This window comes from Mobula hypostoma, chromosome 24 (assembly GCF_963921235.1).
Source record: "Mobula hypostoma chromosome 24, sMobHyp1.1, whole genome shotgun sequence".
Taxonomy (NCBI): Eukaryota; Metazoa; Chordata; class Chondrichthyes; order Myliobatiformes; family Myliobatidae; genus Mobula; species Mobula hypostoma.
Genome location: NC_086120.1, coordinates 45,256,379 through 45,490,478, shown reverse-complemented (window position 1 = coordinate 45,490,478; position 234,100 = coordinate 45,256,379). Strand labels below are relative to the sequence as shown.

The 234,100-nt window shown below is 43.6% G+C and overlaps 1 protein-coding gene across 3 annotated transcripts; it reads right to left on the bottom strand.

The window, feature by feature from the left end:
- Nucleotides 1–52,373: 52,373 nt before the first annotated feature.
- On the bottom strand, nt 52,374–212,337 carry LOC134337314 (phospholipid-transporting ATPase IC-like). 3 transcript variants are annotated; one of them, XM_063032221.1, is made up of 29 exons: nt 211,490–212,336; nt 168,183–168,279; nt 143,713–143,778; nt 137,872–137,963; nt 134,921–135,034; nt 129,841–129,939; nt 127,766–127,827; nt 126,455–126,527; nt 126,286–126,356; nt 124,425–124,507; nt 117,617–117,775; nt 115,375–115,463; nt 113,707–113,900; nt 108,264–108,472; nt 103,906–103,937; nt 101,137–101,293; nt 99,716–99,904; nt 97,488–97,600; nt 88,338–88,502; nt 88,111–88,222; nt 86,168–86,243; nt 84,225–84,369; nt 76,785–77,061; nt 74,353–74,576; nt 73,161–73,244; nt 64,011–64,256; nt 60,793–60,931; nt 57,878–58,008; nt 52,374–54,260 (listed from the first exon to the last, which is right to left on the bottom strand). In XM_063032221.1, the coding sequence occupies exons 3-29, from the start codon at nt 143,768–143,770 to the stop codon at nt 54,042–54,044; spliced, it is 3,612 nt and encodes a 1,203-aa protein (XP_062888291.1). In that variant the 5' UTR covers nt 143,771–143,778; nt 168,183–168,279; nt 211,490–212,336; the 3' UTR covers nt 52,374–54,041. The 3 variants fall into 3 exon arrangements, with proteins under 3 accessions (XP_062888291.1, XP_062888293.1, XP_062888292.1); XM_063032223.1 differs by lacking the exon at nt 168,183–168,279 and having other exon boundaries at nt 211,490–212,337; XM_063032222.1 differs by lacking the exons at nt 168,183–168,279; nt 211,490–212,336 and adding an exon at nt 168,019–168,039.
- Nucleotides 212,338–234,100: the final 21,763 nt, after the last annotated feature.

Below are 234,100 nucleotides of genomic sequence, written 5' to 3'. Positions count from 1 at the left end.
TTTTATTTCCACAAATATAAAATCTTTTTTAAATGTCTCGGGCTATCCTATGAGGCAATGGCGTCACTGGAAACTGAAATTAAAAATGCGGGTATAGTACCATCTAACGATAAAGGTTCTTTTTCACTGAACTAATTTGCTTTTGCTGTGGAAATTAGGCACCTTGACGAAGACAAAATTAAAAGCTAGTATAAGTAAAAAAAACTTACCAGATTCACAAAAGAACCAAAAATAATCAAGATTTTGGTATGTAAGAGTAATAACATTATAACGGATATTCATTGTTAAACATGAATATTAAGGTACTATTAAGGCACAGATGAAATGTCTGATCAGTATGTCGCTAAAACTCCTCTGATGTTGTTTCTGTCTTGTGTTGTAGTAAAGCTTGATTCTTTAACCAAATCTAGTAGTATTAAGTAGGAAGCAGATACGCTTCCGGTTGTGAACTTTGTAGAGACACTTATAGTGAGAACCAAAGAGGCTACCTCACTGAATTTCAATTTGTGATTTTAAAATCACGTCTGATACCAAAGATTTCCTTGCACGATCTGCGTTTTGAAACTGCTCCCGCTCTCAACCTCTCCGCCCGGTACAACTGCAAACATGCCCCCGGTACAAATTCTTCCAACCTTCCTTTGCCATGCAGGAGACGACTAGCAGAGAGTGACCACGAGATGAGTGCCTTGCTTGAACCAAAGCGATGACTATTTGTAGACCCCTGTGCTTTGAAACTTGTGTGTAAACCTCAGTTTTAGAATCAAGTGTTTTCTGCTTGAAGCCTTTCACTCCGTTGCGACGTTCGGGGAGGGGGGTGGTTTAACTAATTTTATTGAGTCAATTGGGATAGAGAGGGAGGGGTACTATCCTTGGATTTAAATCTGGAAGGTGGGGTTAATCATTCTGCCTCAGGCAATTGTCTTGGCTTAAATCAGAGTTGCACCCCTGGATAATGCATGGTATTAGTGCACATGCTTTGTCAAGTTATTAAATGGAAGTGTGAGAGTCTGGGATGGTTATTAAAGCAATTTCTTCAGAAATGTCAATGTTCTTTTGCATTGTTGCAAAAAGCATAATACAAGCCGTCTGTTTTGTGTGTGTGTGTGTGCGCGCGCGCGCGCGTGTGCATGTGTGAGTTTATTTATTTAATTTATGATTTTTCTTTTGCTCATCTGCATTTGTAAACATTATGCTTTTATTAGTCATTGCAGGCATAATCAAGTTTATAATGAGTTTGGGGAAATGATGCCCAAATCTGGGTTTTGGAGACCACTGGGAGGATGGGTGGTCCATTCACTCTGTCTGCAAACACTTCGGGAAGAGGGTTGAAGATCTTCACATACTCCTCATCCAGCTTGCATCCTCCTCTCCTGAGGCACTCTTCATGATACACCTGAAATTAAAGTACTTTGAGGAAAAGGAGCAATTAGTCAAAAAAAGTATGGATTCACATTAAGTTGATGGTTGCATTAAGATTAATTCAGAAAAATTCCACCACATCCAAAGAGTCTATTAATACTAGTAGAGGATGTCAATGAAGTGGAATTTCTCTTCGATAATGCCAACCTAAGATAAAATGACAATATTCCTCTGCCCACTGAAATATGCCTTATTGTGATCAACTTTTGAATATTCCCATAGAGGTGAATACTGTGGCTTAGGTAATGTCTCACAGTGTGGGATTCGAAGGACATGTAGTTACGTATTCGGTATCATGTTTGGTCCCACCATAACACCTGGGTCCATTTGGGATTAAGCATTCTTTGTATTATTGCATGGATGAAAAGGAATCAATAGGTAAATGAACCTAGTCTCAGCAAGGATTATGTGCTGACAAACCTGTGCTGATGAACAGTTCGTCATATTGTAGGTTCCTGTCAATGAAATTGAAAATGAAAAGTTACAGCAGCATCCCAGAATTTTTTTTCCTCTCCCCCTTCCCTTTTCTTGCATTCCCCACTCTAGCTCCCTTCTTACCTCATCTCAAATCCTCACCTGCCTATCTCCTCCCCCTTTCTCCCATAGTCCACTCTCTTTTCCTATCAGATTCCTTCTTCTTCAGCCCTATCACTTTTCCACCTATCACCTCCCAGCTTTTTACTACATCCCCCACTCCCCTGCCCACCGGACTTCATCTTGTACCCCTTCCCCACCATTTTATTCTGGCTTCAGCCCCCTCCTTGCTTTCCAGTCCTAAAGGGTCTCAGCCCAAAATGCCAACTGTTTAATCCTCTCCAGAGTTGCTGCCTGACCTGCTGAGTTCCTCCAGCGTTTTATATATGTGTGTACAGCATAATTACTGCACAGAGAAACCCCCTACCCAAAATAACCTCAAAAGAAAAGCTTGTAACAATACCAATAAAAATTTCAGACACTATTTTACATGGAATATATACATTATGCAGTGTTCCTATGTGTGATGCAATGGAGAGGCATATTTAGTAATGCACTCATAGTTTAAATGAATTATTCTTTCATTATTTGTGAAATAAACTCCAATTCACTGTATAGTCTCTATTCTATATTTAATTAATAACATAACTGATCACTTTCTATACAGTAGTGGTAATATTTCCAGTGACAATCCCCAGTTAAGTAAATGGACTGCGGAGCAAGTACAATCATTTTTTTAAGCAACGTACCACTCAAGAGGGATTGACTGAGCAACCAAAAGGAACCTTCTCATTTGCACATCTACAAACCCATTGTCGCCCATCTCCATTTCAGCTCTTAACACAGAACGTGTGCACTAACATTCTGGTGAGACATGACTGGCTTGAATGATACCAAAGAATATACCAAAGTTTCTATCACCGCGGGTGGGCTTGTAACACAGACCGTGCAAGTTTTGACAATTTCTCAGAAATACCTCAACTATTAATGTATAGTTTGTGTGATAAGATACTAGCTAGTTTTGGAAATTGTGACTTGAAGCTTTATACTGTTAAATTATAATTTTGCAGAAGGTAGCATGTATACTTTGATGCGTTTCATGGAAGACATATGAATGTTATGGCGATGAACTAGAAAGATGATGCTGGTTGTTAAAGGACCCCCGAGTTTACACTTTTCATACTTTTACAGTCCTTTGAGGTAATTTTATGTTCATATGTGTTTCTTTCAGAGTCATGTCTTAATACAGTATTTATAAGTGTTATGTGTTCAACTGTAACTGATAAAAGACGATGAACTGAACTTATGATTTATGCATGAATATGTACTCTTTATAGAGCTAATGTATGGTTAGTATTGGAAAATGATTGATTTTAAATCCAGATTTCATTTTGAATAGGAGTTATGCATGGAAACTGTTATTTGTTGCATATTGTGGAAGAATTTTGTATATATTGTGTTTGTGATGACACTGATTGAACCAAGAGGTGCTGAGGTGGTGTGTTAACCACAGGTGGTGTCAGCTGTGCCTATGGTTAAGGAGAATTGAGCAAACCAGCCTTTCTAGAGGTGTTTGGTATCTAACAGCGCAAGGCCAGCTGTAGAGTACGGATAGGAAGGCAGTAAGTGAGAAAAGTTGTCCATGATTCTGTGTATAAATTTGAAAAAAAAAGTTAAAAAAAAAAGCTTGAACAAATAGTGATCTTGACAATACAGTTTAGGCAAAGCATTAAAAATATCCCTATTAGCTTTTTTTCAAAGTAGATGCTCTTTTATCTCATGGAAATACCCATTGAATCAAAATAAGTGACTTTTATGTTAGTAAATGGACAATCAACATAGGTATTGTAAGATTTCTCTCAGAATACCATTTTCTCCAAGCTTACTTTAAGGAAGTTCACATTTATAATTAATAATTAATCCGGCATTCTGGTTCTGTTGAGCTAGTAAAAAATGGTTCTACATATTTTATGTTACCGTGAACAGTAGATGGACTCTGCAGAGTTTACTCTTCAGCTAAAATCTTCATTGTTCTAAAAGGCAAAAAAGGGGATAAGGAAATTATTTAATTGGACTATTTCCATAGAGTTAAGTGGGCTCATAATTTTCAAGAATATAACTCATTAAAGTTTATTGCATCCGTGAAACAGAAGGAATTAAAAAAAGGAGCTAAAGATAGGCAACGTAGTGAACAGCAAGGCAAAAGATACTAGAAGTGTGTGGGATAAACACAAGAGATTCTGCAGATGCTGGAAATCAGAGTGACACACATAAAATGCAAGAGGAACTCATCAGGCTAGGCAACATCTATAGAGGGCCTGAAATGTCCATAAGACCATAAGATACAGGAGCAGAATTAGGCCATTTGGCCCATCAAGTCTGTTCTGCCATTTCATCATGGCTGATCCATTTTCCTCTCAGCCCCAGTCTCCTGCCTTCTCCCTGTAACCCTTCATGCCCTGACTAATCAAGAATCTATCAACCTCTGTCTTAAGTATACCCAGTGACTTAGCCTCCACAGCCACATGTGGCAACAAGTTCCACAGATTCACTTCTCTCTGTCAACTGTTCGTTCCTTTCCATAGATGCTGCCTGGTCTGCTGAGTTCCTCCAGCATTTTGTATATGTTTCTCTGGAGGAGTGAGGCATTTGACTGACCTATATATCAATAAGTTCTGCTTTGTGAGGTAAGCCAGTCAAAAGTTGAAAGAGGTAAATGGATTTTATTCAGAACATATTAAAATAAAGTGAAAAGAATCTAAATTTCTAATTCTACACTGTCTTCATACATTAGATAGATGCAATAACATTGCTCATAACATCTCTGTGTATTCATTGGACATTGGACTGTGGTTTTGAGTTCAGAGATTCTGCTTCTAGCCAACATGAAGTAATGCATGTGGAATGGTTGCTGGATTAACGAAAATGTCAACCAAAAGTATGAACAGATTGCAGTATAGATGGTGAATTAATCGAGTTTGCTATCTTCAGTTTTCTCTCCGTTACACAATGGAAGAGATATTTTGCTACAAGGAGGTGGATGGTCAGATCTAATTGTCATTTGGGATTTGATTCACATTTCTGGTGGTTTTGTGTTCCCACTCTCTCAGATACAACGTTGTAATTTCCTAAGGGTCCCATTTTAGTGAACAGGGGAAAATTGTCAAAGTCAAGGTTGAATTTATTGTCATATGTGTCTGACATTTGCGGTGAAGAATTTACTTGCAGCAGCTTTACATCTTAGAAACAGCATTCACAATTGAAAGCATAAATTAAACATTTGTCACTGATTAATTATGAGTCTGCTGCGCCATTCCACCATGGCTGATTTATTGTCCCTCTCAACCCCTTTCTCCTACCTGCTCCCTGTAACCTTTGATAACCCTGACTAATCAAGAGCCTATCAGTCTCTGCTTTAAATATACCCGATGACTTGGTCTCCACAGCTATCCGTGGCAATGAATTCCACAGATTCACTGCCATCTGGCTAAAGAAATTCCTCCTCATCTCTGTTCTAAATGGATGCCCCTCTATTCTGAATCTGTGCCCTCTGGTCCTAGACTTACCAACTATAGGAAACATCCTCTCCACATCTACTCTACCTAGGCCTTTCAACATTAGATAGATTTCAATGAGGAAATCCCCCCTCAATCTTCTAAACTCCAGCAAGTACTGATCCAGAGTCATCAAATGCTCCTCGTATGTTAACCCTTTCATTCCCAGAATCATTCTTGTCAACCTCCTCTGGACCTTCTCTCAAGCCAGCTCATCGTTTCGTAAATAAGATCGTACCTCATGAAACTACCAGCTTCTAGTCTAAACCATATTTATACAACTACAAATGCAGATAGGTAAGCTCACTCTGATTTTTCTAGCTGACCCTTTCTCCGAGGTATCAAAAAGCTTAGCAGGTTGTGAAAGTCTGGTATTAAGTAAGAGATGTCAGTCTGGGCAGGAAAGTGGAGTTACTTACCAAATATTTCAGAAATCCGTGCACATATGGGGGTGAAATACAATGCTAACTAACATTCCACACGAAGCAATCCATCACGAAGTGACCCGCCTTCACCATCACTATTGGTGATTATGTAAAAGAAGTTGAAGTCAGCATATTTTAAGCTGACAAGCAGATTCTGTTACAGTCAGGACAGACCTTGAACCAGATATCTGTGGCTGCTGAATATGTGATATTGTTTCTGAAAATGTATTCAAGGTGTAAAATTGTGTTATCCCAACTTCATGGATATTTTTGTCAGAGTGGCCACATTCAACTTGATGGCTCCAAATCTGTTTCCAATAAACAAAAGGCAGGTACTAATCTAGCTTCTTTGTACAGGTTCTTTATTAATGGCTATGACTGGCTGGGAATGGAGTCCACCCACCCAACATTTCAGACTTGGAATTGGTTGACAATAAAGCATCTAGATTTCTAATCCTGGTACTCGTTTTCCCTATTTGCTGAAATTCTGAACTACTTTTCCACCTCTTATCCTTAGTCCTTAGTGAATGGTAATGATAAAATAAAATTAAACTTCAATCTAATAATGGATTTCACCACAGTGGTATTGTGGCGATAATTCAAAGTTCAGAGTAAATTTATTATCAAAGTACGTTTGTATATGTCACCGTAGTGTCATAGAGTAATATAGAAAAGTACAGCACAGAAACAGGCCCTTCAGCCCATCTTGTCCATGCTGAAACCATTTAAACTGCCTACTCCCATTGACCTGTACCAGGACCATAGCCCTTCATACCCCCTCCGATCCATGTACCTATCCAAACTTTGGTGTTATATATATCATACAGTACTAGCCTGAGACTCATTTTCTTGTGGGCATTCACAGTAGATACAAAGAAATACATTAGGATCAATGAAAAATGGAACACAAGCAAAGATGGTCAAAGAACAACTGTGCAAAGGAAAGCAAACTCTGCAATACAAAAACAAAACAAAGACAGAACTAAATAAATAATAATTAATACTGAGAACACGAGTTGTGAAGTCCTTGAAAGTGAGTCCATAGGTTTTGGAATCAGTTCAGAGTTGAGGTGAGTGAAGTTGTCCACACCGGTTCAGGGGCCTGATGGTTGAAGGATAATAACTTTTTTTTACTCAGCACTAGAACTGGCCGTTTTGCCCACAATGCTGTGCTGAAACAGCTAAAAATCAGATCAAAAACACCCAAATACTAATCCCTTCTACCTAAACAATGCCCGTATCTCCCCCTGCCTGCTCTATCTAAGCCTTTCATAATCTCATAAACCTCCATCAGATCTTCCGTCAGGTATCCTGTTCCTGAAAATGGTAGTGTGGGACCTAAGGCTCCTGCACCTCTTTCCCAATTATCCTCTCCTCGTCTGCTGGCCCAGATAGTTCATCTTGGTACCTGTTTTCTCTATTTGCCAAAATTCCAAAATACTTTTCCAACTCTTATCCACGGTGAATGATAATAATAGTAAAATGAAGCTAAATTATAATTTAATGATTGACCTCAGCACAGTGGGTATTGTGATTATAAAACCATGCGAACTGGCCCTGACTCTGTAATTTGCCTCACTGCTTATTGCACTTACTACATATTTTCATATTTCCTTGGACATAGAAAGAGGCCATTTGGCCTATCAAGCCTATGCTAGCCCTCAGATCGATCTTGTTCTTCACTGATTTTCCCTATAACCTCTTCTCCCCACATACTTATTAGCATACCTAATTAACCAAATAGCTCAAAAACTAATATTTATTTCCTGTTAACATTTTGATTTGGCAAATTGGTTATGTTCTACAGAACAGTTAGTCATGGAATCTAGAGCACAACAGCATGTAAAGAGGCCCTTCAGCCCATCTAGTCCATGCCAAACTGTTATACTGCCTAGTTCCTTTGATCCTGCATCTGGACCATAACCCTCCATATCCCTCCCATCCATGTCCTCATCCTGATTTCTGTTAAATGTTGAAATGGAATCCACATCCACCACTTCCACTGGTAGCTCATCCTACCCTTGTACGACCCTCTTAGTGAAGAAGTTCCCTCTCAGGTTTCCTTTAAACATTTCACCTTTCACCCTCAACCCATGACCCCAAGTTCTAGTCTCATCCAACCTCCATGGAAAATGCCTGCTTGCATTGACCCGATCTATACCCTTGATAATTTGGTATACCTCTCTCAAATCTCCCCTTATTCTCCTACAATCCAGGAAATAAAGTCTGATCCAATTCAACCTTTCCCTATAACTCAGGTCCTCAAGTCCCAGCAACATCCTTCATTACTTCCTACAACATTCAGCGTATGTACCCTATCTGGCTATCAGAAGCTGGACAACGGAAAATGGCACCTATCTAATCCACGAATTGTTCACACCAATCCAACTGTAGTTTACTCCCTTCCTTTATGCGTGTAACAAGGGTTCCATCCTAGATTTAGTCAATACCTTCATCAGATAATTACATAACGGATTGCTGAATCTTTCTGTCTCACAAATTGTAACTGTAGTCTAACTGGAAAGTCTCTCAGGCCTTCTTGCAGGTTTTCCTTTTAGAGGTACAGCATGGCAACAGGGCCTTCCAGCCTAACGAGGCCACCCTGTCCAATTACACCCATGTGACCAATTAGCCCTCTCACCTGCTCACCCGTACGTCTCTGGCATGTGGGAGGAAACTGGAACACCCAGAAGAAACCCGCGCGGTCACAGGGAGAACTTGCAAACTCCTTGTGGTCTGCGGCGGGAATCGAACACAGGTGGCTGGTGCTCAGGTAGTGTTACGCTAACTGCTAGGGTACCGTGCCGCCACCATGGGAACAGAAGGAAGACAACTGAGTATCAGAAGAATCCTGAAAGGGTAGAGGGCACGAGCGCCCAGGTCCTTTCTACAGCTTGCAGGACCACACACCTCATACCTCTCCCTTCCCTCATGACTACTTTATAATATAGCTGGCCATTGGTGCAAGAGGAATTTTGCAACAAATACTCTCCCCACCCCCCACATACACAGCGACTCTTTGTGGCTTTCTGTTCAGTTCAGTGGACACTGATTGGCTGTTTGGCAAGGAGTTCCATCGCCCAAAGGAGCTATTGTACTGGACGTCTCCGGGGATGGGTCCCTCTTGGGCTAAACAGCAATCTGTTAATCTGGAGACATGAATAATGGAACCTTCTTCCACTTAGAGATTTCTCAATTCATATCTGCAACTTTAAGCCTAAATCCGAATATTGAAGGTGTGTCAATAGAAATGTCTTTAAGGTACAGAACAATTTGGGGTGCCACAGTTGTGAGAGTTCTGAGTTCAATTCCTGCCGCTGACTGTCAGGAGTTTGTACGCTCTCTCTGTGACTGTGTGAGTTTCCTTTGAGTGCTCCAGTTTCCTCCCACAGTCCAAAGACGTACCAGTTCGTAGGTTAATTAGTCGTCAAAGTTTTCCTGTGATCAGATTAATCGGTCATTGTAAACTGTCCCGTGATTCAGCTTGTGTTGCTGGGCAGTGAGGCTCATTGGGATGGAAGGGGCTGTTCCGTGCTGAATCTTTAAATAAATAAAAAGCAAATATCTTTAAGGTAAAGAACAATTTTGCACCATCCTGTTATCCATACTTCTGAATCTGCAATGAACCACACCATAGCATCTTCACCAGAAAGATTACAGATTGCGTGCACGATGAGTTTTCCGACTTAAGACTCTGGAACCTGATATAAATTTAGACAGCACTACCTAGGTAGTAACTCAACAGATAATTCATTGTATTAAATTCATGTATTCAACAAGGACAATCAGTACTCAATGCTTACAATGATAAAACATGCAGTGTTGTCAGATGATCCACATCAATCTCAGTTTGGCATCCAGTGAAGGGAAAAAAAAGCACTTTTATGATAGAAAGTTTTGAATGAGCGATGTCTATAATTCACCCAGGAAGATATTTGCATGAAAACACTGTTTTCCTTCAGTTGATAACCTTCAGTATTAACTGTTTTAATGTCCTTTTCTGCATCACGTTATATTAATAAACACCTAAACAACATTCATCTGTTTTAAGAAATTAAACTGATTACATTTTGATCAGTAACTGCAAAGATACTCATCGTAACTGCAATCTAACATAATCATTCAGAATTTAATCGTAGTTATCTTTGTTACTATAGCCATAGACTTTCAATAAGCAGGTTCAATATTATGAAGTAATGCCATCATTGTTAGATGACACTATCCAAATTCTGCTACATTAATCACATATGATATGATTTATTAAGTAGAAAACTCTGAGCAAGTATTTTGTATTGGGAGATGGTCCACTTGGGATATATAATGCACAATTGTCAGCCAATTGCAGTTAAACTATTAGAATAGCAAAGAATTTTAACATTTTTGAGGCAATTTTGAAAGTTCGGATTGAATCAAATGTTTTCAAGTGTAATTTTATTGATGACTCTGTACGGTCTTCATATATAATACTTCGACGTATTATTGCCTGAATCTAAATGACCCGACCCTTTACTGTAACTCCATGTATAGTTTAATATGAGGCCATACTGGTTTCGTGAATATTACACTTTGCCCTATTTGATATTGTTAATAAAGTCTTATTTATATTTGTTGTAGCTGTCTAAGATTCCAGTGGATTTTTGAATATAAGGGTATCTTAGTTTTGTTATAATTTGAGTACCAATAAACATCAGCTGTTTATTGCGAATGAAACCAAAGATGAACATTTCCATGCTGTGGTAATACACATTTTCTATGTAAAAAAAAATGTCATTTTATGTCACCGCTGAGGTGCAGATGGTATTGTGAAGTTGCCACTGTTGTATAATGCTTTCATGTTGTTATCGCCTGTTTTGGAGAATAATGATCTTCCACAGGGAGAATTAAAAAAATAACGTGGCATCCAGAGTGTTGAATCGGTGTGGTATTATTTGACTGAATCTTCTGTCTGATATTTTTCATTAATTATTTTTTGAGAGGGAAACATAATGAAGTTAGGATTTTCTGCATTCCGACTGCAAAATATTGAAGTTTCTTTGTGTACAGATATAAATACCACCTTAGCACATGGTTCTTGAAAATTAGCTGCAACTTTTTATTTAAAACATAGCTTTGTCACTGGACCTACAGTATTTCATGATGTCTTATCTACTGTGAAATGCAATTATTAAATGTAGACACTCTGTTTCAGTGTTGTAAAGCTTTTAAAATGGGTAAGTGTTTGGCACTTTATACAGTTACCTAACTCTTGATATATAATCTGGTGTTTAGGTACTATAATCTTGTCATAGACTGTCCACCAAAGGCACAATTGTGTCGATTATTTTCTGCATCTTGTCAAAAATCACTTATTTGTTCATGCTTTTCTGTCATTACTGTGCTGTAAATTTTGACATTTATGTTTAATAAATTATTTTATATTCATTCACTAACACCCGAGTCCAAAATTTGGCTTTCTTAACCCAACCCGAATCAAAATCATATGCAGTTGCATAACAGAAATTGCAGTGAATACCAAGTAATTTTTCCAGAGCAAAAAGCATACATTTACAGTATATTTTGCTCAAAAATACAGAGTGGAAACTTGCTTTAAACATATTTATTTTCAGTACTTTATGGTGTAGACTGTTTTGGAACCAGTTATTTCCATGTACAGCCTAAGCCATAGACATTACAGTCAGTTTTATAACAAATTACACATACAGTAAGCTATACCAGCATTAGCAAAATCAGAATCATGTTTAATTTCATTAGTATAAGTTGTGAAGTTTGTTATTTTTTGGCAGCAGTCCATTGAAATACAAAATAATGATGAAATATTGACTATAAGTTACAATATGAAATGTATACAAAAATAATTAAGTCAGTAGTGCAAAAAGAGAGCAAAATACAAGGTAGTGCTTGTGGGTTCATTGTCCATTTAATAGTGGAGGGGAAGAGGTTGTTCCTAAAATAGTACGTGTGTGTCTTCAGGCTCCTGTGCCTCCTCCTTGATGGTGGTAATGAGTAGAGGCCGTGTGCTGGGTGATGGGGGTCCTTACTGACGGATGCTGCCTTCTTGAGGTATCGCCATTTAAAGGTGTCCTGGAAGCTGGGGAGCCTGGTGCCCGTGATGGTGCTGGCTGAGTTTACAATGTTCTGCAGCTTTTCCAGTCCTGTGCAGTGGCCCCTCCAGGCCAGATGGTGATGCAACCAGTTGAAGTACTCTCCACAGCGTGAAGTTCGTTGTGAAATGTTTACTCTGTTTAAATGGAGTTGTGAATCTACGGCAATGGCCGGTAATGAAGCTGCTGTAGTTACTGTTTAATGATCGTCACCTTACTCCTTTAGAATAATCTATATCTGGTAAACTGCATGTTCAGTGTGAAATAATGTGATTACTTCTCTCCAATTTTGTCTGTCCCACATTTTAACTTCTATTACATGTGCACGGACACATTCCACGAGCAGTACTTTATGGGTCCATGCAAAGACACATCTATCTTTAGCAACACACACAATATGCTGGAGGAACTCAGCAGGCCAGGCAGCGTCTATGGAAACAAATGAACAGTCGACGTTTCGGGCCAAGACCCTTCTTCAGGACTGGAAAGAAAGGGGAAAGATGCCGGAATAAAAAGGTTGGGGGTGGTGGAGCAGGGGGAAAGAGGCATAGCTAGAAGATGATAGGTGAAGCCAGGTGGGTGAGAAAGGTCAAGTGCTAGAGAGGAAGGAATTTGATAGGAGAGGAGAGTGGACCACAGGAAAAAGGGAAGGAGGAGGGTAGCCAGGGGAAGGTGATAGGCAGGAGAGAAGAGGTAAGAGGCCAGAGTGAAGAATAGAAGAGGGGAGGAGGAGGAAATTTTTTTACCGGAAGGAGAAATCGATATTCATGCCATCAGGTTGGAGGCTACGCAGACAGAATATAAAGTGTTGCTCCTCCACCCTGAGGGTGGCCACATCATGGCACAAGAGGAGGCCACACCAGGAGCATCGCACATAATAGATGACCCCAGAAGATTTGCAGGTGAAGTGTTGCCTCACCTGGAAGGGCTGCTAGGACCCTGAATGGAGGTGAGGGAAGAGGTGAATGGGCAGGTGTAGCACTTTGGCCGCTTACAGGGTTAAGTGCCAAGAGGGAGATCAGTGAGGAGGGACGAATGGACAAGGGAGTCACAGAGAGAGAATAGAATAGAATAGAATAGAATAGAATAGAATATCTCTATTGTCATTGTTGTGGAGCAATGAAACACAGGTTAGCAGTTCAACATTTTGCAGCATGACAAAGAATATATACATAAAATAAACTCTAAAACCTCGGGAGTACAGTCCAAAATTAATAATATATGGATGGGGGGTAGGACTATTGCACACCTGCCATTCCTGGAAGTGTGATGTATTTAGCTGCCGCCGTCTTAGGAGGGGGGCAGGAGAAGGGAAGGGGGTGTTATACATTTCATACAGCTTTATGTTGCACCTGCACAATTACAACACATTTCATAACCATAGGACTTGGTAAGGTAGCTCTCCAACCACTGAATGTACAAGACTGATTTGATTTGACGCAAATGATGCATTTCACTGTATCTTTCAATGTACATGTGACAAATACAGCTAATATTTATATGGCTCAGGCTGGGTGAAATATTGTGTTCAGTTTTGGTCACTTTGCCTGTAGAAAGGATGCCATTCAGCTGGAAAGAGTGCAGGAAAGATTGAGGGGGGGAGTGTTGTCAGGCATCAAGTGACTAGTTGGGGCATCACAGTAGAGCAGTGGTTAGCACAGCTCTCGACAGTACGAGCAACCTGGGTTCAATTCCCACCTCTGCCTGTAAGGAGCCTGTACATTCTCTCCATGAATGCATCCAGTTTCCTCCCACAATCCAAAGACGCACTGGTTAGTGGGTTAACTGGTCATTGTAACTTGTCCTGTGATTAGGCTAGGGTTGCTGAGCGGCGTGTCTCGAAGGGCTGGAAGGGCCAGTTCTGTACTGTATCTCAATAAATAATTAAATAAATAAATTCTGGTGAATGAATGAGCAGGCTAGGAATTCAATTATTGGAGCGTAGGAGAATAAAGTTTAGTTTTATTTGCCACACATATATTGAAACATATTGAACAGAGGGATCTAGGAATAATGGTGCGTAGTTCCCTGAAGGTGGAATCTCATGTGGATAGGGTGGTGAAGAAAGCTTTTGGTATGCTGGCCTTTATAAATCAGAGCATTGAGTATAGGAGTTGGGATGTAATGTTGAAATTGTATAAGGCATTGGTGAGGCCAAATTTGGAGTATTGTGTACAGTTCTGGTCACCGAATTATAGGAAAGATGTCAACAAAATTGAGAGAGTACAGAGAAAGGTTGAACAAGTTAGGTCTTTATTCTTTGGAATGTAAAGGGTTGAGGGGGGACTTGATAGAGGTATTTAAAATTATGAGGGGATAGATAGAGTTGACGTGGATAGGCTTTTTCCATTGAGAGTGGGGGAGATTCAAACAAGAGGACATGAGTTGAGAGTTAAAGGGCAAAAGTTTAGGGGTAACATGAGGGGGAACTTCTTTACTCAGAGAGTGGCAGCTGTGTGGAATGAGCTTCCAGCAGAAGTGGTTGAGGCAGGTTCGATGTTGTCATTTAAAGTTAAATTGGATAGCTATACGGACAGGAAAGGAATGGAGGGTTATGGGTTGAGTGCAGATCGGTGGGACTAAGTGAGAGTAAGAGTTCGGCACGGACTAGAAGAGCCGAGATGGCCTGTTTCTGTGCTGTAATTGTTGTATAGTTATATGGTTATATAATTCTTATTATTCTTATGTTTTGATTACGATAAGATTCGAAATACAGTATCTGATATGGGGTGATCCTGTCGAAGTGTTTTAAACCATGAGGGACATAGATGGGGGTGAATATACCCAGCCTTTTCCCCAGGGTTGGGGAGTCAAGATACAGAAGGTATGGGTTTAAGGTGAGAGGGGAGAGACCTCATAGGAACCTGGGTGACAACATTTTCACCCAGAGGGTTGTCTGTATATGGGATGAGCTGTCAGAGGAAGTGGTTGAGCTAGATACATTAACAACATCTGAGGCAGTTGGACAGGTACATGGATAGGAAATGTTCAGAGGGATGTGAACCAAATACAGGCAAATTAGATTAGCTTAGAAGGGCTGATGTTCAGCATGCATCAGATGTGTAGAAGGGCCTGTTTCTGTGCTGAATAAGTCTATGACTGATGTTCATGGCAAAATATGGCAGCCTGTTTGAGTATAACAAGGTCCAACTAAGTGTTTCTGAAAGATAATATTGATCTTGATTCAGGGAAGATCTGTGTTGGGGCAGACAGGATTTTGGGTAAAGGCTGCACTAATACAACCCCACCGTTCCCATGGCTGTTCTCCTTTGGGTAATTAATTTAGAGTGGTTGCTAGGTGCTCTCTTTTCTACTGTGTTCAACTGAGATTCTGGAATCAGGCCACACCTCAGCAAGTTGAGAAACTCCTGCTCATGATGCAAAGAGGGGGTTTGCATTGGAGTGGGTTCAAAGGAGGTTCACAAAAATGATTCCGGGATTGAAAGGCCTGTGATATGAGGAGCATTTGATGGCTCTGGGCCTCTACTGACTGGAATTCAGAAGAATGAGGGGTGACCTCATTGAAACCTATCGAATGTTGAAAGGTCTTGATAGAGTGGATGTGGAGAGGTTGTTTCCTATGGTGGGCAAGTTCAAGACCAGAGGCCACCATCTCAGAATAGAGGGACGTCCTTTTAGAACGGAGATGAGGAGGAATTTCTTTAGCCAGAGAGGGGGCGAATCTGTGGAATTTGCTGCCACAGGCAGCTGTGGAGGCCAAGTCATTGGTTCTCTGTAAGGTAGACATTGATAGATTCTTGTTGGTCAGGGCATGAATGGATACGGGGACAAGGCACGAGTTTGGGACTAAGAGAATAGTTGGATCAGTCGTGGTGGAACAGTGGAGCAGTCTCAATAGTCTAATTCTGCTCCTATATTTTATGGTCTTATGGTCAAAAAGAATGAGCCTGGAACACTTTCTTGAAGTTGGCATTTACCTTCTTTGATATTTTACAATATACCTCCCTCAGTAGCAACAACATAGGATGTCATGGTAGCATGGTGATTAGTGCCACACTTTACAATGAGACAGCTGTAAGACAGAATCACAGAGTCATAGAACACTACAGCACAGAAACAGGCCTTCTGGCCCATCTAGTTCATGCTGAGCTATTAATCTGCCTCGTCCCATCAACCTACATCTGGACCATACCCCACCCATCCATGTACCTATCCAAATTTCTCTTAAGTGCTGAAATCAAACCTGTATCCACCACTTCTGCTAGCAGCTGGTTCCACACTCTCACCACCCTCTGGGTGAAGATACTTCCCTCATGTTAGATATTTCACCTTTCACCCTTAACCCATGACCTCTGGTTCCAGTCTTGCCCAACCTCAGTGGAAAAAGCCTGGTTGCGTTTACCCTATCTATACCCTTCATAATTTTGTGTACCTCTATCACATCTCCCCTCATTCTCCTACACTCCAGGGAATAAAGTCCAAACCTATTTAACCTTCCTCTGTAACTCAGGTCCTCAAGGCCTGGTATCACCTTGGTAAATCTTCTCTGCACTCTTGCAATGTTATTGATATCTATCCTTTAGATAGGTGACCAAAACTGCACACAATACACCAAATTAGGCTTCACCTACATCTTACACAATTTCAATTTACCGTAACATCCCAACTCCTGTGCTCAATAATTTGATTTATGAAGGCCAATGTGCCAAAGCATTCGAAGTTCAATTCCTGCCACTGTGTGTAAGGGGTTTGTACGTCTTCATGTGATCACAAGGATATCCTCTGGGTGCTCCAGCTTCCTCCCAAATCCCAAAGATGTACCTGAGTTGTGGGTATGCTATGTTCACGCTGGAGCCATGGTGAAACTTGCGGGCTGCCCCCAGCACAGCCCTGACACAAGTGACGTATTTCACTGTATGTGTGGCAGATAAAGCTCATCTAATCTAACGGGAGATGTGGATCTTCTGAGAACCTGGTGTCGATGCTCTGCAGAATTCCAGACCTTTACAAATCTCCCCTCAAGCTGCTTTTTGGGGTTCAGATGGGGTCACAGAGGATGGTGTGGTTGGATTTGGCATCATGTTCCAAAACTCATCGCGTGACCTGTCTACTTTTGAAACTAATCCATAATCCAGCATATTTTGGGTGGATTGAAGCCCCATCCATTTGCCCTGTCATGGCAGAGATCGCCAAAGCCAGCATTCCTGAAGGACGGTGTTGTTAATTCATCAACCTTCTGCAACGTGGGGTTTGATTTCAGCAACCATGTGTTGATGACACAGCTTTGGAAGCAAGATTGAGAACATGACACATTATAAACAATCCCCACCACCATTTGCCACAAATCATTTGTGAAATGTGTTGTTGGAAACACAAGAAACTATAGATAATGGCATGTGGAACAGCAAACAATCTGCTGGAAAAACTCAGCAGGTCAAACAGCATCTGTGGAAGGATTCAATGGATAACATACAATTAATATACAAAGAAGAAACAGGGAAGTGTGCCCAGCTGTAAATTAAAACAGGGGCAGCACGGTAGCATAGTAGTTAGTGCGATGCTATCACAGCTCAGGGTGTCTGAGTTTGGAGTTCAATTCCAACGCTGTCTGTAAGGAGTTTGTATGTTCTCCGCAAGAAATTATGGGTTTCCTCCGGGTGCTCCAGTTTCCTCCCACAGTCCAAAGACGTACTGGTTAGTAAGTTAATTGGTGATTATAAATTGTCCTGTGATTAGGCTAGGGTTAAAGAGGTGGGTTGCTGGGTGGTATGGCTCGTTGTGCTGGAAGAGCCTGTTCCACACTGTGTCTCTGAATAAATAAACAATAAAACAAGCAAAGAAATTAAAGATTGCATTAGGTTTGAGAGAAAGCTGTGTTGCCATAAAGAGCTGGAAATACAAAAATTTGGAAAAGTTCTGATTTTGGGGAAGGTAGAACAGAAAATTAGAAAAAAATGGAAGTAATATATGTAATATTCATGTTTTTAATACCACAAGATATAGGAGCAAATTAGGCCATTTGGCCCATCAAGTCTGCTCTGTCATTTTATCATGGATGATCTAATTCCCTCTCAGACTCAATGTCCTGCCTTCTCCCCATAACCCTTCATGTCCTGATAAATCAAAAGTCTATCAATCTCTGCCTTAAATATACCCAATGACTGCCTCCGGAGTAGCCTGTGGCAACAGATTCCACAGATTCACAACTCTCTGGTTTAAGAAATTCCTCCTCACCTATGTTCTAAATGGACATAACTCTATCCCGAGGCTGAATTCCCTGGTCCTAGACGTTCCCGCCATAAGAAACATCCTCTCCACATCCACTCTGTCGAGGCCTTTCAACAGTCGATGTTTCAATGAGATTCTCCCCTCATTCTTCTGAATTATAAGAGTAATCTTGCTAGAAACATAAACCCAGTTGGTAAAACCTTCTATTAATATGCAGAAAGGAAAACAGCTCTTAGATGGGCTCATGAAGGTGCAGGAAATGAAAACTGATGGACAGAAAGGAGTATGGAAGTCTGGAATGTGAAGATCAAGAGAGGGCAACCAAACCGTGATCAAAAGTCAGTTAGCTGTTCAGAATGCTGTGGAATGCTAAAAATTAATCACTTAAAAACACATGATTTTGGCTTTAATTCTGAGCTCTGTGGAGCCACTTCAGTATTCTTAAATCAAAATTATACTCAAACTTCCCAATCTTAAAGTTCAAAGTAAACATGATCAAATCCGTATAAGTTGCCATATACAACTTTGGGATTCATTTTCTTGTGGGGACTTACAGGGATAGAGTAGACAGGGAATATCTTTTTCCCAAGGTAGAAATGTCTAATACTGGAGAGCATGCATTGAAGGTGAAGGGGGTAAGTTATTTACTCAGAGAGTGGTAGCTGCCTGGAATGCACTGCCTCCTATGAAGGTAGAGGCAAATACACTAGAGGATTTTAAGAGATGTTTAGATAGGAACAGGAGTATGAGGAGGATGGAGGGATATGGATATTGTGTAAGTAGGAGGGTTTAGTTTTTGGGAGATTTTTGATTTACTTAACTCGTTTGACACAAAACCATGGGCTGAAGGGCTTGTTCCTGTGCTTTGCTGTTCGATGTTCTATGTTCTAAACTATGAAAAACAGACAAGGATTGACAAAGAACCGATATACAAAATAAGACAAACTCTGCAAATAAAAAAAAAGTATATTCTGCATCAAGGCTCTGATGATATGATGTAAAATTTCATATTGTTCTAGATAAATTAGGAATCAATTTGGAAAGCTGTTCATAAATAACATCAAAAAAGGAAAATTATATATGTTCATTTGTGAAGACTGGAGTACATTTGATGTGTACACAATTCAACTTAATCACTTATTACAGGAAGTCTGGAGATCTGATTGCATTAAAGTTAAAAAGAACCATTATATCTGGAACATATTAAAATCGTTTTCTTTAACAGGGATATCGTAAATCTCACTCATAATTGTAGGCCTTGTCAATTTAATTAATTTCATAAATCATAAAATAATCAGGCAAGGATGTACAGACTGGTTCTATTTTTTTTGCTGTTGAAGGAGGATGGCTGGGGAACAGAGAATAATCTATAAAATAATCACTTTTTATAATGCAGATGTAGAGGGAATGTTTCCACTTGGGGAGAAAGAGCAGGAGAAGATGTCGTGGATGTATTTTTGCTAAAATTAGATAGGCATCCGTTAGTTTCATGAGACCATGAATTTGCGCCTTGGAAGGTTTCCAGGGCGTAGGCCTGGGCAAGGTTGCATGGAAGACCAGCAGTTGCCCATGCTGCAAGTCTCCCCTCTCCACACCACCGATGTTGTCCAAGGGAAGGACATTAGGACCCATACAGCTTGGCACCGGTGTCGTCGCAGAGCAATGTGTGATTAAGTGCCTTGCTCAAGGACACAACACGCTGCCCCAGCCAAGGCTTGAACTAGTGACCTTCAAATCACTAGAAGAACGTCTTAACCACTTGGCCACGCACCAACACTTCTCCTTCGCTAAAATACTAAGTGGGGAATTCAGACGAAACCTTTTCCATCCAAAGACTGGCATAAGTATGGAACCTCTACCCACAAAGTGTGCCTGAGGAAGATAGGATCCATTTAATGCAGGGGTTCCCAACCTGGGGTCCACAGACACTTTGCTTAATGGCATTGGTCCATGGCATAAAAAAGGTTGGGAGCCCCTAATTTAAGGGGAGGTTGGATATGAATTTCTATAAAGGAGAAGGGTTTTAGATTCATGGAGTCACAATGTCCCTCGGCTCTCTGGACACTGACTCCTAGCCAACCAATTACAATAATCCTCTTCTAGCACTATTACTGTGCCAGAGACCCAGGTTCAATTGTCGCCGCTGTTCTGTAAGGAGCTTGTACGTTCTTTCTGTGACCGTGTAGGTTTCCTCTGGGTGCCTCGGTTCCCTCCTACAGTCCAAAGACATACGGGTTAGCGTAACTCTATTAAAGTGTCAGCGAGCCGGGTTCACTTATCGCTGCTGTCCTGTAAGGAGACTGTACGTTCTTCCCATGACATCCAGGTACTCTGGTTCCCTCCCACATTCCAAAGCCAAACAGGTTAGAACGTTAACTGGTTCCATGGGTCAAACTGGGCAGTGTGGGGCCACCCAGTAGGGCTGATTGGGCCAAAAGTGTCTGTATCTCTGAATAAAAATAAAAAATTGTTGTGTATGTGGCCTGGTTACACAACAATGCTATTAATAAAAATGCTGAAGACGGGAGCAAAGGTTTATGATTCTTTACTGGCAGAATCCGAACTCAACACACACATACAGATCAATACGCACCTCCACCGAGATGCAGCACGGAGCGTCATAGGAAGTCATTCCTGCCTGTGGCCATCAAACTTTACAACTCCTCCCTTGGAGGGTCAGACACCCTGACCCAATAGGCTGGTCAAAGACTTATTTCCTGGCATAATTTACATAGTACTATTTAACTATTTATGGTTTTATTACTATTTATTATTTATGGAGCAACTGTAACAAAAATCCAGTTTCCCCCGGGATCAATAAAGTATGACTACTACTGACTACTACTACTAATAGTGCATGCTCAATATGCATTCAACAACCTATTACTAAAACATAAAGTAGTCCCTTATTATACTGTGGGGTATACAGTACAAAAATAATCCACTTTTAACTCTCCACATTGTATCATCAACTACACCTACCCCATCTCCTAGATTGTACCATTCGCCTATAAATTGACAGGGAATTTACAACTGGCAGATAGCTACCTACCCTCACATGACCTTGAAGTGTTTGACCACATGACACCGTTTGACCACCCGGCTTTGAAATATTTAACCACGTGACTTTGAAATGTTTTTAGAAAGTAGAGCCCCCCCCGCCAGAGAAAACCCATGTTGTCAGAGGGAGAATGTGGACACACGTTTACTACACAGACAGCTCCTAGCATCTAGACCGACCCTTGGCCTCTGGCTCTAGCGGCTGTGTGTTTACCAGCTATGCTAATCTGCCACCCAGTTGGATGAGGAAAGGTAAGAGGAGGTTTGAATGTTGTAGGAAGGCTGCCATGCATTGGTTGGGCTGAGTGACTGATTACTGTGCCATTTTTTATTTATAGTTTTTCCATAAATTCTATTGTATTTCTTTATTTTCCTGTAAACGTCTGCAAGAAAATGAATTGGTAACATATACATACTTGACTGATAAATTTTACTTTAATCTTTGAATGTATCTCATGTAATGCTGTGTAAGCAATAACGTATTGAAATTGCAGTGCACATATGCTGTTGATTTTATCTGTAAAATCTGTTCCATGTAACGATAATGCAATCTGGGTTTAGGTAGGAATTTTGTGTTTTCTGTTCCCAGAGTGGCATCCCTTATTGGAGAAGTGATGGTAAGATGAAGATCGCCCCTCAGTAATTTAAAGATTCCTTTTTGTGAGTTGTGACCCATTGTGCACCAGTATAATGAGTATACCAATGTTTCTGATCTTGGCCAGAATACCATGAGGCCGGGATTCCCTGCTGTGATACAACCTCCTAAAGTTATCCTCTACAATATAGATTGAGATGCTTGCATCTTATTGTCAATGCTAAGTTGATAAAAAATTTGGTTTATTTAAAGATGAAAGCAAAATCAGAATCAGAATCAGGTTTAATATGATTATGAGGACACACAGTCCCCTTTTATTGTCATTCAGTAATGCATGCATTAAGAAATGATACAATGTTTTTCCAGAATGATATCATGAAAACACATGACAAACCGACTTAAAAACTAACAAAAACCACATAATTATAACATATAGTTACAACAGTGCAAAGCAATACCATAATTTGATAAGAACAGACCATGTCACGGTAAAAGTCTCAAAGTCTCTCGAAAGTCCCATCATCTCATGCAGACGGTGAACCTCGAGCGCCGCCAACTTGCCGATGCAGCATCCTGGAAGCATCTGACCACAGTCCGAATCTGAGTCCGTCCGAAAGCTCCAAGCCTCTGACCACCTCTTCGACACCGAGCACCGAGTCACCACTTCTGCCGAGCGTTTCGACCCCGGCCCCGGCAACAGGCGATATGCAAAGCCGAGGATTTGGGGCCTTCGTCTCCGGAGATTCTTGATCGCACAGTAGCAGCGGCAGCGAAGCGGGTATTTCAGAAGTTTCTCTAGAAGTTCCTCTGCGCTTCTCACGTCCGTCTCCATCAAATCCGGATTGTGCACGGCACCCTAGTTACACATAATCGATATTCATTCGGAACGGCCGCGCACAGCATCACGCTGCCATCTTCTCCTCCTCTGGAATCACTGGCATATGACATTTGTTGTTTTGTGTATATATGCGAAGAGAGGCAGCTCCACCGTCAAGATGGCGCTTCATTGGACCCCTGAAGGGTGGAGGATATGTGGGAAATCAACGGCACCATACCACAGAGGCAGAAATGAGGACCCTGAACCACACTTGGGGAACATTAGAGAAGATGGCCAAGGACAGACAGAGATGGACGACCTTCATTGCTGCCCTAAATGCCAGCGGTGTAACAGGCACAAGAGAGATATAATTGACTCAATTAAGCAAGCAGTGCAAAAAGAGAACCAAAGAAATTGAGATAATGTACATGGGTTCATTGTCCATTCAGAAATCTGATAATGGAGGGGAAGAAGATGTTCCTGAATCATTGAATGTGTATTTTCAGTCTCCAGTACCTCCTTCTTGATAGTAGCAATGAGAAGAGGGCATGTCCTGGGTGATGAGGGTCCGTAATGTTGAATGGCACCTCTTTAAGACATTGCCTTCTGAAGTCGCCCTCGATTCTGTGGAGGCTAGTGCCCATGATGGAGCTGGCTGATTTCCCAACCTTCTTCAGCCTTTTCCAATCCTATAGTCACAGTTTATAGCAAAGAAGGAATAAAACAAATTATAATCAACACTCAAGCTATGGAATTCTAAACTGCACTTGCCAATCAAAATTATATTATCCATACAAATATTAAATGTGCTCCGGTCGAAATCCACTCTCCTACTTCAGTGTAGTTAAAATTATATCATTCTGACATTTCTCCCCTTCCTTCTCAGTCCTGATGAAGTGTCTCAGGCCAAAACGTTGACTGCTTATTCATTTCCACAGATGCTGCCTGACCTACTGAGTTCCTCCAGCATTTTGTGTGTGCTGCTTTGGATTTCCAGCACCTGCAGACTTTCTCCTGTTTATCATAGTGAAGTATTTTTTTCAGGGGGAACAAGCAATTGTATTCTAACATTGCCTTCATGTTTTGTCAATGTTCTACATAGAACATAAAACAGTACCATGCAGGACAGGCCCTCCAGCCCACAATGTTGTGCCAAACCAGCTAAAAAGTAAATCGAAACCCCCCAAAAACTAATCCATCCTACCTACACAATGTCCATAGGCCTCCATTTTCCTCACATTCATGGACCTATCTAAACTTCTCTTGAAAGCCTCTAATGTATTTGTCTCTACCACCATACCAGGTATCCACCACTCTCCAAGTAAAAAAAAATTACCCCACACATCCCTTTTGAACCTACCCCCTCTCACCTTCAATGTATGCCCCCTGGTATTAGACATTTCTACCCTGGGAACAAGATACTCCCTGGCCACCCTATCTATGCCTCTCATAATCTTATAAACACCTGTCAGATCTCTCCTCTGCCTTTACCACTCCCAAGAAAACAACCCAAGTTTGTCCAGCCTCTCAAGATAGCACATACCCTCTAAACCAGGCAGCATCCTGGTAAATATCTTCTGCACCCTCTCCAAAGCCTCAGCCTCCTTCTAACAGCAGCGCAACCAAAACTGTTTTATAAATGCCTTCCTAACAATGAGCAAGCAATTAAGAATATACCTGGTTTTATAAATTTGTTTAGGAATTCTTGAAGATACGACTCTGATAGTAAAATAAATCTTTTTTTGATGAAGGGTTTTGGCATGAAACGTTCCCATCCATAGACCTACCTGGCCTGCTGAACTCCTCCAGCACTCTGTATGTATCACTCTGGATTTCCACAACCTGCAGTACCTCACATGTCTAATCTCTTTGATATGGTATTAAATTTGGTCTATGCTAGCAATTTTCCAGAAATCATTGACGCAGCAACTTTTTCCCCAATCCCTCTTTTATCAAAAGTCTTTTTTCAGCAAATGTAAAGGGTCATTTTATGAGCAGTGGATTCCTTACTAAATGAGAGTGCGAGCCAGGCACGGGGCCAACTGGATCACATGTGGCGTGTGGTGCCACTGTAATGAGTTCACCCTGACGAAGCCCGACTCTGACTGCTGGCAATACTCACAGGCTCCTAATGTACCACGTGACATTTCTTAATCCTCTATTTTAATGCAAGCATTATCCCATTTAAATGAGGTAATGTCTCTGTGAAATAGTAGACAGGGGATTGCAGTGGAAATGTGTTAATTGACTACTGTTAATATAGCTTGCAGCCTTAAGGGATGTAGAGCAGTGTACGTCTTCAGACTACTTCGGAAAAGACTGGAAAAATTTAAATGCAGCATCACATTTATACATATTACTTTGTTTCTCCTATACTTCCCTCTCCTTTCTCAAGTCACACATGCTCCAACTTAGAAAATATGCATAACTGTCACTCTGAGGATTTCATTAGTGTGGACCAGGCCCTTCTATCCTAGCAAGCTGTGGTACCCGGCAGCCCACCAATTTAACACTAGCCTAATCACAGCACAATTTACAGTGACGAATTAACCTGCTTGTGGTGTATTTAATATTTCAGTTTTGTTTGAGTAACCTATATATTGTATATTGCTTGATTAAGCATTCATTACAGGTTATATGTAAAAATACATTAATTTCATACATCATCACAATACCGCGTGATATGTGTGCTTCTCCCTTAAAGTGAGAGGAAGCCAGACCCACATTTCCAGACTGCTGTGTCTTCCTTTGAATTAGTTTCATGTTTTGAAGTTACAAAACATAACATTACACTACTGACCAGTACGTCTATGGACTGTGGGAGGAAACCGGAGCACCCGGAGGAAACCCACGCATCCACAGGGAGGAACGTACAAACTTCTTACAGATGACATCGAATTGAACTCCGAACTCCAATGCCCAGAGCTGTAATTGCATCACGCTAACCGCTACGCTGCCCTGGAGCCCGTTGGATGGTACAGCTTGTATTTTATATTACTTTGCCTTGTATGATAGACAATTCTTCATAAGGAAAATGAAGTATAAATTGGAAATTCTAAATCCATATACTTGCCCTTGTTGTTTACATTTTTCATCATTTTCAGGGCCTGAAATGAGGTAGGGAAAGAGTTTACAATAGTCTTTAATTGTATCCTTCATCTACAGCATTTTGTTTAAATACTTTTAAATACACCTGCAAGACCATAAGACAAAGGAGCAGAAGTCAGCCATTCAGCCCATCGAGTCTGCTCCGCCATTCCATCATGAGCTGATCCATTCTCCCATTTAGTCCCACTCCCCTGCCTTCTCACCATAACCTTTGATGCCCTGGCTACTCAGATACCTAACAATCTCTGCCTTAAATACACCCAATGACTTGGCCTCCACTGCTGCCCGTGGCAACAAATTCCATAGATTCACCACCCTCTGTCTAAAAAAATTTCTTCGCATCTCTGTTCTGAACAGGTGCCCTTCAATCCTTAAGTCATGCCCTCTCGTACTAGACTCCCCCATCATGGGAAACAACTTTGCCACATCCACTCTGTCCATGCCTTTCAACATTTGAAGGTCATATGTATACTTTAATGTTGAAATTGTCTTCAGAAATTATTGCATGCAGAACTGCATACTCTTCAAGAACACTGGATGTCTCCTACTTTATCATGTAAACACTGAGATGTTAAGGTTGCAGGTTCTTCACAGTTGCTCACCATAGCAGATCTGACCTCTGTAATTGTGAGATTCAAAAAGTGGGTATAGAGAGTCCTTGGCTTTATCAACCATATTGCTCGTTCAATTTTAGAGAAAGTTCTTTCACATTTCTCACTACTTTGGGATTCTCTTTCATTTTTAGCATTACCTTCCCTCTGATATAGTCGTCATTCCTTTCCGTGCCTTGTGGGTGCATCGTGCGGCATTTTTAGCATTTGTCTGTTTGTTACGAGGCCGAGTTGCCAGCTCGACACTCAACCCAACATGGATGGAGAGCATGCAAGGAGCTGTCTGGATTCGAACCCGAGACCGCTGGCCTCGAAGTCCAGCGAGGATGCCACTGCACCACCAGCTGGCTACCTGATGTAGTATTATAATCATTTTGGAAGAATCTGAAGATTACTCCACGTGGAGAGCAATAGAATTGCTAATGGTACATTAGCTCAGCTGTGTAGACTTAGTCTTTGAACAATGCTTGGGACCAGTGGTTCATGCACACTGTAGGATTATCTATAACTACAGACTCATTATTTGTATATCTACCTTGGTCAACCCACTGCAAATCACCATCTAATCCTGCACAGTTGTGCACAGCATAGGTGTGAGGTCTCTCACAATGTGGGGAGATGGGTTGCTCAAATAAGTCCTGCCCCGGGCTGTAAAATATATTGGCAGCTTAGCTAGCTGTCAAAACTGTCAGGCTTTGAATACCTCTAAATGTTTTCATGAAAGACACTTTAAAAGTCAAAAGCTATGAGAAAGAAAAGAACAATTTAGTTGGTCATTGTAAATTGTCCTGTGATTAGGCCAGGGTTAATCCAGAGGTTGCCGTGCAGCACGGCTTGAGGGGCTGCAAGGGCCTATTCCACACTGCATTTCAATAAGTAAATAATAAAATTACAAAATGTGTTAATTATTAAAGCATTTTAATTTAATTAAGTAAAAATATTGTAAATCATTCATTACTTACCCGAATTCAACCTTTGAATTTCTAAATACTCACATGTGTGAAATATGCTTTAAAAATCAAAACAATTAAAAAACAATCAAATGGATAATATATAATTACAACATTTGTTAATTATAAGTACATTTTTAAATAATTAATTTAATATTTTACACCACTCATGACTTATCTGGCTTCTTCGGAATTGGTTTTACTATCCAAACAGAAGCTTAAAAGACCATGTCCCCACTGCCTGTGCCGGGTTATTGCAGTAAATTTATTTTCACCACTGCATTCCATGTGGAGTTTAATATTACAGCACAGTCAGGAAATTATCGGTCAAGGGCAGCCAACATGCTCAATTTCTACAGTAAAATACCAGCAGCTCCACTTGGAACTATCTGGTTTACAGTGTTCTCAAATACATTGTTCTCTTGAAACCGAACCCTTTACAAAAGAGACAAATTCTCTTTTACTGTAGGTGGAGTTTTGTTACTTTTTGGCTCCACTGACACTGATAATGTGGCAAAGGTTTTGTTCACCTTGGTTTAATGGATTTAGCTAACGTGAACACTTGGGAAACCAAAACCTTCATCCATTAGGACTAAAAACAAGTCCTTGCTCTTACAAAGGCTAAAAATGAATCGATACTGCCTGTAGACTAATTGGCAATTCTATTATAATGGTGCTTTGGAATTTTAGTTCCCGTAGTTGGCAAGGTAGACAGATGTTAATGTAATCTTCCACATGACGATAAATATATGGGAGTTGTTCCTTCTGTTGATCCTGGCTTTCCCTTTCTCCTAAGACAGGAAAAAAAAGGTAGATGTAGAACACAAACAACAGGAATTCTGCAGATGCTGGAAATTCAAGCAACACACATCAAAGTTGCTAGTGAACGCAGCAGGCCAGGCAGCATCTCTAGGAAGAGGTACAGTCGATGTTTCAGGTCGAGACCCTTCGTCAGGACTAACTGAAGGAAGAGTTAGTAAGAGATTTGAAAGCTGGAGGGGGAGGGGGAGATCCAAAATGATAGGAGAAGACAGGAGGGGGAGGGATGGCGCCAAGAGCTGGACAGTTGATTCGCAAAAGGGATACGAGAGGATCATGGGACAGGAGGTCCAGGAAGAAAGTCGGGGGGGGGGCCCAGAGGATGGGCAAGGGGTATAGTCAGAGGGACAGAGGGAGAAAAAGGAGAGTGAGAGAAAGAATGTGTGTATGACGAAGGGTCTCGGCCTGAAACGTCGACTGTACCTCTTCCTAGAGATGCTGCCTGGCCTGCTGCGTTCACCAGCAACTTTGATGTGTGTTGCTAGATGTAGAACATCTTGCTGACATTGGAGCTTGAGGACTAGAGGCCCAAAAATTCACCCTGCAGTCAAGAGGACTGTCCATCTGTGTGTGGGGAGGTGGTGGGAGGGAGAAAAGGAGCTTGTTCTGTTGCTGTTGTTTTGTTGCTTGTTGTGTTCTGTGTTGTTCTGTCAAGCACTGTGAGCATGCGATGTCGACAGTGTGGCAACACTTGCAGGCTGCCCTCAGCACATTCTTGTGCATGTTGGTTGTTAATGCAAACAACGCATTTCACTGTATGTTTGAAGTTCAAGTTTGTAAGCATCCAACCATGTACATATATGTATACCACCAAACAAAACAATGTTCCTCACGGAACAAGGTGCGCAGTCTGTATAATGCAGACACAACACAGGAAGTGATATTACCACAAATAAATTAACAAATAAAGTTCAAAAGTTCAAAGTAAAGTTTATTATCAGAGTACATACATGTCACCACATCCAACCCTGAGATTCTTTTCCCTGCGGGCATACTCAGCAAATCGATAGGAACTGCAAACAGGATCAAAGATGGACTGAATCAAGATAGTGTGTCCCGGGCCCAAGATTGTATCAAGGCAACAGGACCTTGGTCCAAGAGCGAGGAACGACTCGCTGTTTGGCCGATTTAACCACCGGGCCAGATCGAAGAAGTCAGGGTGTAGGGGCCGGAACTGAGGGATGGGCCAGTGTTCAGCTCATTGTTCCGCAAGGTCTAATTCTCTCTGGCTGAGTTAGGGCTGTGGCCTGCGATGAACAGGCTCCTGTATCCGCTGTGATTGGCTTTGTGGCTGTCAGTTCACTTTGGTGAAATACAGTTCTGAATCTTATTTGCTTACTTTGGTTGCTTGCATGACTTGTTTTCCTTCTGCAAATAGGATGTTTGACGGTCTTCTTTTTAATGGATTCTATTGGTTTTCTTTGTTTTGTGGCTGCCTGTGAGAAGATGAATCTCAAGGTTGTATATAGTGTACATACTTTGACAATAAATGTACTTTGAACTTTGAACTTTGGATACAATTCATTAATTAATAACTTTTTTGAATACGAATCATTAATTAATAATGTTTTAAAGAGATTTTGTACCAATTTTTTAACTCTGTTCTCACTTTTTTACAGATTTGATTCGAGCCTAAAGTCTATCTACATTTATTTTTAGATTTTCAAATTGTATACGAAGGTCGAAAGAGGTTCTGGAACCTCAGTGCTGTGAGATATCTTCCCATATTGTTAGTCCAGTGGAATGTTTTTAGAAATAACCTGAATATAATTGCATGCTAGAGGAACTCAGGAGCATCTATGGGAGAAAAGAAATCAGTCCTGATGCAGGGTTTCAACTGGAAATATGGATTTCTTTCCTCTCACAGATGCTGCTCGAACTGCAGAGACCTTCCAACATATTGTTTGTTACTCAAGTTTCTAGTAACTGCAACCTTGTGTCTGCACCGAAGATATTTCCTTCAGTTTCAAATCTGCACATTCTTCAACTTCCGGTCAAGAAGGCACCTGCATACAACGCTCCTTCGATCAACATCTTCTGGATAGATCATGAAACCATATATTTCACTTTGTTTATGTCTTTTACAGTTGGTTTTCATCTTGATTGTGATTCTGGAACTGTTGGAGCCTGTGATTTGCAGTTTGGAGATCGTTTGTGTGTTTCAGTGCTCTGCAGTCTCCAAGAGGATTCTGGGAGGCAGAGGCAGCACACCTCGTGGTGAGAAGGCTGCGGGACGGGTTGCGAACCGATGTTCGACTGCATTTCACCAATTAAAGCTTCCATTCTTTGCCGGCTAAAGCAATGAGGGAGATCGAAACATCGAGGCAAATGCAGAAGGTGAGCACTGGCTGCCTGCTTTTTTATCACTGGAGGATCACTCTGCTACCAGAGAGGGGAGACTGTCTTTTGATCACTGGTGGAATCGCTTGCTGCTAGAGAGGGAGAGACCTGCCGCCGTGTCTGGAGAATTCAACCCAAGTTTTCTGCATTTTGGATATGGACTTGGAATATAGACTTTTTTTCAGTCTTATAGTATTTTATAGTGTGTTTTTCACCTAATCTTTCTCATTGTTTTCATGTGAAGGGGAGGGGGATTTGGGGATGATGTACCTGTTCTATTTTTGTTTTTTTTTGTGCAGGGAGGAGGGATTTGGGGATTGAAGATCGTGCTGTTGTTCTTTTCTTTCTTGGCTTCATGGTTATCTGGAGAAGAAGAATTTCAGAGTTGTATACTTTGATAATAAATTAACATTTGAACCTATTATTCAACTATTTTTAGAGATGCACAGAGGGAAGTATCCTCATTATGGCCTGGTATGGAAACACAAATGCTCAGGAATGAAAAACCCTACAAAAGGTAGTGGACACCGCCCATGATATCACAGGATAAACTCTCCCCAGCATTGAGCACATCTACATGGAGCACTGCCACAAGAGAAAAGCATCTGTCATCAAGAATCCCCGCTATCCAGGTCACGCTCTCTTCTCACTGCTGCTATCGGAAGGAAGTACAGGAGCCTCAGGACTCACACCACCAGTTTCAGGAACAGTTATTACCCCTCAACCATCAGGCTCCTGAACCAGTGTGGATAACATCACTCATCTCAACACTAAACCGATTCCACAACCTATGGACTCACTTCCAAGAATTCTCCTACTAAAGTCCACAGTATTATTTAAGTATGTATATATGTGTTTATTTAGGTAATACACACAAAATGATGGAGGAACTCAGCAGGCCAGGCAGCATCTATGGAAAAGAGTAAACAGTTGACATTTTGGACCAAGATTGTTCATCGGAACAGTCCTGATGAAGAGTCTCAACCCGCAACACCAACTGGTTACTCTTTTCCATAGATGCTGCCTGGTCTGCTGAGTTCCTCCTGCATCTTGTGTACACCACTTTGATTTCCAACATCTAGAGATTTTCTTGATATGTGTATTTATTTATTTATTTGTTTGTTTGTTTGTTTGTTTGTTTATTTATCCGCACAATTTGTCTTCTTTTGGACATTGGCTGTTTGTTAGTGTTGTGTGTAGTTTTTCTTTGTTCTACAGTGAATGCCCTTAAGAAAATGGATCTCAGAGTAGTATATAGTGACATAAATATACTTTGATAATAAATTTACTTTAATTTTTTACCAGTTTAATGTAAACACTTTGTTTTTGTAGAGGTTGAAAGACATGGATTCCAGGGCCTGAGGTACTGACTATCCAGTGAACACCTCATCAAAAATATTTCTTTTCAGTATATTGGCCTAAAAGGGAATTTTGTAGGACTGGGCTTATATGGTGCCAGGAGGAATACTGTGGATTCAGGAAACACTGACTTTCAGAAATCTGTCAGTAAAGTACAAAGTACATTTATTATCAAAGTATATATACGTTATACAACCTTGAGATTCGTCTCCTAACAGGCAACCACGAAACAAAGAAACCCATAAGAACCCAGTAAAAGAGACCGTCAAATGCCCAATGCGCAGAGAGGAAAAGAAAACAAATCGTGCAAACAATAAAAGTAAGCAAGTAGGATTCAGTGCCATCTTAAGCTGGAAGTTACTGAGAGAGAGCCTAATCTGAGGATCGCCACCTTGTCGAGGCGCAGAGGCTTGTGAGCTATTGAGATCCCGAGAGCGATTCTTGCCTGGACTTTCACTCCTGGTGGAGTCACCCCAGACAGTAAGGTCAAGGGGGAGATTCCAGATAAAGTGCGATGCAAGCAAGACCTTAACTGTGGAGCTGGTGGAAGACGACAATACATCACAACAGAGGTGAAGGCAGAGGAAGGCTGCTGCAATGGAGGGTCCCCAGTCACCTTGCATTCCATGTCACTGGACCCTGACCCCGATCTGTCCAGGACCGTGTGGTGGCTGTCCGTGTATTACCCTCCCTATGTTAAAGTTGTGCAGACATTTCCCATCAAGGAAATAACCTCTCACAACATCGTACTCGACTCGACTGATAGCAACACTATGCCATGGAGAGTACTAATGAGCAGGATGTCAAGGGAGAGTCAACGAATACAACTCAACACTGGTTAGAAGGGACAGAAGAGCCAAAAGTCCCAAAAGTAAATTTATTATCAAAGTACATATACAAACATGAGATTCGTTTTCTTGTGGGCATTCACAGTAAATACAAATAAACGCAATAGAATCAATGAAAGGCCACAAACAACAAGATGGGCAAACAAACAACAAACTGTGCAAATACAAAAAGAAAAGAAATACAAAATAATAATAATAATAATAATAAATATGTAAGCAATAAATATCGAGAACCTGAGATGAAAGGTTTCTTGAAGGTGAGTCCGTAGGTTGTGGGAACAGTTCAGTGATGGGGTGAGTGAAGGTGAGTGAAGTTATCCCCTTTGGTTCAAGAGCCTGATGGATGAGGGGTAATAACTGTTCTCGATGGTGTGGATCCTGAGGCTCCTGTACCTTCTTCCTGATTACAGTGGCATCAAGGAAGTATTTCTGAAGAGTTAGAATTTGATAGCAACTCATTGCTTTGTAATGCTTCTATGCATCAATAAACCTAATAGAGGAATAGAGAAATAGAGTCCAACTTTACAGATAATATTAGTTCCATTTTAATTGTCATTCAAGCATACACAGGTATACAGCAAAATCAGGGGTCCCCAACCTTTTTTGCACCACGGACCGGTTTAATATCGACAATATTCTTGCCGATCGGCTGACCGGTGGGGGGGTGTTCAAGTAGGGTTAAACTCACCTCAACATGTCTTTTACAGTTCGGGTTGCCAACTTTCTCACTCCCAAATAAGGGACAAAAGTAGCAGTCAAATCCCGGGACACTTTACCCCAGGAAAGACTACCATGACCATGAAACCTTGCGTGGGCACCTGTGTGCGCAGGCGTGACGTGCGCATGTGATGTGCCGAATTTTTTCGCACTAATCGGTTTTGCCTTCATCTTCTTGACTATACTGTACATACATTATTTCTACTTTATGTAGGCTGTGTATTTATCATATCATTCCTTCTTTCACTATATGTTGGTGTTATTTATTTTCGGTTTTATGTGTTATTTGGTATGATTTGGTAGGTTATTTTTTGGGTCTGGGAATGCTCAAAAATTTTTCCCATATAAATTAATGGTAATTGCTTCTTCGCTTCAAGCCATTTCGGCACAAAAGGTTTCATAGGACCGCTCTACCTTAGAGGGGGAAATACGGGACAAACCAATTTCGCCCAATGTACGGGATGTCCCGGCAAATACGGGACAGTTGGCAAGCCTATCTTCAAGTTCAACAGTGCGTGACAGGGAATGAGGAAAGGTGCAGCTGACTCATATCGTTTCCTCGCGGCCCGGTAGCACATGCTTTGCGGCCCGGTACTGGTCCGCGGCCCAGTGGTTGGGGACCACTGAGCTAAATGAAAGAGCGTTCCTCCGGGACCAAGTGTCCCATACAATAACATGCAGCACATAAACAGCAGTTATGATAACACATACAGTCACAAAGTAATATTAACACAAGTTCCTGGGTGGCAAGGCCTGAAGACTGATGACACACGGGATGTTGTCCTTGGAGCCACATTTCTGCAAGAGTTCCTTGTCTTGCGCTAGGTTAGCTACAGCCAAAGGCAATCCAGCTTGCCTTCCAGGGAGCGAACACTAGAGAGCAGTACCAAAGGGAGATCAGCTACAGGGGCCATCCCCCAAGCCAGCATGGATTCCGGTGCACCCTCTGTTCTCCCCCACACCACCTCCGGCGTCTGCACTCCTGGGTGGCAGCAATAGGCCAGGCCAGGGCATGATGGCCTGGTCTGCACAGCAACTCAATGCCACACGGCTCCTCCTCTGTTGTTCTCACCAATGAACTAATGAACCAGCCTTACAGTATTTTGTATTACCCATGTCCAACTGCATCTTGCCATCACAAGAAAAACATTTAAGACAAACATTTGCACCATATATTGGACCCGGAGAGCCTGCTTGAATAAGCACTCCACCTTCTTACCGGAATTAAGATAGCAGACATAGTCGATCATTCTTAACATTGAATGAAAGAGGGAAAAGATATTGATGTTGATATAGGCCAGGGGATCCCAACCTTTTTTATGCCATGGACTAACACCATTAGGCAAGGGGTCCATGGACCTCAGGTTGAGAACCCCTGGAAGAGACAAAGAAGTAGCAAATAAAACCCAGTATTGAAAATATAAAGCCTTGCATTTTGGTTAAAATAAAATCAATCAGGCATAAGTCCATAAGATATAGGAGCAGAAGTAGGCCTTTCGGCCCATTGGGTCTTCTCCACCATTCCATCATGGTTGATTTATCCCTCTCCATTTTCCTATCTTCTCCCCATAACCTTTGACACGCTGGCTAATCAAGAACCTGCCCACATCTAACTCAACGCTTTAAGTATAACCAAGGACTTGGCCTCTACAGCTGTCCATGACAATGAATTCTACAGATTCCATAACCCTAACCTGTAAGTCTTGGGAATGTAGGAGGAAACTGGAGCAACAAGAGGAAACAAATATGGTCACAGGGAGAATGTACGAACTCCTTACACACAGCGATGAAGGAGCTGAACCCAATCGTTGGCACTGTAAAGCACTGTACTAGTCTTTACACGACCATGCTGTCCCTGTGGGTTCCCTTACACTTGCTAGAGCTGTGGTACCTAAGCTACGAATGAGTGAGGATATTTAACAATTAATTCTCTGCTTGGGGAGAGCCAGCGCGTAACCTTCTATCCTTCAGTGTTAAGAGCAGGAAAGCACAGAGTAAGAGCAGAATTTCCAACCTCATGTTCCCTGGATGCAAAGTCCTGAGCTGGAATCACAATGGAGGAGAGTTAGGTCTGAATCATAAGACCATAAAACTATAAGATATAGGAGCAGAAGTAGGCCATTCGGCCCATCGAGTCTGCTCCGCCATTCAATCATGGATTGATTCAATTCTTCCAGTCATCCCCACTCCCCTGTTTTCACCCCATACCCTTTGATGCCCTGGCTAATCAAGAACCTATCGATCTCTGCCTTAAATGCACCCAATGACTTGGCCTCCACAGCCGCTCATGACAACAAATTCCACAGATTTACCATCCTCTGACTAAAGTAATTTCTCCTCATCTCAGTTCTAAAAGGACGTCCTTCAATCCTGAAGTCATGGCCCCTTGTCCTAGAATCCCCTACCATGGGAAATAACTTTACCATATCTCATCTGTTCAGGTCTTTTAACATTCTATAAGGATCCCCTAATTCTCCTGAACTCCAGGGAATACAGCCCAAGAATCACATCGGTATAAAGGTAGCCAACATAATCATGGACTCTGCTCACCCTGGACATTCCCCCAACAGGCAGAAGATACAAAAGCCTGAAATCATGTTCCACCAGGCCCAAGGACAGCTTCTACCCCACAGCCTTAAAACTATTGAATGCATTGTACAAGATTGTCCCTTGAGCTCGGAATCTGCCTCACCAGAGCCTTGCACCCGATTGTCTCCCTGCACTGCACCTTCCTTATAACTGTAACACTTTATTCTGCATTCTGTTATTGTTTCTCCCCCGTGCTGTGGTGGCCAGTGCGATCATGTTTGCTGTTGTGTGCTGGGGCAGCAGGCTGAGGGTAGCAGACACCAACAGAATCAACAAACTCATTCGTAAGGCCAGTGATGTTGTGGGGATGGAACTGGACTCTCTGACAGTGGTGTCTGAAAAGAGGATGCTGTCTAAGTTGCATGCCATCTTGGACAATGTCTCCCATCCACTACATAATGGACTGGGTGGGCACAGGAGTACATTCAGCCAGAGACTCATTCCACTGAGATGCAGCACAGAGCGTCATAGGAAGTCATTCCTGCCTGTGGCCATCAAACTTTACAACTCCTCCCTTGGAGGGTCAGACACCCTGAGCCAATAGGCTGGTCCTGGACTTACTTCCTTGCATAATTCACATATTACTATTTAACTATTTATGGTTTTATTACTATTTAATTATTTATGGTGCAACTGTAAGGAAAACCAATTTCCCCCGGGATCAATAAAGTATGACTATGACTATGACTGCCTCAATACATTGATGTGGTGAATTGATCTGTATGGATGGTGTGTAGAACAGTTTCTTCACTGTACTGCACTCAGTACCTGTGACAACAGAGATTCAAGATTGAAGATTACTCAATGTCATTCCCAGTCCACAGCTGTAAAGGAGAATGCAGCTCAAAAAAACACAATAAGGTGAAGAACATAATAATTTAAAAAAACACAACGGATATAAATACATAAGATAGCCTATAGATTATACGAATAATAAGCCAATTTAGTGTGATTGATATTTGTCTGTAATAAATACTGAAATAACAAAGACCATCACTGTGAAACTTGTGTTACTTTTAAATGGAACAGGTAAACCTTTGACTAATATTCTCCTATAGATATCTCAGCCCTTCTGCCAATGGGGAATGTCTGTCTGCACTTAATAGAGTGAGGATACAACATGTATTAAAGTTAACAAGTAGCAGTCTGTAGTGACTTAACCACTGACTGTATTGCACATCGCATCAGCTTGTTGATAAATACTCTACTGAGGCCGCTTGGAATGATGCCTGACTGTTGCTGCTCTGTCAGAGTTGTTCCTCTGGCAACTTCTGCCAATCAGCTGAGTGGCAATTTGTTAAACAGCGGTTGAATTAACCCCGATATAACCACTAGCTTCAATATTACACCCAGTGTCAACAGCACATAAACACTTGAGGTTATTACATAAAAAACTCTCCTCCTGCCATTTTACGGATTAATTTTAACAGCAATCATGAATGATTTATCTAACATTTTAAAACCATTTAAGTGAATAGCCTGCTTTAATTCACAGTTCAGTAATAAAGGTGTGGCTCTATTTTTTTTATATTCAGTCCATTGTTCTAAACTAGTCAATCAAAATATGTTCCCCCGTTAATCCGATACACTTAGTGGCCACTTTATTAGGTACACCTGTACACCTGTTCATTAATGTAAATATCTAATCAGCCAATCATGTGGCAGCAGCTCAATGCATAAAAGCATGCAGACATGGTCAAGAGGTTCAATTGTTTCTCAGACCACACATCAGAATGCGGAAGAAATGTGATCTAAAAGACTTTGACCGTGGAATGATTGTTGGTTCCAGATGGGGTGGTTTGAGTATCTCAGAAACTGCTGATCTCCTGGGATTTTCACACACAACAGTCTCTGGAGTTTATAGAGAATGCTGTGAAAAGCAAGAAACATCCAGCCAGTGGCAGTTTTGTGGGCAAAAAATACCTTGTTAATTTGAGAGGTCAGAGGCGAACGGCCAGACTGGTTCGAGCACTTAGGAAGGCGACAGTAACTCAGGTAACCACACGTTACCACAGTGGTGTGCAGAAAATCATCTCTGAATGCACAACATGTTGAACCTTGGAGAAGATGGGCTGCAGAACCAGAAGACCACTCCTGTACTTAGTAAGGAGTTTAATTAATTACACTGTAAGCATTTAATTTCCAGGGAATACAATCTGCTTTGTTAATAACACACAGTGAAAATGCTGGAGGAACCTAGCAGGCCAAACAGCATCTGTTTTGTACCAAGACCCATCGTTAGGACTGGAAATGAAGGGGGAAGAAAACATGAATAAGGAGTTGGAGGGAGGGGAAGAAATACAAGCTGGAAAGTGGTAAGTGAAGCCAGGTGAGGGGGAAGATAAACGGGAGGAGAAGAGAAGCAGCACGCTGCAGCGTGTGCAGCCCTCTGATGAAAAATGATATCGTATCTGTTAAATAGGGGCCGTGGATAATTCTGATTTGATGAAGATGGACGTGAAAGCACAGAGGAATATCTGAAAAAATTTCTGAAACGCTTGTCCGCTGCTGTCGTTACTGCGCGGTCGGGAATTTTTTGGAGGGTAGGCCTCAAAATCCCCGGCCTTGCCTGCTGTTGGCGACCAAGAAGGAGGTTGAATCATTTGGACAGAGATGGCACTCAGTACTCGGTGACTGAGAGCTGATCAGAGCTCGAAGTTTTCGGATGACTCAGCGTCCAACCATAGTTGGGTATGGCAGGGAGAGTTTTTCTTCCTTCTCTCCGTCTGCGTGAGATGTGGGACGTTTGACAGACTTTGAACTTTTACTGTGCTCATGGACTTCTTCATCAAGTTATGGTATTGTTGCACTGTTGTAACTATATGCTATAATTATGTGGTTTTGTTAGTTTTTTTCAGTCTTGGTCTGTCCTGTGTTTTGTGATATCACACCGGAGGAAATATTGTATCATTTCTTAATGCGTGCATTACTAAATGACAATAAAAGAGGACTGCGTGTCTTCATAATCTAAAAAAAAGATAGGTGAGCAGGGGAGGGGGAATGAAGTGAAAAGATGGAAGGCAAAAGGTGGAAGAGGTAATGGGCTGAAGAAGAAGGAATCTGACAGGAGAGAAGAGTGGGCCATGGGACTATTAAGTAAACTTTATTTGCTTAATCTCTTTGTATAACTTCTTCCTTGGAAACCAGGTAGATCTCCAGAAATTCAACACCCTTTAGAGGGGCAGGGTACCCTTCTTAATGTGTATTGGCCAGTGTTACTCAGTGATACATTTAGGGTCTAAGCAGAGATCCATATACCTCCCTTATATTCTTGCTTATGCTTCAACCTCAACAATTCCTTTCCTCCCTCGAATGCTGCTTAACCCATTGAATTTATTTCATGCTCCAGATTCCAGCATCTGTAGTCGCTTGTGTCTCCAGAGTCCTGTGGCAGATTTCAACAGCTATCTGCAAATAACAGGATCAGAATCAAGTTTATCATCACTGACATGTATCATGAAATTTGTTGTTCTGTAGCAGCAGTACAGAGCAAGACATAAGACGTATGCATGGTGGCCACTTTTTTAGGTTCCTTCTGCTGCTGTAGCCCACCCACTTGAAGGTGCACTCAGAGATGCACTGCTGCACAACACACCGTTGCAACGCATGGTTTGAATAACGGTCTCCTTGACTGTCTGCTTGAACCAGTCTAGCCTTTCTCCTCTGACCACCCTCATTAAAAGGGATTTTCGCCTGCAGAACTGCTGCTCCCTAAGTGATTCTTTGTCATCACACCATTCTCTGTAAACTCCAGAGACTGGTGTGCGTGAAAATCCCAGGAGATTTTCATGCACCAGTGAGGGTAAGAATTCAATGATTTGGCAGATCAATGCATGGTTGAGGAATTAGTACAGGGGGCACAGTTTCAGATTTCTGGATCATTGAGATCTCTTTTGCGGAAGGTACGACCTGTACAAAAAGGACTGATTACACCTGTGCCCAAGGGGGGACCTATATAATTGCAGGCAGGTTTACTGGAGCTGTTGGCGAGGGCTTAAACTAATTTGGCAGGGAAACAGGAATCAGAGCGATAGGGCTGGGGCGGGGTGGGCAATAGGTATACAAGTAGATACCATGTGTAGTGAGACTGTGAGGAAAGACTGGCAGATGATAGGGCAAAATTGCAGTCAGTGGATGAGTTGAAGTGTAACAAGGGGGACAAAATCAAAAAGGGTGACAGATACAGGACTGAAGTTGTTCTCTTTGAGTGCGTGTAGTATACAGAATAAGGTAAATGATCTTGTAGTACTTTTAGACATTGTCAGGTGCGACATTGTGGGCATCACTGAGTCATGGCTGAAAGAAGATCATAGTTGTGAGCTTAACATTCAAGGATATACATTATATTGAAAGGACAGGCATGTAGGCAGAGGGGGTGGGAGGCTCTATTGATAAAAAATGAAATCAATTCCTTAAAAAGAGAAGACATGCAACTGGAAGATGTAGAATCTTCATGGGTAGAATTAAGAAACGATAAGGGTAAGAAGACCGTGATGGAAGTTAAGTATAGGCCTCCAAACAGAATCCAGGATGTGGGATACAAATTACAATGGGAGATAGAAAAGGCTTGTCAAAAGTGCAATGTTACGATAATCATAACGTGTTTCAATATACAGGTAGATAGGGAAAAATCAAGTTGGTGCTGGATCCTAAGAGAGGGTATTTGTAGAATGCATAGGAGTTGGCTTTTCAGGGCAGCTTGTGGATGGGCCCACTAGGGGAAAGGTTATTTTGGATTGGGTGTTGTGTAATGCGCCAGATTTGATTAGGGAGCTTAAGGTAAAGGAACCCTTGGGAGACAGTGATCATAATACAATAGAATTCTCCCTGCAGTTTGAAAGGGTTACAGATGTATCAGTATTACAGTGGAGTAAAGTGAATCAGAGAGGCATGAGAGAGGAGCTGGCTAAGGGAACATGATATTCGTTCATACTATTGCTATTCATTTCTCAAGTATTCCACATTTGTTCTGGCCATTGTCTTTTCTTAATATAAATGGTAAATTTTGCAGAAACACAGGAGATTCTGCAGAAGCCGGAAATCCAGAGTAACAGACATAAAATGCTGAAGGCACTTGGCTGGTCAGGCAGTATCTACGGAGAGGAATAAAGAGTCTTTCTTTGGGCCAAGACCCTTCATCAATCTTTGTTTATCTTGCTTTGATACCTGTGGAACATTTTGTGTCTCCCTTTGCTGTTTCAATTACAAGGGTCACTGCTAGTTTACTGTATTTGCATATACTTCAAATCCAAGTTCAAGTTTATTGTCATTCAGCCATACACATGTATATAGTTAAATGAAACACTGATCTTCTGAGGCCAAAGTGAAAATCACAGTATATACGATCACATGTGGCACACAGCACGTATCAGTACAATTGCATGCACAGTCACAAAAAAATATCGGCAGGGGTCCCTGAGTGGCGTGATGGTGCATGAAATGGTGTCCTGGAGCCATGTTTCTGCAAGAACAAGTATGCAGCAGTTTTACATCTCACATTGAGTTCGTTGCAGATGAAGGTTATTCAGCTTGTCTTCCAGGGAGTGAACACAGGAGAGCAGCATCAATGGGACAGCCAGCCTCCAGGGTCCAGCCCACAACTCTGCACAGATCCCACCACACCCAACTTTCACACTGCCTCCAGCATCTCCTCCCATGGTAGCTCCTACAGCCTCTTAACTCCTTTTTCATCAATGTCTTTTCATTTGACAAGCAGAACATCTCTCTTTATGATGTCAACTAGCTCTATATTATTTTGAGTTCCTTTTGTGATCACCTCTGTTTCACTCATTAGTAGATTTGTTCAATGTACCATAGGCAGTATCTTCTGATGGTGTTTAAGTTCAAAGTACATTTATTATCAAAGTACATATATGCCACCATATACAACACTGACATTCGTTTTTTGTAGATATACTCAACAAATCCATAGAGTAATAACCATAACAGAATCAATGAAAGACAACACCAACTTGGCCATTCAACCAGTTTGCAAAAGGCAATGAACTGTGCAAATACAAAAAAAAGAAAAATAATATAAGAATAACAATAATAATAAATAAATAAACAAGGAATAAATGTCAAGAGCAGGAGATGAAGAGTCATTGAAAGTGAGTCCATAGGTTGTGGGAACATTTCAATAATAGGGCAAGTGAAGTTGAGTGAAGTTATCCTCTTTGGTTCAAGATCTTGATGGTTGAGGGGTAATAACTGTTCCTGAACCTGGTGATGTGAGGCCTGAAGTTCTTGTACCTTCTTGCTGAAGTTGAGGAAGTGAAGTGAGACAGATCCAAGTCTTAGAAGCACTTGCTTGTTATTTCCTTTCTAACATATCAAACAGAATCATGATAGCATCACAGAAAGATAAAATGTTGACACAAATATAGATCCATCTCATTACCGAATGGAGTATAACCTCCCCCTTGCATCTAGTAACAATTACACCAAATTAAAGCCAACATGTAAAAAAAATTGGCTACTCACTGATATAAACTGGTCTACAGAATTCCAATTTATGCAAGATCTAAACTTCATTCATCTGTTAAAATCAGACTGACTTTACTACACGCTTGTATAATATTTATGTTTATAAATTCTAACAATACATAACTGTTTCTGGGTTTGTGTGAGGGAAGGGTGCTTAACTACTTACATAAATCCTTTTCTGATTCATAATTCTGCCAACTTCCATTGGAATCTTTATCTTCTTTTACCTTCGAAAGGATTCTACCCCTTTCAAATGCTTACCTGTCTAGCCTACCATGTTCCCCAACTTGTTAGAGTTTACAGCTCTTACTGTCTGGCAACCATCTCTTGTCAATAGCCACATCATTTACCCTTCCAGATTAATTGGCAGTCGGAATCCTCGTATGCCATGTATAAAGGATAGTTATATTGGCAGCATCCTGATCATCAATTAGAAAGCTGCCGATGCGACAATTCTTTACGCATGGTGTACAAGATGCAGTGTCTTCACCTGAAATTTTGACAATTGCTTTCCCCAACCCCCAGCTCATGTTCTCCATATTTATTCCTTTTTATTTAGTATTATTATATTGTTTTTCTTTTCTTTTTGCATAGTGGGGGAATTAAGGATTATGGAAAAGGCAGGTAGCTGGAGATGAGTCCATGGCCAGATCAGTCATGATCTTATTCCATGGCGGGGCAGGCTCGATGGGCTCCTGCTCCTATTCCTTATGTTCATAGATGCTGCCCAGTCCACTGATTCTTCCAGCAGTTTGTCAGTATTCCTATCTATTCTTTATCTCTGATGCAGCCCCCACATTTACTTATTTACTCTCAATTTAATTACTTCCAGTTTTGTTCAGCTTTCTTGCAGTCCCCACAGCATGAAAGATAAAAGGAATCATGTCCACATTTAGAACACAAATGAATGGTAACATAGCGGCTAGCGCATCGCTGTCACAGCTCGGGGCGTCGGAGTTCAGAGTTCAGTTCCGGCACCTTCTGCAAGCACGTTTGAGCATTCTTTCCCGTGTGTGCGCGGGTTTCCTCCGGGTGCTCTGGTTTCCTCCCACGGTCCAAGGACGTACCGGTTAGTAAGTTAAATGATCATTGTGAATTGTCCTGTGGTTAGGCTAGGATCAAATCGGGGGATTGCTGGATGGCACGGCTCAAAGGGCCGAAGGGCCTGTTCCACGCTGCATCTCAATAAAATAAAATAAATAAATAGTGATGAATTTAAGCTGTCAGTCTGATAGTACGAGCATCGATATAGGACATCAGACGTAGGACACAGACCATAGACCATAGAACACAGTACCATGGGCACATAAGCATGCAGTAGGCAGTGTATCTAAGGGTTTAGCACAGTACTGTATTTGTGATCAGTCTGGGGTTAAACAGGTGGGTTGCCGGGCAGCACGGCTCATTGGGCCAGAAGGGCCTGTTCTACACTGTATCTATAGATAAAGTAAAATTTAAAAATGAGTGAACATGGATGTACTTCCAAATATGAAGCTTTTCTGAATAAGAAGTTTCATATTTGTTACTTTAACCTTACTATAATGTGACATGGAAATGTCAATTCGATCTCCAATTAAGCCAAAAGGTCTAATTCTGCTTCTATGTCTTATGGTCTTCTGATGTACAGAAATTAAGTGCACTGGACCACAAGGCCCTTCAGAGGACAGTCAAAACTGCCGAGAGGATCTCCCTCCTCCCTCCCCATTTGTGACATTTACCAGGAGTGCTGTCTATGAAGAGCCCGAAGAACTTGAGGTAGTGCAGTGGTTAGAATAATGCTTTACAGTACCAGCAACATGGGTTCAAATCCCACTGCTGACTGTAAAGAGTTTGTACGCTTTCCCCGTGATCGCGCGGGTTTCCTCTGGGTGCTCCAGTTTCCTCCCACAGTCCAAAGAATTATCAGCTGGTAGATAAATTGGGATTGTAAATTGTCCCATGATTAGGCTAGGGTTAAACCAGGGGATTGCTGGGCACCATGGCTCAAAGGGGTGGAAGGGCCTATTCCATGCGTTATATAAAAATAGCTTACCCCTACCACCCATCCCACAATCTCTTACACTCACTACCACCAGGAAGGAGGTACAGGAGCATCAGCACCAGGACTGCCAGACATCAGAACATAAGAAATAGGAGCAGGAGTAAGCCATCCGGCCCATCGAGCCTGCTCCGCCATTCAAAAAGATCATGGCTGATCCCAGCCATGGACTCATCTCCACCTGCCTGCCTTTTCCCCATAACCCTTAATTCTCCTACTATGTAAAAAAGTACTTATACTTTATTGTTGCCAAACAATTGATACTAGAACATACAATCATCACAGCGATATTTGATTCTGCACTTCCCACTCCCTGGATTACAAATATTAAATAGTAAAAATAGTAAAAATTAGTAAATATTAAAAATTTAAATTATAAATCATAAATAGAAAATAGAAAAATGGAAAGTAAGATAGTGCAAAAAAACCAAGAGGCAGGTCCGGATATTTGGAGGGTACGCCCCAGATCCGGGTCAGGATCCGTTCAGCAGTCTTATCACATTTGGAAAGAAGCTGTTCCCAAACTGGCTGTACGAGTCTTCAAGCTCCTGAGCCTTCTCCCGGAGGGAAGAGGGACGAAAAGTGTGTTGGCTGGGTGGGTCGTGTCCTTGATTATCCTGGCAGCACTGCTCCGACAGCGTGCGGTGTAAAGTGAGTCCATGGACTTCTTCCCTCAGGTTGTGAAGTATAGACCAGATAGCGGCTTTTTCCCTCAGGCTGTGAGACTAATGGAGACCCTGTCACCACCGAGGTCCCATCACTAGGACAGGGAACTGTTTACTGTTTACCTGTGCTGCACACTTCACTTCATTCTGAACTATGTTTTATTAACATGTTTGTGGCAATATTTTTGTTTTATGTGCTGTGTGTGATGTATGCACTGTTGTTAGGTTAACTGGTCATTGTAAATTGTCCCGTGATTAGACGAGGGTTAAGTTGGGGGTTTGCTGGGCGACACAGCTTACAAGGCCGGAAGGCCTGTTCCGCTCTGTATAAAATAACACTAGCCCTACCACCCAGCCCCCAATCCCTTCGACCCTCTACCATCAGGAGGAAGGTACAGGAGCATCGGTAACAGGACTGCCATTCTGGGTAACCGCTTCTTCCCTCAGGTTGTGAAGCTAATGAATACCCTGCCACCACCGAGATCTCATAACTAGGACAGTGAGCTGTTTACTGCTTACCTATGCTGCACGCTTCACCTGCATTTTGAATAATATTTTTGTTTTATGTGCTACGTGAGAGATATGTAATGTGGGTTCACTGTGGTCTGGAGGAATATTGTTATAGTCATAGTCATAGTCATACTTTATTGTTCCCGAGGGAAATTGGTTTTCGTTACAGTTGCACCAACCAAGAATAGAGTATAAATAAAGCAATATAAAACCATAAATAACTAAATAGTAATATGTAAATTATGCCAGGAAATAAGTCCAGGACCAGCCTATCGGCTCAGGGTGTCTGACCCTCCAAGGGAGGAGTTGTAAAGTTTGATGGCCACAGGCAGGAATGACTTCCTATGACGCTCTGTGCTGCATCTCGGTGGAATGAGTCTCTGGCTGAATGTACTCCTGTGCCCAACCAGTACATTATGTAGTGGATGGGAGACATTGACCAAGATGGCATGCAACTTGGACAGCATCCTCTTTTCAGACACCACCGTCAGAGAGTCCAGTTCCATCCTCACAACATCACTGGCCTTACGAATGAATTTGTTGATTCTGTTGGTGTCTGCCACCCTCAGCCTGCTGCCCCAGCACACAACAGCAAACATGATAGTTCAGATTGATTGTATGTATGTACAGTCAGATGACAATAAACTTGAACTTGAAATAATGGATTAAGAGGTGACAAAAAGAGATCTTAAAAAAATTAAACTCTCTTATTATCTCTTCCTGAGGAGAAGGCTCTATTGCACTAGGTTGTTTGGCAATATTTAAAGCCTAGCATTGAACGAGAGCTTGAACTCATTCAGTGGTAAATTTTGTTTGTTTCTACAGCAACTTCAAACTATTGAAAGCATTATCCTGATGAAGTTGGTTGAGAGCAACTGACTTGCAGGACCACCAGTTGTGTTGGAACCACATAATTCCAACAGTAACTTTCTACGTTGGTTTATAGCACCCACCCCACACACTGCCTTTTCTAAAAGCTATCTTCTGGAAAGCCCTATAGGACTATTAAAACTAAAGCTTCACGCCATCTTAAAAGTTTCTTCCCTTAGGCAGTTAATCATATCAACCATTCTAGTTACCAACCCTCACCTCCTCTATTTGTCTCAGTCACTGCCCTGTATACAATATAAACCACTTTTTATAATGTGGTCTACATTGTAAATCACTGAGGACAATACCAAGCAAACTGCTTTTTCCAAAAGCTCCCTTTCGGAAAGTATAATAGTGCTACTAAACTAAAAAACTTCATGCTATCTCATCACCCTCTGCTATCTATCTGTAAATATTTTAAGCCACTTTTTATAAAGCTGTTGACAGTACATTGTAAATACTACATGCTGGTATCTTCTATGAGACGTTTTCAAGGAGCAGTGCCAGAGAAAAGCAGCGTCCATCACTAAGGACTCCCACCACCCAGGACATGCCATCTTCTCCTGGCTGCCGTCAGGGAGGAGGTACAGGACCCTGAATCATTCACACCCAATGATTCAGGAACAGCTTCTTCCCCCCCCTTCCATCTGATTTCTAAATGAACATTGAACCCATGAACACTACTCTTCTTTTCTGTTTTTGCGCCACTAATTTGAATTTAACTATTTAATATACATATCTATATTTACTGTAATTCAGTTTTTTTTCTGCAGTTATCATGCGCTGCATTGTACTGGTGCCACTAAGTTAATAAATCTCACAGCATATGCCAGTGATATTAAACCTGATTCTAGTATTTCTGTGTCACTGCATATTTTATTCCATATCTGCACTTTAACTTCTAAGTTATTTTATATAATTTTTATTCTTCATAATTGTTGAATGCTGTTTTTATTGCATGTCGCACCAACACACAGCAAGTTCCTAGTATGTGTAACTGTAGACGGCAAATAATGAGTTTGCTGGAATATTTCTGAACCTCACATACTGTAATAACAAGCATCATCATCATCAGCGGGAGTTTGAGAGCAAATTCTGACCCGATAAACCCCACCCTGTAACTAAATTCCCTTTACTTAAACAGACAGCGATTATGCTCGGCACTGTGAGCTGTTTATAAAAGTGAAGGACACAAAGGATTCTGCAGATGCTGGAAATCCAGAGCAACACACGCAATAAGCTGGAGGAGCTCAGCAACATAGAAGTGAGCAAATTGTGCCATGATCAGGCTAGGGTTAACCTGGGGATGCCAGGCAGCATGGCTTGAAAGGCCAGAATGGCTGTATCGCAATAAATAAATAGTTAACGTTTACAGGCCAAAACCCTTCTTTGGGATTGAAAAGAGAGGGGGAAGATGCCAGAATAAAAAGGTGGGGGGAGGGGAAGGAGGCTAGCTGGAAGGTGATAGGTGACGCCAGGTGGGTGGGGAAGGTAAAAGGCTGGAGAAGGAGGAATCTGACAGGAGAGGAGCATGGACCATGGGAGAAAGGGAAGGAGGAGAGGACCCAAGGGAGGTGAAGAGCAGGTGAGGAAAAGAGGTAAGAGGCTGGAGAGGGGAATAGAAGAAGAGGGAAGGGGGAGAAAAAAAATTACCAGGAGAAATCGATACATTTTTCTACAAATATTGCGGAAGAATAATGTAGATCTGGGGAGTGCTTGAGCTGAAGGCACAAATGGCTCCAAACCCCAGCAATCCATCCTTCACTCCAATTTGTTTTCATGTCCCCTATTGCCTGTGTTCTTGTTTGGATTTCTTTCGCCTGGAGATTGTAATGTGGTCTATTGATGTTATTGTCTCACTGGGGAGATAAATCCTAAATCACAGCACCAGGAGCTGCCACTACAGAAAACAGAGATAGCAACAAATTAATACGAGGACTGATTTAAATTTTAAATAGGGCTCCAGGCTCCATTGTGCTTTACGATCTTGTCTCCCAGGAGGAAAAAGCTTGTGCATTCCTCATGTGGCATCCGAAGACAGAAAGTTAGCACGGTCCCCAAGCGAAAGAACTCAGTTGGCAGCAACAGAAGATACATTTATAATCTCATTAATTTATTTATCAGAACTTTTGGAAAACTGGCCTGGAAAATGGAAGGAGGTTAGAGAGGGTGCAGAGGAGGTTTACCAGGATGCTGCCTGGACTAGAGATGGGTCTTTTGAGGACGGGTTGAGCAAGCTGGGGCTTTTCTCTCTGGAGCAACGGAGAATGAGAGATGACTTGATAGAGGTGCACAAGACGATAAAAAGCAAAGATCCAGTGGGTAGCCAGAGACTTTTTCTCAGGACAGAAATGGCTAGTACAAGGGACATATATTTCATGTGATTGGAGTAAAGCAGGGGTTCCCAACCTGGGGTCCATGACTTACAAAAGGCTTGGATCCCCTGCAGTAAAGTATAGTGGGAATATCAGAGGCAAGTTTTTATTTCACACAGAGGGTGGTAGAAGCGTGGAACATCCTGCCATGGGTGGTGATAGGAGCAGACATATTAGGGGCATTTAAGAAACATTTAGATAGGAACACGGATGATAGAAAAATAGAGGGCTATGTAAGAGGGAAGGGGTTAGATCGATCTTAGGGTAGGTTAAGAGGTTGTGAGCCAAAGGGCCTGTGCTGTGTTGTAATGTTCTGTGTTCTACATTGTAAAATGACTGGGTTGTTCAGTAGAACAGGCAGCATCTGTGTTCAGAGAATCAGACTGAACTCTTCCTTCAGATTTGTCCTCGGACTCAGAACATTACAACACAGCACAGGACCTATGTTCCATGCTCTAGAACAGTCCCGTTCCACTTTGACACGAGACTCTTCTCAGTTAATAAAATACCGGCCTATGTACAGAGCATAGATCAGCCAAACAATACTTCTCTTTGGAGTGAAGAGATGTTTCGATAGAGCTGTATAAATTTGTAAGAGGCATAGGAAGAGTGGACAGCCAAGACTTTTTCCCAGGGTGGAAATGGCTAATATGAAGGGCATAATTGTAAGGTGATTGGAGGAAAGTATAGAGGGTTTATCAGAGGTAAGTTTTTTTTTTCCAAACACAGAGTGGTGAGTGCTTGGAACGCTCTGCCAGGGGTGGTGGTGGAGGCATATGCATTAGGGACATTTAAAAAATAACTCAGATAGGCATGTGAGTAAAAGAAAAATGGAGGGAAGGGTTGGATTGTTCTTGGAGTAAGTTAGAAGGCTGGCAAAACATCATAGGCCGAAGGGTCTGCACTTTGTTGTAGTGTTCTACGTTCTGTATTCTAATACTTGGGCAAGCTTCCCACCAGACAATTACATTTTTACAACTACCTCCAAGGAGTAGTTACAGATGACCCACACCCCTCCCCCACCCCCACCCCCAAGTGCATACTGGGTACATACGACACATATTTGGTTATTAAGGAGCCCAGATTAGCCAATTAATTTAAATCAAATTCTGATGTGAATCAAAATGAGTTTTGGCTTCTTCCGCCCTTCCTTTCCAATCCTGATGCAAGGTCTTGGCCCAAAACGTTGACCGTTTATCCTTTTGCATAGATGCTGCCTGAGCCATTGAGTTCCTCCAGCATTTTGTGTGAGGGTGTTGCTCTAGGTTTCCAGCATCTGCAGAATCTCCTCTGTTTGTAGCTAATTAATCTTATGATTAATGTAAAAATGTCAATAATAAAAACCATTATTAAGCATGGAATCTCAATCTTCATATTCACAGAGAAAATGCATTTTAAGTGTTTTCAGTATAAAATTTAGATGCAAGTCAAGGTGTGCTGGAGTTATTGATCATGGGACTGCCTGCTTTGGCTACAGGGCATCTGCTAAAGAGGAACGTAACTCAAATGAAAACACTGGACCTCAGTACCGTGGGAATAGTGGTGGCATGGGAGAGTGATATTGTGAATGCTGTTCTTTGCTGCATGTCACACCAGCACAGCACAGCAAGTCCCCAATACGTATAAATGTATATGGCCAGTTGGTTGTCATTATGCGCCACGTCGCATGGCGTGGGCGATCATGGTCTTCCCGTGCCAAGATTGTTCTTGACAAATTTTTCTACAGAAATGGTTTGCTGTTGCTTTCTTCTGGGAAGTATCTCTACAAGGCAGATGAGCCTAGCCATCAAATTCAAAGGTTCACTTACTATCACAATGTATATTCTTCTTCTCCAGATAGCCATGAAACCAAGAAAGAAAAGAATGGCAACACGGTCATCAATCCTCAAATCCCTCCTCCCCACACAGAAAACGAACAAAGATGGAACAGCACACATACAAGCTGCTGGTGAACGCAGCAGGCCAGGCAGCATCTATAGGAAGAGGTACAGTCGACGTTTCAGGCCGAGACCCTTCGTCAGGACTAACTGAAAGAAGAGCTAGTAAGGGATTTGAAAGTGGGAGGGGGAGGGGGAGATCCAAAACGATAGGAGAAGACAGGAGGGGGAGGGATGGAGCCGAGAGCTGGACAGGTGATAGGCAAAAGGGATATGAGAGGATCATGGGACAGGAGGCCTAGGGAGAAAGAAGGGGAGAGGGGAAGCCCAGAGGATGGGCAAGGAGTATAGTGAGAGGGACAGAGGGAGAAAAAGGGGAGAGAGAGAAAAAGAATATATATATATTAAATAAATAAATAATGGATGGAGTACGAGAGGGAGGTGGGGCATTAACGGAAGTTAGAGAAGTCAATGTTCATGCCGTCAGGTTGGAGGCTACCCAGATGGAATATATGGTGTTGTTCCTCCAACCTGAGTGTGGCTTCATCTTTACAGTAGAGGAGGCCGTGGATAGACATGTCAGAATGGGAATGGAATGTGGAATTAAAACGTGTGGCCACTGGGAGATCCTGCTTTCTCTGGTGGACAGAGCGTAGGTGTTCAGTGAAACGATCTCCCAGTCTGCGTCGGATCTCGCCAATATATAGAAGGCCACATCAGGAGCACCAGACGCAGTATATCACCCCAGCCGACTCACAGGTGAAGTGTTGCCTCACCTGGAAGGACTGTCTGTGGCCCTGAATGGTAGTGAGGGAGGAAGTGTAAGGGCATGTGTAGCACTTGTTCCGCTTACTCTCCCCAACCACCGGGCTGCAAAGCATTGCTACCAGGCCGCGAGGAACGATATGATTTGTCGATATGCAACGATATGAGTCAGCTGCACCTTTCCTCATTTCCTGTCACGCCCTATTGAACTTGAACGCCCCCCCCCCATTAGCCAGTTTGCAAGCATATCGTCAATATTAAACCGGTCTGCGGTGCAAGAAAGATTGGGGACCCCTGGTTTACAATGACCAATTAACCTACCAACCAGTATGTGTTTGAACTGTGGGAGGAAACCAGAGTACCTGGAAAAAACCCATGCATTCCACAGATAACGTCGGAATTGAAATCCGACCTCTGACGTTCCCAGGTCTAACAGTGCCGCGCTAACTGCTACGCAACGATGGCGCCCGAATTTGTGTTGCCGTGGCTCTGAGTGTGGTTTGACAGTGATTTGTGTGGACAAATTTCTTCATTTACCCCCAGTACATCCACAGGTGTGTTGATCATTAGCACAAACAGTGCATTGCACTGCATGTTTCGATGCACATGTGATAAATAGATCTGAATCTTCAACCAGGACGGCTTCTGATATTTCATTGTTAGCAAGAGTTGTACAAGTCACGTTGGTGGAATTGAGGTGGGGGTAATGTATTTTGAAGTTCCAGTAATGGTTTAACCCTGGTAAGAGCTATATACATATTAAGGAAGCAGTATTTATCTATTTATTTCATTTTTATTATTTATTTTGTGATACAGTGCACAGTAGGCCCTTCCAATCGTGCCACCTCAGCAACCCCCGACAAACCCGCTCAATCCTAACCTAATCACGGGACAGTTTACAATGACCAATTAATCTACCCGGTACGTCTTTGGACTGTGGGAGGAAACCGGAGCACGCAGGGAAACCCACGCATTCCGCGGGGAGGACGTAGAGACTCCCTATAGAATGGTACTGGGATTGAACATTCGACCAACCCAACTTCCCACCACACCGATGCTGTGAGAATGAGGTGCCGCGATGGTTTTAGCACCCTGTCTAGTTGGTCCTGTAAAATCATTGATGTGCCATATCAGATGGGTTATAAAACTGGAATCCCACTTCAACACATGAACTCATACTCAGCAAGTGAGATAGTCGAGTTTAGAACATATACCCACCCCAAGAGTTGTCAGCGGGATTGGGCGAGGTTTATGCCAGGCTCCTCTTGGTATAATGCAGATCAGCTCCATTCCTACAGCTCACCGAGGGACTAACTCCTCATGGTCTTCAAGTGCAAAGTGTTGGCTTGTAAAAGCCAAAGCCTGAACAACTCTCAATAACCCTTTCTCTACAGAGCAAATGAGAAGGTGAATGAATCAAAGAAAATTTGCCTGGATTAATGCAATTTTGTGCAGATGCCAGTCGATGGAACTAGCAGATCAATGGTTAGGCTCGGACTAGATGGGCTGAAGGGACTGTTTCTGTGCTGTAGTGTTCTATGAGTCTAATTTAAACAATGATTGACACTGTGGTGCAAATTGCAGAGCCGCTGCCTCACAACTCCTTAAACCTGGTTCAATCCTGACATCTAGGACTGTTCCAGTGGAGTCCGCACATTACGTCTGGGCTCTTCTCACATCCTAAAATCATGGACTCATTGGTAGATCAACTGACCACCGTAAAAAGGAGACGCTGGCGGTGGCGCAATGTGGTGACCGTGCTCGGTGCTGCCCTCCAGTGCTGAGCGGCGGAATGACAGGCTGGATTGCAGTAGCTGTGCACTGCTGGGAATCTGTACAATCAATTTGCAGGACGTGTCACTTAGGGTCTTTTTTGCATGACTATTTTTTTTTGCTTGCTATTTTGAATGTGCTTTGTATGTTTTGCACCTTGGCCCCAGTGGAACACTGTTTTATTCAGCTGTATCTATGTATGCTTGAATGATAATTAAACTTGATTTGATTATATTTTATTTGATTGTTCTTTTCTTTGAAACGAGATATAGCATGGCAGAGGCCCTCCTGGTCACCCACTTACACCCCCGTGACTAGTGGGAGGAAGCTCACATGGTCATTGGGAGAACCTGCAAGCTCCTTACAGACAGTGGTTGGAATTGAACCGGGGTCGCTGGCATTGTAATAGTGTTATGCTGGCCACTACACTACCATGCCATTCTTGGTCTAGGTGGGCGGAAGGGGATGGAAAGAATGAGGATTAGTGAAAGAATGATGTAAATGGAAATTTGCTGGTCAGAACCAACTTAATGGGCTGCAGGGTCAATTTCTGTGATACAGGGCTCCATGACAAAACCATTGGGAGCAAAGGCACTGTTATATTCAAATGTTTCTGGTCAAAAATTGTCCTGTAAGTCTCAAATCCTCTATGCTCCATGAAATGGTATCAGAACTTCTTTCAGCGTCTCCGTAGAATTATGTCGTCGTCAGAATCTCTCCTCCAGCGCTTCATCTTCTCTGTTGGGTACAGGTTGAACACAGCTTGCTTCCAAATTTTCTTGCTTCTTCCACAAGCTTGTTCCAGAGGTAATGAGAGCACCATAACCCTTGTTCTGTGAGAAGGCATACGCTGACCGACGACTTGATGAATGTCTCTGGAAATCTGTGACTTTATCGTCTGCCATTTGTTCTTTCTCATAAGTTGCCTGAAAGTAATCAGAAAGGGAGTCAGAGGATTGTAAGAATTACCAATTTCTCTTGAATATACATCACAAGTATTAACCTTAAGATCATTCAACATACAGTACTGTGCAAAGTCTTAGACACATATATATAACCAGGGTGCCTAAGACTTGCGCACAGTACTGTAGTAATTTTATGCATTGCATCGTACTGCTGCAAAAATAAAACAAATTTCATGACACATGTGAGTGATGATAAACCTGATTCTGATCTGGGTCTCTATTGTGGACTGAGAGTGGGAAGGGGGCAGGGAGAGGGGGATCACGGTTGGGAAAAGAGGAAGGGAGAGGGGAGGGAGCAGGAAGCACCAGAGAGACATTCTGTAATATCAATAAACCAATTGTTAGGAATCAAATGCCCTTGCCTGAGGTCTCTGCACCTGCATCATCCCCGCACTTGGCGTTCCACCCTTGCCATTCCCAACATCCTTTGCTCCCATCAGATTTACAAACTCACGCTTTGCTTTCACATTGACAAATACAGTACCATGCAAAACTCTTAGGTACCCTAGCTATATATTTGAGTCTAAGATGCTTGCACAGTACTGTAAATTTATTTAAATCATTCCCCTAATTTACAAATGTTTGATTTGAGTTTTTGCTATGTCAATATTGACACTTTGAGGTGCATATCTTCAATTAATGAAGCTATTTTATGGATAGGACTGGGCTGTACCAAAATTTGCACAACATATTTCACCCAGCATTTTTGATTTATAATATTTTTCAGGAATGTACCTTACTTGCAAATCAAGAAATGTCTATAATTCAATTAAAACAAAACATGGAATTTCACTTGTGCAATAATCGTAGGCTCCTTAGGTCTGTGTGTGTGTGTGTGTGTGTGTGTGTGTGTGTGTGTATCTAAGACTTTAGTACAGTCCTGTAGGAGCTGATTTAAGCCAATCAGCCCATCGAGTCAGCTCCACTATTCTATCATGGCTAATTTATTATTGCTTATTGCTTTCAAACACATACTTCTGCCTTCTCCCCATAACCTTTGACACCTTTACTAATCAAGAACCTATCAACTTCCAGTAAAGGCTGGTTATTATGCATTGCAATTGTTCACAATTGGGTGTATTGCTGATGTGTTACTTGTACAATATGGCAGCTAAGACATGAAGGGTGACACACAACTTCACCACTTGATTAAAAGTACATTATCAACAAAATATCAAGTTTACAAGTAAATTATGAAATAAATTTCAACATTTACCAGGCGTTAACTTATGTTGTCTGTTCTCAAGCCCACTGGAATGAACTGCCACTCATCCACCCGCTCCGACACTCAGCTCTGAACTGGAACCAGCCTTCTAGAGATTCTAAAGATTAGCTTATCTGCTGGTGAAGTGAAGTGTTACGTTAAAGTGCTACCGTGCTGTGCTCTCCAGCACATCAGTCAACCTCCCTGTGGTCCAGTATTGGTTAAGCTTGCATGGAAATCAGAGATGGGCTAAGCAGTGAGCAGCTCCAAGCCAGGAGGTCATGTCGAATCACTGACTCCCATCTCCATCTTTGCTCTGCATTGTATACGGACACGGAGAGTACAGTAGGAGCAGAGGTAGGAAGTGGCCAGTTTCAGCATTTAATAAACATGATGAAGGAAGCCCTGAGCACCCCAGAGATGGAGGACCTTTACTGCTGCCCTGCGTAAAGGAAGGAAGAAAGAAAGAGAGAGGGAGGGGGAGAGGGAGAGAGAGAGAGAGAGAGAGAGAGAGGGAGGGAGGGAGAGGGAGGGAAAGAGAGGGGGAGAGAGGGGGAGAGAGAGAGAGAGCGAGAGATGGGGGGAGAGAGAGAGAGAGAGAGAGAGAGAGAGAGAGAGAGAGAGAATGAGAATACAGCAGGTAATCAGGAAAGTGTAACTGAGGTTCCAATAAGCTCACTCGATGGGCTGATTGGCTTAATTCAGCTCCTACAGGACTGTACTAAAGTCTTAGATACACACACACACACACACACACACAGACCTAAGGAGCCTAAGATTATTGCACAAGTGAAATTCCATGTTTTGTTTTAATTGAATTACAGACATTTCTTGATTTACAAGTAGGGTACATTCCTGGAAAATATTATAAATCAAAAATGCTGGGTGAAATATGTTGTGCAAATTTGGTACAGCCCAGTCCTATCCATAAAATAGCTTCATTAATTTAAGATATGCACCTCAAAGTGTCAATATTGACATAGTAAAAACTCAAATCAAACATTTGTAAATTAGGGGAATGATTTTAATGAACTTATGGTACTGCGCAAACATCTTAGACACAAATATATAGCTTGCTGGAACCTCAGTTACACTTTCCTGAGTACCTGCAGTAAGTAAGTAAGTGAGTATCTATCTGTCTATCTCTCTCTCTCTCTCTTTCTCCCTCCCTCCCTCCTGCCTGTTACGCAGGGCAGCAGTGAAGCTCCTCCATCTCTGGTGGTGCTCAAGGCTTCCCTCATCATATCAGTAGCTCGGTTTTCATTACTGTCAGTCATTCAAGTCCCAGGTGGAAACTTATGAATACTGTCAGATGCAAATGTAGAAGGATACTTCATTGCTGTTTCCTTAACAGTGTTATTTGGCGAGTCAGGGTAGTTAGCCCTGAGTGGAATCCCTGAACCTGGAGGACCATAAGGCCACTTCTACTCTGGCCTCTACCCTTTGATCTGTTTGACATGGGTGACCCTACCAACAGCCAAAGCATAAAGCCCTGATTCCAGCCAACACAGCTCTCCGGGTCATCAAGGTACGCAAGCCTCCAAACCCAATGACAAGGTTATGGTCCTCTTGGAGGGTCAATATGTATCTACTTCTGCATTAAAAACATTCAATGGCTTGCCTTCCACTACTTGTTGAGGAAGAGAGTTCCAATACCCAACCTTCTGAGAAAAAATATCATATCTCCAATTTAATTGGGCACCACTTATTTTCAAAAAGTGACCACTATGTCAATATCACAGCAAAGACCCAATTCTGCATCAATGCTATTTATGAAAATCATAAAACCCTTCTGCGTTATCAGTAAGGCTGCAGAGATGAGTATAGGTACTCAAGATCAGCCCCAGGACTTGTACCTCTTTCTGGTGTCTCTTCTCCTTCCCTTTCTCCCATGATCCACCTTCCTCTCCTATCAAATTCTTTCTTCTTCAGCCCTTTACCTGTTCCATCTATCTCCCAGATTCTCACTTCATCCCTCCCTTTCCCCATCCACCCACCTTCCCCCTCACCTGATCTCACCTGTCACCTGCCAACTTGTACTTATTCCCCTCGGCCCCACCTTCTTATTTTGGCTTCTTCCCCATTCCTTTCCTGTTCAGAAAAAGGGTTGTGGCCCGAAACATCAACTCTCTCTAGATGCTGCCTGACCTGCTGAGTTCCTGCAGGATTTTGTGTGTGTTACTTAGCAAAGCTGGTTATATTCTCCAGAACTTAAAAGTGAATGTGCAAAAGTGGAATTTACAGCTGTAATTTATCTCTCTTCCTGAAGAAGGGTCTAGGCCAAAACATTGACTCTTCATTACTTTAACTTATTTCAATAAACTTTAAAAAAAAATGCTCGACCAATAGAACAGTTCAAAGCACCAGCACTTACACTTCCAGCATCTTTGGAACCAAAGACTTGTAAAAGAACTCGGGTTGCAATGGAAGGGATAATATTGATAGTGATGGCTAATAGGATGGTGAGCCAAAACAATGGTTGTTTGAAAGCATTCAGAGCTGCTCCTACAACATGAAAAGCAAAAACAATTTAGAACCACAATCACCCTAGCTTATTTTCTCTTCACATTCTGCAGCAAAATGTCAATGAACGTAATTGCAACAATTTATAGCACGGAATGTTACAGCAGAATACAGGTCCTTTGGCCCACGATGTTGTGTTGATCATTTAGCCTGCTCTAAAATCAACCTGACCCTTCCCTCCCACATAGTCCTCCATCGTTCTATCGTCCATGTGCCTATACAAGAGTTTCTTAAATCTCCCTAATGTAGAGTGGATGTGGAGAGGATGTTTCTAATAGTGGGGGAGTCTAGGACCAGAGGTCACAGCCTCAGAATAAAAGGACGTCCTTTTAGAAAAGAAATGAAAAGCAATTTCTTTAGTCAGAGGGTAGTGAATCGGTGGAATTCATTGCCATAGGTGGTTGTGGAGGCTAAGTCCTTGGGTGTATTTAAGATGGAGGTAGACAGTTTCTGGATTTGTCAGGGCATGGAAGGTTATGAGAAGGCAGGAGAATGGGGTTAAGAGGGATAATAAATCAGCCATGATCGGATGGTAGAGCAGACGCAATGGACTGAATGTCCTATTTCTGCTTCTATGTCTTATGGTCTTATGACAGCATGAGGAAAAGTTTTATACACAAGTGGCTGACGTCTATTATGAACTGCTTGAAAAGATGGCAGAGGGAGAGCCAGCCGAGGGTGTCGAAAGGTAACTGTGTCAGTACTTGAATAGAAACAATAATTGCAGAGCTATCAGGAAAGGGAAACTGGGGAGAAACAGGAACTTTGCCCCTGCAGAGGGCTGTCAAGGAATCAAAAGAATGGCCTCTTCTGGTTTCACCATTTTGCATTTCCATGACTCTGTTGAGTCTAATAATAATATTGATAATAAACTATTCCTAGAGCGTTTTTCATACAGACAATGTAGTTCAAAGAGCTTTGCAATGGGATAAATTGCAAACATGAAAATAAAAGAGAAAAAGATGTTAGTTAAATGCAAAGTTAAATAAATAGGGTTTTGAGCTGGCGTTTAAAAGTGTCAACTGAGTCTGCATCCCTTATTGTTTTAGCTATTGAATTCCACAGTTTAGGAGTGCAGTTCAAAAGAAGCTGACTTGCTAATTATCTTTTGAAGGAAATTGCTTGAATTTAAGAGGCCAGCTGAAGAAGTTGTGAGAGCTTGAGCAGGATTATAAAACAAAAATGATTTGTGATGTACTCCGGTCCCAGAACACTGAGAACTTTAAAAACAAGAGTTGTAGGATTTGGGACATTACATTGTGGTTGTGTAAGTTGTTTATTTATTTACACATTTCTTGAAATACAGCATGGAATCGGCCCTTCTGGCCCTTTGAGCCATGCCGCCCAGGAGCCCCCGATTTAACCCTAGCCTAATCGTGGGACAATTTACAATGATTAATTAATCTAGCAACCGGTATGTCTTTGGACTGTGGGAGGAAACTGGAGCACCCAGAGGAAACTGACAAGGTCATGGGGTGAATGCACAGACTCTTTATAGACAGTGGCGGGAATCGAACCTGGCTCACGGGCACTGTAAAGCGTTGTGCTAACCACTACAGAGCCGACCTTGTTGGAGGGAGCACACTTGGAATACCACATACAGTTTTGGTCTCCCTATGAGAGAAGCCACCATTAAACTGGAAAGAGTGCAGAGAAGATTTACGAGGATGTTACCAGGACTAGAAATCCTGACTTATAGAGAGAGGTCAGCCAGGTTTATTCCTTAGAATGGAGGATTATGAGGGAGTGACCTTAAAGAAAGTTTAAAACTATGAGAGGCATAAATAAGGTGGATTGTAACGAGACTTTCTTCCAGGGTATAGATATATGTTTACGGTGGGAAGGGAAAAATTTTAAAGAAACCTGAGGAGCAATTTTTCCATGCAGAGGCTGGTGATTATATGGAATGAGCTGCCACAGTAAACGAGTAAGACAGATACAATTGTATCAGTTTAGATACTTGGAGAAGCCCATGGAGCATGAAGGAATTTTGCAGGAAATTGGAACTTGCTGGGTAGGCATGAATTTATTGGGCCGAAGGGCTTGTATCTGTACTGTATTGTTCTATGACTGTATATATATAAAAAATTAAACGATAAAAATTAATTAAGTATATAAATTAAATGCATGTTTTTTAATTAAATATATAATTAAAATGTGGGCATGTGGCCAAATGGTTAAGGCATTGGACTAGCGACCTGAAGGTCGTGAGTTCGAGCTCCAGCCCAGGCAACGTGTTATGTCCTTGAGCAAGGCACTTAATCACACATTGCTCTGTGACGACACTGGTGCCAAGCTGTATGGGTCCTAATGCCCTTCCCTTGGACAACATTGTCGTGGAGAGGGGAGACTTGCAGCATGGGCAACTGCCGGTCTTCCATACAACCTTGCCCAGGCCTGCACCCTGGAGAGTGAAGACTTTCCAGGCGCAGATCCATGGTCTCGCGAGACTAACGGATGCCTTAATTAATTAATTATAATTAACAATAGCATAAAAGTTCCTTCCACACCTCAAACGGCGCATCGGGCAGCAATATTTCCATTTCTTTAGTGTTTGCCTGTTTTATAGAGTCACGTTGCTAGCTTGATGGTCAACCCAGCAGAGGTGGAATTTTTGCAAGGAGCCGGCTGGATTCGAACCCAGGACCTCTCGCCCCAAAGTATGGGTGCGGATGCTACTACACCATTGGCACAGACAATAGCAAATAATAAGAGCAAATAATGCTGCAAACTCTGCAGGTGAAAAGGGTCTAGTTAATGACTTACCACTGAATTGGAACATATCCGGTTTCTTCTGAGTCAGGGAAGGGCTCTGAGTTAAAAGGGTGATGCCAAAATAGAGGCAAACACTGATGAGAATAGACAACACAGCAGGAACAGTCCAGTAGGAAAACTCCAACATTACCTGTTTAGAGAGCACGTCATTAACTAGAAGCCTTCCAAATACAAAATTCCGCAACGGATGATCCCAAGCCCAGCTGCAGAAGGAGGAGGGTTCAGCATGGGGCCAGCAACCCTATCCGGTAAAATCCCAGAGCCACAGAAATGCTAACAGAAACTCCGAAGACCTCTTCCCTGGGAGAGGATAGACACATCATGATGGGCTATACCTGGAGACAGCTTGAAAATCTGGCCCAGGACAGAGGGCTTTGGTGTGCTATTGTTGGTGGCCAATGCCCCAGTACCGATATGCGTTTAACTAACTAAACCTCCAAATACGAACATTTAGTTATTAAAAAAGGTGTCACCCTTAATTAACGCAGATTGTAGATTTGGATTCTAATTCAGGTTTATGATGTCTTCTAGTTTCTAGTTCTAGTTCTGGGGGCTCTTTTTTGTTACTAATTTTGGGCGATTGTTGAATTGGTGCGACCTGCAGAGGAGGAACACTGAGCTGAACTGTACTGAAACAAGCCTTTTGATTTTGTGTTTTAGATTCTGTGTTTTCCCTCTTTTTTGTTGCCATTTGCGTGTTTTTTTTGCGCGTGGCACAGAGGTGGGTTTGATGTTTGATGTTTTTTGACTGGTTTGGTTCCATAGTTCTTCTATGTATCGTTTCTACAGGGAAGAGGAATTTCAGGGTTGGATACTGCAGGGAGGAAGAATTTCAGGGTTGGATACTGCAGGGAGGAGGAATTTCAGGGTTGGATACTGCAGGGAGGAGGAATTTCAGGGTTGGATACTGCAGGGAGGAAGAATTTCAGGGTTGGATACTGCAGGGAGGAGGAATTTCAGGGTTGGATACTGCAGGGAGGAGGAATTTCAGAATTGATTACTGCATACATACTTTGACAATAAATGTACCTTTACTCTTGAATTTTTGAATCTTTGTATTCCAAATACCTTCATACAAGGATACATTCACTTAGACAGTTACAACTTGAAAAATATATTAAACTCCAGCAAATACCATTTGAAACATTGGAATCTATGGCACAGCTGATACCTGCACAACATCATGGGCCACAGTGTCTGTCCAGTGCCATTCTATGGCACTGTCAAAGTGGGGAGAAGGAAGAAAAGGTGTCTCCTAATCATTTAGAAATTCAAGAAATAAGTCTACTAATGAGTGAAAGGGCTACAGTTAAACAGTATAAATGTCCTCTGTGAGTCTGCAGGGTTGTGAGAGGGTGACGACTGCAATTTCCATAAGACACCTGAGCAGAATCAGACTATCGGGCCCATTCAATTATGGCTGGTTTAATATTCCTCTCAACCCCATTCTCCTGCCAATGACCTTTGAGTGTTATGGACTATCAAAGTCACTTGTTACATGTAAGTATGGGAATTTTTTTTAATTAAGCCGTACCACATGCAACAATATCTGCTTTTGCACAGACTGGAGTAGCACTGCAATCTCATTTTCGTGAGCAATGACAATAAAGTTCTATTCTATTCTCTGGCTAAAGAAATTCCTCCCCATCTCTGTTCTAAAGGGATGTTCTTGTATTCGGAGGATGTGCCCTCTGGTCCTGGACTCTCCCACTATTGGAAACATCCTCTCAACATCCACTCTATCTAGATCTTTCAATATTCGATAGATTTCAGTGAATCCCACCCCACCCCACCCCACCCCCATTCTTCTAAAAAATAAATTTCACATCATAAAAGCCAGTGCCAATGACTGTGAGTTTTTTCCCTTGGTCTGTAGAGTGGGGGTACCAATCTCAGGAGACTGTCAAGGCTGTGAGTGTATGGTGGGGTTACCGATCTCAGGAGACTGTCAGAGTGTGACTGTAGAGTGGGGTTTATCGATCTCAGGAGACTGTCAGGCCTGTGAGTCTTTGGAATTCTCAGTGATCGAGTTCAAGGCTGAGATCAATTGACTCTGGGGATTCAATTCCCAAGGGAATGAAGGAATATTGGGAATGGCTCACAAAGTGGAGCTGTATGGACCAACATACATAAAATGCTGGAGGAACTCAGCAGGTCAGGCAGCATCCATGGAGATGAATAAACACTCGATGATTTGGACCAAAACCCTTCATCAGGACTGGAAAGAAAGTGGGAAGAAGTCAAAATATGACGATGATGGGGAGGGAAATGTGTACAAGCTGGAAGGTGATAGGTGGAGCCAGGTGGGCGGTGAGGGGAAATGAAGTCAGAAGCTGGAAGGTGATAGGTGGAAATGATATAAGGCTGAAGAAGCAAGACTCTGATAGAAGAGGGCAATGGACTGGGGGAGAAAAGGAAGGAGGAGGGGCACCAGGGAGAAGTGATAGGCAGGTGAGGAGAAGAGAAGAGCTGTGAGTGTACAGGGGGGTTACTGAGTGGGGGCCAGAGTGGGTAATTGAAGAAGAGGAAGGGGGAAATTACCAGAAGTCGGAGAAATTGATATTCATGCCATCAGGACAGAATATGAGGTGTTACTTTCCCAACTTGAGAGTGGCCTCATCGTTGTGCTAAAGGAGGCCACTGACCAACATTTCAGAATGTGAATGCAGATTGGAATTAAAATCGTTGGCAACTGGGAAATCCTGCTTTTTTGCTGATAGAGTGAAGGCGTTTGACAAAGCAGTCTCCCAATCTATGTCAGCTTTCACCAAAGTAGACGAGGCCATGTTGGGAGCACTGGGTACAATAGACCACTCCAATAGATTTGCAGGTTAAGTGTTGCCTCACCTGGGAGGACTGTTTGGGGCTCTAAATGGAGGTGAGGGAGGAGGTAAACGGGCAGGTGTAGCACTTCTTCCATTTGCAGGGATAATTGCCGGAAGGGAGATGAGTGGGGGAGATGAACAGACAAGGGTATCACAGAGGGAGCATACCGTGCAGAAATCGGAGAGTGAGGCTGGGGGGAGGTAAGGATGTGTTTGATGGCAGGATCACAGCTGGTGTTCAGCTGATCAGTGGACCAGGAATGGAGAGCGATGTGAGCTACGGTTCTGATTTCACCCGTACTATGTCACCAGACAGCATGGTCTCAGAAGCCCTTTGTTTCTGCTTATTAATCGCTGTAGTGGAATCTTTAATCATGGGCTTACCTCGATATTGACAGTCAGCACCACAGCAGTGCCAACCGTCATGGCCAAAAGCTGGTAATCTGACAAAGGTATGCCACCTTGGCCAACATTCTCCAAGAGTGCTCCGTACGGAATGAAGAACAAAACCAGCGAACTTAGAAGTCCGTGAAGTAGAGCAAATGAGAAGATCTTGTAGTTAAACAACTTATTCTGTTGTCCAATTTTGTAGCACTTAGGTGATCTGATACTCTGAGTGTCACTTATGTCCTAGAATTCCAAAAAACAGACAGAATTAGAAGCAGAGCAACACACGAAATGCTGAAGGAACTCAACATCTAGGGAGAGGAATAAACAGTCGACATTTCGAGCTGAGACACTTCATCAGGACTGGAAAGGAAAGGGAAGACCCCAGAATAAGAAGGTGGGGGGAGGGGAAAGACGACAAGCTGGAAGATGACAGGTGAGGCAGGTGCGTGGGGGAAGGGGGAATGAAGTGAGAAGCTGCGAGGTGATAGGTGGAAAAGGTAAAGGGCAGAAGAAGAAAGAATCTGATAGGAGAGGAGAGTGGACCTTGGGGAAGAGGGAAGGAGGAGGGGCACCAGCAGGAGGTATTAGTTAGGTGAGGGGAAGAGAACAGGCAAAATGGGGACCCAGATGGGGGGAGGGGGAAATGGGATTGGGTAGGGGGTAAGGAGAGACGCGGGAGGAGAAAAGGGGGAAGGGGAAAAAGGGGAGGGGAGAGAGGGGAGGGGGAAAGGGGGAAGGGGGAAAGGAGAAAGGGGAAAGGGGAAAGGGGAAAGGGGAAAGGGGAAGGGGAAAGGGGAAGGGGAAAAGGGGAAGGGGAAAAGGGGAAGGGGAAGGGGAAGGGGAAGGGGAAGGGGAAGGGGAAGGGGAAGGGGAAGGGGAAGGGGAAGGGGAAGGGGAAGGGGGGAAGGGGAAGGGGAAGGGGAAGGGGAAGGGGAAGGGGAAGGAGAAGAAAGGGGAGGGGGAGAAAGGGGGTAAGGGGGAAGGGGGAAGGGGAGGAGAAGGGAGGGGGAAGGGGTGGAGTAAGGGGAGAGGGGGAGAAAGGGGAAGGGGAAGGGGAGGGGGAGGGGGAAGAGGAAAGGGGAGGGGGAGGGGGGAGGGGAAAGGGGAGGGGAAGGGGGAGGGGAAAGGGGGAGGAGAAATGGGAGGGGGAAGGGTAAGAGAAAGGGGAGGGGAAGGGTAAGAGAAAGGGGAGGGGGAAGGGGAGGATAAAGGGGGAGGGTAAAGGGGAGGGGGAGAAAGGGGAGGGGGAAGGGGAGGGGGAAGGGGGAAGGAGAAAGGGGAAGGGGAAAGGGGGAGGGGGAGGGGGAGGAGAAAGGGGGAGGGGAAAGGGGAGAAGGAAGGGGAGGAGGAAGGGGAGGAGGAAGGGGAGGAGGAAGGGGGAGGGGGAAGGGGATGGGGAAGGGGAGACGGGGAGGGAGGAGGAAGGGGAGGGGAGAAGGGGGAGGGGAAAGGGGAGGGGGAAAGGGGAGAGGGGAAGGGGAGGGGGAAAGGGGGAGGGGAAGGGGAGGGGAAAGGGGAGGGGAAGGGGGAGGGGAAGGGGAGGTGGAAGGGGAGGGGGAAGGGGAGGGGGAAGGGGAGGGGGAGGGGGAGGGGAGGGGGAGGGGAGGGGGAGGGGGAAGGGGAGGGGAAGGGGAGGGGGAAGGGGAGGGGGAAGGGGAAGGGGAGGGGGAAGGGGAGGGGGAAGGGGAGGAGAAAGAGGGAGGGGAGGGGGGATGGGAGAATGGGGGAGGGTAAGGGAAGAGAAAGGGAGAGGGGGAAGGGGAAAGGGGATAGGGAGGGGAAAGGGGATAGGGAGGGGAAAGGGGATAGGGAGGGGAAAGAGGGGGAGAGGGAAGGGGAGGAGGAAAGGGGAAAGGGGAGAAAGGGGAGGGGAAAGGGGAGGAGAAAGGGGAGGGGAAAGGGGAGGAGAAAGGGGGAGGAGGAGGGGGAGGAGAAAGGGGAGGGGGAGAAAGGGGGAGGGGAGGGGGAGGGGGAAGAGGGAGGGGGAAGGGGAGGGAGGGAGAAGAAAGGAGGAGGGAGAAGAAAGGGGAAGGGGAGGGGAGGGGAAGAGGGAAGGGGAAAGGGGAGGGGAGGGGGAATGGGAGAAAGGGGAGGGGAAGGGAAGAGAAGGGCGAGGGGGAAGGGGGAGAGGGAAGGGGAGGGGAAGGGGAGGGGGAAGGGGGGAGGGGGAAGGGGAGGGGGAAGGGGAAAGGGGATAGGGAAGGGGAAGGGGAGGGGGAAGGGGAAAGGGGATAGGGAGGGGAAAGGGAAGGGGGAAGGGAGAGGGGGAGAGGGAAGGAGAGGGGGAGAGAGAAGGGGAGGGGGAGAGGGAAGTGAGGAAGAGGAGGGGAGGGGAAAGAGGGCAGGGAGGAGGGAAGGGGAAAGGAGAGGGATGGGGGAGGATGTTAAATTTACTAGATTTACTAGTTTGAGAAATTGATGTTCATGCCAAATGGTTGGAGGCTACCCAGGCGAAATATAAGGTAAACAACAGGAATTCTGCAGATGCTGGAAATTCAAGCAACACACATAAAAGTTGCTGGTGAACGCAGCAGGCCAGGCAGCATCTCTAGGAAGAGGTGCAGTAAACGTTTCAGGCCGAGACCCTTCGTCAGGACTAACGTTAGTCCTGATGAAGGGTCTCGGCCTGAAACGTCGACTGCACCTCTTCCTAGAGATGCTGCCTGGCCTGCTACGTTCACCAGCAACTTTTACGAAATATAAAGTGTTGCTCCTCCAACATAAGAGTGGCCTCATTGTGGCAGTAAAGCAGGCCACGGACCGACATGTCGGAATGTGAGTGGGAATTGAAACCAAACTGCTGGCCACCAGGAAATCCTACTTCTTGTGGCTGGATCAAAGGAGTGGACTGAAGAGTTAGGACCAGGTAAAGCTTAACAATACAAGTAGTCTCATAATTCAAAACATTGGATTTTCCTCAAGCTTATAAAGGAAGATGGATACTGTTGTCTATTGTGCTTGGAGTTACTATGTGAACAATAGCAGCCTTGCAGTCCTGACCTTATTATGGTATTGGAATTAACGTTATTAATATCCCATATACAGTGAAAAGCTTGTGTTCATACAGATCAAATCATTACACAGTGCATTGAGATAGAATATGGCGTTGGTATTGGAAATGGTTTAATATTGTCACATGTACCAAGATCCTCCGAAAGGCTTGTCATGCCGATCAAAGGTGATTGCGTGCGTCTTTGATATGCCACCATTCAGTGTCTGGTATGGGGTTAGGGAAAAGGCATGGCACAGGATCAAAATAAGCTGCAGAAAGTTTAAACTCAGTCAGTCATGGACACTGGCCTCCCCAGCATCCAGGATCTCTTCAAGAAGCAATGTCTCAAAAGGGCCACGTCCACCTTTAAGGATCCCCATCACCCAGGACATGCCCTCTTCTTATTGTTACCATCAGGAGGGAGGTACAGAAGCCTGAAGACACACACTGAATGATTCAGGAACGGCTTCTACCCCTCTGCCGTCAGATTTCTAAATGAACTCATGAACACAAATTCACTATTTTTCTCTTTTTTGCACTAATTATTTAATTTTAATTTATATTTATATTGTATACACTTTGTATTGTAGTTTATAGTTATTATTATATACATATTGCAATGCGCTGCTTCCTCAAAACAACAAACTTCACAACATATGCCGGTGATGTTAAACCTGACTCTGATTCAGATCATCACCCAGAGCACTGAGCAAGAACAAGGTAAAACATTAACGATGCAGAATGAAGCATAAAAACTGAAAGCATGCAGTATCGATAAAATGTGAGATGGTAACAAGGTAGATTGTGAGGCCGAGAGTTCATCTTATTGCACACCAGGTCCACTCCAGAGAGGAATGGAAGCTGTCCCTCAGCCTGGTGGGACGTGCGTTCAGACCTTTGTATCTTCTGCCTGACGGGAGAGGGGAGAAGCGAGAAAGTTCAGGGTGGGTGGGATCTTCGATTCTGCCAGCTGCTTTACTGAAACAGCCAGAAGTGCAGACAGAGGATGGAAGTGATGTGATATTAATTGAATAAAGTTATGCAAAATGATCACAGATTTTAGACTTTATGTCCAGTAAAGAATTTTTCATGATTAAGACCTTTACATGTGCAATGACTTGGGTTGTGCTTACAATTAATGGAACTTAAAGGAGGATAATAATAATAATACTAACTTATTTATAGATCACTTTTCATACAGATGATGTAGCTCAAAGTGCCTTACAACGGGATAAAGTGCAAAGATGAAAACAAAATAAGAAGTAAAAATGAACATGAAAGTAAAAGACACAAAGGTGTTAGTTGATTTTGTATACAAAATTATGAGGGCTATAGATGAGGTAAATGCAAGCAGGCTTTTTCCACTGAGGTTGGGTGGGACTACATGAGTTAAGGGTGAAGGGTGAAAGGTGAAAGTTTTAAGAGGAACACGAGGGGAAACTTCTGCGCTCAGTTGTTTGTGAGAGTGTGGAATGTGCTGCCAGACTAAGCCATGCATGCGAGCTCGATTTCAATGCTTAAGCGAATTTTGGATAGGTACATGGATGGTAGAGGTATGGAGGGCTATGGTCCCAGTGCAGGTTAACAGGATTAGGCAGGTTAGGGCCGGCTGGTGGCGCAATGACATCAGCGCCGGACCCTGGAATGGAGGTTCCTGGATTCGAATCCAGTCGGGGCCGCTCCCGAGTACACTTTCCATCCGTGCTGGGTTGAGGGTCGAGATCGCAGCTCGACCTCGTAAAATAAAGGGAAAAAATACTGCGAAATGTCTGTGTGAGGAGTGGCGGGCCATTCACAGTCTCTCTCTCGCTCCACACCTTGTAAAGGCATGAAAAAGACATCATCCCGCCAACATCGCATGCACGCACATGCCAAAAAAAAAGGATTAGGCAGTTGAAATAGTTTCGGTGTGGACTAGATGGGCCGAACAGCCGGTTTCTGTGCTGTACTTTTCTATGACTCTAAAAGCAAGGTTAAATAATTGGTTTTGAGCTGGCATTTAAAAGTGTCAACTGAGTCTGCATCCCTTATAGTTTTGGGGATTTAATTCCACAGATTAGGAGTGTAGTTCAAAAAAGCTGACCTGCCAATTACCTCTTGCGGGAGATGGCTTAAATTTAAGGGATGCACGTTATTTTCTTGTGGCCTCAGACACCACCCAACAAGGTATTCAGAAGCTGTGGTAACACCATTGGTAAAGGATGGCTTCAGGCAGTAACTGTGAAGAAAGAAACGGAGCCTGCCGTACCCTGTAAAATTAACTCTCTCCATTGCCTGACTCGATAACTGTCTCTGGCGCAGTCCATTCTCATTTCAGAGTTCCAGCTTCTGCAGTTTCTTTGATCTTTGGAACTTTGGAAAGCTAGACGGGGGAAATTATGGGAGTCGCTGAAGCGATGGAGTGACACAGTTAGCACCAGCTGTAAGTTTGGAGTTCAATTCCCGCTACTGTCCATAAGGAGCTTCTACATGGACTGCATGGGTTTCCTCCAGGTGCTCTGCTTTGCTCCCACATTCCAAAGACATAGGGGTTAGGATTAGTGAATTGCAGACATGCTATGCTGACACTGGAAGCTTGGCGACACTTGCAGGCTGCCCCCAGCAAATCCTTGGACTGTGTAGGTCACTGATGCAAAATGACACATCTCCCTAATAAGGTATAGGAGCAGAATTAGGCCATTCGGCCCATTGAGTCTGCTCTGCCGTTTCATCATGGCTGATCCAATTTTTCTCTCAACCCCAATCTCTGTATGTTTCAGTGTTTCATGTACATGTGATAAATAAAGCTAAATGTATCCTTAAAAGTGTGGAATATATGTCAAAGCCTGCCCAACTTTACTCCTTATTGAAGTCAATGTCAAGTACAATTGCTCGGGGTCAAACAATTAGGCATTTGGACTGAGGCAGCTCCCTGCTGAATAGGTGAAAATCAACTTCTTTTTAGTTCAACTTAATGAAAGTTTAACTGTCAAAACTGCTAACTCATCCTTCCAAAACGATGACGCGTTATTCCCAATCCAAGTGGCATATAGTCCTAGTTTTGCAAATTTCATTAATTACGTCTCTTCCATAAGGGCATTAACCAGTGCAACACTGCCATCTCCTGGTGGGAAGGTCAGAATTCGGAATCAGATTTTTCTGTTAAATGAAGGTTTATGAGGATTCTTCATTCTTTATTTAATATCTTCAGTATTTTGCCAGCAATTCTCTTTTATTAACTGATCATTCATTTTTTTATGTGCTGTGTCGTATGACGTGGGCGATCAAAGTTTTCTACAGAAGTGGATTACCACTGCCGCCTTCTGAGTATAGCCTTTACAAGACGGGTAACCCCAGCCATTATCAATACTCTTCAGAGATGATCTGTCTGGCAACAATGGTGGCACAAGCAGGACCTGTGATAGGTACCAGATGCTCACACGACCATCCTCCAGCTTCTCCCATGGCTGCTAAGCAGGTGTTACACCTGCAGGCTAGAAGAGTGTTGGAGCACCTTGCACCTCCTTTGGGAGAGATGTATCTCCAACCCACAACCCAACTTACCACATTTCCTAAAAGCTTGTAATACATTTTGTGTCATAGTCATACAGCAGTGCTACAGGCCATTCGGCCCATCGAATCCGCACTGACAAGGTGCCCGCCCAGCTGGTCACATCTTCCTGCACGCTGACATCCCTCTAAACCCCAGCCCCTGCACGTACCTATCCAAACGCAACTCGAATGATACCATTGTAGCTGCCCTCAAGCATTTCCTCTGACAGCTCGTTCACCACTCTCCATGTGACAATGTTGCCCCCGGCCACCCAGTCCCTTTTAAATCTTCCCCTCTCACTCCAACTCCATATGTGATGGAGTGAACTCGGTAAACGCATTCCTCACTCACACACACACACACCACCTTGTCATTCTGCTGTCGGTGTAGTGAGAAAACACACTTCTATGTCTTCCCTGATACATTCTCATAATGGATCTCAAATCACACTGAGGAGCTCGGGTTGGCTTTACGATGTCTTTCCCGCCATACACGGTGCAATATTCCATTGCTTTAGTAACGGGGATGTTTAAATGTGTATATGTTGCTTTGTATGCTGTTTTTTAGGTAGATACCTCTGCTTATTTTGTAACAGGACTGTACAGGTAATTACATTGTGAGGTACATCAGATTCTAATTCATGTGTGGTTTTAAGTTATCTTTCTGGGTAATTAAAGATGATATGTCCTAGTGCCGGGTAAACTGGGATCATCGTTCTCAGTATGAAAGACCAGGGCTGTGGGAGAGAGATTTTGGGGGGGGGGGGAGAAAGAGAGAGAGAAAGAGAGAAAGAGAAAAAGAGATAGATAGATAGATATTGGGGAGAGAGAGAGATTGGGGGAAAGAGAGAGATTGGGGGAGAGAGAGAGATTGGGGAGAGAGAGAGATTGGGGGGACAGAGATTGGGGACAGAGATTGGGGAGAGAGATTGGGGAGAGAGATTGGGGAGAGAGATTGGGGAGAGAGATTGGGGAGAGAGATTGGGGAGAGAGAGAGAGAGAGAGAGAGAGAGAGATGCTGTGAGGAGTTCACACTGGACAAGAATAAGTACAGAGCTATTATTGTGTTTAATTGTAGATATCTTTTTGTAAATATTGGGATTTATCTTTTCAGTAATATTTGTAAGTTTGATTTCTGACGCGTCTAATAAACACCCTTACACAAGTGCTAAGCGACTCCTCCCAGTTTTTCGTTGGTCATAACCCACATATCAAACGTCATATCTCCTCAATTGGGTTTCCCTCACCCTGAGGAAAAGCCTGCTACTATCCACCTTATCTATGTCTCATAATTGTAAACATTTCTGCAAGGTCACTCTTCATTCCCCTATGGTCCAGGGAGTAAAGACTTGGCCTGCCTATCCTCTTCCTAAAGGCCTTCTAGTCCTAGCAATATCCTGTAAACTCTTTCCTGGTCAGCCATGTCATTCCTAAACCGTACACCGTACTCCAAGTGCGGTCTTACCAAGACTAGTAGAACTTAATGTCTGAACTCCTATACACAGGGTCCTAACTGATGGAGATCTGTCTATCTGAGACACCACTTTCAACAAACCATGTACCACTTCTCCTCAGTCCCTCTGTTCCATCACTCCCCCTAGTGCCACAGTACAAGTACTACTCTGGTTTGACTCTCCAAAATGTATCATCTCACATTTAACCTCCCCCCGGGTCCCCTCCTCCTTCCCTTTCTCCCATGGTCCACTCTCCTCTCTTATCAGATTCCTTCTTCTCCAATCCTTTACCTTCCCCAACCACCTGGCTTCACCTATCACCTTCCAGCTATCCTCCTTCCCCTCCACCCTCCTTCTTTATCCTGGCGTTTTCCCCCTTCCTTTCTAGTCTCGGCCCAAAAAAATGAACTGTTTATTCGTCCCCGTTAAGGCTGCCTGACCTGCTGAGCCCCTCCAGCATTTTGTGTGTGTTGTTCTGGATTTCCAGCAGCTGCAGAATCTCTTGTGTTTATTCATGTGTCGATCTAAGCGACTCTTCAGCACCCCTATCGTATCTGCCTCCAGCACCCCCACTCTGTGTGTGATAAAACAACATGCCCCACACCTCTCCTTTGAACCTACCCCCTCATTTTAAATGTATTCTCACTAGAATTAGACGTTCCGACATTGGGAATACGATCTCAGCTCTATACTCTGTCAGTGCCCCTCATGACATTATAAACATCTGTCAGGTTTTCCATATATAGTATATAATTCTATCAGCCTCTGCCACTCCAGAGAAGACAACCCATGTTTGTTCAATCTCTCCTTATAGCACGTGCCCTCGAATACGCAGAAACCTCTCCTGCACCCTCTCCAAAGCCTCCATGTCCTTCCTGTGATGGGGCAACCAGAACTGAAGTGGCTTACAAGGAGGCTGCCTGGATTAGAAGGCATCAAAGGTGAGTTCATTTATGACGACAAATTACACTTTAACATCCGCTAATCCAGGTGGCATCCTGGTAAACCTCTTCTGTAACTTCTCCGAGGTTTCTACATCCTTCCTGTAATGGGACGAGCAGAACCGAATGCGATACTCCAGACGGAGCACAGACAGGCTCTGACGATGCTGGAGAATGTCCTGTGGTGAGTGAGAGAGAGGGTATCGCAGTGTGAACGATATCTTACCTTGTCCAGAACCCCCAGCACGAGCACAGGCAGCCAGCTGTAAGCCACTTTGTAGAAGGAGATGCACCATTGTTCATAAATAGACTTTGGATAAAAGAATAATCAGAAATATTAAAATTATAGCATGTAGGCTAAAGAACAATAACATAAAAGAATTAAAGTACATGGTTATTTGCAGGTTTAGACTGATCAGTAAGCTGTGGAATGGAGCATATAAGAACTTGTAATTAGGAGCAGGAGCTGGCAATCAGTCTTTTGAGTTGCTCCATTATTCATCGAGAATACTCATGGAGGCACAAAACTACATAGAGTATTTACTGTTAATCACTGAACCATCCTGTGTTCACTGACTGATAACAGAAGATAAAATATAAGCGGAGCGAATCCAATGGGAACTAGCCCATCCGTTTATTATCCAAATACTGATGTGTACACCAGATTTGTGAGAATTTCAGAATTGTCCAATGTCACGTGTTCTCGCAGCTGTCTAATGCTGCCTGATCCACTAAGCATCATCTGATGCTTATTGCTAAGGGGCTGCCTGTTGTGGCCACTGGCAAAGGAGACGCTGGAACTGGCTGTGTGCCGCTGGATTCCGTGCTGGGTTGAAGGCTGGCTTCGCCTACCGGTGCTGCTCTCCAGTGTTCGCTCGGTGGGAGACAAGCGTTCGTCTGTGGTTGCACCACGTGAGATGAGGAACTGCTACAGCTTGTTCTTGCAGAGACATGGCTCCAGGCCAACATCCCATGCATCATCAATCTACAGGCTGTGACACTCAGGGACGTGAGCTATATTATTATTATTTTTATTATATTTTTGTTACTGTATGCTTTTCCACTATCACAATTATACATGCTATATGTATGCTGTGTGTGACTGTTGGCGCTGTATATTGCACCTTGGACCCGGAAGAACACGATTTCATTGGGTTGTATTCATGTGTACGGTTGAATGACAATTAAACTTGTTAAGCATTCCTGTAACTTTCTATTTTTATTTCAGGTTTGCACAGCATCAACCCAAAACCTTGACAATCCCCCTCCCCTCAGATGCTGCTTCACCCTCCTTCAGCGGATTGTGCATTGCCTCAGATCTCAGCACCAGCAGCCCCCTGGGCCCCTGCGTTTGTGGGTTTTTTTTTCTGCTTACAGTAAGTAAACCAGAATGGTGTTGCTAAAATATTTGTACTTACCTGAGCAGAAAATCCATTATAGAAGCCAAACCAGACCTGGACGAAGGAGAAGGCAAAGGTCTTGTAGAGGAAGTACCTCAGGAACTTGCAGATCCTCAGGTACGCCCATCGGCCATGAACCAGAAGCAACCGCTCGAGGTAGCAGAACTGTGCAAGTGAGTAGTCACTGGAGAGAACGGCCTGCATGCCTTCCTGTCCGCTGATCCCCACGCCAATATGTGCAGCTGAGGAAACACACGGGGGTTTGATAGGTGACGCGGTTCGCACTGGAGAACAAGGCGCAAGGTCATGTGTGTAACCAGTCAACGTTTTGGGCCGAGACCCTTCATCGGAAAAGGGAGGATGCCAGAACAAGCTGGTGGGGGGAGGGGGAGGAATACATGTAAGATGGTGATAGGTGAAGCCAGGTGAGTTGGGGTGAGGGGGATTGCAAAAGCTGGATTTCCTTTAGCCAACCATTTAAATTCCAATCACAATTCCCATTCCACCATGTTGGTCAGTGGCTCCTCTGCTGCCACGATGAAGCCACTCTCTTGAGTCTGGGTAGCCTCCAACCTGATGGCATGAACATTGATTTCTACAGCTTCTGGTAATTTTTCCCCTTCTATCTTTTTCAATTCCCCAACCTGGGAACTCTCTCGTACCCCACCTCTTCTCATTTCCTCACCTGCCACTGTTGCCCCTCCTTCTTCCCTTTCTCCCATGCTCCACTCCTCTCAGATTCCTTCTTCTCCAGCCCTTTACCTTTTCCACCCATCACCTGCCAGCTTCTTACTTCATCCCCTCCTCTCCCACAACCTGGCTTCACCTGTCACCTTCTAGCTTCTAATCCTTCCACACCCCCACTCTCTTATTCTGGCTTCCTCCCCCTTCCTTTCCAGCCCTGATGAAGGGTCTCGGTCCAAAATGCCAACTATTTATTCCCCTCCATAGATGCTGTCGGACCTGCTGACTTCCTCCAGCGTTTTGCGTGTGTGTAGCAGACTGATGTAAATCGATGCCTTAGAGGGTTTTGAACTTCTAAAGATTAGCTTTACTTATCACACGTACATCAAAACATACAGTGAAATGGAAATGCTTTCTTTGCATCAGCAGTCAACACAGTCCGAGGATGTGCAGGGGGCAGCCCGCGAGCATCACCACGTTCCCAGCGCCAACACTTTCTAACCCCAACCCATCTGCTTTGGAATGTGGGAGGTAACCAGAGCACCCGGAGGAACCCCGTGTGGTCACAGAGAGAACATAGAGATCGCACATAGAAAGTGGCAGGAGCTGGCCTTCGGAAGAATTACACTGACTGCTGTGCTATGTTGTGCTGCCAATTTTGGCTGAGGCAGGTACATCAGCATTTAAAAGAGGGTTTAACAGATACGTGGATAGGAAGTGTTCGTAACTGGGGTTCATGGACCCCTTAATTAACAGTATTGGTCCATGGCATAAAAAAGTTGGGAACTGGTTTCAAGGAATATGGGACAAACACAGGCAAATGGGACCAGCTTGGACGGGCACCGTGGTTGGCATGGACTAGGTGGGCCGAATGGCCTGATTCTATGCTACATTTTTAGTTGTGGGGGGGGGGGGAGGGATGAACCGTATCAGATCGATTGCGATGAAGAGCACGGTGAATCGATTAGCCTCCTACGCTCAGGACGCACACTCCTTTTGGCACGGGCCTTCGAGTGTCACGGTTTTCTGTCACGGCGAGCGTGGTGCATAACTCCCACACTCTACATTGCCCAGTGTGTACCGTTACTGACATGACTAAGTAAAAATGCTAAACGTCACACAATAAGTAACAGCATTATACTATGCCCCTATGAACCAAGTGCATTAGGTATTCAGGGAGGAATAGCCCCACTGGTGAAGGGACTTGTTATGTCCGTTCCCGGGCAGCTCGCTCGTCTTTGGGCCCCACCAGACACCTGTGGCTCCAAGTAGCTGCTTGCACGTGACAGCAGCCATACTCTGGTACACCGCTTTGACAGGTGGGCTGAACCAGGTGGGGGTAGCCGGAGGGGCTCGTACCCTGGTGGGATAGAGACATGCCTGTCCTATCGTGTGAAGTCGGCTCTGGCAGACTGGGCGATGAGCTCCACAGTGAGATCCTACGACCAGGAAGGCGGTTCTGCAGCGTTCCGTGGAGAGCGCAGGGCATGACCAGGCACAGGAGCCGTCATGGTCATCCACTGCAACCAAGAAAGACCCCAGTCTGTGACAACTATTCGTATCACTGGAGCCGGACTTCCAAGGTTGAGAGAGTGCAACTGCCCCAGTGCAAAGGGTTTTCCAGTTTAAAAATTCTCCTGCAAGGGTTTCCTGTCATCACCAGATACGATGGACAACCAACAATGAACCAAGACTCCTGCCACCCCACCCGTCAGCCCAGAAAGCAAAGGCTTCACGCAGAGGTGGGAGTTGTGCTTGCCACTTACTTTTTAGCATGTTGACATCATTGGCACCATCGCCAATGGCCAGGGTGACAGCGCGTTTGTACTTCTTCACCAGCTGGACCACCAGCGCCTTCTGCTTGGGGGTGACGCGGCAGCAGATGACAGCTTGGCACTGGCAGGCCAGTTCCACGAATGCCTGCTCACGCTCCTCCACCTCACAACGCACGCCTGTCCTCACCTCTGGATTTATCACTGACCTCAGCTTCCACCAGGCTCGAAGCTTCCTCTTACGCCGTTTTGAGTGTTTAGCGAATTTATCCTGAAAACAGATCAGAAAGCAACCGATGACACCCGTGGGAAGAGAGCCAGCGCTGGCTAGCGATGCCGTTGGAAGCGGGGAGGTGTCTAATGCCTTATCTCAGTGCCCTGCACAGCAGCAGAGTTCTAGTCGTAGATACCACCATGTGCATCCCACTACAAGTTAAACCTTGATTTTCCAGAAACGTGATAGTCAGGCAGCTGGGTGGAGATACATCTCTACCAACAGAGGTGTAAAGCACTCCTTCCCTCCGCTCCGCTAGCCTGCAGGTTACCCTTGGGCAAAGTGCAGCACCTGCTTGGCCCCCCCACTCTCGATCAGCGCAACATGAAGTCACGGGTGCAGGTAGCGATAGTCGTCTGAGCAGCTGGTGCATTTCACAGATCCCTAAGACCATAAGACAAAGGAGCAGAATTAGGCCATTGGCCCATAGAGTCTACACCATTCAATCATTGCTGATCCTTTCTTCCTCTCCTCAGCCCCACTCCCCAGCCTTCTCCCCATATCCTTTGACGCCGTATCCAATCAAGAACCTATCAATCTCTGCCTTAAATACACCAATGACCTGGCCGCCACAGCTGCCTGTGGTAATAAATTCCACAAATTCACCACCCTCTGGCTAAAGAAATTTCTCTGCATCTCTGTTTTAAATGGACGCCCTTCTATCCTGAGGCTCTGCCCTCTTGTCCTAGATTCCTCCACCATGGGAAACATTCTTTCCACATCTACTCTGTCTAGGCCTCTCAACAGTTGAAAAGTTTCAATGAGATCCCCTCTTATCCTTTTAAATTCCAGTGAGTACAGACCCAGAGCCATCAAATGTTCCTCGTATGATAAAGCTTTCATTCCAGCAATCATCCCTGTGAACTTCCTCTGGACCCTCTCCAATGCCAGGACAGTTTTTCCGAGATAAGGAGCCCAAAACTGTTCACAATACTCAAGGGGAGGCCTCACCAGTGCCTTATAAAGCCTCAGCATCGCATCCTTGCTCTTGTATAGCGGTCCCCAACCACTGGGCCGCAAAGCATGTGCTACCGGGCCACGAGGAAACGATATGATTTGGCGATATGAGTCAGCTGCACCTTTCCTCATTCCCTGTCATGCACTGTTGAGCTTGAACACACGTGAGGTCATTACCCGCGCGTCATCCATGTCAGCGCGGGAAGGAGATCAACTCCTCGAGCTTGTAAATGATGGCGGACTGAAAAGTATGTTTGACATAACATCTCTGCCGGCATTCTGGATCAAACTCAAGGATAAGTATCCTCAGATAGCCACGAAAGCACTGAAAACATTGCTTCCATTTCCAACATATCTCTGCAATGAATGCAACAAAAACTAAATTGCGGAATAGACTGGACACAAGTAACCCCCTTCGAGTATCACTGTCTCCCATCACCCCTCGATGGGACCGTCTTGTTGCAGGAAAACAAGCCCAGGGCTCGCACTGATTCAGCGATATTGGTGTGTTGCAATGATTTTATATGTTCATACAGGGAAAATATGTGCTGTGTGTTTAATATCCAGACGTTACTTAAAATGTTATGATGTTATTGACTTATAAGTGACTTATCACTATATTCATGCGAGGAAAATATGCGCTGTGTGTTTAATATTAAATTCGTTAGATAAACCCTTTTAGAAACGAAATTAAGTGTATTAGCCACTTATAAGTGACTTATAGTTCTTATCACCTATATTCTGGTCGCGATTAACACCACCCCCCCGAACAGAATCGTCAAAAACGATTTGTTGAAAAAAATCGGCACATACATGCATGCGCACTGGTACAGTGCAAGGCTTCATGGTAATTGTAGTCTTCTCGGGGTAAACACAACGTATTTGACAGTTACTCTTGTTGTTGGCAATCCTACCCCCCCCCCTGCCCCCCCGATCGGCCAGTCTGCAAGAATATTGTCAATAATAAACCGGTCTGCGGTGCAAAAAAGGTTGGAGACCCCATTTCTAGACCTCTTGAAATGAACGCTAACATTGCATTTCCCTTCCTCACCACCAACACTACCTGCAAGGTAACCTTCAGGGTGTTCTGCAGAAGGGCTCCCAAGTTCCTTTTGCATCTCAGATTTTTGGATTTTTTTTCCTGTTTAGAAAATAGTCTGTACATTTATTTCTACCGCTGAAGTGCACAACTGTGTATTTTCCAACATTGTATTTCATTTGCCACTTTCTTGCCCATTCTCCTAATCTAAGTCCTTCTGCAGCCTACCTGTTTCCTCAACACTACCTGCCCCTCCACCAATCTTTGTATCATCTGCAAACCTGGCAACAAAGCCATCTATTCCATCATCTAAGTCATTGATATACAGCATAAAAAGCAGTCCCAACATCGACCCCTGTGGAACACCACTGGTCACTGGCAGCCAACCAGAAAAGGATCCTTTTATTCCTACTTTCTGCTTCTTACCAATCAGGCAATGCTCTAACCATGCCAGTAACTTACCTGTAATGCCATGAGCTCTTCACATGGTAAGCAGTCTCATGTGTGGCACCTTGTCAAAGGCCTTCTGAAAGTCCAAATATACAACACCCATTGCACCCCCTTTATCTATCCTATGTGTAATCTACTCAAAGAATTCCAACAGGTTCATCAGGCAAGATTTTCCCCTAAGGAAACCGTGCTGACTTTGTCCTATCTTGTCGTGTATCACAAATCCTGGTTATGCGACCACTGACAGTGGACAGACCATCTCTGAAGAGTATTGATAATGGATGGGGTTACCCATCTTATAAAGACACTGCTCAGAAGACACGTCCGTAGAAAAATTTGCCAAGAACAATCATGGTCAAAAGATCCACTCTCCTCTCCTATCAGATGCTTTCTTCTCTAGCCCTTTGTGTTTTTCACCTATCACCTCCCAGCTTCTTACTTCATTCCCCCCTTCCCCCACCCACCAGGCTTCACCTATCACTTTCTACCTTGTCCTCCTTCCCCCTTCCACCTTCTTAGTCTGGCATCTTCCCTCTTCCCTTCCAGTCGTGATGAAGGGCCGTAGCCCGAAACGTTGCCCGTTTATTCCCCATGATAGATGCTGCTTGACCTGCTGAGTTCCTCCAGCATTTTGTGTGTGTTACTCAAAATAAACTGCCTGTTTCATTTATTATTTAAGTGTGGGGTATGATGAACAATGACTGGCCTGAACATTGCTTAGGAAGAAAATACTCCCTCTTCCCCAGAACATACCAGTGCAGTTCTCTACTGCCATCATAGAGAGCATCCTCACATCAGCCATTACTGTCTAGTTTGGTGCAACATTCTCTCACAGTGCAGAAAAACTGCAGTGAACTGGCAGGTCAGCAGAAAAGGTCATTGGCTGCAGTCTACCATCACTACACTACCCGTATGTGTCCAGGACAAAGAAGTGGGCAGAGAATATCATTATGGACACTACCCGCCCTGCAAGCTGCGTTTTCCAAAAGCTTCCTCTGGAAAGTGCTGTAAGGCTATTGAAACAAAAACTTCACAACATCTTAGAAGTTTCCTCCCCCAGGCTGTAAATCAGATCAACCATTTTAGTTATCTCCTCCACCCCTCCCCCACCTATTACCCCTGTCATTGTACCACACTGTAAACCACTTTTTAATAATGCTGTTTACATTGTAAATACATACTATTAATGCATTTATGCACATTTTATTCCATACCCATATTTTAACCTCTAATTATTTGTTATACAGTATAATGATTTAACTACATAACCATATAACAATTACAGCACGGAAACAGGCCATCTCAGCCCTTCTAGTCCGTGCGGAATATTCTCTATAATTGTTGAATGTTGCATCTGTTGCACGTCATGCCCTAACCAACACACCACAGCAAATTCCTAATTCATGTAAATGTATATGGTGAATAAAGGTGATCCTTGATACTTGATCACAAGAAGATAACTCTGCTCTCACTCCTGATGTTCTTGAGCCGTTAAAGACTCAATATGAATTCAACACAGGAACCCGAAGCCAGAGCAGGTACAAGGACACCTAAGCACAAAAGCTTCCATGTTTTCTCTTCAGACAAGCTTCTTGTGTCAGGAATCGGTCTATTACTACCAGATACTACAATCTCTGTCGTCCCCTCTGTTACTTGGTGACTTCTGCATCACCACTTGGTCTAGGGGCTCCAACGCTCCAGATCGCAAGAGGCTGCAGAAGATTCAGCCAACTCTATCATAGGCATAACCCTCCACCATTGAGGGCATCTTCTAAAGGCAATGCCTCTGGAAGGTGACATTCAGCATTCAGGAACCTCAGCACCCGGGGCGTGCCCTCTTCTCATTACTACCATCAGGAAGGAGGTAGAGGAGCCTAAGGACCCACACTCAATGTTTTAGGAACAACTTCTTTTCCTCTGAATGGTCATGAAGCCTGTGCCCCTCAGCTATGTGGAGTACTTTGCCATGTCTTCAACCTGAGCCTGAGACTCCGGAGGGTTCCTGTACTGTGGAAGACGTCCTGCCTCCTCCCTGTGCCAAAGGCGCCACGCCCCAGCAGCGTCAATGACTACAGACCGGTGGCATTGACGTCCCACATCATGAAGACCCTGGAGAGACTTGTTCTGGAGCTGCTCCGGCCTATGGTCAGGCCACACTTAGATCCCCTCCAGTTCGCCTACCAGCCCCGACTAGGAGTTGAGGATGCCATCGTCTACCTGCTGAACTGTGTCTACGCCCATCTGGACAAGCCAGCGAGCACTGTGAGGGTCATGTTTTTTGACCTCTCCAGAGCGTTCAACACCATCCGCCCTGCTTTGCAGGGGGAGAAGCTGACAGCGATGTAGGTGGACGCTTCCCTGGTATCATGGATTTTTGATTACCTGACTGGCAGACCACAGTACGTGTGCTTGCAACACTGTGTGTCCGACAGAGCGATCAGCAGCACTGGGGCTCCACAGGGGACTGTCTTGTCTCCCTTTCTCTTCACCATATACACCTCGGACTTCAACTACTGCACAGAGTCTTGTCGTCTTCAGAAGTTTTCAGATGACTCTGCCATAGTTAGATGCATCAGCAAGGGAGGAAGAGGCTGAGTACAGGGCTACGGTAGGAAACTTTGACATATGGTGTGAGCAGAATTATCTGCAGCTTAATGTGAAAAAGACTAAGGAGCTGGTGGTAGACCTGAGGAAAGATATGGTACCAGCGACCCCTGTTTCCATCCAGGGGGTCAGTGTGGACATGGTGGAGGATTACAAATACCTGGGGATACGAATTGACAATAAACTGGACTGGTCAAAGAACACTGAGGCTGTCTACAAGAAGGGTCAGAGCCGTCTCTATTTCCTGAGGAGACTGAGGTCCTTTAACATCTGCCGGACGACGCTGAGGTTGTTCTACGAGTCTGTGGTTGCCAGTGCGATCATGTTTGCTGTTGTGTGCTGGGGCAGCAGGCTGAGGGTAGCAGACACCAACAGAATCAACAAACTCATTCGTAAGGCCAGTGATGTTGTGAGGATGGAACTGGACTCTCTGATGGTGGTGTCTGAAAAGAGGATGCTGTCCAAGTTGCATGCCATCTTGGACAATGTCTCCCATTCACTACATAATGTACTGGTTGGGCACAGGAGTACATTCCGCCAGAGACTCATTCCACTGAGATGCAACACTGAGTGTCATAGGAAGTCATTCCTGCCTGTGGCCATCGAACTTTACAACTCCTCCCTTGGAGGGTCAGACACCCCAAGCCAATACGCTGGTCCTGGACTTATTTCCTGGCATAATTTACATATTACTATTTAACTATTCATGGTTTTATTACCATTTAATTATTTATGGTGCAACTGTAACGAAAACCAATTTCCCCCGGGATCAATAAAGTATGACTATGACTATGACTTTGCTACTTATTTATTTTATTTACAGATACAACAGTAACAAGCCCTTCCGTCCCAACGAGGCCGCGCTGCCCATTTACACCCATGTGACCAATTAACCTGCTAACCTGTACATGGATTGTGGGAGGAAACCAGCGGAAACCCACGTGATCACAGGGAGAACGTACAAACTCCTTACAAACAGCGGCAGGAATTGAACCTGGGTTGCCGGGGCTGCAAAGTGTTATACTACTTGCTACACTACCATGCTGCCCCTGTTCCATCTCATTTAAAAATGACAAATTAAAGCCAAATTATAGCAAGACGTTCTTTCAAACAAATCTTCAGATTAGGTGGAGCGTTATCAGAAAGATTTTCCTATGGCAGGAATCACTGTTACTTCACGTTTTAACTTTGCTCAAGAGGACACTACAGGGATCTCTTATCTGTGGTATTTACCTTTTGCACATCTCCAATCACAAAACAAATGAGAACATTTTTATTCACTTGTAATCAATCAATCATACTTACATTCATAACTTTTACATCTTGCACTGCTCTGCTGCCACAAAAAACAGATTTCACAACATACAGTACTGTGCAAAAGTCATAGGCACATAAACAGTATATCGCTGGGGTGCTTAAGATGTTTGCACAGTACCGTATTTGTCAACGTGGAGCGGAGAGCAAGTTTATGTTTGGCTGGAGCAAAGGATGTGGGTATGATGAGGGTGGAGAACCATGGAGGGGTGGAGGACAGATGGCAGAAAAGGAGTGCCAGGGTCAGGGGGTGCCACGGGTGAGACACACCCAGCCCGGAGACATCAGGCAAGGTCACTTGATTCCAAACAATTGGTTTATTGATCACTACAGACTGTCTTGCTGGTGCTTCCCACTCCCTCCCCTCTCCCTTCCCCTTTTCCCAACCATGATTCCCCTCTCCCCGTCCTCTTCCCACTCTCAGCCCACAGTAGAGACCCAGATCAGAATCAGGTTTATCATCACTCACACATGTCATGAAATTTGGTTTTTTTTTGTGGTAGCAGTACAGTGCAATACATTGAATTACTACAGTACTGTTCAGAAGTCTTAAGCACCCTATGCGCCAAAGACTTTTGCACAGTACTATATGTCACTGATAACAAAGCTGGTTCTTATTCTGAGATTAAGGGCTTTCTCATTCTAGCAGCCATGGTGTGAAACAGATGATGGCGTTGCATGGTACAAAGTGCTTACAGCTAGACAAGCATCTCCAGTGATTTACTCCGCGCTGCCTCCAACCCTAAACACAAGACTGCTTTTGAACCGTTCATAAATCCTCAATGCAAGCACATACCAGATAGCTGCCGGTGATAATTAATGCTTTGTTGTTACACGCCAGGAAATCGGGCTCCTCGCTGCTCCTCATAGCCTCGGAGATGCCTACAGCATTAGCATCTCTGTATGGACAGTTCTTCTTCTGCAGCCTCTCCAGAGCATCGCTGTGGTGGTGACAGGAGACAAACATGAGTGAGTTATTGTAGCTTGCACTCCAGAGGACATAGAGCACTGAACACTACAGCACAGTACAGGCCCTTCGGCCCATGATGTCATGCCAACGGTTTAACCTACTCCAAGATCAATCTAACAATTCCCTTCACTTTTCCTTCATCCATGTGTCTATCTAAGAGTCTCTTAAATGTCCCTAATGTATCTGCCTCTATCACCATCTCCAGCAGTGATTCTACATATCTGCCATTCCATGTAGAAAAAACCACATCTGGCATCCCCCCTTATACTTTCCTCCAATCACCCTTAAAGTTATGTACTCCTGTTTTAGTCACCTTCACCCTGGGAAAAAGTCTCTAGCTGTCCGCTCAATCTATGCCTCACATCAGAGTCAGAATCAGGTTTATATATCACCGGCACATGTGGTGAAATTTGGTGTTATGTGGTGGTCGTACATTGCAATGTGTAATAACAGAATAAAAACAAAAAACAAAACACAAATTACAGTATGAGGTAATGAAATGAGTACTGCAAATATAAAAATAAAAAGTAGTGAGGCAGTGTTCATAGGTTCAATGTCCATACAGAAATCAGATGGCAGAGGGGAAGAAGCTGTTCCTGAATCGTTGAGTGTGAGCCTGCAGGCTTCCTCCTTCCTGATGGTAACAATGAGAACAAGCCATGACCTGGGTGATGGAGGTCCTTAATGATGGACGATGCATGCCATCTTAAACACCTTTATCTCCTCTCATCCACTCAACTCCTACCTCACTCAATCTGTCTTCTTAAGACATGCTCTCTGGTCCAACCAGCATCCTCTCTAAAGCTTCCTATCCTACAATGAAGAGAGCAGAAATGAACACAACATTCCAAGTGTGGTATAAGGGTCACACTCTGCCTCTCCCTCTTCCACAGACAAGGCTACTCACAGATGGGAGGGGGATGGTTCCCAGACCTGGAATGTTCCGCCTGGCCTGATTTGTCGTGTCCGACCTCCCTGATCAACTCACTCACTTCTTCGCCCTCCCCCACCTCCCACCAATGCCAGGGACATGGAAATCCTTCGAAAGGCAATGCCTCAATAAGGCAGAATCCACCATAAAGGACCCCCTTCACCCAGGACATGCCCTCTTCTCATTGCTACCATCAGGGAGGAGGTACAGGAGCCTGAAGACACTCACTCAACGATTCAGGAAAAGCTTCTTCCACTCCACCATCAGATCTCTGAATGGACAATGAACCCACGAACGCTACCTCAATATCTTTTTCTTTAATTTTCTTTTTTATTTATACTTTCTTAATTGTAATGTTTAGTTTTTATTATTCTCTATTGCAATGTACTGCTGCCACAAAACAACAAATTTCATGACATATGCCAGTGATATTAAACCTGATTCCGATTCAGATACTGATCCAATACTGTCTCTGCTGGAGGCTTGAAAATAGTCCATTTAACCCATTGGTAGCATCAATCACACACATCAAACCCATTTTGTTCGACCTGCATTCCCCCCTACTTCACTCCGATTCTGCCGCTATTTACCTCTGAGCCTGCACACTTTGGGATGTGGGGGGAGTCCTGTGTGCTTAGAGGAGACCCACGCGGTCACGGGGAGGACTTACAAACTCCTTACAGGCAGTAATGGGAATTGAGCTCTCGTCCTCTACCAGGGAGAATGTGCAGACTTCACACAGACAGCAGCAGAAGCTAGGGTTAAACCCGGCTCCCCGGACCTGTGAGACTGCAGCTCTACTGAGTGCACAACGCCCAGTGCAATGTTCTTTACTTACTCAATTTCACTGTCTTCAAACAGCTCCATTTGGTCTGACAGCAACTTACAGGAATATCCAATATTAATGGCTGTTTCTGTTAAAAATGGGAAACAAAAAATATATAAATTAAAGAAATCCTATACTCAGACCACGTAGGACCAGACGGCATGGCCTCAGAATTGAGGGATGTTTCTTTAGAACCGAGACAAGGAGGAATTTATTTAGCCAGAGGGTGGTGAGTCCATGGAATTCATTGTCATGGACGGCAATGAAGACCAAGTCACTGGGTGGCAGTTCTTGATTAGTCAGGGGGTCAAAGGTTGCAGGGAGAAGGCAGGAGAATAGGGTTCAAAGGATAATGAAACAGCCATGATTGAACAGTGTAGCAGACTCAATGGTCTAATTCTGCTCTTGTGTGTTGTGGTTTGGATTGGCATCATGATTAGGGCCTGTCGTTGTGCTGTAATGTTCTCTGTAAAGGTGAATGATCCTCAGTGGAACTTGGTTCAATTCCTTCCACACAAGCTCTCTGAGCTGCTGAGATGTTCCAGCGAGCTATCCAGACATTTTCTGCTCTGTCAGAATCAAAGTTTTTGTGGTTCCATGCATCCACACGGCAGACAGAGCTCCCTCACAGAGGCAGTGTCCCAGGTCTAACCCAACCTCTGGTGCTCTCTGTGCAGCGTTTGCGCATTTTCCCCACAAACACACAGGCTCTCCGTCTGCTCTGGTTTCTATAAGACAAAGGAGCAGAAGTCGGCCATTCGGCCCATCGAGTCTGCTCCGTCATTTTATCATGAGCTGATCCATTCTCCCATTTAGTCTCACCACCCCCCCCCCCCGCCACCTTCTCACCATAACCTTTGATGCCCTGGCTACTCAGATACCTATCAATCTCTGCCTTAAATACACCCAATGACTTGGCCTCCCATACCACAATTATGTGAGGGTTGGGAAGGAGGTTAAATAGCTAGGGATTGGCGGGGGGGGGAGCGGGGCAGTAGTGTAGCATTGTGGTGAGCGCAAACCTTCACAGCATCAATGACTGGAGGACAGGGGTTCAATTCCTGTCACTTTTCCTAAACTTTAGTTTTCCTAAACATCTTTAGAAGCCAGGCACAAAGTCTGGGTCCTCCATTTTCCTCCAACGTTCCAAAAAGGCATAGGACTCGGGAATTGTGCGCATGCTATGTTGGTGTCAGAAGCATGGCGACTCTTACGGGCTGCCGCAGCACATGTTGGTTGTTGACGCAAGCGACGCATTTGACTGTATGTTTTATTGTGTGTGTGATAAATAAAGCTAAACTTTATCGTTTTGAGGCTGTTTGTGTGTGGGCGAGTGCGGGAGGTGATGGGAAGGTGTGGGCGAATTTTAAAAAAGGAATTTGGAGTCAGATTGATGGAAAAGAGATTCCATAGTTAACACTGACTCGGTGAGCTACAAATCTCCACAAGTCTGCTGGGGAAGTCGAAGGCCCAGTGTCCGTGAGTCCAAGTCCACTGGAGGACAGAGGCTGAAGACAGCCTGCCCTGGGGTTGGAGGACTACGTATGCATGTGTTGGGTGGGTCGGTGGGAGGGATGAATAGAGCTGTTTTGCTGTTGTTGTTCCAATGTTCATTGCCTTCTGTTTTGCTGTGTTCTGTGTTGTTCTGCCAAGCACTGTAGGCACGTTATGTTGGTGCTAGAATGTGCAGTGCACTTACGGGCTGCCCCCGCATATCCCTCGGTGTGTTGCTTGTTAATGCAAATTTCACTGTCTGCTTCGACGTACCTGTGATAAATAGATCTGAATCTGAACCTATAGGGTGTGTGTCTACACAACATGCTGCTTTGACTCCACCGCTTTGGGTGGCTGAAGGACCACTTGGGGTTTGGGAGATGCTCAGTGATTGACTAACAGAGGAAATGTATGTAAAACTGACAAAGGATTGGAATAACTAACTCCGACAGTCCCAGTACCTTTCTTGTCTCCGGTCAGGACCCAGATTTTAATATTGGCAGCTTTCAGGTTCTGAATGGTTTCGGGGACTCGAACTTGCAACTTATCTTCTATGGCTGTTGCTCCGATGAGCTGCAACGAGAGAGGCGTTAGAACATCACAGAAAGAGAGGCCTTTCTCAGATACACGAGGAAGAGAAACTGCACGCTGCTTCTGACAAAGCCAAGGAATAAAACCAACAGCTTACCACCAGATCTGTTTCAATTTCTTCATACAAGGCTTCGAGCAATCGTCCACGGTTCTGTAAAGCCACGCTGGCTTTCTGATGCCTTTGGCTCCAGTTGCTGAAGTAGCTTTCCTCCACGTCTTTAGAAGCCAGGCACAAAGTCCGCAGTGTTTCTGTTGCAAAGAACTGCAGAGAATGGAGGGGTGGGTTAGCAAGTTTGAAAATGACACGAAGGTTGGTGGTGCTGTGATAGTGTAGAAGGTTGTCACAGTGGAACATTGACAAGATGCAGAGTTGGGCTGAGAAGTGGCAGATGGAGTTCAACCTGAAAAAGTGTGAAAGGATTCATTTTAGAACATAGAACATAGAATAGTACAGCACATTACAGGCCCTTCGGCCCACAATATTGTGCTGACCTTCAAACCCTGCCTCCCATATAACCCCCCAACCCCAAGTTTAGAAGGTCAAATTTGAAGATGGAGTACAGGGTTAACGGCAGAGATCTTAGCAGTGTGTCAGTGTGGGACCCACGTCCATAAATCCCTCAAAATTGTCACACAGGTCAATAGGGTGGTTAAAAAACCATGTGGTGTGTTGGCCTTCGTTGGGTTGGAGATTGAGTTCAAGAACCACAAGCTAATTTGCTGCTCTGTAAAACACTGGCTAGACCACATTTGGACTCCTGTGGTCAGTTCCAGTCACTTGATCATAGTAAGGACCTAGAAACTTCAGAGAGGGTGCAGAGGAGATTTACCAGGATGCTGCCTGGATTTGAGAGCATGTTTTATGAGGAGAGAATGAGAGACACAAGGCCTTTCTCTTTGGAGTAAAGGAGAATTTGAGGTGAGTTGATTAGAGGTGTATAAGATACTAAGAGGCACAGATAGAGTTGACAGCCAGAGACAGTTTACAGGAAATTACTCATACGATAGGGCATAATTTTAAAGTGATTTTAGGAATAGATAGGGGGAAGGTCAGAGGTAGATTTTTTTAAAACAGAGAGAATTGTAGATAATTGGAAGGACAGGTAGGGCTTGTATTTGAGACAGATACATTACAGTCTAAGGGACTCCTAGACAGGCACATGGATGAAAGAAAAATGGAGGGCTATGTGGGAGGGGCAGGTTAGATTGATCTTGGAGTAGCTTAAGGAGTTTGCATAAAATCGTGGGCCGAAGGGCTATTATTGGGCTGTACTGTTCTATGTTCTGTTGGACCAGCTCAAATTTCATGACAATGTGAGTGATGATAAAGCTGATTCTGATATGAGTTTCTATTGTGGGCTGAGGGTGGGAAAGGGGCAGGGAGAGGGGAGGGAGTGGGAAGCACCAGCAAGACAGTCTGTAGTGATCAATAAACCAATTGTTTGGAATCAAGTGACCTTGCCTGATGTCTCAGTGCTGGGTGTGTCTGCACCCGTGACAACAACCCCCTCCCCCATCCCTGGCGCTCCTTATCAAGCCATTCCCAACATCTTTTGCTCGCGCCAGATTTACAAACCCGCTCTCTGCTCCACGTTGACAAACGCAGTGCCGTGCACCCCAGCTATATATTTGTTTCTAAGACCTATGTTCTATGGTCTATGATCTGTGCTGTATATCCGATGTCCTAAAGTATATCGATGCTCATAATATCAAACCAACAGTTTAAATGTATCACTATTTATTTAATTTTACTGAGATGCAGTGCAGAACAGGCCCTTCGGCCCTTTGAACCATGCTGTCCAGCAATCCCCCAATTTGATCCTAGCCTAACCACAGGACAATTCACAATGACCAATTAACCTACCAAATGGTAGGTTTTTAGACTATGGGAGGAAACCAGAGCACCCAGAGGAAACCCATGCGGTCACAGGGAGAACGTACAAACTCCTTACGGACAGCAGGGGAAATGAACCTGGGTCTCTGGCACTGTAAAGCACTGTGTTAACCACTACGTCACCATGCTGCCCACAAGAAAATGCATCACAGAGTTGTATCTGGTGACACGTGTGTACTTTGATAATGAATTGGCTTTGAACTCTGAACTTAAAAGGTGTTTTATTTCCGTTTAGCTGGTGTCGTTTCCCGCTCAGTTCCTGCCCTTCAACAGACTGGCTCAGACACTCCATCACAATCCAGCCGCTCTTCTCCCCATCATATTCTGCACACAGAACAATATTATCAGCGTACGTGACTCACTTTAATTATTTAACAAGGGAAATTGGATTAAAAGGTCAGAGGCTTTTGGCCTTTGGAGAATAACTCACAACGAAATGAGCTGCGCACCATAAACTACACTCAAATTACAGTGACCCTGCCTCTACCTACATCGCCCCATCTGTTTTAATATGTTAATTGCATTTTCCTGCTGAAATGAGAGATCTGTCCCTGCATCCTTCAATGACTGAAGAGCTTGTGAAGTAAAATTTGCAATTTAAACATGCACGTCCTGATCTGTGCGTCCCTTACTGAGGGACTTGATGAAGGGTCTCGACCCGGAAGTTCAGCTGTTTCTCCCTCCCAATAGATGTTGCCTGACTTGCTGAGTGCCTCCAAGACTCTGTGCGTGTTGCACTGATTTAGAGGTTTGGGGGTCCCCATAATGAAGGAGCCAATCAGGGAGCATTACCCCATGCCACCCCCAATTATCCTCAGTTCAACAGTTCAATAGTTCCATGGATTGTCACCTTGTCGGGGTGGAGAAGCTTGTGTGGTCCTGTGATCCTGAGAGCGATGCCGTCTGGAGCTATGCTCCTGGTAGGGTCACCCATGGCGGTAAGGTCGAGGGTGAGGTCCCTGACAAAGAGCAATCCAACCAAGACCTCAACGGTGGAACAGGTGGACGAAGTTACTTCGAACTCAACGGCTGTGAAGGCGGATGAAGGCTGCAACAAATCCATCAGCTCCAATCGTCATGGTTTCCATGCCATTGGAATCAGTTGGTTGATTTGTGAAGTATCGTGTGCTTCTTGGAGTGCAACATCAAGTACACGTTAAACAAATACACGCACAGGCGTCTTCGCTCTGTGGGCCACTTCTTCAGAACGAAGACCATCATCCTCGACCTCGAGGGATAGTCATGACGACGACGAGTTCCATTGAATATCAGAGAATGTATACAGTATACAACCTGGAATTCTTACTGCTCACAGGCATCCATGAGACAGAAGGAAACCCCCAAAGGAGGAATGAGAGGAAAACATTAGCACCTCAAAACCCCCCTCCCCTCACGTACACCAACAGCAACAACCTGTCGACCCTCCCCCTCTCCTTCCCCCCCCACCTGCCTCAGCAAAACCACCACCCAAAAGACAAAGCCCCCAGAAACCATGATCTAAAGTCCATCAAAAACCGCTATTCCCCCCAACAGCTTGACATGCCACAGTCTCAGTCTCTCTCTCCCTCTCTCTCTCTCACTAACTCGCTCCCACTAATGAGGAAAACAGAAGTATCATTCTTGTCACAGCGAGAGGGGAGAGCAACAGCTCACTGTTTCGACATTACAGTCTGCAGCGTCGCTTTCTATTCCTCATCTTCTTGGCTGCCTGTGGCTACCCTGGAGAGAGATCCCTTACAAAGCTCCGACCATTGGTTCAGGAACTGATCAACAAGGCCTCAAATATATTTTCCCTCTGTAAAAAGCACAGAACAAGCTTCTGTACCCTTGTAGGAGAAACAAATCATAATAATAATTGAAGCAAGGGTGCCCAAATTCACCATCTTCCATTGTGATCTTAGATATCGCATTAGCGTATGATGCAACACTCAGTTCTAAAGTCCAAAAGACAAATCATTGACAAGGAGTGATGGGTCAATCATCAAAGACCTTCACCATCCAGGCTATGCTCTCTTGTTTTCACTACCGTCATGCAGGAGGTACAGAAGCCTTTGGTCCTAAACCACCAGGTTCAGGAACAGTTACCACCTTTCAGCCTTCTGTGGGTCCGTGGAATTCATGGTCACATATGGCCGTGGAGGGCAAATCATTGGGTATATTTAAAGCAGGGTTCGATAGGTTCTTGATTAGTAACAGCATCAAACATTACGAGGAGAAGGCAGGAAAATGGGGTTGAGAGAGATCATAAATCAGACATGATGGTACAGTGGAGCAAATTTGATGGGCCAAATAGCCTAATTCCACTGCTATGTTTTACGGTCTTATCAGGCTCATAAACCAGCAGGGACAACTCAACTCAATGCTGGACTGATTCCACAACCTAAGGACTCTATAACACCTATTCTTCAAATTATTTATTAACTGTATAATTACTTGCACAAAATAGTGCACCATGCGCCGGTCGTGCATGCAGCCTGTTGCAGCCGTTCCGCTAGTTTTCTTACTTTTTTCTTCTTATTTTTTTAACTTACGTTATTTGTTGTATTTTTTTTCCACGGTAACACGTTGAAGCTGCACCCTCTCTAACATGCTGGTGGAGAGAGTTTTATTTGGGTTATTAGTGCTGGAAATAGTTACATTCGGACACGTCTCATTAGCGGGGTAGCAGTATGGTCGCATTGTTTATCCTAGGGACCAGCTGATTGAGCTTACGCCGGCCGGTTTAGCGAACAGAGCGGCGGACACCCCTGCTGAAATCTGGAGGAAAACACACAGAGGATGCAGAGTGGGATCACAAAGTCGAGGAAAGAGGACCGGGTCGAGACAACAGAGACTTACGGAGAAGAGGAGTTTGGTGGGTAATAAAATGGTCGAGTTGACGGTGCTAGCCAGGAGTCAGAGAACATTTTGGGAGTGCAATGTTATGTGTTTCACTGGAACGGGGCTGCACGAGGACATACCCGATCAAAACTTCTCCATGGACGGCTTCCAGACCGTTCCAGCTGACCGGAAGTGCACTGAGAGCGGTAAGCGTAAAGGAGTTGGGGGATTGCTGTTCTGGTTAACAACGGATAGTGCAATCCTGGTCATATTACGATTGAGGACCGTGTATGTAGACCGGATATTGAACTTTTTGCTCTTGGACTCCGGCCATATTCCACCGAGATGCAACGCTGGGCATCATGGGAGGTTGTTCCTGCCCGTGGCCATCGAACTTTGCAGCTCCTCCCGTGGAGGGTCAGACACCCTGAGCCAATAGGCTGTTCCTGGACTGATTTCCATCTGGCATAGTTTGCATATTGTTGTTTGATTGTTTGTGGTTTTTGTATTGCTATAATTATGCTCTATTCTTGGTTGGTGCGGCTGTAACGAAACCCAATTTCCCTCGGGATCAATAAAGTATATAAGACCATAAGACAAAGGAGCAGAAGTTGGCTATTCGGCCCATCGAGTCTGCTCCGCCATTTTATCATGAGCTGATCCATTCTCCCATTTAGTCCCACTCCCCCGCCTTCTCACCATAACCTTTGAAGCCCTGGCTACTCAGATACCTATCAATCTCTGCCTTAAATACGCCCAATGACTTGGCCTCCACTGTTGTCCGTGGCAACAAATTCCACAGATTCACCACCCTCTGACTAAAAAAATTTCTTTGCATTTCTGTTCTGAATGAGCACCCTTCAATCCTTAAGTCATGCCCTCTCGTACTAGACTCCCCCATCACGGGAAACAATTTTGCCACGTCCACTCTGTCCATGCCTTTCAACATTCAAAATGCTTCTATGAGGTCTCCCTTCATTCTTCTAAACTCCAAAGAATACAGTCCAAGAGCGGACAAACGTTCCTCATATGTTAACCCTCTCATTCCCGGAATCATTCTAGTGAATCTTCTCTGTACCCTCTCCAACGTCAGCACATCCTTTCTTAAATAAGGAGACCAAAACTGCCCACAGTACTCCAAGTGAGGTCTCACCAGCGCCGTATAGAGCCTCAACATCACATCCCTGCTCCTATACTCTATTCCTCTAGAAATGAATGCCAACATTGCATTCGCCTTCTTCACCACCGACTCAACCTGGAGGTTAACCTTAAGGGTATCCTGCACGAGGACTCCCAAGTCCCGTTGCATCTCAGAACTTTGAATTCTTTCCCCATTTAAATAATAGATTGCTCGTTTATTTCTTCTGCCAAAGTGCATAACCATACACTTTCCAACACTGTATTTCATTTGCCACTTCTTTGCCCATTCTTCCAATCTATTCAAGTCTCTCTGCAGACTCTCCGTTTCCTCAGCACTACCGGCCCCTCCACCTATCTTCGTATCGTCAGCAAACTTAGCCACGAAGCCATCTATTCCATAATCCAAATCATTGATGTACAATGTAAAAAGAAGCACCTCAACACTGATCCCTGTGGAACACCACTGGTAACTGGCAGCCAACCAGAATAGGATCCCTTTATTCCCACTCTCTGTTTCCTGCCAATCAGCCAACGCTCTATCCACGTATGTAACGTTCCCGTAATTCCATGGACTCTTAACTTGTTAAGTAGCCTCATGTGTGGCACCTTGTCAAAGGCCTTCTGAAAATCCAAATATACAACATCCACTGCATCCCCCTTGTCTAGCCTACTGGTAATTTCCTCAAAAAATTGTAATAGGTTTGTCAGGCAGGATTTTCCTTTAAGGAATCCATGCTGAGTTCTGCCTATCTTGTCATATGCCTCCAGGTACTCTGTAACCTCATCCTTCACAATCGATTCCAACAACTTCCCAACCACCGATGTCAAGCTATCAGGTCTATAATTTCCTTTTTGCTTCCTTGCCCCCTTCTTAAATAGCAGAGTGACATTTGCAATCTTCCAGTCCTCCAGAACCTTGCCAGAATCTATCAACTTTTGAAAGATCATTGCTAATGCCTCCGTAATCTCCACAGTTGCTTCCTTCAGAACATGCAGGTGCATATCTATCTATCTATCTATCAATTTGTCCTCTTTTGCACATGAATTGCTTGGCCGGCTTTCTTCTGTACTGCTATTTTTCAAAAACTCTATTGTATTTATTTATTTTCCTGTAAATGCCTGCAAGAAAACGAATCTCAGTGTTGTATATGGTGACATATACAGTATGCATTTGAATAATAAATTTACTTTGAACTTTGAACAGAGTCGTAGAGTGCTACAGCATGGAAACAGGCCCTTTAGCCCATCTAGTTCATGCTGACCATTCTGTTATTACTTATCTTAGTACATATCAGTGCACCGTGTAATGATTCAATCTGTATGAACAGTATTTAAGACATGTTTTTCAACTGTATCTAGGTACATTCATTGGCCTATTTCTTTGGTATAGAAGGTATCTAATTAATTAGCCACTGAGTGTAGATATGTGGTCCTCTGCTGTCGTAGCCCACTCACTTCAACGTTCAATGTGTTTTGCATTCAGAGATGCTCTTCTGCACACTACTGTTGTAATGCGTGATTATTTGACCTTCCTGTCATCTTGAACGAATCTGGCCATTCTCCACCGCCTCTCTCATTAAAAGGCATTTTCCTCCATAGAACTGCCACTCACTAGATTTTTTTTTCTTTTTCATACCATTCTGTGTAAAGTCCAGAGACTCCCAGAAGATCAACAGTTTCTGAGATACTCAAACCACCCCATCTGGCACCAGCAATCATTCCACGGTCCAAGTCACTTAGCTCACATTTTTTCTCCATTCTGATGATTCAGCTGAACAACAACTGAACCTCTTGACCATGTCTGTGTGCTTTTATGCATTGAGATGTTGCCACATGATTGGCTGATTAGATATTTGCATTAACGAACAAGAGTACAGGCGTAACTTAAAGTGTCCAAAGTGCACACGTGACAATAGTAAAGCAAGTCCAATCTGAACTCCACACTTTTTTCTGCTTGCAGTAAGTTTTCAACTCCTTAAAGTTCTGTCCACCATGGCATTAAAACTATTCAGTTCCACTAACCTTTGAGGTGTCTGATGCTCATGAAAACCAGTGAAATGTTTTACCTCATATATGTGGATATATACTGTATATCATACTTTGCCTGCTGTACTGTTGCCCACGGTTCACTCTAAGCTGTGCAACTGCATGACTGCAGAGTAACTGAAATGCTCCCACACACATAGCCTTTGTTGCTGTCCAGCTGGCATTTTCTTTTATAGAGTATCAATATAATTTTGAAATTCCCTGTAATTATCTGACAATGAGTATAATTCATATACTTTCTGAATAATAAACATACCAGAACCTTTACTTTGAAATATTTTAGTGCTTCAATGTATTTACATTGCCAGTGTTTCAAGTTACAATGCTGTTTACAAATTGTAACAATAAACACAGAATGGAAGTTAGTAGGTCAGTGTTAATAAACCACCAGCCCACTGAACGCCAACACCATCTAGTAAAAACATTTTATTTTTGTCATAGTGCCTGTCAGTCGCTTTGACTGCCTGACATATTTCACTTGTTGTGAGTTGTGGTTTATGTTTGTTTGATGTGCATATCACAAAGAAAAACATTTAAAGTGCCATGCATTTTTCAGGTCATGTAAATATTTCTGCTCAGTTGGTCCATGCAATAGTAAAAAATTTCAAGGAAATGTTGCTGCTGCCACAACACAACAAATTTCATGGCATATATCATTGAAAATAAACCTGATTATGATTCTTTAAGATAGTGATATTTTTGGTTAGTTTCTTATGCATATTCCACTCACAAGCCTCCTGATCCCTTCTTGATCAGGAGAGTGCAGGCACATGTGTACCACAGAAAATATCAAATCAATATATCAGTTCAATACACAAGGACCTTCAATTCCCTCAACACACACAGGATCCAGAGAGGTTTACAATTTACAAGACTGAAGGTAATTGAAAGTAAAATGTGAAAGACTGAACAATATTCATAGTATTCTTCGAGATACAGCACGGTAAATGGCCACGCCACCCGATAACAGCCAAGTAACCGATTAACCTAACCTGGACATCTTGCCAATTTAATCTGGGTTACTTACGCTGTAAAACATTATGCTATCGTGCTGCTCTATATATTTCAAAACTGAATATGTACGTTTTTGGAAAGTGTTAGGAAACCCGAGCATCCAGAGGAAACCGATGTGGTCCCAGGGAGAACGTACATATTCCTTACGGACAGCGACAGCAATTGAATGCAGGTTATTGGCGATGCAAAGCGTTATTCTAACCACTATGCTACAGAAGAAAATTCCCCTTCTCTCAAAATCTCCATGGCTACATTTTTTTGGAAATGGCAATAGAGCCCACCCTCAGGAGGTCAGTTAATCTATGTAATTATGGAAACAAACATATAGCTTACATCGAGGGCTTTCTGAGTACTTTCCTTGTGGGAACAGTTGAGGTGAAGCCTCTCGTATATCACAACGTCTGCTCCTTTGGAGTACAGTGTAATCTTCCCTTCTGAATTTTTCACTGCAGGATAAAATAAAATAAGCATTCATAGTTGAGGAAATGCTTCTTTTGGACTCTTCCATCAGCTTTTTCAGAGAATTCACAACTTCTGAGATTGGGCTGTGGGCAAGGAAAATGCCAACATCAGCCCAACACTTAAAGGTGTGAAAGGTTACGGGGAGAAGGCAGGAGAATGGGGACTGAGAGGGATAACAAATCAGCAATGTTGGAATAGCAGAGGAGACTCGATAGGCTGATTGATGTAATTCTGCTCCTACAGTACTGTGCAAAAGTCTCCGGCACCCTAGCTATACATATGTGTTTTCTTTCTTTCTCTCCCTCCCTCTATATTTTATATATATACTGTTTATATTTATATATAAATAAAATGTGCCGAAGACTTTTGCTCAGGGGCCGGCTGGTGGCACAATGATATTGGCGCTGGACCCGGGAGCGGAGGTTTCCCGGTTCGAAGCCAGTCAGATCCGCTCCCGAGTACGCTTTCCATCCGTGCCGGGTTGAGCGTCGAGATCGCAATTCCACCTTGTAAAATAAAAGGGAAAAATACTGCGAAAATGTCTGTGAGGAGTGGCGCGCCACACAGTCTCTCTCGCTCGCTCCGCGCCTTGTAAAAGCCATGAAAAAGACATCATCACGGATGCGCACACGCAGACACAGACGCACAGACTCGCACGTACGCAAGCACATGCCAAAAAAGGAAAGACTTTGCTCAGTACTGAATGTCTTATTGTTTAGCACATCGTGGGCTCATCTCTCCCCACGATCAGTAGTATCTACAGGAGATGCTGCCTCAGGAAGGCAATATCTGTCATCTAAGATCCCCGCCATCTGGGCCAGGCAGTCTTCTCACAGCTCCCATTGGGCAGGAGGTACAGAAGCCTGTAGTCCCACACCACTAGGTTCAAGAACAGCAACTTCCCTTCAACCATTCTCGAACCAACCAGCACAACCTTACTCACTACCTCAGTACAGCAAAACTGTGACTAGTTTGTCCTACAATAGAATTTGGATATTTTTTCGTTCTAATTGTGTTCCTTCCTATATAACCTTTGCATAATTTGGGGTTAATTGATAGTTTTGTTCCTTGTGAATCTGGTGAGTGTGCCGTTCAGTGCCGGGGATGCTGCTGCAAGTAAGATTTTCACCGCACCTCTGCGTACGTGCACTTGTGCAGATGACAATAAACTCAACTTTGAGTTCAATTGTCACTGGGATTGGACCATAACTCATAAAAGTCACAGCTTGATTTAGTTGTCAAATTATTTCCTGATTTACTGCTTCCAGCAGATCTCCGAAACGTCCAAGGGGATGGGACGAATGGATTTCAAAGAGCGAAACACAAGAGACTGCAGATGCTGGAATCCAGAGCTAAAAAAAAAAATTGCAGCAAGAACTTGGCAGGTCAGTCAGCATCCGTGGAAACAGGGGGATGGCCAAGGTTTCAGATCGACCCTGCTTTGGGACTGAGAATGCAGAGCGAGGATTGAATTGAGAGAGAGGGGCGAGACAAGGTGATATAAGCCGAGATACGAGAGATTTGATGTGACAAATGAAGATAAGGGTTTACAAGGATGTTGCCAGGATTGGTGAACCTGAGTTATATGATAAGGTTGAACAGGTTCAGACTTTATTTTTTAGAACACAGAAGATTAAAAGGAGATTTGATAGTGGTATACAAAATTATGAGGGTATAGATAGCATAAATGCAAGCAGGCTTTTTCCACTGAGGTTTGATGGGACTACAACTAGAGGTCAGGGGTTAAGGGTGAAAGGTGAAATATTTAAGGGGAACATGAGGAGGACTTCTTCACTCAAGAGGGTGGTGAGATTGTGGAATGAGCTGCCAGCCAGTGCAAATGGTGCATGCGAGCTCGATTTCAATGTTTAAGAAAAGTTTGGATAGGTACATGGATGGTAGGGGGTATGAAGGGCTATAGGTCCCAGTGCAGGTTGACAGGAGTAGGCGGTTTAAATGGTTCAGCATGGACTGATGGGCTGAAGGGCCTGTTTCTATGCTGTACTTTTCTATAGCTCTATGATTCTATGTTATCTTTAACGTTCCAACACACAGAATAGGAACATTGCACTTTTTCCAGTCGAAGTCAGGTTACTTACAGATGACAGACATTCTCTTGCGACTGCTACTGAAGTCCAAAATGGCCAGCACAGTGTACGTCCTCTTCACCCCTAGCTCACTGATGGTGATGGTGTCCTGTGTACGAGACAGAAACACAAAGCCAAAGTTCCTCGCTGCAGACACCAGAGCCTCTTCGTCTGGAGAAGCAGCCTGGTATGTGAGCTGGCCTTGAAGAAATGAAAAGGAAAGGATCTCAAACACGGTTGGAACAGCATCATCTCACATTCCATCTGGGTAGTCTCCATCATGATGGCACTTAACCCTCTGTGTTTCACCAGAGATTCACCATCCTCTGGGGAGAAGTTGTTGCTGCCACCTCAGTTTTAAGAAACTGACCTTGTACCTTTGCCGCAGATTGTCTCGCCAGTAGAAACACCTTAACATCTACCCTCCTTATATATTTTTTTCTGGTCCAAGGTGCTTTGGATGTCAAGAATGTGGCATAAAACTCAATGATTATGATCACTTTATTAAGCGTTACAAGAACAAAGGAGACAAGGGGAAAGGAAGATAGTGGAGAGCAAAGACAAAGCCCAGTGGCAGGGCGAAAGAACAAAGACAAAAGGGAGTGACCCAATGTGATCTGGTCCTCCTAAATCAGATTGATGATGGCCCACATTCCATTCAAATCCCATTGCTTACATTAATCAATAATATAGACCCTATTCAAGTTTTGCAATACCTGCCACTGAAACTAAAAAGTTTGCAGAAAGATACAAAGGAAACTACAACCACCAAAAAAAATCATGCTGAACAATTGCATGTATATAGCTAATTATATAAAAACACAAACAAACCAAAGTACTCACTGGAACTCAGGAGAATGAGGGGTGACCTAATTAAACCTATCGAATGTTGAAAGGCCTTGATACAGTGGATGCGGAGAGAATGCTTCCCTTGGTGGGGAGTCTAAGGACACAGCCTCAGAATAGAAGGGCATTCTTTTAGAACTGAGATGAGGAGGAATTTCTTTAGCCAGAGCGTGATGAATCTGTGGAAGTCTTTATGTATATTTAAAGCAGAGGTTGATGGATTCTTGACTGGTCAGGGAATGAAGGGATATGGTAAGATGACAGGAGATTAGGGCTGAGAGGGAAAATGGATCAGCCATGATGAAATGGCGGAACAGACTTGATGGGCCAAATGGCCTAATTCTCCTCCTATATCTTATGGTCTTATGGAAAGTTGAACTACGAGGAAAATAACAACTATACAGTCCAATCCACACTCTCCTTTGGTCTTGTGACACTTAATAAAACAATCGTAACCAAGTTTTATGCCTCATTCTTGACTTCCAAAGAGCTTTTGGATCGCAGAAGTATCAGGATCCAACACACCTGACCACATTGGGGACAGAAAACAAAGCAATTGAATCCCTGCCAAGACACGCAAGACTCACCCTGCTTCTCCTCCACCATGACTGTGTGACAAAGAGCCAGCAGCTTAAAGAACTCGTGGACTCCTGGCTCGTTTCCCGAGCGGATCTGTTCCAAAAGTGACCCATCGTAGAACTTCAGCTTTCCGTCCGCAAAGGCATTCCAGCTCAGGTCAACCACCTGGAAGAGACCCAGTGACGTTCTGCATTGGAGAGTGTCATGCACAGTGGGAATTTGAACAGTGGTGTGTTTACTGAACAAGGTGGAGGCAGGTACAATAACAACATTTAAAGGAATATTTGGACAGATACAGAGATAGGAATGGTTAGGAGGGATATGGGATATTGTGAGCACGCTACAGTATGTTGGCACCAGAATATGTGGTGACACTTTCCGGCTGTCCCCAGCAGATCCCTAGATGTGTTGGTTCCTAAAGCAAATGGTGCATTTCACCTCCTAAAGTTCGATGTACATGTGATAAATAAATCTGAATTGGGACTAGCTTGGATAGGCAGCTTGGTCAGCATCAGTGAGATAGGCCGAAGGGCCTGCTTTCATGCTAAATCACTCTTATGACTCATGCTGAAAGCACTCCATCAATCCAGAGTATGAAGGAGAAATGGAATTTAGTTTCTAATCGTTTTATCATGCACTTTACAAATCTAGATTAGATGATGATGATGCTAATTGGTACCCACTTATCTTCAAAAGTGAATTTAAATTCATATTATGAAACTTTTTAATTTAAATAATGGACAGAAAACCCTGGATTGTAAGCCAATAAAGTAATGCCAGCAGTACAATAAAAGTAAGCGAATAACATTCAGAGCAAAAGTGAGTCCATAGACATGAAGCCTGGGGCAGCACAGCGCAGAGCAGCAAGCAGAACTGGCCTGACCCTCAGCTCTGGTCCTGACACCCTGCCTTTTCCATCTGGCCTGGTGTTTAAATCGTCCAAACATCGGAACATACCCTGCTCTAGGTCCCAGGCCCTGTTGCTTCAATACACTCTGGTTTATTTCTCTCAACCCTCCCCTTCTTTTGTTCCCCACACTGACCTTTTACCTTTCCTCACCTGTCTATCATCTCCCCCTGGATCGCCTCCTCCTTCCCTTTCGCCTACGGTCCACTCCTCTCTCCGATCAGATTCCTTGCTCTCCACCCCTTTACCTTTCACACCCTCCGGCTTCACCCTCAGGCTACTGTTCTGCCCCTCCCCACACCTTTTCATTCTGGCCGCTTCGCCCTTCCTTTCCGGTTCTGAGAAGCGTCTCAGCCCAAAATATCAACTGTTTATTCATTTCCAAGCCTGCTGCCTGACCTATTGAGTTCCTCCAGCATTTTGCATATGTTGCTTTGCATTTCTGCAGATATTTCTCATGTTTAAATGTGTTCCAATTCCAATTAATCTAATGCTTATTAAATTTGTGAGAACCATCAGATTTAACCATCCTCTAGGTGAAAGGTTTCTTCTTCGACCCTCTCTAATATTTTTACCTCCCTAATGCTCTCACCTCCCTGCTCTAAACTTTAATTCTAGATACCTCTCTGATGAGGAAACATTTCCAACTTCCTATCCTAATTAATCATTTTTATGCTCCATACCCTTTCATAAAGTGCTTATTAATTCAGTGGATTTTTGATTGCCAAGCTTATAACCTGCCAAAATCTCCAAAATCCCATCTTTTTTCTTAAATTTAGAGATACGGTACAGTAACAGGCCCTTTTGGGCCAACAAACCTGCACCACCCAATTGCAAACACGTGGTAGCCTAGCGGTTAGTGTGACACTTTTACAGCTCGGGGCGTTCCAGAGTTCAATTCCGGCGCCACCTGTAAGGAGTTTGTACGTTCTCCCCGTGAATCATGCAGGTTTTCTCCAGGTGCTCCAGCTTCCTCCCACAGTCCACAGACATACAGGTTAATTGGTCATTGTAAAGTGTCCTGTGATCAGGCTAGGGTTAAATCGGTGGGTTGCTGGGCCAGCAGGGCCTGTTCTGCACTGTATCTCTAAATAAATAAAATGTATCTACTCACTCATACATATTTGGGAGGAAACCCACCTGGTCAACGGTTCCACGGTTCCATTTAATATCAGAGAATGAATAGAGTATACAACCTGAAATTCTTACTCTTCACAGACATCCACGAGATAGAAGAAAATCCCCAAAGAATGAATGAGAGAAAAACTTTAGAACCCCCAAAACACCTCCTCCCCCTCCCACGCACAAGCAGTAGCAAAGCATTAACCCTCCCCCTCCCCCTCCCCTATTTTTTTTCGGCAAAAAGCATCAGTGCCCACTACCCACCAAGCAAGCAAAAGCAAAGCCCCCAACGAGAGACCATGATCTGCAGTCCAACAAAAACCAATGTTCATCCAACAAGTTGACGTGCCACAGGCTCTCTGTCTCTCTTTCTCATTAACAAGGCCCTCTGCGCCACGGGGAGAACCGACAAACTCCCTGCAGACAGCAGCGGAACTGAACCTGGGTCGCGGCACCATAATAGTGTTACGCTAACCATTACATCTCTATGCCCCACATGAAAGAGGATCTTCCAGATGACACATCAGAATGGTGCTGGACTGCGTTACATGCCATTCACAAGCAATAACGTTGCATTGTTCGGTGGCGATGTTAATTCTTGGCAGCGTGAATTGTGTGTTGAGAGGAAGAATGGATGGGTGTCTCTGTTCTTTGCTGTTCGGGTCGGGAAACTTTACTCGCTAAGTGAAGACACAGTCAACATCATACACTGATCCTTACAGAATAACTCCCATTAACAAGTACTTACGTTTGCTCTTTCGCCGTCATCATATTGATTACCTGAAAGTCAGAGAATTAATCTTTTAGGTTATACAAAACATTTTTTTCTGATGCAGAATGCCCACAGCCCACAGTAATGTTGTAATGCTCAGGAAGGGAAAGCGCCTTTACCCAGAGACACAAGGGGTTCTGCAGCTGGTGGAAAGCTTAAGCAACACACAAAATGCTGGAGCGACTCAGCAGGTCAGGCAGCATCTATGGAGGGGAATAAAGAGTCAATCTTCATGAAGGGTCTCGGCCCGAAACTTTGCTTATTCTCCTCTTATAGATGCTGCCTGACCCGCTGAGTTCCTCCAGAGCATGTGTGTGTGTGTGTGTGTGTGTGTGTGTGTGTGTGTGTGTGTGTGCGCGCGCACGCGTGCACATGTGAGTGTGTGTTGTTTAAAGTTCTTTCATCCACTGCTCCCACAGAACATGCAAAACCACCCTGGAATGGGCAAATCTCAGATGATTTTTATCTCTTAAAAGGGAGCAAATATATTTTGGGTGAAATTCCAAAAATATTTGTGGAGCCTCCACTGTTTCACTGCTGTCTATTGGTGTCAGTCTTTCTGTTGCTTACTGGTGGCTTCCTAATTGTTGTTCATAGAGCACTACAGCCAAGTACAGGCTCTACAGCTGATTATGTTCTGCCGACCTTTTAACCTCCTCCAAGATCAATCTAACCCTTCCCTCCCTTCACAGCACTCCAATTTTCTTTTATCCGTGTGCCTATCGAAGAGTCTCTCAAATGACTCTAATAGATCTGCATCACCCACCACCCCTGGCAGTACGTTCCACACACCCACCCACACTCTGTGCAAAAAAACCTCCTTCTCACTTCCCTCCCTGTACTCTCCACCAATCACCTTAACATTATGCCCTCTAGTCCTGACAGTCCTGCCAAAGGGTCTTGGCCGAAGTGTCGACTGTATTTTTTTCCATAGATGCTGCCTGGCCTGCTGAGTTCCTCCAGCATTTTGTGTGTGTTACTCAGATTTCCAGCATCTGCAGGTTTTATCTTATTTATGCCCTCAAGTATTAGCCATTGCTGCCCCAGGAAAAAGGTGTTGGCTGTCTCCTCTTATCATCCTACACACCTCTATCAAGCTCATAAGACCCTAAGACATTGGAACAGAATTATATAACCATATAACAATTACAGCACGGAAACAAGTCATCTTGGCCCTTCTAGTCCGTGCTGAACTCTTACTCTCTCCTAGTCCCACCGACCTGCACTCAGCCCATAACCCTCCATTCCTTTCCTGTCCATATATCTATCCAATTTAACTTTAAATGACAACATCAAACCTGCCTCAACCACTTCTGCTGGAAGCTCGTTCCACACAGCTACCACTCTCTGGGTAAAGAATTCCCCCTCATGTTACCTCTAAACTTTTGCCCTTTAACTCTCAACTCATGTCCTCTTGTTTGAATCTCCCCCACTCTCAATGGAAAAAGCCTATCCACGTCAACTCTATCTATCCCTCTCATAATTTTAAATACCTCTATCAAGTCCCCCCTCAACCTTCTACGCTCCAAGGAATAAAGACCCAACTTGTTCAACCTTTCTCTGTAACTTAGGAGATGAAACCCAGGCAACATTTTAGTAAACCTCCTCTGTACTCTTCTCAATTTAATTGACATCTTCCCTATAATTCGGTGACCAGAACTGTACACAATACTCCAAATTTAGCCTTGCCAGTGCCTTATACAATTTCAACATTACATCCCAACTCCTATACTCAATGCTCTGATTTATAAAGGCCAACATACCAAACGCTTTCTTCACCACCCTATCAACATGAGATTCCACCTTCAGGGAACTATGCACCATTATTCCTAGATCCCTCTGATCTACTGCATTCTTCAATGCCCTACCATTTACCATGTATGTCCTATTTTGATTAGTCCTACCAAATTGTATCACCTCACACTTATCAGCATTAAACTCCATCTGCCATCTTTCAGCCCACTCTTCTAAGTGGTGTAAATCTCTCTGCAAGCTTTGAAAACCTACTTCATTATCCACAACTCCACCTATCTTAGTATCATCTGCATACTTACTAATCCAATTTACCACCCCATCATCCAGATCATTAATATATATGACAAACAACATTGGACCCAGTACAGATCCCTGAGGCACAGCACTAGACACTGTCCTTCAATCTGACACACAGTTATCCACCACTACTCTCTGGGGTCTCCCATCCAGCCACTGCTGAATCCATTTCACTACTTCAATACTAATACCTAACGATTGAACCTTCCTAACTAACCTTTCCTGTGGAACCTTGTCAAAGGCCTTACTGAAGTCCATATAGACAACATCCACCGCTTTACCCTCGTCAACTTTCTTAGTAACCTCATCAAAAAATTCAATAAGATATGTCAAACATGACCTTCCTCGCACAAGTCCATGTTGACTGTTCCTAATCAGACCCTGCCAATCAGCCCATCACATTTCACTGCCATTCCATCGTGGCTGATTTATCGTCCCACTCAATCCCATTTGACCGTTTTCGCAGTATGGAGAGTCAAACACTTCCATCAACATTATTGGATTGCTCCACTTAATCCTCCCATTTTCATCCCTTTCCTGTTCTGCTATTTAGAGTCACCTTACATTCACCATCAGAGAATCAATTGCACATAACTAGCATCATTGCTGCTGATTCAATTCTATTCAGGAATAATCCAGCCTGTTCTCTGTTTGTCCATCACTGTCTGGTTTGGATCAGCTACCAAACAAGACAAGAATAGACTCCAAAGAACCGTCAGGGCTGCGGAAAGAATTATTGGTGTGAAGCTGCCCTCGATCCAGGACTTATATGCATCTAGAGTCAGGAAGCGAGCCAGCAGCATCATTGTAGACCCATCACACCCTGGACATCACCTGTTCTAACTCCTTCCTTCTGGTAGGTGCTTCAGATCACTGTATGCCAGGACTAATAGGTACAAGAACAGTTTCTTTCCGTATGCTATCAGTCTTATGAACACTTGAATTTTAGTCTATTATAAACCAGGTCCACCTGTACATACACAGGTATACCTCATTGTATATAGTTCACTATTATTTGCACCATTGTTTTGTTTACTTTTTGATTCTGTACAGCGAGAGCTCAGGGAAACCGGCATCAAGTTCCCTGTATGCGTCCACATACTTGGCGATAATAAAGGATTCTGATTCTGATTCTGATCACTATGAACACAGTTGTACTTTATCAGATTAACCAGATGGTTACCTCGTGTATAGGACTTTACAAAGCATGAACTAGATGTCAAGGACAAAACGATAACAGTGTTGGAACTGTCGCAGTATCTCCCTGATTGCAGAGCATAAGAATCTCCCAAAGATATGGAGCATACAATAAAAACATATGGAGACACAGGACACTACAGATGCTGTAAATCTGGAGCAAACACACACGCCTCTGTATAGAAGGTAAATTACTGCTAAATAGAAGGTGGATTATTTCTGTTTTTTTTATAAATACTTGGCTAAATATGAATCTAATGCCAGCTCAGTGAAGATACGTATTAGTCATTGTACTTGGTAGCCTCCAATCTGATGGCATGAACATCGATTTCTCTAACTTCTGATAATTTCTCCCCACTCCCCCTTCTCTCTATTTTCCATTCCTCATTCTGGCCCCCCTCATACCTCTTCTCTTCTTCTTACCTGGGTATCACCACCCTCTGGTGCCCCTCCTCTGTCCCTTGCATCCATGGTCCACTTTCCTCTCCTATCAGATTCCTTCTTCTTCAGCCTTTTACCATTTCCATCTATCACGTCCCAGCTCCTTAATTCATCACTCGTTCCCCCGTCCACCTACGCTCCCCCTTCACCTGGCTTCACCTATCACTTTCCAGCTTGTCCTCCTCCCCTTCTCATCACCTTCTTATTCTGGCATCTTCCCCCCTTGTTCTCCAGTCCTGATGAAGGATCTCGGCTCATAACGTCAACTGTTTATTCCCCTCTATAGATGCTGTCTGACCTGCTGACTTCCTCTAGCATCTTATGTGCATCGCTCTGCATCTTCAGTATCTGCAGAACCTTTTGCATTTAGTCTTTGAATAACCTGACAAAGAAAATTAAAATAGAACTGCAAACCATCACAGGTATTTACTGTTTTTAAAGATTATTGGAAAATAGTTTCCCTTTTTCCTCCATTCCAGGACCCCGAACCATTTACATTTAGTCCACACTCTGGCAAAAGAAACATAATTTTTCCTCACAAAATGCTGGAGGAACTCAGCATGTCAGGCAGTGTCTATTTTCCAGCGTCTGCAGATTTGTTCATGTTTATTTAAGTTTGCTCATTCACACACACGATAAATTACCGTAGATCTGTCCACCAATGCAGCATTTCTTAAAGGCCATGATGTTTTGGGTTAGGGTGCCAGTTTTATCTGAGAAAATGTATTTGATCTGACCCAGTTCTTCATTCAGGGTAGTTGTTCTCGCTTTGGCTGGAGTGTCTCTCTCTTCACAATACATCTTCAAATCCCAGTTAATGAAAAAACTCTGGGCAATGTGGAGAAGTTCAAACCTGGGGAAGAAAGACCTTCTTTAAAAACACAGCAAATTTTTCAAATCTCTGCTGAGAGGTTTGTCTACAATTCATACAAATTGAATTCAGGCAAATTTACATTTCAGGCGGCTCAATTAACTTAGTCAACAACCTTCTGTACATAAAACAGTGCTCACTGAGGGCATGTTCATGGTCTTCTGCTGCTGTAGTCCATCCACTTCAAGGTTTAATGTGTTGTGCATTTAGAGATGTTCTTTTGCACCCTACTGTTGTAACGTGTGGTTATTTGAGTTATTGTCACCTTCTTGTCAGCTTGAACTATCTGGCCATTCTCCTCCGGCCTCTATCATTAACAAGGGAGTTTTGCCCACAGAACGGTCATCCAATAAATGCTTTTTTTCATCTCACACCATTCTCTGTAAACTCTGGAGACTGTGGTGTGTAAAAATCCCAGGATTTCAGCAGTTTCTGAGATACTCAAACCACCCCATCTGGCACCAACAATCATTCCACAGTCAAAGTCACTTAGATCACATTTCTTCCTCATTCTGATATTTGGTCTGAACAACAACTGAACCTCTTGACCATGTCTGCAAGCTTTTATGCATTGAGTTACTGCTACATGATTGGTTGATTAGATATTTGCATTAATGGGCATGTGTGCAGGTGTACCTAAAAAAGTGACCGCTGTGTGTAGATTATCACTAAATATTTAAAAATCAGAAGTATTAAGATACAGTGTAACAAAATTTATATTGCAATGGTATTCAATCAGACATACACCCATAATGTGTATAAATATGTACTGCAGAGCATTATGTAAAGAATATTAAAATCAGATTTATTATTTATTTAGATGGTGTGAAGTTTGTTGCTTTGTGGCAACAGTACAATGCAATCACATGAAATTGTTACAAATTACAAAACTAAATAAATAATATAAAAAAATAGAATAATGTGGTAGTGTTTATGGACTGTTCAGAAATCTGGTGGTGGAGGGGAAGAAGCTGTTTCTGAATCATTGAGTGTGGGTCTTCAGGCTCCTTACTTACTTCCTGATGGTAGAAATGAGAAGACCACAAGACCATATGATATAGGAGCAGAATTAGGCCATTTAGCCCATTGATTCCACTCCACCATTTCATCATGGCTGATCCATTTTCCCTCTCAGCCCCAGTCTCCTGTCTTCCCCCCGTATCCCTTCATACCCCCTGATTAATCAAGAATATATCAACCTCAGGCTTAGATACACTCAATGACCTGGCCTCCACAGCCACCTGTGGAAACAAACTCCACAGATTTACCAGTTTCTGGCAAAAGAAATTCCTCCTCATCTCTGTTCTAAATGGGCATCCCTCTATTCTGAGGCTGTGTCCTCTGGTCTTAGACTCCCCCACCATAAGAAACATCCTCTCCACATCCACTCTATTGAGGCCATTCAACATTCAATAGGTTTCAATCAGATCATTTTCATGGAGCTCCTTTGCAGCATCTCCAACGTAAGGAGAGGGAATGTCCAGTATAGCAAGGGTCCTTAGTGATGGATGCCTCCGCCTTGAGGCATTGCCTACTGAAACTGCATTCCAAATCTCAAACAATAACAAAGTAGAGCTTCTGCTGTGCTTTCTTCATGATGGCATCGATATGTTGGGCCCAGGATAGATTCTCTGAGACGTTGACACCCTGGAACGTGAATCTGCCCACCTTTTCCACCACTGGCCTCTCGATGAGGGGTGGTGTGTGTTCCCGAAGTCCACAATAAATCCTTAGTCTCGCTGACATTGAGCGTGAAGGGAGCAAACCAATTTTTAAAATATTCTCCAGTCAGCAACAAAGAATCTGCTGTGTCCTCATGCAGGGGTTTGAACACAAAACATCAACAATTCTTTTCCTGCCACAGATGTTGCTTGAGCCTCTGATTTCATCCAGCAGATTGGGTATTGCTGTGGTCTTCAGTGCCTGCTTCTTGTGTTTCATCTCTATTCAACATTTACTGTAGTTTTCCCATAGGTGACACCTCCTATGTGTTTAGGAGTTTTCAAACCCAAATCTGACCATCCAAAGCATATCCCACAGCTCTCTCACTGCAGTAAATGGGTAGCTGAAATCCAATGAGATTCTTAACTCTAGTTTGGTAAAATAGCTCCCTCTACTGGACTTTAGTACAATTTACAGACACACAAGATTCTTTCTTCAGCCCTTTATTTCTTCCACTGATCCCCTCCCAGAGATACAGCGTGAAACAGGCCCTTTTGGCCCTTCGAGCTGTGCTGCCCAGCAACCCACTGATATAACCCTAGCCTCATTACAGGACAATCTACAATGACAAATTAACTTACCAACCGGTACGTCTTTGGACTGTGGGAGGAAACTGGAGTACCTGGAGGAAGCCCACGCTCACAAGGGAAAGACGTACAGATTGTCTTACAGAGGATGCCAGAAACTCCGATGCCCCAAGCTAACTGTACCCTACTGTGACACCCCAAATGTACTTCTGGATGTACTCGCGACAAATAAAGCTAATCTTTAATCTTATACAGCCAAGCACTCATTGCAACACCATCAGCTGGTCAGATGAAACAAAAATGGGTTCATTCGGGTTTCTGATACAGAAATACATACAATAGTATTGCTGGGAATCTCTGCCCTGTGACCATCAAAGTGGAGAAGCGGGGTAGTGAGTGCCTTGCGACCCCAGTGTAAGTGACAAGGGGAACACACGCCACCCTAATGACCTAGCTGCACACCCTGGCAAGCACACCCTGTTCGGTGTGGGTCTGCCATATCCACACTGGCCTCATCAGTCAAAGTCCAAAGTAAGGTTATTATCAATGTATATACAAGTCGCCATATACAAACCTGAGATTCATTTTCTTGCAGACATACTCATTAAATCCATAATGGAATAATAACCACAATAGAATCGATAAAAGACAGCACCAACTTGGGCGTTCGGCCTGTGTGCAACCAGTCAGTTCAGATCCACAAAACTGGACGAGAAGCAACATATCCTAAATCCTCAGGGGCCACCGAAAAAGACTAGCTCCTGTCTCAAATACATGGTGTGCCCTAAACATCTTATTATCAGTCTGGGTATGTTCATTCCACATCTGGGCTAATTTGGGTTCCCACCCCCCCCCCCAGGAAGTTAGGATCTCGATCTGAAACGTCGACTGTTCGTTTCCTTCCACAGATGCTGCCTGACCTGCTGAGTTCTTCCAGCGGTTTATTTTTTGATTCAGATTCATCCGTAGTCTATCATGCATCTCATTTTTTTTAAGAATGCGCTGGATTTGACAAACCATTGATGCAATCAGGAAGAAGCTGTCAGCTCCTTTGTTAGGAATTTGAAGAGATTAGGTACGTCACCGAAGACAGCAAATTTTTATAGATGGGCAACACTCTGAGAGGTTGCATCACCAACTGGTACGGAGGCTCCAGAGCACAGAATCAAAAGAGGTTGCAGAGGGTAGACACAGCCAGATTGATCACGGACACAACCCTCCCCATCATCGAGGGCATCATCAAAGAGCTTCTGCCTCAAGCAAGCGGCATCCATCATTAAGGACACTCACTGTTCACTGCATGCCCTCTTCTCATTACTGCCATTGGGGAAGAGGTACAGGAGTCTGAAAACCCACTCTCAACTATTCCGGAACAGTTTCTTACCCTCTGCTATCAGATTTAGAAAGATGAATCCATGAACAATACCTCACTCCATTTGTTTTGTACTATCACTCTACCGCCCATTGCACCATCTCTGGCAGTGTTCAGGGCTTCCTTCATCATGTCAGTAGCTTCTTCTTGATTTTCACTATCAACCATGCAAGTTCTGGGTGGAGACTCAGGAATACAATCGCAGTCAGATGTAGAGGGATTCTTCATTGCTTTTTCCACAATAAATTTCTTTTGTAGGGATGGTTAGCCCGGAGCCAAACCCCCAAACCTGGAGGACCGATGGACAACTCTAAGTCTGTCCTCTACCCTTTGACCCTACCAAGAGCTAAAGCATAAAGCCCTGACTCCACCCAACACAGCTCTCTGGGTCACTGAACATGCAAGCCTCCAAACCACAACAAGGTAGTGGTCCTCTTGGAGGTGTTTTACACAAAATATTTCTGTAATTTACAGTAATTTCATACCTTTGCATTGTACTGCTGCAGCAAAACAACAAATTTCATGATATACAAGACAGTGATAATTATTCTGATCCTGAATTATCTTCCCTCTTAAATGTGCTATCAATTATCATCATGTGCCACGTCACATGACATGGGCCATAATGATCTTTGACCTTGATTGTTCTTGGCAAATTTTTCTACAGAAGTGGTTTGCCATTGTCTTCTTCTGGGCAGTAACTTTACAAGACGGGTGACCCCAGCCATTATCAATACTCTTCAGAGATTGTCTGCCTGGTGTCAGTGGCTGCATAACCAGGACTTGTGATGTGCACCAGCTACTCGTACTGTACCTTGCCCAAGGGTGGCTGCAGGCTAGCGGAGGGAAGGAGTTCCCCCACCACTCCATGTGCCCACCTAAGAGTCTCTTAAATGTCTCTTAAAGAAGCTTCTTCAACATCCCTGCTTTGTGCATGGTTAGGATTTAACCACTGGTGAGTTGTCCTGGTTCACTGGTCTTTGTGCATGTTTGGAGCTGCACACATCCAAACCAGGGGAAAGAAATCGATCACGCGACACTTAATAAAACAGTGCAGAAAGAGAGCAGAAACAGTGAGGTAGCTTTCATTGGTTCATGTATCATTCAGAAATCTGACGGCAGAGGGGAGGGCCCTTTTCCTTCAGACCATGAGACACAGGAGCAGAATTAGACCATTCAGCCTATCGAATCTACTTTGTCAACCAATTAATATTAATAATAATAAATATTTTATTGATCCCCAGTGGGAAAGTCCTTCATTACAGCAGTAACATTTGAAAAAAAAACACTTAGAAGTGTGCAGAATTAACTAATAATAATGTACACAATAATAATTTACCAATAATTTGTAATAATGTATAATAATAATAATAGTCATACAACAAAGCCTTCCACCTCCTTTGGTGGAGACATATCTCCACCCCACCACCCAATAAACAGTGTTATCAATAAAGAGCTTAAATCAAATATTTGCAAGGTACTTCCATTGTTTCCTTCTTGGTGCACGGTTATGAATCACTGAGAAAAGGATTAACGATTGTTAATATGTTCTGTAAGTTGATATGCAAAGTACAAAAAAACAAAGAGCTGCTCACGTGACATAGAGTGACATTGGCAGGATGGAGCTCATGATGATTACGTATCCCCAGAAGGCCAGAAAACCCTGATATCCAGGACCGTAATTTTTCAGTTTAGTGTCAAGATAGGGAGCTTTCTTGCCAACTTTCACTTCCCAGACAGCAGATCCAACAGCAAGGAGAAAGCATATGCCACCCAGGATAAGGAGGACCTGGAATATTAAACAAATAAAATTTGAAGGCACAGTGGACTGCAGATACAAGAAGTACTGCAGATGCTGGATATCTAGCGCAATCTGGCTAACACGAGAGGGCACAGTTGTAAGGTGCTTGGAAGCAGGTACAGAGGAGATGTCAGGGATAAGTTTTTACTCAGGGGGTGTTGAGTGCGTGGGATGGGCTGCCGGTGACGGTGGTGGAGGCGGATATGATAGGGTCTTTTAAGAGACTCCTGGATAGATACGTGGAGCTTAGAAAAATAGAGGGCCATGGGTAACCCTACGTAATTTCTAAAGTAAGTACATGTTCGGCACAGCATTGTGGGCTGAAGGGCCAGTATTGTGCTGTAGGTTTTCTGTGTTTCTAATCTGCATACACAACGTGCTGGAGGAGCTCAGCAGGTCGGGCAGCATTTATCAATGGGAATAAACAGTCGACGTTTCGGGCTAAAACTCTTCATCAGGACTTACCAGGCATACCAGGTCCTGATGAAGGGTCTCGGCCCAAAATATCGACCGTTTGTTCCTGTCCATAGACACTGCCTGACCTGCTGAGTTGCTCCAGCACATTGTGTGTGCAGATTGCAGATGCTGCCATCTGGCACAATATGAAAAAGGGTGGAGAACTCAGGGGGTCCAGCAGTACCTGATGGAAGGAAATGCACAGTTGACATGCCAGGTCAAGACCTTTCATGTCCAGATAAGGAGCCTTCACCCAAAACATTTTAAAGTTCAATGTAAATTGATTATCAAAGTACATACACACTTAGTGGCTACTTTGAGGTATACCTGTTCATTAATGCAAATGCCCAATCAGCCAATCAAGTGGCAGCAACTCATTGCATAAAAGCATGCAGACATGGTCAAAAGGTTCAGTTGTGGTTCAGACTAAATATCAGAATGGGGAAAAAATGTGATCTAAGTGACTTTGACCATGGGGAGATTGTTGGTCCAGATAGGGTGGTTTGAGCAGGCTCTCCTGAACCAGTGTAGATAATTTCACTCACCTCAACTCTGAACTGATTCCATAACCTATGAGCTCACTTTCAAAGACTCTACAACTCATGTTCTCAATGTTATTCATTATCTATTTATTTATTTATTTATTATTAATTATTATTTGTTCTTCTTTTTGTATTTGTAGCGTTTGCCATCTTTTCCATTTTGGTTGTTTGGCCATCATTGCGTGTAGGTTTTAATTGATTCTATTGTATTTCTTTGTACTAACTGTAAATGCACCCACAAAAATATCTCAGGGTTGTATTTGGTGACATATTTGTACTTTGATAATTAATTTACTTAGCACGTTGAACCCCGATTCAAAACTGCAAGATAGGAAACTCACGGTCGAGGAAAGGTAATGGGGTTAATTTTAAGTCTGTCTAGTCCAAGATTAGTGATTGACGCGTTAGATCTAATACGTTGGGATTGTGGATGTTGAAGATTATAAAACCTGTAAAACACCAACCAACAACACCACATGGTTCATGAGAAGCTCAACTCTGGTTTTCTTCAAGGTGTATCTCCCGCTGTTCTTCATTATTTTTGTATCCACTCCTGAAGGTTAAATTATATGGAAAATAATGAGAAAGTTACATTTCTTACTAGTACATCTGAATTGCTGGCTTTGCCGCTTCAAACCCACTTGTTCTGATGCGTAAGCTACAGCAGAAGCGGTGGATGCAAGATTCATTCCAGCATTTCTCTTTGGAGGAATGGGATGATGAGAGGTGACTTCGTAGAGGAGTATAAGATGATAAGAGGCATAGATAGAGTGGATAGCCAGATACACTTTCCTGGGGGGAAATGGCTAATATGAGTGGACATAACTTTAAGGTGATTAGAGTAAGTATAGGGGATGTTGGAGACAAGTTTTTTTTTTAAACACAGAGGGTTTGCGGGGGTGTGGAACGTCCTGCCAAAAGTGCTGGTAGAGGCAGATACATTCGGGCCATTTAAGAGACTCCTAGAGAGGCACATGGATGATAGAAATATGAAGGTCTCTGTGGGAGGGAAGGGTTAGATTGATCTTAGAATGGGTTAAGAGGTCAGCACAACATTGTGGGCTGAAGGGTTTGTGCTATGCTGTACTGTTCTTTGTTCTATTACGAGGAGCTTGGATAAGAACATGACTGGGAGTGGTACGAGATGTTATAGAACAAGCATGTGTTGATGGGATTAGGCAGAATAAGAGTTCATCACAGACTAGATGGGCTGTAGGACCTGTTTCTGTGCTGTAGTGTTTTTGACTCGCTGACTCTACTTCCTGGAAACTGCAACAGTCCAAGCCAGGCTACCACTCTCCCCACACCCCACGAGTGGTCCAGTAGAATTACTTAGTGACTAACTCTGCAATAGAATCGAGTTCTCTCAACATCATTTCTATCGAAACCAAGTTAGCAATAAACAGGGGAGAACAAGATATAAAGGATATTCCTGACACAGGAGAGGGCAATTTGGTCCATCAAGGTCATGCCAGAGCCCAACAGAACAATTCTATCACTCCTTTCTCCCTTCTAATTTCCCCACTGACTCACGGCTGTCCTTCTCCCACAAGCCCATGAACTCCTCTCTCATTCTTTTGTCACTTGCCCTGCCACAAAGTAACTTCCAGGGCAACACACAGAAAATGCTGGAGGATCTTAGCATGTCAGGCGGTGTCCATGCAGAGGGAAAAAAAAAATCAACATTTTGGGCTGAGACTGTCCACTGTCTTGATGAAGGGCCTTGGCCTGAAATCTCAACTGCTTATTCCCCTCCATACTGTCGGTGCAGGGTGGTGGGGTGGAGATACGTCTCTACCAAAGGAGGTGTAAAAGGTGCTCCTTCCCTCCACTAGCCTGCAGGTCACCCTTGGATAAGACGCAGCACCTGCTGAGCCCCCCGATCAGGGTCATGTGACTCCCTGGGAGCAGGTGGTGGATGGTCGTATGAGCAGCTGATGCATGTCACAAGTCCTGGTTCTGTGACCACTGAAATCAGGCAGACAACCTCCGAAGAGTATAGTTATCGGGTGGGGCCTCCCGTCTTTTAAAGACACTGCCCAGAAGAAGACAATGGCAAACCACTTCTGTAGAAAAATTTGCCAAGGACAATCATAGTCATGGAAAGACCATGATCGCCTACGTCATACCACACGGCGCATAGTGAACGAACAAACTCTAGATGCTGCCTGACCTGCCGAGTTCCTTTGGAATTTTGTGTGTGTGTGTGTGTGTGTGTGTGTGTGTGTGTGTGTGTGTGTGCGTCGCTCTGGATTTCCAGCATCTGCAGAATCTCTTGTGTTTAAGGTAATTTATAATTCATAATTAACATACCACAACACCTGGGTGATGTGCACACACCATCATAAATACCATCCCCGTCTATCAAGTCCAATACACCTCAATGAAGTGTGCCTTGATACAAATCATTAACCTATTTCCCCCGGGATCAATGAAGTATGACCATGACCATGACTATGACTATGACTATGACTAAATCGTCTCCATTTTCCCTCCCAACACACGCACACACCTATTTACAAATAGACAGGTTCTCTGTCGCTATTACACTCTATTTTGCATTGTCATTGTTTCACCTCGCTCTACCTCAGTGCACTGGGTAATGAATTGATTTGTATGAACAGTGTGCAAGAAAAACTTTTCACTGTACTTGTGACAGTAATAGACCAATACCACTTCCGAGACAATTACAACACAGACGCTTACCTGCAAATATAACCACCCCATAGCACTTTTCTGTATTTCGTACCCTGCAGCCTCGCAGTAATATCCTCTCATTGTCGAGTGAATACTCCTTGTTCTGCCAGTACAGAGTGCCTGTGAATGAGTGCAGGTCACAGTTCGGCTTTTCACAGACTATTCTTCCTGTGAAACAAAATACGTTTATTAAAAGGCTTGCATCACCTTAGACTCCGCCATGGACAGTCCCAAGCCCGGCTGCGAAAGGAGGAGGGTTGGGCACGGGGCTAGTGACCCCGAGCTACAGAAATGCCAACAGAAGCTCCAAAGATCTCACCCCTGGGAGAGAAAAGATCTTTGAAGATGGGTTACACCTGGAAACTACATGAAAGACTGGCCCAGGAGAGAGAACTCTGGCGAGGTGCTGTTGGCAGCCTAAGCCCTAGTACGGATGATGATCTTGGCAAACAAGCCACTATGCCCCAAAAACATTGCCCCTTGTAGGACAGATCAAGTAAATAGTTGAGTGAGTAGTAAATTTTGCTTTGTTTATACACCAGCACAATTTGAACTCACCCTTCGTTCAACTTAAAGGTTATTGCCATTCAACCATATACATGTATACTGCAAAACGAAACAACATTTCTCTAAACCAGGGTGGACAACACAGTACATATAACATATTAAGTAAAATTACCACAAGTAAATTAACAGACAATGAAATATATTCCAGAAGATTGACATTTAGCATAAGTTCAAAGAACATTTATTATCAAAGTATGCATACATTGGTCAGGTCACTTGTTTGAGTTCTACTAGTACCACGTAACCCAGTACTACCTGTTGCATGGTCGGGTGACAATAGACAATGAACAATAGGTGCAGCAGTACGGTATTCAGCCCTTCGAGCCAGCACCACCATTCACTGTGATCATGGCTGATCATCCACAATCAGTATCCAGTTCCTGCCTTATCCCCATATCCCTTCACTCCGCTATCTTTAAGAGCTCTATCTAACTCTTTCTTGAAAGCATCCAGAGAATTGGATATTTCAACATATGACAGTCCCGCCATCCCAGGAATTAACCTTGTGAACCTGAGATTACTAGAGATCAATCTTGTAAAATTCCACAGATTCCAGGACAGTTGCTTCATGATTTGAAGTGATCAATTGTAAAACCACTTTCTAAGAAAGGAATGAACAAGGACAAGGAATAAGAGAGCAGTTAGCCCTTTCAAAATAGTCATAGTTTATTGTTAAGGAAATGGTAAGGTGATACTTAGAAATGAATAATAGAATTGGAAAGAGTTGGCAACAATTTTTATCACTGCCCAAAATCTTATACTGGAAAACAGTCTAGTCAGTTTGGATTGGCAACAACATCTCCTCCACAATCTCTATCAGCACAAGGCTGTGTGCTTAGCCCCTTGCTCTACTCAAGGACTGTGAGGCTAAGCACAGCTGCAATGCCATATTCAGCCCTAGCCTGTATCAATTTGGAATGTGGGGGGACACTGGGCACCCAGAGGAAACCCACACCCTCATAGGTAGAACATACAATGTCCTTATAGACAATGGCTGGAATGAATCTCCAATCACTGCCACTGTGAAGCATTACAGAGGTCAGGTCACTGGTCTGAGTGCTACTGGTACCATGTAACCCAGTACTACCTGTCGCATGGTCAGGTGGTCGGCGACTAAACCGGCTCCCCCACCAGGCTCGCCTGGTGAGGAGGGTGGCTAGACACCCTGCAGGACGAAAAACAAGACCTGTCAAAGGGCGGATAAACCCTCTTGTAGCAGTAAACGGCCATCCAGCAAAGACGTGCCGTGAAGCGCGGAAAGGGCATCCCTTGCATCAAAGCTTGGTCTGGCCATTCACTGCCACAGAACTTCCCCCAGCCGTCTTGGACCCTACCGTGCTGCTGGATCCAGGAGGGGATGTCAAGATGGTGGGTCTGGACTTGTGCAACCCCCTACTCACCTAAAATCCACTCACGCACATGCTGTTCCTTCCTGAAGAGTGGGGTACCACCCCACTAACTGACTGAAAGGAACCATCATCATCCTATGGAATGGATAGCCAGAGATGCATATATTATACAACCTTGAGATTCATCTACTTACAGGCAGCCACAAAATAAAGAACGCATTAAAAAAAGACTAACAAACATCCAATATGCAGACAGAAAAAAAGCAAATTGTTCAAACAATAAAAGCAAGCAAATAACATTCAGAACTGGAGTTTTACAAAAAGAGAGTCCACAGACACGAAGCCAGGCATCTTTGCAGCTGGAGCAAACTACAGCCTCAGTTCAATTCAGCACAGAGCCAAACAAACGTCACAGAATAGCAAGCGGAAACAGCCCATCCCTTGCCTCCAGTCCCTGACCTTTTCAATCTGGCTCAGCACTCAGCTACTGAAGGTGCATTCACATTACATAGTCAAAAGCAAACAGTATAACACTGCTGGCAATTGATAAGTGATAAGACCCGGGTGGTGGCAGGGAGCTCAATAGTCCTGTAGTAATCCTTTATTGATTATAAATCACGTCAAGGTGCAAATCTATAATGTACATATGTATAGCTAGAGTGCCTAAGACATTTGCACAGTACTATAGCAATTTTATGTATTGCAATGTACTGCTGCCACAAAACAAAAATGAAATTTCATGACATATGTGGGTGATGATAAACCTGATTCTGATATGGGTCTCTGTTGTGGACTGAGAGTGGGAAGGGGACAGTGTGTGCTTAGCCCCTTGCTCTACTCAAGTACTGTGAGGCGAAGCACAGCTGCAATGCCATATTCAGCCCTAGCCTGTACCAATTTGGAATGTGGGGGGGACACTGGGCACCCAGAGGAAACCCACACCCTCATAGGTAGAACATACAATGTCCTTATAGACAATGGTTGGAATGAATCTCCAATCACTGCCGCAGCCAATCATGGCTGGGAAAAGGGGAAGGGAGAGGGGAGGGAGTGGGAAGCTCCAGAGGGACATTCTGTAATGATCAATAAACCAGTTGTTTGGAATCAAATGACCTTGCCTGCTGTCTCAGGGCTGGGTGTGTCTACACCCGTGCCACCAACTTTCCTCACCCCAACCTTTCTCTGCCACCTGTCCCATTCCCCTCCCATGGTGCTCCACCCTCGCTATTTCCAACATCCTTTGCTCCTGCCAGATTTACAAATTCACTCTCCATTTCACATTGACAAATACAGTTTGTATTTTACAATTTTTTTACAAATACAAATTCCGCCTCCTTCTTCTGCTACCCATTGTTTTCAGGACTATAACATCAATGCTTCCCCTCCCCCGCCCCTTTGTCTTTCAAATTATTGGTCTTTCAACTGAAGCTACAAGCATTCTTCAAATCCTTCCCCATCTTTCATTCTTCAGCCCCGACAAAGGGTTCCGGCCCAAAACGTAGACTCACCGTTTCTGACTGATGCTGCCCAACCTGCTGAGTTCATCCAGCGTACTGAAAGTGTTGCTTTGATCTTTTACAGCATCTGCAGATTATTTTGTGTTTCCGACAAATACAATACTGTGCAAAAGTCTTAGGCACCCCAGTTATATAAAGTATATGTGGTTAAGATTTTTGCACAATACTGTAAACTCATTAAAATCATTCCCCTAATTTACAAATGTCTGATTTGAGTTTTTGCTATGTCACTATTGACACTTTGAGGTGAGGTACATATCTTCAATTAATTAAGCCATTTCATGGATAGGACTGTGCTGTACCAAAATTTGCACAACATATTTCAGCCAGCATTGTTGATTTATAAAATTTTGCATCATGAAACATTTTCCAGGAATGTACCCTACTTGTAAATAAAGAAATGTCCGTAATTCAATTAAAACAGAAGAGGCAATCTCACTTGCCTATTCCAGGAATGTTGGGGATATTTAAATCCATGGGACCATGGTAAAAAGCCAAGGACTTTGACATTTCTCAACGCAAGGACTTTGCCCCATGACTCGAGGTGTCGCTGAGCCAATTATATCTCAATTTTCAATTGTGCATCCACTTCTCGCAGTTTATAAAACATCACTGGAATTCTCTGGAACACGCCAAACCACCCAGGTGTCTGGAACAACAGCTCCCACCTTGTCTCCCCAGGCAATCCCCCTCCATCGTCTCATGTATTCAACTTCCATCTTTTATCTCCCACTCCGGTGATGTTAGACCTAGGGGCACTGTTCCCTTCAAGCTTTGTGGGCGCACAGTAACTAAAATGCTCCCACGCACATCGCCTCTTTTGTAGCCCAGCTGGAACTGGACGCAGTTAGAAAGCGCTTACGAAACGTGAAAGATTTTCTTTGCTGTACTGTGTTTTATTATACCCTTCAATTAATAAATAAAATCAAAAATATATGTTTCAATTTTCATTCTAAATATTCATAGTATGCATAATACAAACATTTAAAGCGCCACACAGCTTTCAGGCCATGTAAATATTTCCCGCTCGGAGTAGTGGTTGGTCTGTGCAGCTGTGAAAAAAATTAGAAGGAACATTGTGCAAGGGTCTGACCTCTAGAGCTGGGATTCCACCCAAGAAGAACTGAGTTTGAGATTGTATCCCTAAAATGGAGCAGGAATCTGTAGCACCCACTTTCCATGCTTTCTTTGTCTGGCAGTAACTCGACTCATCCCATTCCTCGGATCTTTCCCCATACCCCTGCAATTTTATTCCTTCAAGTAGATGGGGGGGCACGATAGCACAGCGTTTATTGCAGCGCCATCTGTAATAGGGTTCAATTCCTATCGCTGTCTGTAAGGAGTTTGTATTCGTGATCAAGTGAGTTCCCTTTAGGTGCTCCGATTTCCTCCCACTTTCCAAAGACATACCGGTGAGGCTGTCGGTATGCTGTATTGGCACCAGAACTGTGGTGAAACTTGTGGCCTGCCCAGTACAATCCTCACTGATTTGATTTGACATAAACAACCCAATTCACTGTGTTTCAATATGTATTTGTCAAATAAAGCCAATATTTTGAAAAATTAATAATAAATATGTAATTTTTTTCAAAACACCAGGACTGAATCACCTTTCCCTTCCCCTTCCCAGGGTTCCAATTCCAAGTCACCTTTATGTGTTTCCAAGAGTTACCCTTTGATCTCTTGCCTTGCCACTTCCAATCACTGACCTCTGGTTCCAAACGTATCCACCAATGAAAACTGCTTCTCATCATTCAGGTGACAACCATGACACTAGCATTTAACACACAGATGTTGTGCCAATGTTCTAACCCATGCCAAGATCAATCTAACCCTTCCCTCCCACATGGCCCTCCATTTTTATATCACCCATGTGCCGATCTAGGAGTTTCTTAAATGCCTCTAATATATCTGTCGCTATGCCACCCCTGGTACCATGCATCCACTACCCTCTGTGTAAAAAAGAACCTACCTCTGATATTCCCCCCTCTACATCTTCTTGCAATCTCTTTAAAATTATGTCCCCGGTGTATTGCTATCACGTTGGTCGTCACTGTGAGGAAAATACCGTTGTTTATCACAGAAGATAAATGGGGTGGCATGGTAGCAGTTAGCGTAATGCTATTACAGTACCAGCGACCCGGGGTCTATTCCCGCCACTGTCTGTAAGCAGCATGTATGTTGTCCCTGTGACCATGTGGGTGTACTCCAGGTGCTCTGGTTTCCTCCCACATTTCAAAGAGGAATGGGTTAGTAGTTAATTAGTCACATGGGTGTAATTGGTCACATGGGTGTAATTGGTCACATGGGCATAATTGGCCACATGGACAAAATTGGCCACATGGGATAATTGGGCAACGCGGGCTCATTGTGCCTGAAGGTCCTCTTACGGGTGTATCTAGAGTTTCATAAGGCAGGGTCACACACTGGGAACATAGATGCGGAGGTGGTAGCTTCTAGACTGTAGTCAGCATGCTTTCTCTTGGTTCATGTGGGCTTCTGGTGGACAGAGAGGCTTTTCATACTTCTCTATAGCTAAGAGATCAACCCCCAGTTCATCCCCATTACTGGAATCTGATGGAAGACATCAAGCTGAAACATCTACAACTCCTTTCGCCACCAAGTATGATAGTGAATTCCATGGAATTCCTCAAGCAGTCTGTTTTTCTTCCCCATGCTCTTGCCTAGTTATTCAGCCCTGTTACTGGGATTTGTGGAACAAAAAAAAATGGTCCCACAAAATGTTCCTCTTCAGGACAAACACAATTCCCATAGAGATGCCATCCAGGTCATTACCCATCCCAAAAGAATGTTCTAAGTTCAAAGTTTAAAGTATATTTATTATCGAAGTCCTTATATATGCCACCATATACAATCTTGAGATTTATTTTCTTGCAGGCATTCACAGCAGATACAAAGAAATACGATAGAATCAATGAAAGACCGTACCCAGCAAGATGGAAAAGCAAGCAATGTGCAAAGGACAAGAAACTGAGCAAATACAAAAATAATAATAATAATAATAAATACATAAGTAAATAATATCAAGAACATGAGAGGAAGAGTCCTTGAAATTGAGACCATAGGTTATAGAACAAGTTCAGTGTTGGGGTGAATGAGTTTGAGAGAAGTTGAATTGAATGAAGTTACGAGAAGTTGGTGAAGTTGCACTGAGTGAAGTTTAGAGAAGCTGAGTGAAGTCGAGTGAAGTCGAGTGAAGTCGAGTGAAGTCGGTGAAGTCGGTGAAGTCGCTGAAGTCGGTGAAGTCGGTGAAGTCGGCGAAGTTGCATTGAGTGGAGTTGCACTGAGTGAAGTTTAGAGGAGTTGAGTAAAGAGAGAAGCTGAGTGAAGTTGAGTGAATTTGCAATTATTATCAGCACTCACCATCAAACTCTGCTAACTGGTCCAAGGTATTCAGTTTAGAGTGTGTGACACTCAGTGCCTGTCTGTACTTCAGGTTAGTTTCACTGTAAGGAAAGGCAATACCACTCATAAATCAGGTTGCACAGGAGACTGCAGATCCAAAGCGCTGACTGTTTATTCCCCACTATAGATGCTCCTTGACTTGTTGAGGTCTGCCAGTATTTTGTGTGTGTTGCTCTGGATTTTCAGCATCTGCAGAATCTCTTACTTCCAACATTTAAAACTTAAGTGACAAAGTGAGTTATTTGGTATGAAACATCCTTGAATTCAACCACAATGGTGCAAATCGACTTAAGTTAGTTCCCCTCTGCGCCTTGTGGCAAATTGAGTGGTAAACTTGCTGTTTTTTTAGCATTTGTCTGTCTGTTTTTTTTATAAGGCCGAGTTACTAGCTTAACACTTGACCCTGTGCAGATGGAAAGCGTACAAGGAACCAGCCGGAATCTAACCGGGGACAACTCATCTCAAAGTCCAGTGTGGGTGCCACTACACCACCAGCCAGCAAATTGACTTAAGCAGCCTGGTAAAAACAAGAGATTTGGCCAATGCTGGAAATCTTGAGCAAAATACCCAAAGTGCTGGAGGAGCTCAATAGATCAGGGAAAAGAAAGGGCAACCTTTCGTGCCGAGACCCTTCATCATGAATTTCAAGGGTTTCAGGTTTCAGTTAACATTATCAGGCTTTATGAAATAGTGGGAGAAATGTTTTATCTTCTTCAGGCCTTACAAGAGGTGAGATTTGAGCCAACCTAGTTAAATTGGCCTCTACTTTGAAATCAATGATCTCAAACAAAGTTGCCCACAAAGTTCTGGCGATCTGTGGGCAAGGATGCCAATCCAGACATCTACTTCCCACAGGTATGAAAACAGAAAATGTTGAAAACACTCAGGTCAGGCCACCTCTCAAAGTTCAATGTAAATTTATTATCAAAGTGCATACATAGAGTCAGAGTCATAGAAAGTTACAGCACAGAAACAGGCCCTTCATCACATTCAGTCCACGCTGAAGCATTTAAACTGCCTACCTACACGGCGACCATAGACCACCAGACCCCTACCATCCATGTACCTATCCAAACTTCTCTTACATGTTGAAATCGAGCTCGCACGCACCACTTGTGCTGGCAGCTCGTTCCACATTCTCACGACCCTCTGGGTGAAGAAGCTTCCCCTCATATTTCCCTTAACTTTTCACCTTTCACCCTTAACCCATGTCCTCTAGTTGAAGCCCCACCCAACCTCAGTGGAAAAAGCCTGTTTGCATATGTTACCATATGCAAACTTAAGATCCATTTTCTTGCATGTATTTACAAGAAAAAAAACAGAAATAGGATAGAATTTACAAAAAAGCTATACATAAACAAAGACTGACAATCAATATGCAGAAGACAAGCCTTGCAAATCAAAAATAATGAAACTGATACTTATCTAACTCAAAGGTTTAAAGTACATTTATTATCAAAGTGCGTATGCAGTATACAACTCTGACGTGCTTCTTCCCCAGACAGCCACAAAACAATGAAAACGATGGAAGCTGTTCAGACAAAAACATCAACCCCCACCCCCGCACACAAAACAGTAAAAAATAAATTGCCTAAATAGCAACAAAAAAAGGAGTGACCAGAAACCAGAAACACATCATAACATGAACTACAGAGTCCAATCCACTAACCAGAATGAAACATCTTAAACCAATCTACCGCATCTAAACAGCAGATGTTCTGACAAGACCCCTAAATCGGTGTTACTGTCAATAAAATTGAACAGAAATACATGGAGCACAATTTAATCAAAATGCAATCAGCATATCCAAAGGGCTTACCCATCAATTTCAGTCGTTTCAACATAACACAGGCTGTTTGGCTCAGAGGTAGACAGCAAGAAGAGATCTGCCTAGGAGAACCACAATAACATCAATCACTTTGAGATACCTAAACTCTTTATATGCAACGAATAAAGAATATACAGTATATTACTGAAAAATAACTCACTGGAACAAACTCATCCTTCTTCAGACACACCAAATTTCCTACTTGGATTTCTTTCCATTTTGTAAGCTTGAAGCTATGAAAATAGGAAAAGAAACTTGCATTTCATAGCATGTTCCCTGACAGTGAATCCCACAGCCCTCTAGAGCCAATCAATCCTACTGGGGTATGGATGTAATTGTGAGCAGGCAGTCAAATACCATACACAAACAGCAATCATATTGGGTGCAAAATGACTGATTATTAATTATGTGTCTACAGGCATCTATGTTGAAGTTAGGTTCAGCAGACAGTGAATCTTTGCAAGAAGGCTTCTGCAGATCCAATCATTCATCATCATAATGTGCCATGTTATATAACGTGAGTGATCATGGTCCATGACCATAATTGTCTTTGGCAAATTCTACACAAGTGGTTTGCCATTGCCTACTTCTGGGCAGTGTCTTTACAAGATGGGTGACCCCAGCCGTTAACAATACTCTTCAGAGATTGCCTACCTGACGTCAGTGGTTGCATAACCAGGACTTGTGATATGCACCAGCTGCTCATACACCCATCCTGCACCCATGGCTGGGGGGAGGGGGGCTAAATAGGTGCAACACTTGCCCAAGAGTGACCTGCAGGCTAGCGGAGGCAAGGAGCACCTTCCACCTCCTTTGCTAGAGATGCATCTCCACCCACCACCCATATACAAACAATAAATATTTATTTTAATAATTCTATTTTTTCAAATTTCAGTCCTAAGACTGTAAGAATTACCCCCTTCATTCTACTTTCAGCATATATATGGATCAGTAGGTTAATTGGTCACATGGGCGTTATTTGGGCAGCATGGGCTCGTTGGGCCGAAGAGCCTGTTGCCGTGCAGGATCACTAAATAAAAATAAATAAAAGTAAATTGCAAAGAATGAACTTTATTTGTCACATGTAGATCTAAACATTGTGAAATGTGTCACCTGCGTTAACGACCAACACAATCAGAGATGTGCTGGGGACAGCCCGCAACTTCTGCGAGTGTCACCACACTCCGCGTGCCAACATAGCGTGTCCGCGACTTACTAACCCGAACCCGTACGGTACGCCTTTGGAATGTGAGAGCAAACTGGAGTGCGTAAAGAAAACCCACAGGGTCATGGGGAGAACCCATGGGAATGCCACAAAACAACAAATTTCACAACATATGCCAGTGATATTAAACCTGATTCTGAATCATTCATAGGAAAAGATAATTATTTCTTACCCAAAGCTGCTACCTGTGCAGAGATTAGTATCTGTGTTGATATCCATTAATCTGTGCAATGCTTTACAGCTTACCTCTGGCCCACAAGAACATCACATGGTCTGTTGTTGATCTCCCGGTCACTCTTATGGCGTGCCTAGCAACACAAAGCTAAAATATCATCCATGCTATTTGTTACAGTTTTCTGCTGTAAAGTTAACGAAAATTCACTGTGAAATATTAAGTTTAAAATAAAATATTTATGTCGGTATAAACAAACCAAACATACCACTTGAATGTCAAATATTATTTGCAATGATTAAGTAATATGTCATTTCATGAAGCAAATTATAAGCAGCATTTTATCCATGATAAGTCAATGCAATGAGAAATAAATAAAAGAATGGGAAAGATTGGAGTCACGGTCATAGAAAAGCACAGCATAAAAACAGGCCCTTTGGCCCATCTAATCTTTGCATTTAAACTGGAGAAGCTTATGTTCTCCTCTGCATGTAACATCAAGGAGGAGGTACACACTCAGTGTTTTAGGAACAGCTTCTTCCCCTCTGCCATCAGATTTCTGAATGGACGTTGAACCCACCATGAACTCTTTATTTTTGCCCTTTTTTTCCGCTACTTTCAGATTCAAAGTACATGTATTTATTATCAAATTAAGTATAAATTATACAACTTTGAGATTTGTTAGCTCACTGGTAGCCACAAAGCAAGAAACCTGAAAGAAACCAATTTTTTAAAAAAACATAAAAATAAAAAAAAGACCAACACCCAATGCGCAAGAGGAAGAAAAATAAAATACAGATCTTGCAAACAATTGAAGTGAACAACAACATTCCGAACCAAAACTGAGTCCTCAGATCCGAACCCCGGTTCAGCCCGGAGTAGGCCTGAAGCCTCCCTTATCAGTTCATCATATTAGCGGGCACAGAGCACAGCAGCCAGGTCAGTCTTCATAGCCTCAGTGCCACAGAGAGAGGAGTGACCATCACAGAGAACAAACAAAATCAGCTCTCGCCTCAGATCCCAACACCCCGGCTTTTTCAGACCAAAAAACGGAACAGCAAAAGGCTCCAGCTCCAGCTCCCTGGAGAGATCAGTAAAACATTGTGGAAAGCGAGTGAAATCGGCTCTCACCTCCAATATGGGCCAGCGTTTAAATTGTCTAAACAGCAGTCGTACCTCAAACTCGGACCCAGCTACTGCGAAAGGCTGTGGGTCTAGACCACGCTGCCCAGCCAGAAGCCACTCTCCAGCTCTTGAAGTCAGCTTGGCACCCAGAGCGATCCGGCCTTGCACCTGGGCCATTTGTACAGGCATCGGAACCTCATCTGCAGTGATTCTGCAATCCACCATCTTGGATCATCCCCCAAACTCACCTCACCATCGCTCACTCCTTCACTGCTTGCAGCGATAATTTAACACAATTTACCTCAGAAAAGTTATTTCTAATGATGTTTTTAGTCAGATTTCTTGGCTTTTTGACTACCAGAGAGCTGCCACATCATGCGGTATTGCCATCTTGACTGGAAGTTCTATAGTTCTTACTGCAATTTATAGTTCTTTTATGTATTGCAATGTACTGCAGCCACAAAACAACTTACATGACAGGTATCAGTGATATTAAACCTGATTCTGATTCAATAGCAGTGAACATGAGGAAGGTCTATATATACCAATAGAACAGCTTCCATAAACACAGGGATTCGGCAGATGCTGTAAATCCAGAGCAACGCACACAAAATGCTGGAGGAACTCAGTAGGTCAGCTAGCATCTATGGAAAAGAATGAACAGTCGATGTTTCGGTGCAAGACCCTCCGTCAGGACGGGAAAGGAAGAGGGAAGACGTCAGAATATGAAGATCAGGGGAGGGGATGGAAAACCAGCTAGAAAGTGATAGATAAAGCCAGACGGGTGGGGGAGGGGGATGAAGTAAGAAGCTGGGAGGTGATAGGTGGAAAGTGTAAAGGGCTGGTGAAGAAGAAATCTTCTCCTGCAGAAGTAGAACAGCTTCCAACCTGCTTATATGATCCCTTATATGATTAAGATGAACTCTTGGTCTCTCAGTCACTGTGCAGTAATTTCAGCATGTTAAAGGCACTATATAAATGCAGGGGAGCGTTGTCAGTGGAGAATGGCTGGGGAAGTACTCACAATGTCATCAATGATGTCCTTCACCGCTGTTACTGCCAGGACAAATGTCAGTGGAATCAATGTCGTGAACCATGGCAATGTGGAGATCGCTGGAATGGTCTGATCAAAAGGAAGAACATTCAGATGAGAAGGGAGGGATCTCCAGATCCCACATCTCAATCTTGATAAACCTTCTCAGCTTTTGTCTCATTTCACTGGATTTACACTCAGTGGGTACAGCCGCTCATTAATGCAAATATCTGATCAGCCTATCATGTGGCAGCATTTCAATGCATAAAAACATGCAGACATGGTCAAGAGGTTCAGTTGTTGTTCAGACCAAACATCAGAATGGGCAAGAAATATGATCTAAGTGACTTTGACTAAGTGATTGTTGGTGCCAGATGGGGTGGTTTGTGTATCTCAGAAACTGCTGATCTCCTGGAATTTTCACGCACAGCAGGCTCTAGGGTTTACAGAGAATAGTGTGAAAAACAAAACAAAAACATCCAGTGAGCAGCAGCTCTTTGGTGAAAAAGCCTTGTTAATGAGAGCGGTCGGAGGAGAATGGCCAGACGGTTCAAGCTGACAGGAAGGTGACAGTGACTTAAATAACCACACGTTATAACAGTGTTGTGCAGAAGAGCGTCTCTGAATGCACAACACATTGAACCTTGAAGTGGATGGGGTGCAGCAGGAGACCATGAACATACACTCAGTGGTGACTTTGTTAGGTACAAGTGGTCACTGAGTGTATATGGCATAACAAAAAAAAAACAGGTAAAAAGATTGTTCGTTCTATACAAAATAAACCAAATAAAGCAATAATCTTCTGAGGAATAGCACCTCAACTTCCTTCTGGGCACACTGCAGCCTTCCAGACTCACTGCTGAACTCTACAACTACAGGTAACTCTTCTCCTCTGAATCAGTCCTGTTGTTGGTTTACCCACCTGTAACGTTAACTCTGTTCTTCTCTCTCAAACTTCAAAGAGAGTTCCAAAGTAAATTCACCACTCTCCACCAACACCTTAAGACCCAAAGTCATGGGAGCATCAAAGTTATGGTCCATCTAGTCTTCTCCATCAGTCGATCATAGCTGATTTATTTTCCCTCTCAACCCCATTCTCCTGCCTTCTCCCCGTAACCTTTGAAACCCTTATTAATCAAGAACCTATCAACCTCTGCTTTAAATATACCCAGTGACTTGGTCTCTACTGCTATGAGTAGCAATGAATTCCTTCGATTCACAAGCCTCTGGCTAAAGAAATTCCCCCTCATCTCCATTCTAAAAGCATGACCTTATATTCTGAGGCTGTGCCCCTGGTCCTAGATTTCCTAACTGTAGGAATCATCCTCTGCACATCAACCCTATCCAAGCCATTCAATATTCAATAGGTTCCAATGAGATTCCCTCTTATTCTTCTAAATTCCAGCGCAGAGCCATCAAAAGTTAACCCTTTCAATCCTGGATTATTCTTGTGAACCTCCTCTGGACTCCCCTTAATGTAGACATGGGCATGTCCAACATTCTCCTCTGTAAAAGATATGATCTACCTGTCACAGCTTCAGGCCTTCTTGTCTTTGCTGAACATCAGACACGCATTCACACTACCTGTGACATTATGGGACCACAGTGCAATGCAGCACAGCTACAGGCCCTTTGGCCCATCCAGACCATTCGCTCACATCCTTCTGAGCACCCCTCCCCCACACCTGTCTATCCAGGAGCTTCTTAACTGATACTATTGAACATGGGAGATTCTGCAGATGCTGGAAATCCAGAGCAGCACACACAGAATGCTGGGGGAACTCAGCAGGCCAGGCAGGATCCATGGAAATGAATAAGTAGTCCACATTTCGGGCCGAGACCCTTCTTCAGGACTTCAAGCTCCTGGACCTGCTTCAGCTATTTCCTCTGGTAGATTGAGCTCATTCTGTATACTCACCACCCTCTGAGTGAAAACATTAGCCCTCCGCTTCCTTTTTAATCTTCCCCCTCTCAGTGACAAACCTACATCTATGATTCCTGATTTTGGACTTTCCCGCACTGGGGAAAAGACTGTTATATCCACTTTATCCATGCCTCTTGTGATTTTAAACATATCTATAAGGCTATTGCTATTTGTCTTGCGCTTTAACTTCCTTATGCTTGCTTGCATTTTAATATAAATGTGCAACTTTTCACTGAATTTTCCAGCAATTAATGTAGTTTCTTCTGTACTTTTCTAGAAACGTCTTAGTTTTCAGTATCAGGTGTCATGTCATAATGACCTGGTTGTCTTACAGGTTAATTCTTTGCTTTGTAATGTTTATTCCAAGACCGAGATCACAACTACTTTTCCCTTTGTCTTTCCTTTGTTCTCTCAGCTCCTCTTTCTTGCTCATTCTTTGTTCATGTAATATTTAGGAAAACAACAGCAGGTATCAGAGTCCAACATGTCACTGCCTGAAGGAAGGTTTGGGCCATTGAGACAATCAACGATTGTTACACTCAGTGGTTTCAATATCAGCTATCTCCTGTACCTAATGAAGTGGCCGCTGTGGGTATGTTCATGATCTTCTGCTGCTGTAGCCCGTCCACTTCAAGGTCTGACGTGTTCTGCACACCACTGTGGTAATGCATGGTCACCATGGGCACCAAGGCAGCGTCGCGGTTAACGTGATGCTATCACAGCTTGAGGTGCTCCGGAGTTTGGTGTTCGGGGTTAGGGTTAATCAGGGTTGAGGGGTTGCTGGGGCAGCTAGGCCCAAAGGCCCAGAAAGGCCTGCGCGGCACTGTATTGCTAAATAAAAAAATTAACAAATTTCAGCTTGAACCAACCTGACCAATCTCCTTTGACCTCTGTCATTAACAAGGTATTTTTGCCCACAGAACTACCATTCACAGGATGTTTCTTTGTTTTTCACACCATTCTCTGTGAACTATACAGCAGGGATACTCAAACTTTCTTAAGGCACGAGCCCTTACATTAACCGAGGTGTCCATGGATGGGAATCCCTGTTCTAAAGATTGTTGTGCAGGAAAATCCCAGGATATCAGCAGTTTCTGAGATACTCAAACCATCCCATCTGGCACCAACAATCATTCCATGGTCAAAGTCACTTAAATCACATTTCTTCCCCATTCTGGTGTTTGGTCTGAACAACAACTGAACCTCTTGACCATGTTTCCATGCTTTTATGCACTGAGTTACTGGCACATGATTGGCTAATACAATATTTGCATTAATGAGGAGGTGTACCTAATAAAGTGATACTGAGTCTATATTACGCATTGTTCCTTCACAAACTAAATCCAACATATTCCTCCAGTGAACAGTATGGATTTAATCAACTGCACTATTAACTTCATAAAGACAAGAACGGTCAGGATGGTGTGACGAGAATACACATAAAAATTAAGATGTTTGCTGGCCTGGGCTAGCATCAGTGGCATCAGCAGTTGGTCTGCCACCTGCCCTCAGGGGAAGGAGAGATAAGGAACAATGGAGCAGCGTCTGGAGATGTGTAATGAAGGGACGTGGGAGAGAGAGCAGTCTGGAGCGGCTCCCCCTTTGAACCCTGAACTGTTTGAAGTGGTGGACAGGCGATGCCCCAGCAGGGGGATAAAAAGGGACAGGTTCGCTAAGGCTGGACACACACGACACCCGAGGTAACGAGACCCTGGAAGCGGTACGCCTCTCACGAGTCGGTGAGAAGTACCAGACAACGCCCGGGGTGGAAAGGTACGATCAGCGGGAACCCGGTGTGTGTCCGCCCTTGCCTGGGTGCCGGGTTCACTGCAGAGGATCGACCGCATCTGGAGGAGGGGTCACAGTCGGTGACCTCAGGTGACATCACCAAGGACCCGCCCAAAAGTTGCTTGTGAGCCATCTCGCCGGTCTGTGAGTGAAGCCGCTCTGAATGATCAGTTGTTCCTCTTCTATCTCTCTCTTCCCCCACGTTGTCCATCGCCATGGCAACGATTACTGCGAATTGAACTACTAAACTGGACTGAACTTTGGGTCACTTTGAAATTTGGTCATTTACCCCTAGACAACGATAGAGCTTGATTGATGCTGTTATCTTAATTCTGTGCACATGTGTGTTTATCATCGCTGAACTGTTGCATTTATTATCCTTTCGATTACTGTGTTGCTTGTTTCTTTAATAAAACTTTCTTAGTTCTAGTAATCCAGACTCCAACTGAGTGATCCATTTCTGCTGGTTTGGGAACCCAGTTACGGGGTACGTAACAATGGGAAACAGTTTCTTCCCTCAGGCCATTAGGCTTCTGAACTCCCTTCCACAACACATTCAAAGTGTCACCGGATAATTTGCAGTGTATACTACAATATCTAATTTTTGCACTTTACCTTGTTTACATATGCATAATTCATTTGCAGATTTAATTCTTACTCTCCTAGGCTAATGTGTGTTGTGTGTACTATTGTACTTTCCACCCTGGTTTGGAGAAATGTTGTCTCGTTTGGCACTATTCATGTATATAGTTAAATGACAATAAACTTGACTTGTTTTGACTATTTACTATTGATTAATAGTGATTAAATTTGGGTACAGTGCACAACAGACAAGAGAAATCACAGGGGTCTCCCTACCATCTATCAGGAATATTTATCAGGAGTGCTGCATATGCAGGGCCCTTAGTATTATCAAGGATCCCACCCATCCATCCAGCATCCTCTTTGACTTTCTACCTTCAGACAGGAGACTCCGATGCATTAAGACAAGAACGGTCAGAATGGGAAACAGTTTCTTCCCCCAGGCCATTAGGCTTCTGAACTCCCTGGCACATCACATTCAAAGTGGGCGCTGGTTAATCTGATCTGTACCTTTACTTTCTTTGTTGATGTGTAATGCATCCGTAGATTTAACCCTTACTTTCCCAACTTCTTGTGCGCTATGTGTATGGCGGCGCACTGCATCCTGGTCCGGAGAAACGTTATCTCGTTTGACGGTATACATGTATATAGTGAAATGACAATAAACCTGACTTGACTTGAGATTTCACACAATGTAAACATTCTTCTGCCATTAATGGCATTTCTTTTACATTGACACCCAAATGCTACATATAGTGGTGACCAAACAGAGCTTACCTGGAGGATACAAATCAGCAAGAAGTAGAAATTAGCGATTCGTTGAAACTGTTCGAACAGGTTCCGAGGTAGAAATGTAATAATGTTGTACTTAGAGGTCTTGATTTTATTATCCTGGAATTAAGTTTATGCGAGAGTGATGAGTGTGAGGTCACTGTAAAACATTTCTGCATCTTCATAATACCCTGAGTTATGTGGCATTTGGTTTAAGGAAACCTTTACTGCTGCTGTCATTTCACTTTGGTGTTCAGTAAACCAACGGAATGAGTGCTTCATTAACAACGGCGTCAGTAAAGTAAATTAGCACTCCTTCAGGCGACCGCACAGGAGCCCAGCAAGCAGGCAATATCTATCGGAAAAACGACAGTCGACATTTCAGGCCTAGACCCTTCAAGGACTGGAGAGAAAAAGATGAGGAGTCAGACTTGGGCGGGGGGGGGGAGGGAGGAGGAAGAAACATAAGGTGATAGGGGAAACTGGGGGGGGGAGGCATCAAGTAAAGGGCTGGGAAGTTGATTGGTGAAAGAAATAGAGGGCTCGAGAAGGGGGAATGTGATAGGAAGGGACGGAAGGCCATGGAAGAAAGAAAAAGGGGAGGAGCACCAGAGGGAGGCGATGGGCGGGGTAAGGAGATAAGGTGATAGAGGGAAAAGAGGATGGGAAATGGTGAAAGGGTGGGTGGTGGTGGCCATTGCCAGAAGTTAGAGAAATCAATGTTCATGCCATCAGGTTGGAGGCTGCCCAGACAGAATATAAGGTTTTGCTTCTCCAGCCTGAGTGTGGACTCATCGCGACAGTAGAGGAGGCCATGGACTGACATATTGGAATGGGAATGGGAAGTGGAATTCAAATGGGTGGCTACTGGGGAATCCCGCTCTTTCTCGCGAAGCGGTCTCCCAATCTACATCGGGTCTCACGAATATACAGGAGGCCCACACCAGGAGCACCAAACACAGTAAGTGACCCCAACAGACTCACAGGTGAAGTGTCGCCTCACCTGGAAGGACCGTTTGCGGCCCTGAATGGTAGTGAGGGAGGAGGTGTTGGGGCAGATGTAGCATTTGTTCCACTTGCAAGGATAAGTGCCAGGAGGGAGGTCAGTGGGAGGGTCGAATGGACAAGGGAGTCATGTAGGGAGCAATCCCTGTGGAAAGCAGAAAGTGGGGGGAGAAGGAAAGATGTGCTTGGTGGTGGGATCCCGCTGGAGATGGCGGAGAATTATGTGCCGGACACGGAGGCCGGTAGGGTGGTAGGTGAGGATAAGAGGAGCCCTATCCCTGGTGGGGTGACAGGAGGATGGGGCGAGGTCAGATGTGCGTGGAACAGAAGAGATATGTTTGAGGGGAGCGTTGATGGCGAAGGAAGGGAAGCCCCTTTCTTTGAAGAAAGGACATCTCCTTTGTTCTGAAATGAAAAGCCTCCTCCTGAGAGCAGATGCGGCGGAGACGGAGGAATTGAAAGAGGGGGATAGCATTTTTCCAAGTAACAGGTGGGAAGAGGAATAGTCCAGGTAGCTGTGAGAGTCAGTGGGTGTATAATAGATATCAGTGGATAAGTATGGAACAATTTACAGTGATCAATTAACCTGACCACCAGTACATCTTTAGACAGTGGGACGAAACCAGAGCACCTGGAGGAAAACCATTTGGTCACGGGGAGAACGTACAAACTCCTTACCGACAGTGGCAGGAATTGAACTGGGTTGCTGGTACTATAAACCGTTGTGCTAACCACTATGCTACTGTACTGCCCTTATTCACTTTATTTATTTTTGCATGATTTGTCTTTTATTGCACATTGGTTGTCAGACAGTCTTTAGTTATGTATAGTTATTCATTTATTCTATCATATTTCTTTATTTTGCTCTAACTGCCTGTGACAATGAATCCCAAGATAGTATATGGTGACATGCACGTACATTGATAGTAAATTTACTTTGAACTTTGAGCTTCAAGAACACTATTTGGAATAGACATTATCAGTGCTAGCTGATAACCTTACTGCCTCACTTAAAAACAATCCACATGTTTGATTCTGGGAGGGGAGTAAAGTGTGGGGGCACTTGTGAGCTGCCTTCAGTATGTAATGGATGCGTTTCACTGTCTGAGTTGATATCTGTGTGATAATAGCACTAATCTCTCTCTTTATTTCTGTAATGATGCTGCAGATGAGCTTTCTATTGTACTTGTCATACATTTAACGTTCAAAGCTCAGAGTACATTTATTATCAAAGTATGTATGTTTTATACAACCTTAAGATTCATCTCCTTATAGGCAGCCACAAAAACAAAGAAAGCCAATAGAACCCATTAAAAAAGACTGTCAAACACCCAGTGTGCAACATAAAGAATAGATCGTGCAAACAATAAATTGCAAGCAAAGAACATTCAGAATTAAATTCACAGAAGTGAGTATGGAGGGGCCACTGCGCAGGATTTAAATAAGCTGCAGGAAGTTGTAACCTCAGCCAGCTCCATCATGGGCACCAGCCTCCCCAGCATCGAGGACACCTTCGAGGGGCATTGCCTCGAAAGGGTGTATCCATCATTAAGGACCCCAATCACCCAGAACATGCCCTCTTCTCATTGCCAACATCAAGGAGGAGGTACAAGAGCTTGAAGGCACGAGACATACATTCAATGATTCAGGAACAGCTTCTTCCCCTCTGCTATCGGATTTCTGAATGGACATTGAACCCACAAGCACTCCATTATCTACTTTTATTTTAACAGTTGTTAACTATTATGTATTGCCCTGTACCTGCTGCCAAATAACAATAAATTCCATGATGTATGCCAGTGATATTAAACCTGATTCTGATTCACAGCAATGAAGCCAGTCGTCACTGCAGCTGGTCCAGAAGTACTTGTGCCTACGGCAATAAACTCGACTTTGACTTTGGGTACATGTTACTCAGCACACCATATGCCTGGTTAAAGGAAAGGACTTACAGCATATTTCCGTTTCTTAAAGCAGAGGAAGGCGCGTTCCTTAATCTGAGTGTGGTAGCTCACATTGTTAGCCCTCACTTCCCAGTTGCGGTCTGCAAAAGAGAATATCAAACTGTCGTAAGCATTTGCTTAAAGTAAAATCAGTCTATGCTGGAAATACTCAGCAGGTCAGGCTGCATCCGCGGGAAGACAAACTGCATCAACATCTTAGATCAAAGACCCCTTTTGGTCAGAAACGGGGAAGGGGATAGAAGAAGCTGTTCATCTGCAGGGAGGATGGGGGAGAGTGATGTTGCTGATCGGGTAAAACCAAGGTGACCACGGTGGTAAGTTGCAAGCAAGGTTAGGTGGTCAGTGATTAAGTGGGAGCAGGTAGAGATAGAGAGCTCAGGTAAAAGAACGTAGAAGTTGTAAAATGCAGATGAGGAGGAGTTGTCCAGAAGGTTGGGCTGGGTACGTCTTCCCCTCGTTTGCACATTGGTTGCTTATCAGTCTTTGTGGATTTTCACTGATTCTATTGTATTTCTTTGTTTTACTGCGAGAGCCTGCAGGAAAATGAATCTCAGGGTAGTATGTGGTGACTTCCACGTTCTTTGACTATAAATTTACTTTGAACATTGAACCTTGCTAAGGAAGAAGGTAAAAAATACAGGACCAATTTTACAGGTGATCGACTAGCTCAGCCTGAGAAAGCGGAACTCAATCGGTCAGATAGCATCTACAGAGGGAAACAGAGAAGTGACCCTTCTTCGGGATTCAATGTTGAGTCAAGTTTTTGCTTTATATTTTCTCCTTCTGCCTTCATTTGCTTGTTGTGGTTGGCACAAGGTGTAGCCACACCACAACTCTGCTTTGGAACGAGCTTCACTTCCTGGCGGCTTGTGTTGGTGGATGTACAGTGTTTCCTCCTGCGGAGCCAGCGGAGACTGGGCACCACATCAAAAACTCTATAGGCGTGCAGTGGAGAGTGTATCGGCCGGCTGCATCACAGCCTGGTATGGAAACACCAATGTCTTCGAATGGAAAATCCTATAAAAGGTAGTGGCAAATGCTGGTGATACTAAACCTGATTCTGATTCTGAAATGCTGATACAAAACAACAAATTTCACAGCGTATATCTGTGATGCTATCCAGGGAAGACCCAGAGACCTGGGATGGGGATATATGGATATATGGTATGATGATAATGATAATGGGTCCTTTGGTGAGGGGGAAACTGCTTTTGCCCCAAAACTATTGCAGGCTCGGCCTGCTGTGGTGACTTCTCAGAAAAACGTCCATGGGCAGCCGGGAGTACAGACTCTCGAGTACAAGAAGTATAATGATAAGGAGCTATCTGAGATGGCTGCTCGTTTTAAACGAAGGTCTGGGGAATCACTGACCGAATGGTTCCTCTGCTTGTGGGATGATGGAGGTGCTAGCATAACCTTTTATCCTGAAGAACTAGCAAGGCTAGGGTCTTTAACTCAAATTCTCGTATTAATATTGATATCCTCGTATTTGGAGTATTGTGTGCAGTTTTGATCACCAAATTACAGGAAGGATATAAATAAGGTTGAAAGAGTGCAGAGAAGGTTTACAAGGATGTGGCCGGGACTTGAGAAACTGAGTTACAGAGAAAGGTTGAATAGGTTGGGACTTTATTCCCTGGAGTGCAGAAGGATGAGGGGAGATTTGATAGAGGTGAATAAAATTATGATGGGTATAGATAGAGTGAATGCAAGCAGGCTTTTTCCACTGAGGCAAGGGGAGAAAAAAACCAGAGGACATGGGTTAAGGGTGAAGGGGGAAAAGTTTAAAGGGAACATGGGGGGGGGCTTCTTCACACAGAGAGTGGTGGGAGTGTGGAATGAGCTGCCAGACGAGGTGGTAAACAACCACCTCGCTGCAGAGTCACAGAACAGCGCAGAATGAAGTAGAGGCTGCCTGTAAAGTATCAGGTGGCAAGAGCTCTGAGCTCTTGTACAAGTGAGAGGACTCCTGACAAAACGGGTCAGATCAAATCTCCACCAAATTGCTGTGTGCTCAATAGCTGCATCAACTGTGTGTTGAGACAAAAAATTAAATAACTAAGCCACGAGCCTGATACCTACAGTGTTGATGTAAGTCACACCCGTCACATGAACAATAAACCCGAGGGAGAAGGGTGTGAATGGTAACTGTATAATCACCTACTCGGTGTGTGGAGTTGCTGAAAAGAAGCAGGAAACCAGTTAAGAGAAAAAGTCTGGATTATATATCACAAGCCAAGGGTCAGTTCAAGGATTAATTTTGAACTTCTGTGTCCTGTACAAGTTTACTAAAGTTCCCTGGAAACCAGACTACATACAGCTGTATATCCTTTGTTATGATATATTCATAATTATGTCTGCTTTCCTTTGGTCTGCTGCACACTTTAATGAACAGAACAGTGTAGTTCACCAGTTTTTGAAACTATCTTCCTGCTATTTTAACATTGCAGTACAGTACTGTGTGGGCACGTGGCCAAGTGGTTAAGGCATTGGACTAGCGACCTGAAGGTTGTGAGTTCAAGCCCCAGCCGAGGTAACGTGTTGTGTCCTTGAGCAAGGCACTTAATCACACATTGCTCTGCGACGACACTGGTGCCAAGCTGTATGGGTCCTAATGCCCTTCCCTTGGACAACATTGGTGTCGTGCAGACGGGAGACTTGCAGCATGGGCAACTGCTGGTCTTCCATACAACCTTGCCCAGGCCTGCGCCCTGGAGAGTGAAGACTTTCCAGGCGCAGGTCCATGGTCTTGCAAGACTAATGGATGCCTTATCACAGTACTGTATAAAAGTCTTGGGCACGTATATACAGCTAGGGTGCCTGAGATGCTTGCCCTGAGATGCTTGCACAGTACTGTATTTGTCAATGTGGAGCGGAGAGCAACTTTGTAAATCTGGCGCGAGCAAAGGATATTAGGAACGACGAGGGTGAAGTGTCGTAGGAGGGGTGTGGGACAAGTGGCAGGAAGGAGTGCCGGGGCAGGGTGTGGGATGGGTGCAGACACACCCAGCTCTGAGACACTATGCTCCCAAACAATTGGTCCATTGATCATTACAGAATGTCTCTCTGGTGCTTCCCACTCCCTCCCCCCTCACTTCCCCTTTCCCCAACCATGATTCCCGTCTCCCTGCCTCCTTCCCGCTCTTTCGTCCACAGTAGAGACCCTTATCAGAATCAGGTTTATCATGGCTCATATATGTCATAAAATTTGTTTTTTTTTGCTACAGCAGAACAGCTGATACAGAAAATTACTATAGTACTGTGCAAAAGTCTTGCTATATACATGTGCCTAAGAATTTTGCACAAGTCAAAGGGTTGCCACAATATTGTGGTCCATAGAGCATATACTGTGCTGTACCGTTCTATGTTCTAAAGTGGGTGGGAGGAGTCATATCTGAAATTTATGGCTTGTTTGACAGACCTGTGGTAACGCCATACAATAGTATGGACTAGATTTTGAGCTCAATTCTCTCCAATTGAGACACCAACCCACAACCTTCTGCTGACTTAGAAGTGTGAATGGTGCTACTGAACCATGGATGGTTCACTGACCGGAAGCATTTGTTGGGATTCATTACACCATTACCGGATTCTTCTCCCTTGGCCTTTGACAAACTTCTATAGATCGACAGAGGGGAGTATCCTGACTGGTTGCACCACGGCCTGGTTACGAGTCCCCAGTGCCCAGGAATGAAACAGTCTGCAGAAGATGGTAGATACAGCCCAGTCCATCAAAGTTCAAAGTTCAAAAATTAGGCTAGGAGTAAATCAGGGGATTGCTGGGCGTCACAGCTCGAAGAGCCAGAAGGGTCTTCTCTGAGCTGTATCTCAATAGGTAAATAAATAGAAAATTATCAACCATATTATATACAACCTTGAAATTCAGCCACAAAACAAAGAAACCAAATACAACCCATTAAAAAAAGACCAAACACCCAATGTGCACAAAGGAACAAATCGTGTGAACAATAAAATGTAAGCAAATAACATTCTGAACTAAAGTTCATGGAAGTGAATTCACAGCCCCCAAGCCAGTCATCACTGTGGCAGGTCCAGGTGCCTATTAGCTGCAGGCCACGGACTCAGTTCAGCACAGAGGCGAGTAAACAGTGAACCAAACACTGGTCCGTCCCCCACCTTCAGCCCTAACACCCTGACCTTTTCAATCTGGCCTGGTGCTTAAATCGGCCGAACATTGGTTCCTCCCTCACTCTCGGGCCTGTGCTCCACCACAGTGATTCAGCACAAAACTAACCTTTCCAAATTTGCCCCGTGCTTAAATCAGTTAAACATTGGCCTATTCCTGGCTTTCGCGCCGGGGCCCTGCTGCCGAGACTCTGCCTCACCTCAGATCAGCAGCTTCGAATCAGCTCCAGGCCTGTTCCAGCACATCCTGAGTACTGGCTTGGTCCTTGCTCACGGTCCCAGGTCCCCGCTAACCTCAGTTCGGCCTGTACACGCCACACTACGCCACAACCATCCTGCACCTTTAAGATTTCAGTTCACATCGCAAACATGCCAGGTCGTATAGGCGGTTCAAAAGCTCAAATCCGATCGGGATATTACAGGCTATGGTTTGTAGTGATTGTTTTCCAGAAAAAGTGTGATCGATAGAGTAGTTAGTAGTTTTGTTTACTGCCAGTAAGGCATCTCTGTGATTCACCATCGCTGTGATAAACCGGAAGATCACAAAGCCCATCGCATGCCTGAGCAAATCCTTCAAGGAGCACTGCTACAGGAAAGCAACATCCATCATCAAGGACTCCTGCCACTCTGGAGGTAGGATGACACACCACAAAGTTCAGGAACAGCTATTACCCCCTCAACCATCAGGCTCCTGAACCAGCGTGGATAACTTCACTCACCCCAACTGTGAAATGATTCCACAACCTACAGACTCACTTGCAAAGCGTCTACAACTCATGTTCTCAGTACTATTTATTTACTTATTTATTTTTAATTTGCACCATTTGTCTTCTTTTGCACATTGGTTGTTTGTCAGTCTTTGTTTATCATTTTCATAAATTCTGTTGTATTTCTTGATTTTCCTGTAAATGCCTGCAAGCAAATGAATCTCACAAAAGAATATGGTGACGTATATTCAATAATAAAGTTATTCTGACTTTGACTTTGAATTGTGCTGGTTACATTCTTGACCGTGATGTCAAGCAGGCAAACTCTGCCCCTCACAGCACAGTACTAGCCCCATTTTCCAGAGATGTGCCATGCCAAACCACACTGGGCAAGTCTATTGGGATGAGATACGATGGAGTTGGAATGTCTCGGTTCTCTGGACTTCTGAGTATGAGCAGATAAGGGTGTTAGCTCTAATAAAGAATTCAAGATTCGAGATTGGTTCATGTTATTTCCAGTACAGAAGTGTAAAGAAGAACGAAATAATTGTTACTTCAGATCTGATGGAGATCAAAAGACACACAGTAAGATAAAGAACACAATAATAAAAAGCACAATTAATATAAATACATAAGGTAGCTTATACACATTGATGGATTGTATGTCCATAAGGTGACACTAGGCACACAGGGATGTCTGAACGTAAGGGTGACTCTGACAGGAAATGATAAAGTAATCGTGCTTGGGGGTGTGACTGGGGTGGGTTAGTGGGTGGAGGTGTTGATCAGCCTTACTGCTTGGGGAAAGTAACCGTTTTTCAGTCTAGTGGTCCTGGCGTGGATAGTACATAGCCTTCTCCCTAATGGGAGTGGGACAAACAGTCCATCAGCAGGGTGGGTGGGATCCTTCATGATGTTACTGGCTCTTCTCTGCCAATCGTGCTGTAACGTGAATGTAAGAGCACATGTATCTTACCATCTGTCAGCTGAAGTGTCTCACAACTAGCTGAATCTGAAGATTCGGAATGGTTCATTTTGGCACCTGAAAGATTAAAACAAAAGATTGCTCAATAACGGAAACTCTGAACACGTGTAGTAAAGTTCTTCAGTCGCGGTTTGAAATTTGACACATACCGTATCATATAAATATGGTATTACCTAAAACCCTTAGCCGGTGAATCTCGGGCTCAACTCACCAACCTGCAATCCCTTGCAAACATCTTAGGCACATATACTATATAGTTAGGGTGCCTAAGACTTTTGCATAGTACTGTGGTAATGATAAACCTGAGAAGATCTGCAGATGCTGGAAATCCAAGCAACACACACAAAGTGCTGGAGGAACTCAGCAGGCCAGGCAGCATGGAAAGGATAAGCAGTTGATGTTTCAGGCCGAGACCCTTCATCAGGCCTGATGAAAGTTCTCGGCCTGAAACGTCGACTGTTTACTCTCTTCCATAGATGCTGTCTGGCCTGCTGAGTGCCTCCAGCTTTTCGTGGATGTTAAATCTGATTCTGATATGGGTCTCTGTTGTGGACTGATAGTGGGAAGGGGGCCAGGGACAGGGGAATCATGGTTGGGAAAAGAGGAAGGGAGAGGGAAGGGAACAGGAAGCATCAGAGAGACATTCTGTAATGATCAATAAACCTATTGTTTGGAATCAAATGACCTTGCCTGGTGTCTCAGGGCTGGGTGTGTCTGCTCCCACGCCACCACCCCCCCTCCCACCCCGGCACCTCTCCTCTGCCACCTGTCCCATGCCCCACCTACTGCGCTCCACCCTCACCAATCCCAACATCCTTTGCTCCCGCCAGATTTACAAACTCGCTCTCCGCTCCACGTTGACAAATACAGCACTGTACAAAAGTCTTAGGCACCCTAGCTATATATATATTTGCCTAAGATCTTTGCACAGTGCTGTACGTTGTAAATAGAAGGGATAAATAGTAGGCCTAGTGTGATCACTTAAGTCGAGTATGATGTTCTGCATAAGGCTTGTTTCCCTAATGGAGAACGCCTGTGTGTCACCTTGTTTAACGTGGGGAGTCTGATGCGCGGGCAGCCTCCACACAATCCTTGACAGATCGGGATCAGGGTCCGGTGACATGGAATGGAAGACGACTGGGGACCCTTCACTGCTCTTGTGATGTGTGTCACCATCTTCTGCCAGCTCCACCGTTGAGGTCCCGCTGGGATCACTCATTGTTTGGAACCTCCCCTTTGACCCTCCCACCAGGGATGGCCCTGACAATGTATTGTTCATAGCGAGAAATTTTAGTATAACTCCTGCTGCTAAATTAAACCAGAGTTTATAAGTAAATGCAAATTATACAGGCAGTAAAAATATGCAACTTGTGGAAAGAACCTGAGTTTATCTATTCAGTTCTTCTGAGTCACATTTTCACTCTTTTCCTCTCTGGGGGTTGTCACCGTGTCGTGGTGAAGAGGCTTGTGAGAGTGATGCCGTCTAGTGTTTAGCCATCTTAGCGTTTAGCTCCTAGTAAGATCATCCCTGGTGGTAAGGTCAAAGGAGAGGTTCCAGACAAAAGCAGTCTAAAGAAAACCTCAGTGGTGAAGCTGGCAGAAGATGATATCCATCACAACGGCAGTGGAGTGTCCCCATTCGTTTTCCACTCCAAGCGACTGGACCCTGATCTTGATCGGTCAAGGACTGTATGATGGCTGCCCGTGCATCAGCCTCCCCACATTAAAGAAAGTCACACACAGGTGTTCTCCATTAAGGGAATCCACCCTCACGTCCGGTTATTTGTATCTCGAATCAGTCTCTGAAGCCACCTGAGGAAAACCCTTTTAGAGAACATCATACTTGACTCAATGGATCACATTATCGCCACATATTTGTCGGTCATTGGCTGCTAACTGATTAGACCTCTTCAACAATACATTTAGGAGGTCTAACATTGTTAGTTCTGAACATTTCGTAAGACCATAAGATATAGGAGCAGAATTAGGTCATTTGATCCATTGAGTCTGCTCTATTTCATCATAGTTGATCCATTTCCCTCTCAGCCTTCTCCCCGTAACCCTTTATAGCCTGACTAATCAAGAATTTATCAACCTCCACCTTAAACATTCCCAATGACTTGGCCTCCACAGTCGCCTGTGGCAACAAATTTCACAGATTCACCACCCTCTGGCTGAAGAAATTCCTCATTTCTGTTCTCAATGAACGTCCTTCTGTCCTGATGCTGGGTCTTCTGGTCTTAGACTCCCCCACTATAGGAAAAATCCTTTCCACATCTACTCTATCGAGACCTTTCAATATTCAACAGGTTTCTTCTGAATTCCAATGAGTAGAGGTCCAAAGATATCAAATGCTCCTCATACGACAAGCCTTTCAATTCTGGAATCATTTTCTTGAACCTCCTTTGAACCTTCTCCAATGTCAGCACATTCTTTCTTAGATAAGGGGCCCAAAACTGCTCACAATACTCCGGTGTCTTACATCCTTGTTTTAGATTATACACAAGCCTTGCTTCACGTGGTATCTCAGTAACTTCCTCTCCTCCATGTCCAAGCCTAGAGAAGTTGCCTAATACCAATCCACTGCCCTAAAACCCGTTTGGCTCAAACAGAAATCTATTTTGTTAATGCAGGCTAACAATGAGGGACAGTAAAGATATAAATTCCAGCAAGAGCTATGATAAACAGAAACAAAAAGGTCCCCATTACATAAAAAAATGAGCTGGAATAAACATATTCAGGGTTGCAATACATTCCTCACATTGGGAAATGATGTAAAACACTCAATCTTTGCATCCAAATTTATGACATCATTCATATGAATTCGAGCTATTCAGCTGTTGCCTATTCTGTGCATAATTATACATAGCAGCAGACTATATTCCTTTACAACACTGCTGTTCAGCAGAGCACAATATATATAATGCAGCCGTTAATTCCATTGCGTTCGGATTATTCAATGGAAATTGGAATTAGTTTTTAATTATAGAGTAACACAGACACAATGCTGGAGGAACTCAGCAGGCCAGGCAGAATCTATGGAAATGAGTCAACATTTCGGGGAAGGGTTGGCAGTTCACGTTGAAGCTAGCAGACCTGCAGAGTTCCTCCAGCATTTTGTGTGTGTTGTTTTGGATTTGCAGCATCTGCAGAATCTCTTGTGGTTTTGTTTTTTTATTACTGTCACATGTACTGAGATACAGTGAAAATCTTTGTTATGCAGACCATCCATACACACAGATCACTCCAAACTATAACACCATAAGATATAGGAACAAAATTAGGCCATTTGGCCCATCGAGTCTCCTCCACCATTTCGTCTTGGCTGATCCAATTTTCCTCTCACTCCCAATCTCCTCCCTTCTCCCCATATCCCTTCATGCCCTGACTAATCAAGAATCTATCAACCTCTGCCTTAACGCCCATTCGCTGCTGTCGTTACTGTGCGATCGTGATTCTTCCGGAGGGAAGGCCTCAAAATCCCCGGCTTTGCCTGCTGCTGGTGACCGAGATTGAGGTCAAATCGTTCGGATAGAGACGGTGCTCGGTACTCGGTGTCAGAGGGCTGAACGGAGGTTCAAAGTTTTCGGACAACTCAGAGTCGGACTGTGGTCGGGCATGGCAGGAAGAGTTTTTCTTTCTTCTCCCGTCTGCATGAGATGTGGGACATTTGAGAGACTTTGAACTTTTTACTGTGCTCATGGACTGTTCTTCATCAGGTTATGGTATTGTTGCACCTTTGTAACTATATGTTATACTTATGTGGTTTTGTTAGTTTTTCAGTCTTGGTCTGTCCTGTGTTTTGTGATATCACACTGGAGGAAATATTGTATCATTTCTTAATGCATGCATTACTAAATGACAATAAAAGAGGATTGCGTGTCTTCATAATCATAATAATAAATACACTGAATGACTTAGCCTCCACAGCTGCCTATAGCAATGAATTCAACAGATTCATCACACTGTGGCTAAAGGAATTCCTCCTCATCTCCGTTCTAAATGGATGCCCCTCTATTCTGAGGCTGTGTCCTCTGGTCTTAGACCCCCCCCCCCACCATAGGAAACAGAAGTATATCGAGAGAAAAGCAATAACAGGATGCAGAACATATTTGATTTTAAAGTGTAGAATAATTAAAACATATGCAATGAGGTACAGACAATTATGAGGGGCACAGATAGGATAAATGTAAACATGCTTTTTCCACTTAAGACTGTAGTCTAGTGACTCTAAGACTACAGGTCATGGGTTAAGGGTGAAAGGTGAAATATTTAAGGGTAACCAAAAGGGGAGCTTCTTCAGTCGGAGGGTGGTGGGAGTGTGGAATGAACTGTCAGTGGAAGTGGTGGAGACAGATTTAATTTCAACATTAAAGAGAAGTTTGAACAAGTTTATGGTAAGGGCATGGAGGGCTGCGGTCCAGGTGCGGGTTGATGGAGATAGGAGTTTGGCACAGACTAGATGGGCCGAATGGCTTCCTTCTGTGCTATTGTGCTCTAGAACTCTTACAAATTTACTTACTTCGAGATACAGTACAATAACAGTGGTAATTGATGGGAGTGGGGCAAGCACTCCATGAGAATGGTGGGTGGGATCCTTCATGATGTTTCTGTCCTTTTCCCAGCACCTGTGAGCCAACCATCAGAGTTGATGGAGCGAGTTTATAATAATCCTGAGCACCAGCGTCAAATTATTTCCCCACAGAGGGTGGATGCAATCTGGAACCCACTGTCCGAGTAGGTAGAAAGCACTTGAGTTACCAATGCATTGAAGGCTGCAGCCTAGTGTTGGAAAATGGGATTAGTTTAGATAGAAACTTGAGTTTTGACTTCAAAGTAAAATTTATTATCAATATTTATAGGTTATCATATACTACCTTGAGATTCATTTTTTTCCTGGACATAGACAGAAAAATAAAGAAATACAATAGAATTTATGAACAACTATAGAAGTAGTGCAATCACTCGAGTCAAGAATAAGACCATAAGAGTATAAGATATAGGAGCAGAATTAGGCCATTTGGTCCGTCGAGTCTGTTCTACCATTTCATCATGGCTAATCTATTTTTCTCCGCATATCCCTTCATGCCCTGACTAATCAAGAACCTATCAACCTCTGCTGCCTTAAATATACATAAAGATTTGGCCTCCACAGCTGCCTGTGGCAAAGAATTGCACAGATTCACCACTCTCTGGCTAAAGAATTTACTCCCCATCTCCATTCTAAAAGGACGCCCCTCTGTTCTGAGGTTTCTGTGTCCTCTGGTCTTAGACCTGCCCACCACAGAAAACATCCTCAGCACATCCACTCTGTCAAGGCCTTTCACTATTCGATAGGTTTCAATGAGGTCACCCCTCATTCTTCTAATTCCAGCAAATACAGGCCTGGAGCCATCAAACAGTTTTCATATGACAAGATATTCAATCCTGGAATCATTTTTATGAACCTCCTTTGAACCCTCTCAATTTTCATCACATCCTTTCTCAGATAAAGGGCCCAAAACTGCTCACAATACTCCAAGTGAGGCTTCACCAGTGCTTTATAAACTCTCAACAATTCTTCCTTGCTTTTATATTCTAGTCCTCATGAAATGAATGCTAACATTTCATTTGCCTTCCTCACCACAGACTCAACCTGCAAATTAACCTTTAGGGAATCCTGCACAAGGACCCCCGAGACCCTTTACACTTCTGTTTTTTTTCTATTTTCTCTCCATTTAGAAAATAGTCAACCTTTTCATTTCTTCTGCCAAAGTGCATGAACATACACTTCCGGACACTGCATTCTATCTGTGACTTCTTTGCCTATTCTCCTAATCTGTCTAAGTCCTTTTGTAGCCTCTCTACTTCCTCAAAACTACCTGCCCTCCACCTATCCTCATGTTATCTGCAAACTTTGCAAAGCCATGAATTCCATCATCCAAATCGTTGACATATAACTTAAGAAGAATCGGTCCCAACATAGACCCTTGCGGAACACCACTAGTCACCGGTAGCCAACCAGGAAAGGCTCCACTTATTCCCACTGTTCGCCTCCTACCAATCAGCCACTGCTTTATCCATATGATGTTCTCCTAAGGAGTCGTCTATTGGTGGGTCTTCAGGTGGTTGTAGAGGCCGACCAACGATTCACATACTCTTGCACAATGTGGACATGAGGAAGTGGCGGCTGTGGTCAGTGGTCGGCTCTTTTGCTCGCTCAGCCTCTCCTTTAGCAGTTTCTGTTCGCTCACTGCGGTTTGGCAGAAGTCACTCTCGTGTAGCATGGCTCCCTCTTGAACAGAAACAGATTTCCTCCAGGTGGATCTCTTGAGTGCAATGTCTTCCCAGGTTGTAGCTGTCAAGTTGAATTTTGTCAGGCTGATATATAATGAAAAACTGACAATTGACCAAAGGGCAAAGTGCTATCCGGTGTGACTCTACGAGCCTTTGAAAAGGAAAGGGCAGATTTCATATTTTTCCTTAAGAGATACAGAACAGGCTCTTCCAGCCCTTCGAGCCACGTTGCCCAGCAGCCCATCTATTTCCTCCTAGCCCAATCACTGCCAATTTACAATGACCAGTTAACTCATTAACCAGCGCATCTTCCGGCTGTGGGAGGAAACCGGAGCAACCAGAAGAAACTTGTGCATTCATGGGAAAATTGTATAAACACCTCACAGGCAGCAGTAGGGATTGAACTCTGAAGCCATGAAATGTGACAGACTTGCACTAACCACTATGCTACCATGGTACTCCATATCCAAACAAAAAGGATCAGGAGCAGAACCTTAGGAAGTTACAGTGCAAAAGTACTCTCTGAAAGATATATCTCTACAGCAGGGGTTCCCAACCTGGGGTCCAAGGATACCTTGGTTCATGGTAGGGGTCCATGGCACAAAAAAGGTTGGGAACCCCCTTCAAGCTGTCTCCCATCACCGTCTTGTTGCAGGGAAACAAGCCCAGGGCTCCCACTGATTCAGCGATATTGGTGTGTTGCAAGGATTTTATATGTTCATACGGAGAAAATATGTGCTGTGTGTTTAATATCCAAACATTACTTAAAATGTTATGATGCTATTGACTTATGTAACCATATAACAATTACAGCACAGAAACAGGCCATCTCTGCCCTTCTAGTCCGTGCCGAACGCTACTCTCACCTAGACCCACCAACCTGCACTCAGCCCATAACCCTCCATTCCTTTCCTGTCCATGTACCTATCCAATTTTTCTTTAAATGACAATATCGAACCTGCCTCTACCACTTCTACTAGAAGTTCGTTCAACACTTACTTCAAGCTCCCCTGTCCTCCCCTGATAATTGACTTATCACTATATTCATGCAAGGAAAATATGCGATGTGTGTTTAATATTAAATTCGTTAGATAATCCCTTTCAGAAATGAAATAGAGTGTATTAGCCACTTATCATCTATATTCCGGTCGTGATTAACAAACCCCCCCACCCCCGAACAGAATCGTCAAAAAGGATTTGTAGAAAAAAAATCGGCACGTACACGCGTGCGCACACAGGTGCCCGCGCAAGGCTTCATGGTCATAGTAGTCTTTCTCGGGGTAAACACAACGTATTTGACTGCTACTCTTGTCCGTTGGCAACCCTACCATCCCCCCAACCCCCGGGTCGGTCGGTCAGCAAGAATATTGTCAATAATAAACTGGTCCGCAGTGCAAAAAAAGGTTGGGGACCCCTGAGCTAATTGATTAGGTGTCACCCGGCACATAAATGTCGGCCCAGAGCAGAGATGACGTAATCGGCAGTTGCCTCGGATCTGGACCGACATTTACGTGCCGGGCGACACCTAAATAACTAGCTTGTTTATTTCAGCTTTTTTTTCTTAAAGATGTGCTGGGTGTGTTCCGGCCACCGCTGTACCGCTACATTCTTCACGGCCCAGAGGTTGGGGACAACTGAATTATAAGTCACTTATAAGTCAATAGCATCGTAACGTTTTAAGTAATGTTCGGATATTAAACACAGCGCATATTTTCCTTGTATGAACATATAAAATCATTGCAACACACCAATATCACTGAATCAGTGGGAGCCCTGGGTTTGATTTCCTGAAACGAGACGGTCCCATCGAGGGGTGATGGGAGACAGCGATACTCGAAGGGGGTTCCTTATGTCCAGTCTATTCTGCAATTTAGTTTTCATTGCATTCATCGCAGAAAACTCTGCTTCACAGAGATATGATGTTGGAAATGGAAGCAACATTTTGAGTGCTTTTGTGGCTATCTCAGGATACTCAGCCTTGACTTTGTTTCAGAATGCCGGCAGAGATGTTATGTCAAACATACTTTTCAGCCCACCGTCATTTGCAAGCTCGAGGAGTTGATCTTTTTCCCGTACTGACATGGATGATTCACCGGAAACATTCACAAATAGGTCACGGACCCATTCCTTTGCACGTCTCGGGTCACTGATGACCTCGCGTGTGTTCAAGTTCAACAGTGGGCGTGACAGGGAATGAGGAAAGGTGCAGCTGACTCATATCGTTTCACATCGCCAAATCATATCATTTCCTCGTGGCTCACAGCCAGTGGCCCGGTCGCACATGCTTCGCGGCCCGGTGGTTGGGGACCACTGGTTTAGGTGAATGTCATCTGGATATGTTAATGAGAATCAAAAGCTATCAATTGGATGGAAGTTCTATTAGTCTAGATAGAGTTTACAAAGATTGGGTAAATGCCAAAGACAGGAGAGAGAAAAAATAACTGAGTGACTTAAATATGTATGTTATTTTGTTATTATTCTGTGCAGTTTTATGTCAAATATTTTGTAAACCTACATAAACTGCGCCTTGTGTGCATTTAGTGCACAGATACTTTTGTCACAGGAAATAAATTTGCACAACATAAGATTTTTGCGCACACTGACTACTAAAAATTAGAGGGAACATTGGTTGCCACCCATTTATTATCAAAGTACACATATGTTTCCATATATTAGCTTGACAGCCATTCCTTGTGGGCATTTACAGGAAAATAAAGCAATACAATAGAATTTATGAAAAACTATAAATAACAAAGACTAACAAACGACATCACGGGCCAAAGATCCTCTTCCTGTGCTGTACCATTCTATGCGCTGTCATCTAATACACTGCAACATAATGCACTTGGGATGAGAAGATAGACAAGCAAACAGAATGAATCCGTCACAGGCAAAGCCCTCCCCATCACTGAGCACACCTACACAGAGCAGTGTCGCAGGAAATCAGCATTCATCATCAGTGACCCCCACCCTCCAGGTCAAGCTCTCTTCTCACTGCTGCCATCAGGAAGGTGGTACAGGACCCTCAAGACCCAGGCCACCAGGTTCAGGAACAACTATTACCCCTCAACATCAGGCTTCTGACGAAAGGAGATAACTTCATTCAACATCACTCACCCCATCACTGAACTGGTCCCACAACCTATGGACTCACTTTTAAGGACTCTTCATCTCACATTCTTAATATTTATTATTTATTTTTTTTTATCATTATTATTTCTTTCTTTTTGCATTTATGAGTACTTGGTGGGACAGGATCTTGCCTGATGAACCTGTTGGAATTCTTTGAGGAGATTACGCGTAGGATAGATAAAGGGGATGCAGTGGATGTTGTATATTTGGACTTTCAGAAGGCCTTTGACAAGGTGCCACACCTGAGGCTGCTTACCATGTTAAGAGCCCATGGTATTACAAGAAATTTACTGGCATGGTTAGAGCATTAGCTGATTGGTAGGAGGCAGTGAGTGGGTATAAAAGGATCCTTTTCTGGTTGGCTGCCAGTGGCTAGTGGTGTTCCACAGGGGTCAGTGTTGGGACCACTTCAGACTGATGGAGGGGCAGGTAGTGTTGAGGAAACAGGTAGGCTGCAGAGGGACTTAAGCAGATTAGGAGAATGGGCAAGAGAGTGGCAAATGAAATGTAATGTTGGAAAATGCATGGTCATGCTCTTTGGTAGTAGAAATAAATCTGTACACTATTTTCCAAACGGGGAGAAAATCCAAAAATCTGAGCTGCAACAGGACTTGGGAGTCCTTGTGCAGAGCACCCTAAAGGTTAACTTGCAGGTAGAGTCAGTGGTGAGGAAGGCAAATACAATGTTAGCATTCATTTCAAGAGGTCTAGAATACAGGAGCAGGGATGTGATGCTGAGGCTTTATAAGGCATTGGTGAGGCTTCATCTTCAGCATTGTGAACAGTTTTGGGCTCCTCATCTAAGAAAAGATGTGCTGGCATTGGAGAGAGTTCAGAGGAGGTTCACAAGGATGATTCCAGGAATGAAAGGGTTATCATACATTTGATGGATCTGGGCCAGTACCCACTGGAATTTAGAAGGATGAGGCGGGATCTCATTGAAACCTTTCAAATGGTGAAAGGCCTAGACAGAGTAGATGTGGTAAGGATGCTTCCCATGGTGGGAGAGTCTAGGACAAGAGGGCACAGCCTCAGGATAGAGGGGCGTCTATTTAAAACAGAAATGTGGAGAAAATTCTTTACCAGAGGGTGATGAATTTGTGAAATTTATTACTACAGGCAGCTGTGTAGGCCAGGTAATGGGTGTTATTAAGGCAGAGCTTGATAAGTTCTTGATTGGACACGGCATCAAAGGTTATGGGGAGAAGGCCGGGGAGTGAGGTTGAGGAGAGGAAAAACGATTCACCATTCAGTCAGCCATGATTGAATGGTGAAGTAGACTCGATAGGCCAAATGGCCTAATTCTGTTCCTTTGTCTTATGGTCTTACACAGTTGGTTGTCGTTTGAACACCCATTTGGTGTGGTCTCTCAGTGAATCTATTATGGTTATTATTTTATAATGCATTTATTGAGTATGCCCACAAGAAAATGAATCTCAGGGTTGCATATGGTGACATACTGTATATGTACTTTAAGAATATATTTACTTGAAGGATTTCTTTAACCAGAGGGTGGTGAATGTGTGGAATTCATTGCCGCAGACAGGTGGCAGGGAAGGAGAGCCAGGGTGGGGGTGGCAAGGTGGCAGACACACCCAGTCCTGAGACACCAGGCAAGGGGAACAGCTATAGATATACCTTGCACTGGACGCATATCCTCTTTCTCCCTCCTGACAGTCGCCCAGTTACCCGTGTCCTGTACATCAGGGGCAATTACCTCCCTGTATCGCCTGTTGAACGATCTGGAGTTCATCCAGCTCCAGCTCCAATTCCTTAACATGGTCTGTAAGTGTCATCAGGGGCACTGGTGGTCTCCCTGCCTTCCCATAATTCTACGAGGAACATTTCATTATCCTGTCTGACATACCCACTGCTCTATCTGTGCAATAAGAAAGAAAGAAGGAAACATAAACGAAAATAAATCTACCTCCAGCCTTAGCCCCCTTCATGCTTAAGCCTCTTGAGTCAAAGCCTCAACTCTCCACTCTAACACTGACCCACTCACCTACTACCTCCGTACTTGGTGCCTTTGGTCGTCAACCTTTTGGGCTTTCTACCTGCAGTCTTCACCAACCTCTGGGTTTCGACCAGGTTCGCGGCAAATCAAGAAAAAGCTCTTTCAGCGATGGAATCGGGTTTTCAGTCGCAGAAAAGTGTTTTAGGCAGAAAGCCTCATCACATTTAAAGGAGTTATTTGATGTTTCAAAGTTAAATGTGACAAGTAAAGCTAATCTAATTTGACATATGCTTGAAGTGTGGGAGTCTATCAGACTTTGGCAAAGGACTGGGTACAGTATCTCTTTTACAGCCAACGTAGATATGATAAGGCGAACAGCTTTCACCTATGACATTCATTTCAAGGACTGTGAATATTCGTAGATAAACCTTCTCCGCTACCTTTGCCAAAGTTATAAAAAGTACTATTGGTAACCAAGTTCAGATACTCTTGCAAATAGGGATAACTATAAACAGCACTGCAAGAGGGAAATTTGAACACGTCCTGACACAGGGGTTCCTTAAGGTTGTCATTACCGGGGGTCATAGTGGGGTGAAGTTACAACTACTTATTAAATGCTCCCAATGGTATGTGTCTCAAATAGCCACCTACCCACAGGAAAGTTGTAAGTAAGGGATGTTGCGGGAAGTGAAGGAACTGAATTATACGGAAAGATTGAATATGTTAGGACTTTGTTCCTTGGAATGTAGAAGATTGAGAGATTGTTGGCAGATTTGACAGAGATATACAAAATTATGAGGGGTATAGATGGAGTAAATGTAAGCAGGCCTTTTCCACTGAGGTTGGGTGGGACTACAATCTGAGGTCATAGGGTTAAGGGTGAAAGATGAAAAGTTTAAGGGAAACTTCAGTGAAAACTTCTTCATTCAGAGGATCATGAGAGTGTGGAATCAGCTGCTAGTGCAAGTAGTGCATACAAGCTCAATTTCAACATCTAAGAGAATTTTGGATAGATACGTGGATGGCAGGGCTATGAGGGGCTATGGTCCAGGTGCAGGTCGATGGGACTAGGCAGTTTAAATGGCTCTGCACAGACTAGATGGGTCAAATGGCCTGTTTCTGCGGTGTACTTTTCTATAACTTTATGACTCTAACCAAGTTGAGCTCCTGGCCTTCATGTGTGGCTCAGCTACTAAACTCTCTGGAACTGTTTCCACTGACAGGAGAAGGGGCAAAGGCAGGTTACTGGTGCCTAAATACCAAAGTTTCAGGTAGATGGGACTTGTCAGACATGATTTGCAGTTTATGTAGGAGAAGGCAAACTCTGATTTCAAACTGTCATGGCCTTGCAGCTGTACCCACTCATGGAGAAGGCTTCAGGTGTAAACTCCGAGGAAAAATCCCGAGCTCTAATCCCTCAGGCAGTCCTGCGTTGAGTTCAACATTGACTGGCAACTCCTGCAATGTTGCTGATGCCAAACTTCAAACTTCAAAGTACATTTATTATCAAAATATGTATACATTACACAACCTAGAGGTTTGTCTCCTTACAGGCAGCCGCTAAACAAAGAAACCCAAAAGAACCCATTAAAAAACTGTCAAACACCCACTGTGCAAAGAGAAAATAAAACAAATAATGCAATCAATCAAAGTAAGCAAATATCATTCAGAATGAAAGTGAATCCATGGACATGGAGCCTGGAGCAGAAAGAACAGACCACAACCTTGGCCTCAGTTCAGCGCAGAGCCGAGTAAACCAGGCAGAGCCCACAGACACGAAGCTCGCACGCCACAGCCTCAGCCTGTATTGGTCTCTGTTGTTCATCAGCTGCGTGAAGAGGGGAAGCCTGCTGCATTGGCAACAGCTTGCCCTCCATTTCGTACTGCCCTGGCTTGTATATCACGCAGACAGCTAGGACACAATATCGATGGTCACAGACATCCCACCCTGCAAAAGCTCATTTCAGGGAGGTAGCACCCCCACCCCCTACAACCTCATATCCCACCCCCCCTCCCAGTCAACCTCCAAGGGCGCATGTATATGGGACATTTGATTATGAAAGAACACAACAATTTGACACATATAGTAACTATTTACACACATATATATATATATATATATATACACACACACATATTCCTTGTTGAGTATTTTGTTGGCAATCTCAATGCTAATGCAAATAGCTTTTCTATTTCTTTTACAAACTTTCCTTGTATGTGATGTGGCTCTGCTCAAAGAACTGGGAAATACTTGAGTAGCCTTCCCTGCAATTAGCCTCCCTAATATGTTATGGTCCCTAAAAGAAATAAAAGCATAAGGTGTATCCTTATTATATTGTCTTATGTAATACTTTTGTTTAGTGATTTTGTCTAATCTGTAATCTGTAAACTGGGTATATGCAGAAAATGTGACATTAAAATACAGTATGTACTTATATATTATCATGGAGTCATTTTTAAATTCTATTACAACTTTAAGCACGTCTTCAGGGAGTTTGGCCTCATCACGTAGGACATCAATAGAGTAGCTCCTTAGCAACTAGCCAGCTAGTTTAAATAACATTAGCTATGCTAATGAACAAATGACATCTGTTAAACTCACCTCAACATGTCTTTTACAGTCCTAACCCACCATGGGCAATAGAAAAGTCACTGTTGCAAACAGTGCAGCGAGCAACACTGTCATTATTTTTGACCCCTATTGGGCAGGGGTACACTTTAATGTAGTCTGGGATGAAGTGGGTTTTATATTTTCTTTTTTTGAAACACTTTGCCATGGCGGTGCAGGACACGAAACTGAACTGACGGAGAGACAGAGGTCGACTGTAAAAGCCACCCACGGAGAAAATTGATAGGTCTACTCGGCACAAAGAGAGACCAATCAGGATGCTCGCTCTTGCTCCCGTTCTCGATCTCGCTTCCGCTCTCCCTCTCCCTCTCATTTCCGGGATATTGTATATAATTTGCGGGCATCAGGGAGCTGTAATTAATATGCGAGAGACTTCCAGAACTTCCGGAAGAGGTGGGATGTCTGTGGTCGACCCCAACTATCAGAGGCCTCAATCCGACACAATAGTTTCAACTGAAACATCACCAGTTCCTTTCCTCCCTGAGCTCCTCCAACAGATTGTGTGCTGCACCAGGTTCCTGGGACTGCAGTCCTTTGTGTTTCCAGATAATGCTGTGGTCCTGCATTCCATCCCACTTCAAATCTTTTCTTCCCTTAAAGATTCACAATGATCTCTCCATCAACCTGTCTCTGACAAAACTGATATATTCTAACTACTTTCTTTATGTCTTTGCGAGTGCAAGCTAATTTCAACAAATAGAAGTAATCCTTTTATTAAATTGCTGGTGAACACAACAGGCCAGGCAGCATCTATATGAAGAAGTACAGTCGATGTTTTGGGCCGAGACCCTTCGTCGGGACTCTACCATCACTGATATATTCCATTCCTCTACATTTCTACAATCATAAACACAATATGAAAATCTTCCAAGTCAAGTTCATCAATGATGAACTCTCAGTGAGCGAAACTTCTTGTAGCTCTTGAGAAATATTCAAGTTCCTGCTGGTGATTCACCAGGATCAGTCATCAAAAACGATCAACAACACTAACCAGAATAACTTCAGCACCTTCTATAACAATGAATTCTTAAAAATCTTATCTAGTTTTTCTCTGAGGAGACAGGTGGAAAAAATGTTAAAAGAAGAAATCATATATGACATTCATACCAGAATTCACAGTTACTGTGATCCTGGTTATTACATTCTGTTTGTGTGTGTATGAGAGAGAGGGGGAGTGGGGGGAGGGGGGAAGGGGGGATGAGGGAGAGGAAGAGAATCTGTGAGTGTCTGCAATTCTGTGCACAAATGCTGCCCCGGCCGAGGCTCAAACCCACGACCTTCGAATTGCTAGGCCAACACTCTAACAACTTGGCCACACGCCACATATTCCTTCACATATGTGTCTTCTTTTAAGTCTTTATCAGTCTAATAGACAATGACAAAAAGTTTGGACAATGGGATGGTTTGGGATTGTCTAGATTATTGTTTTGTAACTGCCTGACCTGACTGGTCACATTAACTTGTTTCATTTATGACATTGTCGGATTGTCCCACAAGTCTTGACAAGGCACTATGTATATTATATTTTTCCAGTCAACACTTGATCACTCCCATCCCTTCCACATCTACAACATCTTTCAACGGTGTACAAATGGAAAAACCCGAGCAAATCTCTTCACGGGTGAACGGATGATTGCTCTGCTTTGCCCAGAGAGCAGCTTCCAATCTGTGAGGCTTCAGGCTCTGGAAATGGTGTTTACATTTCATATGTGTTCCTGCCCGTGTTGGGGTTGAAGGGAACGAGATGGTGCATTTGCATAATGGGGAAGTGAGAGCCATAATTAAAAAGTCTATTCAGTCACTGTGGGAACAATGTTCGGATAAGGAGAAGAAAGGACAACATTTATATAAAATTCAGAGGGTAGTGGGAACTCAGCTGGGACATGGGTATAAAAGAAGGGAAGAAGTTTACTTACACGTTTGCGTATTGGATATACCAGGTTAAATAACTCCTTGTTCATAATTAATAGATCAGGACAGAGGGACGTCCACTTAGATTGGAGATGAGAAGGAATTTCTTTAGCCAGAGAGCGGGGAAACCATGGAATTCATTGCCACTGGCGGCTGTGGAGGCCAAGTCACTGGGTGTATTTAAGGCAGAGGTTGATAGATTCTTGGTTAGTCAGGAATGAAGGGATACGGGGAGAAGGCAGCGAGGGAAATGGATCAGCCTTGATGAAAGAGTGGAGCAGTCTCAATGGATCAAATGGCTTAATCTGCGCCTATATCTTATGGTCTTACCCCTAGGGAGTGCATTTGTCAAAAAATAGTAGAGTATCTATTGTTTGAGTGTAGATCCTATGAGGTGCAAAGGAAACATCTAATTGTTAGATTGAGATCTTTGGGGGAGATACAGTTTAACATGGGAGGTTTGTTAGGATATCACTACCATTATAATGTATATCAGTGCATATTTGACTTTCTGAAAAGAATTAGACTTTTTGATATTTTTGGGGGTTGGGGCTATTTTAGTGGGTACACTTCCTGTCTTCTTGCTCCACACTCCAACTCAGTAAGAGGGAGTCTGCCAACCACCATTAAACTTTACAAGAAGAAGAAAAAGCTACTAACACTCTGGCCAACTCCAGATACTCATGGCCCTTTAATCACTCAGTGAGGAAGATCCTCCCCTGCTGAAGAGGGAGAAGGAAGACCCTCAATTATTGTAGAGGTTAATGTACCCCCGCAGGAGGCACAAGAGGGGCAGCAGTGGTACTGACGTGTACGAATGCAAGAGAACAGTACGGAAAGCATTGATTATGAATTGTGAAGAATATAAAAGCATTAAAAGTTTTATTCTTGTCATTACTTTTTATTGTGAATAAAGTTTATTTTGTTAAAAAAAATTATTTTTCTACGTCAAAAGTACTGAACACATGCTTGTTCCTGTATCCTTCGAAAAATAGTCAACACCTTTAAGAAATTACAGCAGTGTCTCCAATTTTTGAGGAGGTTCCAGTGAGCGAGGCTCCCACCTCAGCTCCATTCTAACCAATTTTTTCAGGTGCACCAACCCTCCCATCCGTCCAACAATCTCTCTAACTGGCTGCATCACCAATCAGGCAAACTATATCCATGCTAGTATCTTTCCTGTAATACCATGAGCTGATAGAGTTTCCTCTCTTAGATGTGGTTTAGTAAGCTAAAATACTTGAGATGTCCTGTGGAGAGCATTCTGACAGGCTGCATCACTGACCGGTATGGGGGTTGGTGGGCGGGGGGGGGGGGGTGCTACTGCACAGGATCGAAAGATGCTAAAGAAAGTTGTAAAATTAGTCAGCTCCATCTTGGGTATTAGCCTCCATACTATCCAAGACACCTTCAACGAGCCATGCCTCAGAAAGGCGGCGCCTATTATTAAAAACTCCCATCACCCAGGATGTGCCCTCTTCTCATCGTTACTGTCAGGAAGGAGGTACAGAAGCCCGAAGGCACACACTCAGTGAGTCAGGAACAACTTCTTCCCTCTGCCATCGTCCCTTCTGCATTCCGATTCCTAAATGGACATTGAACCCATCAACACTACCTTTTTTTTTAATATTATTTCTGTTTTGCACTATTTTTAATTTAGCTATTTTCAATATATATATTTTTTTTTACTCTAATTGATTATTTCCTTCTATATTATCATGTATTGCATTGTACAGCTGCTGCTGATAACAAATTTTACAACATATGCCTGTGATATTAAACCTAATTCTGATTCTTTGTATTTCCTCATTCATATTAATTACACTTGATTTTGTATTTGCTTAATAATATTAATTACACTTGGTTTGGTATTTATTCATTAATATTAATTACACCTGCTGTCATTCCGGTCAAATTATTACTTTCTTTGAGCATAACTTACGGACAGTGTTCAGAAAAACTGGGCACCAAAGCCAGCCAGCCTTCCCCTCATGTCACTTGGAGACGATCTGCAGAGAGTCTGTGGTTCCAGGATTCAGAAAGGGTCAAATATTACTTCCCAACTCTTGCTTCTCCAAAGTAGATGTCCAGTAAGAGGTTGAAAACGAATGAACCAGTGTGGGGAACTTGGACTGAACAGTGCACTCTATTCAAATGCTTAAGCAACATTAAACTCCTTTACAGTAAAGGGGAAGGAGGAAGGGTAGAGCGTGAAGTGTATACAGACTGGTTCACAATAGAATAAATAATAGCTACTCTAAAACAAATGACAAGTGAATCTTGATACCTCATTCAATAAATCCTTGCCTTTGTTAATAATATTGGTTTAGTTGGGTAACTATTCATAAGTATGATTTGCTGTATGTTGAAGCTTCCCATTCATTGTACAGGCAGGAAGGCATCTTAAAATGCATTTAGTTTACTGATAATATTATGTAAACTAAAATCTATACAAATTACATACAACATAGAAAATTACAGGCCCTTCAGCCCACACTGTTTGTTTGTGGAGATTCCATGTGGAACAGGCTCTTCGGGTCTTTCGAGCCGTGCTGTCCAGCAATCACTGATTTAACCTAGCCTGATCACAGGACAATTTGCTGTGACCAATCCATCCAGTCTTTGGATTGTGGGAGGAAACCGGGGAAAGCATGGGGAGAACGTACAATCTCCTTACAGGCAGCAGTGGGAATTGAACCCGGGTTGTTTGTACTGTAAAGCTTTACCCTAACCACCGTGCTACTGTACCGTGATATGCTGTGCTGATCACTTAACCAAATCCAAGATCGATCTAACCCTTCCCTCCTACGTAGCCCTCCAATTTTCTTTCATCCATGTGCCTATCTAACAGTTTCTTAAATATCCCTAAAGTATCTGTATCACCACCACTGGCAGCACACTCCATGCACACACCACTGTGTTAAAAAAAACTACCTCTGACATCCTCCCAGTACTTTCCTCCAATCACTAAAATCATGCCTCCTTGAACTGGCCATTTCCACCCTGGCTGTCTCTGACACTGGCTGTCCACTAGATCTATTCTTCTTATCAACCCACGACCTTCAGATTGCTAGACCAACACCCTAACCACTTGGCCACACGCCACATATTCCTTCACATATGTGTCTTTTTTTAAGTCTTTATCAGTCTGATAGACAATGACAAAAAGTTTGGACAATGGGATGGTTTGGGATTGTCTAGATTATTGTTTTGTAACTGCCTGACCTGACTGGTCACATTAACTTGTTTCATTTATGACATTGTCGGATTGTCCCACAAGTCTTGACAAGGCACTACGTATATTATATTTTTCCAGTCAACACTTGATCACTCCCATCCTTTCCACATCTACAACATCTTTCAACGGTGTACAGATGGAAAAACCCGAGCAAATCTCTTCACGGGTGAACGGATGATTGCTCTGCTTTGCCCAGAGAGCAGCTTCCAATCTGTGAGGCTTCAGGCTCTGGAAATGGTGTTTACATTTCATATGTGTTCCTGCCCGTGTTGGGGTTGAAGGGAACGAGATGGTGCCTTTGCATAATGGGGAAGTGAGAGCCATAATTAAAAAGTCTATTCAGTCACTGTGGGAACAATGTTTGGATAAGGAGAAGAAAGGACAACATTTATATAAAATTCAGAGGGTAGTGGGAACTCAGCTGGGACATGGGTATAAAAGAAGGGAAGAAGTTTACTTACACGTTTGCGTATTGGACATAACAGGTTAAATAACTCCTTGTTCATAATTAATAGATCAGGACAGAGGGACATTCACTTAGATTGGAGATGAGAAGGAATTTCTTTAGCCAGAGAGTGGGGAAACCGTGGAATTCATTGCCATAGGCGGCTGTGGAAGCCAAGTCATTGGGTGTATTTAAACCAGAGATTGATCCCTTCATTCGGTTAGTCAGGAATGAAGGGATATGGGGAGAAGGCAGCGAGGGAAATGGATCAGCCTTGATGAAAGAGTGGAGCAGTCTCAATGGATCAAATGGCTTAATCTGCACCTATATCTTATGGTCTTACCCCTAGGGAGTGCATTTGTCAAAAAATAGTAGAGTATCTATTGTTTGAGTGTAGATCCTATGAGGTGCAAAGGAAACATCTAATTGTTAGATTGAGATCTTTGGGGGAGATACAGTTTAACATGGGAGGTTTGTTAGGATATCACTACCATTATAATGTATATCAGTGCATATTTGACTTTCTGAAAAGAATTAGACTTTTTGATATTTTTGGGGGTTGGGGCTATTTTAGTGGGTACACTTCCTGTCTTCTTGCTCCACACTCCAACTCAGTAAGAGGGAGTCTGCCAACCACCATTAAACTTTACAAGAAGAAGAAAAAGCTACTAACACTCTGGCCAACTCCAGATACTCATGGCCCTTTAATCACTCAGTGAGGAAGATCCTCCCCTCCTGAAGAGGGAGGAGGAAGACCCTCAATTATTGTAGAGGTTAACGTACCCCCGCAGGAGGCACAAGAGGGGCAGCTGTGGGACTGACGTGTACGAATGCAAGAGAACAGTACAGAAAGCATTGATTATGAATTGTGAAGAATAAAAAAGCATTAAAAGGTTTATTCTTGTCATTACTTTTTATTGTGAATAAAGTTTATTTTGTTAAAAAAAATTATTTTTCTACCTCAAAAGTACTGAACACACACTTGTTCCTGTATCCTTCGAGGAATAGTCAACACCTTTAAGAAATTACAGCAGTGTCTCCAATCTTTGAGGAGATTCAGGTGAGCGAGGCTCCCACCTCAGCCCCATTCTAGCCAATTTTTACAGGTGCACCATCCCTCCCATCCGTCCAACAATCTCTCTGACCGGCTGCATCACCGTCCGGTACAGGAATTGGATAGCATCTGGCCACAAGACGCTACAAGGTATTGCGAGGACCTCTGACAGGATCTTTGGGGTCTCTCTTCCACCCATCCGAGATATTTATCAAGAGTGCTCTGTACGCTGGGCCCTTAGAATTATCGATGACCTTTCCAACAATCCCTTAACCTACCATCAGGCAGGAGGTCCCGTAGCATTAAGACAACAACTGTCAGGATGGGAAACAGCTTCCTCCCCCAGGCTGTGAGGCGACTGAACTCCCGGCCACCGGCCAGGGCTCACCATGTATGAAGCGTCAGTAGTGTTATACTGTTTACTTTTTAACTTGTATCGCAATTGCACCTCATACTAAATGTCAATCTTCTGGTATATATTTTGATTTGTTAGCTTATTTGCAGTAATATTACTTGACATGTTTTGTGTGATTTACATGCACCTTGGTCCAGAGCAACAGTGTTTTGCTCAGCCAGATAAATGTATATGGTTGAATGACAATAAACCTGAACTTGACAAAAGATATTGGTGCAGAATTAGGCCATTCAGTCCATCGCATCTGCTATGCCACTCCATCATGGCTGATTTATTATCCTTCTCAACCCCATTTTCCTGCCTTCTCCCCATAACCTTTGACATTCTGACTAATCTGGAACTTTTCTACACTTTTATTCCTTGTGCTAAAGTGCATGACCATACATTTCCCGACAATGTATTCTAGCTGCCATTTCTTTGCCCATTCTCCCAATCTCAGTCCTTCTGCAGACTCTCTGCTTCCTCAACGTTACCTGCCGCTCCACCAATCTTCATATCGTCTGCAAACCTGGTCACAAAGCCATTAATTCCATCATCCAAATCATTGACGTATAACGTAAAAACAAGTAGTCCCAATACTGACTCCTGTGGAACACCACAAGTCACCAGCAGCCAATCAGAAAAGGCCCCCTTTAATCTCTTTGCCTCCTGCCAGTCAGGCAAACTATATCCATGCTAGTATCTTTCCTGTAATACTCTGAGCTGATAGCGTTTCCTCTCTTAGATGTGGTTTAGTAAGCTAAAATACTCGAGATGTCCTGTGGAGAGCATTCTGACAGGCTGCATCACTGACCGGTATGGGGGTTGGTGGGGGGGGGGGGGCTACTGCACAGGATCGAAAGATGCTAAAGAAAGTTGTAAAATTAGTCAGCTCCATCTTGGGTATTAGCCTCCATAGTATCCAAGACACCTTCAACGAGCCATGCCTCAGAAAGGCGGCGCCTATTATTAAAAACTCCCATCACCCAGGATGTGCCCTTTTCTCATCGTTACTGTCAGGAAGGAGGTACAGAAGCCCGAAGGCACACACTCAGTGAGTCAGGAACAGCTTCTTCCCTCTGCCATCGTCCCTTCTGCATTCCGATTCCTAAATGGACATTGAACCCATCAACACTACCTTTTTTTTTAATATTATTTCTGTTTTGCACTATTTTTAATTTAGCTATTTTCAATATATATATATAATTTTTTTTACTCTAATTGATTATTTCCTTCTATATTATCATGTATTGCATTGTACAGCTGCTGCTGATAACAAATTTTACAACATATGCCTGTGATATTAAACCTAATTCTGATTCTTTGTATTTCCTCATTCATATTAATTACACTTGATTTTGTATTTGCTTAATAATATTAATTACACTTGGTTTGGTATTTATTCATTAATATTAATTACACCTGCTGTCATTCCGGTCAAATTATTACTTTCTTTGAGCATAACTTACGGACAGTGTTCAGAAAAACTGGGCACCAAAGCCAGCCAGCCTTCCCCTCATGTCACTTGGAGACGATCTGCAGAGAGTCTGTGGTTCCAGGATTCAGAAAGGGTCAAATATTACTTCCCAACTCTTGCTTCTCCAAAGTAGATGTCCAGTAAGAGGTTGAAAACGAATGAACCAGTGTGGGGAACTTGGACTGAACAGTGCACTCTATTCAAATGCTTAAGCAACATTAAACTCCTTTACAGTAAAGGGGAAGGAGGAAGGGTAGAGCGTGAAGTGTATACAGACTGGTTCACAATAGAATAAATAATAGCTACTCTAAAACAAATGACAAGTGAATCTTGATACCTCATTCAATAAATCCTTGCCTTTGTTAATAATATTGGTTTAGTTGGGTAACTATTCATAAGTATGATTTGCTGTATGTTGAAGCTTCCCATTCATTGTACAGGCAGGAAGGCATCTTAAAATGCATTTAGTTTACTGATAATATTATGTAAACTAAAATCTATGCAAATTATAGAAAAGTACAGGCCATTCAGCCCACAATGCTTGTTTGTTTGTTTGTTTATTTGTTTATTGAGATTCAATGCAGAACAGGCCCTTCTGGACTTTCAAGCCGTGCTGTCCAGCAACCTCTGATTGAACCTAGCCTGATCACAGGACAATTTGCTGTGACCAATCAACCCAGCGACCGACATGTCTTTGGACTGTGGGAGGAAACCGGGGAAAGCCTGCACAGTCATGGGGAGATCGTACAAACTCCTTACAGGCAGCAGTGGGAATTGAACCCGGGTTGTTTGTACTGTAAAGCTTTACCCTAACCACCGTGCTACTGTACCGTGATATGCTGTGCTGATCACTTAACCAAATCCAAGATCGATCTAACCCTTCCCTCCTACGTAGCCCTCCAATTTTCTTTCATCCATGTGCCTATCTAACCGTTTCTTAAATATCCCAAATGTATCCGTGTCTATCGCCAACCCTGGCAGCACACTCCATGCACACAACACTGCGTTAAAAAAAACTACCTCTGACATCCTCCTAGTGCTTTCCTCCAATCACCAAAATCATGCCTCCTTGAACTGGCCATTTCCACCCTGGGGAACAGTCTCTGGCTGTCCACTAGATCTATTCTTCTTATCATCTTGTACACCTCGATCACGTCACCTCTCATCCTCCTTCGCTCCAAAGACAAAAGTTCTAGCTTAGTCAGCCCTTCCTCATAAGATGTTCTCGGCATCAGCCTTGTAAGTCTCCACTGCACCCTCTCTAAGGTTTCCACGTCCTTCCTATAATGAGGCAACCAGAACTGACCACAATATACCAAGCGTGTCTAACCAGTTTTAAAGACTTTACCTCACAGCTCTTGAACTCAGTCCCCTGACTAACGAATACCAGCACAGCATACACCGTCTTAACCACCCTATCAACCTGCACGACAACTCTGAGGGATCTACGGATGTAAACCCTGAATTGCGCCTTGGAATAATGTATAAAGTACTCTAACAGAAGCGTCAATGTACCTCAAAAGCAGGCGGCTCATGTGTGATTATTGGCTTTGTATTTTAGACACAGAGTCTATTATGACAAACGAGATTTCACACTCTGATGTAGAGAATAAAGGCAAAAGATAATTAGAAATATTTTGTAGAGATAAAAATGAACTCAAAACTCAGCTGGTCAGACAGCATCTGTGGAGGGAAAGAGATACTCAGCATTTCAGGTCAAGACCCTGAATCAAAATGAGAAACTTTCAATACCAAGGTACAGCAGAAAAACTTGCTCTACATACTCTTCTTGCAGATCAATTCATCAGTTCTTTCAGGCAAAGCAAGACCAGAGTGCTGGACAAAATGTCACTGTGCATTTTTACAGTTTTTTCTCAAGTGGTTCTTTCTGCAAGCCAGCTTGTGAAAAGATTTCGCAAGACTAGAATTTTATTTAAACACAGCTCACCTCTCTGTCTCAGCGTGGGTGCGTCTTGTCCTTCTGGCAGTTCTGCCAATTCTGTGGGCGTGATTAATCTGGACTGCCCTGTGTGATGCAATGGATCCTGTGTGGAAACAGGAAAAACCACAGGGAAATCAGGAAGGAGAGAGACTAAGTATTGCCTAAACGTTACTGAGCAACTCTCTTTAGGATATACCAATCACTGCCTCGCTCAGGTCTCAAAATCTAGGATGTAGCAGTTCACTTCAATAAAATTGGTTTATTATTGTCACATGTACTGAGGTAGAGTGAAAAGTTTGTCTTGCATACTGTTCAACTAGCTCAGATCATTACACAGGGCACTGAGGTAGAACAATAACAATCCAGAATAAAGGGCAGCTACAGAGACAGTGCAGTGTAGATAAACAACTAAGGCCGTCTATTAGTCAGACGTTGTGTTCCAGCTCTCGACATGATATGCGGGTCAGGGCAGTTTGATATGGAGAGCAAGCTGTTGCCAATACAGCAGGCGTCCCCTCTCCACGCAGCTGATGTATCCAAAGGAACAGCAGAGACCGACACAGTTCAGCACCAGAAGCTTCGTAGGAGTTGCCAGTCAGCGTTGAACTCAATGGAGGACTGCCTTAGGGACTCCAGCTCCAGATTTTTCCTCGGGGTTTACTCCTGAAGCTTTCCTCATGAGTGGGTATAGCCACAAGGCAGCGGAGGTTCGAGATCAGCGCTTTCCTTCTCCTCGATGAGCCACCAACCCCGGCTGATGAGCCTCATCTGCCCAATGTGAATGGACTTCAGGCACAATGAACCCGCCTTTGCCCCTTCTCCTGTTAGTAGAAACAGTTCTGCCAGGCTTAGGAGCTAAGCCAGACGTGAAGAACAAGAGCTCAACTTGGTTGTCAGAGGCTATTTGAAACTCACGCCATAGGGAGCATTTAGGAGATAGTGGGAGCTTATCCCCACTAATCCCATCCCCGGCCATAGCAACCTTAAGGAACCAGGTAAGCAATAAGATGCAACATCATAACAAGGAATATTTTGAGGTTAAGAGTCCATCTCATCATACTAGGGAATTATTTAATCGTCTTATTACAATGGGGTAGATATCATCCTTGAGCCTAGTTTCTGGCTTGTGTAGTCACTGGGCCACAAAATACGGAAAGAGAACACCAAACGCCCAGCTACAGTAATCCTACATTATTCTCTCCACATTCTTGTCAACTTCGCTCCAGGTTAAAGGGAGAAGTTGGTCAGGTTAGGACTTTATCCCTTGGCGGGTAGGAGACTGAGAAGCGAAATAAATGTGTTCTGCCTCTAGAGGTGCTGTTTGCTTTGTATGCAGTTCGTATGGTACAAACATCACTTCCTACAGGGAAACTTTTTTTAAACATCATTTCCTGAATGGGTTAATTTGGATTTCGACTTGAAACACACGGCAGAAGAGACTTAAGTGGAGCACCAATGCAGAGGCTGTGTCCAATAAGGGCCAGAGTCGCCTCTACTTCCTGAGGAGACTGAGGTCCTTTGGAGTATGCAGGCCTCTCCTTCACATGTTCTACCAGTCTGTTATCACCAGTACAATCTTCTATACAGTGGTATGCGGGGGCAATGGCATCAATACGGGTGATGCCAACAGGCTCAATAAACTGATTAGAAAGGCTGGCTCTGTTCTAGGAGTCAAACTGGACACGCTGGACACACTGGAGGCTATGGTAGGACAAAGGACCCTATAGAAAATCCTGGAAATTCTGGACAGTGTTTCTCACCCTCTGCATGCCACTTTGGCTGGACAGAGGAGCACTTTTAGTAATAGACTGAGACAACAGTGCTGCTCCAAAGTCAATCTACAGGTGAGGAAGTGATGACCCCCCCTTCTCTTCTTTATACTTCTCTTCTAGTACTTGTACATCTGTGCACTTGTAATGCTACTGTGACACTGTCATTTCCTTTGGGATCAATAAAGTATCTATCTATCGATCTATCCATCACAATCCACTATTTGCCCTTGAAACAGCAGTATCTGTATTAAACTTTCTTAGTACTGTTAAATATTTACTAAATGCACTTTTAAGGTTACTATTGTGTTTATCGTTTATTACTATTCAGCTGTCGTTGTGCCACAAGTTCACTCTGGCATAGTTATAGAATGCTGCATGTGTATATTAGCTTGGTTAATACTGATAATGAGAATGATCGGTAACATTACCATATTCAGGCTCCGGGAGATTCTGTATTGAATTTATTACATGTTTTACTTGACTTTCTGCAGTTTCGCAAAGTTTTCTCATTAAAAACCCCGAAAAAAGTTTCCAGCTCAAGTGATGTTTGAGAAGGTGTTTAACCCCCTGCCAAACTTCACACACAACTCACTGTGAGGGCAGTGGAGTGGACAATCAGAGATGTCGTGAAAGCACAGTCTTTTTCCCAGGGGAAGGGAGCCTGTGCTAAAGGGGGTAGGTTTAAAATGAAAGAGGAAAAAGCTAAAAGAGACCGAGGCCAACGTCTTCATGTGAAGGGAGGTACATATAATGGAATAAAGGACATACGGAGGGAGGGAGGAACATTGTGGTAAACCATATATATATGTTGTAACTGGGTTACCTGTCTGGACACACCCCTCTGCTGATGGCTCCTGTTGTTCCTCCCACAGACCCCTGAATAAAGGCGATTGCGCCATTGCCCCTCCTCCTCAGTCCAGGGCAGACACTCAGCATGGCCGAGGTCACATTTTATTGCCAATAAAAGCCTTTCGGTATTTATTCAACTTCCAGTCTTTTGGAGTAATTGATAGTGCACCAGACATATAATGAAACAAAAGACATATGGAGGGAGGAAGGGATATATAATGAAATAAGGGATATACAGAGGGAGGGTGGTACATATAATCAAATGAGGGACATAAGGAAGGAGGGAGGGACATATAATGAAATAAGGGATATACGGAGGGAGGGAGGGACATATAATGGAATGAGGGACATACAGAGGGAGGGAGGGTGGTACATATAATGAAATGAGGGACATATAATGGAATAACCTGCCAGAGGATGTGGCAGAGGTGGGCACAATAGCATTTAAATGGAAGTTGGTCATGCACTTTGTTAGAAAATATAATAGCATGGACTACTTTCTAAATGGAGAGAAAATTCAAATATCTGAGGCAGAAAGGGACTAGGGATTCCTCGTGCAAGATTCCCGAAAGGTTAATTTCCAGCTTGAGTCAGTGGTAAGAAAGGCAAATGGAATGTTAGCATTCATTTTGAGAAGACTAAAATATAAAAGCAAAGAGGTAATGTTGAAGCTTTATAAGGCACTGGTGAGGCCTCACTTGGAGTATTGTGAGCAGTTTTGGGCCCCTTATCTTAGAAAGGATGTGTTGACAATGGAGAGGGTTCAAAGGAGGTTTACGAAAATGATCCCAGAATTGAAAGGCTTATCATAAGAAGAGTGTTTGATAGCTCTTGGTCAGTACTCACTGGTATTCAGAAGAATGGGGGTGTGGTTCTCATTAAAGCCTATCGAATTTTGAAAGGCCTCGATAGAGTGGATGTGGAGAGGATGTTTCCTATTGGTGGGGGAGTCTAAGACTAGAGGATACAGACTCAGAAAAGAGGAATATTCAATTAGAATGGAGATGAGGAGGAATTTCTTTAGCCAAAGAGTGTCACAGTCCAGTCCATGAACTCCGCATTCTGGTTCACGGTCTAGTCTATCAACCCTTGCTCCGGGTTTGCCTCTCTACCCTGTTTCTGTTCCTTTTGAGCACTAATTGAGGCAGCTGATTCTCGTTGGGGCTGGCTGCATAAATACCTCCAGAGACCAGGGCATGGCTGCTGGATTGTTCTTGTCCTTACTCCTTGTATCCCTTCCCCGCCTTCTGTTGCCTCGCCTCGCCTCGCCTGACCTGAAGCCTTGCCTTGCATTGCCTGAAGCCTTGCCTTGCCTTGCCGGTAACTCTCGCCTCACCTGAAGTTCTTGCCTCGCCTTGCATTGCCTGAAGCCTTGCCTTGCTTTGCCGGTAACTCTCACCTCACCTGAAGTTCTTGCCTCGCCTTGCATTGCCTGAAGCCTTGCCTTGTCTTGCTGGTAACTCTCACCTCGTCTCGCCTGAAGTCTTGTCCTGGAGCCACCCTGAACCTAGTTCCCTTCCTGTCCCTTGCCGCCGTCGGGTAAGTCAGGCCAGATTGCCGTTACCCTGCGGTTGGTTCTATCCCTTCCTGTCCCTTGCCTCCGTCGGGTGGAGTACCGCACCCTGCCCAGGAGGAGCTTCAAGACCCCAAGCCTCGAGCCTCACCCCAAGCCAAGCTTCAAGACCCCAAGCCTCAACCCAAGCCAAGCTTCAAGACCCCAAGCCTCAAGCCTCTGGTTCCCAGCCTCGCCTCAAGTCTGAAGACTCCAGCCTCATCCTGCTTGCCAGCCAAGTCATGTCCTTGCCTAGTTCTGGGGTCCGAGCCAGAAGCAAGACCCTGGTTCTGGGTTCTTGTCCAGTCTCTGGCTCGGAGTCCAAGCCCGGGCTCCTAGCTCTCTTGTTCAGTCCTGTTCCGGGTTCCCGGTTTTCATGTCCATGTCCTAGCCCTCACCCTGTATCCTAGTCCTGTCCCTAGTACTTCAGTGCCTGTGTCTTGCACTTGGGTCTGTTCCCAGCCACCACCTTATGACAAAGAGTGGTGAATCTGTTGCACAGATGTCTCTGGAGGCCAAGTCAATGGGTATAGTATATTTAAGGCAGGGGTTGATAGATTCTTGATTAGTCAGGGCATGAGGGATACGGGGAGAAGGCAGGAGATTGGGGCTGAGAGGGAATTGGATTGGCTGTGATGAAATGGCAGAGCAGACTCAATGGGCCAGATGGCCTAATTCTGTTCCTATATCTTATGATCGTATGAATAAATACATTAATAGAAAACATTTCGAGGGACCTGGACCCTGTGGGGTGGCACGATAGCATAGTAGTTAGCACAATGCTTTACAGTACCAGTGACCTGGGTTCATTTCCTGCAGCTGTCTGTAAGGAGTTTGTACGTTCTCCCTGTGAACGCATGGGTTTCCCCCAGGTGCTCTGGTTTCCTCCCACAGTCCAAAGACGGGCAGGTTGGTTGGAACAATTTACAGTGTCCAATTAAGTTCAAGTTCATTGTCATCTGACTGTAAACACAAAAAAAAAATCAAAGTACCACAGAAAGGGGAGATCCCTTAAATCAAAGGGAGAATATGCAAACTCCACACGGTAAGCACCGGACGTCATGATCGAACTTGGGCTGTTTGCTTTTTGAGGCAGCGACTCCACTGGTTGCTCCACCTGTGCCTCTCTCTACATCCGCGATAGAGTCAGCAACGGCTCTGCACCTGACCTCCATATCTGATTCAGACACGGGTAGTCTTCAAGCACTTTGACAGACTTCTATAGGTGTGTAGGGAAGAGTGTATTGACTGGCTGCATCACCGCCTGGTATGGAAACACCAATGGCCTCAAGTGGAAAATCATGCAAAAGGTAGTCAATTCAGCCCAGTGCATTACAGGTAAAGCCCTCGCAACCATTGAGCACATCCACATGAAACACTGCCATAGGAGAGCAGCATCCATCATCAGAGCTCCTCACCTCCCAGGCCATGCATTTTTCTTGCTGCTGCCTTCAGCAAAAAGGTATGGGAGCCCCAGGACTCGCACCACCAGGATTCCAAGTTCAAAAACAGTTACTACCCCTCAACTAGCAGGCCCTTGAACTAAACGGGATAACTACACTCACTTGCCCATCCATTGAAATGTTCCCACAGCCAATGATCTCACTTTAAAGTCCCTTTATCTTGTTATTTCATGTTCTCGTTATTTTTTGCTGTTTGTTATATTTGTATTTGCACAGTTTGTTGTCTTCTGCACTCTAGTTGATCTTTCATTGATCCTATTATAGTTACTATTCGATAGATTTGCTGAGTATGCCCGCAGGAAAAAGAATTGTGGAAAGCGGCCAGTGAGTGAGTGGGCCAGTGAAGGAGTGGAGCTTTGAGGCTTTGACTCGAGAGGCATCGACGAGAAGCGGCGGAGGACAAGCTAGCTCGCAGTTAGTCTTTACAATGTCTCCTGAGACGGTGATGTGCCTCTCATGTGAGATGTGGCAGTCTTGGGGGAACGCCCCTCTCCTACAGAGTCACATCTGCCAGAAGTGCACGCGGCTGGGCGATCTGGAAGACCGTGTAAGGAATCTGAGGCAGCAGCTGGATGACCTTCGACTCATAAAGGAGAATGAGGCAGTCATAGATGAGAGCTACAGGGAGGTAGTCACACCTAGGCTGTCGGAAGCAGGTCGTTGGGTGACAGTCAGAGGGGGGGAAAACGAAGGTGAGCAGACAGGTAGTGCAGAGCACCCCTGTAGCCATTCCCCTGATAATAAGTTTACTGTCCTGGATACTGTTGGCGGGGACGACCAACCAGGTGTGAGCCACGGTGGCAGGGCCTCCGGCACTGAGTCTGACCTGGTGGTGCAGAAGGGTGGGACGGAGAAGAGGAGATCTGCCATCATTGGAGACTCTATAGTCAGGGGAGCAGGCAGGAGATTTTGTGGATGTGAGAAGGACACCCGCATGGTTTGTTGCCTCCCGGGTGCCAGGGTCCGGGATGTCTCTGACCGGGTGCACGACATCCTGGTATGAGAGGGAAAGCAACCAGAAGTCGTGATACATGTTGGGACCAACGACATAGGCAGGAAGAGGGATGAGGTCCTGAAGTGTGAGTTTCGGGAACTAGGCAGAAGGCTGAAGAACAGGATCTCAAAGGTGGCATTCTCAGGATTGCTGCCAGTGCTACGTGACAGTGATGATAAGAATTGGAGGAGATGGCAGTTGAATGCGTGGCTGAGGAGTTGGTGCAGGGAGCAGGGTTTTAGATTTTTGGATCATTGGGATCTCTTCTGGGGAAGGTGGGACCTGTACAGATTGGATGGGTTGCACCTGAACTCGAGGGGAGCAATATCCTTGCAGGCAGGTTTGCTAGCATGGTTCGGGAGGGTTTAAGCTAATTTGCAAGGAGGATGGGACCCAGAGCGATAGAGCAGTGAAAGAAGTGCATGGAGTAAAGCCAAATCTAACATATAGAGAGGCTTTGAGGAAAGAGAGGCAGAATAAACGGTGTAAAGACAGTAAGGCAGAAGTGTGTGTACCTCAATGCAAGAAGCATCAGGAACAAAGGTGATGAACTGAGAGCTTGGATACATACATGGAATTATGATGTAGTGGCCATTACAGAGACTTGGCTGGCACCAGGGCAGGAATGGATTCTCAATATTCCTGGATCTCAGTGCTTTAAAAGGGATAGAGAGGGCGGAAAAAGGGGAGGAGGGGTGGCATTACTGGTCAGGGATACTATTACAGCTACAGAAAGGGTGGGTGATATAGCAGGATCTTCTTTTGAGTCAGTATGGGTAGAAGTCAGGAACAGGAAGGGAGCAGTCACTCTATTGGGGGTATTCTATAGGCCCCCTGGTAGCAGCAGAGATACAAAGGAGCGGATTGGGAGGCAGAATTTGGAAAGGTGCAAAAAATAACAGGGTTGTTATCATGGGTGACTTTAACCTCCTTAATATTGATTGGCACCTGATTAGTTCCAAGGGTTTAGACGGGGCAGAGTTTGTTAAGTGTGTCCAGGACGGATTCCTGTCACAGTATGTGGACAGGCCAACTAGGGGGAATGCCATACTAGATCTAGTACTAGGTAATGAACCGGGTCAGGTCACAGATCTCTCAGTGGGTGAGCATCTGGGGGACAGTGACCACCGCTCCCTGGCCTTTAGCATTATCATGGAAAAATACAGAATCAGAGAGGACAGGAAAATTTTTAATTGGGGAAGGGCAAATTATGAGGCTATAAGGCAAGAACTTGTGGGTGTGAATTGGGATGTTGTTTTTGCAGGGAAACACGCTATGGACATGTGGTTGATGTTTAGAGATCTCTTGCAGGATGTTAGGGATAAACTTGTCCCGGTGAGGAAGATAAAGAACGGTAGGGTGAAGGAACCATGGGTGACAAGTGAGGTGGAAAATCTAGTCAGGTGGAAGAAGGCAGCATACATGAGGTTTAGGAAGCAAGGATCAGATGGGTCTATTAAGGAATATAGGGAAGCAAGAAAGGAGCTTAAGAAGGGGCTGAGAAGAGCAAGAAGGGGCATGAGAAGGCCTTGGCAAGTAGGGTAAAGGAAAACCCCAAGGCATTCTTCAATTATGTGAAGAAAAAAAGGATGATGGGAGTGAGGGTAGGACCGATTAGAGATAAAGGTGGAAAGATGTGCCTGGAGGCTGTGGAAGTGAGCGAGGTCCTCAATGAATACTTCTCTTCGGTATTCACCAATGAGAGGGAACTTGATGATGGTGAGGACAATATGAGTGAGGTTGATGTTCTGGAGCATGTTGATATTAAGGGAGGGGAGATGTTGGAGTTGTTAAAATACATTCGGACGGATAAGTCCCCAGGCCCTGATGGAATATTCCCCAGGTGGCTCCACGAGGTGAGGGAAGAGATTGCTGAGCCTCTGGCTAGGATCTTTATGTCTTCGTTGTCCATGGGAATGGTACCGGAGGACTGGAGGGAGGCGAATGTTGTCCCCTTGTTCAAAAAAGGTAGTAGAGATAGTCTGGGTAATTATAGACCAGTAAGCCTTACGTCTGTGGTGGGAAAGCTGTTGGAAAAGATTCTTAGGGATAGGATCTCTGGGCATTTAGAGAATCATGGTCTGATCAGGGACAGTCAGCATGGCTTTGTGAAGGGCAGATCATGTCTAACAAGCTTGATAGAGTTCTTTGAGGAGGTGACCAGGCATATAGATGAGGTTAGTGCAGTGGATGTGATCTATATGGATTTTAGTAAGGTATTTGACAAGGTTCCACATGGTAGGCTTATTCAGAAAGTCAGAAGGCATGAGATCCAGGGAAGTTTGGCCAGGTGGATTCAAAATTGGCTTGCCTGCAGAAGGCAGAGGGTCATGGTGGAGGGAGTACATTCAGATTGGAGGATTGTGACTAGTGGTGTCCCACAAGGATCTGTTCTGGGACCTCTACTTTTTGTTATTTTTATTAACGACCTGGATGTGGGGGTAGAAGGGTGGTTGGCAAGTTTGCAGATGACACAAAGGTTGGTGGTATTGTGGATAGTGTAGAGGATTGTCGAAGATTGCGGAGAGACATTGATAGGATGCAGAAGTGGCAGATGGAGTTCAACCCGGAGAAGTGTGAGGTGGTACACTTTGGAAGGACAAACTCCAAGGCAGAGTACGAAGTAAATGGCAGGATACTTGGTAGTGTGGAGGAGCAGAGGGATCAGGGGGTACATGTCTACAGATCCCTGAAAGTTGCCTCACAGGTAGATGGGGTCATTAAGAAAGCTTATGGGGTGTTAGCTTTCATAAGTCGAGGGATAGAGTTTAAGAGTCGCGATGTAATGATGCAGCTCTATAAAACTCTGGTTAGGTCACACTTGGAGTATTGTGTCCAGTTCTGGTCGCCTCACTATAGGAACGATGTGGAAGCATTGGAAAGGGTACAGAGGAGATTTACCAGGATGCTGCCTGGTTTAGAGAGTATGCATTATGATCAGAGATTAAGGGAACTAGGGCTTTACTCTTTGGAGAGAAGGAGGATGAAAGGAGACATGATAGAGGTGTACAAGATAATAAGAGGAATAGATAGAGTGGATAGCCAGCGCCTCTTCCCCAGGGCACCACTGCTCAATACAAGAGGACATGGCTTTAAGGTAAGGGGTGGGAAATTCAAGGGGAATATTAAAGGAAGATTTTTTACTCAGAGAGTGGTTGGTGCGTGGAATGCACTGCCTGAGTCAGTGGTGGAGGCAGATACACTAGTGAGGTTTAAGAGACTACTAGGCAGGTATACGGCGGAATTTAAGGTGGGGGCTTATATGGGAGGCAGGATTTGAGGGTCGGCACAATATTGTGGGCTGAAGGGCCTGTACTGTGCTGTACTATTCTATGTTCTATGAGGTATATGGTGACATATATGTACTCTGATAATAAACTTTCTTTGATCTTTTGAACCTTTTCTCATCTTTAGTGTCTCCACACAAATCACTTGAACTTTCAGTTTTGTATGCTCTGATACAGAAATAATGAAACTCCTGAAAAAGGTTTTATTGCTGACCTCTCAGTTTCTTTGTTCATCTTTACTTCTGTAAAAACAATGCTCTTCAGGGAGAATTTGTGGAATTTATGGAACAAAGGAACAAAGGGCATCTAATTGTGTTCTCACTCTACCTCAGTACATGTGACAATGTTAAATCTATTCCAAAACAAAATTCCTTCCCACTCCTTTCGTCTTCTAATCCCCAGGCTGGCCTTTTACCTCTTCTCACCTATCACCTCCCCCGGGTCCCCTCCTCCTTCCTTTTCTTCTCTGGTCCACTCTCCTCTCCTATCAGATTCCTTCCTCTCCAATCTTTGCCTTTTCCCACCCACCTGGCTTTACCCATCACCTTCCAGCTAGACCTCCGTCCACTTCCCCCACCTTTTTATTCTGGTGTCTTCCACGTCCCTTCCCAATCCTGATGAAGGGACCTGGTTCAAAATTTCAACTGTTTATTCATTTCCATATATGCTCCCTGATTTGCTTCTCTTCCAGCATTTTGTGTGTGTTGCTTTGTCCTTCCGGCAACTGCAGACTTTGTCATGTCTCTGATTTGCCTTATGTGTTCAAAGTGCCAGACTTAATTGTCGTGAAGATAGTTTGTATAACATTTTCTTCCCTTCCACCGTCAGATTTCCATTAACCTGTGAACATGGATTTGGACAGGCACATGAATGGGAGGGTATGGAGGGCTGTGATCTGGTTGCAGGTTGATGGGACTAGGCAGAATAACAGATTGGCACAGACTAGATGGGCTGAAGGGCCTGATTCTGCGCTCTGCAGTGTTCTATGACTCTATAACACTACCTTGCCGCTCCTCTTTTGCACATTTATTTACTATTTCATAACTTATAGTATTACTTTATATCTTGCACTGTGCTTCTGCCACAAAACAAATTTTACGACATATGTACAGAATTGTTCAAAAGTCTTAGGCACATGTTAGAAAATTCTGAAATACCGAGATACTTTAAATAATAATGAAATGGAAAGTTTCTAAATATCAAAAAAAAACACTACTATCAGCAGTCAGCAGTATCTAATCAATATTTGGTGTAACCACTTTAAAACTGCATCAGTTCTCTGAGGTACACTGTCATGCAGTTTATAAGGGAATCGGCTGGTAGGTTGATCCAAGCATCTTGGAGAACTTGCTCCAGTTCCTCTGCAGATTTTGGCTGTCTCGCTTCTTTCTATCTCTCCAGGTAATCCCAGAAAACATCAATAGTGTTGAGGTCAGGGCTTTGCGGAGGCCATACCATCTGAAACCACATTTATAAAAAAATCTAGTGTGTCTAAGTCTTTTGCACACTAATGTAGGTGATTCTGATCCTGAACTAGGAAGAACTGATTTTAAAAGTTTCAGGGAATGTATAGGGAGGAATATATAAGTGGTGAACAAATTTTTTTTGACAAGAATAAAATTCAGAATTAAGGAGCAGCTATAGGAATTCTGGGAATCAGAATCAGGTCTAATATCACTGGCATATTCATGAAATTTGTTCTACGTGGCAGCTCTACATTGCAATACAAAATAATAAAAACTGTGAATTATAGCAAGTACATATAAATATATATAAAATAGCTAAGTTAAATAAGTCGCACATAAAAAGTAGCGAGGTGGTGTTCATTGGCTCAATGTCCATTCAGAAATCGGATGGCAGAAGGGAAGAAGCTGTTCCTGAAACGTGTGTGTGTGTGTGTGTGTGTGTGTGTGTGTGTGTGTGTGCCTTCAGGCTCCTGTACCTCCTCCCTGATGGCGGCATTGAGAAGAGGGCATGTCCTGGGTGATAGATGATGGACGATGCATCCATCCTTAATGATGGATGCCACCTTTTTGAGGCATCGTTCCTTGAAGATGGTCTGGATGCTGGGGAGGCTAGTGCTCACAATGGAGCTGGCTAAGTTCACAACTCTGCAGCTTGTTTCGATCCTGTACAATAGCACTCCACCCCCTACCCACCCCACACCAGACAGTGATGCAACCAGCAGAATAGTCTCATTGGTACATCTGTAGAAATGTGTGTGTCTTGGTAAGATATCAAATCTCCTCAAATTTCTAATGAAATATAGCCACTATTGTGCCTTCTTTGTAACATCATTGATATGTTGGGCCCAGGATAGATCCTCACAGATGCTGACACCCAGAAACTTGAAACTGCTCACCCTTTCCACTACTGATCCGTCTATGAGGACTGGTGTGTGTTCCCTCATCTTACTCTTTCTGAAGTCCACAATCAGTTCTTTGTTCTTAGTGATGTTGAGTGCTAGGGTGTAGCTACAACAGCACTCAACTGGGTGATGTATCTCGCTCCTGTACGCCCTCTCAACACCATCTGAAATTCTGCCAACAATAGTTGTGTCCTCAGCAAATTTATAGGTGGCATTTGAGCTGTGCCTAGCCACACAAAAAGCTATTAAATTTCAAACAATGCATTTTTTAAGTGTATGGGCATGGTGTGCCAAAGAACCTTATCCTGTGCTTGCTGACTCTTTCCCCTTACAGCTCTGATATAAAAACTAACAAAGGATCTTACAGAATGATTTAGCCATAACCATGCACATTGTGGTGTGGGTACATTAAGTGAAATTGCAAAGAGCAGATTTCAAGCAATTGTTTATATTAATTATCTTCACTACAGATTTTCCAAGAATTAGACCGTAGTGAGATTTGAGAAGGTGCCATCTTCAACGTATTTTGTCAGAAACAGAATCAAATTTATTATCACCGACATGTGGCGTGAAATTTGCTAACTTAGCGGCAACAGTTCAATACAATACATAACCTAGCAGAGAGAGAAAAAAAATAACAATAAATAAAATACAACATAATAAGTAAATCAATTATGTATATTGAATAGATTTTTTTTAATGTGCAAAAACTGAAATACTGAACATTAAAAAAAATGAGGTAGTGTCCAAAGCTTCAACGTGCATTTAGGAATAGTCATAGTTATAGTCATAGTCATACTTTATTGATCCCGGGGGGAAATTGGTTATTGGGGGAATCGGATACAATATGCAAAATAACCATTTTAACGTCTTTGGCTACTACAGGGCTGATAAGCCTCATGTGCCCAAGTTCTCCAGACACTTAACCTAAATATCTCACATCTACCCTAACATCTCCTTACTGTAAACCTCATAAAAATTGACATCAGCTTCCTCCATTCCAGTTATTTGAGAATTACATATAGACATTTCTATCTTGTCAGCCTAAACAGAAAGGTTTCGATTTTTTTTCCTGTCTACATCTGTTTTCCCTCACACAACACAGCACCTTGATGAATCTGCCACACAGTTCTTCTTTCATCTGAATCTTCCTTTCAACTGTGTACAGGCTAACTCAGAACAGTATCGCTTTAGCTGTTGGTTCTCTGAGTTCCCCACATGCGTCAATTTGCACATTAGATTCATTCAGCACACCAGCAGGCCCTTTGGAACAACTAGCCCACACCAACCACAGCAGACTCCCAGCTAGTCCCAGCTGCCCGCATTCAGCCCTCCAAGCCCCTCCCTGCCATGTACCTATCCAAATGCCACTTAAATGTTGCAGTGGTAGCCACTTCGACCATTTCCTCTAGCAGCTCATTCCAGGTACTCACTACCCTCTGTGTAAAGAAGTTACCCTCTCAGGTCTCTTTTAAACCTCTCTTATGTTGTAACTGTTTCCTCTAATTTTGCAGTCCCCAGCACTGGGGAGAAGACTATTACTTTCCACCTTATCCATCTCCCACATGGTTTTATAAGCCTCGAGGAGGTTATAGCTCATTCTCCAATGCTCCAAGGAGCAAAGGTCCATGGTGGCCAGCCTCTCCCAGTAACTCAAGCCCTCTAGTCCAGGCAGAATCCTCGCACACCTCTCGTGCATCCCCTGCAGCTTGACGATGACTTTCCGATGACGATGACGATGGAAATAAAAACCACTTTTCCGATGATCTTGGTTACTGACCTCGGGAGGACGAAACCAGCTGTTTGCAAGCCGGTTCTCATTGGGCAGAGTCAGTAATTGTAAATTTCTCAGTGTTATAATTTCAGAAGGTCTATTCTAGGCCTAGCATATTAAGTGCAATTATGTAAGAAAGTTCAAAACCAACCTCTACTTCCTTAGGAGTTTGCAAAGATACAGCATGACATCTAAAACTTTGACAAGCTTCTATAGATATGTGGTAGAGAGTATATTGACAGGCTGTATCACAGTCTCATATAAATACCAATGCACTAATATGGAAGAGCCTACAAAAAGCAATGGATACAGCCCCAGTCCATCACTTATATATCACTTCTCTACCACCAAGCACATCTACACAAAACATTATCACAGGAAAGCAGCATCCATCATCAGGGAGCCCCACCACCCAGGATATACTCTCTTCTCACTGCTGCCATCAGGAAGAAGGTAAAATAATTTCAGGACTCAGACCACCAGGTTCAGGAACAGTTCTTCCCCCTCGACCATCGGGCTCTTGGACCAAAGAGGATCATTTCACTCTCCCCAGCATTGAAATGTACCCACAACCTATGGGTTCACTTTCAAATGCTCTTCTTCTCATGTTCTTGATATTTATTGTTTGTTTATTTATTATTATTATTCTCTCTTTTTGTATTTGCACAGCTTGATGTCTTTGGCATACTGGTTAAATGTCCAAGTTCGTGCGTACGGTCTTTCATTGATTCTATTCTAGTTATTATTCTGCTATGGATTTATTGAGTATGCCTGCAAGAAAATCTCAGGATTATACAAACGGTATATAGTGACATGTATATACTTTGATGCTGTTAGAGGACTGCAGCCTTGTTGTGATTTGGAGGCTTGCGTGCCTCATTGAGCCGGAGAGCTATGCTGGCTGGAGTCAGGGCTTTATGCTTTGGCTCCTGGTGGGGTCACCCATGCCAAATAGATTGAAGGGTAGAGGCCAGACTAAGAGTGGCCCACCGGTCCTCCAGGTTCGGGGGTTCAGCTCAGAGCTAACAACCCTGACTGGTCAAACAGAAACAGCCACGAAGAATCCTTCCAGATCTGAGTGCGAATGTATTCCTGTGTCTCCACCCGGGACTTGTAGGACTGACATGACCTTCATCGCTACCCTAAACTCGAGTGACATAATGAGCAGTAGGAAAAGAAGAGGTACATTGATAACAAATTTACTTTGAAATTTGAATGTTATGGATTAGCTTGCTAAGCTTTTAGCTTTAACTCCTGATTTCCTCTTCCGAATCACTCCACCTTCCCCAATCCTGACCCTGAATAAATGACCTCATATTGCTGACTTTGCATTCCAACCCCGAAATGAATGTATGACTGAATTGATTCCATGTGTAACCACACCAAAACCATGTGTAATCTCAACGAGACTTCCTCATTTTTTACTCCAATCCCCTTGGAGCAAAGGTCAGTTTAGTTTCTGAATTACCTCCTAATCTTGCTTCATAACGTTGTATTGCTCTTGCCACCCAGATATATGCAGAGCGTTTATTACAATATTATGCAACATATGCAAAATGACTAAATAAGGCTCTCTGAAAAACATTTCCCATAAAAGTATGCAAGAACTCCTGAAGCAGAGTCATTGTACTTTAAGAATGAGTCTTAGCTATCAGAGAATTCAGAAATCACTACTTGTGTAAGTGGGAGGGGAAAACAAGTCCTGCTTTGCTGTTGTTATTCTGTTGCTTGTTGTGCTCTGCCTTGCTCTGCCCAGCATTATGAACGTGCTGTGTTGACACTAGAGAGTGTGGGATGGTTGCGGTTTGCCCACATCCCATTCACTGTTCCCGCTAAGCTGCACGGTAACTGAAACGCTCCCACACACATAGCGTTTGTTGGTGTGCAGCTAGAGATTTCTTTTATATATTTTTGAATTTATGCTAAGATGATTTTTGAAATTTTGCTGATATAATTTTGAAATCTATATTAATATAATTGTGAAATATACATTAATGAAATATGTGTTTATGAATATAATCCAGAATTGTTCTAAATAATAAACATACAACCTTTACTTTGAAACATTTTTGAATTTCAACATATTTACATTGTCAGTGTTTCAAGTCACAACACTGTTGCAAATTGTAACAATAAACACAGAATGGAAGTCAGTGGCTCATTGTTAATAAACTACCAGACTACTGAATTCCAACGCCACCTAGTCAAAACATTTTACTTTGCCATTATGCCTGTCAGTTGTTTTGACTGCCTGGCATCATTTACTTGTGTTGTGAGTTGTGGTTTGTTTGTTTGATATGTATATTTAAAAATAAACACCTAAAATGCAGTTTTTGTGCCATGTAAATATTTCCTGCTTAGAGCAAAGGTTGTACTGTGTGAAAAAAAGATTAGAAGGAACATTGTTAGGTGTACCGGTTGTTAACACAAAGAGCACAGTTCACCGTGAGTTTTGATGAACTCCTACCTCAACGAGGACCTGGACCCATTGCAATTTGCCTATCGCCACAATAGGTCAACAGCACATGCAATCTCAATGGCTCTCCACATGGCTTTAGACCACCTAGACCACACAAACACCTACGTCAGGATACTGTTCATCGACTATAGCTCAGCATTTAATACCATCATTCCCACAATCCAATTGAGAAGTTGCAGATCCTGAGCCTCTGTACCTCCCTCTGCAATTGGATCCTCAACTTCCTATCTGGAAGACCACAGTCTGTGGGATTGGTGTTAACATATCGTCCTCGCTGACGATCAACACTGGCGCACCTCAGGGGTGTGAGCTTAGCCCACTGCTCTACTCTCTGTATACACATGACTGTGTGGCTAGGCATAGCTCAAATACCATCTACAAATTTGCTGACAATACAACCATTGTTGGTAGAATCTCAGGTGGTGACGAGAGGGTGAACAGGAGTGAAATATGTCAGCTAGTGGAGTGGTGTCGCAGCAACAACCTGGCACTCAACGTCAGTAAGATGAAAGAGCTGATTGTGGACTTCAGGAAGGGTAAGTCAAAGGAAAACATACCAATCCTCATAGAGGGATCAGAAGTGGAGAGAGTGAGCAGTTTCAAATTCCTGGGTCTCTGAGATCTCTGAGGATCTAACCTGTTCCCAACATATCGATGTAGTTATAAAGAAGGCAGGACAGGGGTTATACTTTGTTAGGAGTTTGAAGAGATTTGACATGTCAATAAATACACTCAAAAACTTCTATAGTTATACTGTGGAGAGCATTCTGACGGGCTGCATAATCCAGGCAGTTAGGCCTGACGAAGGGTCTCGGCCTGAAATGTCGACTGTACCTCTTCCTAGAGATGCTGCCTGGCCTGCTGCGTTCACCAGCAACTTTGATGTGTGAGGCTGTATCACTGTCTGGTATGGAGGGGCTACTGCACAGGACCAAAAGAAGCTGCAGAAGGTTGTAAATCTAGTCAGCTCCATCTTGGGCACTAGCCTACAACGTACCCAGGACATCTTTAGGGAGCGGTGTTTCAGAAAGGCAGCGTCCATTATTAAGTACCTCCAGCACCCAGGGCATGCCCTTTTCTCACTGTTACCATCAGGTAGGAGGTACAGAAGCCTAAAGACACACACTCAGCGATTCAGGAACAGCTTCTTCCCCTCTGCCATCCGATTCCTAAATGGACATTGAAGCTTTGGACACTACCTCACTTTTTTTTAATATGCAAATTTCTGTTTTTGCACATTTTTTAAAAAATCTATTCAGTAGCGGTAATTGATTTACTTGTTTATTTATTATGTTTTATTTTATTTATTATTATTTTTTTCTCTCTGCTAGATGATGTATTGCATTGAACTGCTGCTGCTAAGTTAACAAATTTCACGTCACATGCCGGTGATAATAAACCTGATTCTGATGTACACGTGATAAATAAATGAATTTGAATCTTCCTCTCTGAGGCATAAATGCATATGTTCCTCAATCTCAGTAAAAGTGATATTCAATATTTTTCATTACCTTTTTCACTTCCATTGTAATACGCAAGGTAAACAAGATACACTTTAAAATTTAAAAGTCTACTCTCATTAAGATATGCAGTCCATCTGCATATCTTAATTATTACTAATATGCAAAATAAAGATTTACTCCTTTCATATTCAACTTAACTTTTTTTCTTATCATTGCAATACCAACAACCATCACAAAGGAGCTAACATCAAATTTATTATGGATTTGAGAGTTGAACAACACAGAGGAGGCCATTTGGTCCTCCTTGTCTCTGCTAAACCTTTCAAAATGCCATTCTGTCAGTCACAGAGAGAGTAACAGATCCTTTGGCCCACTGAACACTAATTCTACGTTAGTCCCTTTCTTTGTTAATCTCTCCGCAGTCCGATCAGCTGTTCCCTGATTAGACCATTCCCCAAAGTGCTGGCAATTTACAGTAACTAGCTTGTGCATTTTTAGTACGTCAGAGGAAATTGAAGCAACTAGGGAAAACAGACATGGACAGTATCTGAGGTCGGGATTGAACCCGAGTCTCTGACAGCAAAGTTCAAAGTACAGCTGTCATCAAAGTATGTATACCGTATACAGCCTTAAGGTTCGTCTTCTTGCAGGCAGCCGCAAAACAAAGAAACGTGAACTAGGATTCATGACACACCCCATACAGCAAAGACCAAAAAACCATCCAATGTGTGAAAAAAGAACATATTGTACAAACAATAAGAAAGTAAACAAATAATGCACATCAGTCTGACTCGCTGTGCCTCTGAGCTGCCTGGTTCCCATTTCCCTACTTTTTACTGAACCCATGCAACTTAATTTAAAGTTTAGATCCATTTATGTTTTCTATACATCTGTCTATACTGCTCACTGCCTCGGTAAAGCAGTCAGCACAATCCAAGACCCCACCCACCCTGGACCAGGCAAGGTCATTTGATTCCAAACAATTGGTTTATTGATCATTACAGAATGTCCCTCTGGTGCTTTCCACTCCCTCCTCTCTCCCTTCCCCTTTTTCCGACTATGATTCCCCTCTCCCTGTCCCCTTCCCACTCTCAGTCCACAATAGAGACCCACATCAGAATCAGGTTTATCATCACTCACATACGTCATGAATTTTGTTTCTCTTTTGCAGCAGCAGCAGTATTGTGCAAAACATAAAATTACCACAGTACTGTGCAAAAGTCTTAGGCACCCTAGCTATGTATACTGTATGCGCCTAAAACTTTTGTACTGCATCAGAATCTTGCATTTTATTGTCTATCTGTACAGCATTTTCGCTGTAACTGTAATACTTTATTCTGCATTCGGTTATTGTTTTACCTTGTTCTACCTCAATGCACGGGGTGCGAACCCACGATCAACTCCATTTTGCCAATTAAAGTATCGAGGTAGATGTGCATTGACCAGAATTGATTAGAGAGCTTGAAGTAGAAGAACCCTTAGGGGAGTGATCATGATGTGATTGAATTCACCCTGAAATTTGAGAAGGAGAAGCTAAGGTCAGATGTATCAGTATTACAGAGGAAGAAAGGGAATTACAGAGTAATGAAAGAGGAGTTGGCCAGAATCGATTGGAAAAGAACACTGGCAGGGATGACAGCAGAGCAGCAATGACTAGAATTTCTGGAAATAATTCGGAAGGCACAGGATATATACACCCAAAGAGGAAGAAGTACTCTAAAGGAAAGATGACCTTTGAGAAGACAAAACCACCATAAAAGTCAAAGAGAGGGCATGTAATAGAGCAACAATTAGTGGGAAGTTAGAGGTTTGAGAAGCTTTTAAATAAACCAACAGAAGGCAATTAGAATGTCTTTAAGAAGGTTAAGAATACGAAAGTAAGCAGGCCAATAATATTAAAGAGGATACTAAAAGTTTCTTTAGATATGTAAAGTGCAAAAGAGAGGTGAGCATGGATATTAAACCACTGGAAAATGATGCTGGAGAGGTAGTAATGGGAGACAACAAAACAGCAGATGAATTGAAAAAGTATTTTGCATCAGTCTTCACTGTGGAAGACACAAGCAGTATGGTGGAAGTTCCAGGTGTCGGGGGCATGAAATGTGTGAAGTTACCATAAATAAAGAGAAGGCTCTTGGGAAACTGAAAGGTCTGAAGGTAGATAAGTCACCTAGACAGATGGTGTACACACCAGGGTTTTGAAAGAAGTAGCTGAAGATATTGTGGAGACATTAGAAATGATTTAAAAGAATCACAAGATTCTAAAATGGTTTCTGAATACTGTAAAATTATAAATGACACTCCACTCTTCAAGAAGGGAGGAAGGCAGAAGAAAGAAAGCTAGAGGTCAGTTAGTCTGACCTCAGTGGTTGGGAAGATGTTGGATTTGATTATTAAGGATGAGGTCTCAGGGTACTTGGAGGCACATGACAAAATAGGTCGTAGTCAGTATGGTTTCCTGAAGGGAAAACTTTGTCTTGGAATTCTTTGAAGAAATAACAAGCAGGATAGACAAAGGAGAATTAGTTAATGTTGTGTACTTGGATTTTCAGAAGGCCTTTGACAAGGTGCCACACATGAGGCTGCTTAACAAGCTACGAGCCCGTGGTATTACAGGAAAGATTCTAGCACGGATAAAGCAGTGACTGATTGGCCAAAAGCAAAGAGTGGGAATAAAGGGAGTCTTTTCTGACTGGCTACTGGTGACTAGTAATGTCCCACAGGGTCTGTGTTGAGATTAATTCTTTTTACGTTATATGTCAATGATTTGGATGATGGAATTGATGACTTTGTTGTAAAGCTTTCAGACAAAATGAAGATAGGTGGAGGGGCAGGTAGTTTTAAGGAAGTAGAGAGGCTACAGAAGGACTTAGACAGATTAGGAGAATGGGCAAAGAAATGGCAGATGGAATACAGTGTTGGGAAGTGTATGGCCATGCACTTTAGTAGAATAAATGAAAGGATTGACTATTTTTCTAAATGGAGAGAAAATACAAAAAACCGAGGCAGAAAGGGATTTGGGAGTCCTTGAGCAGGATTCCCTCAAGGATAATTCTCAGGTTGAGTCTGTGGTGAGGAAGGCAAATGCAAAGCTAGCATTCATTTCAACAGGACTAGAAGATAAAAGCAAGAATGTAATGTTGAGACTTTATAAAGCATTGCTGAGGCCCCACTTGAAGTATTGTGAGCAGGTTTGGGATCCTTATCTTAGAAAGGATGTGCTGAAACTGGAGAGGGTTCAAAGGAAGTTCACAAAAATGATTCCAGGACTGAATGGCTTGTCATATGAAGAGCATCTGATGGCACCGGGCCTGTACTCACTAGAATTCAGAAGAATGAGGGGTGACCTCATTGAAACCCATCGAATGGTGAAATCCCTTCATTCCCTGACCAATCAAGAATCTTTCAACCTCTGCCTTAAATATACAACAGACTGGCCTCCACAGCTGCCTGTAGCAACAAATTCCACAGATTCACCACTCTCTGGCTAAAGAAATCCCTCCTCATCTCTGTTCTAAAAGGGTTTCTCTAACAGTTCATTCTTGCTGAAGACACAGCAACAGAAGTTTAAGAATTCTTTCAGAACACACGAGAAAGAAGACACAAATTTCTACAGATGTACCCTGGAGGGCCTTCTAACTGGCTGCATCACCGTCTGGTATGGAAGAGACACTGCACAGGATCGGAATAACCTGCAGGGAGTTGCAGACTTAGTCAGCTCCATCATGGGCACTAGCCTCCATAGTACCCAGGGTATATTCAGGGAGCAATGCCTCGAAGAGAGTGGTGTGCACCGGGAACGCACTGCTAGGGGTGGTGGTAGAGGCTGAAATAATAGGAACATTTAAGAGCCTCTGACATAGGCACATAGTCAGAAAAAAATGGAGGATTATGAGTTTTATAGCAAGGAAAGATTAGACTGATTGTGAAGTAGATTTATATAGGTCAGTACAACATTACGGCTGAAGGGTCTGTACTGTGATGTACTTTTCTATATTCTATTAACTTTTCTTGTTACTTTGCAATTTCAGACTCCAACACTGAATGACATAGTGAACTTGTCACCAAAGAACATCAGTGTTGAACTTTATAATTGGCAACTGAATTTCAATGCAGACAAATGCGAGGTTGTATACTTTGGTAGCAAGTCTAAGTGGAAAAGAATAACGGAGACCTCAAAGTACAAATACAGCAACTACTATAGTTACACTCAAGATTAGCAAAGTCATAAAGTAATCCATGCAATAGGGCTTACCACTAAAGATCTATAATTCGTTGGAAGTGGCATCACAGGTAGATTGGGTGATAAAGAGAGCTCTTGGCACACTGGCCTTCATAAATCAAAGTACTGATTACAGGAATTAGGATGTTACTTTCAAGTTGTACAAGACCTTGGTGAGGCCTAATTTGGAATACAGTGTGCTGTTCTGGTCACTCATATACAGGAAAGGTATCAATAAGATTGAAAGGGAGAGATTGATAGATTCTTGATTAGCCAGGGCATGAAGGGATACAGAGAGAAGGCAGGAGATTGGAGTTGAGAGGTTAAATGGATCAGACATGATGAAACGGCAGAGCAGACCCAATGGGGCAAATGGCCTAATTCTGCTCCTACATCTTATGATCTTATGGTACAGTAAAAGTAGGACATTGCCAAGATTTGAGGACCTGAGTTACGGGGAGAGTTTGAACAGGTTTGGACTTCATTCCCTGGAGCGTAGGAGAACGAGGGGAGATTTGATAAAGGTGTAGATAGAGTAAATACAAAGAGGCTTTTTCCAGAGTTTAGGTGAGACTAGATCTAGAGATCATGGGTTAAGGGTGAAAGGTGAAATACTTAAGGGAAATCTGAGGAAGAACTTCTTACTCTGAGTGTGGAACAAGCTGCTAGCAGGGGTGGTGGACGCAGGGCTAATTTCAACACTTAAGAGAAATGTGGACAAGTACATTAATGAGAGGTGTATGGAGGGCATTGTTGCATGTGCACGTCAATGGGACCACTCAGTTCGGCATGTACTAGATGGGCTGAAGGGGCTGTTTCTGTGCTGTAGTGCTCGAGGAGTCTATGACTCCTTGAAAAGGAGGGAAGTTATATTATCTTAGTTACGTGACACTTTGAATGTTGCATACAGTTTTGGTTGTTATGCTTTAGAGACGGTACAGAAGCAGCGTTTGGGGTAAAAAGACGATATCCAGGACTAATGCTAGAAATGCAAGGGAAGATGAACAAAATGGGTCTCTCTGCTCTTTACATGAAGGAGACTTTGAACAGGGGCTCCCAACCTTTTTAACACCATGGATCAATACCATTAAGCAAGGGGTCCATAGACCCCAGGTTGGGAATCCCTGACTTCGAAGAACTCTGTGGTTTCGTTGTTTTAGACATGATAGAGCAGAGGGTTTAAAGGGAGAGGGGTGGCATTACTAGTCAGGGAAAATGTCACTACAGTAAGGACACACTGGAGAGCTCGTCTAGTGAGGGTATATGGGAAGGATTGGGGAATAAGGATAACCACATTATATTATAGACCATCCAATAATCAGCAGGATTTAGAGGGGCAAATTTGTAAAGAGGTAGCAGATGGTCATAAGAGAAAAAAACGGTTGTCATAGTAAGTGATCTTGGGCTTCCACACATTGACTGGGACTCCCATACTGTCGAAGGGCTGGATGGGAAAGAGTTTGCCAAAAGCATTCAGGAAAATTTCCTGAATCAATATACAGAGATCTCAACCAGAGAGTAATACTGCATATCCTTTAGAGAACTGGACAGGGCAGGTGACAGAAGTGTGAGAACACTTTGGATTTAGTAATTATAATTCCATTAGCGTCAAGGTAATTATGGAAAAGAATAGGTCTGGTCCTCAGATTAAGATTCTGAATTGGAGAAAGGCCAAGTTTGATGGTATCAAAAAGGAATTGACAAGTGTGGGTTAGGACAGATGGGCTGAAGGGCCTGCCTCAGTGATATATGACTCTTGCACTCTACTATGAAGGACTTTGAGTGAGTACAGAGAGAATAGCATCACAGAGTTATTACAGTGCAGAAACAGGCCCTTCAGCCCAACATCCATACTGGCCAAGATGCTCCATCTAAACCAGTCCACTTTCCCCCATGTTTGGCTCAGTAGCTTCTAAACCTTTCCAATCCACGTAGCTATCCAATCCGGTCTTGAACATTGCTATTATACCTGCTCTTCGTGCGAAGGAAAAGTCTCCCCAACAAGTTCCACTTAAATCTTGCCCCCCCCCCACCATCTTAAACTTACACCCTGTTGTTTGAGAGTGTTTCCTCTTGTGCAAAAGAGAGCTGCCATTTGGGGATTTAAAAGGACCTCCTTTTACATAAATGTAGAATTCACAATAATGGAGAGGCGTTTAAAGATCAAATAGGGCCGGCACAATAGTGTAGTGGTTAGCACAATGCTTTACAGTGCAGGTGAAGTGGGTTCAATTCCCACTGCTGTCTCTAAGGAGTCTGTACGTTCTCCCCGTGACCGTGTGGGTTTTCTCCGGGTGCTTTGGTTTCCTCCCACAGTCCAAAGACATACCAGGTTAGTTGGCTATTGTAAATTGTCCTGTGATTAGGCTAGGATTAAATCTGGGTACTGCTGTGCGGCGTGGCTCGAAGGGCAGGAAGGACCTATTCAGCACTGTATCTCAATAACTAAGTAAATGCCAGCTCAGAATGGCTGAGCTGAATAACCTGTATTATATATCACAGGTAATTTGTCTGGAAGTCGTAAGCCATTGACCAAACCTGGAGATCAGTCCATGTGCATGGATGGGAGCGTGGGAGAGAAGAAAGGGGCTTCTTCTGTCATTATTTTGTGGCTTGATGTGTGCCATTTTGTTGTGCTCTGCAGTGCATTCTGGATAAGCTATGTTGCTGAGCATTCAGCGTAGGCTATATTAGTGCCAGATTGTGTGGCAACACCAGCGGGCTGTCCCTCCAGCACATCCTTACGGGAGTTGGTTGTCAGCACAAACAAGGCATTTCACTGTGTGTTAACAAGTGCATGCGATACAGAAACACGAATAATTCAAAGTGAACTTAAGCCAAAGTATGATCAGTTTGTTTAGGAAAATCTTAGTCAGTCTGTCGTAATCATCAACAAAAAGATAAAGCCAGCACAGTTAAAAAGGAACAAAGATTAAATCATTAGAAGTTTAGCCTAGAAACATAACACCGACATCTTTAACATTCCTCCAAAAATTAAAGTTAAAAATTGCTCAGGGAAGTACATGTATACCTCATAATTAGTTTAAAAACTGGCCCTTATAATCCTCAACACCTGATTACAATCCATAAACATGGATGAGCTATGAACAAAGTTAACTTTCACACCCTTACTTAGAAAGAATCACATATGTGACTATTGAAAGACAAAAGGACTCCTTGTTTTACCGGAGCACCACTGAGAGTGTCCTGACAAGCTGCAACTCCATCGAGTATGAGAGCAGCCGAGCATCAGGCCAGAAGTCTGAGAACGGCTGAGAGGATCGCAGTGGTCTTCCTACCATCCATCGAGGACATTTATCAGGAGCGCTGCGTCCGCAGGGCCCTCAGTATTATCAAAATCCCTCCCATCCATCCAGCGTCCTCTTTGACTTTCTACCACCAGGCAGGAGACTCCGATGCATAAAAACAAGAACAGTCAATGGGAAACAGTTTCTTCCCTCAGGCCGTTAGACTTCTGAACTCCCTGTCGTATCTCATTCGAAGTTTCACCAGTTATTCTGTTCTGCACCTGATAATAGTTAATTAATGCAACACACACTAAATACTGCAGGAACTCAGCAGGCCAGGCAGCATCTATGGAAAAGAGTACAGTCGATGTTTCGGGCTGATGTTGCCTGGCCTGCTGAGTTCCTCCAGCATTTTGTGTGTGTGTGTGTGTGTGTGTGTGTGTGTGTTGCTCAGACTTCCAGCATCTGCATATTTTCTGTTTGTGATTTAATTTAGGCACTTTATTTATTTATGTGTAATTCATCTGTAGATTTTATCCTTATTTTTCGGAGTTTTTGTGTATTATGTTACATACCTCAAGGAGATCTGTGATTTTTTTTTGTGAGAATGATGTAATGGTCTTTTGGAGGTCACCTGATGTAATTTTCCCACCAATGTGAGGTCACGCGAGGACATGTTCACCACGGGTATATAAGGGAAGACCTCAGATGACGCAGTTAGTTTTTAGTTTTCCAGCTGGAACGCGCGTCTGTGTTTCCATTTCTGTTGTGTATTTATTTTATGACGCAGTTTCATTTTTAAAATGGAGCACTATGTTCTGATGTAAGGTACAATAGTGCTGGACTGGCAATTTTTGCTAGATGTGTTGATGTACCTTTTTCCAGCAGTACTGGAGAGTGAAGACTTTATCGAAATACAGGATCCGAAGGATTAAGAGAAGTTGATATCGTTCGGCAGTTTAACAAAGGATCGACCTTATTGAGTCTTCGTTCAAGGAGTAGCAACCTGCATCGAAGATAACGCTTGCCAAAAGATAAAAGGTAGTTCATGCAAAGTGCTCTCTAGAATTTAAGGTCAGTTGTTTTAAGCCGTTTATTTCCTACATCGTGAATCCTTTGGACAGAACCAGCAGGAAAGTCGCGTCTATGAAGAAATCCTTCTCCAGAGAAGTTTCTCCCAATTGAACGAATAAATCTGTTGGACTTGCAAATTCCATTTTAAGAACTGTATTTGACTTTACCGCTTTAAGAACTGTTCTCGCATTTTTCGCTCTAAGAACCAGTGCCAAGTGACGATTTGTTGAATGGCTGCATAGCGGTTAACTTCCGGTTAAGGTTTTCATTTGTTTTTTTATTGTTTATCTGTGTTTAATAAATGTTTGGTTGTTTTTATATAACCTGTCTCGATTGATATTCATTGTTGCCGGTTACGTAACAATTACGTGTACTACAGTGCTTTACATTCTGGTCCAGAGAAACGTTGTCTCGTTTGACGGTATATATGTATATAGTTAAATGACAATAAACTTGACTTGACTCGACTCCTGCACTCACCTTCCCTACCTGGCAATACCTGCCTGTCACCCTATGCTCCTCAAAGTTCAAAGTCCCAAGTAAAAGTATGTATATCTCACCATATACAATCCTAAGATTTACAATAGAACAAAGAAATACAATATAATCAATGAAAAACTGCACACAGAGACTACCAAACAATCAGTGTACAAAACATGACAAACAGTGCAAATAAATAAAAATGAATTAAGTAAAAGGGATTTGGGAATACCGGTCCATAGTTCCTTGAAAGTGGCGTCACAGGTAGATAGGGTCGTAAAGAAAGTTTTTGGCACATTGACCTTCATAAATCAAATATTGAGTACAGGAGATGGGATATTATGTTGAGGTTGTACAAGACATTTGTGTGCAGTTTTGGTCACCTACCTGCAGGAAATGCATAAATCAGGTTGAAAGAGTACAGAGAAAATTTACAACGTTATTGTTGGGTCCGGAGGACCTGAGTTTACAAGGAAAGATTGAATAGGATATGACTGTATTCCTCAGAATGTAGAAAACTGAGAAGAGCTTTGATAGAGGTATACAAAATTATGAGGTGCATAGATAGGGTAAATGCAAGCAGACGTTTTCTACTGAGGTTGGGTGGGACTACAACCAGAGGTCATGGGTTAAGGGTGAAAGGTGAAAAGTTTAAGGGCAACATGAGGGGAAACTTCTTCACTCAGAGGATCGTGAGAGTGTGGAATGAGCTGCCAGCATAAGTGATGCATGCGATCTCGCTTCAACATTTAAGAGAAGTTTGCATAGGTACATGGATGGTAGGGCTATGGAATGCTATGGTCCCGCTGCAGGTTGATAGGAGTTTAAATGGTTCAGCATGGATTTGATGGTTGAAGGGCCTGTTTCTGGGCTGTAATTTTTTTTTCTTTCTCTATACTGAGAACATGCGTTCTCAAGATGGGTCCCTCTGTGACAGCCAAGATCCCCCAGATGTGGCCATCCCATCTGCCTGTGTTTGACCAGTCTCCCTCTCTTCTCACTACCTTTGAGTAGGAGGTGCAAGAGTCTTGTGTCCCATGCCACCAGGTTCAGATGTAGTTGTTGCCCTACACCCACCCAACTCTTGGACCGGTGCAAACAGCCTCATTCCCCTCAGTCCTGAACAGACTCCACAGCCGGCTGACCCACATTCAAGGACCGTGCCTGGTTTTTCATGGATTCTTAGCTTAGCTCCTTACTCTCCTTTGGCTGTTTGAAAGAAAATGAATCTCGTCGTTGTATAATACTTTGATAATCATTCTACTTTGGACTGTAGAGTCCTTGAAAGTGAGTCCATAGATTGTGGAATCAGTTCAGAGTTGAGGTGAGTGAAGTTATACGCACTGGTTTAGGGGTCTAATGGCTGAAGGATAATAACTGTTCCTGAACCTGGTGATTGTGGAGGAGATGTTGTTGTCTGGGGTCTGCAAGTGAGAAAATCTGCAAGGGGGGGTATCGAGGGCCAGGTCTTCAAGCTCATTGATTAGTTTCAAGGGCACGATAGTGTTAAAACACTGAGCTATAGTCATCTTCATTGTCCTCAGCCACCAATTACCATTCCCCTTCTCTCTTTACACCAGTCATCTTGCCTCTCCCCTCTAAGACCCAATGCAGGATTGTGAACCAAAATGTCAACGTTTTCTCTCCATCCCCACCTTTCCCTCACAAATACATGCTGTTCAGCCTGTTGGCTTCTTCTAGCATCTGCTGCCTTTCCTGTCTTAAAAATAAATCTCAGCAGAGCAACCCAAAAAGCATCATCATCTGTGTCAATATCAGTAGCGTAACGGCTAGCACGATGCTATTACAGCTTGGGGCAGTGGAGTCAGAGTTCAGTTCTGATACCATCTGTAAGGAGTTTGCATGAGGGTTTCCTCAGGTGCTCTGGTTTTTCTTCAGAGAGGTAGTGGTTAGTAGGTTAATTGCTCATTATAAATTTTCCTATGCTTTCATTCATTACGTGCCATGTCATATGATATAGGCGATCATGGTCTTTCCATGATCGTGATTGCTCTTAGCAAAGTTTTCTACAGAAGTGGTTTGCCATTGCCTTCTTCTGGACAGTGTCTTTACAAGACAGGTGACCGCAGCCATTATCAATACTTCAGAGATTGTCTGCCTGGTTTCATTGGTCACATAACCAAGATGTGATGTGCACCGGCTACTCGTACGACCATCCACCACCGGCTCCCATGGCTTCACGTGGCCCTGATCGGGGGGCTAAGCAGGTGCTACACCTTGCCCAAGGGTGACCTACAGGTTGGTGGAAGGAAGGAATGTCTTACACCTCCTTTGGTAGAGACATAACTCCACCCTGCCACCCAACTCATGATTAGGCTACGGTTAAACCAATGGTTTACTGGACGGCATGGCTCAAAGGGTCAGAAGGGCCTGTTCTGTGCTTTATCTCAATAAATACATACAATAATAAAAAATCAATATGATTGATTGATGGTCTCATGGTGTCCAGCCTATCTCAACTCCTGAAATACTTTCAATCTTATCAAACTGTCAGCCACATATTTTTGCCTATTTACTCAGAATATGGAACACAGAATTCTACAGCACATTACAGGCCCTTCGGCCCACAATGTTGTGCTGACCATATAACCTACTCTAGTAACTGCCTAGAATTCCCCTACTGCATAGCCCTCTACTTTTCTAAGCTCTGCTTCTTCTGGTGCATGTCAGAATCAGGTGTATTATCATTGACCTGTCATGAAATGGCATAAAATAAACTATAAATTACAATAAATAATATATATAAAAAATTAAATGCGCAATGCAAAAATAGTGAGGTAGTGCTCACGGGTCCATTGTCTGTTCAGAATTATGATGGCAGAGGGAAAGAAGCTGTTCCTGGATCACTTGTGTGTGTGTTTTCGGGCTCCTGTACCTCCTCCCTGATGGTAACAATGAGAAGAGAGCATGTCCTGGGTGATGGGGGCCCTCAATGATGGACATTGCCTTTTGAAGATGTCCTCAATAGTGGAGAGGCAAGTGTCCATGATAGAGCTGGCTGAGTTTACAACTGTTGTGTAATTAGTATTTCGGTAACATTTGAGTAATCTTGTATATATATTGTTTGACTAAACAGTTTTTCTCATTTAACTAATTCATTATGAGTTATATGTATAAATTGCACACATCACCACATGTGGGTGATATGTGCCTGCCTTGCTTAAAGTAAACACAAAGTTGGACCCACATTCCTGGACTCGCTTGTTTTCCTTTAAATTAGTGTCTTGAAGATAAAGACATAACAGCAACCCTCTATGGGATTTTCCGGAGCTGTGCGGTGGCCTCATACATGACTGGGCAAAGTGTTCCTGATGAAACCAGAAAATCTGTATATGTATTTTACAATTCCGCTTTCTACTGTCTACTATAAAGTTACAGAAGTTTAAGGAGATGGAGCAATGTAAAATGGAAATTTTTAAAATTTTGTTTGATGTGCTGTGTGTGATATATGTTTTCGAACACAGAACATAGAATATAGAAATTTACAGCACATTACAGGCCCTTCGGCCCACAATGTTGAGCCAACCATGCAACCTACTCTAGAGACTGCCTAGAATTTCCCCAGTGCATAGCCCTCTAATTTTCCAAGCTCCATGTACCTATCTAAGAGTCTCTTAAAAGACCTATTGTATCGCTTCCTCCACCACCACTGGCAGCCCATTCCATGCACCCACCACCCTCTGTGTGAAAAACTTACCCCTGACATCTCCATACCTATTTCCAAGCACCTTAAATCTGCGCCCCCTCGTGTTAGCCATTTCAGCCTCTGGCTATCCACACGATCAATGCCCCTCATCACCTTATACACCTGGGTGCAATATGGTGCTGAGAAACATTGTTTCACTTGACCGATGTACCGTCAGACGACAGTAAACATGAACTTGAAATCAAACTTGAAAATCTAAATATCCGAACCACAAGAAAGAAAGCAAAGTACATTTCCCAAAATGCAAAACTATCACAACTGAACTGAGTAACACCTAATAACAGTGAGACTTCTATGCTTGACTCATATAGCACACAAATGGGCCCTTCAGCACAACCTGTCCATGCTAACCAGGATGCCCGAAACCCCGGAGGAACTCAGCAGGTCGGGTAGCATCTATGGAAATAAATAAATGGTCGGCGTTTCAGGCAAATACCTTCATCAGGTCCCATTTGCCCACACATACCTCTGAATCAGTTTCCCAACCTGGGGTCCACGGACTTAATAGTATTGGTCCATGGCATAAAAAAAAGGTTGGAAACCGTGAAAACCTTCTCTATTCACATATCTGTCCAAGTAACTTTAAAATGTTCAAAGTTCAGAGTTCAGAGTAAAACTATTATCAAAGTATATATATAAAAACACAAGAAAGTCTGCATATGCTGGAAATCCAAAGTAACACCATAAAATGCTGGAGTTTCTGCATATTTTATGTGTGTATATGTCACCATATACTGTACAACCCTGAGATTTATTTTCTTGGAGGCATTCATCATGAATACAAAGAAACAACACAAAACAACAAGCAAATTAATAATAATAATAATAATGATAATAATAAATATAGTAAGCACTAAATACTTGAGCTGGACGATGGTGTAGTGGCTTCAGCACTGGACTTCAAGGCAGATGGTGTGAGTTCGAACCTGGCTGGGTCCCAAGCCGCAGTCGTACCTGCGCGGAAGAAAGGGAAAGGCCCTGGCAATCTACTTCAAATATCTTGCCACAAAAACCCCATGGACAACTACACTATCCACAGGGTCAACATGAGTCAACGAGGACTTGATGGCATTCAACAACAACAAATATTGAGAACATGAGATGAAGACTCCTTGAAAGTGAGTCCATAGGTTGTTGATGTACCTGTCAGCTTTTTCACTAATTTGTTCCTTCCTTATGTCTGTAAGAGCCTCACCTTCATCCCTTAGCAACATCACACCCTTGTCTACTTGGACATTAGCAAGGACTACGACAAGGTCTTGCATGGGAGGTTGATCAAGAAGGTTCAGTCGCTCTGCATTCAGGAGAGGCAGTAGATTGGATTAGACATTGGATTTTTGGGAGAAGCCAGAGAGTGGTAGCAGACAGCTGCCTCTCTGACTGGAGGCCTGTGACGTGGAGTGCCGCAGGGATCATGGCTGTGACTATTGTTCTTGATCATAAGACCATAGACCATAACACATAGGAGCAGAATTAGGCCATCTGGCCCATCGAGTCTGCTCCGCCATTCAATCATAGCTGATCCTCTTTTTTCCCCTCCTCCTCAACCCCAATTCCCAGCCTTCTACCTGTAACCTTTGATGCCATGTCCAATCAAGACCCTATCCATCTCTGCCTTAAATACACCCAACGACCTGGCCTCCACAACTGCATGTAACAACAAATTCCACAAATTCACCACCCTTTAGCTAAAGAAATTTCTCTGTATCTCTAATTTAAAAGGGCTTCACTCTATCCTGAGGCTGTGCCCTCTTGTCCTAGACTCTCCCACCATGGAAAACATCCTTTCCACATCTACTCTGTCTAGGCCTTTCAACATTCGAAAGGTTTCCATAAGACCATAAGATATAGGAACAGAAGTAGGCCATTCGGCCATCAAGTCTGCTTTGCCATTCAATCATGGATTAATCCAATTCTTCCAGTCATCCCCACTCCCCTGCTTTCTCCCCATACCCTTTGATACCCTGGTTAATCAAGAACCTATCTATCTCTGCCTTAAATGCACCCAATGACTTGGCCTCCACAGCTGCTCGTGGCAACAAATTACACAGATTTACCGCCCTCTACTAAAGTAATTGCTCAGCATCTCTGTTCTAAATGTCTTAAGTCCTGAAGTCATGCCCTCTTGTCCTAGACTCCCCTACCATGGGAAATAACTTTGCCATATCTAATCTGTTCAGGCCTTTTAACATTCGGAATGTTTCTATGAGATTGCCCACCCCGCCCCCCATCACCATTCTCCTGCACTATCGTGGCTTGCAGAGGGATCTGGATCAGATGGAAAAATGGGCTGAAAAATGGCAGATGTAATTTATTGCAGACAAGTGCGACGTGTTGCACTTCGGTAGGACGGACCAGGTAGGTCTTACACAGTGAACGGTAGGGCACTGAGGAATGCAGAAGAACAAAGCGATCTGGGAATACAGGTCCATAATTTGTTGAAAGTGGTGTCATTGGTAGATAGGGTCATAACGAAAGCTTTTGGGACATTGATCTTCATAAATCAATGTATTGAGTACAGAAGATGGGATGTTATGTAGAAGTTATATAAGATGTTGGTGAGGCCTAATTTGGAGTACTGTGTGCAGTTTTGGTCACCTACCTACAGGAAAGATGTAAATAAGGTTGAAAGAGTACAGAGAAAATTTATAAGGGTGTTGCCTAGAACAGAGGACCTGAGTTATAAGGAAAGATTGAATAGGACTTTATTCCTTGGAACGTAGAAGACTGAGAGGAGATTTGATAGAGGTATACAAAATTATGAGGAGTATAGATAAATACAGGTAAATGCAAGCAGGCTTTTTCCACTGAGGTTGGGTGAGACTAGAACTGGAAGTCATGGTTAAGGGTGAAAGGTGAAATGTTTAAGAGGAACCAGAGGGGGATCTTCTTCACTAATTCGGTCATGAGACTGTACAATGAGCTGCCTGTGCAAATGGTGCATGTGAGCTTGATTTCAATATTTAAGAGAAGTTCAGATAGATACATGGATGGCAGGGGTATAGAGTGCTATGGTCCTGATGCAGGTCGATGAGAGCAGGCAATTTAAATGGTTCAGGACGGACTATATGGGCCAAAGGGCCTGATTCTGTGCTATACTTCTCTACGGCACTTTGAATTTATCCCTAAATGACATCATTTATTTCTGTTTACTTGGAGCTGAGCTGCTTAACAGCATCTTGGTTAGCACGGACACATTTCATTGCTATGTGGCTCAAATGCAGAAAAATGCTCACTATTGTTAGGTGCTACTGTGTTGGTACTGATAGTTTTGTGGTGTAGAAAAGTTACATTTGTGTCTTAATTGTGGGGAAATTAAACTTGGAACTCCAAGTAAATAAAACAAAAAAGAATGAAGAGATCTTTTTCAGAATTATATCTGTTTAATTCACTTTTGAGTATTAGGTCCACTGCCAGATGTGTTGTTGCTAAGCTCTGTAGTCCTTGTGGTCTGTGGCTACCATTTACACCTGGCGATTCAATACTCTGTCCAGCATCACAGCAAAGAATGAGATTGTTGTTCAAGTTCATGACCAAGATTTCCACAATATACAACTCAGTGAATTCTGCCTTTCAAAGTAAGCCAAGTTTCTTATTTCTCTTTTTCATTCTGCTCCTTGGTAGATTGCCTCATTTATATCCTGTTTCTGCTTGCACAATTATTAGGAAAGTGAGAGTCAGAGGAGAGAGCAGAGTTCATTCTGATTAACCCACTACCATCCCAGGGCACTCTGCAATTCACTGTAACATGTGGTCAGAACCAGAATCCCAATCAGCTTCAATATCACTCGAGATGTTGAGAAATTTGTTGTCATTTGGTAGCAGTACATTGCAATACATAAAAAAAATACTTTTAGTTACAACAAGAAATATATTGAAAAAATATGCAGTGCAAAAAGTGAGGTAGTGTTCATGGACCGTTCAGAAATCTGAATGCAGAGGGAAGAAGCAGTTCCTGTACATCTGACGTGGACACCCAGAACATGCATTGCATTGAACTGCTGCTGCGAAGTTAACAAATTTCACGACACATGCCGGTGAAAATAAACCCGATTCTGATTCTTAATCATTGATGGCACCTTCTTGAAACATTGCCTTTTGAAGGTGTCTTTGATGCTGGGGAGGCCAGTACCCACGATGGAGCTGACTGGTGCACAGCACAGAAGGAGTCAGTCCTGCTGCCTCACAGATGCAACCTTCCCTTGGGTGTTGACCACAAGATATAGGAGCAGAATTCGGCCATTTTGTCCATAATGTCTGTTCCACCATTTCATAATGGCTGGTCCAATTTTCCCCTTAGCCTCTTTCTTTCTTTCTTTTTAAATCTTTTTATTGAATAAGTATACAAAAAAGTAAGCCATATAGACACTAATACACTGTTAGAATATAATAAAATTACAGAAGATATTAATACAAAAAAAATACTACAAACAATGTAATTTAAACATAACATACCAAGGTAACATAATAGTATACTAATTTTTATATATATATATCAACAGAGAAAAGGAAAAAAACCCCTCCCAAAAAAACCCACCGTGCAACTAACTAAAAGCAAAGCATCCTCTTAGCCTCAATCTACCCACATCCCTTCATGCCCTAACAAATCAGGAATCTATCAACTTCTGCCTTAAATATACATAAAGACTTTGAATTCCACGGATTCACCACTCTCTGGCTAAAGAAATTCCTCCTCATCTCTGTTCTAAGACGACACCTCTCTATTCTGAGGCTGTGTCCTCTGGTCTAAAACTCCCCCACCATAGGAAACATCCTCTCCACATCCACACGACCAAGGCCTTTTAACATTCGATAGGTTTCAATGAGATCCCACCTCAGACATCCCACCCTGCAAAAACTCATTTCAGGGAGGTAGCACCATCAATTTGCGGGAGACTCCTGGAACTTCCGGGAGAGGTGGGATGTCTGCAATAGAGTAGCTTCCTAGCAGCTAGCCAGCTAGTTTAAATAACGTTAGCTATGCTAATGAACGAATGACACCTGTTAAACTCACCTCAACATGTCTTTTATAGTCTTAACCCACCGTGGGCAATAGAAAAGTCACTGTTGCAAACAGTGCAGTGAGCAACACTGTCATTATTTTGACCCCTATTAGGCAGGGGTACAATTTAGTGTAGTCTGGGGTGACGTACGTTTTATATTTTCTTTTTTTGGAACACTCTGCCATGGCGCGCTCTCGCTCGTGCTCTCTCTCTCTCGTGGTCGCTCTCGCGCACTCTCGCTTGCTTGCTCTCACTCTCTCTCGCGCGTTCTCTCTCTCTTGTGGTCGCTCTCATGCTCTCTCTCGCTCGTGCGCTCACTCTCGAAAAAATTGATTTCCGTGATATTGTATTTAATTTGCGGGCATCAGGGAGCCACTATTAATATACGGAAGACTCCTGGAACTTCCAGAAGAGGTGGGATGTCTGCCACCTCATTCTTCTGAATGCTAGTGAATAGAGGCCCAGAGCCATCAAACACTCTTCATATGACAACCCATTCAGCCCTGGAATTACTTCCATAAACCTCCTTTGAAGCCTCTCCAGTTTCAGCACATCCTTTTTAAGATAAAGGGCCCAAACCTGCTCACAATCCTGCAAGTGAGGCCTCACCAGTGCTTTATAAAGTCTCAACATTACCTCCTTGCTTTTATATTTTATGTTGACTGAGTGGAATTTGCACACCCTTTCCGTGACCGTGTGATTCACACCTGGTGTAAATAGTATTTATTATAAATCACTATAAGTTGCACATCGCATATTTAGACAGAAACGTAACGTTAAGATTTTTACACATGTATATGAAGGATACAAGTAATAAAGTCAATTCTATTCAAAGGTTCAGATTTCCTCCCACAATCTTAAGATGTGCTGGTAGTTAACTGGCCACTGTAAATCTCCTTACCATGTACCAACTGTCCTAATCTCTGTCACTTACCTACTTAGGGTAAGAAAGTGGCAGAGCAATCAAAGGGACGTCAGCGGAGATGTGAGAGAGAACGAGTTGCAGGGCAATGAGGAGCTGTGAATAGGGCTGATGGGATTTTTCCCTACTGGGAATGTCATGGATCAAACGAGGAAAATATTCTGACAAAGTGTCTCGGCCTGAAACGTCGACTGTTCATTCCTCTCCATTGATGCTGCCCGTCTTGCTGAGTTCCTCCAGCATTTTGTATGTGTTACTCAAGAAAATAGCATCCTACGTTACAAGTAAAATGTTCTAATTACTGCCATTGGAGAGGAGGTACAGGAGCTTGAAGAGCCACACCGAATGTTATAGGAACAGTTTCTTGCTCTCTGCTAACAGATTTCTGAATCATCCTTGAATCCACACATACTATCCATTCGTCTTTTTTGTACTACCTGTTTTCGCAACCTACGGCAATTTATATATCTTGCATTGTACTGTCACAAAAAAAAATTTCGCAACATCTGTCAATGATAATAAACCTGAATCTGATTCTGGAGTCAACTGGATTACACAATGTCTGGAATTGTGATCACATTGTAAAGTCATAAATAGAAAGCCACAATCAATAATTAAATTTTATATTCAGTTTTACAGTGAGGATTAAATTCAAAATTAGCTTTGTAAGCTTAAATACTGGCAACCCTCAGGACAAGAAGCATAGCCAGCTGGTGTGACCTGGCAAATTAGATTAAGGTATCAGACTATCAAGACATGGTAACCATCCAAACTGCGGGTCTCAACTGGAAACATCCTTTGTCCACTTCCCACCACACATCTTCTCAACCAATGAGTTTCCCCAGCAGTTAGTTGTTGCTTAAGGTACAGAAACACAATTTGAAGATGGTTTTCAGAACACACAGAATAGAGGCAAATCGTAATAAAGCAAAATTGCAAAGCAATGACTCGCCATCTGCAGCAGACCAAAACAATTAAATATAGAATCAGATTTGAAGAAAACGTGTGCAACTACACAGAGGCTAGACTGAAGATGACCCAAAGATAAGGAAGGAAAATTTTATCTTCAGCATAAAACTAGGGAGAAATATGCTTTAAATGGTCAGAATTTCTAGATATTCTGGATAGAAAAGTTTCCAAATCAGCATTAATCCAACCAATCCTTGTCGTTGGGTTTGGAGGCTTGCATGTCTCAATGACCCAGAGAGATATGTTGGCCAGAGTCAGGGCTTTATGCGTTGGTAGGGTCAAACAGGTCAAACAGGTCAAAGAGCAGAGCAACACGCGCAAAATGGGTCAAAGAGCAGAGCAACACGTGCAAAATGTTGGAAGAGCTCAGCAGGCCAGGCAACTTCTACGGGAAAGAGGACACAGTCAATGTTTCAGGCCTCCAGGTTCAGGGGGTTCTGCTCAAGGCTAACAACCTTGACTGGTCAAAAACAAACTGTTATGGAAACTGCGATGAAGGGCCCTTCTACATTACTGAGTCTCCATCCGGACTTGCATGGCGGACAGTCGTGAAAACAGAGAAGTGCTGACACAATGAACACCGCCAGAGATGAAGGATCTTCACTGCTGCCATAAACGTCAGCCCTAAGCTACTGAGAGTGAATCAAGGAATTAATAAGACACCCAGATAGACCCATTGTACAGTACAGTACAGTACAAGCCCTCTGCTCCATGACATTGTGCCAACATTTTAACCTACTCTAAGATCAATCTAACCCTTCTCTCCCAGATAGCCGCCAATTTTTCTTTCATCCATGTGTTTATAAAAGAGTCTCTTAAATGTCCCCACTGTATCTACCACTATCAGCACCCCAAGCAGGCATTCCATGCACTCACCACTGCTGTGCAAAAATCCTGCCTCGGACCTCTCTCTGTACTTTCCTCCAATCACCCTGAAACTATGCCCTTTCATATCAGCCATTTCTGCCCTGGGAATGTCTCTAGCTGACAACTCCGTCTGTGCCTCTTATCACCTTGTACATTTCTATCATAAGATCATAAGACATAGGAGCAGAATGAGGCCATTTGGCCCATCGGGTCTGTTCCACCATTTCATCATGCCTGATCCACTTGCCTCTCAGCCCGAATCTCCAGCCTCTCCCCATATCCCTTTGTATCATGTCACAAAGAACATAGAACATTGGAATCTACAGCACATTACAGGGCCTTCAGCCCACAATGTTGTGTTAACCATATAACCTACTGCAGAGACTGCCTAGAATTTCCCTAGCACATAGCCCTCTAATTCTCTAAGCTCCATGTACCTATCTAAGAGTCTCTTAAAAGATTCTATTGGACCCGCCTCCACCACTGTTGCAAGCAGTGCATTCCACACACCCACTACTCTCTGTGTGAAAAACTTACCTCTGACATCCCCCTTGTACCTACTTCTAAGCACCTTAAAACTACCCCCCTTGTGTTAGCCATTTCAGCCCTGGGAAAAAGCCTCTGGCTATCCACACGATCAATGTCTCTCTCTCCATAATCAAACCCATTGTATCCAATCTCTCCATAATCAAACTCATTGTACCCGATATCTCTCCATATTCAAACCCATTGTACCCGGTCTCTCTCTCCATAATCAAACCCATTGTACCCGATATCTCTCCATAGTCAAACTCATTGTACCCGGTCTCTCTCTCCATAATCAAACTCATTGTACTCAGTATCTCTCTCCATTATCAAACCCATTGTACCCGGTCTCTCTCTCCATAATCAAACCCATTGTACCCGATATCTCTCTCCATAATCAAACTCATTGTACTCAGTATCTCTCTCCATAATCAGACCCATTGTACCCGGTTTCTCTCTCCATAATCAAACCCATTATACCCGATATCTCTCCATAATCAAACCCATTGTACCCGGTCTCTCTCTCCATAATCAAACCCATTGTACCCGATATCTCTCCATAATCAAACCCATTGTACCCAATATCTCTCCATAATCAAACCCATTGTACCCAGTCTCTCTCTCCATAATCAAACCCATTGTACCCGGTCTCTCTCTCCATAATCAAACCCATTGTACCCAGTCTCTCTCTCCATAATCAACCCATTGTACCTGATCTCTCTCCATAATCAACCCATTGTACCTGATCTCTCTCCCTATAACCGAACTCATTGTACTCAGTCTCTCTCTCCATAATCAAACCCATTGTACTCAGTCTCTCTCTCCATAATCAACCCATTGTACCTGATCTCTCTCCATAATCAAACCCATTGTACCCGGTCTCTCTCTCCATAATCAAACCCATTGTACTCAGTCTCTCTCTTCATAATCAACCCATTGTACCCGATCTCTTCATAAACAAGCCCAACGTACCTGGTCTCTCTCCCTATAACCGAACCCATTGTACCCAGTCTCTCTCTCCATAATCAAACCCATTGTACCCAGTCTCTCTCTCCATAATCAAACTCATTGTACTCAGTATCTCTCTCCATAATCAAACCCATTGTATCCGGTCTCTCTCTCCATAATCAAACCCATTGTACCCAGTCTCTCTCTCCATAATCAAACCCATTGTACCCGGTCTCTCTCTCCATAATCAAACCCATTGTACCCGGTCTCTCTCTCCATAATCAAACCCATTGTACCCGGTCTCTCTCCATAATCAAACCCATTGTACTCAGTCTCTCTCTCCATAATCAACCCATTGTACCTGGTCTCTCTCCCTATAACCGAACCCATTGTACTCAGTCTCTCTCTCAATAACTAAACCCGATATACCCGGCTTTCAACATAACCAATATCCTCCAACCTGGTCAACATCCTGATGAACCTCATCTACACTTCCTGCAGCTCAACTGTATCTTTCTTACAGTTTGGTGACTAGAACTGTACACAAACACTACACAAGGCAAAATACACGTGGCTGATGAACTCAGTAGGCCAGGTGGTATCTGTGGATAAAATGGTACAGTTTATGTTTCAAGTTGAGGTTCTTCATCTGGACTGAAACATGGAAGAGATGTCCTGATGAAGAATCTTGTGCAAGATGTTAACCGTTTATTCCTTTTCATAGATGCTGTCTGATCTGCTGAGTGTCTCCAGCATTTTGTGTGTGTTGCTCTGGATTTCTGGCATCTGCAGAATCTCTTGTGTTTCAGATAGAAGGGAGACAATGTTGGAAAATGGGTGGTCATTGCACTTCAGTAGTAGAAAAAAAATGTGCAGACCTTTCTAAACGGGGAGAAAATCCAAAAATCTGAGATGCAAAGGGACTTGGGATGTTTCCCATGGTGGGGAGTCTAGGACAAGAGGGCACAGCCTCAGGAAGGAGGGGCATCCATTTAAAACAGAGATGCGGAGGGTGGTGAATTCATGGAATTTGTTACTACTGGTAGCTGTGGAGACCAGGTCATTGGGCGTATTTAAGGCGAAGATTAATAAGTTCTTTGTCAACTACCAGTCTCTGTTTTCCTCTACTTTTCCTCCTCCATTCGCCAATCACCTTACCTCACTGAGATCCACCTATCACTTGCCAACCTTTGCTCCTCTCCTTCTCTACCTGTACTGATTACCTCCCCTCTGTGGATCAGACCAGATGAAGTGCCTTGGCCTGAAATATCACTGTCTTTATCTCCCCAAAGAAGCTCCTCGGCCTGATGAGTTTCTCTAGTTTCTTGTTTGTTCGTCCAGAATCTGCAGCTTCTTGGGTTACCACAATCTCTTTTACAGTGTGGGGAAGGTGCAATATGAAAGGACCTTTGCAAAGTAACATAGGCAACCAGATGCAAGCTGTTTACCGTGAGTGGTACCCAAGACCTTGCCTAAGCAACCTATCCAAACAGTTTCTGGGATGGACGCATTTAAATATTTTGGACAGAACAGAGGACTTTATGGGAGGAATCTGACAGAGCTGGTTAGAATCAAGAAAGTGTAAGCCAGATGTCCTGCAGAGCAAAATTCCCTTTTTTTTTTAAACAGCCGTGCGGACCAATCATTGCTCTGAGCAGGATATTTTTAAACCGCCTGAAAACTGTGTGGGACTTTAAGTGTTTTTTTTTTGTAATATGCATACTATGAGTATTTGGAATGAAAATTGAAAAATCACATTCTTTTGATTTTCCGTGACAGGAGCTATGTGCTGAACTGAGGCCGAGGGCCTGCTCCAGCTGCTCAGAACTTCGTGTCTGAGGACTCACTTTCTCCCTAAATGGTATTGCTTACTTTTATCATTTGCACAATATTTCTCTCTCTCTCTCTCTCTCGCTCTCTCTGCACATTTGGGTACCAGTCTTCTTTTTCTAATGGGTTTAATTGGGTTTCTTTGTTTTTGCGGCAGACTGTAAGGACACGAATCTCAGGGTTGTGTGATGTATACATCCTTGATAATAAATGTATGCTGCTTTTTTGAGGTGCTGCCCTTTAAAGGTGTCCTGGATGATGAGGAGGCCAGAGATGGAGCTGGCTGAGTTTACAACCTTCTGATCCAGTGCAGTGGCCCCTCTATACAAGACAGAGATGCAACCAGTTAGAACGCTCCCCATGGCCCACTGGTAGAAATTTACGAGTTCCTCTGGTCTCTGTGAAATCTTTCCCCTCTGACCTTAAACCCTATGCCCTCTAGTTCTGATTCCTTTTCCCTGGAAAAGAGACTGAGTGCTGTCAACGTACCTTCATCCCTCATGACTTTCTACTCCTCCATCTCTTATGTTTCAAGGAATTAAGCTTGTCTAAACTCTCCCTCAAGTTGTGGCAATATCACGAACTCTTTCCAATATAAGATAACCAGTACTGCACAGTATTCCAGGTGCATTCTCACCAACATCTTGGACAAATGCAGTAGAGGAGCCCAACTTCTATATACAATCGTGATGCAGGCCAGCATGGCTCACACCTGGTTCACCCACCTGCCTACCTGGGACACCTGTATAGAGGGCAGCTCTCATTAACAGCTCAAGGGCAGAAGGTCACTGGCAAATTAAACATGAGAAATGTTTCTTTGAGTCACCTGTGGGATCCAGGTGTTTGCTACAGAGCCCGGTCCCATTGTACCATTCATTAGGGGTCTGGGTCCGTGTGTGTCCTCCTTGCTGGAAGACAGAGGAGGCTGGGTCTGGATTCCATAAGACCATAAGGCATAGGAGTAGAATTAGACCATTCGGTTCATTGAGTATGTTCCGCCATTCCTTTATGACTGATTTATTATCGTCCTCAACTGCACTCTCCTGCTTTCTCCCCGTCATCTATGACGCCCTTACTAACCAAGAACCTATCGACATCCATCTTTAATATACCCAACGATTTTGCTTCCACAGCCGTCTGTGACAATGAATTCCACAGATTCCCCACACTGCGGCTCAAGAAATTCCCCCTCCTCTCTGCCCTTGTTTTCTGAGGTTGTGACTCCCTGATCGTAGGCTTTCCCACATTCCACAGAGCCGGGAGCAACGCACAATCTATGGTGGATGTCACCGGACCGAGCAGCCTCTGGGGGTCCAGACCCATCTCGGGACCGCCCAGTCCCCCCGTGAACTGTGTACTGTTTGACATCCGTCCCGCGAAGGCAGCACAGATTCTATGGGCCGAATGGCCCTCCTTGCGCCCTGTCACCGGTCTGCACTTCTCTCCCGCACTCCCAGGAAGTGCCGTGCGGGAGGATGCAAGTAAAGGGCGACTTACCCAAGCCCAGTGGCAGTGCTGGCGCCTCCGGGCAAAAGCGCTCCCGAACTCGGCGAGAGAGGCGTTTGGGCACAAGGCAACTCCGGCGGAAGAGAAGAACGGGCTCGATCCGGCGGTTCAGCACCGCACACGGGCCAAGTGCCTTCCGCCTCCTGTCGGTCCTCAGGCACAGCGAGCGGAGCAGAGTTCGGCTGCTCTGAGCGTTCCCCTTCGTGCGGGCAGCGTGTGAGAGCACATTGAATCGCAGACTGCCCACCCCACCTCTCAGCCACACCGACGTCTGACTTCTCACTTGCCAAAACGAAAGTGTCTCTGTCCGTGGAGGCGAGTTACGGAAAATCAACTGTTCATTCGCCGCCCACTTTTTTCCCTCCCGTTTGGAGTTCCGCGTCTTCCCAGCTGAGACCGAGGAGGAAGGGTGGAAGTTCCAGAACTGTACGAGTCTGTCAGCGTTCAGTGGGACCAAACCCCTGCTCGCAGATGGTCCCGCTGCTCATTGAAGTGGAACTGGAAACGTAACGGAACTTTTTTTGGTAAATAATATCAGTGGAGAGCCGTCGTTTAGTGACTGCGGGGCAGAAACCGTGGCCGGCGATGTGTAATGTGTTGGCACGGTTTAAAGGTGGCAGAGAATCGAATTATACCTCTGCCGACGTTAATTTCTACGTAACTATGAAGACACTCCAATCCATACTGTAAAAAAGAACTTCTGTGAAGGAATCCCAAGGCGTGACGTCATGTGTGTCCCAAATATGGACTGTGACGATTAAATCTACAAGTCATGAGAAGAAAGACCCGGGATAGCTCTCAAACCAGCCGGACTATTTTATTAATTTATTTATGGTAATATTTTGACACGGAACATGATGGTAGTAATAATTTGGGTTTATGTGCTATATGTCATATATATATATATTATATATATTGTGGGTGCACTGTGGTCTGGAGGAACATTGTTTTATCTGGTTGTATATGTGTACAATCAGATGATAATGAACTTGAATTTACTACTGTCAGTGAAGTGGAGGATTTGATATGAGATGAAGAAACTGCAGTGGACTTTCACTATGAAGGACCTTCACCACCCAAGTCATGCCATCTTCTCATTACGACCATCAGGGAAGCCAGGAGGCACAGACTCATCGTGATAGGAACAGCTTCTTCCCGACCGATATCAGATATCACTCTTCCTCTTTTCTACTGTTTACTGATTGTATTCCTTACTGCACCTTATCGTGATTGGTACTGCTGCCCTGATGTAACATGTAACAGTAGCAAAGTGTCTGATGAAAGGTTTCAGCCTAAAATGTTGACCTTTCCATATCTGCAGCCGAGGCCCTCCACTGTGCGTGCGTTCCTCAGCATCTGCAGAATCTCTTGCCTTTATATCTGTGATAATAAACATGATTCTGATTTGGTGTGATTTTTAAGGAGGGCTTGCTGGTAGGGGTGCTCCCATTCCCTCCAGCATTAGGATGTATCATGATGGTCTATATTGCAGTTGGTATCAACGCAACACATACACACACACACACACACACACACACACACACACACACACAAGTGCTGGAGGTACTCAGCAGGTCAGGCAGTGTCAATGTATTTTTTTAAGTTATGGAAATAAGTGAAAGTAATGAACTGGGTATATTTAAAATGGATGCTGATTAGTTCTTGATTAACAAGGGTGTCCAAGATTATGGGGAGAAGGCAGAAGAATGGGGGTTGAGAGGGAAATGGATCTGCTGTGGTGAAATAGCAGAGTAGACTCGATGGGCCAAATGGCCTAACTCTGCCCCTTGTCTTATGGTCTTACTGTCTAACGGTTGACGTTTCAGGCCGATGTTCTTCATGGAAAAGGAGGGGGAAGGGGAAAGAAGACATAGTCGAAATCGATAGGGAAGCCAGGTGGGTGGGGGAGAAGGGGTGAAGTAAGAAGCTGAAAGGTAATAGGTGGAAAAAGGAATCTGATGGGAGAGGGGAGTGGGCAGTGGGAGAAAGGGAAGGAGGAGGGGCACCAGGAGGAGGTGATAGGTAGGTGAGGAAAAAAGGTAAGAGGCCTGCATGGGGAATTGAAGAGGAGGGAAGGGGATGGGGAAAAATACTGGAAGTTGAAGAAATTAACATTCATGCCATCAGGTTGGAGGCTACCTGACGTTGTGCCTCTAATCTGAAAGTGGCATCATTGTGGAAGAAGAGGAGGCCATGGTCTGACATCTCATGATGGGAATGGGGATAGGAATTAAAATGGTTGGCCACCAGGAACTCCTGCTTTTTGCAGATGGAGGGGAAATGTTGCTTATTCATTTCCATAGACGCTGCCTGACCTGCTGTGGTTCCTCCAGCATTTTGTGTGTGTTACGCTGGATTTCCAGCATCTGTAGAATCCCTTGTGTTTGCAGTTGCTATGAGTACGTGATGTTACAGCAGGTGTGGTGTTGGGGTTCATGCAGTGATAAGAGAATTGAGTTATAACAAATACATTCATGATGGATCATTAGGATCATACTGTACTTTCACATTGTGTTATCAGCTAATAGTAGGCTCAAGTTATTTGAGCACTGTTGTGGAGTAATTCGTGTTTAAATATTCAATCTAAAGGCAGTCATTTGTAGTTCCTAGATTTCATGGGTTCATGTACCGTTCCGAAATCTGATGGCGACAGGGAAAGCAAGAAACAACATCGGTTTCTTAAGACGGTAAAACATAGGAGCAGAATTAGGCCATTCAGCTCATCCAGTCTGCTCCACCGTTCCACTGTGGCTGACTTTTTTTTTCTCACTGTTACCAGCAGGAAGGAGGTACAGAAGCTTGAAGGCACACACTCAGCAATTCAGCAAAAGCTTCTTCCCCTCTGCCATCAGATTTCTGAATGGATATTGAACCCATGAACAGTACTCACCACTTTTTAAAATTTCTGTTTTTGCACTATTTAACTATTTGATATACATATACAGTTAAAGTCAGAAGTTTACATACACCTTAGCCAAATACATTTAAACTCAGTTTTTCACAATTCCTGACATTTAATCCTAGAAAACATTCCCTGTCTTAGGTCAGTTAGGATCACTACTTTATTTTAAGAATGTGAAATGTCAGAATAATAAGTAGAGAGAATGATTTATTTCAGCTTTTATTTCTTTCATCACTTTCCCAGTGGGTCAGAAGTTTACATACACTTTGTTAGTATTTGGTAGCATTGCCTTTAAATTGTTTAACTTGGGTCAAACGTTTTGGGTAGCCTTCCACAAGCTTCTCACAGTAAGTTGCTGGAATTTTGTTCCATTCCTCCAGACGGAACTGATGTAACTGAGTCAGATTTGTAGGTCTCCTTGCTCGCACACACTTTTTCAGTTCTGCCCACAAATTTTGTATCGGATTGAGGTCAGGGCTTTGTGATGGCCTGTCCAATACTTTGACTTTGTTGTCCTTAAGGAATTTTGCCACAACTTTGGAGGTATGCTTGGGGTCATTGTCCATTTGGAAGACCCATTTGCGACCGAGCTTTAACTTCCTGGCTGATGTCTTGAGATGTTGCTTCAATATATCCAAATAATTTTCCTTCCTCATGATGCCATCTATTTTGTGAAGTGCACCAGTCCCTCCTGCAGCAAAGCACCCCCACAACATGATGCTGTCACCCCCATGCTTCACGGTTGGGATGGTATTCTTTGGCTTGCAAGCCTCACCCTTTTTCCTCCAAACATAACGATGGTCATTATGGCCAAACAGTTCATTTTTTGTTTCATCAGACCAGAGGACATTTCTCCAGAAGGTAAGATCTTTGTTCCCATGTGCACTTGCAAACTGTAGTCTGGCTTTTTTATGGTAGTTTTGGAGCAGTGGCTTCTCCCATGCTGAGCAGCCTTTCAGGTTATGTCGATATAGGACTCGTTTTACTGTGGATATAGATACTTGTCTACCTGTTTCCTCCAGCATCATCACAGGGTCCTTTGCTGTTGTTCTGGGATTGATTTGCACTTTTTGCACCAAAGTACGTTCATCTCTAGGAGACAGAATGCGTCTCCTTCCTGAGCAGTATGACGGCTGCGTGGTCCCATGGTGTTTATACTTGCGTACTATTGTTTGTACAGATGAATGTGGTACCTTCAGGTGTTTGGAAATTGCTCCCGAGAATGAACCAGAGTTGACATCATTTTCTGACCTCAATCCGATAGAAAATTTGTGGGCAGAACTGAAAAAGCGTGTGCAAGCAAGGAGGCCTACAAACCTGACTCAGTTACACCGGTTCTGTCTGGAGGAATGGAACAAAATTCCAGCAACTTACTGTGAGAAGCTTGTGGAAGGCTACCCAAAGCGTTTGACCCAAGTTAAACAAATTAAAGGCAATGCTACCAAATACTAACAAAGTGTATGTAAACTTCTGACCCACTGGGAAAGTGATGAAAGAAATAAAAGCTAAAATACAGTAAATCATTCTCTCTACTATTATTCTGACATTTCACATTCTTAAAATAAAGTAGTTGTCCTAACTGACCTAAGACAGGGAATGTTCTCTAGGATTAAATGTCAGGAATTGTAAAAAAACTGAGTTTAAATGTATTTGGTTAAGATGTATGTAAACTTTTGACTTCAACTGTAGATACTTACTATAATTCACATTTTCCCCTATCTTATGTATTGCATTGTACTGCTGCCACAAAGTTAACAAATTTCATGACCTATGCCAGTGACATTAAATCTAATTCTGATTCTCTTCATCCCATTTTCCTGTGCCTTCTCCCTGTAACCCTTGACACCCTTACTAACCAAGGGCCTATCAACCACCGGTTTAAATTTACCCAATGACTTGCCCTCTAAAGCCATTTGCAGCAATGAATTCCTCAGGTTCACCACCCTCTGGCTAAAGGGACGTCCTTCTAATTCTGAGGCTGTGCTCTCTGATCCTGGACTTTCCCACTATAAGAAATATGCTCTCTACGTGCACTTTATCTAGGCCACAAGACCAGCCACTACACTATTTCAATCTCTTTCATGTCTCTTCTATTCACCCCTCTTCTCTTGTGAGGTCAATGTCAAAGAAAATTTTATAAGCAGAGTATTTATACATTACTGTGCAAGAGTCTTAGGCACATATATATAGATAAGGTGCCTAACACTTTTGCACAGTACCGTATTTGTCAATGTGGAGTGGAGAGCAAGTTTGTATATCTGGCGGGAGCAAAGGGTATTAGGAATGGTGAGGGTGTAGTACTGTGGGAGGGGTATGGGACAGGTAGCAGAGAAGGAATGCCAGAGGTTGGGACTGGAGTGGGTACAGACACACCCAACTCTGAGACACCAAGCAAGGTCATTTGATTCCAATCAATTGGCTTATTGATGATTACAGAATGTCTCTCTGGTGCTTCCTGCTCCCTCCCCTCCCCTTTCCCCTTTTCCCAACTATGATTCCCCTCTCCCTGCCCCCTTCCCACTCTCAGTCCACAATAGAAACCCAGATCAGAATCAAGTTGATCCTCACTCAGATGTCATGAAATTTGTTTTTTTTTGTGAAATAACTGTGTAAGTTTATCTGTATCCTCTCCAATGCAATGACACTCTCCCGATAGTAACCAGAAACGTAGGCGTGAGAACATTAGCAGTGACTTCACTCAAACTTTGTATAGTTCTAACATAGCACAATCATCTCCCAAAGTTCAAACTTCAAAGTAAATTTATTATCAAAGTACATATATGTCACCGAATATTACCGAGATTCATTTTCTTGCAAACATTCACAGTAGAAGAAAGAAATACATTAGAATCAGTGAAAGCTAAACACATAGACTGACAAGCAACCAATGTGCAAAAGAAGATAAAATGAGCAAATACAAAAAAGGAACAAATAATAAATAAAGAAAGAAATCATATTGAGAACATGAGTTGTAAAGACTGTGAAAGTGGGTCCATGTATTGTGTTCAATGATCAGATCAGTATTTTGGTGAGTGAAGATGTCCACACTGATTTGAAGCCCGATGGTGAAGGATAATAACTGTTCCAGAACACTCCTCTCATTTGCTCTTCGTCAGTGCATTATCTCACTCATTCTCTGAACTGAATTTATTTGCCTCCTTTATATTCACCTTGTTAATTCATTGATGCCTCCTTTCTGTTTGATTTTTTCTTCTTCGCCATGAACCATTTCGACAATTTCTGTTTCAGATACAAATTTCTTTAGCCTACTTTTTCTCACATTATACATATACATATGTATATGGACATATATATTTTTATATATATGAAAAGGAGATGATTTAGTGCTGCGACCTACAAAAACCCATTGTAACTGGCCCACCCATCACAGGAAATACTGCTATCTCATTTGCTTTCTGGGACTGGGCCAATTTTTAACCAAGTTTCATATTCTATATATATTCCAACCAAGCTTGTGGTTGCACTGTTAAAGCTAAGTTCTCAGTAATCTAACTACTAAATCATCAATATCCACTGTGTCCAGGGGTTCCCAACCTGGAGTCCACAGACCCCTGGGTTAATGGTATGGCTCCATGTCATAAAAAAGTTTGGGAACCCATGACTGTGTGTAAATGTTGTATAAATACCATTTATTTGACAACAATTTGAGTGCATTACCTAAAAATGTGTTCAATAAAGAGAAACTCCCCGTTTCCACAGATATACAAAAGAAAACATGCTGTCAAGCCTCCAACACCAGTTTGTTGGTGGACTTTGCGCTAGGAAGGACTTTTAAACTGGAATTACCTTAACATCTTCCATTAAATGCACATTACACGAACCCACTGTTCATCATTTATTGAGGTGAAGCACACAAGGTTTGAGAAAAAAATCAAACCACCAACTAACTTCATATTCTGTACAGGAAGGAAATGGTGAAAATTTTCAAAAAAATATATAGAATTTCAGAACACTCCTTCAATGATAAGGTCTCAAATTCAAAGGTTAGTAACAACTATTTGAAAAGAAAATAAACTTGCAAATGTCATGTGCATGCACATGTGTGTGTACGTGAGCGTGTAAGTCAAATCATTTTTAAACAGAAATGAATTAACACCATGTATTAAAACTCGCATTGACGCCATGTCTTTCCCATTAGCAGAACTTTGCAAAGTGACGCATTTCTTGAAGATAGTCATCAAACAACACAGGTAAATGTATCACTATTTGTTCACTGTTACCCCACACAATAGCAAGAAAATTATTTTGATATTTGCTCTAGACTTTGTTGGATAGAAGTAACAATTTCTGGCCTCATCTTACATAGCAAGTTTTACCTATGGGATTGGTTCAGATGGGTATTGTGTTTGGCACAGATATGGGCTATAGGATTTGCTGCTGTGCTGAACTGTTCTGTGTCAGATGCACTGATTTACTGACCTCCAGCACATTCACTGACGATACAGCCATTGTTGGTAGAATCTCAGGTGGTACAGGAGTGAGATATGCCAACTAGTGGAGTGGTGCTGCAGCAACAACCTGGCACTCAACATCAGAAAGATGAAAGAGCTGATTGTGGACTTCTGTAAAGGTAAGACGAAGGAACACATACAAAGCCTTGTAGAGGGTGGTTAGGGGAGCAGAGAAGGTTATTGGGGTCTCCCTACCTTCTGTCCAAGACCTCTTTCAGAGTGGATACCTCCAGAAGACACGGTACATCATTAAAGACCCTTCGCACCCTCTCCGTGAACTGTTTGTTCTTCTGCCATCAGGCAAACATTACAGGAGCATCAAAACTAAAACCACAAGGCTACTAAACAGCTTCCTCCCACAGGCAGTCAGACTGCTAAATAGCTGCTCTACCTGACTCTGCTTTTGGACACTTTTAACTTGCACTGGACACTTATAACTTGATTTTAACTGACATGTGGCTGTTGTGTTTTACTATTTATTGTTATGTTTATTATTTAGTGTTGCGTTTGTTATGTTATGATTGCACTGCTCCTGGGAAACGCTGTCTCATTCTGCCTTGAATCTTTGAATCTTGAAATCCTCATAGAGGGATCAGAAGTGGAGAGAGTGAGCAGCTTCAAGTTCCTGGGTGACAAGATCTCTGAGGATCTAACCTGGTCCAACATATTGATGTAGTTATAAAGAAGGCAAGACAGCAGCTATTGAATTGAATTGAATTGAATTTTGAATTGAATTGAATGATCTTTATTGTCATTATACATCAGTACAATGAAACTCTGCTTGGGTTCCTCTCAGGCAATTAAATAAAGCAGTAGATAAAAACAAGACTAATAGAAAAACAGTATTAAGTAGATAAGTAGCAGAAAATAAGTTGCAGCAGCACCAGAATATCACAGAAATGCACAAAGTGCCGTTAGTGCAAGTATTTGAGTCCTTGTGTGTGTGTGTGTGTGCTCACAGTTTCAGTCATTGTTCTGTGGGAGTGGTGTGATGGAGGCCACAGCTCTGGGATAGAAGCTGTTCCTCAGTCTATTTCTTCTGGCTTTTAGTGTCCTGAATGGCAGCGGGTCAAACAGGGAGTGGCCGGGGTGTGTGGTGTCTCTGGTTATGCTAATTGCTTTCCTCCTGAGTCTGCTGGAATAGATGGTGTCCAGTCCTGGGAGCTCCATCCTGACAATCCGCTGGGCCGCCTTCACCACGCGATGCAGGTCTTGTTGCTCAGCGGCTGTGGAGCTGGCAGACCACACTGTGGCATTGTTGGTCCGGATGGTTTCAATTGTGCTTCTGTAGAAGTTAAGCAACAGCTTTTGTGGGAGTTTGGCCTGTTTCAGCTTTCTGAGGAAGAAGAGTCTTTGTTGTGCCTTTTTTACAAGGAGTGGGCTGTTGGTGGTCCATGTCAGTTGTTTAGACAACATAACTCCAAGGAACTTTAGGTTTTCTACACTTTCCACTACCTCTCCATGTGTATGGAGGGGGGTGTGTACTCTGTCCTTTGATCTCCTGAAGATATTTATTATACTTTATTAGGAGTTTGAAGAGATTTGGCACGTCAACATGTACACTCAAAAACTTCTATACCGGACACTCAAGGGTGGCAGGGAAGAGAAGTGTGCGCAGTCACAATTACGACAGAGAAAGTACTCAGGAAGCTGAATAGGCTAAAGGTCGATAAATCTCCTGGACCAGATGGAATGCACCCTCGTGTTCTGAAGGAAGTAGCTGTGGAGATTGCGGAGGCATTAGCGATGATCTTTCAAAAGTCGATAGATTCTGGCATGGTTCCGGAGGACTGGAAGATTGCAAATGTCACTCCGCTATTTAAGAAGGGGGCAAGGAAGCAAAAAGGAAATACAGAGTACCTGGAGGCATATGACAAGATAGGCAGAACTCAGCATGGATTCCTTAAAGGAAAATCCTGCCTGACAAACCTATTACAATTTTATGAGGAAATTACCAGTAGGCTAGACAAGGGAGATGCAGTGGATGTTGTATATTTGGATTTTCAGAAGGCCTTTGACAAGGTGCCACACATGAGGCTGCTTAACAAGATAAGAGCCCATGGAATTACAGGAAAGTTACATACGTGGATAGAGCATTGGCTGATTGGCAGGAAACAGAGAGTGGGAATAAAGGGATCCTATTCTGGTTGGCTGTCGGTTACCAGTGGTGTTCCACAGGGATCAGTGGGGGCCGCTTCTTTTTACATTGTACATCAATGATTTGGATTATGGAATAGATGGCTTTGTGGCTAAGTTTGCTGATGATACGAAGATAGGTGGAGGGGCCGGTAGTGCTGAGGAAACGGAGAGTCTGCAGAGAGACTTGGATAGATTGGAAGAATGGGCAGAGAAGTGGCAAATGAAGTACAATGTTGGAAAGTGTATGGTTATGCACCTTGGCAGAAAAAATAAATGGGCAGACTATTATTTAAATGGGGAAAGAATTCAAAGTTCTGAGATGCAACGGGACTTGGGAGTCCTCGTGCAGGATACCCTTAAGGTTAACCTCCAGGTTGAGTCGGTGGTGAAGAAGGCGAATGCAATGTTGGCATTCATTTCTAGAGGAATAGAGTATAGGAGCAGGGATGTGATGTTGAGGCTCTATACGGCGCTGGTGAGACCTCACTTGGAGTACTGTGGGCAGGTTTGGTCTCCTTATTTAAGAAAGGATGTGCTGACGTTGGAGAGGGTACAGAGAAGATTCACTAGAATGATTCCGGGAATGAGAGGGTTAACATATGAGGAACGTTTGTCCGCTCTTGGACTGTATTCCTTGGAGTTTAGAAGAATGAGGGGAGACCTCATAGAAACATTTCGAATGTTAAAAGGCATGGACAAAGTGGATGTGGTAAAGTTGTTTCCCATGATGGGGGAGTCTAGTACGAGAGGGCATAACTTCAGGATTGAAGGGCGCCCTTTCAGAACAGAAATGCAAAAAAATTTTTTAGTCAGAGGGTGGTGAATCTATGGAATTCGTTGCCACGGGCAGCAGTGGAGGCCAAGTCATTGGGTGTCTTTAAGGCAGAGATTGATAGGTATCATTTTTTTTATATGTATAATTTTTATTAAATTTTCAAAAAGAATACATGAAAAGATAAAATCTACCCCCCCTCCCCTTAACCCTCCCCCCCCCCATGTAGTCCTACCTAAAAGAAAGAAAGAAAAAAAAAGGAGCCGCCTGGATATTGGAAGGTTTCCACATGCTCCATGGGATTCAAAATAAATTTGGTATAATTATTCGTTACTTTCCCCAAGTAACCAAATTCTTTGTCGGAGCACTTAAATATGACATCCTATCTTTTGTAAATAAGGGCGCCAAATATTCAAGAATGTTACATAATTATCTCTTAAATTATAAGTAATTTTTTCAAGTGGAATAGAACTAGCCATTTCATTATTCCAACGATCCATACTTAAACAGATTGATAGGTATCTGAGTAGCCAGGGCATCAAAGGTTATGGTGAGAAGGCGGGGCAGTGGGACTAAATAGGATAAAATGGATCAGCTCATGATAAAATGGCGGAGCAGACTCGATGGGCCGAATGGCCTACTTCTGCTCCTTTGTCTTATGGTCTTATAGATGTACCTTGGAGAGCATTCTGACAGGCTGCATCACTGTCTGGTATGGAGGGGCTACTGCACAGGACCGAAAGAAGCTGCAGAAGGTTGTAAATCTAGTCGGCTCCATCTTGGGTACTGGCCTACAAAGTACCCAGGACATCTTTAGGGAGCAGTTTCTCAGAAAGGCAGTGTCCATTACTAAGTACCTCCAGCACCCAGGGCATGCCCTTTTCTCACTGTTACCATCAGGTAGGAGGTACAGAAGCCTGAAGACACACACTCAGTGATTCAGGTACAGGTTCTTCCCCTTCGCCATCAGATTCCCAAATGGACATTGAATCTTTGGACACCAGCTTACTATTTTTTAATATACAGTATTTCTGTTTTTGCACATTTTTAAAAAAATCTGTTCAATATACACAATTGATTTACTTGTTTATTTATTATTTTTCTTCCCTGTCAGATTATGTATTGCATTGAACAGCTGCTGCTAAGTTAAGAAATTTCATGTCACATGCTGGTAATAATAAACCTGATTCTGATTCCATGCAGCTGATGAATCTAAAGGAATGACAGAGACCGATACAGCTTGGTATCGTAGGAGTTGAACTCAATGCAGGACTATCTTCGGAAACCCAGCTCTGGATTTTTCCTCAGGGTTTACTCCCGAAGCCTTCCCCATGACTGGGTATAGCCACGAGGTGGCAGAGATTTGAAGTCAGAGTTTTCCTTCTCCTAGACGAGCTGCCAACCACAGCCGATGAGACCCATCTGCCTGAAAAATTGCACTCGGTGAATCAAAAACTAACCAGGAGCTTGATCAAAATTCCTATCCCAAGGTGCTGTGGGATCCCAGTGCCAAAGCAGAGCATTGCCAACAGGATAGAAAATCGTGAATATTTGTTTCTTTATAGGACAAACATTTTGTCTCGACCTCTACAACATGACAACGTTTTCTCACCCAAGTCGGGGACGATCTAACATTAGTGACATCAGCACAGGAGAAACCTTCAGGAGCAGTATCAGAATAAAGTTTAGTCTCACTGACATACACTCAGTGGCCACTTTATTAGGTACACTTGTACATCTGCTCGTTAATGTAAATCTCTAATCAGCCAATCGTGTGGCAGCGACTCAATGCAGAAAAGCATGCCGACATAGTCAGGAGGTTCAGTTGTTGTCCAGACCGAACATTGGAATGGGGAAGAAATGTGATCTAATTGACTTTGACTGTGGAATGATTGTTGGTACCAGATGGGATGGTTTGAGTATCTCAGAAACTGCTGATCGCCTGGGATTTTCACAGACAACAGTCTCTGGAGTTTACAAAGAATGGTGTGAAAAACAAAAAAAAAATCCAGCGAGTGGTTGTTCTGTGGGTGAAAACGCCTTGTTAATGAGAGAGGCCAGAGGAAAGTGCCGACTGGTTCAAGCTGACAGGAAGGTGTCAGAAACTCAAATGACCACGTGTTACAACAGTGGTTTTCAGAAGAGCATCTCCAGATGCACAATAAGTTTACCCTTGGAGTGGACGGGCTACAGCAGCAGAAGACCATGAACGTGCACTCAGTGGCCACTTTATTAGGTAGAGGAGTAGTTAATAAAGTGGCGAATGAGTGTATGCTGTGAAATTTGTTGTTTTGTGGCAGCGGTACCATGAAATACATCAAAATCCAACTATAAGTTACAATAAAAATACCAAAAAATAAGTGGCGCTGTTGCAAAAAGCGAGCAAATGGAGAGGTAGTGTTCACGGTCCATTCAGAAATCTGATGGTAGAGGGGAAGAAGCTGTTCCTAAAATGTAGAGTGTGTGCATATGCAACAGCCAGTGGAATATAAACCTGTGACCCTCCTAATTCAAAGACAGAATTTTACCATTCATGATTCTCTAGCTTCCCAAAATGAATCTGCCCATTTCTCCGCTGACAAGCAATGTTTGATTCAAGACTATAAAGAGCCTAAAAATTATTAAATATAAATCTGCTGCGATTTATCATTAACATACTAAGAATCATAGGGCAGCCCGGTGGCGTAGTGGTTAACACAACAGTTTACAGTACAGGTAACCCAGGTTCAATTCCAGCCACTGCCTAGAAGGAATTTCTACGTTCTCTTCATGACCGCATGGGATTCCTCCAGGTGCCTCGGTTTCCTCCCACAGTCCATAGACATACCGTCCTTAGGTTAATTCATCTTTGTAAATTCTCCCATGATAATAATCTAGGATTCAATCAGGGAATTGCTGGGTGGTGTGGCTTGAATGACTGTAAGGGCCTATTCTGAGCTGTATCACAATAAATAAATAATAAACATCTGAACATCTTACCACCGCAGGTCTTAATCACTTTCTTTATTGGTTGGGATGAGCTTGTTTTCATGGTCTCCTGCTTCCTGTTTATCAAAGTTTAAAGTACTTCTATTAGAACATAGAACATAGAATAGTACAGCACAGTACAGGCCCTTTGGCCCACAATGTTGTGCCGACCCTTAAACCCTACCTCCCATATAACCCCCACCTTAAATTCCTCCAAACATGTATGTGCCAAATACAACCTTGGAATTCGTCTCCTTACGGGCAACCACAAAAACAAACAAACCAAATATTAACATAATATAAACGTTTTAATTCCACCTCCCATTCCCATTCTGATGTGTCTATCCACGGCCTTCTCTACTGTAAAGATGAAGCCACACTCAGGTTGGAGGAACAACACCTTATATTCCGTCTGGGTAGCCTCCAACCTGATGGCATGAACATTGACTTCTCAAACTTCCGCTAATGCCCCACCTCCCCTTCGTACTCCATCCGTTATTTATTTATACACACATTCTTTTTCTCTCTCTCCCTTTTCTTCCTCTGTCCCTCTGACTATACCCCTTGCCCATCCTCTGGGTTTCCCCCTCCCCCTTTTCTTTCTCCCTGGGCCTCCTGTCCCATGATCCTCTCATATCCCTTTTGCCAATCACCTGTCCAGCTCTTGGCTCCATCCCTCCCCCTCCTGTCTTCTCCTATCATTTCAGATCTCTCCCTCCCCCTCCCACTTTCAAATCTCTTACTAGCTCTTCTTTCAGTTAGTCCTGACGAAGGGTCTCGGCCTGAAACGTTGACTGTACCTCTTCCTAGAGAGGCTGCCTGGCCTGCTGTGTTCACCAGCAACTTTTATGTGTGTTGCTTGAAATTCCAGCATCTGCAGATTTCCTCGTGTTTGCGAAACCAAATAGAACTCATTAAAAAAAGGAGTCAACCACCTAACGTGCAAAAAAAGAACAAATCACGCAAACAATAAAAAGTAAACGAATAGCACACAGAACTAAAGTTCATGAAATTGAGTTCACAGCCACGAAGCCAGTTCATTGCCGCTGCCGGTCCAGGAGCCTGTTAGATGCAGGACACAGCCTCAGTTCTGCACAGAGATGAGTAAACTTCATAGAGTAGCAAATAGTTTATGTTTCAAATCAAAAATTCCTTTGAGTTTCACTGCATACCGTGGTGCTCGGAAGATTGCAAACCCCATAGAATTTTCTCTGTTTCTGCATAAATAGCAACTAAAATGTGAACAGATCTTCATGTAAGTCCCAAAACCAGATAAAGAGAACACAATTAAATAAATAACATAAAAAAACTTCCTACTTGTCCATTTATTTATTGCAAAAAATATCCAATATTACCGTTAGTACATGTATTTGTTGGAAAAAGTATGTGAACCTCTGAGGTAATGCCTTCGACAAAAACTATGCGGAGTCAGGTGTTCCAATCTATGAGATGACACTGGAGATGTGGGTTGTAGAGGTGCCCTGCCCTATAATAAAGACACACAAAGTCAGGTTACTGACAGAGCCTGCACTTCTCAAGAAAGATCTGTTTATGTTGTTACGTACCCCGTAACTGGGTTGCCAAACCAGCAGAAATGGATCACTCAGTTGGAGTCTGGATTACTAGAACTAAGAAAGTTTTATTAAAGAAACAAGCAACACAGTACTCTAATCAAAAGGATAATAAATGCAACAGTTCAGCAATGATAAACACACATGTGCACAGAATTAAGATAACAGGATCAATCAAGCTCTATCGTTGTCTAGGGGTAAATGACCAGTTTCAAAGTGACGCAAAGTTCAGTTCAATTTAGTTCAGTTCAGTTCGCAGTAATCGCTGCCGTGGGAGATGGACAGTGTGGGGGAAGGAGAGAGAGAGCAAAACCAATGAATATTCAAAACGGCTTCCACACAGACCTTCGCAGTCAGCTTTCGGGTGAGTCTTTTGTGATGTCATCTGAGGTCACCGACCGTGACCCCTCCGTTTCCAGATACGATCGTTTCTCTGCGGTGAACCTGGCACGCAGGCAAGGGTGGACACACACTAGGTTCCCGCCGATCGTGCCTTTCCACCCTGTGCGTCTATGGCTTGATCCCACGATCAGCCGTCCAAGAACCTCCCACTGACTTGTGAGAGGCGCACCGCTTCCAGGGTCTTGTTACCTCGGGTGTCGTGTGTGTGTCCTGCCTTAGCGAACCTGTCCCTTTTTATCCCCCTGCTGGGGTATCGCCTGTCCATCACTTCAAACAGTTCAGGGTTCAAAGGGGGAGCCGATCTTGACAGCTCTCCTTCCTTCATTAACATCTCCAAATGCTGCTCCATTGTTTTCCTTATCTCTCTCTCTCTCCTGAAGACAGGTGACAGACCAACTGCTGATCCCACTGGTGCCAGCACAGGACAGCTACATCTTAATCTATGTATATTCTTGTCACACTTCCCCCCCTTAAGGATATTTACCGGGGGGTAATAATTACAAACATGAATACATTATTTGATACACACACAAATATACATCTTTATCAGCTATTTGGCTAGTACAGCGAGTTTGAAGTTGTCAACACCTGGCAGACAGTCAGCCATCACATTTTCTGTTCCTTTTATATGTGTTATTAATAATCCCTTAGACCAGGCTCCAATTTAGCAAACTTCATAGTGGCCAAAAACACTGATGAATTGCGATCAATGTAACCTCTCACTGGGTTTCGTCCCGGACCACAATAACAAGGGTCGTCTCATTCCGACTTAGTTTTCTCTCGCAAGGGCTTAGTAGGAGGGGGAGGGGTAGTGACCGCAGAGTTATTGCAAAACTTCCTACAGTACCCCACCATCTCCAAGAGCCTTCTGAGGGCCCTCTTGTCTGTCGGTGTTGGGATGTCAGAGATAGCCCGCACTTTAGCTTGCATCGCTGCCAGCTGCCCCTGTGTCACCACAATTCCCAGGTAAGTGATCTTCATGTGGCCGAACTCATTTTTTTCAAGGTTCACTATCAAGCTGGCTTCAGACAGCCGTATTACATCGCCAATACACACCTCTGTGTTCGTCAGCCCTTTAGTCACCGAATTACTCATCCTTTCTGGCTGTTGCTCGCTATGCTGGCCTATTGTAACAGACACCACCCAACGTCCCAGTTCCTTGCATCGCCTCAGGATAATCAAACATACGTGTGCGAGTCGTTTAATTACTTCTCCTAAAGAGTTGCTTTGTTCGGGGATTAAGGGAGAGACCTTATCAGCTGAGCTGGCCAAAACAATAGCCTTCTCCCATCTGGTCGATACCATACTCATCTTTTCAAAATGGTTTTTTTCTCTTATCAGGGGGACCCTAGCTTCATTGATTTCCGCGCTAACACCGACTAGGTTTGTTAGCATATCAAAAACCTGTGACCGTCTCAGTTCGCGTCGGCCATAATCAATAACATCCTCCCTCCTGGGCAGCCGGTAAACCTCTTTCATGATTCCACCAACTGTTTCCTCCAGCACCGCAAAATGTCCACCGGGGTGTACCTTGTGGGCCAGGTTAAAAACCTCATCCCCATAACTCTTTTGCACCACCCCCCATTCCTCATCTGCGGGTACGGTACTTGGTTTCCCTTTCTTCCTTAGCACTTCCTCCTCCACACAATAGCCTACTGGTTCCCTTGTTAATTCTGCGTCAGAGGGAGCTGTCTCTGCCAAAACCATCAGCCCCTCGTCTCGCTCCTGCGCCTGCACAAATTCTTTCCTGGCTAATGCTACGTCTGTCTCAGCTCCCTCACTACCTCTTATTTCACTACACTCCTTCTTTTCACTTTCTACCCCCTTCTCGTACAAGGCTGGCAGAAACGTCTCAGCTAAATTTACTACCACAGTCCCGTGATGGACCTGTGAGTCCATGGGCGGGGCCTCAATGCTGGCAGGCTGACCTGTCAATCTCACTGCTTCGAACATGATTCCCCCGGCGATGTCATTACCGAGCAAGACTTCCACGCCTTTCATCGGTAATTTGGACCTCACCCCGTTCGTGACTAGTCCAGAGACCAGGTTGCTTTGTAAGTGTATCTAGTGCAAAGGGACTGACTCTGTCCCTTCCCCAATACCTTTGACCTTGACCTCCCCAGTCTGGGTCTCTGAGCTAAACTCTAATACACTCTTCAGTATTAGTGACTGACACGCTCCCGTGTCTCTCCAGATCCGCACTGGAACTGGTTTTATCCCCTCCTTCACCGACACCAATCCAGCCGAGATAAACCTCACGCCCTTCCTGAACTTTGGCAGACCTGTCCTGTCCTAGCGGTTCGTTTACCAGCTCGATACAGCCAGTCAAAATCGCTGTTTTCCCTTTTCCCGTCTCCTTCTTTGGGGCAAAGCACCTGGACACAAAGTGTCCGACTTTCCCACAATTATAACAGACGACCCCAGGAGACTTCCTACCAGACTGCTCCAGGTCTACCTTATCCTTCTCACTAGTCCCTGGCTTACTTTCTGACTTTTCTGGTGGACTCTCCCCGCCGTCCTGACGTCCCTTCTGGTAGCCCTTACTCGGGGCAAACTTCATTTTATGCGTCAACGCATACTCATCCGCTAACTTAGCAGTTGCGGCTAACGTGGCTGCCTCTTTCTCATCTAGGTAGGGTCTCATACCCTCAGGGACACAACCTTTAAACTGCTCAATCAGGATCAGCTGTAGCAGTCTGTCATAATCCCCCTCTACCCGCTTCGAGGCGCACCAATGCTCACAATATGTCTGTATCTCACGGGCAAACTCTAAATACGTGCGGTCCCACTGCTTCCTCGCATTCCGGAACCTCTGCCGGTATGCCTCCGGGACCAACTCATAAATCCTGAGGATGGCCTCTTTCACCACCTCGTACCTCTGGGCATCTTCCACGGACAAAGCTGAGTAAGCTTGTTGGGCTTTCCTTTTCAGTACACTCTGAAGCAAAACAGCCCACTTATCCCTCAGCCAGTCCTGACTTGTAGCAACTTTTTCGAAATGGAGAAAGTACCGATCCACGTCGGTATCGTCAAATGGGGGAACCAGCCTAACCTCCTGGGTCGCCCGGAACCCTCCACCTTGGTTTGGCACGAGCCCCTGCTCTGCCCTTATCCTTAACTTCTCCAGCTCGAATTCCCTTTCCCTCTGTTTCTCCAACTGCCTCTCTTCTCACTCCAACTGCCTCTCTCTCTCTTGCCTTTCTAACTCTCTCTCCTTCTTTTCTCGCTCCAACTGTCTTACCCGGAACTCGTGCTCGAGTCTCAGTTTTTCAAGCTGCACCTGTACCGCGTCTCCAGCAGGTTTTTCAATAGACACCACTCCCAGCTCGCCTTGGGGAAACACACCTTTAGACACATAGTACTCTACGATAGCTCTGTGTATCTCCTCTCTCCTCATTGTCGACTTCCCCTTAGCAAGATTCAACAGTTTGGCCACAGCTACCAATTCCGATTTCCTGGCATCCTCTAATGCCTCCAAGGTTGGCGCCTTTATAAATTCCTCAGCCTCAATTTCTGCTGTTTGTCTTTTCTTTCTTTCGGGAATTTTGACCCAATCAATTTACTCCGTCCCAAATTTAGCGTTCAAAATCGCGGACGAGAACCCCACTTATGTTACGTACCCCGTAACTGGGTTGCCAAACCAGCAGAAATGGATCACTCAGATGGAGTCTGGATTACTAGAACTAAGAAAGTTTTATTAAAGAAACAAGCAACACAGTACTCTAATCAAAAGGATAATAAATGCAACAGTTCAGCAATGATAAACACACATGTGCACAGAATTAAGATAACAGGATCAATCAAGCTCTATCATTGTCTGGGGGTAAATGACCAGTTTCAAAGTGACGCAAAGTTCAGTTCAATTTAGTTCAGTTCAGTTCGCAGTAATCGCTGCCGTGGGAGATGGACAGTGTGGGGGAAGGAGAGAGAGAGCAAAATGAATGAATATTCAAGGCTTCCACACAGACCTTCGCAGTCAGCTTTCGGGCGAGTCCTTTGTGATGTCATCTGAGGTCACCGACCGTGACCCCTCCGTTTCCAGATACGATCGTTTCTCTGCGGTGAACCTGGCACCCAGGCAAGGGTGGACACACACTAGGTTCCCGCCGATCGTGCCTTTCCACCCTAAGCGTCTATGGCTTGATCCCGCAATCAGCCGTCCAAGAACCTCCCACTGACTTGTGAGAGGCGCACCGCTTCCAGGGTCTCGTTACCTCGGGGTGTCGTGTGTCTTGCCTTAGCGAACCTGTCCCTTTTTATCCCCCTGCTGGGGTATCACCTGTCCATCACTTCAAACAGTTCAGGGTTCAAAAGGGGGAGCCGATCTTGACAGCTCTCCTTCCTTCATTAACATCTCCAAATGCTGCTCCATTGTTTTCCTTGTCTCTCTCTCTCCTGAAGACAGGTGGCAGACCAACTGCTGATCCCACTGGTGCCAGCCCAGGACAGCTACATCTTAATCTATGTGTATTCTTGTCACAATGTGCACTATGCCTCAATCAAAGTAACTTTCAGAGGACCTTAGAAGAAGAATCGTAGAGATGCATGAAGCTGGAAAGGGCTACAAAAGCATTTCTAAAGTCCTGAGTGTTCGTCAGTCCACAGTAAGGTAAATTGTCTGCACATGGAGGGAACTCAGGACTGTTGCTACTCTCCCTAGGAGTGAGTGTCCTGCAAAGATTACACCAAGGGGTGAAATAGAACCCAAGGGTAACAGTGGAAGACCAGCAGAAACCTAGAGAAGTTGCTAGCGTCTCTGTTCATGTGTCCACTATAAGAAAATCACCGAACAAAAATGGTGTTTGTGAAAGGACACCACGGAGGAAACCACTGCTCTCCAAAAGAAAACATTGCTGCATGCCTCAAATTGGCAAAAGACTACCTGGATATTCTATAATGCTCTAGGACAATATTCTGCAGACAGATGAGACAAAAGGTGAACTTTTTGGCAGAAATGCATATTGCTATGTTTGGAGGTAAAAGGGCACTGCACACTCCACCAAAACCTCATCCCAACTGTGAAGCATGGTGGAAGGAGCATCATGGTTTGGGGCTGTTTGCTGCCTCAAGGCCTGGACAGCTTGCAATCATTGAGAGAATAATGAAATCAAAATTGTATCCAGAGAACTTACAGAAGAATGTTAGGGTAGCAGTCCATCAGCTGAAGCTTAATAGAAGTTGGGTGATACAACAAGACAATGATCTAAAAGACAAGAGTAAAGCAACAACAGAATGGTTTAAAAAGAAGAAAATTCATGCTTTGGAACAGCCAAGTCAAAGTCTTAACCGTAATGCCATAGAAATGTTGTGGAAGGACCTGATGCAAGCAGTTCATGCAAGGAAACCCACCAACATCCCAGAGTTGAAGCAGTTCTGAAAGGAGGAATAGCCTAAAATTCTTCCAAGCTGATGTGCAGGACTGATCAGTTACCAGAAACGCAAACAAGAGGAAATCTGCAGATGCTGGAAATTCAAGCAAAACACACAAAATGCTGGTGGAACGCAGCAGGCCAGGCAGCATCTATAGGAAGAGGTAAGGTCGATGTTTCAGGCCAAGACCCTTCATCAGGAGTAACTGAAAGAAGAGATAGTAAGAGATTTGAAAGTAGGAGGGGGAGGGGGAGATCTTAAATGATAGGAGAAGACAGGAGGTGGAGGGATGGAGCTAAGAGCTGGAAGGTTGATTGGCAAAAGGGATACAAGGCTGGAGAAGGGAACGGATCATAGGACAGGAAGCCTAGGGAGAAAGAAAGGGAAAAGGGAGCCCAGAGGAATATGGAGAGCAGGCAAGGAGTTATAGTGAGAGGGACAAAGGGAGAAAAAAGAGAGAAAGTAAAAAAGGGAAATAATTAATAAATAAATCAATCAATCAATCGATAGATAAATAAATCGATAAATAAATAAATAAATCGATAGATAGATAGATAGATAGATAGATAGACAAATAGATAGATAGATAAATAGATAAATAAATAAATAAATAGATAGATAGATAAATAAATAAGGAAGGAAGGAAGGAAGGTAGGAAGGAAGGAAGGAAGGAAGGGCGGGCATTAACAGAAGTTAGAGAGGTCAGTGTTCATGCCATTAGGTTGGAGGCTACCCAGATGGAATATAAGGTGTTGTTCCTCCAACCTGCGTGTGGCTTCATCTAGACAGTAGAGGAGGCCGTGGATAGACATAACAGAATGGGAATGGGACGTGAAATTAAAATGTGATATACAGCGTCCGGTGCTCCTGGTGTGGCCTTCTATATATTGGAGAGACCCAACACAGGCTGGGAGACCATTTCACTGAACACCTACACTCTGTCCGCCACAGAAAGCAGGATCTCCCAGTGGCCACACATTTTAATTCCAGTGTAGTTCTGTTGATATATCTTTAAGCCGTAGATATAAGACCATGAGACCATAAGATTTAGGAGCAGAATTAGGCCATTTGGCCCAGCAAGTCTGCTCCACCATTTCATCCTGGCTGATCTACGTCCCTCGCAGCCCCAAACTCCTGCCTTCTCCCTGTTTCCCTTCATGCACTGACTAATTAAGAATCAATCAACCACTCCCTTAAATATACCCAATGGCTTTTCCTGCACAGCCACCTGTGGCAAAGAATTCCACAGCTACACCACTCTCTGGCTAAAGACATTCCTCCTTATCTCCATTCTAAAAGGACATCCCTCTATTCTGAGGATGTGTCCTCTGGTTTTAGACTCTCCCACCATAGGAAGCATCCTCTCCACATCCACTCTATCCAGGCCTTTCATTCCAAGCAGCTACTATACCCCTGAGCTTTCAACACTCTAGGGAGAACAACCCAAGTATGTCCAACTTTTTCAGATAGCTCACACTCCCTAATCCAGGCAGTGTCCTGGTGAACTTCTGCATTCTCTCTAAACTCTCCATATTCTTCCTTTAAAGGTTGTTTACAAAATTAGTTGATTCCCAATCCCATCAAACATCCCTCTAAGTCTGGTACCATCTTAACTAGTCATGGAATCACAGAGCCCGAATATAGACCCTTTGACCCACAGAGGCAAGATTAAAATCTATTTTCTCCACCTCTACTACTCAGCCTGAAACTTGGGGAAATATCATCATCATCATCATCACCATCATCGTGTGCCATGTTGTATGATGTAGGTGATCATGGGTCTTTCGACGACTATCATTGCTCTTGGCAAAATTGTCTGCAGAAGAGGTTTACCATTGCCTTCTTCTGGGTAGTGTCTTTACAAGATGGGTGATGCCAGCCATGATCAATACACTTCAGAGATTGTCTGCCTGATGTCAGTGGGCACATAACCAGGACTTGTGATCTGCACCAGCTGCTCATACGACCATCCACCACCGGCTCCGTGGCTTCATGTGACCCTGATCA

Excerpts from the sequence above, each read along its gene's own strand:
- LOC134337314 (XM_063032223.1), bottom strand. The coding sequence starts at position 143,770 with ATGAACCATTCCGAATCTTCAGATTCAGCTAGTTGTGAGACACTTCAG. Across the intron at positions 88,503-97,487 it reads GTACTCAGAAAGCCCTCGAT|TTCTTTGCAACAGAAACACT; the intron begins GTAAGCTATATG and ends CATTCTCTGCAG. Across the intron at positions 86,244-88,110 it reads CCTGACCGGAGACAAGAAAG|AAACAGCCATTAATATTGGA; the intron begins GTACTGGGACTG and ends CATTTTTAACAG.